At 41.8% G+C, this 222,788-nt stretch overlaps 55 protein-coding genes across 55 annotated transcripts; 24 read left to right on the top strand and 31 right to left on the bottom strand.

The window, feature by feature from the left end:
• The first annotated feature begins 1,530 nt into the window (after window positions 1-1,530).
• BCR41DRAFT_12361 (hypothetical protein) lies at window positions 1,531-2,509 on the top strand. The gene has a single exon (XM_022019463.1). The coding sequence runs from the start codon at window positions 1,588-1,590 to the stop codon at window positions 2,440-2,442; it is 855 nt and encodes a 284-aa protein (XP_021886810.1). The 5' UTR covers window positions 1,531-1,587; the 3' UTR covers window positions 2,443-2,509.
• Window positions 2,510-9,149: 6,640 nt separating this feature from the next.
• BCR41DRAFT_366782 (hypothetical protein) lies at window positions 9,150-9,752 on the bottom strand (the record flags this gene model as incomplete). Its single annotated transcript, XM_022026251.1, has 1 exon — window positions 9,150-9,752. One exon carries the CDS (start codon window positions 9,750-9,752, stop codon window positions 9,150-9,152), a length of 603 nt encoding a protein of 200 aa, XP_021886809.1.
• A 4,141-nt stretch (window positions 9,753-13,893) lies between these two features.
• Window positions 13,894-14,925, bottom strand: BCR41DRAFT_344610 (hypothetical protein; the record flags this gene model as incomplete). Its single annotated transcript, XM_022022547.1, has 1 exon — window positions 13,894-14,925. A coding segment is annotated over exon 1 (490 nt), but the record flags the coding sequence as incomplete, so codon positions are not given.
• A 537-nt stretch (window positions 14,926-15,462) lies between these two features.
• On the bottom strand, window positions 15,463-15,883 carry BCR41DRAFT_344606 (hypothetical protein). Its single transcript, XM_022022546.1, has one exon. The coding sequence runs from the start codon at window positions 15,773-15,775 to the stop codon at window positions 15,554-15,556; it is 222 nt and encodes a 73-aa protein (XP_021886807.1). The 5' UTR covers window positions 15,776-15,883; the 3' UTR covers window positions 15,463-15,553.
• A 2,611-nt stretch (window positions 15,884-18,494) lies between these two features.
• Window positions 18,495-19,981, top strand: BCR41DRAFT_344601 (hypothetical protein; the record flags this gene model as incomplete). Its single annotated transcript, XM_022022545.1, has 1 exon — window positions 18,495-19,981. A coding segment is annotated over exon 1 (1,336 nt), but the record flags the coding sequence as incomplete, so codon positions are not given.
• Window positions 19,982-20,535: 554 nt separating this feature from the next.
• BCR41DRAFT_366781 (hypothetical protein) lies at window positions 20,536-22,181 on the bottom strand (the record flags this gene model as incomplete). The annotated part of the gene is made up of 3 exons (XM_022026250.1): window positions 20,536-21,400; window positions 21,610-21,935; window positions 22,044-22,181. The coding sequence occupies 3 exons, from the start codon at window positions 22,179-22,181 to the stop codon at window positions 20,536-20,538; spliced, it is 1,329 nt and encodes a 442-aa protein (XP_021886805.1).
• Window positions 22,182-23,098: 917 nt separating this feature from the next.
• Window positions 23,099-24,886, top strand: BCR41DRAFT_344599 (inosine triphosphate pyrophosphatase). Its single transcript, XM_022022544.1, has 7 exons — window positions 23,099-23,161; window positions 23,306-23,317; window positions 23,400-23,474; window positions 23,561-23,625; window positions 23,757-23,830; window positions 23,961-24,105; window positions 24,300-24,886. Exons 1-7 carry the CDS (start codon window positions 23,140-23,142, stop codon window positions 24,498-24,500), a joined length of 594 nt encoding a protein of 197 aa, XP_021886804.1. The 5' UTR covers window positions 23,099-23,139; the 3' UTR covers window positions 24,501-24,886.
• A 186-nt stretch (window positions 24,887-25,072) lies between these two features.
• On the top strand, window positions 25,073-29,624 carry BCR41DRAFT_344598 (hypothetical protein). The gene is made up of 5 exons (XM_022022543.1): window positions 25,073-25,223; window positions 25,347-25,391; window positions 25,504-25,569; window positions 25,661-27,664; window positions 27,763-29,624. The coding sequence occupies exons 1-5, from the start codon at window positions 25,208-25,210 to the stop codon at window positions 29,541-29,543; spliced, it is 3,912 nt and encodes a 1,303-aa protein (XP_021886803.1). The 5' UTR covers window positions 25,073-25,207; the 3' UTR covers window positions 29,544-29,624.
• Window positions 29,625-31,017: 1,393 nt separating this feature from the next.
• Window positions 31,018-32,827, bottom strand: BCR41DRAFT_418189 (hypothetical protein). The gene is made up of 3 exons (XM_022029593.1): window positions 32,028-32,827; window positions 31,887-31,938; window positions 31,018-31,793 (listed from the first exon to the last, which is right to left on the bottom strand). The coding sequence occupies exons 1-3, from the start codon at window positions 32,721-32,723 to the stop codon at window positions 31,108-31,110; spliced, it is 1,434 nt and encodes a 477-aa protein (XP_021886802.1). The 5' UTR covers window positions 32,724-32,827; the 3' UTR covers window positions 31,018-31,107.
• Window positions 32,828-32,922: 95 nt separating this feature from the next.
• Window positions 32,923-34,771, bottom strand: BCR41DRAFT_12258 (hypothetical protein). The gene is made up of 4 exons (XM_022019455.1): window positions 33,976-34,771; window positions 33,844-33,853; window positions 33,374-33,677; window positions 32,923-33,345 (listed from the first exon to the last, which is right to left on the bottom strand). Exons 1-4 carry the CDS (start codon window positions 34,669-34,671, stop codon window positions 33,291-33,293), a joined length of 1,065 nt encoding a protein of 354 aa, XP_021886801.1. The 5' UTR covers window positions 34,672-34,771; the 3' UTR covers window positions 32,923-33,290.
• Window positions 34,772-38,299: 3,528 nt separating this feature from the next.
• BCR41DRAFT_366776 (hypothetical protein) lies at window positions 38,300-39,422 on the bottom strand (the record flags this gene model as incomplete). Its single annotated transcript, XM_022026248.1, has 3 exons — window positions 38,300-38,982; window positions 39,075-39,126; window positions 39,222-39,422. The coding sequence occupies 3 exons, from the start codon at window positions 39,420-39,422 to the stop codon at window positions 38,300-38,302; spliced, it is 936 nt and encodes a 311-aa protein (XP_021886800.1).
• Window positions 39,423-40,178: 756 nt separating this feature from the next.
• On the bottom strand, window positions 40,179-41,926 carry BCR41DRAFT_344589 (hypothetical protein). The gene is made up of 3 exons (XM_022022542.1): window positions 41,065-41,926; window positions 40,904-40,955; window positions 40,179-40,814 (listed from the first exon to the last, which is right to left on the bottom strand). The coding sequence occupies exons 1-3, from the start codon at window positions 41,773-41,775 to the stop codon at window positions 40,210-40,212; spliced, it is 1,368 nt and encodes a 455-aa protein (XP_021886799.1). The 5' UTR covers window positions 41,776-41,926; the 3' UTR covers window positions 40,179-40,209.
• A 2,266-nt stretch (window positions 41,927-44,192) lies between these two features.
• On the bottom strand, window positions 44,193-45,180 carry BCR41DRAFT_12189 (hypothetical protein). Its single transcript, XM_022019453.1, has 2 exons — window positions 45,064-45,180; window positions 44,193-44,939 (listed from the first exon to the last, which is right to left on the bottom strand). The coding sequence occupies exons 1-2, from the start codon at window positions 45,071-45,073 to the stop codon at window positions 44,242-44,244; spliced, it is 708 nt and encodes a 235-aa protein (XP_021886798.1). The 5' UTR covers window positions 45,074-45,180; the 3' UTR covers window positions 44,193-44,241.
• A 1,483-nt stretch (window positions 45,181-46,663) lies between these two features.
• On the bottom strand, window positions 46,664-48,511 carry BCR41DRAFT_382975 (hypothetical protein). The gene is made up of 3 exons (XM_022027403.1): window positions 47,693-48,511; window positions 47,536-47,587; window positions 46,664-47,442 (listed from the first exon to the last, which is right to left on the bottom strand). Exons 1-3 carry the CDS (start codon window positions 48,443-48,445, stop codon window positions 46,766-46,768), a joined length of 1,482 nt encoding a protein of 493 aa, XP_021886797.1. The 5' UTR covers window positions 48,446-48,511; the 3' UTR covers window positions 46,664-46,765.
• Window positions 48,512-49,320: 809 nt separating this feature from the next.
• On the top strand, window positions 49,321-50,091 carry BCR41DRAFT_391534 (hypothetical protein; the record flags this gene model as incomplete). The annotated part of the gene is made up of 3 exons (XM_022028367.1): window positions 49,321-49,580; window positions 49,785-49,874; window positions 49,980-50,091. The coding sequence occupies 3 exons, from the start codon at window positions 49,321-49,323 to the stop codon at window positions 50,089-50,091; spliced, it is 462 nt and encodes a 153-aa protein (XP_021886796.1).
• A 2,409-nt stretch (window positions 50,092-52,500) lies between these two features.
• Window positions 52,501-54,232, bottom strand: BCR41DRAFT_418182 (hypothetical protein; the record flags this gene model as incomplete). Its single annotated transcript, XM_022029592.1, has 3 exons — window positions 52,501-53,232; window positions 53,348-53,399; window positions 53,513-54,232. 3 exons carry the CDS (start codon window positions 54,230-54,232, stop codon window positions 52,520-52,522), a joined length of 1,485 nt encoding a protein of 494 aa, XP_021886795.1. The 3' UTR covers window positions 52,501-52,519.
• A 1,060-nt stretch (window positions 54,233-55,292) lies between these two features.
• On the top strand, window positions 55,293-56,416 carry BCR41DRAFT_366771 (hypothetical protein; the record flags this gene model as incomplete). The annotated part of the gene is made up of 3 exons (XM_022026247.1): window positions 55,293-55,493; window positions 55,590-55,641; window positions 55,734-56,416. 3 exons carry the CDS (start codon window positions 55,293-55,295, stop codon window positions 56,414-56,416), a joined length of 936 nt encoding a protein of 311 aa, XP_021886794.1.
• A 4,415-nt stretch (window positions 56,417-60,831) lies between these two features.
• BCR41DRAFT_11941 (hypothetical protein) lies at window positions 60,832-61,799 on the top strand. Its single transcript, XM_022019445.1, has 2 exons — window positions 60,832-60,913; window positions 61,038-61,799. Exons 1-2 carry the CDS (start codon window positions 60,904-60,906, stop codon window positions 61,733-61,735), a joined length of 708 nt encoding a protein of 235 aa, XP_021886793.1. The 5' UTR covers window positions 60,832-60,903; the 3' UTR covers window positions 61,736-61,799.
• A 3,654-nt stretch (window positions 61,800-65,453) lies between these two features.
• Window positions 65,454-77,661, bottom strand: BCR41DRAFT_382971 (hypothetical protein). Its single transcript, XM_022027402.1, has 8 exons — window positions 77,385-77,661; window positions 76,873-77,280; window positions 73,826-76,606; window positions 72,047-73,732; window positions 67,509-71,926; window positions 67,082-67,406; window positions 66,741-66,997; window positions 65,454-66,640 (listed from the first exon to the last, which is right to left on the bottom strand). The coding sequence occupies exons 1-8, from the start codon at window positions 77,452-77,454 to the stop codon at window positions 65,594-65,596; spliced, it is 10,992 nt and encodes a 3,663-aa protein (XP_021886792.1). The 5' UTR covers window positions 77,455-77,661; the 3' UTR covers window positions 65,454-65,593.
• A 6,253-nt stretch (window positions 77,662-83,914) lies between these two features.
• BCR41DRAFT_376329 (kinase-like domain-containing protein) lies at window positions 83,915-85,753 on the top strand (the record flags this gene model as incomplete). Its single annotated transcript, XM_022027043.1, has 4 exons — window positions 83,915-84,403; window positions 84,659-85,072; window positions 85,192-85,328; window positions 85,426-85,753. 4 exons carry the CDS (start codon window positions 83,915-83,917, stop codon window positions 85,751-85,753), a joined length of 1,368 nt encoding a protein of 455 aa, XP_021886791.1.
• Window positions 85,754-86,045: 292 nt separating this feature from the next.
• BCR41DRAFT_344568 (ubiquitin-related domain-containing protein) lies at window positions 86,046-86,871 on the bottom strand. Its single transcript, XM_022022541.1, has 3 exons — window positions 86,748-86,871; window positions 86,365-86,448; window positions 86,046-86,236 (listed from the first exon to the last, which is right to left on the bottom strand). The coding sequence occupies exons 1-3, from the start codon at window positions 86,801-86,803 to the stop codon at window positions 86,155-86,157; spliced, it is 222 nt and encodes a 73-aa protein (XP_021886790.1). The 5' UTR covers window positions 86,804-86,871; the 3' UTR covers window positions 86,046-86,154.
• A 745-nt stretch (window positions 86,872-87,616) lies between these two features.
• BCR41DRAFT_344566 (ribosomal protein L37ae) lies at window positions 87,617-89,236 on the bottom strand. The gene is made up of 3 exons (XM_022022540.1): window positions 89,154-89,236; window positions 88,402-88,530; window positions 87,617-87,887 (listed from the first exon to the last, which is right to left on the bottom strand). Exons 1-3 carry the CDS (start codon window positions 89,154-89,156, stop codon window positions 87,741-87,743), a joined length of 279 nt encoding a protein of 92 aa, XP_021886789.1. The 5' UTR covers window positions 89,157-89,236; the 3' UTR covers window positions 87,617-87,740.
• Window positions 89,237-89,315: 79 nt separating this feature from the next.
• Window positions 89,316-90,524, bottom strand: BCR41DRAFT_11801 (hypothetical protein). Its single transcript, XM_022019436.1, has 4 exons — window positions 90,193-90,524; window positions 90,047-90,113; window positions 89,489-89,610; window positions 89,316-89,369 (listed from the first exon to the last, which is right to left on the bottom strand). The coding sequence occupies exons 1-3, from the start codon at window positions 90,401-90,403 to the stop codon at window positions 89,490-89,492; spliced, it is 399 nt and encodes a 132-aa protein (XP_021886788.1). The 5' UTR covers window positions 90,404-90,524; the 3' UTR covers window positions 89,316-89,369; window position 89,489.
• Window positions 90,525-97,266: 6,742 nt separating this feature from the next.
• BCR41DRAFT_366764 (hypothetical protein) lies at window positions 97,267-98,223 on the bottom strand (the record flags this gene model as incomplete). The annotated part of the gene is made up of 2 exons (XM_022026246.1): window positions 97,267-97,952; window positions 98,211-98,223. 2 exons carry the CDS (start codon window positions 98,221-98,223, stop codon window positions 97,267-97,269), a joined length of 699 nt encoding a protein of 232 aa, XP_021886787.1.
• A 1,839-nt stretch (window positions 98,224-100,062) lies between these two features.
• BCR41DRAFT_11584 (hypothetical protein) lies at window positions 100,063-101,303 on the bottom strand. Its single transcript, XM_022019420.1, has 2 exons — window positions 101,115-101,303; window positions 100,063-101,015 (listed from the first exon to the last, which is right to left on the bottom strand). The coding sequence occupies exons 1-2, from the start codon at window positions 101,122-101,124 to the stop codon at window positions 100,288-100,290; spliced, it is 738 nt and encodes a 245-aa protein (XP_021886786.1). The 5' UTR covers window positions 101,125-101,303; the 3' UTR covers window positions 100,063-100,287.
• Window positions 101,304-102,405: 1,102 nt separating this feature from the next.
• BCR41DRAFT_382964 (hypothetical protein) lies at window positions 102,406-104,154 on the top strand. The gene is made up of 4 exons (XM_022027401.1): window positions 102,406-102,752; window positions 102,891-102,994; window positions 103,118-103,522; window positions 103,646-104,154. Exons 1-4 carry the CDS (start codon window positions 102,485-102,487, stop codon window positions 103,862-103,864), a joined length of 996 nt encoding a protein of 331 aa, XP_021886785.1. The 5' UTR covers window positions 102,406-102,484; the 3' UTR covers window positions 103,865-104,154.
• A 1,695-nt stretch (window positions 104,155-105,849) lies between these two features.
• Window positions 105,850-109,276, bottom strand: BCR41DRAFT_391524 (tim-barrel domain-domain-containing protein; the record flags this gene model as incomplete). Its single annotated transcript, XM_022028366.1, has 4 exons — window positions 105,850-107,305; window positions 107,416-107,982; window positions 108,114-108,348; window positions 108,472-109,276. The coding sequence occupies 4 exons, from the start codon at window positions 109,274-109,276 to the stop codon at window positions 105,850-105,852; spliced, it is 3,063 nt and encodes a 1,020-aa protein (XP_021886784.1).
• Window positions 109,277-110,516: 1,240 nt separating this feature from the next.
• On the bottom strand, window positions 110,517-113,666 carry BCR41DRAFT_376326 (WD40 repeat-like protein; the record flags this gene model as incomplete). The annotated part of the gene is made up of 6 exons (XM_022027042.1): window positions 110,517-110,574; window positions 110,707-112,314; window positions 112,436-113,102; window positions 113,222-113,316; window positions 113,435-113,547; window positions 113,649-113,666. The coding sequence occupies 6 exons, from the start codon at window positions 113,664-113,666 to the stop codon at window positions 110,517-110,519; spliced, it is 2,559 nt and encodes an 852-aa protein (XP_021886783.1).
• A 250-nt stretch (window positions 113,667-113,916) lies between these two features.
• Window positions 113,917-115,630, top strand: BCR41DRAFT_344556 (mitochondrial carrier domain-containing protein). The gene is made up of 6 exons (XM_022022539.1): window positions 113,917-114,175; window positions 114,317-114,400; window positions 114,491-114,710; window positions 114,867-115,032; window positions 115,151-115,332; window positions 115,461-115,630. The coding sequence occupies exons 1-6, from the start codon at window positions 113,988-113,990 to the stop codon at window positions 115,596-115,598; spliced, it is 978 nt and encodes a 325-aa protein (XP_021886782.1). The 5' UTR covers window positions 113,917-113,987; the 3' UTR covers window positions 115,599-115,630.
• A 984-nt stretch (window positions 115,631-116,614) lies between these two features.
• On the bottom strand, window positions 116,615-117,651 carry BCR41DRAFT_391521 (hypothetical protein; the record flags this gene model as incomplete). Its single annotated transcript, XM_022028365.1, has 3 exons — window positions 116,615-116,696; window positions 116,789-117,042; window positions 117,388-117,651. 3 exons carry the CDS (start codon window positions 117,649-117,651, stop codon window positions 116,615-116,617), a joined length of 600 nt encoding a protein of 199 aa, XP_021886781.1.
• Window positions 117,652-118,096: 445 nt separating this feature from the next.
• On the top strand, window positions 118,097-121,426 carry BCR41DRAFT_344552 (hypothetical protein). The gene is made up of 3 exons (XM_022022538.1): window positions 118,097-120,769; window positions 120,858-120,899; window positions 121,040-121,426. The coding sequence occupies exons 1-3, from the start codon at window positions 118,225-118,227 to the stop codon at window positions 121,078-121,080; spliced, it is 2,628 nt and encodes an 875-aa protein (XP_021886780.1). The 5' UTR covers window positions 118,097-118,224; the 3' UTR covers window positions 121,081-121,426.
• On the top strand, window positions 121,425-123,751 carry BCR41DRAFT_344551 (hypothetical protein). The gene has a single exon (XM_022022537.1). The coding sequence runs from the start codon at window positions 121,443-121,445 to the stop codon at window positions 123,693-123,695; it is 2,253 nt and encodes a 750-aa protein (XP_021886779.1). The 5' UTR covers window positions 121,425-121,442; the 3' UTR covers window positions 123,696-123,751.
• Window positions 123,752-127,441: 3,690 nt separating this feature from the next.
• BCR41DRAFT_391518 (hypothetical protein) lies at window positions 127,442-130,534 on the bottom strand (the record flags this gene model as incomplete). Its single annotated transcript, XM_022028364.1, has 2 exons — window positions 127,442-128,818; window positions 128,939-130,534. 2 exons carry the CDS (start codon window positions 130,532-130,534, stop codon window positions 127,442-127,444), a joined length of 2,973 nt encoding a protein of 990 aa, XP_021886778.1.
• Window positions 130,535-131,431: 897 nt separating this feature from the next.
• On the top strand, window positions 131,432-133,283 carry BCR41DRAFT_391517 (autophagy-related protein 22-like protein; the record flags this gene model as incomplete). Its single annotated transcript, XM_022028363.1, has 3 exons — window positions 131,432-131,981; window positions 132,091-133,068; window positions 133,162-133,283. The coding sequence occupies 3 exons, from the start codon at window positions 131,432-131,434 to the stop codon at window positions 133,281-133,283; spliced, it is 1,650 nt and encodes a 549-aa protein (XP_021886777.1).
• Window positions 133,284-136,564: 3,281 nt separating this feature from the next.
• On the top strand, window positions 136,565-138,366 carry BCR41DRAFT_382958 (hypothetical protein). The gene is made up of 3 exons (XM_022027400.1): window positions 136,565-137,173; window positions 137,285-137,336; window positions 137,446-138,366. Exons 1-3 carry the CDS (start codon window positions 136,595-136,597, stop codon window positions 138,198-138,200), a joined length of 1,386 nt encoding a protein of 461 aa, XP_021886776.1. The 5' UTR covers window positions 136,565-136,594; the 3' UTR covers window positions 138,201-138,366.
• Window positions 138,367-139,499: 1,133 nt separating this feature from the next.
• BCR41DRAFT_382957 (hypothetical protein) lies at window positions 139,500-141,355 on the top strand. The gene is made up of 3 exons (XM_022027399.1): window positions 139,500-140,303; window positions 140,382-140,433; window positions 140,529-141,355. Exons 1-3 carry the CDS (start codon window positions 139,599-139,601, stop codon window positions 141,197-141,199), a joined length of 1,428 nt encoding a protein of 475 aa, XP_021886775.1. The 5' UTR covers window positions 139,500-139,598; the 3' UTR covers window positions 141,200-141,355.
• Window positions 141,356-141,741: 386 nt separating this feature from the next.
• On the top strand, window positions 141,742-143,626 carry BCR41DRAFT_344543 (hypothetical protein). The gene is made up of 3 exons (XM_022022536.1): window positions 141,742-142,463; window positions 142,558-142,609; window positions 142,746-143,626. The coding sequence occupies exons 1-3, from the start codon at window positions 141,768-141,770 to the stop codon at window positions 143,447-143,449; spliced, it is 1,452 nt and encodes a 483-aa protein (XP_021886774.1). The 5' UTR covers window positions 141,742-141,767; the 3' UTR covers window positions 143,450-143,626.
• Window positions 143,627-144,088: 462 nt separating this feature from the next.
• Window positions 144,089-146,133, bottom strand: BCR41DRAFT_344542 (hypothetical protein). Its single transcript, XM_022022535.1, has one exon. It carries the CDS (start codon window positions 145,998-146,000, stop codon window positions 144,369-144,371), a length of 1,632 nt encoding a protein of 543 aa, XP_021886773.1. The 5' UTR covers window positions 146,001-146,133; the 3' UTR covers window positions 144,089-144,368.
• Window positions 146,134-147,712: 1,579 nt separating this feature from the next.
• BCR41DRAFT_344539 (hypothetical protein) lies at window positions 147,713-149,466 on the bottom strand. The gene is made up of 3 exons (XM_022022534.1): window positions 148,462-149,466; window positions 148,315-148,366; window positions 147,713-148,218 (listed from the first exon to the last, which is right to left on the bottom strand). The coding sequence occupies exons 1-3, from the start codon at window positions 149,278-149,280 to the stop codon at window positions 147,812-147,814; spliced, it is 1,278 nt and encodes a 425-aa protein (XP_021886772.1). The 5' UTR covers window positions 149,281-149,466; the 3' UTR covers window positions 147,713-147,811.
• A 331-nt stretch (window positions 149,467-149,797) lies between these two features.
• On the bottom strand, window positions 149,798-155,885 carry BCR41DRAFT_418162 (WD40-repeat-containing domain protein). The gene is made up of 10 exons (XM_022029591.1): window positions 155,468-155,885; window positions 154,933-155,352; window positions 154,681-154,818; window positions 154,372-154,548; window positions 154,008-154,267; window positions 153,639-153,915; window positions 153,288-153,531; window positions 153,086-153,197; window positions 152,704-152,992; window positions 149,798-152,591 (listed from the first exon to the last, which is right to left on the bottom strand). Exons 1-10 carry the CDS (start codon window positions 155,585-155,587, stop codon window positions 149,865-149,867), a joined length of 4,764 nt encoding a protein of 1,587 aa, XP_021886771.1. The 5' UTR covers window positions 155,588-155,885; the 3' UTR covers window positions 149,798-149,864.
• Window positions 155,886-163,569: 7,684 nt separating this feature from the next.
• Window positions 163,570-166,432, top strand: BCR41DRAFT_366749 (hypothetical protein; the record flags this gene model as incomplete). The annotated part of the gene is made up of 2 exons (XM_022026245.1): window positions 163,570-163,974; window positions 164,075-166,432. 2 exons carry the CDS (start codon window positions 163,570-163,572, stop codon window positions 166,430-166,432), a joined length of 2,763 nt encoding a protein of 920 aa, XP_021886770.1.
• Window positions 166,433-167,096: 664 nt separating this feature from the next.
• On the top strand, window positions 167,097-167,941 carry BCR41DRAFT_376324 (NO signaling/Golgi transport ligand-binding domain-containing protein; the record flags this gene model as incomplete). The annotated part of the gene is made up of 4 exons (XM_022027041.1): window positions 167,097-167,149; window positions 167,254-167,438; window positions 167,603-167,727; window positions 167,831-167,941. The coding sequence occupies 4 exons, from the start codon at window positions 167,097-167,099 to the stop codon at window positions 167,939-167,941; spliced, it is 474 nt and encodes a 157-aa protein (XP_021886769.1).
• Window positions 167,942-169,219: 1,278 nt separating this feature from the next.
• Window positions 169,220-170,058, bottom strand: BCR41DRAFT_316599 (mitosis protein DIM1-domain-containing protein). Its single transcript, XM_022021246.1, has 2 exons — window positions 169,878-170,058; window positions 169,220-169,658 (listed from the first exon to the last, which is right to left on the bottom strand). Exons 1-2 carry the CDS (start codon window positions 169,878-169,880, stop codon window positions 169,233-169,235), a joined length of 429 nt encoding a protein of 142 aa, XP_021886768.1. The 5' UTR covers window positions 169,881-170,058; the 3' UTR covers window positions 169,220-169,232.
• Window positions 170,059-170,224: 166 nt separating this feature from the next.
• BCR41DRAFT_418159 (hypothetical protein) lies at window positions 170,225-172,802 on the top strand. The gene is made up of 5 exons (XM_022029590.1): window positions 170,225-171,310; window positions 171,500-171,756; window positions 171,848-171,960; window positions 172,067-172,281; window positions 172,385-172,802. The coding sequence occupies exons 1-5, from the start codon at window positions 170,578-170,580 to the stop codon at window positions 172,705-172,707; spliced, it is 1,641 nt and encodes a 546-aa protein (XP_021886767.1). The 5' UTR covers window positions 170,225-170,577; the 3' UTR covers window positions 172,708-172,802.
• A 1,324-nt stretch (window positions 172,803-174,126) lies between these two features.
• On the top strand, window positions 174,127-177,732 carry BCR41DRAFT_330614 (hypothetical protein). The gene is made up of 5 exons (XM_022021758.1): window positions 174,127-174,432; window positions 174,657-174,919; window positions 175,284-175,426; window positions 176,029-176,929; window positions 177,077-177,732. The coding sequence occupies exons 1-5, from the start codon at window positions 174,387-174,389 to the stop codon at window positions 177,707-177,709; spliced, it is 1,986 nt and encodes a 661-aa protein (XP_021886766.1). The 5' UTR covers window positions 174,127-174,386; the 3' UTR covers window positions 177,710-177,732.
• A 2,676-nt stretch (window positions 177,733-180,408) lies between these two features.
• On the top strand, window positions 180,409-184,954 carry BCR41DRAFT_11162 (Pleckstrin homology domain-domain-containing protein). Its single transcript, XM_022019390.1, has 3 exons — window positions 180,409-181,789; window positions 181,897-182,811; window positions 182,949-184,954. Exons 1-3 carry the CDS (start codon window positions 180,545-180,547, stop codon window positions 184,851-184,853), a joined length of 4,065 nt encoding a protein of 1,354 aa, XP_021886765.1. The 5' UTR covers window positions 180,409-180,544; the 3' UTR covers window positions 184,854-184,954.
• Window positions 184,955-187,030: 2,076 nt separating this feature from the next.
• On the top strand, window positions 187,031-189,152 carry BCR41DRAFT_11169 (hypothetical protein). The gene has a single exon (XM_022019391.1). The coding sequence runs from the start codon at window positions 187,517-187,519 to the stop codon at window positions 188,864-188,866; it is 1,350 nt and encodes a 449-aa protein (XP_021886764.1). The 5' UTR covers window positions 187,031-187,516; the 3' UTR covers window positions 188,867-189,152.
• A 696-nt stretch (window positions 189,153-189,848) lies between these two features.
• On the top strand, window positions 189,849-194,023 carry BCR41DRAFT_366743 (hypothetical protein; the record flags this gene model as incomplete). The annotated part of the gene is made up of 3 exons (XM_022026244.1): window positions 189,849-190,724; window positions 191,014-191,296; window positions 191,457-194,023. 3 exons carry the CDS (start codon window positions 189,849-189,851, stop codon window positions 194,021-194,023), a joined length of 3,726 nt encoding a protein of 1,241 aa, XP_021886763.1.
• Window positions 194,024-195,104: 1,081 nt separating this feature from the next.
• On the top strand, window positions 195,105-196,724 carry BCR41DRAFT_344525 (hypothetical protein). The gene has a single exon (XM_022022533.1). The coding sequence runs from the start codon at window positions 195,124-195,126 to the stop codon at window positions 196,693-196,695; it is 1,572 nt and encodes a 523-aa protein (XP_021886762.1). The 5' UTR covers window positions 195,105-195,123; the 3' UTR covers window positions 196,696-196,724.
• Window positions 196,725-197,539: 815 nt separating this feature from the next.
• BCR41DRAFT_391503 (hypothetical protein) lies at window positions 197,540-198,625 on the bottom strand (the record flags this gene model as incomplete). The annotated part of the gene is made up of 1 exon (XM_022028362.1): window positions 197,540-198,625. The coding sequence occupies one exon, from the start codon at window positions 198,623-198,625 to the stop codon at window positions 197,540-197,542; it is 1,086 nt and encodes a 361-aa protein (XP_021886761.1).
• Window positions 198,626-199,237: 612 nt separating this feature from the next.
• BCR41DRAFT_366740 (hypothetical protein) lies at window positions 199,238-200,581 on the bottom strand (the record flags this gene model as incomplete). Its single annotated transcript, XM_022026243.1, has 1 exon — window positions 199,238-200,581. One exon carries the CDS (start codon window positions 200,579-200,581, stop codon window positions 199,238-199,240), a length of 1,344 nt encoding a protein of 447 aa, XP_021886760.1.
• A 566-nt stretch (window positions 200,582-201,147) lies between these two features.
• On the bottom strand, window positions 201,148-203,220 carry BCR41DRAFT_391501 (hypothetical protein; the record flags this gene model as incomplete). Its single annotated transcript, XM_022028361.1, has 1 exon — window positions 201,148-203,220. The coding sequence occupies one exon, from the start codon at window positions 203,218-203,220 to the stop codon at window positions 201,148-201,150; it is 2,073 nt and encodes a 690-aa protein (XP_021886759.1).
• Window positions 203,221-203,726: 506 nt separating this feature from the next.
• On the bottom strand, window positions 203,727-204,457 carry BCR41DRAFT_344522 (hypothetical protein). The gene has a single exon (XM_022022532.1). It carries the CDS (start codon window positions 204,358-204,360, stop codon window positions 203,881-203,883), a length of 480 nt encoding a protein of 159 aa, XP_021886758.1. The 5' UTR covers window positions 204,361-204,457; the 3' UTR covers window positions 203,727-203,880.
• Window positions 204,458-210,691: 6,234 nt separating this feature from the next.
• On the bottom strand, window positions 210,692-212,452 carry BCR41DRAFT_382942 (hypothetical protein). The gene is made up of 2 exons (XM_022027398.1): window positions 212,179-212,452; window positions 210,692-212,065 (listed from the first exon to the last, which is right to left on the bottom strand). Exons 1-2 carry the CDS (start codon window positions 212,393-212,395, stop codon window positions 210,738-210,740), a joined length of 1,545 nt encoding a protein of 514 aa, XP_021886757.1. The 5' UTR covers window positions 212,396-212,452; the 3' UTR covers window positions 210,692-210,737.
• A 2,911-nt stretch (window positions 212,453-215,363) lies between these two features.
• On the bottom strand, window positions 215,364-215,726 carry BCR41DRAFT_298103 (hypothetical protein; the record flags this gene model as incomplete). Its single annotated transcript, XM_022020479.1, has 1 exon — window positions 215,364-215,726. The coding sequence occupies one exon, from the start codon at window positions 215,724-215,726 to the stop codon at window positions 215,364-215,366; it is 363 nt and encodes a 120-aa protein (XP_021886756.1).
• Between the last annotated feature and the right edge of the window lie 7,062 nt (window positions 215,727-222,788).

The following is a 222,788-nucleotide window of genomic DNA, read 5'->3' as shown; positions in this document are numbered from 1 at the left end:
AAAGGAAACAAGACAACAAATATCAGGCACCAAAAGCAGAAGTCTGCAAGAAATGAGGCCTGAACCAAGAATACTTCATTATAGTAGAAACATTAAATCTCTATTTATGATACCATTGATTATACGGCAGCGGCAGGTCGTGTTTACATCCTCATTGTTATAAAGATAATAGTAGTAAAAAGATATGAAAGAATAATTAGTGCAAGTGCTGGTTGCTCCCACGAAGCAAATGTAAATCAGGTATCAATCAAATATTAATAGCACATTCCACAGATATAATTATACTCTTGCCTTTTTTTCATGAGTGTTCGAAAGCGAGAGTGTCCAATGTTCTGGAGACGCGCCTTTGATACAGGGTCGGACATCTAATGGTGTAGTCTTTCTTGCTTTCTTGTCCTGTTCCTCACTTTTGTTAACCTTTTCTGCTACTTCTCTTCTTCGTTAGTATTTTCGTTTACTTTTTTTTTTTTTTTTTTTTTTTTTGCGTTTTGTTGTTTAGTGTTTTCTTTCTTACTTTTACTTTCATTGACTTCTTGTACTTACCTCACTTACCTGAGACTGTCCACCTACCACCTATACATCCCTTACCCTTGAAGAAGAAAAAAATAAAAAAAAAAATTCTTTCCGGAATTTGCTTTCTTTCCTGTACTTTCATTTGCTTTCATTTCTTGCTATGTTTCCGTTTTGTTTTTCTTTCTAGTTTCTTGTCATGCTTTCGTTTGTATTCCTTTAACACTTGTTATATTTTTTCACTCATTCTCCTTGCTGGTACACTTTCTTGTTATCCTATAATGGTTCACTTTTTTGTTATCCTATGATAGTTTACTTTCTTGCTATCCTTGCTAGTTCATTTCCTTGTTATCTTTGCTGGTTCACTTTCTTGTTATCCTTGATCTTTACTTACTGGTTATCCTTTGATGCTTCACTTCCTTGTACTTTCATTGACTTCTTGGTAGTTACCTTGTTTACTTGAGACTGTCCACCCTACCGCCCTATACAGTCCCTTACCCTTGAAGAAAAAAATATATAAAAAAAACATCTTCCCGGTATTCGCTTTTTCTTCCTGTACTTTCATTGGCTTTCACTTTCTTGCCATGTTTCCGTTTGCTTTTCTTTCTACTTTCTTGCTATGCTTTCGTTTGTATTCCTTTAACACTTGTTATTTTTGACTCATTTCCTTTACTGGTTCCCTTGTTTTATCTATGATGCTTACTTTCTTGCTATCCTTTGGTTAGTTCATATCCTTGCTATCCTTTGCTAGCTTCATTTCCTTTTATTCTTTGCTGGTTGACTTTTCTTGCTATCCTTTGATGTTCGCTTTTTTGCTATCCTTGATGGTCTACTTTCTGCTGTCCTTTGATACCTTCCTTATTATTCTTTGCTTCATTTCTTGCTGTGCTTTGATGGTTCATTTCCTTGTTATCTCTATGACTCATTCCTTGTTGTCCTTTGGTGCTTCACTTGTTATTCTTTGCTAGTTCATTTCCTGTTATCCTTTATGGTTATTTTTGTTATCCTTTGGTGCTTCACTTCTTGTTAGCCTTTGATGGTTCACTTCTTGTTTACGCTTCCATATTTTATCCTTCAATGCCTCACTTGGTTGCTACGCTTTCATTTCTTTCTTCCATGCTTGACTTTCCTGTTATGCTTTCATCTCTTTTTCGGTACTTCACTTTTGTTATCCTTTTCTATGTTTTCCTGGGCACATCTCTTTCGTGTTATGTTCTATTACGCTTTCCTTCATTGCTTCGCTTTCTTGTTATTTTTTCATTTGCTTTTTTCTCGACGCTTCACCTTTTTACTATGCTATCCTTTGTTTTTCTTCGCTGCTTCACTTCCTTGTTATCTTTCTTTTTTGCTGCTTCACTTCCTCATTTGTTTTCCTTGGCTCTTCACTTTTTAAATATACTTTCATGTACTTCTCTTCGACGCTTCACTTTCGAGTTATCCTTCCTTTGTTTCCCTTCGATGCTTCGCTTTCTTACGTTGTTTTCATTTGTTTTCACCCTTTTCTTATTATGGCTTTCTTTTCTTATTATAACTTCCTTTGTTTCTCTTTGTGTGTGTGCTTGTATGTGTGTGTTTTGTTTTCCTTGCTATACTTTCGTTTGTTTCCCTTCTGTGCTTCTCTTTCTTATTATGCTTTCATTGTGTGCTTCCATTTCTTTTTTTTTTTTTTTTTTTTTTTTTTTTTTTCTTCAGTGCTCCCTCCTTGCCATATCTTACATTTGTTTCCCTTCTGCTTTTCTTTCTTATCATATTTTCATTTATAGGTGCCGACATTTCTTACATATCTTTTTGTTTGTTCTTTCCCTCGCTTTACTTCTTTGCTATGCTTCCGTTTGTTCTTTCTCGACTTTCCCTTCCCCTTTCTCTCTCTCTTTCTCTTTTTTTTTTCTTACTTGCTTTCACTTACTCTTCCTATGTGCTTCTCTTCCTTAGTTTATTTTCATTCGTTCTTTCTCGGTGTTCCTTTCTCTTTCTTATTTCTCTTTCCTTTGTTGGTTACTTGCCGCTTCCCTTCCTTACCTTACTTCTCTTGCCTCGTTTCCTCACTGCTTACCGCTCTTGGGGGTTATTTTGCCTTTGGTATAGTACGGAGACAAAAAGTATGTAGTTTAGTATAAAGTAGTGACGGCAAGAGAAGACAACGGTCGTAGTTAACCGAGAGTTGGGGATGACATAAAGAGGCACAGGGAGAGACGGAAGAAGTGTGTGCGTGTGTGAATGTATTTGACAAAGGACTGCCGTCGAGACTTACTTTTCGAGAGGTGGGAGGTGGAGAGGTGGAGAGGTGGAGAGATAAAGAGGTGGAGAGGGGAAGAGGTGGAGAAGTGAAGAGGTGGAGAAGTGAAGAGAAAGGAAGAGGGAAAAAAAAGAAAAAAAAGAAAGAGCGAGCTTAAAATGAGAGAAAAGCGTCATTCTCCCAATCTCACTCGTCGCCACCATTTCTCCTTATCTTTGTTGAAAGCGGACATAATTATCCGAATATAGGCGAAATGAAAGTGATTGGACGCCATTTTGAAACAGCATGAAATTCAAAGAAAGGGTGGATGGAAAACTGTCGGCTTGGACAGCCCGGAAGCGATCCTGTTGCCTTTCATTGCGACATTTTTCGCATTTGTTGACGTAATAAGCGAAAGTGATACGACATTGAGAAGAACGAAGCAAAAAGCATCGAAGGTATTAAACTTAATGACTATGAGTAGACACTACTCACACCACGGCTTTTGACCCCAGACTTACACATCGTATGCTTTTTTTGCGATCGCATTTTCTTAAGGAACAAAAAAAAATTGATAGAGAAAGATGCATTAATTTTTCATGCATCTTTGGGTGTAGCCACACGTTTCATTACATCTCGCTCTTCTCTCTCTTTTATCGCTTCTAAAAGTATAATAGACAAGGATCCAGGCTTGTCATAGACTCTAGTGCCTTCTAGTTTCTGATTGAAAGTAATACAGTGTGTTCAGGTCTGCTACAGTATCTGATAGATGCTTTTCATGGAGCCCATCACCTTTCTGGCCCATGTCCCAAAGGTAAGCCTGCCTTATTTTTTTGTTATGACCATCTTGTTGAGCGAGCAACAATAAGCAACACGTAAAAAGTATGTAACGTGTGTGTCGAGGAAAATATTATATCCAAGCTCTACAGGGCCTTCAGGGCCTTCAATACTTTTGATTCAACACCTTCATTACTATTGTATTTAATTCTTCGCATTAAATTTATTTATCCCTCTTTCAATGCTTTCCCTACCTTCACGTACATTATTCCTTTTGCTTCATGTGACAATGTAATGACATCAACCCTCCCTGTGGACGGAAGATGCTTTTGCTTTTAAAGCAACTGACTATTGCCATATTCGGATAATTATGTCCGCTTTCAATAAAGATAAGGAGAAATGGTGGCGACGAGTGAGATTACCCAAGAAATCATGCATGGATATTCAGCGAATAAACAAGAATGCAAGAATAGCAAAATGGTGTTGTTGGACAATGTAAACACTTTAAGGTTTGGTGGTAAATGAGGTGCAAACATTTTGATGATGACTGACATAAGGATTGGAGCTGTGTGTCACCAAGGAGTACCCACCATCCCGCTAGTGCAGGTTGCCGGTTCACACAGCAAGATAGTGCTTACTTTGAGTATTGCTCCATGGATGCTCCTTATTTATACTTGTGCAGGAGACAATAGAAGTGCTTCCATGGTGAAGAGTCCAAGGAAGTGCTTCTCAATATATATATATATATTAAAGCCTCTCTTCCAAAGCCAGTTGTTCATAACATAACAATAGGCACCAGAACCCCTCATTTTCGGAGCAGTACATTAATAAGTTCACCCTCCTATCATCTAAGCAATGCCGCCTCTACTAAATTTTCAATTTTCGGAGACTGCATTTTAAAGCTTTTTTTTTTTTTTTGTGTGAATACTTTTTATTAAGAGATTGCTTGCTATCTAGCTATCTAGCTTACCTGGTTACTATCCTAAGCTACAAGAAGCCAGACTCTTAGCCACCTTGGAAAGCGCTTTTCTTTGTCACCATCGAAAAGACTCTCCAAGATGTTGTCCGGAGCACACCACGTGGAGGTGGTCTGGCAATCGTGCTCCGTTGGTCAGGCCCCATGGCCTTGCAAACGCCCGCACACACACACATTTATTTACCCATTCCCATCCCCATTCCCATTCTCTTCCCATTCTGGACCGAAGGGGCTCCGCCATCGCAAGGCTCGTTAAAGAACCAGTTCAGGCTCATGCCCGTTCGGACCTACCTTAGATATGCATTGGTTATTGCACCTTGGATGTGCATTGTTGCTATGTTAAAAAGTGCTTTGTGTTGTGTAGTAAGGGGTTTTTTTTTTTTTTTTTTTTTTTTTTTTTTTTTTGGCTTTCTTATGTTTTAATTGGCTTTTTTTTTCTTTTTTCTTGGTTTTTTTTTTCTTTGGTTTTTTTTGGTTTATTTTTTTTTCTTTTTTTTTCTTTGGTTTATTTTTTTTTCTTTTTTCTTTTTTTCTTGGATTTTTTTTTTTTTTTTTTTTTTTTTTTTGTTTTCTTTTTTTCTTTGGTTTTTTTTTTTTTTTTTTTTTTTTTTTGAGGTATTTGATTCCGGAGGCGCTTGTTTTTGCCTGGATGGACTGTTCGACCTTTCTTTGGTTTAGTCCTTTTGCTGGTGGCGCCGAGCTTTCGTTACCAGTGCCTTCCAGACCACACGATGAGAAGTGGCCTGGTCGCTATGATTTGGTGTTGTTCGTGAAGCCTTGGCCATCATACCCGAGATGGGATGGGCTGGCTATTTGGCCGCGGAGAAGGCCGTCGTTCGACTGCGGGTAGACTATGAGGCCGTTTAGAGCGTGGCTGTTTAGAGCGTGGCTGTTTAGAGCGTGGCTGTTTAGAGCGTGGCCAGTTGAGTACGGCTTTTCGTTGGAGTGCAGCCGTTCGAGTATGGGCGCCTGAGTGTGGCAGCCTGGCTGTGCGTTATGAAGCCCCAGTTGCTTTAGGCAGCTTCATGTCGTTGCAGTCTAATCGTGGAATGAAAAGAGAGACACAAGCAGAAAAAGAATAATCAGAACAAGGACAGTGAAGCACAGAGTGACAGTGTTGAAACTTCAGTAAGAGTGATTGGTTTAGAGAGTGTTGCTTACCTTTTGTCTTGGTTGAGGAGGCCGATGGTCGAGGAGACCGAGGAGAAAGAGAAGAGAAAAGAAGAAAAAAGAAGAGTCAAAATGGGTCCTTTTTATATTGGTTTCTTATTATTATTATTAACGTCCGCGCAAGAGGAGAAGGGCCGAGGAGTGATTGGTTTTCAAAAGCGCGCTATACTAAGTACCTTGCTTGCTGTACGCTCAAGAGCGACCAATAAAATATCAACAAAAAAAATTAAAAAATAAAAATTAATATACGTGTCTTTGATGTCATCTGTCATATTTCATATGATAAAGAAGAGACTCTCACGATTGAAAGTGGGAATAATGCTCTGTCCTCAAGACTCATAAGGAAAACCTGTCTATAAACAACCAGAGCATGAACTGTATTGCTCTCGAGCTTGTTTACTCTTATTGATAAAGGAGATCATCTTCTTTATCCTCTTCTTCTATTTCCTTTCTTCACTCCTAACAAGAGATGGGATAGACTGTCGTTGGGCCTGTACTTTGGCAGCTTGCCGTTTTTCCAGAGTGTGGTGGAAAATAACACATGACATTCGTCAGAATACCTCTCCGCCTTTTTTTTTTTTTATTTTTTATTTTATTTTTTATTTTCATGCAATACAATGTAGAATATATTAAGATTTGAAGGTGAAACAAAGTATCAACGTTTATATATCGACCAGTAAAAGGCACACGATCGTATCGAGGAAATGACGTGTCGTATCTCTTTGGCTCTTTGAAAAGGAAAATAAGGAAAAGAAAAAAAGGAAAATGTCTGTTTGAACAAAAACTGCCGCAGCACAGTTCCCACGACAATGCATCCTATTCTTTGTTAAGGATGAAGAGAAAGAATGGGAGAAGAGAGTCAAATAGCAAACTCTACTGACAGTGCCTGATGAACCCCATTGCTAAAGAAAAAAAGGTACTCGAGCTTAATGCTGGCGAAAAATGGGGGTATGCGAGTGTTGATAAGCTTGTGCTCTGAATCCTGTCCTTTTACTTTAGTCGCGTCACACCCTTTCTCTCTTTGTTGCACACCATACAAAGAGAGCATTGTGGCTCGTGCTCTTGTTGTTGTATGTATATATGACCCTGCATATCTTTGAAGATGGTTATCCCTCCACCCGAAGAGTTTTCTCTTTCTCCACCTTGCGAGCATATGAAAATTGACGGATGATATCACAAGCGCGCAGATTACCCATTTTCAATTCCCGCTACGCCGCTTTATTTTATTTTATTTTATTTTATTTTATTTTATTTTATTTTATTTTATTTTATTTTATTTTATTTTATTTTATTTTATTTTATTTTATTTTATTTTATTTTATTTTTTTTATTTTATTTTTTTTTATTTTATTTTATTTTATTTTATTTTTTTTTATTTTATTTTTTTTTGCTTAACTCAGTGGCCGCTCTCTGTACACAGCTCAGCCGAGAGATGACCCACACAGGACGCATCCGAGTCTAAGGCTGCGATTTCAAAGATAATGAGAAGGAAAATGTCTTTATCCTCTTCCTACCACTGTACTTACGCTCACCCATATCACTCACAGCAAACAACAGGTACTTGGTTATGATGGGAAACTATCAAGCGCAAACATTTTATTTTCCTCAATCTTTGTGGATTGAACATAGCTCTAAGGAGTTGGCAGAAAAGAGCTATCCCTTCTCAAACAAGCTTGAAGACTCATTTGCGCGCGGAGCTTTGGATCCATTGATGACTTATTTCTTCCCAGCGGATGACTAGGCTTTTGCGCTTGATTGGGCTAACCGATCCTCGCTGGAGTACGGCGTACGGCAAGGGGATCCGCTGAAACCAGATGTGACGATTCGAAAGTACATTTTTGAGGCGGCTTATGCTGAGACCAAGTCGTCTAAGGACAAGCGAAGCCTACATTTATTTGTCGAAGACCAATGGAGCCTAATGAGGTTTGCCAAGGACACGATTGACGAGAACCTACGTAATGAACGGGTTGTGATGGAGATCCCTTGTCTGCAAGTGTTTGGTAAGTCTATGTGACTTATGTGGCAATAACGCGCCACACACCTTGACGAGATAAATTTTCGATATGAGGTTCTAGAACAAATCAATGCCATCTTATAGATAGATATGTAGTTACCCGCTACAGGCTCCTCTACCAGGGAATGAATAAATACCTCCATGGGTGTGGGCCCACATCTAATTCTTACTTACTTTTTCTACTGCTCACGATCTATCTACAAAATATATTTCAGTCTCGTTATCGCCGTCAGAGGTCATGATTTGAGTGGTCGTGGACATGTTCAGCCCGTTGGCATTGCCAAAGACCCCAGGAAGGCATAACAGCTCTGATTCTTTCTCGAAATAATCCATCATATTCAGCCTTACTTTGAAGCTTTTGACCGTTATGGCGATTCCTTTGACTACTCTGTATATGTGGGGCGTTAGGCAAGTTAGTAAACAGATGACTAAAGGGATAAGAGGCACTGCGTGAACAAAGTGCTTTGCGAACGAGCATTGTCTACGGTACCATATCCGTATAAATATTAAATATAACCCTGCTAATCCGACTTGCACCTACCTTTCGAGCTAATAGGGTGGTGCAGGTGGGACATACGCACCTATGACAATGTGAATAGGCCATCCTTCGTAGACCATTCAATAGAAAAAAGAGGTGAGTGGAAAGACAGAAAGTGCTGTATGTGGAAACTTATGCTTGAATGAGTAAAAGGAGGGGAAAAGTCTGGTGGAATGGAGACTTTGACTGAAACTGATCAAAGTGATTGAAGCTGATTAAAAAAAAAAAAAAAAAAAAAAAAAAAAAAAACTCCGTATACATATATTTATCATCGTCCCCGTAGTAAACTCAGGTTACAGTATGGGAGATTTAGAATACGAACCGAAGCTCCATCAGCCTGCCTCGGACAGCATCGAGGAGAAAGGTTGGTATATTTCATTGCTCTGGCAGCTAGCACTCCTACTATTGATTCCCCTGCTGTTGTTGTTTGTAATAGCTTAGAGAGACAAAGATAGTTTGATTATAACTATTAAAACAAACCCTTCAGGCTTAAGACTATATATATTATAACAAGCCTTTTCAGGCTTAAGACTATATATATTATAACAAGCCTTTTCAGGCTTAAGACTAAATACTGTCACATTGTTACTCTTTGAACTCTCTTGTTGTTTTGAATCCGGACATAAAAAGTGAAGATGTCGATGGTGTTTGCAGGATTGCCACTGCCGCTATTGCTGTTGCTGTTTTTGTTTCTGTTTTAAGCTTAGAGCTAGAATCCTTAGTTGCATAATGTTTCATACGCTTACTTTCTCTTTTGGATGTTTCCTGCTCACGAAGTCTGGGCTTTGCGCTGACCAAAGCTGTGGAGTCCTTTACTGCATCAGTCTAGATAACGCTGTCAGGTTGTGAAGCAATGAGTTTAACTGATGTCGATGATATCACTGTTGGTAAAAAGGCTGTTTGATGTTGTATCGTGAGAAGAATGTATATGAGCAGAAGTTATGCCATTTCAATCCGATTTTGCAGTTGCCTCATTATCTTTTGCCTGGGGCACAAAGTATGGTTCAGATTCCCATATTGATTCCCATATTGTTTCCAATCTAGTTACTGGACCACGTATAAACTTTCTGTGAATTCGGTTAGAATTGTGGCTGTTATAATTGACTGACTGCATCCACGACGAGGACGACGCCGCATCATCAGCTGTATTGGTATTTGACAGTGGTGTGTTGGAATTGCGATTGTTATAATTGATTGATCGCATCCACAACGAGGACGATGACCAATCATTAGCTGTATGGGCATTTGACAACAGTGCGTTGGGGCTGCAGTTGCTATACTTGAATGACCGCGTCCACGACGAGCACGACGACGCGCCATTAGCTGTGTTGGCATTTAACGACGGTGGGACCATTGGGGTATAGCTTTCCATAATATTTCTAGTACGGAAGGCACTTGATCCAGAAGTAAAGACTGTCAAGGCTTTAGTGGCATCATCCTTGGCGTCACTGTTATTGCCACCAATACTGTTGCTGATTAGGTTCGGTTGGGTCTTTTTGACAGTAGCATGACGAGGGGAAGGTCCTGAGGTAGCAACGGAGTGTGATACCATAATAATTGACGATGAGGTAGTCGCTATTGCTGCTATAGTTAAATCTATGATCGCACTTGCCGTGCTATACTGCTTGTCTTCTATTTCTCTTTGTCTTTGTTTCTTTTTATATCGTCGTTTCTTTGAGAGCTGAGTGTTATGCTGAGTAAGAGGATCAGTTTGCTATTTGACTCTCTTCTCCCATTCTTTCTCTTCATCCTTAACAAAGAATAGGATGCATTGTCGTGGGAACTGTGCTGCGGCAGTTTTTGTTCAAACAGACATTTTTCCTTTTTTTCTTTTCCTTATTTTCCTTTTCAAAGAGCCAAAGAGATACGACACGTCATTTCCTCGATACGATCGTGTGCCTTTTACTGGTCGATATATAAACGTTGATACTTTGTTTCACCTTCAAATCTTAATATATTCTACATTGTATTGCATGAAAATAAAAAATAAAATAAAAAATAAAAAAAAAAAAAGGCGGAGAGGTATTCTGACGAATGTCATGTGTTATTTTCCACCACACTCTGGAAAAACGGCAAGCTGCCAAAGTACAGGCCCAACGACAGTCTATCCCATCTCTTGTTAGGAGTGAAGAAAGGAAATAGAAGAAGAGGATAAAGAAGATGATCTCCTTTATCAATAAGAGTAAACAAGCTCGAGAGCAATACAGTTCATGCTCTGGTTGTTTATAGACAGGTTTTCCTTATGAGTCTTGAGGACAGAGCATTATTCCCACTTTCAATCGTGAGAGTCTCTTCTTTATCATATGAAATATGACAGATGACATCAAAGACACGTATATTAATTTTTATTTTTTAATTTTTTTTGTTGATATTTTATTGGTCGCTCTTGAGCGTACAGCAAGCAAGGTACTTAGTATAGCGCGCTTTTGAAAACCAATCACTCCTCGGCCCTTCTCCTCTTGCGCGGACGTTAATAATAATAATAAGAAACCAATATAAAAAGGACCCATTTTGACTCTTCTTTTTTCTTCTTTTCTCTTCTCTTTCTCCTCGGTCTCCTCGACCATCGGCCTCCTCAACCAAGACAAAAGGTAAGCAACACTCTCTAAACAATCACTCTTACTGAAGTTCTCAACACTGTCACTCTGTGCTTCACTGTCCTTGTTCTGATTATTCTTTTTCTGCTTGTGTCTCTCTTTTCATTCCACGATTAGACTGCAACGACATGAAGCTGCCTAAAGCAACTGGGGCTTCATAACGCACAGCCAGGCTGCCACACTCAGGCGCCCATACTCGAACGGCTGCACTCCAACGAAAAGCCGTACTCAACTGGCCACGCTCTAAACAGCCACGCTCTAAACAGCCACGCTCTAAACAGCCACGCTCTAAACGGCCTCATAGTCTACCGCAGTCGAACGACGGCCTTCTCCGCGGCCAAATAGCCAGCCCATCCCATCTCGGGTATGATGGCCAAGGCTTCACGAACAACACCAAATCATAGCGACCAGGCCACTTCTCATCGTGTGGTCTGGAAGGCACTGGTAACGAAAGCTCGGCGCCACCAGCAAAAGGACTAAACCAAAGAAAGGTCGAACAGTCCATCCAGGCAAAAACAAGCGCCTCCGGAATCAAATACCTCAAAAAAAAAAAAAAAAAAAAAAAAAAACCAAAGAAAAAAAGAAAACAAAAAAAAAAAAAAAAAAAAAAAAAAATCCAAGAAAAAAAGAAAAAAGAAAAAAAAATAAACCAAAGAAAAAAAAGAAAAAAAAATAAACCAAAAAAAACCAAAGAAAAAAAAAAACCAAGAAAAAAGAAAAAAAAAGCCAATTAAAACATAAGAAAGCCAAAAAAAAAAAAAAAAAAAAAAAAAAAAAAACCCCTTACTAACACAACACAAAGCACTTTTTAACATAGCAACAATGCACATCCAAGGTGCAATAACCAATGCATATCTAAGGTAGGTCCGAACGGGCATGAGCCTGAACTGGTTCTTTAACGAGCCTTGCGATGGCGGAGCCCCTTCGGTCCAGAATGGGAAAGAGAATGGGAATGGGGATGGGAATGGGTAAATAAATGTGTGTGTGTGCGGGCGTTTGCAAGGCCATGGGGCCTGACCAACGGAGCACGATATGCCAGACCACCTCCACGTGGTGTGCTCCGGACAACATCTTGGAGAGTCTTTTCGATGGTGACAAAGAAAAGCGCTTTCCAAGGTGGCTAAGAGTCTGGCTTCTTGTAGCTTAGGATAGTAACCAGGTAAGCTAGATAGCTAGATAGCAAGCAATCTCTTAATAAAAAGTATTCACACAAAAAAAAAAAAAAGCTTTAAAATGCAGTCTCCGAAAATTGAAAATTTAGTAGAGGCGGCATTGCTTAGATGATAGGAGGGTGAACTTATTAATGTACTGCTCCGAAAATGAGGGGTTCTGGTGCCTATTGTTATGTTATGAACAACTGGCTTTGGAAGAGAGGCTTTAATATATATATATATATTGAGAAGCACTTCCTTGGACTCTTCACCATGGAAGCACTTCTATTGTCTCCTGCACAAGTATAAATAAGGAGCATCCATGGAGCAATACTCAAAGTAAGCACTATCTTGCTGTGTGAACCGGCAACCTGCACTAGGCGGGATGGTGGGTACTCCTTGGTGACACACAGCTCCAATCCTTATGTCAGTCATCATCAAAATGTTTGCACCTCATTTACCACCAAACCTTAAAGTGTTTACATTGTCCAACAGACACCATTTTGCTATTCTTGCATTCTTGTTTATTCGCTGAATATCCATGCATGATTTCTTGGGTAATCTCACTCGTCGCCACCATTTCTCCTTATCTTTATTGAAAGCGGACATAATTATCCGAATATGGCAATAGTCAGTTGCTTTAAAAGCAAAAGCATCTTCCGTCCACAGGGAGGGTTGATGTCATTACATTGTCACATGAAGCAAAAGGAATAATGTACGTGAAGGTAGGGAAAGCATTGAAAGAGGGATAAATAAATTTAATGCGAAGAATTAAATACAATAGTAATGAAGGTGTTGAATCAAAAGTATTGAAGGCCCTGAAGGCCCTGTAGAGCTTGGATATAATATTTTCCTCGACACACACGTTACATACTTTTTACGTGTTGCTTATTGTTGCTCGCTCAACAAGATGGTCATAACAAAAAATAAGGCAGGCTTACCTTTGGGACATGGGCCAGAAAGGTGATGGGCTCCATGAAAAGCATCTATCAGATACTGTAGCAGACCTGAACACACTGTATTACTTTCAATCAGAAACTAGAAGGCACTAGAGTCTATGACAAGCCTGGATCCTTGTCTATTATACTTTTAGAAGCGATAAAAGAGAGAGAAGAGCGAGATGTAATGAAACGTGTGGCTACACCCAAAGATGCATGAAAAATTAATGCATCTTTCTCTATCAATTTTTTTTTGTTCCTTAAGAAAATGCGATCGCAAAAAAAGCATACGATGTGTAAGTCTGGGGTCAAAAGCCGTGGTGTGAGTAGTGTCTACTCATAGTCATTAAGTTTAATACCTTCGATGCTTTTTGCTTCGTTCTTCTCAATGTCGTATCACTTTCGCTTATTACGTCAACAAATGCGAAAAATGTCGCAATGAAAGGCAACAGGATCGCTTCCGGGCTGTCCAAGCCGACAGTTTTCCATCCACCCTTTCTTTGAATTTCATGCTGTTTCAAAATGGCGTCCAATCACTTTCATTTCGCCTATATTCGGATAATTATGTCCGCTTTCAACAAAGATAAGGAGAAATGGTGGCGACGAGTGAGATTGGGAGAATGACGCTTTTCTCTCATTTTAAGCTCGCTCTTTCTTTTTTTTCTTTTTTTTCCCTCTTCCTTTCTCTTCACTTCTCCACCTCTTCACTTCTCCACCTCTTCCCCTCTCCACCTCTTTATCTCTCCACCTCTCCACCTCTCCACCTCCCCACCTCTCGAAAAGTAAGTCTCGACGGCAGTCCTTTGTCAAATACATTCACACACGCACACACTTCTTCCGTCTCTCCCTGTGCCTCTTTATGTCATCCCCAACTCTCGGTTAACTACGACCGTTGTCTTCTCTTGCCGTCACTACTTTATACTAAACTACATACTTTTTGTCTCCGTACTATACCAAAGGCAAAATAACCCCCAAGAGCGGTAAGCAGTGAGGAAACGAGGCAAGAGAAGTAAGGTAAGGAAGGGAAGCGGCAAGTAACCAACAAAGGAAAGAGAAATAAGAAAGAGAAAGGAACACCGAGAAAGAACGAATGAAAATAAACTAAGGAAGAGAAGCACATAGGAAGAGTAAGTGAAAGCAAGTAAGAAAAAAAAAAGAGAAAGAGAGAGAGAAAGGGGAAGGGAAAGTCGAGAAAGAACAAACGGAAGCATAGCAAAGAAGTAAAGCGAGGGAAAAGAACAAACAAAAAGATATGTAAGAAATGTCGGCACCTATAAATGAAAATATGATAAGAAAGAAAAGCAGAAGGGAAACAAATGTAAGATATGGCAAGGAGGGAAGCACTGAAGAAAAAAAAAAAAAAAAAAAAAAAAAAAGAAATGGAAGCACACAATGAAAGCATAATAAGAAAGAGAAGCACAGAAGGGAAACAAACGAAAGTATAGCAAGGAAAACAAAACACACACATACAAGCACACACACAAAGAGAAACAAAGGAAGTTATAATAAGAAAAGAAAGCCATAATAAGAAAAGGGTGAAAACAAATGAAAACAACGTAAGAAAGCGAAGCATCGAAGGGAAACAAAGGAAGGATAACTCGAAAGTGAAGCGTCGAAGAGAAGTACATGAAAGTATATTTAAAAAGTGAAGAGCCAAGGAAAACAAATGAGGAAGTGAAGCAGCAAAAAAGAAAGCATAACAAGGAAGTGAAGCAGCGAAGAAAAACAAAGGATAGCATAGTAAAAAGGTGAAGCGTCGAGAAAAAAGCAAATGAAAAAATAACAAGAAAGCGAAGCAATGAAGGAAAGCGTAATAGAACATAACACGAAAGAGATGTGCCCAGGAAAACATAGAAAAGGATAACAAAAGTGAAGTACCGAAAAAGAGATGAAAGCATAACAGGAAAGTCAAGCATGGAAGAAAGAAATGAAAGCGTAGCAACCAAGTGAGGCATTGAAGGATAAAATATGGAAGCGTAACAAGGAAGTGAACCATCAAAGGCTAACAAGAAAGTGAAGCACCAAAGGATAACAAAAAAGTAACCATCAAAGGATAACAGGGAAATGAACTAGCAAAGAATAACAAGTGAAGCACCAAAGGACAACAAGGAAATGAGTCATTAGAGGATAACAAGGAAATGAACCATCAAAGCACAGCAAGAAAATGAAGCAAAGAATAATAAGGAAGGAAGTATCAAAGGACAGCAAGAAAGTAGACCATCAAGGATAGCAAGAAAGCGAACCATCAAAGGATAGCAAGAAAGTCAACCAGCAAAGAATAACAAGGAAATGAGCTAGCAAAGGATAGCAAGGATATGAACTAACAAAGGATAGCAAGAAAGTAAGCCATCATAGGATAACAAGAAAGAGAACCAGTAAAGGAAATGAGTCAAAAGATAACAAGTGTTAAAGGAATACAAACGAAAGCATAGCAAGAAAGTAGAAAGAAAAGCAAACGGAAACATGGCAAGAAAGTGAAAGCCAATGAAAGTACAGGAAAGAAAGCGAATACCGGGAAGATGTTTTTTTTTATATATTTTTTTCTTCAAGGGTAAGGGACTGTATAGGGCGGTAGGGTGGACAGTCTCAAGTAAACAAGGTAACTACCAAGAAGTCAATGAAAGTACAAGGAAGTGAAGCATCAAAGGATAACCAGTAAGTAAAGCATCAAAGGATAACAAGAAAGTGAACCAGCAAAGAATAACAAGGAAATGAACTAGCAAGGATAGCAAGAAAGTAAACTATCATAGGATAACAAAAAAGTGAACCATTATAGGATAACAAGAAAGTGTACCAGCAAAGGAGAATGAGTGAAAAAATATAACAAGTGTTAAAGGAATACAAACGAAAGCATGACAAGAAACTAGAAAGAAAAACAAACGGAAACATAGCAAGAAAGTGAAAGCAAATGAAAGTACAGGAAAGAAAGCAAATTCCGGAAAGAAGTTTTTTTTTATATTTTTTTCTTCTTCAAGGGTAAGGGACTGTATAGGGTGGTAGGGTGGACAGTCTCAGGTAAGTGAGGTAAGTACCAAGAAGTCAATGAAAGTAAAAGTAAGAAAGAAAACACTAAACAACAAAACGCAAAAAAAAAAAAAAAAAAAAAAAAAGTAAACGAAAATACTAACGAAGAAGAGAAGTAGCAGAAAAGGTTAACAAAAGTGAGGAACAGGACAAGAAAGCAAGAAAGACTACACCATTAGATGTCCGACCCTGTATCAAAGGCGCGTCTCCAGAACATTTGGACACTCTCGCTTTCGAACACTCATGAAAAAAAGGCAAGAGTATAATTATATCTGTGAATGTGCTATTAATATTTGATTGATACCTGATTTACATGTTGCTTCGTGGGAGCAATCCAGCACTTGCACTAATTATTCTTTCATATCTTTTTACTACTATTATCTTTATAACAATGAGGATGTAAACACGACCTGCCGCTGCCGTATAATCAATGGTATCATAAATAGAGATTTAATGTTTCTACTATAATGAAGTATTCTTGGTTCAGGCCTCATTTCTTGCAGACTTCTGCTTTTGGTGCCTGATATTTGTTCTTGTTTTCCTTTATCTTATAAACGAGGCATCTCTTAGATGAATATTATTATACCCGAAAAGAGGCGTCTTTGATGAGAGGACATACAAGATAGGCAAACCTTCACCTACGACCGAGTTACAACATTACCAATCCCTCTTCTGCTGAAATGACTTTCCGCCCAGTGTGGTGTCATGAGGAAAAGTAAAATTTATTATTTTAGATCTTTTATTGGCCATAATGGGTACGATCTTCATGCAGTTCTTTAATAGAAGATTGTTGGCAAATGCTCTTTTTCAATAGTTCTAGATCTTCGGCGCTAATTGTTTTTAAAATGGGGGCCTTTATGGCTCTAAGATCATCAAGTTGTCATCCCCATAACACGAATCTTTTGATTTGGGTCTCCTCTTTTTCAACAGGAAATGTTCGGGATGTAAACACTCTTGTGGTATTGGAAGGGATGGTAACTGTTATGGTTTGTGAAGTATCCATATAACAGCATTCAATTACTTAACATCCATGCTCAGAAAGTGTGAACGACAATAAAACATGTGAAACACGGAAACAACCAAAGCTGTATTTTTCTCTTACAAGTGATCCTACGAAATGAAGTGGTCCATTGTATGATGAGCGTCTTCATTTGAGGCAAGATATTCCTTGCGGTGATATACATGGGACTGATATAGTTTTTTGCTATCATGTCAGCATTTTCATTTCTCTATTTCAGAAAAAAAAGAAAACCCATGTTGGTATGCTTAGTACATCAGTACGATACACTGTTTATATTCATTCCACCAGGCCATGAATTGAGCGTATACATCACAAGTATCAAAGTAACTACGAGTGCAGTATCTCAAAGTTTCTCAAAGAAGATATCGTTTTTCAAGGATGTCTACTTGACAGACCTGCTTCTCCATCTGAGGTTTTGTCTCACAGGTGCTAGTCTTTGTTCGTTCTCGTCCTCTATTCTCCTGTCAATAATCATGAAGTCTTGTAGTTTTTCACAGCAGATGATCATAGAAGAAAATATGGAGATGAGAATTCGATTTACAAACTCGATAGTATCACTATCTAATGAAGAACAGGCTCATTACAACCTGGGACTTCATACGGAAAGAGCGGAGCGCTGAACATTGCTGTCTTTGGACCCTGACTTTTTTGCTCAAGTTGAATAATATAACGACTTAGGCTTATTATCCGAGAGCCGGGACCATATATATCCCCCCTCCCCCCTTTTCTCTCTCATTCTTGCTTTTCTCTCTTCATGTACTGGCTCACTATCAAGAAGATACGGATCCACTTGGTAGCAGAGCAAAATTTATTCATGATCGCCAGAGCAGAGTAGAAGGCCGAGTTTGCTCCCAGCTTGAGAGGAAAGCAAAATGTCGTTGCCCATAAAAGGCAACAAAATTTGGCTTGCACGTGTAGAATGCAAGCCAAGCCTAACTCTTTGGATGTTCTGATAGCTTCCTGGGTGATGAAGACATTGTTAGTTGCCTGCGCGTTTGTAGGACATTCTAGCGAAGACATGTCAGATCTATATGAATGATATCTCCTTATAAACCTCCCACCTCCACATCTTTATGATTTTTTTCTACACTTTTGAGTCCTTTAGCCTTTATTGACTTCTACAAAACAGTGTTCCTTCAATGACCCTGCACAGTAGCAAATCTATCAGATCTATCGATTTCAAAGTTGGTGGCGCATATGGAGATAGTGGTGCTCCTCAGGCAAGCAGCTAAGCCAAGGAAGCTAAATATTCCATATTGTGATTACGGCCCGCTCTCTATTCGAGAATTGCTAGCAGACCAGCAGGAGATCCTGAAAAATAGGGGGTCGGAGGCTCTGCGATACAATTGGAACGCAAGACTGTAATTCACGTACTTAGTCCTGCTGTCTAGGGACTCCTTACCGCATTATCCTACGTTAGTTGCTGGCTTAAATGCATTTGAAGTTACTCTAGGCAATATGCTGTAGGAGGGATTGTCCAACTCGAAGTTGGAATGTGAGACAAAAAGCCAAGCCATCTTTGATGAAAATCAAAAAAATCGTTCGCAAAGATCATGTTGATCCATCAATTCTCCTCACGCGATGGGCAACCACAACACAAACCCCTTGGATATCCCTGAAATTATTTCAATCATTGGTTCCTTCTTAGATCGAACAGACATCATTCGTTGCATTTGTGTTTCCAAAACTTTTCATTTTTCTCTGATCGGTCTCATTTGGAAAAGGATCAATGTCCGCGGATTAGGTCGACTACGCACTTATCGTATTCCTACTAACGAAGCACTGGAGAAGCATAAGAAATATATTGAGGAGCTTGATTTTGATGATTTTTTTGCAAGCGTGTTCTCATCGTTGCAAGGTTGTAATCGCCTCCGACTTGTCGAATATCATACCTGGAAAACTTTTAAAAGATCCAATTTAAGTGAGCTCTCCGACTTGATCAAGTCCCACAGTTCCACAATCACTGAGCTTAGACTCAGGGGCTCGAGTTTGCGGGGAGCATGGAGTGCAGTACTGGAGTGCGCTCACCTTGAAGCCTTGGTCATCTTTGAAGCATGTATACCCAACGATGAAGTCGATCCATTCTTTCAAGTCTGCAAAAAAATTAAGACTTTGATGATGCATGAAGTGCATATCGATCAGCTACCTCGCGACTTCTTGGACGAGGGGACATGCAAATATATTTTCCCGAATATACAAAGGCTACTCCTTTGGGATACCCTGATATCCTGCCCTCCACATCCGTACACATCAAAGTATTGCTTCGGTATACTCACTAGGAGATGTCCAGAGTTACGTTCACTGAATTTTCTTAATCTCGATCAGGATATCCATCCTTCACAGCGATTAAATTTTGGTTTCTACAAGGTAGTATTCCTCGAGCATCAGTTCACACTGTCAAATCTATCAAGTCTATATACAAGGGCGGAAATAAGGGACGAGGATATGGCGACACTTCTCAAACAGATGACAGAGCTACGGCGGCTAGAAGTCCCGTATTGTGATTTTGGTCCACTCTCTCTTCGAGAATTACTAGCAGATGAACAAGAGATTCTGGAGGATGGCCAAATAATGCGAAGGAGAAGAGACCAAAGGCTCTGCGACACAGTTGAGATATTGATATTCAGAAGACAAAGCGGAATAACTGATGGTATTGCTCAACCAATCTTATCCAACTGTCCATGTTTAAGGAAATTGGAGGGCCCTAATGCTACGGTGACAGAGATTGCTGATGGTGCAGAATGGGTCTGTACTGGACTGACTAGAATGAGGATTGGCCTTAAGGTTGATGTTGATCAATGGACTGCACAGGGCAAGGAGAAAAGACGCATTGTATATGAACGGATACGAGGATTGACCCAACTAGCTTGGTTCGATTCTTGGGAGTTTAGAAGGCTGCTTTCATTTCCAGGCTTGATTTGATAAGTTTGGAGGAGCCAACCTTAAGAATCTGCGCTCATTTGTATTTAGATCTAATAGACTAGCAGCAGGTGCGAGAGGTGCAGGGATAAGAATTAAAATAAAAATAAAAATAAGAGGATATAAGGGAGGACTGGAACTATTTTATCCTAGTCTTGGTATATGCACGATGGTGATAAGCGACGCCCAGATGATCAATAAATATACAGGTTTCATGAACATCGTCTTGATGAGATCTATATAAACAACAACTGTAGCTTAGAGACCAGGGGATTTTTTCTACATGTACTTGGTCCTAGCCCCTTTTTTTTTTTTTTTTTTTTTTTTTTTGGATGCGACCTTAAACTGCCAAGACCATGAATCTAATGAATCTGATAAGAATATGGCTACTGCAATAGACTGTCAGCCGAAACTTGTATGGTACTCTGAGCTGTCATTCCGGACGGGAAGGAGATACCTTAAGAATCATCGGAATCTTTATTACTGGTAACTTTTTTTTTAATCTTTTTTTATCATTTTTTTTCTCTATAATGCTAATGTTGACAAATGTTGGTAATGTTACAAAAACGACTCTTTATGTGTCGAGAGAATGAAAGGGTAATAAAACAGGAATAGTAATGGTGACAGAAAAAGAAATGAAAAAAAAAAAAAAAAAAAAAAAAAAAAAAAAGACATGAGCAATGGATTAAAGGTCATCATATCTTAAAATTTGTCGTCCAACCCCTCGACTGGCAGCCATAACAGCCCGTGGATCCGCACCCGCTGGAGGAAAAAGGGCAGCTCCTGTGGGTTTTGGAGGCAACTTTGGCGAGCGGGGCCGTGCAGGAAGTTGATGTGCCTGACGAGCCGCCATAGGTGAAGGATCTCTCTTTGAAGATTTCAAACCTCTGTCCTTTGAAAGGTTTTCAAAAGTCTTTGAATGCCCTTGATTAGAAATAACATTAGAGAAGACTCCAGCTATGGCTGCTGCTTGTTGATGCTGCTCTTCCTCTATTCTTGCGAGCTCGCCATCTTCATCCATCCAGGCAACTCCTGCAAAACCACGGCGGTTCCTTTCTGGAATTTTTGCCCTATTCACCCGAATGTAGGTTCCATCAACCACTGCACCATTCATTTTAGCCAGGGCTTGCTGAGCTCCAGCTGGTTCCACATAAGTGACAAATCCGAAATCTTTTCCTTCGACCAAGTTCATGTCCTCAATGTCACCGAATGGAGAGAACAATGTCCGAAGACTTGTTAATGAGATGGAGCTTGGAAGGTTGCCCACATAAATTTTGGTTGGATAAAACGCCGTATCCAGATACCGACTAGCGGCTAGATAAGGGTCTGTTTCCTCTGGATGATTGACAGAGACCTCATCACCTGAATATCGATCACGCCCATCTCTGTCACCACGCCGTCCACGGCTTGCACCTCTTCTACGTCGATCATTATCTTTTGCAAATGGATAGTATGGACTGGTGGAGCGTGATCGAGATCTTCGGTAATAGCGACGATGGTCTGGCGAGCGTGAGCGAGATCGTGAACGAGATCTAGATCTAGATCTAGATCTGGAATTGTATCGTCCAGAGCGATAGGAAGGCCTATAGACATCCAAGTCCTCTTCTATCCTGCGTCTTCGTCTTGGATGACTGGAAGTCAAGGGAGGAAGGAGGAAGTTTTTTTTTTTTTTTTTTTTTTTTTTTTCCTCAAAAAAAATTAGGTATGCTGATTCTAATAAGACAACCAGCATTTACTTCAAAGGATCTGGAACACTTACGCGCTCTCGTTTTCGGAATCTGAGCCTTCATCCGATGAATGATGCCTTGAGCGAGGAACAGATCGACCAAACATATCCACAACCATTTCTTCATTCTCATCAACACTTCCAGCACGGCTTCGTACATTGTGGGTCATGTCTCTTACTAACAATTTGATAGGCGAAGCGGATCCAGAGTTCCGTCGATTGTTAGAATCAGTTTTGGGAGAGGGAACAGGGGTAGGGGGAGTTGCAGTACGAGGCTTGTGTTCTTTCTTGTCAGTTTCAAGTCCTGTTGTCGCTGGGTTATCTTGTTGTATGTGTGTGGTTGATTGTTTTGCAGAGTCCTAATTACATAATACGTTAAATATACAAATGTATGACGAACCTTGTCAGTTTTTTTTTTTTTAGACTACTTAAGTAGAACAAACAAAATCAAAAAAAAGATTACATACATCATGCTTTATGTCTCCCGAAGACTGAGAAACTTGCAGGTCATTTTGGACTGCTGCTAGAGAAGATCGCTTCAGCTTTGCCTTTTGTCCATCATTTTCGAGTTTTTCATCAGTAGATGCAGGTGCAGTTGTAGGCATTGTTGCTGTTGCTGTAGGAGCCTGGTTATCCCCAATGACACTTTTCTCTTTACGTGGTCTCTTCACAGAACCTATTGCAGATCCGACAGTCGATGAGCCATCATGGCGAATAGTCAAATTGGGACTATGATTACTGCCGTTATTAGGACGAGCCACTCCAGCAATAGAGAAAATATCAAATGGCTGCGATTCTCGAGCTTTTGCCTCCTTTAGCTCCTTTTCCTTTTTTTTTTTTTTTAAAAAAAAAAAAAAAAAAAAAAAAAAAAATAGAACAAGATGTCAGTCAAGAGCACACGGATGAAACAAAAACATTTTTACTATTATTGCTGGTGGATGTGTTGGAAAGGAAGGGTTGATGGTTACATACCCGCTTCATTTGCTGAACGAGAGCAAACTTTTCTTGAAACTTTTCTTCCATTGCTGACATGATTTTTTTTTTAAAAAAAAAAAAAAAAACTTTCTTCCTTCACAGTGATAAAAGGGACGCTATTGGGTTTTGTTTCAATTTATTTAAACTGAGGCGAGATCAGTATGAATGTATGAATGAGGAAGCGAAAGAAAAAAGGAGAAAAAAAAAAGGTCAAAGACAGCAGTAGTAGAGAAGCGATGGAATGAAGAGGAAGGGAGGTGCTGTTGGAGAAAAGGAAAGGAAATGCAACAAAGCCAATTAAAAAAAAAAAAAAAAAAAAAAAGAGAGAGAGTAGAAGGACATTTGTTTATGGTAGCCACCTAGGAAAGTAGTCACAGTGCTCTCCTCTTGCCCAATCAGGTTTTAGGAGTATTGAAATTTATTGCGATGAGACAAAGTGGATGGTCAGTCCGCTCCTTTTCAATTACAGAAACACTTGTAATTGACAGGCCCCATGTTATTCAACCGATATGCTTCATTTGCCCCTCTTTTTTTTTTTTTTTTTTTTTTTTTTTTCGTTAAACCTCTGTTACTCTTAACCCCCACATCATGGCAGATAAGCAAAAGCTTTGTAATAAAAACAAAAAACAAAAAACAAAAAAATTAACATGGATCACTTTTCCTGTCTAATTACCATGTAGACCTCATTTCTAACTCGGTCGCTTTTTATATTTTTCTCTTTAAAACGCGATTTAATGTTAATTAAAATCATCAGTGTTCGTTACAGGTGTGTGTGTTGCTTTAATTTGTTTATTTATTGACTTTTTAAGTATATTTCGTATTAATAGTGTAAAGACATTGATTGATAGGCAACAAAAACAAGCTTGCAGAGATGCAGGCCTTATTGGGTGACCATTTCCAACTTGATTCCATTAGCATTGATTGTAAGTCGCAATTAGTCCTCTTTATCTTGTTGACAGTCTAAATTTATGTGTAGACCAGATCATGCTGATATCATTAAATCCTTCAGTGCCTGAACTCCAAGGATCTAGCAATGAGATTGCACGGGAAAAGTGTAAAAAAGCAGCAGAATTTGTATGTTTAGATGTCAATTACAATTGAACAAGTCGTCTTTTTTTTTTTTTTTTTTTTTTTTATTATTAATCTTAATGTTCTACTATCTATTCATTTCAAAAAAAAAAAAAAAAAAAAAAAAAAAAAAAAAGGCAAAGGGACCTGTCTATGTTGAGGACACTGGACTAGGATTTGGCGCTCTCAATGGCCTTCCTGGACCTTACATGTATGGAGGGTTTTTCCTTTTCTTTGTGGATTGTGGATAATGTACATGTTACATGCATGAATCGTTTCCTAGTTTAACAAAATTGTGATTATACTCTTTGCAAAAAAAAAAAAAAAAAAAAAAAAAAAAGCAAATGGTTCCTAGAGAGTATTGGACTGGAAGGACTGGTTAAAATGCTTGAAGGATACACAGACAAGTCTGCTGTGGCCTATTGCACAATTGCATACACCACCGGTCCTGGTTCCGAGCCTATTCTCTTTGAAGGGAGTGTGAAGGTAAGTCCTTTTATCATTTAAATTTTTTTTTTTTTTTTTTAACCTTTTTAGCAGTTGTGCCTCCATTGAGTCATCATGAGTCCATTCAGTTACTTCGCCTACTGTTATTCTCCTTCAATGCCCCGAACGACGCGTACTAAATAGACTAATGTTGTGTAATACTCCATACTTTCCTTTTATCCACTTGATCACAGGGTTCGATTGTCAATCCTATGGGACCACGTACGTTTGGATGGGACCCTATTTTTAAGCCCGATCGCCACAATGACACGTATGCCACAATGGACCCTGCTGTGAAAAATGCCATCTCTCACAGATCCGTTGCTGTTCTGAAACTACGCCAGTACCTTGAGAAGGAGCTTGAGCTTCGAAGATCGCTTGCTGTCATGGAGTAGGCAAACTACTCTCAAACGGACATTGTTCCTTTATGCAAATCTATTCATTCCTACTACATAGACACGGATGAATTACTTGTTCATGACCGATATCAATCTGGATCTCACAACTCTTTGTCAATAAAAAGATCGATGTTTCTTGCGATATGCGGTCTGATACTCTTCAAGCTATGCAGTTTCAATTCGAACAAGAAATAAAAAGCCTTTTTCTTCAAGGACACACTGGGAGAAGGAATACGATTACATCGACATTCACTACTGCTTTTCTGGAGAACATGTTCTGGCTATAAATTAAGTCTGTTGCATTTGTTGTTGGAAGATGGAATGCGGTCATATCGCGTTTTCTTAACTTTTTTTAAAAAAGTTCTTTTGTTCCTTTTTAGCGGCGAAACAGGTCCCCCTGAAAGCATTTGTGCAATGACATGTCAATAACACATTGAGTGACAGAAAAAAAAAAAAAAAAAAAAAAGGGGGTAGACCATGATGGAGAGTCAGGTCATGCTCTTTCTGTGTGTTTGTCAGCTTTCGATGTGTTGTCATCCTTTGTTTATTTTACCTTTCTTTCCTCTCTTCCTTGACCTCATTCCTTTTTTTTTTCTTCGTTCCTTGATTTTTTTACTCAAGAGCCTTCACACTCTCCTTCAGTCGACTTTAATCATATCTCTTACCCACACTCCTCACTCTCGACTAGCAAAGACCATACCAGGATGGACAACCTGGAAGGTAGACTGTCACCTGCTCTTTCACAGCACAATGAACCCATAATGAATTCCTACTTTTTCAATTGTTAACCATTCAATCGTTAACACCTTTTTTTTTAAAAAAAAAAAAAAAAAAAAAAAATAGATTCAGGTGTCCTAAGACAGCTGATTGACCAAATCGAGGGAGAGTGTATGTTGTTGTAATGAAGTGCATTTGAATAAAGAATAATGGACCCACGCTAATTATAATAGTGTTTGCTTCCTTCCTCGTTTTTGCTCCAACTTTGCATTCTTTTCTTTAGTATCCACGTTCGGTGGCGCTGGTAGAGGTTCGGATCAGACCCTTTCCGACCTTACGTCTAGCCAAGGTATGAGCAGACAGACAGTATTATCCAATCGACTCAGCCTATTATCACATTACATTCGATCTAATATTCCCAACGGACACGTTTTTTTTAGGATCATTAGCATCCTCTGGATACGAAAGCACCCGTACTGGGTCCTCTCTTTCTGTCTCCTCCAGAGCTACAATTCAGCAAACCCAACCGCTTCCTCCGCCCCCACAGCCCTTATTCTCAACATCAGCAACGTCCGCCATTTTTGGAACAGCTTTTGTTAGACAAAATCAACACGAACAACAGCAGCATGCACCCACACCATCCTCACTTGTGATGAATACTAGCTATTTTACGGGGCCTCGTGCTCCTCAGTATATCCCTTCGCCCTCATCATCCCCTGTCTCGCCAAAGTTTTCAGATACAGAAACATCAGGATTAACAACCCCAGACGAAAGCCGTGGTCGGACTAATGATGATCAGGATCCAGTCGATCCAATGGATATACATCCTAGAGCTCAATCAAAGCCTTCACCTGCGGCTAATGAAATCCTACTGCAGCAAGATCATCATGACATGAGTGAGAAAAAGAATGCTGCAGGTATCATTCCAGATGTACCTGAGAGTCATGGTATTGATGTACATTACACTGGTGTTGCTCAAATTATGCCCTCCCAAGAGCTCTTGGGAGACCACATATATTATGACGACACCATCAAAGTAGACGTCACTGAACTTTATGAGAACTTTGGACAGAAAAAGCCCATCTTAGTTGAACGATGGAACGAAAAGATTGGAAATCAGTGGGAAAACGAACAGAGCGATCCAAATGAGGAAGAAGAAGAGGATCAGGAAGGTGTCTTTGAAGGACAAGACGAGAGAAAAGGGATGACTATTGCCTTGGAAGACACACACAGTAGCGAATCCTTACCGATGAGACTGCCTGAACTATCCTTCTCTAACAATGATCTAAGCTCACTCTGGACGTCAGGACCAGCATCGCCACATGATAAGGATCTAGCTTCAGAGGATATAGGAAAGCGATCTCGTGCGCATACATTCCATGATCATTCAGAATCACAAGAACCGCAAGTAGTAGGGCCCTCATCCGATAACGAACTGGGCTTGTCGAAGAATCCAGTAGCGTTCCCCCCCAAAAAATTGTCCCCTCTATCACAGGAACTGACAGGTGATGATATCGGGAGACTTGAATCAGCGCAAACCATCTTAAAAAGCCTAACGATAGAGAGTGGAGGACCAAATGTTAATCAGCCTAACCACAATAACCATCCTCGATCAGACAGGAAGCGCCTAGGCCTTGTTATCTCCAACACCCATCATGAAGACGACTCTGGAAGCCCAGAGGGCCTTGACATGGAGTCGGAATCAAAACTACAAAATAATGCTTTGGACTTACCAAAATGGGACCTCGCACCTTTATCTCCACCAGTTGAAGTCAAGGAGGCTACTACAGCTTCAGCAACAGCATCGCCACTGAATAGTCGACGAGGTTCACTAGCTCAGCAGAATCAACATCTACAAGACACCTCTGCACTGGAGAACCAACATGTGAGCGGAATTATGTCTCCGTCCTCTGCAACTGTGATGACGACAACAACTCCTTTGACAGCTCGCGAGGCAAGGATCTTGGCAGGCCGTGAGGCTCTCCTAAAGATGTCTCCAGATCGATCACGTATCCAAAGAGCACTTTCAGTATCTTCAACCGCTTCATCATCAACCTCATCTTCTGTTGGTAGGACAGCCTCAATAGCTAGCAGAAGCGATCGTCAGGATTCTGAAACCTTGGTGGAGATGCAGGGTTCTCAACGTCGCACTAGCCTCAAGAGTCAATATAGCCGGTCTAGCCAACAAACAAAGTCTAGTGGAGGTGCTTTTGGGGTCTTCCCTGAGCGTGGGCAGCTTGAAGACATCCCCGCAGAGAAACTTATTTTCCCAGACCAGAGCATCCGTCCAATACCTTTGAAGGCATATCGAATTCGCAAGATGACCATACCAGAAAGAATTCAGACATATGCTCAAGCGTGCGAAGAATTTACACGTGCTAGAACTGGCCTGGATGTCTGGGTACTAAGGTGCATGATGCAGGATCGTCCTGCTTTGATGAAAGGTAAAGAAAAACACTTACACTTTCTTTCTGTCTTTTAGAGCTATTCGAAGCAATAACTCCATGTATGATACTTATTTTTTTTATTATTGCTTTTATAGAGCCTCCGGCTATTGTCAAAGCAGTGGCTAGCGGAACGGGTCGAATGACACCCACAAGTTTGAACTTCAGCAGTTCCTCGGTTAATTTAAGTAACAGTAGTCATGGGCTCAGCGCTAGGATCAAGAACGCTGGCAAGCGTCTCTCAGTAGACATGCCTGGTGGTTCTCATCCGAATTCCACAGAAAGCACCGGACAAGGATCAATATTCTACAAACAAAAGATCACCAAATCAGCTGTTGAGTTGGGTTCCTGGTCCTCCGGGCGAGTTCGCGGGATCTCAAACAGCGGTTCAAATACAGCTATTGTAGGCACTCCTCCCGCTCCTTCTCAAGAAGCGAGTGGTCGTCGCAGCTCGATCATAGGACCCATAACAACACCATCCCCACAGCAGCATCAGCAGCACCAACAAAACCAACAGCAGAGCCGCTCGAGTTCGTATGGTTCGTCGAATGGATTAGCAGGCATAGTTCAGGGAAAGAAGAACAACGTTGCGACGGCCAACAGTCCGCTCTCTGGATCAATCAGAAGTCGCAGAATGTCGGAGGTACAAGCTGGAAGCCAGTTGCATATGGCTGGAAGGGAATCCCCATCCAAGCAACACCTGCAACAGGCGGATATGTCCAACTCTTCGCTTTCCCACCCTGTCCCTGGAGACACTGCACAGGCATCACCTACGCTCTCATCTTCTCCAATCCCATCCCTATCCTCCACTAGCCCAGTGGGTAAAGGTCGTCCTCTTCAAAGGAGTCACTCAAGTCATTACACACGCCGCCCACCAAGTATGCTAGCTATTACAGGCCAGAATCGTCGACCGGATCTTATAGGAAGCACAGGAGATAGTGCAGCGTCAAATGTCTCCGCAGGACCCCAGTCGTCTTCGTCTTTTGGATCGGCATCATCTCGCTCAGTTACAGAGTCTCTGGACCTCAGGACTTCCGCAACGACATCCTCAACAACCCTTGGCCTGAAGCAACAGCGAGATCTCCAAGACATTGTGGCATCAGGGAGGGCAGCATCGAACTCACCTACCATTACTGATCAGCCATCAAGCACTGTCATTGGAGGCGGATTATCAATCCCATTTGCCGATGAGACAAAGAGCAAAGATGAACTTTATACTCCATTAACTTCCCCTATTATGATTCCTGTTGGAGGCTTCCCGGTGTTCAAAACTAGCCATAATAATAGTGGCCACCGTAGTAGTGGTGGATGGGCAAGCCCCCCTTCCGTAGGTGGCGGCTCATCTCGACCTTTGACTTATGCAGGCCCTTCTACGCCAACTTTGGGCTCCGCTTCGTCTTTGCTCATGTCACCCAATTCAGTATCGAGAGATCATGTGCCAGTTTCAAGTCAGCCGCAGCAGCCACAAGGAGCTGGATCGCCTGCTAATGAGCGAAACAGCACGCTAGTACCAATGAAAGACAAGGCGGAAAAGAGCAATCGATATTCAGCATCGTCATTTTCATCTATTGGTTCTTTTGCAAAGTATCAAAAGAAGTCGAGTAAAAAAGACCGTAAGAAGGAGGGCTTGGAACAGGATCATAATCAACAACAACAACAACAACCACTTGACCAGCGCTATTCTGTCTCTGCCGCATCAGTCAACCCTGTTTCAGCTAGCGTGAGTGATTACTGGACGGAGAAGAGCCTTGATAAGCTGAGTGATGTAGTTCCTCATGTTGATCGAGACCGGCTATCGATTTATCTACAAAGGGCTCAAGGTGATGAGATGGTAGCGATTGGATTGGCAATGAGCGACCTCAGATCTGGGCTGCTTTGAGAGGACACTATTATGCCTCTCATTCTGAGCTTGAAGGGAGGCATTCCTTTCGAAACCATACTCGGATCAAACGAAAACGATAGTTTCTAATAAATAAATATAAAAAAGAAAGAAAGAAATATATATTTGTAGGATGCAAAGACACCTTGAATTTGATAGCTGATGAATGGTATTAAGGGCATAAAAGGTCTTTATTCTATGGTTGTTGCTTTTGACCAGCTGAGCTCTTCATTTAGTTAGTCTCCACAATAATAGCAAGCGAAGAAGGTCTACATCATGAACAGCAATATCAAGGTCAAAGTTTATTACAAAAAAAAAAAAAAAAAAAAAAAGGATCTATAAATCTGTGGATGAAAGCAAAGGAACAGACCTCCTTTTGTGATCTACGTGTCTGTTCCTCATGCTGTGCTCTGTCGAGTGATAGGCGGTTTGGCTAACGATATCTCTAGAGTTGAGCTTCGCCCATTAACATAGGAATGGTTGTTTGTTGTCTGGAAACACGAGTAGCGTATTTTGTCTAGGTTGAGTGGTACTTGGTATCAGGTGGGAAACTACAATAAAACTATCCACGCATGACGCGCCTCCAACTGTGTTCATCTGGATAGATGCAAAGAGCCTAGCGTTTTCCGTTGTAATATTATTACTGTTGCCATTACTCGTCCTTGATAACTTATTAGACACGTCATATCTACCACAATCCTATATCCTCACAAGAAATTATTCATGTTATGTCTCTCTATCTTTGCAACCAATAGAAAAGAAAAAAAAAGAAAAGAAAGAGAAGAAAACGCACTCAAAAGACGACTTTTTGACCTGCACAAGAATCTTCACATCCTCTATTTCCCTTTGGTTTTCATTTTCTGGATCCATTTTATGATCTAGCATGAGGTAAACTCGCGATAGTTTGTCGTGGAAGTGCAGAAGTGCGCTTTTGAATTACTATTGGATACGCCATACCAATATTAGCCATTTTACTTCCTTAAAGGTTATAAGCTGCAACTGCAAAGCCTACAACATCTGTTGGTTGTTTCATCTATTTTGTCAATGTTATAATCTGATTGCTGACTGGCTTCTCCCGAAGAAATGACGTTCATAATCAATATCTCTCTCCATATCCTTTGTAGTCATCCCTTGCTGTTGCAACGCAACATTAATCACTCGTGCTTATTAGCTTTCCTATTCTTAATCACGATTTTCTTCAGCAAACTGCTTATCCAACTACTTTACTTTATCGATGATCAGCCGACTCAGCGCCATTCCTATCTCTTTACATCAGCACTTTGTCTTAACTCTCTTGCTCTCTCTTCTTTTATAGGTAATAGTGGTTACAATCAATTGTCAGAATAAACTGTACAAATTCATTGACCACTAATGGTCAATTGCTGATTGTAGCTAAAACATTCATAGACTAGAATAGACTAAATAAACTAATGCCGGCAGCAAACCATATCTTGCTTCAGAACTATTAACCTATGCCTTTTGTTTATTAGGAAATAAATACGGAAAGGTATTCCGATATCATTTACATTGTATATTAATCTATAGCTCGCAGTTAGATCTACAATTATTCTTCTAAAACACGATCTGCATGGTCTTGATCATTATCATGGGCGAGTTTAGATGCCCACTGAGGATCGCGTCCTAAATAAGGATACTGCTGAGGACTGCGCGGTGATGAAATAGTGTGAGGGTTGCGGTATTGGAATTCATTCTTGTAGTATGCTTCGTCTTCACTTAACTCGCCTGAGTTGTCTTTATGTTCGACTATCTTCTGTTTAATGGGTCCATGCCCTTCACCCAACCTCTGCTTTCGCCTTCTATAGATGAGGACAGCTACGATCAATGCTACCAAGACTAACCCTGCTACTGCTCCGCCTGCTATCGCTCCAATATTAGTATTTGAAGCCTTAGCTATAGAGGTACTTGAAGGTGATGGGTCGGAAGAAGGTGTAGGAGATGGATGGTCGTTGGAGGAAGCCGTGACCCACTCAAACTTGGTCAGGTCAAACACAATGGTCGAATCAAGTGGATCGCTATTCGGATGTTTTTCACCGCCCCAAGCTACGAAGCGATTACCAACAATACCACAGGCAGCGTGAGCCCGCGGTTCAGCTGCATCAGGGCCCTTCTTCCACTCTCCTGAATTGAGATCAAGGACAAAGATTTCTGAAGAAGGAACAACAAAGCCTGAGGGACCGCGAGTTGCAGGAGTGAAGCCTCCGAAGACAACAATCTTTGTATTATCCTCATCTAAAGATAAAAGGAAGGCAAGTATACTAATGAATAAACGGTGTATCAGAGAACTAACATCAAAAAAACTATCTTTCAATAAGGAAAACATACTAATGATCATGCAATTCGCCTCCCTTGTGGTAGGGACTTGTCCTTTCACAGGCTAAAAGTAAGCATTCAGTGAGATATCTTTTTTTTTTTTTTTTTTTTTTTTTTTTTTCCATTTTTTTACGATGATTATGAAGCACTTACAATAGTTGACCATGAGTTAGAGTCGATTCGATATTCTGTGACATACGCCGTTGATGAATCTTGTTCAAGCCTATAGCCTCCCATAACACTATTCCTGTTGCTGTTGTAAACAGATCCAATAAAGTCGGGTGTAACCACTAGTGTGCCATTACTGACAAGGCGAGTTTCCCATCCCTTTTCGAAGTCGCCAAGCAGGCACATGGTATCTTTAAAGGGGAAGGCAAAACTGTAAACTACTCCTTTTCGAGTGTCTACGGCAAAATCTTGTAGAGATCTACAGAGTCTCGGCCCTGGGGGCGCAACAAGACTCCATTCCGCACTTGCATCATCGACATTGACCCTCAGATTGTCATAAACAATGTTACCGTAAATGTAAAGCGTTTGGTTGATACCTACGCCGATTTGTTTCTGATAACTTGTGAAATTTCCATAATTGTGGGATGTCCAAGGAACGGTATCAAGAGTCCACGACGCTGCGAGGTCAACAGAGAAAAATGGTCCATTTCTTTTGTCATACGGCCCACCTTGGAGATAGAGTCTCGAGCCAATTTGAGCAAATGGCATACGAGTGTTTGCCTCAGGACCTGTCTGAGCACTAACAGTTGAGACATAGTGGAGGATCAGGGACAGGAACCTACAAAAGAATAGTGATGTAGCTCGAGAAGGAATAGGGAAAGTGGAAAAGCCAAAGGCCATTATATGCTATCTAATCCTTAGTTAAAAATAACGAAGCAGGCAAGTCAACAAGTCAACTGTGACATGAAAAAAAGATGAAATGAAGAAACGAGAATGAAAGAGAATGAAAGAGAATGCATGAGCAGGATTGCGCCATGACATGAGCCTTGTGCTCTTTGCTCATCCTCCTCGTTGATTAGACTTTTTCAATACAGCCACTTTACTCATCTAATATCGACTTTTTATTTTTTTATGTGCAGATGGACGGTTGTTCTAATCGCTGTTCTATACCCTCGTATTCTGGAGTAGGCTCACCATGAGGATCCCGACCTAGAATAGGCGTTTGCTGAGGATGGCGCGAGCTGACATTAACCAGCTGAGGACTGTAAACTGGAGTTTTGCCATAATCTTCGGACACTCCTTCCATTAAGCCATGCTCTTGCTTGCCATAGTGTTCAGGCGGAGCATGTCCTTGCTTGACATCTTTCGCTTCAGGGATCTCGCTCTTCTGGTTCTTTTGTCTCCGCCGCCTGTAAATGAACACTCCTGCAACAGTCGCTATAGCAGCCAAGGCTCCGATAACCCCTCCTATAATGGCTCCAATATTAATACTTGAAGATTCATTCTTCGTCGGAGCAGGAGCCTCAGACGTTACTGAAGCTCCTGGAGACGCGGTGGTAGTCGGTTTGGTGGGCAGTAGGTAACTCGGAGGTGTATAAGTTGTAACCCATTCAAACTTGGATAGATCGAATAACAACATTGATCCATCACCACTTGGGTTTTTAGTATTCTGGCCACCCCAGATTATGAATTGGTCCCCAACCAGGGCACAAGCAGGAAAGCTGCGAGGCGAAGTCGCATTAGGAGCCTTTCTCCACTCTTTCGAATTAAGATCCAGCACATATAGTTCAGGAGTAGGTGGTTCCGCCCATCCGGGAATGCCTCCAAAGACAGCAATCTTGGTCCCATTTGCATCTATCATTTACAAAGCGCAAGGAGGTAGGAGCATAAAAGCACAGTTATTAGAATCATTGCTCATGCGGACTACATTCACAGATATGACATGAATGAAAGGAGTAAGGAATATAGTAAACAATACCGATGGCCATGCAGTTTTCACGTTTAAAGGTTGGTTCCTCACCTATTACATTCTAAAGAAAGGTATGGACAGGAGATGAATAGTACTGAGTCAATAGTCATATCGAGTCTATAGATGACTGACCGTTTTAATAAAGAAAGTAAAGATCGAAATAAGAGTGGAGTGGACATTTACAAACAGTGACCATGAATTGGTATCGATCGAGTATTCCAAAAGGTAACCCCAGACATTGTCCATTAATCGCCTGTACCCTAACATGAATGATGCCCTGGCACTGTTGTAGACAGCACCATGAATCATTCTCTGCCCAAATAAGTCATCGGGAATCCGACGTATGTATGGAGACTGTGATATTCTTTGGTCCACACACATGCTCGTTGGCAAATCCATGGAAAAGGTATACGTCCATCCGGTCCTGAGATCCATACTAATCTCATGTGCAAAGTGAAGGCACTGCTGAGTCCAAAAAAAGTCAATCGTTCTCCATTGTGCATTGGGATTAGTAATATTGACTCGCTTAAAGGTTCCATTATTCGGGTAGTGTATCACTAAGGATCTATCATCGGTTACTGCCCAACTATCTGGGTCATTGGGGATATCGCCGAAAGCCTCAGCTGTCCAAGCAGGTGTATCGACCGACCATGATGTTGTAAGATCTAACGAGAAAACCGATGTGTTATTAGCAGAGCGTGGACCGCTCTGGACATAAAACTTTGATCCCACTTGTGCATATGGCATTCGAGTATTAGGGATTGGAGCGATTTGTGCATGAATGCTTGAGATAACCTGGAATGGAGTGGATAGAAAGCAAAGGAAGAGAAGCGGCAAGGCTCGAGTGAATATGCCAAAGGAGGACGAGTGAGAGGTCATGGTTGCGGCAGAATAACAAAGCTCTCCAAAGCTGGTGGAAGGAACAGTCTCAAAAAGGGAAAGTGTTCTCTCTTTTTTATTTTCTTTTTTTTTTCGGACAAGACAAAGGAAAGGAATGAGAAAGCTGGGATGAATCAGGTCAGGTCATGAGGAAAGAGATGTGCATTCTCTTTCTCCCATCATCCTCGCTGACCGTTGTGAATGCTCTCTCAAGAAGGCCTACTACTGTATCCCAAGCATGCAGGATCCAAATTAAGTTTGATACAACGTAATAAACAAATAGGCAAGCACACAATGTCTGTTTTCATGGACCATGCATACAAAAGATGTAACATCTCTGACACAGGGCCTCAGCTCATTTACCAACTGAAATCATCTTGCTGATTCTCCTCCATCTCGACCATACTTTTGTCTCCTCCGCGTCAACCTGTCAACGGTGGTCTTCACTTGTAGAGTGATATCAGCAACATATCTGGCGGCGCTTAGTATTACGAGGCTACTCCTTTACGGTTACGTGTAATTGATAGGGGCTCAAGTCCCTTGAAAGATCGTCAACTCCGTCTGTGCTTCCCTCAGCCTGCGACTGTAGCTGACAACAACAAAAGCAAGCGGCTATTTGTGAAAGCGAAGATGTGCCATTGCTAAAGGGTGCGGCTTCTAGCAATAACTGTCGAAAAGTCCCATCAGACAGAGCATATCAGCAATATTCATCCACCGCTTCTGAGTTCAGGCTAATAGAGGATAATTACACCGTTCTTGACGATCAGACTACATCCATATTGAATCAGAAGGGCAAACAGTAAACAAATGAATCGGCACTGGAGACTAGCAATCAGAAACAAGAAAATGTCATGAATCCAAACCAAGATGGCTCCAAAAATGATAAAGATAATTTTGAAGAGCGACGACTGGACCATCATGGAGAGAACTGGAAGGCGCACTACCAACTGACAAGCAAGTGGTATCAAGGATGTGCCAAGGACTACTTTCCGCTCGTACTGTCTTCAAATACCACACTTTCTTCAGCAACGCAGGCACCTTAAGGAATATCTCTCTCTCGAACGCTAACTCATCCTTATCATCCACTGGGTCGCCCTCTGGGCCAAGCTCTACATATGATGCAATAAAGCTCCAGCACTATCGCAACCTGTCAACCCCTGTGCAGCGACCCATATTAAAATGTTAAGGAAAAGAAGGCCATCAACTGTAGTAAGTTTGCAATATGAAGGGCTAGGACACACAGTACTAGTCTAGCAAGGCATTCGAAGCGGAGCTTGATACCAAACAGGACTTGTACAGAGGCTACTCTAGATGACTACCAAATAACTTTTATTAGCTCCAACCCTCATTATCATGAGAAGCGCACAATACCTATCAACAAAATCATGCATTTCCTGTAATAGATACCAATGGATCCTGGTTATGTTCTCGCATAGAAGCGATATCCTTTTTATGGGGAGAAGGAAAAGAAAGATTATTTCGATCAAGTGGATAGACAAGCAGTAAGAGTCGAGTACACAAGCATGCGGCGATATCATGTGTGAGGTTGTGCACGTACCATGTCGAACGGAACATGGATTACAAACTTAATTTTACAACAAAAGCGCGATGCAACAAACCCAGGTTGCAATGGGCGTGTCTGATGCATTGCAAGCGACGCTCTCTTCCTTGCTTGCATTCATACTCTAGCAAAGGTATTTGGTAGATTCTCAGTTGCTCAGATGCGATAATCGAACAAAAGCCATGATCTTCAAAATAAAAGCATACGTACTCCATTTGACCTCGATTTGGCGGCGCTCGCTCTGTATACGTTTAATGATTTTGTCGCTATTTTGGTGGCAACGGCAGTATAAAAGACATTTTTTTCCATTTTTCTCTTTCTTCTTCTCTTCTCTTCTCAACTCTTCACACTCTCCCCTTCTCATTTCTCACACAGTTTTATTTCGCTGCAGGCACCCGCTGGTTGGCCCCAGAGGTGTCCTGTTTTGACACTCAAGGTATACTCCCAGCCTTGCTTAGTCTCCCCTTTCTCTTTCTCTTTCTCTCCTCTTTCGCTGCAGGCACCCACTGGTTGGCCCCAGAGGTGTCCTGTTTTGGCACTCAAGGTATACTCCCAGCCTTGCTTAGTCTCCCCTTTCTCTTTCTCCCTCTCCTCTCGCTGCAGGCACCCACTGGTTGGCCCCAGAGGTGTCCTGTTTTGGCACTCAAGGTGTACTCCCAGCCTTGCTTAGTCTCCCTTTTCTCTTTTTCTTCCTCCCCTTTTCTTTCGTACGAGGGTTTTTTTTTTGCATTGTTTTCCCTCGTTAAAAAAAATAAACGGAGCGCGACAAGCCAGACCACCTCCTCGTGGTGCGCTCCGGACAACATCTTTTCTTTTCCTTCTGCTGGTTCCAGCTACCACTAGCAAAGCAAAAAAAAAAAAAAAAAAAAAAAAAAGATGGCCAAGCGTCTGGCTCAGACTAGTTTGTAGTACTATGATAGAAGCATGTATCGGAATAAAGCTCTGAGTATAGGGTTAAAATAAATAAACAAGCTTTCAAATCCTTTTTTATGTCTCCATTATAAATGAAAAATGTGGCAAGATGGACTAAGGTAAAAACAATACTTCGTATACGTTTCTTCTTGGAAAAAGAAAAAAAAGAAAAGAGAGATAACAATAGGAGCCTGGTGCCTTGTAGCTGTAGCTTAGGAAAGGGCGGTAACAAACAGTTGCCAGATAATAAAGAAAAGAAAATAAAGCATGGCTTTTTGGCCTGTAAGGATCTCTCGCATCTCTCTATACCTCTTTATATCTCTTACATTTTATTTCTCGACTGTCTTTTTGTAGGATACGCCATACCGACAGAGCTTCAATACCTGCGTTTCTTTTGTGTCGAAAAAGCTAGTGTTAGAAACCGATGGCTGGCTGGCTTCGCTAGGGGAAATGGTGCTCGTAATCAATCCCCTTCTGTATAGCTTTTGTATCCGTTCTTTGCTTTCGCATCTTCGTATACACTACTCGCCATCCCGCCATATCACTATTCAGCCACATACACTACTACTACTCTAAACAGCTGCTTTGCTTCGTATTATAATAAACTATGTGCTGTCTCTCTTAGACCCATCTTGGGTCCACAGGCGCCCCCCCCCCTAATGGTGGATCTGGATAGCATAGTTACATTCCCTACCTCGTCGTTCTACTCCTCTACTCCGTTTATCATTTCATAAACGAAGCAATTTGGAGCGAACCTTTGCTTACAACGGAAAAAGGGAAATGGCAAAGGGAATGAGTTCCTCACTTCTTCTTCAATGCTGTTCACTTTGGCTATCCAGTCTTTCTTCCATTTCTCTTTATTGACGCTTGACCCGCTCTCTTATCTCTCCTTCGCGCTTTTTCTTATATATCTTTGGCCATCATCATCTATCGGAGCAAATTGTACGGACTCATTGATCGCTATTGGTTCATTGCTGGTCCTAGCCAAGAAGTCTGCAGATTGAAATTGACTTGTCGCTGACAGCAAACCATAGCTGCTTCCGGACTATTAATCTAGGTTTATTGTCTATATGGAGGTAAATGTGAAAAGGTATTCCAGCACCATATACATCGTATACAGTAGATATCTATAGCTCACGCTACTAAACCTTCAGATTATGCTTCTAAAACACGATTTGCATGGTCCTGATCATGGTCATGAGTGAGGCTAGGTGTCCATTGAGGATCACGTCCCAAGCAAGGATACTGTTGAGGGCTGCGTGGTGACGAGGCGGCGTGAGGATTACGGTATGTGAGTTCATTCTTATGCTGTGGCTCGTCTTCATTTGATCTCTTAGGGTTGTCTATTTGCTTCACCTTCTGCTCAATGAGTCCATGCTCTTCACTTGGCCTTTGCTTTCGCCTTCTATAGATGAGGACAGCTACGATCAATGCTACCAAGACTAACCCTGCTACTGCTCCACCTACTATCGCTCCAATATTAGTATTTGAAGCCTTAGTTGTAGGGATACCTGAAGATGATGGGCCGGAAGAGGGTGTAGAAGATGGATGGTCGTCTGAGGAAGCCTTAAGCCACTCAAACTTGGCCAGATCAAACACAACGATCGAATCATATGGGTCGCTCGTCGAATCTTTTTCACCACCCCAGGCTACAAACCGATCACCAGCAAGGCCACAGGCAGCACTGGCTCGTGGTTCAGCTGCATCAGGACCCTTCTTCCACTCTCCTGAATTGAGATCGAGGACAAAGATTTCTGATGAAGCGATATTAAAGCCTGGAGGGCCACTAGATGCAGGGATTCGGCCTCCGAAGACAACAATCTTTGTATTATTCTCATCTAAGGGTGGTCGAAAAAGATAAATACGCTAATGAATATATGCTATGTCAGAACACTGGCATCCAAAAACTGCTCGAAATAGGGAAACGTACTGATGACCATGCAATTCTCCTCTCTTGTGGTAGGGACTTGTCCTTTCACAGGCTAAAAGTAATCAATAACAGGTTTTCATTCAGTGGGATATTAATTTTTTTTTTTTTTTTTTTTTTTTTGGTAAACATTATGGGATTTGCACTTACAATAATTGACCATGAGTTTGAGTCGATATGATATTCTGTAATGTATGCTGCTGATGTAGCTTGTTGAAGTTTGTAGCCTCCCATAATGCTGTTCCTGTTACTGTTGTAAACAACACCTTCAAAGTAGATCTCCCACAGTCGTGTGCCATTGTTGTATGGGCGGGCTCGCCATTTCGCGTCGGAACTCTTAAGCTCGCACATGATATTTAAGGGTTGAGTGGAAACGGTGTAGAACACTCCTGTTCGAGGGTCTATGGTAATGGCTCCAGGGTAGCCACAGATGTCATATATACCAGTAGGAAACTCACTCCACCTCGCACCCGCATCTGCGAGATTGATTCGATAGCCCACATTGCCACTACCTATCATGTAAAGCATCTGATTAAAGCCAAGGCCATAATATTTTTTCTCGCTTGTGAAATTTCCATAATTGTGGGCCGTCCAAGGGAGAGCACCAAGAGACCATGATGCTGCGAGATCAAGAGAGAAAAATGGTCCGTCCCTAGTATCAAACGGCCCGCCTTGGACATAGAGTCTCGAACCAATTTGAGCAAAGGGCACGCGAGTGTTTGCCTCGGGACGTGTCTGAGCACCAACAGTTGAGATGTGATGAAGGATATGGAGGATCAAGTGCAAGAGCTTATATAAGAACAGTGGTGCAGCTCGAGCGGAGACGGTGCAAATGGAAAAGCAGGAGGTCATAATAAGTAACGTAGTCCTTGGTTTGTCCTGGAAGAGATTAACTCAACTGTGACATGAGAAGGTGTGAGATGTAAGAGGAAACAAGAATGAATTTAAGAGAATGCGCAAACAGGAATGGATCATGATGCTCTTCGCTCATCCTCCTTGATTAAACTTTTCAAATTATATATCCGTTGTGATCCATCTTGTACTTGCTGTTAGCCTGCAACAATTGGCAAACAAATTGAATTGTTACTCTTTGGCAAGGAACGAAACGTCAAATTATTCATTATTTATTATGTCGAATTTATTCGCCAGGCGAAGATGGCTGTTCTATGGCTCTATATTTCGGAGCAGGTTCCCCATGAGGATTTCGACCTAGAGCAGGCAAAGTACTACTCATTAGCTGGGGACCGCAAACTAGACTTTTGCCATGGTCCTCAGGCGAGCTCTCAATCTTTCCAGAGGCATCACTTCTCTCACTCTTTTGTTTTTGTCGCCGTCTGTAAATAAACAATCCTGCAATGGCCGCTAAAAAAATCAAACCACCAGCGGCACCTCCTGCAATGGCTCCAATATTAGCAGTTGAAGATCCAGTCGACAGTTCGGGACGGGATTGCATGTCGCTCGGAGGTGTATAAGTTGTGGCCCATTCAAACTTGGATAGGTCGAACAGCAAGATCGATCCGTCACCACTTGGACTCTCTGAATTCTGACCACCCCAGACTATGAATTGATCCCCGACCAGGGTACAAGCAGCATAGGCGCGAGGTGTAGCCGCATTTGGCGCTTTTCTCCATTGTCTCGATTGAAGATCTAATACAAACAACTCAGGAGAAGACACCAGCTTTGCAGGATTAGTAGGATCTACAGTAGAGCCTCCAAAGACAACAATCTTGGTCCCTTTTGAGTCTATCATTTGTAAGAGCGTAAAGGCACAACCATTAGTAATATTGTCCATGCGAATATGACATATATGAATAGAAAAATAAACCCATTACCAATAACCATGCAGTTTTGCTCTCTCTTGGTGGGACGCTCTCCTGTTGAGTTCTAAAGGAAGTTAAAAATAGAAGAGAATCGATGTGGCTCAGTCAATTGGACTAGCAAGTCTACAAGTCACAAGTCTAAAAAAAAAAAAAGAAAAGGAAACAGGATTTACAAATTTTGTCCATTTGTCGCCGTCAATCGAATATTCTAAAAGGTATCCCCAGGAACTGTCCATTAAGCGCCTGTATCCTATCATGACTGTGGCTCTGGCGCTATTGTAGACAGCACCATCGATGATTCTCTCTCCAAATATATCATCGGTAACCGCATTGACGGTAACAGGTTCTGGTGCTTTTGAGTCCACACAGACGGCATCAGGTGCACCACCCTCGCCTTTAATAAAGCTATATGTCCATCCAGTCCTGGCATCCATGGTAGTCTCACGTGTAATATCAAGGCAGTAAGAGCTCCACAACGAGTCACTGGCAATCCATTGTGCGTTGGGGTTGGAAATATTCCATCGATTATATACTCCAGTAGCCCGATTGATTATTTGTAAGGATTTATCGTCGTCTATTCCCAAGGTGTCTGGGTTATTGATGAGATTGCCGAAATTTTCGGCTGTCCAAGCAGGTGCATTGACTGACCATGATTTTGAGAGGTCTAAAGAGAAAATTGGTGTGCTTTTTGCAGAACGCGGACCACTCTGAACATAAAATTTTGATCCCACGCGTGCATACGGCATTTGTGTATTAGGGATAGGAGCGACTTGTGCATGGGTGATTGAGATGCCCTGAAAGGATGAGGTTAGGAAGCAGAAGAGAATGAGTGGCAAGGTACGAGTAAGTATACCAGGGGAGGATGAGTGAGGGGTCATGGCCATAGTGGTGGCAAAAAAATAAAGCTTCCTAAAGCAGTGGAAGGGATGCCGTGCTGAAAAGATAAAAAGATTGTACAGCAGCACATTTGATGAGAATGAGCAAAGCAATGTGCATCCTCTTGATTGTGGTTGTGCAATGCTCTCTTCAAAGGATTCTGAGCCACGCAAGAGCAAAAAGAGTTTGTAAACAGAGTTTTCCCTGAGGTACAAACCATTCATTGGCGAATTAAATCTCATGAATTAAGATTTGCCAGTTAAACGAGCCTAGAACAATCGATAGTTCTCATGGCAATTGGCTTCTTAGTTGCTCATATTCTGAATCTGCCATTCCAACGATTCACCCTCCAGCTAATTTTTAACACTTCCAAAAGTCCCAGTATGAATCTTTGCGGACTTTATTTATTCCCTCTCAAATAACTTTATTTGGTATGATATTGTTCATGGTGGGCCTAGTCTTATAAAAGACACAACACCCTTCTGCTCCCTGATAGGCTTTCTTTTAAATTTATGTGAATTCGCATCATAATTGAACCAACCATTTCTCTATCCCTACTCTAGACCTCTTGTTGTATATCTCTCTCCAAAACTTTCCTTTCAATCTGAATTGTGATCGGCATCATTTTGTTTTATTTTCTTATTTTCAGGTAAAAAAACAAGCAGTACTTTATCATAATCAACAAGTCACCCCAATGTCAACTTTTTATCTACCAATGGTTTCATATTAAACACTTCAAGTACCAGGATGTGTAATACATAATCTGTCCTTTTAGATCTTTAGGACCTCCCTTCTCAAGTAGCTCAGGATCTTTGGCTTTCAAGGATTCAAATAGGGAGTGGTATAATACTATTTTCAGAATTTTGGTCAAACGAAGCAATAGAGTATTATACAGAACGTCAAATTAAAAATCGCCACATTCACGAGTACGAACTAGCGTTGACAGCAGTAGCTATATAGTAGTCAGTAGCAGTGTTGTGTTACAAAAAGAAAAGTAAGAAATGGGAGTGGCCATGGTTTATATATTCAGTGGATCTTATCAGTCCAGGCTTAAAAATATTCTTTCGTATTTAGTGGGGACAGTCATAACCATCTTGGTAGCTTTTTCAAAAAGTTGCAAAAGGTAGGGATGAGCATGGCATGAATTGGCTATGCGTGTGTAGTGGAGATACTGTTTAGTTTAAATTCCAGTCTGCCATCAATAGACATTTCCCCATTTATAGGACTTTAACGAAAGTACTTCTATCGACTATTTAACGTTATCCTAATAGAGGTTGCCGCACTGTCTGCCTTCCTTTGTGCTTTCGCCTTTTGAGTTAGTGGCAGTTCCTTTAATGACAAGGGTTCGGACAACTCGGAGGAAACGGTGTTAAAGAACTTTGTTGTTTTCTCATGTAATTACCCTCAAGTAGGCCAGGTTCTTGTGAAGCACATAACCGAGCAAAGGGTTTTGGCGTATGCATTAATTGAGAAGGGACAATCCATATACCTGAAGGCGATGTGTCAGTTCTGCTCACATAACATGTACAAGGATATTAAGTGGAGACAACTTACCATCTTGGACAGTAGTATCAGGTCCAATATCTGCTTATAACTCTAGCCTCTGAATACCTGCACTTTCTGAAGTAAAAACACATTATCGATAAATATCCGAATAGAAATGAAGGAACAGATCTTCGCCCTCCACAATATACGCGTCTATTCCTCATACCGCGCACTGACGAGAGGTAAGCGACTTGTCTAATGGTGTTTATAGAACTGAGCTTGGTTCTTTAATACAGGGGTGATTGTTTGTTGCTGGAGACACGATTATCAGGTTATGTCTAGGATTGAGTCGTACCAAGTACAAACTACCAAATAATCTCTATGTGGGGTGAATTGGGTTTTTGTTCATTTGTATACAGGTGAAAAGTCTTGCATATTCACTACTGTTATCCAAAATTAGTATTGGAAGACCCAGTAGTAGGGACAGTTGGATATGATAGGCCGAAGGGATTGCCAGATTAGGAGGCGTTAACGCCGGTTGATGGCGCGAAGAAGCCGTGACCTACTCAAACTTGACCATGTTAAATGTAACGCTTGTATCAAGAGTGTCACTATTCAATCCTTGTCGCCACCATAAGCTACGTATCGACCACCAAAAAAGCTACAGGCAGCATTGGCTCGTGATTCAGCTACAATAGGGTCCTTCTTCCATTCTCTTGAATTAAGGTCAAGAGTAATATTTCTGAGAGGGTAGGTAACATTGAAGTCGGAGGGATCACTAGGTACTAGATATAGGAGTACGGCCTCCGAAGACAACCCTCGTCGTTTGGGGTTTCCAATACATTCACTTTGATTTGCGCTTGTTTGTAGCCTGCAGCTATCGGGCGCATGTAGCAGAAATATGATCTTCAATCTATGCCAAAGAATAAAGTGCCATACCATTTTTTACTTTTTTATATATAAGTAGTTACTCTAATCATCAATGCGGCCTAGTGTTCTGTAGCTTCATATTTTGGAGCAGGTTCACCATGAGGATCCCGACCTAGAATAGGCGTTTGCTGAGGATGGCGCGAGCTGACATTAACCAGCTGAGGACTGTAAACTGGAGTTTTGCCATAATCTTCGGACACTCCTTCCATTAAGCCATGCTCTTGCTTGCCATAGTGTTCAGGCGGAGCATGTCCTTGCTTGACATCTTTCGTTCCAGGGATCTCGCTCTTCTGGTTCTTTTGTTTCCGCCGCCTGTAAATGAACACTCCTGCAACAATCGCTATAGCAGCCAAGGCTCCGATAACCCCTCCTATAATGGCTCCAATATTAATACTTGAAGATTCATGCTTCGTCGGAGCAGGAGCCTCAGACGTTACTGAAGCTCCTGGAGACGCGGTGGTAGTCGGTTTGGTGGGCAGTAGGTAACTCGGAGGTGTATAAGTTGTAACCCATTCAAACTTGGATAGATCGAATAACAACATTGATCCATCACCACTTGGGTTTTTAGTATTCTGGCCACCCCAGATTATGAATTGGTCCCCAACCAGGGCACAAGCAGGAAAGCTGCGAGGCGAAGTCGCATTAGGAGCCTTTCTCCACTCTTTCGAATTAAGATCCAGCACATATAGTTCAGGAGTAGGTGGTTCCGCCCACCCGGGAATGCCTCCAAAGACAGCAATCTTGGTCCCATTTGCATCTATCATTTACAAAGCGCAAGGAGGTAGGAGCATAAAAGCACAGTTATTAGAATCATTGCTCATGCGGACTACATTCACAGATATGACATGAATGAAAGGAGTAAGGAATATAGTAAACAATACCGATGGCCATGCAGTTTTCACGTTTAAAGGTTGGTTCCTCACCTATTACATTCTAAAGAAAGGTATGGACAGGAGATGAATAGTACTGAGTCAATAGTCATATCGAGTCTATAGATGACTGACCGTTTTAATAAAGAAAGTAAAGATCAGAATAAGAGTGGGATGGACACTTACAAACAGTGACCATGAATTGGCATCGATCGAGTATTCCAAAAGGTAACCCCAGACATTGTCCATTAATCGCCTGTATCCTAACATGAATGATGCCCTGGCACTGTTGTAGACAGCACCATGAATCATTCTCTGCCCAAATAAGTCATCGGGAATCCGACGTATGTATGGAGACTGTGATATTCTTTGGTCCACACACATGCTCGTTGGCAAATCCATGGAAAAGGTATACGTCCATCCGGTCCTGAGATCCATACTAATCTCATGTGCAAAGTGAAGGCACTGCTGAGTCCAAAAAAAGTCAATCGTTCTCCATTGTGCATTGGGATTAGTAATATTGACTCGCTTAAAGGTTCCATTATTCGGGTAGTGTATCACTAAGGATCTATCATCGGTTACTGCCCAACTATCTGGGTCATTGGGGATATCGCCGAAAGCCTCAGCTGTCCAAGCAGGTGTATCGACCGACCATGATGTTGTAAGATCTAACGAGAAAACCGATGTGTTATTAGCAGAGCGTGGACCGCTCTGGACATAAAACTTTGATCCCACTTGTGCATATGGCATTCGAGTATTAGGGATTGGAGCGATTTGTGCATGAATGCTTGAGATAACCTGGAATGGAGTGGATAGAAAGCAAAGGAAGAGAAGCGGCAAGGCTCGAGTGAATATGCCAAAGGAGGACGAGTGAGAGGTCATGGTTGCGGCAGAATAACAAAGCTCTCCAAAGCTGGTGGAAGGAACAGTCTCAAAAAGGGAAAGTGTTCTCTCTTTTTTATTTTCTTTTTTTTTTCGGACAAGACAAAGGAAAGGAATGAGAAAGCTGGGATGAATCAGGTCAGGTCATGAGGAAAGAGATGTGCATTCTCTTTCTCCATCCTCTCTAACTGTTATGGACACTATCCTGAGGAAGGCGAATATTCGCCCACTTCTGAGCATAAGGGGGTAGGCGAAATGAATAAGGTTATGCAATTAATTCGCTCATAGAATGGTCTGGGGGGAACCAAGTGAAGATAAATAATTACCAACTAAAGAAAGTCGCGTTGAAGAAGAGGGGGAAAGTGAAAGGTTAAGTGGAGTAGAGTAGAGAAACCAATCTTTTTTCCCACTTTTATTTTTTTATTTTTATTTTTCTTCTTATTTCCTCTCTTGCTTTGGTATTATGATGGCACGTTAGCAAGGGCTTGCTACAAAGTGATCTGTTTATAAGGTGATAAGTGATCCAGCAAAAAAAAAGGAAGAAGGAAAGAGATGCAGAGAGATATTGAAGGACGTGTTTGCATCTTTAGCCACTATCATAGGTCGGAAACAAATAGTGCGAGCTCGCTGATCACTAAACGCCAATTACTGACTATGGCTAAAAGGTTCATAGACTGAAAAGACTGACTGTTGGCAGCAAACCATGGTTTTGTATCAGGGTTATTGCTCTAAATTATTATCTATTTGAGATAAATACAATATTGCATTCTGGCATCATTCAAATTATTTAAATGTCTATAGTACATACTACTAATTGTTCAAACTATTCCTCTTAAATACGATCCATATTATCTTGATCATGGCCATGAGTGAAACCCGGCGCTTCCTGCGGATCCCGTCCCAAATAGGGGTACTCTTGAGGACTGCGTGGTGATGAGATGAACTGAGGGTTTTGGTATGTGAGTTCATTCTTGTAGTATGCTTCGTCTTCACTTAACTCGCCTGAGTTGTCTTTATGTTCGACTATCTTCTGTTTAATGGGTCCATGCCCTTCACCCAACCTCTGCTTTCGCCTTCTATAGATGAGGACAGCTACGATCAATGCTACCAAGACTAACCCTGCTACTGCTCCGCCTGCTATCGCTCCAATATTAGTATTTGAAGCCTTAGTTGTAGGGATACCTGAAGATGATGGGCCGGAAGAGGGTGTAGAAGATGGATGGTCGTCTGAGGAAGCCTTAAGCCACTCAAACTTGGCCAGATCAAACACAACGATCGAATCATATGGGTCGCTCGTCGAATCTTTTTCACCACCCCAGGCTACAAACCGATCACCAGCAAGGCCACAGGCAGCACTGGCTCGTGGTTCAGCTGCATCAGGACCCTTCTTCCACTCTCCTGAATTGAGATCAAGGACAAAGATTTCTGAAGAAGGAACAACAAAGCCTGAGGGACCGCGAGTTGCAGGAGTGAAGCCTCCGAAGACAACAATCTTTGTATTATCCTCATCTAAAGATAAAAGGAAGGCAAGTATACTAATGAATAAACGGTGTATCAGAGAACTAACATCAAAAAAACTATCTTTCAATAAGGAAAACATACTAATGATCATGCAATTCGCCTCCCTTGTGGCAGGAACTTGTCCTTTCACAGGCTAATCAACAATCAATAACAGACCTTCATTCAGTGAGAATCATTTTTTCCCTCTTTCATTTTTGGTGAAAGAATATGATATGCAAAGCGATAATGAAGCACTTACAATAGTTGACCATGAGTTTGAGTCGATTCGATATTCTGTGACATACGCCGTTGATGTATCTTCTTCGAGCCTGTAGCCCCCTATAACACTATTCCTGTTGCTGTTGTAAGCAGCCCCAATAAATTCGGGTACAACCGTTAGCGAGCCATTACTGACGAGGCGAGTTTCCCATCCCTTTTCGAAATCACCAAGCAGGCACATGGTATTGTTAGAGAGAAAGGCGAAACTGTATATTATTCCATTTCGAGGGTCTATAGCATAGTCCTGCAGGGTTCTACACAACCTCGGCTCAGGGGTAGGAACAAGACTCCATTTCGCATTCGAATCAGCGACATTGGCCCGAAAGCTATCCTGAATAACAGTCCTACCCTTCATGTAAAGCGTTTGGTTGATGCCTATGCCGTGATGCGCGTGGTCGCTTGTGAACTCTCCATAATTATGGACCGCCCAACGGACAGTATCAAAAGGCCATGATGCTGCAAGATCTACGAGATCAACAGAGAAAAAAGGCCCGCTTTTTGAACCACCTTGGACATAGAGTCTCGAGCCAATTTGAGCAAAGGGCATACGAGTGTTTGCCTCGGGACTTGTCTGAGCGCCAACAGTTGAGGCATGGTGGAGAATTAGGGACAGGAACCTATAAACGAACAGTGATATAGCTCCAGAGGAAACGGTCGAAACGGAAAGGCGGGAGATCATAACATATGAATACGGCTCTCGGTATATCCTGGAAGAGAAAGACAGCTGTGCCATAAGAAGGAAAGATGAAATGTGAGAGAAGACGAGAATGAAAGAGAATCCATGACATGAATCAAGTGCTCACTGATTAACTTTTCAATACATCCACCTTGTGCTTACCTGCAGTCCGCAACTATCAGATGCATGTAGCAAAAAAATAATATCTCCAATGGGCGGAGCTGTTGGGTGTAGCTTTTCATAGTGTCTGCACATAGGCTCAGAAGTGGGCAAATTTTCGCCTTCCTTACAGTCAACATGGACGATGGAAGAAGAAATGCTTCCTCATTCCTCTTTTCATGCCAACGTCCCCTCCACAGCTGTTGAGGGCTTTATCCCTCGGCCGCAATCATGACCCCTTACTTGTCCTCCCTCGACATATTTACTCGAGTCTTGTTGCTCTTTCTCCTCTGCTTCCTAACCTCACTTTTCAGGATGTTCATAGCGGCCCACATTCTGCAAGAAATATATCGATTTCTCTTTAGAACTCACAACATCATGGTCAGTCAATGCGCTTGCTTGAACAGCTGAAAATCTCGGCAATATCCCCAATGACCCAGATGGTTTGGGATTGGTGATTTACTGCTGTCTATATTAAATGGCTACGGTATTTATTGGTGTATTGGAGCAGAGTTCGCTGAATTGACTTATTCAAGTAAGTTGGAACAAAGGCGAAATATCCGGTGTAGCATTAACATCAGCGTTACTAGGAGGACAGGATGATGGTCATTGGTTCTATATCATCCCTGAGTTCTATAGGCTTATTCGACTAAGGAGGCCATGACTAGAAAGATAGACAGGTTAAACTTTGCTGTCTGATCATTTCTCTAGAGCAGCCGCGTGCTCAAGGATTTGCTCTTCTCCATAACTTCAACTCATTTTTTATTGTAACCATGCCTGACATTAATAAAGTTCTAATTAACGAAGATGTTGATATGGACGCTCCACCCGAAATTGGCTCAGGCTCAACACCCATTGGAAGCTTGTTGGTGGCGAATTTTGTCGTCGATACGATGGAGAATGTTGTCGAATTAGGCAACAATGCTGAACTAGATATCAAACATGCCACGATGCCTCTGAGGAGCTACAGACTTCAAAAAGAAGTGACACTGAAAAAGAAACCCTTGATGTTCCTAAGGTACAATGATGCCAGGTAAAGTTGATTAAAATTGTGCAAACGCATTACTCACATTGCTTACTTGTACACATTATACAATACCTATATTAGTATCGGCTCGTACGTCGCTGCAGCTAGAGACTTTAGGCAATAAACATCCTCAGACTTCTTCTAGACCCATCTTTGTTCTTGTTAATTACAAATCGACTTTGATAAGGAGACACTTACCTGGGCCTTGAGCGAACTCGCTAACCAGAGGGCACAGATTCAGGATGCCTTGGTAGGACAAATCAAGGAACTCAACAGTTCCATAAATAGTAACAATCAAAGGTGTGTCTAAGTGAAATCGGGATGCCGAGTACTCCAGCGAAGCCGGAGGTGGAGGAGACTGGAGTCCGCCTGACATCTGTAAATCCGGCGATTGACAATATGCAGTATCGATGGAGAGGATGGTCGTGAAAAGCTGGAGAGGCGACAGAAGAGGAGTCGTTATAAGGGGGCCGAGGCTGTCGATGATAAGGGAGTGTTCTTTGTTGATAGTGATTGAGCTCCGCGCACTGCAGATCCAGGATATGAGTGTGAAGGAGTGAGCACAGGAACGTCGTAGATTGATGGAGGAGATGACAGTTGCTACCACGCTGAGGTGGACAGAAAAGGAAGATAAAAGGAAGGGAGGTAGAGAAGATAGGAAATAGTAGAAAGGAGAATGGAAGAAAGAAATGAAATAACAACAGAAAAAAAGCTTCTTCGTCAGGGTATTCCTTCCATTTCACGAGCCACTTGGGGATTTTATGCCAAATAGTTTGTAATCCAGAATCTTTCCCACTTCATATTCTTCTTCGCCATCGACAAAATCTGGTGGCCTTGCAGATGCCAGTTCGCCGAAACCCTGCGGGAATTCGTGATAATGCCATAATAAATCTGTATTGAAGACAGGATGTTGTTTCATGTTCGAAGGTGACTCTAGCTTGTATGCGTTGTGATTTTGAACGGTCCAATGAATTTCGATTTTTACTTTTTGGAGAGTTGATTGGCGTGGGCGACAGTAATATACTCCGTATTCAGTACGGCACTATCGCCTACAACAAATCTAGCGGATGATCATATTTTATCTGCCTGACGTTTTTGGATGCCCTGAGCTGCTGCTATTGCGTTTTGTGCTTGCACCAACGTAGGAGCTTGAGTGGAAATGAAGGTAGAGATAGCCGGTACATCTGTTGTCGGCGGTTTCAGTAGGGGATGATGGAACAATGGGATGATGCCTGTGGCTTAGGAAAAAGGGAGAAAAAGCTGCGGAGGGGTTGTTGTATGGAAATCCCATTATTGGTAAGAGCAAATCCCAATCATTCTGTTTGTACGAGACATATTATTGTGGCATTTCCTCTAGGATCCTGTTAGCTCGCTCCGTCTGTCCGCCTGCCTGGGGTGGAACACTGTGGACATATGGAGTTTAGTCCTCAAGCGCTCCACTAATGTGATCTAGAAGTGTCCTGTGAATCTTGAGTCTCTGGCCGATATAATACCTCGTGGCATGCCATGGAAGAATCATATGCAACATGAAGTAGGAGAGCGGATGTTAGGATCATTCCGGATACACAAACGTGGCTGCCCGGCGATGCTAATCCACAATAGGTCATAACGATCAGAGGGACTTGTCTCGCGGCAGCGTTCCTAAAGTGATCCTAATTTAAGGTCAGGGTCCAAACTTATTTCTATCGACTTAGCTACGTTTGAAACTAGTGCCCGAGGCGATAACTGCGCTTTAGTAGCGGTTGATATCTGCACAAGGATTTTATCTTGGAGCTTTGTCTAATCAAGAAACCATTGCACTTCCTTCAAGTTATTCTGTACTAAGAGTATCCAAAGTCCTAATAGCACTGAATCCATCGATAGAGTTCCGGCTCATGACGCAAAAGCCCCAAATAGAGCAAGACTCTCAATACTATATCATCCACACTCGAATAGTGTGGCGGAGAGATTTGTCCACACATTCAAGGGCATCCTCCGAAAGTAACTCAAAGCCAAACAAGACAATTAAGATATCCAACTCTCGATGATCCAGCTCCAAATAAATACTAGAGCCGCGAGCCTGCATCATTCCACACCATCTTCATTATTATATGGACACTTCTTTGAAGGACTGATGGATTTTTTCTCCGCCGAGCCGCATCTCCCGTCCGACGAAGAGCTACAGAACAGATTGGAATAGCTCACTGAATTAATTCCTCTCCACTATTTCTGTTAAGAGTAATAATATATAAAAAGAATGCTGGAGAAATTTATGATTCATTTGCTGACACTCGTTTCTGAGGTTTAGTATACATTTCGTTTGCTCGGACAAAAAGAGAAAGACAAAAGAAGGGCTTTATTCATAGGTTAGAGTAATTAGTGGCAGTTATGACGGAGTCCATATAATGCTCCAGCTTAACTACAATAATAAACAGCGTTTAATCTCTTTGAGTCCGCACTTGCCTGAAGCATTTAACAGCTCGAGCCAAATTGAGCAAAGCGCATACGAGCATTTGCTTTGGAACTTGTCTGAGCGCCAGCAGCTGAGGGACGATAGGGACAGGGACAGGGGTATATAGAAGAGCAGAGGTAAAGCTTGCAAGGAGATGATAGAAATAGAGAAGCAGGAGACAATGATATGTAGTACAGTCCATGATTTATCCTTGAAAGGATTATTTAGACACAACGAAATAGATAATCAACAAGCCAACTGCGGTATGAGAAGCGAACATAAGGTGTAAGAGGAAACTAGAATGAAAGAGAATCAATTTACGGGATAAAGCGCTCCGCCCATTCTCATTGAGCTTTTCAACACATTGCTTTGGTCCCCTCATACTTGCTTCTTAACCTGCAGCTGTCGGACGCATGTAGCATAAAAATGATCTTCAATCTATGCCAAAGAATAAAGTGCCATACCATTTTTTACTTTTTTATATATAAGTAGTTACTCTAATCATCAATGCGGCCTAGTGTTCTGTAGCTTCATATTTTGGAGCAGGTTCACCATGAGGATCCCCACTTAGAATAGGTGTTTGCTGAGGATGGCGCGAGCTGACATTAACCAGCTGAGGACTGTAAACTGGAGTTTTGCCATAATCTTCGGACACTCCTTCCATTAAGCCATGCTCTTGCTTGCCATAGTGTTCAGGCGGAGCATGTCCTTGCTTGACATCTTTCGTTCCAGGGATCTCGCTCTTCTGGTTCTTTTGTTTCCGCCGCCTGTAAATGAACACTCCTGCAACAATCGCTATAGCAGCCAAGGCTCCGATAACCCCTCCTATAATGGCTCCAATATTAATACTTGAAGATTCATTCTTCGTCGGAGCAGGAGCCTCAGACGTTACTGAAGGTCCTGGAGACGCGGTGGTAGTCGGTTTGGTGGGCAGTAGGTAACTCGGAGGTGTATAAGTTGTAACCCATTCAAACTTGGATAGGTCGAACAGCAAAATCGATCCATCACCACTTGGGTTTTTAGTATTCTGGCCACCCCAGACTATGAACTGATCCTCGACCAGGATGCAAGCAGCATTGGCTCGAGATGAAGCTGCATTAGGCGCCTTTCTCCACTGTCTTGATTTAAGATCTAGTACAAACAACTCAGGAGAAGGCTTCAGCTTTGTAGGATTACTAGCATCTGGAGTAGAGCCCCCAAAGACAACAATCTTGGTCCCATTTGTGTCTATCATATGTAAGCCCAAGAGTGTAAGATTTTAAAGCACAAGTGTTGGGACCACTGGTCGCACGAAGAGTTGTAATAAAATTAATATGAATAAAAGGAAATCAAAAGCCATTACCGATGGCCATGCAATTTTGCTCTCTCTTAGTTGGAAGCTGCCCTGTTACGTTCTAAAGGAAGTTATGAACAGGAAACATTGGATGCGATTCAGTCAATTATCCTGTCGAGTCAAGGGAAAAAAGACATAGAACGTAAATCGAATAAGGATGTTATGGGTATTTACATAGTTTGACCATTTGTCTTTATTGATCGAGTACTCTAGGAGGTATCCCCAAGTCTTGTCCGCTAAGCGTTTGTATCCGTTCATAAGGGATTGTCTGGCGTTATTGTAAACAGCACCATCAATGATTCTCTCGCCAAAAATGCCGGAAGGAACAATATCAGGAACCGCGTAAGCACCATCTCTGTCGTCTACACACAAAGTATCGGGCTCATCAAACTCATCAATTTTATTAGAGGTATACATCCACCCAGTCCTGGAATCGATAACAGTGTCACGTACAGGACATTCAACGGGCCGCAACATTGCAATGGTTCTCCATTTTGCATCGGGATTGGTAACATTGACTCGATGATATGTTGTACCAGGATTATCATAGAGTACAAGTAAGGATTGATTATCACCTACTCCCCAACTATATGGGTCATTGGAGATATTGCCGAATTTTTCAGCTGTCCAGGCAGGTGCATTGACCGACCATGATGTTGTAAGGTCTAAAGAGAAAACCGGTGTGCTTTTTGCAGAGCGCGGACCACTCTGGACATAAAACTTTGATCCCACTCGCGCATATGGCATCTGAGTATTAGGGATAGGGGCGACTTGCGCAGAAGTGTTTTGTGCATGGGTGATTGAGATGTCCTGAAAAAGTGGGGCTAGGAAGCTAAGGAGAAGGAGCAGCAAGGGTCGAGTAAATATGCCAAGGGTGGACGAGTGAGAGGCCATGGTTGCGGCAGAAAAACAGGACATTGTCTTGAAAAGGCAAAACTTTTTTAGAAAAGTGAAGAAACAATGGATCAATTCATGCCATGACATTTGGAAAAGTGTGGTGTACACTTCTGTGAGAAGAGGTGAATATTCGCCCACTTCTGAGCCCATGCAAGCAAGGAGATTATGCAGGCACAATGACACACCAATTAAGAGCGTGCCTGTAGACAAGGGCAAATCTCTTCCGTCCGCTGGAACCTCCCAAAATATAAAGCTGTTGAGGAATAACGCATGGAACTCCTGGAAAATGAAAGTTGGCATGGAATGAACGTAATGCTTCCATTCCTTGTCATAAAATGATGCTACATGTGTCCGATAAATCCAGAGTACAAGCAAGGGCAGATCAAAGTGGATGTATCGAAAAGTCATCAACAGGATGAGCAAAGAACACCTCAGCTCATGTCATGATACAATCCTCATTATGCATTCATTCTTGTTTCCTCTTACATCTCACACCTTCTCATGTCACAGTTGAGTTAATCTCTTCCAGGACAAACCAAGGACTACGTTACTTATTATGACCTCCTGCTTTTCCATTTGCACCGTCTCCGCTCGAGCTGCACCACTGTTCTTATATAAGCTCTTGCACTTGATCCTCCATATCCTTCATCACATCTCAACTGTTGGTGCTCAGACACGTCCCGAGGCAAACACTCGCGTGCCCTTTGCTCAAATTGGTTCGAGACTCTATGTCCAAGGCGGGCCGTTTGATACTAGGGACGGACCATTTTTCTCTCTTGATCTCGCAGCATCATGGTCTCTTGGTGCTCTCCCTTGGACGGCCCACAATTATGGAAATTTCACAAGCGAGAAAAAATATTATGGCCTTGGCTTTAATCAGATGCTTTACATGATAGGTAGTGGCAATGTGGGCTATCGAATCAATCTCGCAGATGCGGGTGCGAGGTGGAGTGAGTTTCCTACTGGTATATATGACATCTGTGGCTACCCTGGAGCCATTACCATAGACCCTCGAACAGGAGTGTTCTACACCGTTTCCACTCAACCCTTAAATATCATGTGCGAGCTTAAGAGTTCCGACGCGAAATGGCGAGCCCGCCCATACAACAATGGCACACGACTGTGGGAGATCTACTTTGAAGGTGTTGTTTACAACAGTAACAGGAACAGCATTATGGGAGGCTACAAACTTCAACAAGCTACATCAGCAGCATACATTACAGAATATCATATCGACTCAAACTCATGGTCAATTATTGTAAGTGCAAATCCCATAATGTTTACCAAAAAAAAAAAAAAAAAAAAAAAAAATTAATATCCCACTGAATGAAAACCTGTTATTGATTACTTTTAGCCTGTGAAAGGACAAGTCCCTACCACAAGAGAGGAGAATTGCATGGTCATCAGTACGTTTCCCTATTTCGAGCAGTTTTTGGATGCCAGTGTTCTGACATAGCATATATTCATTAGCGTATTTATCTTTTTCGACCACCCTTAGATGAGAATAATACAAAGATTGTTGTCTTCGGAGGCCGAATCCCTGCATCTAGTGGCCCTCCAGGCTTTAATATCGCTTCATCAGAAATCTTTGTCCTCGATCTCAATTCAGGAGAGTGGAAGAAGGGTCCTGATGCAGCTGAACCACGAGCCAGTGCTGCCTGTGGCCTTGCTGGTGATCGGTTTGTAGCCTGGGGTGGTGAAAAAGATTCGACGAGCGACCCATATGATTCGATCGTTGTGTTTGATCTGGCCAAGTTTGAGTGGCTTAAGGCTTCCTCAGACGACCATCCATCTTCTACACCCTCTTCCGGCCCATCATCTTCAGGTATCCCTACAACTAAGGCTTCAAATACTAATATTGGAGCGATAGTAGGTGGAGCAGTAGCAGGGTTAGTCTTGGTAGCATTGATCGTAGCTGTCCTCATCTATAGAAGGCGAAAGCAAAGGCCAAGTGAAGAGCATGGACTCATTGAGCAGAAGGTGAAGCAAATAGACAACCCTAAGAGATCAAATGAAGACGAGCCACAGCATAAGAATGAACTCACATACCGTAATCCTCACGCCGCCTCGTCACCACGCAGCCCTCAACAGTATCCTTGCTTGGGACGTGATCCTCAATGGACACCTAGCCTCACTCATGACCATGATCAGGACCATGCAAATCGTGTTTTAGAAGCATAATCTGAAGGTTTAGTAGCGTGAGCTATAGATATCTACTGTATACGATGTATATGGTGCTGGAATACCTTTTCACATTTACCTCCATATAGACAATAAACCTAGATTAATAGTCCGGAAGCAGCTATGGTTTGCTGTCAGCGACAAGTCAATTTCAATCTGCAGACTTCTTGGCTAGGACCAGCAATGAACCAATAGCGATCAATGAGTCCGTACAATTTGCTCCGATAGATGATGATGGCCAAAGATATATAAGAAAAAGCGCGAAGGAGAGATAAGAGAGCGGGTCAAGCGTCAATAAAGAGAAATGGAAGAAAGACTGGATAGCCAAAGTGAACAGCATTGAAGAAGAAGTGAGGAACTCATTCCCTTTGCCATTTCCCTTTTTCCGTTGTAAGCAAAGGTTCGCTCCAAATTGCTTCGTTTATGAAATGATAAACGGAGTAGAGGAGTAGAACGACGAGGTAGGGAATGTAACTATGCTATCCAGATCCACCATTAGGGGGGGGGGCGCCTGTGGACCCAAGATGGGTCTAAGAGAGACAGCACATAGTTTATTATAATACGAAGCAAAGCAGCTGTTTAGAGTAGTAGTAGTGTATGTGGCTGAATAGTGATATGGCGGGATGGCGAGTAGTGTATACGAAGATGCGAAAGCAAAGAACGGATACAAAAGCTATACAGAAGGGGATTGATTACGAGCACCATTTCCCCTAGCGAAGCCAGCCAGCCATCGGTTTCTAACACTAGCTTTTTCGACACAAAAGAAACGCAGGTATTGAAGCTCTGTCGGTATGGCGTATCCTACAAAAAGACAGTCGAGAAATAAAATGTAAGAGATATAAAGAGGTATAGAGAGATGCGAGAGATCCTTACAGGCCAAAAAGCCATGCTTTATTTTCTTTTCTTTATTATCTGGCAACTGTTTGTTACCGCCCTTTCCTAAGCTACAGCTACAAGGCACCAGGCTCCTATTGTTATCTCTCTTTTCTTTTTTTTCTTTTTCCAAGAAGAAACGTATACGAAGTATTGTTTTTACCTTAGTCCATCTTGCCACATTTTTCATTTATAATGGAGACATAAAAAAGGATTTGAAAGCTTGTTTATTTATTTTAACCCTATACTCAGAGCTTTATTCCGATACATGCTTCTATCATAGTACTACAAACTAGTCTGAGCCAGACGCTTGGCCATCTTTTTTTTTTTTTTTTTTTTTTTTTGCTTTGCTAGTGGTAGCTGGAACCAGCAGAAGGAAAAGAAAAGATGTTGTCCGGAGCGCACCACGAGGAGGTGGTCTGGCTTGTCGCGCTCCGTTTATTTTTTTTAACGAGGGAAAACAATGCAAAAAAAAAACCCTCGTACGAAAGAAAAGGGGAGGAAGAAAAAGAGAAAAGGGAGACTAAGCAAGGCTGGGAGTACACCTTGAGTGCCAAAACAGGACACCTCTGGGGCCAACCAGTGGGTGCCTGCAGCGAGAGGAGAGGGAGAAAGAGAAAGGGGAGACTAAGCAAGGCTGGGAGTATACCTTGAGTGCCAAAACAGGACACCTCTGGGGCCAACCAGTGGGTGCCTGCAGCGAAAGAGGAGAGAAAGAGAAAGAGAAAGGGGAGACTAAGCAAGGCTGGGAGTATACCTTGAGTGTCAAAACAGGACACCTCTGGGGCCAACCAGCGGGTGCCTGCAGCGAAATAAAACTGTGTGAGAAATGAGAAGGGGAGAGTGTGAAGAGTTGAGAAGAGAAGAGAAGAAGAAAGAGAAAAATGGAAAAAAATGTCTTTTATACTGCCGTTGCCACCAAAATAGCGACAAAATCATTAAACGTATACAGAGCGAGCGCCGCCAAATCGAGGTCAAATGGAGTACGTATGCTTTTATTTTGAAGATCATGGCTTTTGTTCGATTATCGCATCTGAGCAACTGAGAATCTACCAAATACCTTTGCTAGAGTATGAATGCAAGCAAGGAAGAGAGCGTCGCTTGCAATGCATCAGACACGCCCATTGCAACCTGGGTTTGTTGCATCGCGCTTTTGTTGTAAAATTAAGTTTGTAATCCATGTTCCGTTCGACATGGTACGTGCACAACCTCACACATGATATCGCCGCATGCTTGTGTACTCGACTCTTACTGCTTGTCTATCCACTTGATCGAAATAATCTTTCTTTTCCTTCTCCCCATAAAAAGGATATCGCTTCTATGCGAGAACATAACCAGGATCCATTGGTATCTATTACAGGAAATGCATGATTTTGTTGATAGGTATTGTGCGCTTCTCATGATAATGAGGGTTGGAGCTAATAAAAGTTATTTGGTAGTCATCTAGAGTAGCCTCTGTACAAGTCCTGTTTGGTATCAAGCTCCGCTTCGAATGCCTTGCTAGACTAGTACTGTGTGTCCTAGCCCTTCATATTGCAAACTTACTACAGTTGATGGCCTTCTTTTCCTTAACATTTTAATATGGGTCGCTGCACAGGGGTTGACAGGTTGCGATAGTGCTGGAGCTTTATTGCATCATATGTAGAGCTTGGCCCAGAGGGCGACCCAGTGGATGATAAGGATGAGTTAGCGTTCGAGAGAGAGATATTCCTTAAGGTGCCTGCGTTGCTGAAGAAAGTGTGGTATTTGAAGACAGTACGAGCGGAAAGTAGTCCTTGGCACATCCTTGATACCACTTGCTTGTCAGTTGGTAGTGCGCCTTCCAGTTCTCTCCATGATGGTCCAGTCGTCGCTCTTCAAAATTATCTTTATCATTTTTGGAGCCATCTTGGTTTGGATTCATGACATTTTCTTGTTTCTGATTGCTAGTCTCCAGTGCCGATTCATTTGTTTACTGTTTGCCCTTCTGATTCAATATGGATGTAGTCTGATCGTCAAGAACGGTGTAATTATCCTCTATTAGCCTGAACTCAGAAGCGGTGGATGAATATTGCTGATATGCTCTGTCTGATGGGACTTTTCGACAGTTATTGCTAGAAGCCGCACCCTTTAGCAATGGCACATCTTCGCTTTCACAAATAGCCGCTTGCTTTTGTTGTTGTCAGCTACAGTCGCAGGCTGAGGGAAGCACAGACGGAGTTGACGATCTTTCAAGGGACTTGAGCCCCTATCAATTACACGTAACCGTAAAGGAGTAGCCTCGTAATACTAAGCGCCGCCAGATATGTTGCTGATATCACTCTACAAGTGAAGACCACCGTTGACAGGTTGACGCGGAGGAGACAAAAGTATGGTCGAGATGGAGGAGAATCAGCAAGATGATTTCAGTTGGTAAATGAGCTGAGGCCCTGTGTCAGAGATGTTACATCTTTTGTATGCATGGTCCATGAAAACAGACATTGTGTGCTTGCCTATTTGTTTATTACGTTGTATCAAACTTAATTTGGATCCTGCATGCTTGGGATACAGTAGTAGGCCTTCTTGAGAGAGCATTCACAACGGTCAGCGAGGATGATGGGAGAAAGAGAATGCACATCTCTTTCCTCATGACCTGACCTGATTCATCCCAGCTTTCTCATTCCTTTCCTTTGTCTTGTCCGAAAAAAAAAAGAAAATAAAAAAGAGAGAACACTTTCCCTTTTTGAGACTGTTCCTTCCACCAGCTTTGGAGAGCTTTGTTATTCTGCCGCAACCATGACCTCTCACTCGTCCTCCTTTGGCATATTCACTCGAGCCTTGCCGCTTCTCTTCCTTTGCTTTCTATCCACTCCATTCCAGGTTATCTCAAGCATTCATGCACAAATCGCTCCAATCCCTAATACTCGAATGCCATATGCACAAGTGGGATCAAAGTTTTATGTCCAGAGCGGTCCACGCTCTGCTAATAACACATCGGTTTTCTCGTTAGATCTTACAACATCATGGTCGGTCGATACACCTGCTTGGACAGCTGAGGCTTTCGGCGATATCCCCAATGACCCAGATAGTTGGGCAGTAACCGATGATAGATCCTTAGTGATACACTACCCGAATAATGGAACCTTTAAGCGAGTCAATATTACTAATCCCAATGCACAATGGAGAACGATTGACTTTTTTTGGACTCAGCAGTGCCTTCACTTTGCACATGAGATTAGTATGGATCTCAGGACCGGATGGACGTATACCTTTTCCATGGATTTGCCAACGAGCATGTGTGTGGACCAAAGAATATCACAGTCTCCATACATACGTCGGATTCCCGATGACTTATTTGGGCAGAGAATGATTCATGGTGCTGTCTACAACAGTGCCAGGGCATCATTCATGTTAGGGTACAGGCGATTAATGGACAATGTCTGGGGTTACCTTTTGGAATACTCGATCGATACCAATTCATGGTCACTGTTTGTAAATGTCCACTCCACTCTTATTTCGATCTTTACTTTCTTTATTAAAACGGTCAGTCATCTATAGACTCGATATGACTATTGACTCAGTACTATTCATCTCCTGTCCATACCTTTCTTTAGAATGTAATAGGTGAGGAACCAACCTTTAAACGTGAAAACTGCATGGCCATCGGTATTGTTTACTATATTCCTTACTCCTTTCATTCATGTCATATCTGTGAATGTAGTCCGCATGAGCAATGATTCTAATAACTGTGCTTTTATGCTCCTACCTCCTTGCGCTTTGTAAATGATAGATGCAAATGGGACCAAGATTGCTGTCTTTGGAGGCATTCCCGGGTGGGCGGAACCACCTACTCCTGAACTATATGTGCTGGATCTTAATTCGAAAGAGTGGAGAAAGGCTCCTAATGCGACTTCGCCTCGCAGCTTTCCTGCTTGTGCCCTGGTTGGGGACCAATTCATAATCTGGGGTGGCCAGAATACTAAAAACCCAAGTGGTGATGGATCAATGTTGTTATTCGATCTATCCAAGTTTGAATGGGTTACAACTTATACACCTCCGAGTTACCTACTGCCCACCAAACCGACTACCACCGCGTCTCCAGGAGCTTCAGTAACGTCTGAGGCTCCTGCTCCGACGAAGAATGAATCTTCAAGTATTAATATTGGAGCCATTATAGGAGGGGTTATCGGAGCCTTGGCTGCTATAGCGACTGTTGCAGGAGTGTTCATTTACAGGCGGCGGAGACAAAAGAACCAGAAGAGCGAGATCCCTGAAGCGAAAGATGTCAAGCAAGGACATGCTCCGCCCGAATACTATGGCAAGCAAGAGCATGGCTTAATGGAAGGAGTGTCTGAGGACTATGGCAAGACTCCAGTTTATAGTCCTCAGCTGATAGACAACACCTCACGTCATCCTCAGCAAATGCCTCTTCTAGGTCGGAACCCTCATGGAGAACTTGCTCTAGAACACGAAGATATAGGGCAGTGAGCCAATTATGATTTGAACAACCATCCATCTGCACATAAATAATAAAAAATCGACATTAGATGAGTAAAGTGGCTGTATTGAAAAGTCTAATCAACGAGGAGGATGAGCAAAGAGCGCTTGGCTTATGTCAAAGCACAACCCTGTCCATGTATTCTCTTTCACTCTCGTTTCTTCATTTCATCTTTTTTCATGTCACAGTTGACTTGTAGACTTCCCTGCTTTTTAACCGGGTATTATGTTCTCCAGCTTTTTCACTTTCACTGCCCCTTCTCGAGTTGTATTTATATTCTTTTGGGAGTTTCCGTTCCTGATCCTCCACTATGTCTCAACTGTTAGTGCTCCAACAAGTCCCGAAGCAAACATTCGTATGCCTTTTGCCTAAATTGGCTCGAGACTCTATCTCCAAGGTGGGCCGTATGACAAAAAAAATAAGCCATCTTTCTCTTGATCTCGCGGTGTCATGGTCTCTTGATACCATGACACTCCACAAATATGAAGATATCATAAGTTATCAGGGACACATCAGAATAGGTATTAACCAAACACTTTACATTTACGATAATATTTTTTAAGACAGCCAGCAAGTTAATGTCGATGATACAGGTGCGAAATGGTTCTGTTACTTCCCCCAGGCCGGGATTGTGCAGGCCCCTAAAGGACTTTGCTATAGACTCTCGAATAGAAATGGTTTTCAGTTTTGTCTATCTCTCTAACAATATATGTGCATGCTCGACCATTTTGAAAGGCATGAGAAGCCCACTTTGTCAGTAATGGCTCACTACCGATTCATCCCGGCTTTATTAGGTCTGTTTCCGATATCAACAGGAACGGTGTTATGGGGGTTATAGGCTTGAAGGGACATCAACGATTTACACCACAGAATATCGAATTGACTCAAGCCCATAGCCAACTATTGTAAGTGCTTCATAATCGCCAGAAAAAAATGAAAAATGAAAAAAAAAAAAAAAAAAAAAAAAAAAATCTCACTGAATGATGACCACTTTTAGCCTGTGAAAGGATATGCTTCTACCAATTGAATGTACGACTGCTTGATCATTAGTGCGTATTCCTTATTAAAAGATGTTTTTTTTTTTTTTTTTTTTTTTAGTTCTCTGATATGCCATTTTTCATACCTTTCTTTTATCATTAGATGAGGATAGTACAAATATTGTTGTCCTCGGAGATCTCACTCTTGTATCTGGTGGTCCCTCAGGCTTTGTCGTCCCTCCTTAAGAAATCCTTGTCCTCGACCTCAATTCAGGAGAATGAAAGAAGGGTCCTGATGCAGCTGAACCATGGGCCTACGCTGCTTGTGGTATTGTTAGTGATCGGCTCGTAGCTTGATGTGGTGAAAAGCACCCGACTACTGAACCGCTTGATTCAATCATTATGTTCGATTTGGCCAAGTTTGAGTGGGTCGCAACTTCTTCAGGCGACCATCCATCGCTCACATCTCCTATCGGTCCACCGCCTCCGGCTGACCCTGTACTTGCGTATTGGAGCCATAGCAGAGCGAGCAGTAGCAGGGCTGGCCTTAGTAGCATTCATTGTAAGCGTGTTAATCTATAAAAAACGAAAGCAAAAGCGGGGTTGAAGATCATGGTTTCACTGAACGAAAGATATTTGAGTATGAAGATTACCAAGTGAAGGTGAACTATATCAAAAGATTGCCGTGGCCTTCACGCTATCCCATCATCGCGCAGTCCCCAAGAGTAGCCATATTTGTGACAAAGCCCTCAGGAAACATTTAGTCTAGCTTATGCCCATGATCATAGCTATTCGGATCGTATTTTAAGTAAATAGTTTGAAGATATAGTAGTATGCGCTACAGGCTTCTACTATATATGACTTTCATGATACCACGACACCTTTTCGCATTTATCTCCGCATAGACAATGTTAAACATAGATTAGTAATTCTGATGCAGGTTATGGTTTGGTCCCAATGATTAATCTGCTTTAGTCCGCGGACTTTTCAATAAAAAGAAGCAGCTGGCCATTTGTGAGTAACATATTTTTTGATTTGGCAGATAATTTTAGCCAAAGATAAATAATAATGGAAGAGGGAGAGAGAAAGAAAGAAAGAAAGTAAGGGGGAGAGAGAGAGAGAGAGAGAGAGAGAGAAAAAGAGAGAAGAGAATATGTTCAAGTAAAGAGGTAGGAAGGCTATTAGAGCAGTCCAGTAATTAATAAGGCGAAGTAGATGAATAACAAACTTTCTGGGGTAGAGTAGTGATGCAGGAGAGTGAAGAACTAAATGAAGCCTTTTATAATATCCTATTCTACATCTCCGCTTCCGTTTTTTTATACACTATGTCCTGTCTCTCTCAGATTCATCTTCGGCCTTCAGATGCACATATACTTCAAAAATGGATAGTATAAACGTATTCACTATTTCGCCTTTACTCCTTTGCTCCGCTTGTCATTTCATTAGCGAACTAACCTAAAGTGGACCTTACCGCCAAAGGAGAAAGAAGATAGTAATAAAAAAGCTATTTAAGGGGATAATGAAACACTTACAATAGTTGACCGTGAGCTTGAGCCGATCTGGTATTATGTAATGTACAACTGATGTTTCTTCTTTAAGCCTGTAACCTGCCATGTCGCTATTCCTGTTGCTATTGCAAACAGAGTCGACAAATTCAGTCTCCATCAGTAACGTGCCAATTGCTGACAAAGCGAGCTTCCCATCCCTTTTCGAAAACACCAAGTACGCAAATAGTATTGTTAGAGAGGTGACAAACCCGTAAATCGCTCCTCTTTGGGAATCTGTAGCAAAATCCACTAGGAGCTCACACTCACGAGGCAGAGGAGTGGCAGCAGTACTCCATTTTGCACTCGCATTAGCGGTATTGGCTCGATAGCTATCATAGGCTCAACCGTGCATGAAAAGCGTTTGGTTGATGCCAATACAAAAGTATTCCTGATTACTTGTGGAATCCCCGTACTCGTGGACTGCTCAAGGGACAGCATCAAGAGGCCATGATTCTGCGAGATCAAGAGAGAAAAATGATACATTTTTTTGTCTTACGGCCCATCTTGAACATGCAGTCTCGAACCAATTTGGGCAAAGGGCATACGGGTGCTTGCTTCAGGGCATGTTTGAGCGCCAACGGTTGAGACGTGATAGGGATTTAAGAATAGGAATTCATAAAAAACAGCGATACGACTCGAGAGGAGGCGGTGAAAATGGAAAGGTAGGAGGACATAATATGCATGTAACACAGTCCTTGGTTTGTTCTGGAAGAGGTTACTCAAAGACAAATGAAGCAGATTAGTCAATAAGTCAACTACCGATGGCCATGCAATTTTGGCTTCTCTTAGTTGGATGCTCTCCTGTTGCTGTCCTTTTACATTCATCTCCAAACAGGCAACATGTCTAGGTCGATATTCTGAATTAAACTATGGTTAGCTGTCAAGGGGTAATCGACTTTTGGCCTGCTAAGCTTTTATAACGAGCTAACGAGCCTGACGAGCTTGAATAATTTGCTCCGACAAATGATAGTGACCGAAAAAAAAAAAAAAAAAAAAAAAAAACTACAATACCTCATGCTTCTTTCACATTGGTCACTTTTTTTTTTTTTTTTTTAAAAAAACTGCTATCACTTCTAGCGCCGCTTTACTAACCGCTATTCATATGCTGGCTAGATTAGCGAATTCGCTTCACCGAAATTGAATGGATGGACTTATAGGTCAAACCAATATGCTACTTCTTTCTTCTCTCATTCATTTGCCTGTAGACAAGTACATTTTAACTTTTCATTCCAGAGTGTAAATGGACAGGTCTAATGATCTATCTTGAATGGCTTTGTATATCTATTGCTCAAAATTTTGCGCTTTAGCAACTCTTTCTCCACAATTACGATGAGATCAGGCTGTGATGTAAGGCCTTAAGAGTCTCCAGTTGACGCGCGTGATATGGAAAGAATGACACAAAGTAGTCCAGCGCTTCTACCCACTTGCGTAAAGAATCTGGCCACACTCGAATCTCTGTCTCATCTTGTTGCCGGTGGTGGCCACCTTGGATCGTAAATCCATTCGCCCCTGTCTGAACCTGCGCTCTTTCTACGTTCCCATCATAATCAGCTGTCACGGATCCTACAGTTCCTGACACTGCCAAATTTGCTGAACCTACAGCAGGTCCAGTCGTGCCTGTACCTGTGCTTGATCCTGCCTTCCTTGGATCCTTCAAATATGCGGGTGACCATATCTGAAAGATGCGATTACTGAGTAACGTGCAGAATAGTAAACTTGCTAGCTGGAAAAAATTCTCTCCGGTCTTGATCGTACTGTAATACACTAATTGATCCACCACGTATCGATATTGGAACTCCAAATCGATCAATTTACGCTGTGTTTCTTGGGCTTCGGTGCTCTGATAATGAGGATGATGGGACGGGGGACGGTATGTTGTTAGTGGTGATGCCCTACGCCCCAATCCTAGCATTCCTGCGACTGGTCCAGATGATGGAGAAGTCGCCATAAGTGTCGTCAGTCCGCTGCCTCCATTCATCAGTAGCGTAGGTGATGAAGAGTGACATGGACTGTTCGACCCCAAGCTCGATGGACTGATTCCGCGATCAGGACCAAGTCCAATAGAAGCAGGATAAAGGCCGCTTGCTCCTCCGAATCCTATATTAGGACCAGATCCGACATTTGATGTACTGTTAACTCCTGTGAAGCAGCCGTTACTACTGCCCATTGTCACTAAGACCGCATGGCTATTGAAATCGCTAAGGAAGTTGACAACATGCTGCTCAATCATGCCAAACGCATATGAACTCTTGTACCCAGATGAAAGCTGGAAATTAGACACATTGCCAAAACTGATTCGCAGTGGAATCCAATAGTTTTCTAATGGTCTATTTCGATTGTAGATCGTGATGTTCTCTTGAACATATCTTTCCTGTTTTTTTTTTTTTTTTTTTTTTTAAAAAAAAAAAAAAATTAAAATCATTAAATATCTCGGAATTTAGCTTGACATTGGCAAGTAAAAAAAAAAATACCTTTCTAAAATTCTCAGCATTGCGCAAGAGGGCTTTCATGTTAGGTACAACACGAATTTCATGTTTATGAAATCCATCCACCATTTTGTCCGGTTCTGGATATTCCAGGTTGAAGTACATGGTATCATTGACGATTTCATATTCCAACGGGATGCCTAACAAATTGGATATTCCGAGAATCATATAATCCTCCGTGATTCTCAATTTCAATTCATCTGGACTATCTGATGACTGTGCTGTTTCTCGTATGAAGTGGCCTAAAAAATTTGTTACTATGATTAGGAGGCACTTTCACTTACAAAGTTGATATTCAACACCGATACCGTCAATAAACTACTTACCAACAAAAGAGACAGAATCTTGCCAATGCACACGAATCGCAGGTAGGTAGCACTCTGCAGTCAGAATAACCACGTGTTGATAATCTTTCACCAGGCGGCAATTGATGTAGATTTCTATAGTCTTCAACTCCATCTCGTCAGGATCGCGGTATTCTCCGTTATCGAGAGCGGCTTGGATAGCAGTAGATGGCTTTGGGAAAAACCGAATATAAATGCGGACATGGTTTTCAGATGGAACTGTCAATGTCTTGAACAACTTTGCAGATGTTCGAGATGTTGAAAAAAGAATTTCAGTACTGTCTGAGGGAGACAAGTTCGATTTGAACTATTTTTTTTTTAAAAAAAATAAATAAATAAAAAGATTAGAACTTTCATATTTAGAAGGAAAAAAAAAAAAAAAAAAAAAAAAAAAGTAGGCTAAACTTACAGTGAACTCCATTGGAACTGTCTCGCGGTTGTAAACAACCAAGCTTCTTGCAGTGTACTCAGAACCATAATACAGGTTCTTCATGTCAATAGAGGAAGAATTCTTATAGTCAATGCCGTTTACGTAAACATCAAAGACACGATTGCTGACTTCATTGCCCTTGGTCGTTCGCCTCAGATTCTGCCGAGCAACCACTTCCATTGTCACACGCACCGTCTTTGTGTCTCCTGGATTATCCACATTCTCAATTAGAAGGTATGTAGAAAACACATTGCGCACATTAGTGGCAAAGCTAAGTGTGATGGTGTGCACCGAAGATGATCCACTCGACAAGTGCTCCTCTGAAGGCGGTTCTAGTGTGCCATCTAGACGGCTGATCTTAAGCCAATTTTTATCTAATGATGAAATGGTCCTGATACGATAAGACACGCGGTCAAAGTTCGTATTCTCCAATATTATCTTGCGAAGAACATTTGTAGACCCCATATCTTGTTGCCCGAGATCTAATTCATAGCGTCCTCCTTGCGAATCGCTAGAATCGATGCGTTTGCAACCACGCAAAGAGATGATAGGATGCAATAAACTAGACTCTAAATCTGTAGAAGCTTGTGGCTGCATCAACAAAGATCCACTAACACTTGTGTTGGTCACGAATGTCTCTTCCAGTTTGTTTTGATGATGGTGTGGGTCAACACGTTCATCCTCAATTATCTGTCTCTTGTTAGGCTTTCGGTGCTCTCTGCTGTCAGAGGAGATGCTTATCAAGACACGCTGTTGTTGTCCAAGACGTGAGTTAAGGTTACGGACATATAGCTTGATATCTTCCGAGATAATTACGTGCGGATCGATCAGCTCTACAACCAACTTGAATTGCTGGCCCGCCTCGATAGTTCCACGATTGTTAAAGTCCAATGGCGTTACTTTGATTATCTCCGCTGCAGGATATTCCATAGGGCCTTCAAGAGCAACCTGGAACTCCAAAGGAAAATTCATAGACAGATTCGAAATAGTGATGGTTGCTTTCTGGGCACTTGGGCCTGATCCATCGTCGGAAATATCTCTTGATGAAGCGTTGTGTGACGAGTCTGGCGCCGAGAGGTTCTCATCATCACTCTCGCCTTCATAATCTGACGTCTCCAGTAGGCTTTTGAAAACGATTCTTTGAGTTGAAAGTGAGAACATTGATCCTTCAACAAGGGTGCCACGGATGGAAATAGATTCTGCATATCTCATTGAAGTCGAATCATCATCTGTATTAGAAGGCTTGGTTGATACCCATAAGTTTCCGAAGGTAAGTCCTTCTGTCGTGCAAAGAGCAGAAGTATCACTAGGAAGCCGCGACCCCTCTTTGGGAAATGCTCGAATGCGTACCTCGATCGATCCACGAGGACTGAGAGAAATAATACCACGGAGTGGAGAATTGGAAAACCGGGACAAGACATCTAAATGTACATAGTCGATAACATCTTGAGAAAGGGTTGCTCCAATTTCAAACCTAACATCTTCCGAGGATTTATTGGTGATCGTGAACCATGCATCACAAGGAAGAGCAGTTGAAGGCAAAGGGTGCATCAACGGAGGCAGAACAAGCTTTCCATCCATAAGTCGGTCAAAGCCCAATTCAAACCCAGTCAAAACTGCGGCCACACTAACAGACATGTCGTTTTCTGGGTTTCTGAGGTTGAAAATCTTGATTGGAAAAGTTCGACGTCCTATTTCAAAATTTTCAATCCTCTTTGGATCCAATAGCACTTCAAAGTATTCAATACCATGTCCATGAACTGTACGCCTTGTTGCCAAATTGTGTGCAGATTCAGTCCCACGGCTATTATCGCCACTTTCTGCGAGAGATAACTCCATATAAGGCTCCAAGAGGACTTCGTATTGAAGTGGGATGTCACTGGAATTTCTAACCTCGAAGCGTCCCTTAGCTCTCTCCCAAGAATTGTAATGGCCGATTTTTCCAAGTTCAATCATAACAGGTGTGACGGTTCCATAAGAGATACCAACGTTTGATGTCAGGCCAAGAACCTTGACTACTTTCTTCTTGCCTCTGTCCATAACCATCAGATTACCGGACAATGAGACATTTTCACCATTCTGGAGTCGCTCAATATCGTTAGAAGGTAGATCGGGTAATGGGCAAGAAATGAGAAGATGAATCTTTTCCTTTGGAGGCACCCGCACAACGGAGCCACAGAAATGAAACCCATCTATTCCTACAGCCTCACTTTCACCAATGGGCCAGGTCTCCAAGCCTGAATTGATGTCAACATCTTGCCAGAGCGTATCAAGCCCAATATCAGAGAGAGGAACAAGCTCCATCGTCTCATCACTGTCGTTTATGAACTCGATCCATTTCTCTTCAATATGGGCTTGTGGGTCATCAGATGAAGGCTGAAAAGAGACGTATACCGGCGCCTCTCCTCCATCCGAGTTTCTCTCTTCGTGAACGTTGACATAGACATTCTCCCAGGTAAAGCTTGGAAGGCTAAGACCTTCTCGTGGAACACCTGGCTTGACCTCCTGAATCTCGGATAGATCTTCCAGCGTCATTGGACAAGCATATCCTTGGCCATGAGCGCTTGTAAGGAGCTGTCGTGGATCAACAAAAAGTCGCACCTTGATTTCAATCTTCTGGGAACAGTTATTCTCATTAGTTACTAAGATAGTGTCCATGAATAACCCTGGCGCAGATGCCGTAACGCGAAAGCTGATCAACAAACGAGAACGGTCCGTCGGCGCGACCTCAGTCGAGTCTTGGTCGCCATAATCCTTATTATAGTCGTCTGACAGCCTCTTATCAGAGCGAGAGTGATGTGAGGGCGATATTTTATCGATATCCCAACCATCAAGGATGCCACCTGTTCGATCTAGTATGATATTACCGGAGAGAGATTCGACATGAAAATCTAATGGTAGCAGACTTGACATGTTTTGCAACGTAAATGACCCATAGACTGGCTTGCCGACTTCAGGCGTCCATCCAAGATTCAGAAGAGTGTCGGAAACTGAGAGGATCGATCGCCCAATGATAGATGTGAATTTGACAGTCTGAGTAAACACCTGCGTTAACGTTTCCTCCATCTCCTTTGAATTGCTCGCGGCTGAGACCAGAATTTCTTCTGGAAGCGAGATTGTAAACTTGATTCCTCCCACCAATGTACGACATTCGCTATCTCGGTCTTTGTTTACTGCGCCAGAAACTGTCGTAGTTCGTCGGGCTGTGCTTCCACCAGCAATTCCCCCAAGTAAATTTGGCTGAACAGCAACCCACACAGTAATCATACTTCGTTTTTTTAAGAGTGTCTTTGTGACTTGACCTTTCTCCGCTTGCTCATCAAGGTATATTCCAACCTGCTGCGATAAGTTAGATGCACACGCAATATAAATGTCGTCATCAGTGATATTTTCAACCAACAGTGGCGTAACTTGTGAATACTTGCGGCCCGTGTCGACATAACAATGTCCTAGGTCTAACGTAGCAGAATCATCCACGGAAGGGAAGGCGAGGTACTGAGCTCGATGAGAGAAGCATGTGAACACGTACTCATAAGACTTGTTGGTGTTCAGGTTGATCACTTTGAGAGAATCGTGGAGTCGACCAAGATCGGAAGCAGAATATTCAAAGGTGATTCTCCGAACCTCCTTCGAACCTAAACTTCCTGAAAGCTCGCTTTCTTCAAAGATAAAGCGCGAACTATGGCTAGGAGGCTGTATGAGCTCGATTTTGAAAGGTAAGCAATCGTCACTAGAATTGGATAGTGTGAAATAAAAACTGCTCTTTTGTCCATGCTCTATCTTTCCACCATCAAACTGTTTGGGTGACAACATAAGATGCTCTGTGGGTGAGCTATGCTCCGAGGAAGTATCACTTGTAGCTGCATTATTTGAAGGTGCCTTCATTTCAGGCGAGATAGCATCCAATCTAGCAGAAGCATCAACCCCATCAGCACCATGCTTAATGGCCTTCTTCGCAGCCTTCTTTGCGGCTTTAACATCAGCAGCGTCTTGGTCGATTTCATTATCCAAACAGACGGGGGTCTTGCACTCTACAGTTGCATAGAAAGCAACATCGCGACAAATATCCCGATTCTTGTGCTCATGAACATAAATTTTTCCTTGTAGCCGCAAGCGATCTTTTTCAGTTGTGCCTACAGGTAGAGGGGTCTGATCACGTACGGCTGTGAAATATACAGAGACTGATTTTGTTTTCCCGCCATCCAACGTGAAAACAATCGAGTGGTCAGTTCGTTTGAACTTTGGAGTTTCTTTGGCTGCTGGAGCGATGACAGTGGTAGACGATCCAACGGTATGGGCCCCGGCTCCTTTGGATTGAGAATCCGCTATTGGTGAGTCAATGAGATCTGTTTTCGGAAGCTCAAAAACCTTCTCTTGTGTGGGAGTGGCATCATCCGCTATTAATTTGAATTGGTTGTAAGCCAATCTCCATGTTAGCGAGATAGAGATAAGAAAAAAGATGCATGGATATAAATAAATATATACAGAATTCAATCTATTAGTATTTCGAAAATTACCTGATATATTTGAAGTTGCCGCTTTGTCCTCGACACCGCCTTTTCGGAGTAGACTCAGCCGAGCTGTCACCTTTAGAACCTTATCCTCTCGGCCTTTCCTCTTTGCAATTTTGAGCTTTTGTTCCAAAATTTCAATCTCATCTTCCATCTCCTTAGTGACAATTGCTTGACCAAGAGGATCATCTTCCATGGTAAAATCAATCTCACCCCCATAATGGTGAGATTCTGTCGAAAGGGGCATCATTTCATGAGGATCCACACGGACTTCAAACGTCCTGGTTTGCTTGGTAGAGTTAGTCACAGTTATGCGCCTAGACTCAGTTTTTCTCCCGACATAACAGACACCAAAATCAAGCTCCTGTGTATCGATAGAGAAGTGCTTGGGCTTACGAATATTGGCTTTAACACTCAAGACCCGGCTACTGTCTGGATCTTGAACATTCTCGATAGCTAGCTTCTCATGAAACGGTCCTGAGAGAGTTGGCTCAAACATAAACTCAACCTCTTTCTTGCTGTATCCGCGTACGACACCGCTCTTTCCATTAATTAAGTGGATATCACCTGAAGCAATCGAGCCAGATTTACGAATGTGATAAAGCAATGGTTCCTTGCTTCGATTTTGAATGACAATTGTCTTTGTTCGCCTGTCACCCTTGTCCATTGTACCAAAATTGATGTTGTTTTGACCAAGTTCCATGATGCTCCTTACGAGAGATGAGCGAACTACAATCTCCCGTAATGGAATTTGTGTGAGATCGCTATCAAGTAGTGGCCGAAACTGCGGGTGACTCGCTACGGTCTCATGGTCGAAGTCAATTAGCCGTAGAAAGATGCGCGCATCCTGCTTTTTAGGAATACCCTTGATATGGTCGCGGAAGGTCGATGATGGCGTGAATAGGATGATGAGCTGATGCTCCGTCTCAGGAGGGACGCTGACCACTGAGACAGGCGTCAGCTCTCCAGTAGTTATAGCGTTCTGAAGCTCATGTGTAAGCTTCATTCTTTCTTTTACAAAGTGCTCTTCCTCCGAAGGCTTGAAAAAAAGCATAGCTCCACCAGGTGCAGAGTTAATATCCATTGCAGACAAAACGCTGTCCAATGATCTTTCGCTCAAAAACGAGCTCTCTGGTTGCTCCGTAGTCACTGAAGCTTGACCGCTCCCGTCATTTTGGGGCGTCTTTTGGTCATGCTGCCTTTGAGAAAGTACTGTCGATCCATCTTGTCGTTTAGATGTCCCATCACTCGCTGTAGTGCCACTCGTTTGATGCAGACTTGCATGTATCCTTTGAGTTCGATTTGATTCTGTAACACTACCACCCATTCCTTTTATAGATCGTTCGGCTGACAGAGATTTAGAACGGGAAGTTGGCTCTAAAAGCTCTTTCATGGTGGGAATCCGTCTCAAAATTTTCTTGCTTTCGCGTGGCCTGCTTGTGGCAAGATCCAGAAATTTTGCTGGAGAGGTACCCATAGTTTGTGAAACATCGCCATGAAACAGAATCGCCTTTGCTTTGAGAGCCAAGGTAGAGGCTAATGAAGCTCCTCCAATAACTCCAGATGTGCCCGATTCTGAACCCGTTGCTGAATGTTGGTCACGAGTATCTTGGCGTCGTTTGAAAAGGTTCGTTCTGGGCCCATCATTTGCTACATTGCCTACACCGCTTGCTTCAATACGTGATGACGCTGCTATTCACAAAATAAGGTATCAACAACTGTCGACTAGTGAAGGAAAAAAAAAATACGAGAGGGGAAGGGAGATAACGAAGGCAATAAACGTACCTCCACGGCTAGATATAATTGTAGGGTCGGTAGTAGGAGCGCCATTTTCGGTTTTTGGCTGCGAATCAAAGCTGTTCGTCAACATGCCATTTAAATCATTTATATTGATATGCCCGTGAGCATCGCGGGCACGTTCGTACACAGTCAGCTCACCGCCTAAACTCGTAGTGATCTCAAGAGTAAGCCACTTGCGAGTGAAATTTGAAATGGCAATAGTCCGCAAGCTTATACCACCGACTACTACATTGCCAAAATCCAAAAAGTTTGATCCACTTGGATAGAGAACCCGGTAAAATAGTGAGTGGAAAGTAACCCTATTTTTATCGATGTTAGTTGAACGGACTTCAATAATCTGATCATTGGCTCTATTGGTCAGGTTGAAAAGTGTAAGCTGTTTCCTGTAATCTGGATTGACTTTGCGTGGATAAATATCCAATTTGAGTTCCGTACTGGATTTTGCAGGTATAGTGATAGCCCCAGAAGGTGAGCAGTTCAAGACTTTGCTCTGGAAATCCAGCCGAACGGTTGCAGAGATCTCGGACTGATTTATTAATTTGATAGGCAATGATTTGAGTGCCCCGACATCCGTATCGCCAAAGTCCAACGATTTAGGCTCGATAGTCACGAAAGAAGTACAAGCTCTAGCTTTGCATTGAATAATCTTCCGGTCTTTTTGAGGGTTCTCAGAAAATGGTACAGATGATGCTGTGCCTACCCATGGCGCATACGAAACCATGATACGGAACGACTTTCGAAGTAATTTACCAGCTTGAAAATTTTCAATCGAGGAATCCCTAGCCGGTCGATAAGAGGCTATAACAGTACGTTCCTTGCCTGGTTTCAAGAATAACTCCTCGATTCGGGTCATTGACTGGTTGCCATGAACAGGAGACTTAGGTCCATGCATTTGGCTCTGGGCCAATTCCCTGTCACGTTGAGCCCCAGAAAATGAGATGGAACGTAAACTGAGGCGTTTCTTTTGGCCGACCAGCGCGTTAGAAGAATTAGTGGAATCCTGAATGCTGCTGTTTTCAGGTTCTGACTCAAGACCGTCCTCGGTTCCTTCACGCGATGCTCGTGCATGTTCTTGGTTGGCAAGATATTTTTCCACGTTGGAGTTGATCTGCAGAATATTGTCTGGAAAGAACCCCTCAGAATTAACAGGAGAAGCAGGTGCAGTATCAGGTACCAATCCTTGCTCTCGTCCACTGCGGTCGCCTTTAGTTCCTCCAGAGTCTGCAAGGCTCGGTGATATAGGAGTTTGGCCAAGGCTACTTGGCGAGTAGGCCCTATCCTCCATCCAATCACGAAGACGACTCCTACTCACGTTCAGCGGTGATGTGCTCTGCTCCAAATGATCCATATTCGCAGACGACTCCAATCTCCGAGGATTTTCATGCCAAGTTGCTGACGGTAAATCTGATTCCAAAAGAAAATTCCCTTCCTTTGTCAGGTCCTGAGAGGGCTCTGATATTTCCGTCCCAGTCTCCGTCTGGATATCAAAAACCACTTCTGCCCCTTCCACATTTAGATGGACCTCCATTGGTGTCAAGCCCGTGTTACTAAATGTTATAGGCAGTCGGGACCATACTCCAGCGCAGCAGTCACCAAAATCCATTGTATTCCCTGTCGAAATTGTGAGGGTATCCTCGCCTCTCGAAACTGCCCGGACTGTAGCGTGGATACTGGCCTCTTCAATGTTGGTGGCATCATTTAGGTTTTCTAGCAACAAATCATACAAAAAGTCACCATTCTCGACTGGACGAAAAATGACACGAATCCTGCGATAGCCGTAACTTTGAATGGGCTTTGAGCGTATAGTCCTTGAGTGATGAACCTGACCATGATCATTCACATGATCAACGCCTTCCTTGATGTCGTTTCCACCAAAAGAGTCTTCATAATCAACAAATTTCAACCAACTCTCCCGTGATGTGCTGCCAACATCCACAACGTTCAATTGCCAATAAAGTGGGATCTCACTACGGTTCCATATCGTAAAGTCTTTGACTGATTCTTGATGCGCTACACAATCTTCAAAAATGATCCCGGTTTCTCCGATATTGGAATACAAAACTGATTTACAGACTGTAGACCTGAATTTAACTGTGTGTTGATAGTCCGCCTTATTAGTTGTGATTGCAGTAGTAATGGGGTTCATTGCGATGTTTGTACTATTTAATGAAGCCTCATGTGAAGGACCTATTGTATTCTGATTTGTCGTGCCTGGAGTAACCATTACTGTGGACAAAAGGTCACTGGGGAACCCATGAATAGATGGTGGGGAATTGGAGAGTGTAATATCTGTTATAGTGGAGCCTGAATCTTCAGATTTACTTGCAGTCTTGTACCCAAAGAAGAACACAAGTCCGTTGACTTCAAAAGAATCAAAGTTGTCGAGTTGCTGGTCATTACTTTCAAACTCGTCACTTTCGATATTGCTTCCGTTCACAAGTCCATTGGCGGACATGTCACGTTGACGGTTCTCGTCATAAATCTGTACTCCATCGCCATGTGTACTACCGTTGCCAGAGCCTACATTAGCAGTGTCCAGGCTGATAGAGTTCGAGTCCCATTTGCCTCTTCTGTTCCCGCCACGCGGATCAGGAAGGAACCCAAGTATAATGTATTCAGTTTCGCCTGCAGCTATGGCCACTTCGTCGATTAAGTTGACATGATTGAAAAGTTGGTTGAATTGATGACCAGTCGCTGTCAATGATCCAGCCTCTGCAGCTGCTGCAGTATTGGTTGAGATGGTCTGCAAAGTACTATCAATAGTATCTAACACGAACCGAACATTTGAAAGGATAGAAGGAGCCAAAGCTTAGTTAATGAGGCATAAACGAATAAAACCAATAAATAAATACTTGAACATTTCAGATTGGAACATGAAGGAGCTAATCAAGGGCAGACACTCAGAAGTGGTAAAAAAAAAAAAGAGCGCTTGTAAACTCAACAACACCCGATAACCACATCCACAGAAGTTTCCAAGGATGGAGAACCAGCTCGGAATAGTCATCCAAAATGACGGTTGAGTTTGACCTCACCTGGATCAAACGGCAGGTTTTCGTTTGTCAGCTGAAAGGATATTTGCGACCCTAGACTAGATCGCATCTTGACAACAATATCAGATTGAGATATGTTTTTGATCCCGAAGCGATATAGTGAATGAAGTCCATTAAGATATACGTTATCAAACACAAGCCGATTAGGAAGGTTGATGAGAGTGAAAAGTGGGGTTGAGGAATTTGACAGGGCATGGTTGCCAGTGGTCTGTGGGTTATTGTTTGGATGAGCATATCCTGCAGCTGCAGCATAGCTACTATCACTATAGCTAGGAGGAAGTGGTGATGAGATGGGAGATGAAGACGGTATTCGATTTGAGGCTACAGCTGACTGCTGTTCTGTAGTTATTTCGGCTTCCTGTAGTTGTAAAGGGTAATGAAATGATTGATCTATTTGAAGAAAAGAATGAAAGTCAGTGCACTGTTGGAGGCAGTCCTGTTGTTGAAAGTGGACGTTACACCCATACTTCTGTCTGTCATGAAATCCTTCATACCATTGCTTTCGGCTGGATTGTTGGAGGAATCATTTCTGTGGGGAGCCATTGTTGGTGTAGTATGACCCATGATTAATGTTGAGTTTTGATACAATGTGGAACAAGAATACGAAGAATTGGTCGGTACACAATGAAGAAAAGAAATGTGTGGGAGATTACTTCAGATTCTAGAACAACTAATCAGGTGAGAGAGTTAAGCCTTAATTTAAAAAATAAAAACAATAATAAATAAATGGTAATGAGGGATCGCGTTGAAGTGAAAAGGAGTGCTCTGGACACTCCTTGTCTGCTTGTCTGCTTGTCTGCTTGTCTGCTTGTCTGCAAAGACTTTTTTCCGACCGCCTTAACTACGTCACGTTATTCAGGGAATCCTTGTTCTCGTCTTTCCTACGAGCTTCAGTCACTCCACCTACCATTCTCAACAGATTATCAGCTTTCTTATTATCACTGTAGAAAGGCTCCAGTTTTGTTGACTTCCTTGACACACGCCGTATAGCCTGCGACATCAACCCTGTCACTGCAGTGAGGGGAAAGGCTGCCTTCGATATCAGTCCCGCCTTACTTTCCTGAGCTTCGACCATCTGTGCTGCTCCAATCAAGCTACTACAACGTCGTTTGTTCTATAGCATGCTGGCGAATTTTGCAAGCACCGTTCCTTTGTCCTTGATATCCTTAGCGCTGCTTTGCTCTGGCAACAGAGCACCGGTGTCTACGGCAAAAATTTATCTAAGGGCAACGCTACGATAGTCTGTCCTACCGAGGATTGATGCGAGAGGCGACTCTAACCCCTTCTATTTGATCACACGCGCCTCCTTGTCTTTGGATGCACAAGCCTGGACTAGAAAGCCGCCTGTCCGTACGCACATAATCATGCTCCTTCCTATTACTGTTCAAACGATGCCTTGACTCCTATACTAACATTGCCATGATACCTTTGTCCGCCCATAATATCGTCCTCAAGAGCACCCACTTAACTCTCTGGATACGAATCCTTTTGACATAATACGAGGGAACTGGATGCTTATGGGGTTCTATCAACCAATCTGGTAGGCCTTTGAGTTATAGTCCGGCCTTTTACGCGTTGGTAATTTGGTCTCCTTCTATTCAGCAGTTCAAAGTGTGTACACTCATTGTCCTTAAAAAAACTATTCTAAAATTATTGAACAGCAGATGTCATCGACTTTGAGATGTCTCTTCATGAAAAACATGCCATTTATCAAGGATAAAAGAGGCCTATGAGAAAGCCATCAAATATACACATCATTTCTTCGCAAGAGCGAATGAACAAGAGCCTAAATCCATTCTACTGATAGCCAGGGTCCAAAGACGCATTTTCTTAATGTACGTGTGAGGGTGCTGGGGATACATTGAACAGTTGATGGCTGTATTTCGGTTCATGTACAAAATCAGGTCATCCATCACAAATCAATGGGATCACTTATTACACTGGTGCAAAACTTGCTTTATTTTGTTTTGGTAGTAAAATCTGGGTGATTTGAGAATTAAGTGAGGACCAACCGTTCCTTTTATGATCCCCCATCTATGGATGATGGATTTTCTATCGCCAACAATTAATACTTCAAGCACATAATGGATATATTATATTTCTTATACTACATTCAAGTCAATTGCTCCTCTACGTCTCTTTACTCAGCCACACACGGGTCACCATCCTCTGCTGTTTCGTTCTTTTTGTCGTCCGTAGTAAACGCTACAAATATTAGAAGGCACCTAATTACCTTATACAAATATGAGTGCCTAACAAGTTTCAGATGTCCCTGTGCACCTGAAGATGAAGACCACTGCCTCACCAAAACCAACAGGGAGAACTTCAAGAATTGTAGTCAATGGGGTCCATCATGAAAGTGTCAGCATAGGCTCCGCCCAGTCCTCTCTAAAGTAAAACAATGTCATAGAAGGTTGTATTTATCTAAAAAGGGAAGCGTTGCAATTGAAGGGGGATGACAACTCCTTAGCTGCACGACGGAGAGCCTATCATGGAATTAAAGAGACCCGGTGATCCTTTAAGTGCTGAAACTTACCTTTTTTGGGTCTATCAGTCCCTTCTACAAGTGCCTGCCTTTTATGGCCGGGCTAGCTTTTTACTTTAGAGAGGGCTAAACCAGAGCCCACACTCGGTTCTCACAGCCCGAAAGCGCTATGCCAAATGCTATGACAACATGTGTGTTGACGGAAGGATTTTTATCAAATGACAAATGACCCCCTAATAAATAGTTCTTGCTGGCGCCATTGCTTCAGAACTTGAGCTAATAAGTCACACAGACGCGCATTTTCAGTAGCAGCAAAAAAAAAAAAAAATAAAGGTTGAAAGGGTGTCAAGGTGCATGGTATTGCATCTTATACATGTGCAATGCTACAAAACACATGCAACTTTTGCCCCTTTTTTCTTGAGTTTTATCCCTATCCCATGGAATAACTTGATTATTGGTGTTTGAATAAGATATCACAAAATATAACTCCATGGGGCCACTCTTTCTGTTTTTCTTTTTTGGCTCCATCATTCTTTTTTTTAACAATCAATCCAATCAAACAATCCTCTCATCAAAAAAATTTTTTTTTTGCTCAGTTTCTTTTACTGCTTTTGCCTTTGCGTTTCCTGCTCCTTTACTCATCATCCATTGACGCCTCCATCGACACACCTCCTGTTATTTTCTCTCTCCTTTTTTCCCTTGTCAAGTCAGCTTACTTGCTTAAGTCTGTGACCATCACTCGTCTTCAACTTTATATTACACTTACCAATCCAGGTTACTTTATTAATCAGTTGTCCTTCAATTCGACTCAAGCGATGCTGAGCACTCCTGCTCATCCTTCGCATTCCCCCACCTCCTTCGACACCTCCTCTTCCTCTTCTACGTCCTCTAATTCTTCTGCTTCTCCCTCCAATCCACCAAAGCGCTTGTCCTTTCTTCTCTCCTCTAAACGTGCCTTATCCGACTCGTCCTCCAACATGACCATAGCAGCCAGTCAGCTGCAGCAAAATCATAACCAACAAAGCAATGCCAATCAGGCTTCCTCCCCAGGCGCGTCTCAATTCACTCCATCTACACCCCAAGGCTCTTTCACACCACCTTCAACGCGCCCACGCCAACTTTTGCACAATGTAATCAACACCCCGCCTCATCCTTCAACTCTTGCACAAACACAGCTCCACCCTCAACCCATCCGACCTGCATCCCCTACTTCCTTTCAACGAACTTCTCCACCTCCACCACCTCCACCTCCACCTCCCATTAATACCACAGGCCTCGGTAGCACTGTCCCTATTCTACCTAACCCAGCTCAAACATCATCTTCTGCCTACTATCCTCCCGTTCCTTCGGCTTCGACCTCCGCTGCTGCCTCTATTTCAACCTCAGCTTCAGTTACTACAGGAATCACGTTTGTATCCGATTCCAATTCTACTTCCGCACCAAGTCCAACGATCCATGGCGAGGGTACCTATTCCTTGAACAATCTCCAGGTAGCGCTCAAAACTTGTTGTTATATCTAATAGCATTCTCTCATCAAGTCTATGCCAATACCTGACTTTGCCTTTATTTCTTTAAATACTTTTTTTTTTTTTTTACCAAAAAAAAAAAAAAAAAAAAAAAAACACAATGTTGTATTGTAAACTAGGCCAACGTTAGTACGTTGAGTCTCAACTCGCAACAGCAACAGCAGCAACAGCAGTATCAGCCCGAAGCTGGAGAATGGACTATAGAAAGAGTGGTGCATTGGCTCAGAGCTAGGCCACATTACGCATATTTGGAACCACTCTTTGTTGGTAATACACAGTCGCATCTGTTTGTCAGATTCGCCTTTTGATTATTATATTTGTGCTCACTGTCGTGTTCTCTTTCTCTTTTTTTCTTCTGTTGATCACAGAAAATCAGATATACGGGAAGGCATTCGTAGCACTGACAAATACAACTCTAAAGACATTGGATCCCACCAGTTCGTATTATCAACGGAGAAAACTCTTAATGGAGATCAAGGATGCTGTGGAAGGGACCAGGACTGCGACATCTGTCTCTTCAGTAGGATCCAACAACGCCCCTACCCCTTCACCAGCCTCTGGTTCACCCGTCCTTAATCGCCTCGGTTCTGGCTCTCGCCAAGTGACCATGTCGCCGGGACAAGCAACGCATTCGCCTTATGCGACCGCCAATCCTATCAACGGTAGTTACACTGCGCTTCCTTTACTTCCCGAGACTAATAGCAATCACCGCAACTCGATTGATCAGGATTATCAATTGAATTCAAGGATGTATCGCTCGCCAGTGGATGAAATGTCAGGGTCCGCCTCCGCTACACCGATGGTGTTGCAACCATCTATGAATCAACACAGATCATCTATTGATACTCTAGAGCCGCTAGAGGCTCTCCCTAATATATCAGACTACTTTGCTCCGCCTACTCGACCTGTAAACTCTCCGCGACCAGTGAGTGACCCCGATCTGAGGCAATTACCCGGACGACTGCCTGCCCAGGTCACCATTGAAACGACAGAATATAGCCACAAGATACCCAACATCATGCCACGACAATCTTCTATTGCCTACTCAGTTAATGCGCTGCGCCCTAATCTCAACATTCCTCCTACAATTGTTCCTAGAGGTAGTTCCAGAGATTATTCTATTACTCATGGATTTAATGCCCTTCAAACCAACAAAGGCATGTCACCAGTTTCCCCACCCTCACCTGGGGGACATAATTACCCCCTTAACCGGCCTCAGGACGCCCCCTCTGTCCCTACAAAAAATGGGCCATCGTTGAATGAGCGTAGAAATAATCCGTCGGTGCCTCATATTCAGACGCAAAGTCTAGTAGATGCACATAGCGTCAGCCAATTGAACGGTCAACGACATCAATATGAAGAAAACAAATTGAAAACGGATGCGACAGTAGTTGGGGGTACGCTTGGATTTGGCCGTAGACCTAGTCACAAGCGCAATCATAGCAGTGCAGATGTCATTCAATATCAACCAGCATCTTCCACTACACCTGCTGCTCCAGCAGGCCCTCCTAAGGCAAGTTATTGTCGATTTAATATATTTTATTAATTAATTGGTATATTAACAGTATCCTTCATTATTTGATTATAGCCAAAGAGTATTCAGGTCACGTTGGACAACGAAAGCTTTAAATATGTTGATGTCACTGGCATTGAGAATGCTGTTATGCTTAAAGAAAGGATTTTTTCAAAAATGCGTATATTGGCAGAGAAGAACAAGTACGGAATCTTTGAAACGAGCGAACTAGAAAGTCGTAAGTGTTAACAACATTTGTTGGTATGCGTGTCATCGATTTCCGAATACTTTAGCGGAACAGATATTCATTCCAGATGTATGTATATTTTTTTTTAAAAAAAAAAAAAAATTGTTTCAATACAAGTTGTGGAGGATCCTGCAAGTCGAGGGCCGCCTTTAAGCGAAAAAGAATTGATGGATCTGGTGCAAAATGCTGATAATAAGGGCACAGTCAAATTCCTGGTTACACCCATTATACCACTTATTCTTCCACCTGACATGGATATCTTAAATCCAAAACGAAACCCAGGCACACAGCCTCAACACATCCTCTTTACGAACCAAGGCCGTAACTCACCTTTCCAAGGAGATATTGGGGGGCATCAGCGGGAGCGGACAACAGACTCAACACATCATCTGTATCAGCAGGACCCATACATGGCATTCATGCACCCTACAGATGACTTGTGGGGTTCTGTTCACCCAAATCAACCATATCCGGACCCGAAGCGTCCTCACACCACTGCCCGATATCCATTGCAAGCATCTAACGGCTCTGTCAATACTTCGCCCTTTGGATCTTATCAGCAAACATATCGATATGGTGATAACCCACATAATCAAGGAGATGAGACTTGGCTCCCTACAGTCGGAACCAACAGTGCTAAAACTTCACCACGATTTGGGCCAGTCATCAACACTTCAATGGGTAGAATACATAAATCCGGAGCTAATTCGCCAAGTGTGGATGGAAATATGAATCACTCGCCTTCTCCGCTAAGTGGTAAGCGTGTACTCGCCAGAAATCCAAATCTTTCGCTTGTCATTGGCAGCAATACCGACCAGGATGGCAAGCTAGTAAACCATCATGTTCGAAATAATGATCGGTCGGCATCACCTGGCGGATCACAAGGCTATCGACCACCTCGAATGGCCAATAGTCATGATAGTGCAAGTCCCGGTCCCAATTATTACGAGATGAACCGGGCGAATCATCCAGGGTTTGGAGAGGTGCCGATGGTGGGAGCACAGGGCTATGCAACAAACTTTAACAGCAGCGGATTGCCTGCATCGCCATTAAGCGCAGGCGCTACTAAGCGAGGCTCACTTCAGCCTGTGGTCAAATACGGTTCCTCGCATTCTAACCTCAATTCACCAAGATCCGCGGAGGCGCCGAGATCAGCCGAGGGCGGTCCACGAAGTGATATGCATATGTTGGAAAACCATAATAGTCACCATAATGAGGACGAATCGGAAAACTTCTGGGGCGAGCGACCTCCTATGGAGTTCTTGCTTGAGAATTTTGGCCGATTCTTTCAAGATCATGACCTGGATCATCCAATCATTGAGCTTCATCCTCCGGTGCCATATGCTAGCTCTCCTATGGTTCCCGCTCAAACGATTCTAGGAGCCTCTGGATCATCGAATGCTCTGAAGAGTCACAATAGTCCAGCTATGACTGACGGTTGGGGTTCGAGCTCAACCATGTCATCTAGCCACATGTCTAACTCGCCGCCTCGCTCTGGCGTTCATACAAACAACCGTGGTAGTATCATTCACAAGAAATCCATTCGTGTGGTTGCGCAAGAGGCTAAGGACAGACTCTCACGACAATATTCTGGATCTAAAGTTATGCGAAGAAAGTCGACTAAGATGTGGGGTAGTCGATTAGCCGAAGTCATGCCAACGAACCAAAATGGACCATCGGTTGGCTTAGGTATGCATGATTATGAAGAAGAATTATCGCCAATTGCCGGTTCACCTGGTGTAGTGACACGATCATCGATTGCAGATATTGTCAAGGAGGCGGCTCAGGAGCACCACATCATCCCAGAATCACCCCCTATGACTCAGGAAGCGATGTTGAGCGAAGATTCCCATGAGAATCTCCAAGTCATCTCCACCTCATCCTCAAATTCAGTTCTTTATCAACAGCAACAGCAGCAGTCACAGCAGCGGGTGATACAGGTAGAGTCAGGCAAAGTCATGGACCAGTCCCAGCAGGGAATATACCAAAATCCACAGAGTGGTACTATCAAGACCTTTCAGTATCTCAAAGGTGGCCTCATTGGCCGTGGATCCTTTGGGCGGGTCTATCACGCTTTTAATCTGGATACGTGTGAAATGATTGCAATCAAGGAGGTGGATCTACCACAGACGCTTTCAGAAAGGAATTGTGATCGCCTCAAGACTTCGGTTGAGGCACTCTTTTCTGAGATGGAGGTGTTAAAGGACCTAGATCATGAAAACATTGTTCAGTACCTGGGCTTTGCACAGAATGAGCTAACGGCCAATATCTTTTTGGAGTATGTCTCTGGAGGCTCCATTGAGTCTTGCCTGAAGCGTAGTGGTCCATTCCCTGAGGCTGTGATAAGGTTTTTTACTAGACAAATTTTACTCGGTCTTGAGTACATCCATAGCAAGAAGATTGTGCACAGAGTAAGAAGAGGCTCGGAAGACCCATAAGGTTGAACAAGCACTTTACACATAGATCCAAAAACTAATTATTCTTTTTGTTTCTTGCTTTTTTCTGCGGGAAAACTCTTTATACTTTGTAGGACATCAAGGCCGCTAATGTATTGGTAGACGAGCAGGGTGTCTGCAAAATCTCAGACTTTGGAATCTCAAAACGAAATGCGCAGAGCCAAGGAGGATATGATGAGAACGTGGGCTCGCTTCAAGGTTCCATTTTCTGGTAAACATCTACTCTTCCTTTTTCAACAACATCAATATGAATGATATGGTAATTAATTATTATTATTATTATTTTTATTTTTTATTTTTTTTCATAGGATGGCTCCCGAAATGGTCACATCCAAAGCATATGGAGCCAAGGTAGATATCTGGAGCTTTGGATGTCTAGTGCTCGAGATGTTTACAGGCCAGCAACCATGGAAGGGCTATGCGCCTCAGCAAGCGCTCTTCACGATTGGAAGTAACAATGCTCATCCACCTATTCCCGAGAATATTTCGGAAGAAGGTCAAAGGTTCCTTGCCCGCTGCTTCACGACAGATGCCAATCTTCGACCGACCGCATCTGAGCTACTTCAGGATCCCTTTGCAGTGCCACCAGCCAACTTTAACTTTAATGATTACATCGAAGGAAAAATAACAGACTAAGAAAGGCTGCGACAAGAAAAAATCGCATCAGGTCAAATGCCTGCCGTCTCAATTTCCCCATCCCTATTCTCAGATTTATTTTACTATTACTATTGCTGTCATTATCTTTTTTTTTTTTTTTTTCTTTTTTTTTTTTTTTCCTATTTTAGTTTAATTTTAATAGTCCTACCACTTTAATCAAAAAGTTGGTTTCTTCATTCTTCGATCTCTTTCCCACCTTCCCCTCTTGCACTGTACTTTATCATCATGAAGAAGAGAAACCAGAACAAACAGCTTTATCCATAAACATCCCCTCTAATCGAGATAATAAAAAGAGAAAAAGAATATCTTGTTCTCATAATTTTGTATTTTTTTTTAATTATTACATTATTCACAACAAGTCTTCTTTCCTTCCTAGTTGCTTAATTGTAGTACAATTCAATGTTCATTCCGTCGTGAATTTCATAGTCCTCCAAGGTAATGTGGTCTTTGTAAATGTTATACCTATTTTACACAAAATTATAACCAATGTTAGCAAGCAGGAAGTTTTTTTTTTCTTTTTTTCTTTTTTTTTTTTAAAAAAAAAAAAAAAAAAAAAAAAAAAAAGGACAATATAAGATACATAGACATACCATTTCTTCAAAATAATCTTCTCCCAGTTGGTTCCAGTCTGAGCGGCAATTAGTTTCTTGAGATCACCTACGGTATCATCAGGGCTATTTTTTTTTTTTTTTTTTTTTTTTTTTTTCAGGTTCAAGGAATAAAAAAGTTGGAGGGATTGAAATTAGTAAGAAAAGAAAGAAGATTAAAAAAAAAAAAAAAAAAAAAAAAGAGAGAGAGAAAAAGAGAATCCAAGTTTTGTCCACTGAATGTGATGCATGCAAGTTTTTATTTCTTCTTTTAGTGAAAGCATTGGTGATGGTGATGATGTGTTCTGGATAAATACACTTTAAAAATAACAATAACAATAATTGTGTTTGTGTGTGTGCATCCTGGTGTGTTGATGAATACATACTTGCACTTGACACGGACTTTCTTGCCGAGACGATCGTTGCAAACAACTTCAATCATGATTTTTTGAGAATTAAGAAAAGGGAAAAGGAAGTAAATGAAGCTTGAGAGAAATGTGTGAATGATAATGTAATAAGAAAAAAAAAAAAAATCAATGTCATGCTCACACATCTTTCTTTTTTAGACTGCGCCACTTTGCTGTGGCTGTTATATCCAGTTGGTGGCAAATAACCTCTTTTGCTGATAAAGTTGGATTGATCACAATGGGCCGCCTCTTGCTCCAGCCCTCTGCTACCTTACGAGCATTATATCCTATCTAGCCACTTTTCCAAATTACTCTCTTTCTTCCAGGTTCTTTAAGTCTGTCAAAAAAAAAATCATTCAAGTCCGAAAGGAAATCTTCATCATCGACAATATGAGGCAATTGGCTTTATCTTTTTTTTTTTTTTTTTTTTTTTTTTTTGGCTACACCTCAACGTCGTCGTGCACTCAAAGAAGTGATGATATTAAGTAATACCTGCCAAATGACAGATCCTCTGTGGAAGCACACTCGGCCCTCGCACGATTGTATATACTGTCTTTAAATCTTCCTTCATAAGACCTGTCTATGGGAAAATATTCATATCAGCAAATTAGCTTTCATTGATTACCCCAGCTCCCTTGGAGATGTCCCAGACGTGATATCCTTGTCAATATTGCCAAACACATTTTATATCCAGTTGAGCAAATCGCATTCAGAACATAAAAAAAAGGATATCTGCAACAAACTATTATGTAGTATTTCATTGCTTCTCGAGTACCAGTTGCAGTATATACATGTAACAAAGTTGGTCTTCCGAATTCATCATATTCCAGAATTTTTTTTTTTTTTTTTTTTTTTTGAGTTTTTATTGCAATGACTGCTCATAGCTCACTGGTAATGTAAATAGATGCCAAGTAGAACCAGATGCAATCGAGATGGTTGGGAGGGGACAAGAAATGGAGACAACTCTTTTGTTTAAACCTCCATGATCTCGCGAAGACGGCGGGTGGTGGAGCGGACAGTGGCAGCAGCAGTTGTAGACAAAGTCCAAGCACCACCAGCCATGGTCTTCTTGCATCCACGGCACTTCCAGATTCCTACAGCCTGACGCTTAACGGCATCCTAAATCATCAATATTTTGGTATAGAAAAAAAAAAAAAAAAAAAAAAAAAAAAGTCCGTCTTATAGTGAGTGACGACTGAAAATAGATTTTTTCGTATGATGAATTGACTATTGTCTTTATGTATATCCTGTTAAAAGAAAAAGAATGATTCTTCGAGCTGTATTTTGGTTGGAAAAAATAAAAAACAAAAAAAAAAGTCGTTCATTGCTGGAAGAGAAAAATAAAAATCATCCTGTATATGCCGTCCCTTAACTTCCTAGAACTATTCCTTTCCCCCTGCAATGCTTATAGAAAATTGATCAGATTCATTGTATCTTGGTGTTGATTTTGTAGGAAAACAAGCCTTTTTCCATGTCCATGCCACTTGCTGTCCCATTTTCTTTTGTAGCTATTTTTTTTTTTTTTTTTTTTTTTTTTTCCTTTTGATCTTCCTGCCTTGTAAATTACAAAATACCATTGATCCAAACATGACAAAAAACATGAATTTTTTTTATAGAAAAACAAAAGACTTACACGACCACAGAAAGTGCAAGTGTACTTGCTGTGCTGGGTGATTTCCATCTTCTTGACCTGCTTACGGAGGGAGGCACCATAACGGACACCGTATTTACCAACAACTCCGACCTTTTTAGTGCGCTTAGCCTAACAATATTCGATTCGAAGTCAAAAAAAAGATAACGATGATGTTAGAAATCCGTGATGAATCCTTGATGTCTTTTTTTTTTTCTTCTTGTTCTTTAAAGCTGCTTTTGATCCCGACAATGAAGTTTCTAAAGATTTTGAGAATGTGTTGTCATTAAAGCCCAAAAGTGGTGAAATCGCTGCTTTCTCAAATCGTTTCTTTAGCTTTAGACTTCTATAACATCCAGACTTTGCATTCCCGAGAATTTGTTTGATTGAGGACGATGACGAATGAAATCCTTGATATTTGTTCAAAGATAAAGCTGACGTTGAGGATGGACGCTTGTCGATATATATATATATATAATTAATTGTGTTGGCATAAACCATCATTCCATGTATTTTCGCTAATTCATGCTGTCGCTCCAATGGTTATAAAGGAAGAGGGAAATTAATAAAAAAACATTGACGATTCAATTTCCCGGATTGACTAATGTCTTTGACCCTTTGCTCCCTTGCAAATATTGTCACGGAAATTATTGATATCCTTGATATTGTTGATATGTCTGAATGGATGAATGGATTGATTGAGGTTGATAGATGGATATATGCCTCAATTTTCTTTGCTGCCCACTTTGACTTGCCATCTTTGAAATATGGAGTAGAAATGAAAGGAGGCTTCAATAAAGTGGCGTACAGAGCATCTAATAGGAAAAATAAAAAAATTAAGGGTCACTACACCTTTTTTTTATCTGCTCCAAAGACTCTGTTTGAGATACAAACATTATAGATACTCTGCATACTTTGGACTCTCGTTCGTTTATAACCAGTAATCAGTAACTTACAAATATAATATATATCTATATAATATATATGTTTTATTAAAATTATGAATTTATAGAATGCGGAACTATTAAGGACATTTAAAGCTTTTCAGGCCTTTTTATTTCTATTTTTTTTTTTTTTTTTTTTTTTTTACTTTAGGCAATAAGCATGACAGCAGAAAGGAGCGCGGCGATGGTGGCGAGCCCCGGGAAAGCTAGCTGATTAGCACCACTATCGTTATCTTTGTTTGCTCCAGCAGGTTCAGTTGGAGAAGCGGTGGCAGGAGTAGTGGTTGTTGTAGTAGCATTGCCTCCGATCACATGCTTGTTCTTGTTGTACCACTCCAACTGAGCAGGATACTGGTTCGTATAAAGATCCAACTCAGCTTGAGGGCACTTGCCCATGCACATACCAGTTTTGGTCATGAACTCTATCGTGCTGGGAGAGCCACGCTCGAAAGTGAGAGCAAGGGATTGGATAAAGTAAGGAGACTTTGGATCTTCGGAATAGTTCGGGAACATGGCCTTGCCAACCTCGTTCGTACAAGCAGCAACACAGGGTCCGTTGGGCTGGAATGGATAATCCATGGGTGGGTTAGTACCGGGTGAGGCAGGGTTGTTGGGATCAACAGGGTTACCACCGTTACCGCCCTCTCCACCATTACCACCATCTCCACCACTGCCACCATCTCCACCGCCACCAGCGTTCTTATTGGCATTGTACCACTCCAACTGTGCAGGGTATTGCTGAGTGTAGAGATCCAACTCTGGCTGAGGACACTTGCCCATGCACATACCAGCCTTGGTCATGAACTCTTGAGTCTTGGGAGAGCCACGCTCGAAAGTGAGAGCAAGGGACTGGATAAAGTAAGGAGACTTTGGATCTTCGGAATAGTTCGGGAACATGGCCTTGCCAACCTCGTTCGTACAAGCAGCAACACAGGGTCCGTTGGGTTGGAATGGATAATCCATGGGTGGGTTAGTACCAGGGTTGTTGGGATCAGTAGGATTGGTGGGGGGATCAACTGGATCAGTTGGGTCGGTGGGGTCAGTAGGGTTGCCTCCGCCATTCTTGTTCTTATTGTACCATTCCAACTGAGCAGGATACTGTGCAGTGTAGAGGTCCAACTCTGGTGTAGGACATTTACCCATGCACATACCAGCCTTGGTCATGAACTCTTGTGTCTTGGCAGAACCGCGATCAAAAGTGTAGGCCAGCGATTGAAGGAAGTAGGGTGATTTTGGATCCTCAGAGTAGTTGGGGAACATAGCCTTTCCAACCTGGTTTGTGCAGGCAGAGACACATGGTCCGTTAGGCTTGAAAGGATAATTCAATGGAGGGTTAGTAGGGTTGGTGGGGTTGGTGGGGTTGGTGGGATTAGTAGGGGTGGGGTTGGTGGTACCGGGATCAGTGGGGTTGCCTCCACCGTTCTTGTTCTTATTGTACCACTCAAGCTGAGCGGGGTACTGTGCAGTGTAGAGATCCAACTCTGGTGTAGGGCATTTACCCATGCACATACCAGCCTTGGTCATAAACTCTTGCGTCTTGGCAGAACCACGATCAAAAGTGTAGGAGAGAGACTCGATGAAGTATGGTGACTTGGGGTCCTCAGAGTAGTTGGGGAACATCGCCTTACCGACCTGGTTAGTGCAAGTAGAGACACAGGGACCATTGGGCTGGAACGGGTAGTAAGGATCGGTGGGATTAGTGGGAGTTGGGGGCTGTGTCGTGACTACTGCAGCGGCAGTAGTAGTGGTAGTGGTAGTAGTGGTAGTTATAGTGGTGGTGGTAGTGGTGGTAGTAGTAGTGGTAGTAACGGCAGGCTTGTTAGCAAGGTACCAAGCTTTCTTTTCTGGATAAAGCGCAGTATAGCGGTCCAATTCTGGGGTGGGACATCTGCCCATGCACATGCCAGCCTTAGTCATGAAGGCCTGAGTCTTGGCAGTACCGCTGTCATACGAATATGAGAGGGATTCAATGAAGTAAGGGGACTCGGGATCCTCTGAATAGAAGGGGAACATGGAGAGACCAGCAGACTACGAATAAAAAAAATAAAAAAAATAAAAAAAGATGTTAGCTGTGAAGACATTTCATACCATCATAGATCCAAAGTACCAAAGTTATACGCACCACTGTGCATCCGCTAACGCAAAGACCCTCGGGAGGGAAAGGGAAATAGGGTGAAATGATGTCGGTTGGAAGTGGTGCAGCAGTCGTTGTAGTAGGGGCAATAGTGGTGGTTGTGGTGGCGGTGGTGGTAGTGACAGGACGAGGAGGTGGTGAGCTGTTCTTATTAGCATTATACCACTCCAGCTTAATGGGGTAGTTGTTGGTGTAGAGAGTCAACTCTGGTTCAGGACACTTGCCCATGCACATGCCAGCCTTGGTCATGAAATTTTGAGTCTTGGGCGAGTTGCGATCGAATGTATATGAGAGTGATTCGATAAAGTAAGGGCCATACTCATCAATATCGTTGTAGTTTGGAAAGAGAGACTTGCCAACGGTCTAATAAACACAATACATTAAACGGTTGGCGCAGAGAAGGATCATCAGTATATTTGCTTAGAGGGCATAGCATGACTATCACTTTCTTTCGTTTAGAGAAGAAGCAGCATAGCTAACTATATGAGAATATGAATTGAAAGAATGAACACATACATCAGTGCATGTTGCGACACATGGACCTTCAGGCGTAAAAGGAAAGTATGCGGATTGAGCGCTGGCGGACGCGGCCAGAGAGGCAGCGATGACGACGGCCGAAACGCGCATTGTGAATTAAGAAAAAGGGTAGATGACAGTAGGAACAATCAAGGAGACCAAAGAAAAAGAGAAAAGAAAAGAAAAAAAGTAAAAAGGTCCATATTTATTAAAAAAAAAACACGAAAATATATATGACCATGCATATACTTGGACTTCAAAGAGAGCGGACATGTAAGGGAAGCCTGTAAACATAATCAGATCTTTGTCCTTGGCGCCAAATGACGCAAAGTTTATTAATGTGAGTTCTCTTTTTTTTTTAAGAAGTTGACGAATAGTTTTTGCTTTTGTTTTTGTTTTTGTTTTTTTTTTTTTTTTTTTGCAAGGAATGGAGCGCAGTGAGTGAGTGGGTGTTGTCGAAAAGGATGTGCAACGCGTTGTGGAACAATGAACTAGTGAGCAACACGTCAGATTCGGTTCTCACAGGGAGTAATGAAATTCTAGAAGCGGGCCTTGACAGAGAGAATGCACCGCAACCGATGAGCTGTTTTCGCGAGTGAAAGTATAGAAGTAAGCAGGCTAAGTACATGTAGTATATTATTTATAATACATGTTAATACAAATATTATATATGTATTGTCCGATTTATTTATTCATTCAGTAATTTTTTAGAATAACTTTATGAAGAGCTGTGGCTTTGAATGAAGGTTATCAGATTAAAAATGTTAATGTAAAAGTAAAAGGCATACATTAAACATTACAAATAAATTAAACCGCACAACGATCCAATGCGTATCAATCTTCTTTTGCCTGTCGAATGCGGAGACGGATAAAAACGGAGGGTGCGAAAGGATGTGGTGGAGAGCACAGAAAGGATAGCCAAACCATCCAGAGTATCCAGAGTATCCGGATTGTGTACTGAATGTTTTGTTGAATTCTACATACATGTATATCAGAATAACAGATGCAAATACGTAATACATTCACTCTACACGGATGGGGTGGGGATTAAATAAAAACAACAACACTAATCAACAAAAAAAAAAAAAAAAGACTCCTTTGATCATATGAGCCATAAACGAGAAAAAAAAAAAAAAAAAAAAAAGTTAAATAAATACAAGATTCCAGTTGTCGGACCCATCTTGTATACGAATACAACGCGAGGAAGAGAGAAGAGATCGAATGCTGGCGGTGTGTGAATAGACAGTCTCTCTTTTTTTTTTTTTTTTTCTGCTCTCGTGTCCTTTGTTGTTCCTGTTGTTCCTGTTTGTGTTTGTTCTTGTTCCTGAGCTGAGCATTCCCATGTATTTTTGCATGTGTCCTTGAGGCGTAATAATAAACCCTTTTTAAACTCCGTGGACATCTGATAACAAAGGTTATCAGATCGAATTTCTAATGCAATAATGCAATGCAATGCAAGGCCATGCCATGCCACGCCATATTTTGTTTGTATACAAATATATACATTTCATCCCGAGATCTCTTATATATATATAATATATATTGTTATTATTGTTCTTCTTTTTTATTCTTTTTATTCTATAAAGCTACGCCAGAGTTCCAAATAAGTTCCGACAAAGAAAAAAACTTCATCTCATCTCGAGTCGACTCTCTCCCTTCCCCCTAATTTCCCATTGGATCCTCTCTGGATCCTCTCTGGATGCCTTTTTTTTTTTTTTTTTTTTTTTTTTTTTATATAATGCAAAAGATGCAATTGGGAGACATCGTCATTATTCAAGGTTTATTACGGTCAATATAGTTTGGTCCATAGAACTTTGGAACTCACCATGTATACTGTATATAGTTGTATCATTGATTTAAACAAAACAAAAAAAAAAAAAAAAATGGCCGTCATTTATATACATGTGTATATATATCATCTGTATCATTTGTAGATGGTTCATTGCATTCATCATGTTCCTTGAACAGCTTATCATTCGTTACTTTCTTTTATTTCTAAAGATCGACCTGCACACATGATCCGGTAACCACCTTTTTCTCCCTTTTGTTATGCTAAATCAGGCAATCCCGTTTTTTTTTTTTTTTTTTTTTTTTTTTTTTTTTTTTTAAAAAAAAAAAAAAGCCTGAGTGATTCTGAATTCTATTACGGTGAATGAATCTAAAAAAAAAAAAAGGTGTTTAATAGGTTATGGTCTTACAATACTTTGCAAGAGCCGTTCAGCTACCGATCTGGCAGCGATAGGAGAGTAAATTTGGAAAACATTATATATGTATATATATGTATAAGATGTTTCAAAGACATTCTCATTCTACTGGAACAATCACGTAGAAATTAGATGAGTTCCCACAAAAAAAAAAAAGAGAATTGTATATATATAATTACTGTACTCCTCTTCAGGTATATATGCACAAATGCACTGCGCTCTCATTCTGGTTAGTCTGTTTTGGAAAGTGTGTCATCAGGTCCCCACGAAGCTTGATGGCGCAAATGAAACCACAGATGGTTCTTCGTAGATGAAAATATGCGTACATATACATATATACATATGTATACATTCACATTACACTGCTTAGTAGACTGAAGACCCTATAGACTAGAACATGCCGAGTTTTTGGCAATCCAAGCATTAGTTACGGTGCTTTGACAAAGAATGCAGAGTGAGCGTTGGGAGTGATTCCTGAAGTGAGCGGTTCAAAGAGGGAAAGAACAGAAAATCTGATAAGCTGCAATTCTTTCAAAGGCTAAAGTTTTGAGCACATTAAATAAAAAATCTTATTGGATAGAAATCAGTAAATACAATGTTCATCCCTGCCCGGAGTTTCAATCTTCATCATTACTCATAACATGGCAGCATTAAACTGAATCCCTTGGCTGCTCCAGAAATCATTTTAATTATTGGTGGTTTTCTAGGTCAACAGGATCTCATTGAATTCGCGTCTCCAAGATTTTCCACAATATACTTGTCAAATTCGTATGGAGAAAGATCATTATTGATCATCCAAAGTGTTCCCACTGGCGAAGCACCGCAGAAACACAAGAGATATATTAAGGAACTTGAGTTTCGGTAATTCTTCCCAGAAGAATACATGTCATTGCAGAATTGTAGGTGTCTCCAATCCATTGTATATGGACACTATGATTCATCTCATCCGTATTAGATTTCCAACTTGATCAAGTCTCACTGTTCCACCATCACTAAATTTACAATCATCTGTTCAAGTCTACAAAAGATATGGGAGGCGCTGCTGGAATTCGCTCACCTTGAAGTCTTGAGCATTCGTAGAGTAGATAAATTTGGCGACGAAGTCAGTCTGTTCTTTCAAGTCTGTAAGAATGTTTCGAGCTTGGACTTCTTCGAAGTAAACATCGATCAGTTGCCTTCCAACTGTTTGAATGAAGGCAAGGATGAATACGTTTTCCCAAGTGTGAGGGCACTACGATTTCGAGATGTCCTAATACTCTGCCCTCCACGCCAGCACACATCATCGTATTGCCCTGGCGTGTTGACTAGGAGGAGTCCAAGGTTATACTCATTGCTATTTCACCGCTTTCGAAAAGTGGGATTTCCAAATTATCGAAGGCTGCGCTCAAGCAACAACGGAAATGTCTGATTTCTTCAGGGCAGCATTCCTTACTCATCATCCCTTCACAATGACAAATCTGTCAGATATATATATTTCAACCACAATAAAGGGCGAGGAAATGACAGTTCTTCTCAGACAGATGACCAAGGTAATATGCCTAGACATCGCGTCTTATCAATTCGGCTCACTCTCTATTCGAGAATTGCTGACAGAGGAACAAGAGATTGGGGATAATGGATGCGCAGTACGAAAAAAAGGGAGCGGAGGCTCTACGATACAATTGAGCTGCTGAGCTGCGATTTATATTGCCGAGGATGTGGTGCTGCTCAAGCGATCTTATCCAATTGCCCACGTCTGAAGAGGCTGTAGGGACCTCCAATTAAAGTGACAGAAATCGCTAATGGCACAGAGTGGGTTAAGACTGAGCTGCTTTACATGAATTTCAATCTTGAGGTTGATGATGATAAAGCGACTGTAGAAGGCATGGAAAAGGCACATATTGCGTATGAGCGGTTGCGAAGAGCAGCTCGGGAATTATCGCGGGCTTTAATAAGAGATTTTCATTTAACATTCAACTTGAGACAAAGGATAAGCTTGGATGAACTGACTAGCCTTAAGAGTCTGTATTCGTTAGTACTCAGATCTGATAAGATTGCAGCACATACAGGAGTATAGGAGGGCAGAAAAAAAAAGACTATAATCACTCTGTCTAGTCTTGGTGCGTAGGCGGAAGTAAATCCCTATCAGCTAATTAAAACACGAATTTCTAATTGTTATTAATTATCACTGCCTTGATGATCTATATGAAAGGTGTAGGCAACAAATGTAGCTCAAAGACCAAGAAGCTCCTCAACTTAGTCTTAAGCCACTTTTAGGAGGTCATTGAATCATGCAAGCAGAGCCTTCCTAGCATGGCTCATGAAGAGGCTTCAAAAACGTTGCTTGAATACATCAGCCGAGTGTGTATATCTACAGCTTGTAAGGGCTCTATGCCCACCATCATGGTCAAGCCATGGCGGCAGGAAGAGCCCATCGTTCATCGACAAGCTCTGAAAGCCCACAGTCCTTGACGCCGAGTATGTCGATTGTTATTACAGAATCATACTTGAGTTTTTCAATCCAAAACAGCTAGAGCTGTTATCATTCTGAGATTGACGATCTTACTTTTTTAGAAAGAACATAGAGAAAGTGAAAGTGGGAAAAGTTGATCTCAAAGGGAATAGTCCGCTGCAGAAGTGCGCTTTCTTGAGTAGCTGTTGGGGCTTACCATACCAGAATTTGCCAATTAACTTACTAAAGTCATGGATTGCAGCAACAAAAGAGGAAAAAAAAAAAAAAAAAAAAAAAAAAAAGAGATGAGGAAAAATGAGCTTCCTCCCTGCACTCTTTCTGTCTGTTTACACAAGCACGTTCTCTTATCTTTCCCTCGCGCATTTTCTTATAATCTTTGACCATTACCATTTGTCGGAACAAATTATGCGAACTTATTGGTCGCTATTAGTTCATTGCTGATTCTAGCCAGGAAGTTCGCAGATTGAAATTGACTTGCTGCTGAGAGCAAACCATGGCTTGCTTCTGGACTATTAATCTAAGTTTATTGTCTATATAGAGGTAAATGTGAAAGGTATTCTGGTATCATATGCATCATATAAAGTAGATGTCTATAGCTCACGCTATTAAACCTTCAGATTATGCTTCTACAATACGATCTGCATGGCCCTGTGCATGGTCATGAGCGAGGTTAGGCGTCCATTGAGGATCACGCCCCAAGTAAGGATACTGTTGAGGACTGCGTGGTGATAAGATAGTGTGGGGATTACGGTATGTGAGCTCATTCTTATGTTGTGGTTCGTCTTCACTTGACCTTTTAGGGTTGTCCATTTGCTTCACCTTCTTCGGCTCAATGAGTCCATGCTCTTCACCTGATGTTTGCTTTCGTCTTCTATAGATGAGGACAGCTACGATCAATGCTACCAAGACTAACCCTGCTACTGCTCCACCTGCTATGGCCCCAATATTAGTATTTGAAGCCTTAGTTGTAGGGACACCTGAAGATGTTGGGCCGGAAGAGGGTGTAGAAGATGGATGGTCGTCTGAGGAAGCCTTAAGCCACTCAAACTTGGTCAGATCAAACACAACGATCGAATCATATGGGTCGCTCGTCGGATCTTTTTCACCACCCCAGGCTACAAACCGATCACCAGCAAGGCCACAGGCAGCACTGGCCCGTGGTTCAGCTGCATTAGGACCCTTCCTCCACTCCCCCGAATTGAGATTGAGAACAAAGATTTCTGATGAAGGGATGTTAAAGCCTATAGGACCACTAGATGCAGGGGTGAGGCCTCCAAAGACAACAATCTTTGTACTATCCTCATCTAAAGATGGCGAGAAAATAAAAGTACTAATGAATAAATGATATACCGGGGAGCCGATATCCAAGAATTGTTCGAAATAGGGAAAACGTACTGATGGTCATGCAATTCCCCTCTCTCGTGGTAGGCATTTGTCCCTTTACAGACTAAAGGTATTGAATAGTAGGCCTTCATTTAATGAGACATCAATTTTCTGTTCTCCTGTTTTCATTTTTCAGTAAAAACAATAAGATTTGCAAAAAGCGATATTGAGGCACTTACAAAAGTTGACCATGAGTTTGAGTCGATCCGATATTCTGTAATGTATGCTACTGATGTAGTCTCTTTAAGTTTGAAGCCCCCCATAATGCTGTTCCTGTTACTGTTATAAGTAATACCGTCAAAGTTGCTCTCCTCCAGTAATGTGCCATTAGTGACAAGGCGGCCCTCCCATCCCCTTTCAAAGCTACTAAGCAGACACATGATACCGCCGTTGTCGGGAAAATTGTAAAATACTCCAGTTCGAGGGCTTATGGTAAGGCCCGATGTGGATAGACATCCATCTGGCGTTCGCACATGAATAGGACTCCACTTTGCACTCGTATCAGTAATACTGACTCGATAAGCTGTATTGGTAAGATACTCATTGAACATGTAAAGTGTTTGGTTGACGCCTACGCCATAAAACATCCGCTGGTCTCCAAATTTTCCGTAGTTGTGAGCAGTCCAAGCGGGAGCATCAAGAGGCCATGAAGCTGCGAGATCAAGAGAGAAAAATGGTCCGTCCCTAGTATCAAACGGCCCACCTTGGACAAAGAGTCTCGAACCAATTTGAACAAAGGGCACACGAGAATTTGCCTCAGGCCTTGTCTGAGCGCCAACAGTTGAAGCATGATAGGGGACCAAGAACAGAAATATATAAAAAAACAATGATACGGCTTGAGAGGAAACGATGGAAACAGAGTAGCAGGAAGCCATGATTCAGTCTTTGCTTTGTCAACAAATCAGCATCAACTGTGACATGAGAAAAGATGATAAGGAAACGAGAATCAAGAGAATGCATGAGCCATGACATGAGCCAAGTGCTCTTTGCTCATCCTTCTCATTGATTAGACTTTTCAATACAGCCACATTTCTCATCAAATGTCGACTTTTTATTTTTTTCATGTGCGGATGGATGGTCCTTCGTATTCTGGAGCAGGCTCTCCATGCGGATCCTAACCTAGAATAGTGATTTGCTGGGGATAACATGAGGTGTTGTCTATGAGCTGAGGACTATAAACTGGAGTTTTGTTTTTGCTTGACATCTTTCGTTTCAGTGATGTCGTTCTTCTGGTCCTTTTGCTTCCGTCATCTGATAAGCACCTCTGGAACGATCGCTATAACAGCGAAGGCTCCGACTACTCCCCCTACAATGGCTCCAATATCAATATCTGGAAATTTATTCTCCATTAGGGCTGAAAGCCCAGATGCCATTGAAGGTCCTCGAGACTCGGTTATATAGGTTTTGCGGGTAGCAGGTAACTCATTTGAACTTGGATAGATCAAATAGTAGCATCGATCCATCACCACTTGGATTATGTGGGTTCTGGTTAGCCCAGATTATGAACTGGTCCCCAACCAGAGCACAAGCAGGAAAGCTGCAAGGCGAGGTCGCATTAGGAGCCTTTCTACACTCTTTCGAATTAAGGTCTAGTACATGTAGTACAGGAGTAGGTGGTTCCGCCCACCCGGGAATGCCTCCAAAGACAGCAATCTTGGTCCCATTTGCATCCATCATTTACAAAGCACAAGGAAGTAGGAGTATAAAAGCACACTTATTAGAACTATTGTTCATGTGGGTTACATTCACAGATATGACATGAATGAAAGGACTAAGAATTATAGTAAAACAATGCCGATGGCCATGCAGTCTTGACGTCTAGTAGTTGGTACCTCTCCTATTACGTTCTAAAGGAAGGCATAGACAGGAGGCAGTGGGTTGGACAAAGTCAATAATCATACTGAATCTAGAAAGATGCTTTCCTGATCGTCTTATTAAAGACAGTAGAGGTTGAAATAAATGTAGTAGGCACTTACAAAAAATAACCATGAGTTGGCATCGATCGAGTATTCCAAAAGGTAACTCCAGTTTTAGTCCATTTTGCGCCTGTGCCCTGTCAGGAATGGTGCCCCGACATTGTTATAGACAACATCTTCGACGATTGCTTTCCCATATAAGCCATCAGGAACCTCTTTTGATCCACACATTCGTAACCCGATGTGAGTATTTTATAACTTATTGTAATACAGAAATGAAGGGGTATTTTATATACATGCATGAGTGTTTACAAAGTGGGGTGGAAATGTAGTTTTAGCGCTAAAGTTGTGTTCCATGAGTTACATTGGCAACAAACGACTCTTGAGGAATTTGGCCTTGATAGAGTGTCATAGGGGTCATTTCCTGAGGATTACGTCTCGTCATCAACTGTGGACCGCGAGTCGGATTTGAATTATAGTAGACATGCTCGGTCATACTATTTCGCAGGTATTCGGGCGCACAGGAATCATCGTATTGATTGAAGCCCTTCTCTTCAGGGACACTATATCCTTGGCTTTTCCCTCTGCGCCATCGTTTGTAGATGATCAAACCTGCAATAATAACTATCAAGGCCAAGGCTCCTACAGAACCGCCTATAATAGCTTCTTTATTGGTAGCCGAAGGCTCTCCTGTTTGAGTAGGTTGTGACTGAGTGGATGAAGGCGTTTGTGATCCAGTGATGGTCTGAGTCTGGGTTTGATGAGTTTGATTGTAAATTGGAGCTGTATAGGTGTTGGCCCATTCAAATTTCGTCAGATCGAACACAATGGGCGGTCCTGAGACAACCAGATTGTCATTATATCCGCCCCAAGCCAGGAACTGATCTCCTACAATGATGCATGCTGTGTAGCCGCGCTTAATAGCTGCGTTGGGTCCCTTTTTCCAAGACGATGTAGCAATATCTAGTACAAATAACTCTTCTGAAAAGGTGCTTTCGCTGGAGGAAGTTGAATTTGGAGCCAATGGGACACGACCTCCGAAAATAACAATCTTGCTATTATCCTCGGCTATTGATAAACCAAAAGACGATGAATGAACATGGCGCAAATATTAAAGCCGTCATTAGGGCTATCCGCCACCACTTCAAAAAAGAGGATACAACTTACTGATAGCCATACAGTGGTCGGATCTTATGCCTGGGATATCTCCATTCGTAAGCTAGAATAGTGTTTTGAATAGATTGTGAGTTGGTAAGAGATTTCCATGGATGCATATCTGAGGCTTTACTCAAGAGAGAGAGAGAAAGAGATTGAATATCCGATCCCTACAAAAGTTGACCAACGACTTAAATCAATAAAGTACTCTGTAAGAAAAGCGGTTGTGCCCTGTTGCCATTCCCCATGGTACCCGCCATGATACATAATGGAGTTTCGAGCACCGTTGTACACAGCTCCACCATAACCCAAAGTCGGTGAATTGGCAGGAGTGGATGGTAGCCAATTATATTTGGTCAGGTCGAATACATTCATGGAGTTTACTCCAGCAATGTAAACCCGCCCAGTTCTCGAATCAAGTACAGGACGAATTGCTGCAGAAAATATATCAGGGTGTTCAAGTGTGGCGACAGCCCACGTGGAATTGGGGTCGTTGACGTCGATACGATGAATACTAAAGCTGATTTGATCCGCTTTGTACACAAAAAATGTTTGATTATCTGCAGATCCCGTCCCAGCTGTAAGATGGATACTTGGCGCCCCGGCGTTGGCATGAGCTTTCCATGAAGGTGAAGTGACAGGCCAAGATGTGGAGAGGTCAAACGAGATGAACTGGGAGATGGGAGTCAATACTGTACGGGAGGTCATGCGTCGACCACCTTGGATATACAGTCTTGAGCCAATGCGTGCAAAGGCCATTTCGGATGCATCTGTTGGAAGGGCTTGGCCCTGCACGAACACGTCCTTGAGGAGCGCGAATAAGGAGAAGAGAAGGGGTAAAAGAGGATTCAAAGTCGACATTATTATGGAGCAAACGTGATAAGATGATAGCAATTGAGTAAGCGTTAGAAGTGATGTGGGCCCTAGCACTTGAAGAAAAGGGGTCAAATAGGCAGGATAGGTGCTTCCCTGATTTCAGGAGCCAGTCAATGCGAGAAGAAAGAGAAAAGATTAAATTACCATGGAGCATGAAGCATTGACATTCTTCTCATCAACCTCCAATTATTCGCCCACAACAGCCATTGATGTTTGTGTACCAACGCGCCATTGGCGTGTTTAAAAATATCGCATCGCATAAGCACAAATTATTGTGACTGGCGTAAAGTTAGTTTTTAAAGTGTAAACAAACATTTTTTTTTTTTTTTTTAAAGCAATGCATTTGTGTCCATGCACACACATTAGTTTGTCATTCCTACTATCGTTCTTAAATCTATCCTGAAAACCTTTTTTTTTTTTTTTTTTTTTTTTTTTCGCTGTTCATTTATTTCTCTATTTCTCATCCTCAATAATAATAATAATAATAATAATAAAGATAAAAAGAAATGGTTAAACCTCTTGGCTTGCCTAGAGATTCTCTTGAGAGAAGACGCGGCGGTCGTGGTGGACCAGCTCCTCGTAGGGATCGTAAAGAGACCGGTGAGCGTGTCGCAAAGCGCACGAACAACAATTATAATAGCCAATACAAGAAAGATTCTACAAGGCCTAGCACTAAAAAGAATGGCGGCGTAGGAAAACCTGTAGATAAGAAGAAGAAGGGCTTCAACCCCATGGCTAGAGCCCACATGGGATCGGACGCATATAAAGGACATGGTAGGAAAAAAAAAAAAAAAAAAAAAAAAAAGATCAGTCGATTTATCTATCTCTATGTGTGCCTTCGCCTATACTCCTTGACCACTTACAAGAATTATTGTAACTATTTTTTCCATCTCTCTTCAATGCTTGGAATAGCCAAGAAATTAAAAGCGGAACTAATCCATAAGGCAAAAGTCAAGAAGGAGTACGCCAAGGTGTTGAAGCAGGAGGAGCAAAATACCCCAGAATTTTACAAGAAGGTATATAATGTTGTAGGATTGTATTATAGCATGTAGCAATCAGATTGGTGACGACCGTTAAGTCACTCTTAAACATGTTTACTATTTGCTGATGCGTTTGTATTCTTTTTTATCCTCTAACAGATTTTTGGTGAAAAAACAATCGATGATGAAGGCAATGTAGTGGCGTACAACAGCGGACAAGGTCAGGAAGATGGAAGTGATATGGATGAAGAAGAGGAAGACCAAGATGAAGAGATGAATGAAGGGATCAAGGATGAGAATGAAGATGGAGATGAAGAGGTAGACCAATTAGAATCAGAAGAAGACAGCGAAGAGCAGGATGATGACGGAGAAGAAGCAAATAATGGTAAAGGATCAACAAAATCAAGAGGAGCGAAAGAAAGTAACGACAAACAAACAAAGCCATCAGGCAAATCAGGCAAGCAAGAAGACGGAACGTTTAAACGCGCTGCAAAGCCCAATCCCTTCAAGGCTGCGATTGAGAAGCGAGAAGCTGAGAAGAAGGCTATACAGGAAGCTCGTGAAGTACGTCTTTTCTGTATTAAATATAATCCTTTTTTTTTTTTTTTTTTTCTCTTTACACTCGCCTAACTGGCTTTTGATAACATACTTATTCTAATGGGATCCTCTCTTCCCTTGGTTTTATAGAAAGCACAGCGCGAGAGAGCTTTGGCTAAGAAGGGTCGGGATGCATACTACGCGAAACGTGAGAAGACGACTAAGAAGATGCGTGAGAAGACTTCTCGTGGCCAACCTGTACTTTCCAACCAGATCAAGATGATGCTTGGAAAGATCAAGCAGGAAGTGAAGGGGAACACTTCACGTGTACCAGGACAACGTGGCAAGGGACGACCGCAAAAGCCATAAGAAATAACATAGATGAATGAGAAAAAAATTGTACAGGATTCAAGTTGTTTACTAAGATGTACTTTACCTTGAAGATAACTCCGATATATCTCGATGAGTAGCAAAGATATCCTTCTTTTTACTTTATATTATTTCTTTCATTTCTTGATCAATTTCCTTTCAGCATTGATCTCAATTCTTGCTTTTTTTGTTTTTGATTTTCATTATTTTAATTTTTTTAATTTCTTACTTTTTATTACCTGTGTATTCTCTATTACTCGATGCATTAAACAGAAACGTTCAAAATTGTTCATTCAAATGTGTTATCCTATAAAAGTTTATTTGCTTCTGTCACCCACGTGCTCTGTCGAAGTTGTGTTGTGATCCTACTCCATTCTCGGATGCTTTGTTCTTTGTCATCCAACCCTAGTGATTGTTACTTAAAGCTCAGTAGATGAATAGTCTAGAGACTGTGTCAAATAAACAATAAGGGGCTCTTCGTCTTAGAAGGAGGGCTTTTTGTAGTAGCTGTTGATACAGTCATCCGAGACTTTTTGAGCTATGGTCTATCTGTAATTTCTTTTTCTTTTTCTTTTTTTTTTTTTTTTTTTCTTTTTTTTTTTAAAAAAAAAATATCTTTTAAGGCTATAGACATTTTGTAGTTGATTGTTGGAAACAATAATGAATTTGAGAAGCATGACTAGTGAGATCCAAAGCTGAGAAACAACGAGAGCGAACGGAGATATAAATGTTGCGACAAGAGATCGAGGTAGACAAGTTGATAAATGGTGCTACAAAGCGTACTAGTGTGTATTTAGGCTTGAGGATCAATACGCATTGGAAGCGTTGACACCCTTGATTCAAGAGGCATACTTTTCGCAGTGGGGAGCTCAGTTTCGAGAAGATTCTTCGCTTTAAATAGGGATCTGGCATGCGGCTGTTGCTGTTAGGTGTTGGAATAAGATTGCACTTAACTCAGGAAAAAAAGAAGCCAAGTATGCACTTGGCGCCTTGTTTATCTATAGGCTGGGGACAGGAGGTAGGGACAGGGGGAGTGAAAAACGGTGAATGTTGGTAAGTGCAGGCAAGTGAAATTGGGACGTAATGTATTGTATCGGTATGACTTTTGCTGATTGATTTGTAATGTTTTTTTACTTCCTTGATGTACACTCTCTAATGCTTGTGTCCGTGGCACCATGTATCACAGCTGTGGCCTTGTATGGGTGGCAAGGGGTCAATAGTCGGTTGCTTTCTACGCTTCTTATGTTAGTAGGAAGCAAGAGAACTGGATCTGATCTATAAGTGAGTTGATGAAAACTGATCTCTAAACGGGCAAAGTTGTCCGTTTCAAGATCCAAGGGGCAAGGTGAACGAGACTAAATGAGACTTTTCTTCAATAAGGCCTTTCACACTTTAGGGAGAAGTAGCTGAGGTTCCATTGAAAAAGCGAGTTTGAAAGAAAGAAAGAAAGAAAGAAAGAAAAAAAAAAAAAGTAGGAAGAAATAGTAATGGTGCTCAGGCTCTCCCTCACCTCGAGGCCCTTTATTTAAGTGTCGAGTGTAAGCTAGACTGGAACCATCCAATCTCGGAAGCAGTGGAGGCAGGGCCTGATAACCCCAATATAGAAATTCATCACTCATAGCACATAATTGAACAACATCGCTTTGTAACTCCTTTTACCCCCCACAAAATTAAAAATTATTATTAAAATACGAGGTTAATGCTATTGTTTAAATACTTTGTTCATTATCGCTTGATAGAATACATGGTCTTATGTTGGTCGCCGAACTTCAGCATTAAGACTAAAAAGAAGAGAAGACAAATAGGCTGCAAGGTTAATTGTATGATTAAAGAAAGAGAAAGAAAGCGAAAGATGATGGATGAACGCCGTTTTCCTTTACTCCATACCATATCCAGTAGTCTTATTCTATGTAATGGAGTACATTTGACGATGGCCAGTCTGTATTTGGAATGAACAAATACTAGAGCTCTTTTTTTCTTTTTACTTACTTGTCAGCTGTCTCTGCATATCTCTCTGCAGCTCCTCTCCATTTGTACCATAAGTCCAGCACGACATTGATAGTATCCTCTATCGGAGTGACAAGATAGGCCGATCGCCCATCACCATTCTTTCCGCTGGTGCTTGAAACCCATTTGGCCTCAACTTTGACAGAATCTTCCAAATAGGCTCTATAATCCAATTGCTTTCCTTTCAATACTGCAGTCGTCAATCGATTGACAAAGATCTGCCAACGCGGATAATAAAACCCACGTACAACACCACTCCATTCCTTTCCAGCATAGTCTGCAAGGGGTTTTTGTCCAAGAGGACCCCACCAAGTGATTTGATTGCGCGCACTGTACTCAACATAGTCACGATATTTGATCAGGTCTTCGTCATTGTATGAAGTGGTCGCATTGTCAAATTTGGCTGATACGCGTGCATCTCGAATCCAGGCTCCCGACATGAAATGAGTGTGCGTTGACAAGATTCGGTCCACATCGCTGATACAATCAAGGATCAGTCTACCCCAAGAGCGTATACTGGCCAAATCCTTTGCCTTGTAGGCCACCACAAGTTCCCTATGCAAGCCTGGAATGACCACAGCAGCCAAGACTTCTCGGGTCACATCCACGAGGTCATATCGAAGACTGGAATTGCTCATCGGCGGATCTGGATCATCGAGGTGAATATCCATGTCTAAGAACTCTTCTGGTGGAACCCTGTGGCCCTGTTCCACAGTACTGCGGATTGCTTCACGCATCTTACTTGAAAAGGACTCTGCTATCCCAGTTTTGTGAGCTTTAGGGTCTTTGAGTAAAAAATATTTCTCTTTGACTGCTAATTGGGTTGTTGGATTAATAGGCTTGCCACTTGTAGCCCCAATAGTTGCTCCTATGAAGCTTTGGATGAAACTAGAATGCTGTTTGCCTTTGTTGGGGGATATATCTACAGATCCGACAAACTGATTCCAGGCCCGAACTACCCTTGTTTGATTGTACCAGAATTGAGTAGTCATGAATCCTGGGCGATACATATCCAGCCCTGGTGTACTGTCCATGATCGATCTTGACTGCCCTACTTGACCTGTTGTACAATTCCAAACTGTTTGCGAAAGCGTTTCCCAGGCTTCAAGGACGGTGGGGGTCGCTCGATGCGATCCATAACGCCTTCTGATGTATCCTTCCAAGTGCTTCTGTTTATTCAGTCCTGACTGTTTTAATTCCTGTCCAGAAGAGGGTTTTGTCAAATTCTTGCTATGTTCTGGGTCAGTTGCTTCCACAGATTCCCAAGGGATGTCGAAAACAATTTGATAGACATACTCATTGTTGTTGATCCCTTCCATAGTTATACCCATGCCGCGCATTTTCTTAGCTGTTTGCCGATAACCTTCAAAAGGTCCAGCCAAAATGGTATCCAACGCACCGTACATCCCTTGAGTACCTCCGAAATTGTTTAGCCTTATATATATATATATATATAAAGCCATTGCATTACATAGGGTTAGACCGTATTAATTGTTGAAAATAAAAAAGGAGTAAGTGGAGAGTGAGTTTGTATGCCTACTTACATACTCCAGCCCCATTCGATTCCAAAAAATCCCTCGGTCACTTCCCATTGCGGCCTGACTTCTGAGTAGAGGTCCATGATAAATGCATCCTTACCGCCGCCCGCTTCCAGAATGCCGTCGAAGAACGCCTTTTTTTCCGCCTGTTTCCAAATGTCACTCTGCAACAAGAACCACGATTGCATTACCCAAACGGCTTTGGGATCCGCAGCCTTTAGCGCTTTCATGACTCCATTCGTGACCGACCTAAGGCATTCCTGTTTTGTGCATACAGGGCGTAGTTCGTTGAAGAGATCGAGTAAGTAGTAGTTCTTGTCTGTTGTTGGGGCGAAGCCGTGTTTTTGATATAAAGTCGACTGTGTCTGAATGAACCGGCTAGTCAGGTTTGCAAAGAACGGTTCTGTTGAAGAGATGAAGGTATTGCGGGAGTTGACTTCGCCTAGAAAGTCCCAATCCGAGGCTCGGTCGAATTTAATATGTGGAAACTTTGCAGGAAATTCGCGAGGGACAAAGCCATTGAAGGATGGTAGGATTGCCGTCATATTGAACTCGTTCATTCTCCGCATGATACTGAAAGAGTGATTGATAAAAAAAATAAAAATAAAAAAACAAAATATCAATGATTTTTGCTCCTAAGTTACCGAATCAACTGTGTTGAACAGTGTAGCAAGCGTTCTTCGAATAGCCTTTAATTGACATACTGTCCCTGTAGCTGCCATTGGCTATCAATCCAGTCATGCTTGAATCGCGTGTCGTTTGTGACGCCCCATGATCCCTGGATGTTACCCATACGCTGCCAAGCCATGAATGCTGGGCCTGAAAAAAATCCATTGAGCTCCTGACGAGTCGCTCCTAAGCTTTCATACATCTCGCGGAACACGTATTCCTGACCAACCATTGCAAGTGCCATATTGACGCCATTGAGCATCATCCAGTCTAACGTAAGAAATAAATATATAAATAAAAACCAAGTCAAACAGCTGTATAAAAGCTATTTTCGAGAGTGTTTTTTTTTTTTTTTTTTTTTTTTTTAGAGGATTATTCCATGTTATATGTTACCTAGTTCTCGCTCCCAACGCTTCCAATCCCAAAAGGCAAACGAGTAACCGAAGGTGACAACGTTCATATAGTATCGCCATGGTACAAAGCTGGCTCGAATCACTCCCTTGCCTTCAGGATCCTGTATGGCAGGTGGAGTATTAGGTACATCCATGAACCGATCTCCACTCCATGACATCTCTACTTCACAGGCATTCCGAAGATAGTAGTTCAAGCCAGCGCCCAAGCCAGATAATGTAGCCCCCTCGATCATGATAGTTCCATTGTCTCTATTCGAAACCCGAAAGGTATCATGAATGTTGGTTGCAGAGGCTGGTGTTAATCCTGGTACTAATGTGAATATAAAGGTCTCATGATAAGCTGGCGGTAATCGGCGCTTGACAAGGTCGTAGAGAGGCTGCTCTGATATTGAAGGGGTGGCAGTTACGGCACGTTTTTTATTATTGAAATGAGGGTGGTCCTGTTCGCTTTCATCAAGACGTAGCGTTGCATATGATCCTGTGGAGGAAGACAAAGGAGAGTATTGCTGAGAGGCTGATCTTTGAATTGATTTCCATGATGATTCTTGTCCGGAAAGAAGAATGGAAGCTGAATCCTTCAGTGCATGGACTTGGGTGAAGACTTCGGGTCCAGATAAGGAAGCGAGATATGTCCAACACCAGATGAAGAGAGTAGCGATGAATATACGTGAATGTAATAACCTATAGATTAGAGCATTCCTGAGGCCATGCTGATGCTGGTGTTGTCGCTGTTGTTGTTGCAGTGCTAACGGTTCTGTCGACGGCAGCTTGGCGACCATGTCCATGAGGCGTTGCCGCTCACAATTTTTACTCTATTAGACACTTGTTGCTTGAATATAAGTCTATGGGAGCTGAAAAAAAAAAAAAAAAAAAAAAAAAGTTTTCGTTAGATGCTTTGGCCAGTAGACATTAGGATCATTTAATCTGTACGTTGATGCTTAAAAGGAGAGAGTTTCTTCCTTTTGAAAAGTAGTGGTAATAATAGTAGCATTCGTAACGGCAAGCACAAATAAATAAACAAGAGCGATTAGAGATGAAGTCCAGGGCAAAGACGCCAATGGAAAAAAAAAGGGAGGGAGGACGAGAGCCTTTTTTTTATTTGTTTATTTGTTGTATTGGTCAATTAAATCCAGTACATTCAGTACATTCAGCACATTCAACACATTCCAACACTTTCGCTCATGTACGCTCAGTCCAGATGTTATTCATATCTTCTGTCCTCCACGTCCTGTCTTTTTTTTTTTTTTTATTCAACTACCGTTAGAAAGAGGATCCCTTTCCATCACTGTTTGTTAGCTTATTGTCTACTTCTTTTATGCTTGAATAGTGAATAGACATTAATGACATGAGAGATATTCCCGCTGGTCTTTAGAAAAGTAAGTGGTTCAAGTTGTGGTGCTATATAAAAAAAGGTACATTTTTACCTGTTTCAAAATAATAAAATAACAGTGATTATAATTTATCAGATATAATAACATGCAACAATTAAAGTAAAATACAATGAGCAAAGGAGGAAGAAGGGAGGGGAAATGAGTAGGTGAGAGAGTGAGGATTGTAGTGATAGGATTTATAGAAAGAGCGAAGGAAAGAGAGAAAAAGCAATGCAGTTTGAAAAAAAGAAAAAAAGAAAAATGAAGGAAAGAAAGAGAGAACAGAGCAAAATGAACATCGTCTGAATGCAACGATGCTTTAACAGTTTTTTAGATTCCAATAATCGATTAAAAAACGAGGACCAATGCCCAATCAAAAGTCTCTGTTAAAGTGAGCACAAATTATTTTTTTTTTAAAAAAAAGCTTCAGATCCCTCTTTTTGCCAGGATCCTTGTGTTCGTGTTCTTTATTACCATTGCTGAACAAAATCCAATCTCCAGACACATTCATACCTTCTTCTTTCTTTCATGGTCCCCAATCTGTGCAAATAAATGTTTATTTCATAAAAGTAAAATGCTAAAAAGATTATCTTAGGAATGTTTATAAAAAAACAAAAAAAAAAAAAATATGCATGCTCGATTATTTGTTGACCATCTAGTTCTTCTCTGCTTGTGACAACAGGTATTCTAATGTGTAGGTATTGTCGTTGCATCTATAAAGCAATAATAATATAAAAGGATACCTCCAGATTAGCAACATTGCCATTTCAGAAAAGAAAAGAAAAAGAAAAAGAACAAAAAAATTGGACATATGCATGCGCGTAATCGAAATTAGGAAGACTTACACTTTAGCTAGATCCTCGTGCAGTTTGCCAACACCCTTCTGTAGCCCTCTAAAGACAGTCAGGAACTCTCCAGAATGGTCCTTGAGATACTTGCCATGACTAACCAGTAGATTCGTACACCAGATCAAATGAAACTCTAAATGGGGTGAATCCTCCATATAAGATGCAATAAACTTCATCAGCCTCTCCAAGTACTTTGTCGGCAGCTGTCTTGCTACTAGCTTCACATCTGTTGGAGGAATAGCTTCATAACAACGCTGGATGTATTGCCGCTCGTTCAAACGGAATGCCATCACCAATGCCTTCAAATAATCCCTCTCGTCCAGTGTCTCCAGAATAGTTTCAGGCGTGATATCAATCTCCAAATCGAATGGATCAAACATCAAAGTATCATCCAATGAGTAAATCAACAACCCTTCAGTCGATGCAGCAGCCCATGAGCGACCTGTAGGCGAGAACCTGACGGCCTTAGTACGGATTTCCGGACGGACATTTCGCTTGGATAGATCTTTGGTGCCGGGCAAAGCATTATCACGGCGATCTTCGAGATCACTGTAATCATCATCATCATCAATCAAATCCATAGCACCAGCTTCAGTCATGTTCTTGGAGTTGAGAAATTCGAGTGTACCATCAAAGGATAAATTTTTAGAAATGATCCATTTCTTGACGAGGATAGTGGATTTGATATCATAAATACAGACATATTTACTATTGCCTCCTCCAATGATACATGTTCCATCTGCAGTGTAACAAAGAGAATTAAAGTGCTTGCCCGAAGTCGAGTTCTCCGCTGTCACTTTATCCTCTGCCTTGCGCCCACCAGAAATATCACGACGCCCATCAATCGTTCCTGTTTGAAGTGCGTCATCCACATTCCAAAAACTGAGCTGACCATCTAGAGTTGAACCGCAGAGCTCCTTACCATCGGGACGGAATGCCAAAGCCAACACTTCAGACATATGTGTGAAGCTCTCAACGCTCTTCCCGCGTCCAAAGACATCCCATGTGCGAATAGTGCGATCCCACGAACATGAAGCCAGGAAATTGGCCGTGGGCGAGAAGGCCAGACCAGATATAGGGGCAGTATGTCCAGCCAAAATATCCAACAGCTTTCCAGTCTGAACTGACCAGACAAAAATCTCGAACGTGTTTTGTGATCCAGCGCAGACAATCTCGCCACTGGGGTCCACTGCAAGTGACGAGAACTGAACTGGAGTAGGTGAGGTGAACGTCCTAAAATTCCTGTAACGGACTAGATCAAATGCTCTGACAGTACCGTCCAATGAAGCAGAAAAGACAATCTGGCCGTTCTTTGCAAATTCCGTGGCTGTGATACGGGAAGTGTGATCTGAGAAGGTGACAAAACAGAATCCGGAGATGGTGTTCCAAACTTTAACTTTGCCATCATCGCCTCCAGTGACCACACTCTGTCCATCCGATGAGTATGAGAGACAATTCATGTCATAAAAGTGCCCCTGTTGCTTCAAGACATATGATTCTGACTGCCACTCCCAAACCAAAAGCTGTCCCAATTTTGATGCTCCAAATGCCAACCATTCTCCTGTTCTGTTGATCGCTACAGAATCGATTTTCTTTTGTGAAATACTACAGCAAGGAAGATTTTGTGGGGTTATGAAATTGTTATATATATATTGATTTGAATATAATTTTGTCAAAAAAATTAAAAAAAAAAAAAAAAAAAAAAAAAAAAACTTTCCCTACATACCTTAGCGTATGAATATTGTTGAAAGTTGGGAGCTCCCAGATACCGAAAACGCCGTTCGAGAATCCAACAACCATCATACTCGAAGAAGCATGATAGGCAGCGCAGACAACCTTGGCATGGTCCTGATAGAAAAAGTGCCTCTGCACTGCAGTCCACCTCCGTGGGACTTCATCAATTTCCATCGAGTTGTCATTCCCTACATCATCGTTCTCATCTTGCTGTGTCTTTGGGGCGATCGATTGGTATCGCCATTCAAAAAGTGCGCCATCCTTGCTAACAGTATAAAGGGCATTCTGCTCCTGTGTGAACCATGCTCCGATGACTGAATCTCTATGTCCTGAAAGCGTAAAGGGAACGAATCCTTCGATGGGGTTGACGGAGTAAATACGTGCGCTCATGTCTTTTGAGGTTGTAACAAAAAATTTTGAATCTGGTGCCCACGAGATCGAGATCACATCGTCAAAATGACCAGTATAACGCCTATGAAGCACAATAGGTTGAAATTCGCGATGAAACCCTGGCGTCTTCCAGACTTGGATCTGCTTTCCATGTGTTGCTGCAAAGTATTTGCCATCTGGACTGAATTGAATGTCATGGACTTTGGCCTTGAAGTTAAAATGATGCAAGACAACCTGACGGTGGTAATTAACGAGAATAGCACGACCATCTGCAGTTGCATTGAGTATGATTATAATAATTAGTCTCTAAGGGCAAATTCTTTTCAGGAGCCGAGAGAAATGGATCTTTTCTTTACTTCGCGAAAAGCACAAATCAATTATTCAATACCTTCATCCACAGATATCAGGAGAGTTGAATTTGGACTAAGAGCAATTCTGTCAATGTTTTTCCTGTTTTCATAGGGAAATGTCGTAGCCTTGTTGCTATTTAAGCGGAGAGAGTTAGCGATCAATAGAGCAGAATGAGAGGAGAGGGGTTTTTTTTTTGTTTCTAAACAAATTATGTGCTCAGAATGCAACATGTTTTGCGTTGACAGCATACTTGACAAGATCAAATACAGTGAGCCTATTTCCGACAGGACTGAGGATTGAATTGCCATCGGGTGTGAAGATGAGGTTCCCCTGCTTGTAGACAGTTCCACACAAGTTTGAAAACTATATAAAGTACGAGCATACATGCGAACTGTTAGGTTTGTATTAAAAATAAAAAAAAAATTCAGCTGAGAAATAGCACTTTCAAGGTTTAAAACACATGCCTTGAAATCCGACTTCATAATGTATGGATAGACAATGTTAATGAGCAGAGCACAACAGGGCAGGAGAGGATGTCCAAGTAGAAACAAGGAAACAAATGGCTCGAGGGTAAGAATAAGTCGGTATAACCAAAATGAACCTCTCTTTTCCCTTCTCATGAACTCGAAGGCGCTTTTTTTTTTTTTTTTAAGCCACGAGTTTGTTTATCTGAATATTAAATGCCATGTTGGGAAGACTGCTTTCCTATTTTCCATTTCATTAAACTTAAAAGAACTCTCAATTTTTGGTTTTATCACTATCACTTCAATTCTCGCATTCCCATAATTTTCACACTTCAAGAAATGACTAAACAGAAAGCAAGTGATCCAGTGACCCACCTCATTGGGGGTGCAGTGTCTGGATTAAGTGCATGTGTCATGGTCCAACCACTCGACCTGATCAAAACACGACTACAACAACAACAACAAGCCCACCTCGCGTTTATTAAACAAAGAGGACAAGCAGGTCTAACTATCGCGCCTCTTGAGAGGTAAAAAAAAAAATAAAAAATAAAAAATCGCCACCTGCATAAACTCACTTGCTCTACCTTGCAAGCAACCCAATCTGCAATACAATTTATCCTATATCCCCTTCTACCATACACTACTTATCTCATTTCTAACGGCATTAGTACCATCTGGAAAACAGTTTTCGGGATTGTTAAAGAGGGATCTGTCCTCAGCCTCTGGCGTGGAACTCTGCCCACTATTGTGAGGTAATTTTATTATTATTAAACAAGCAAGACGATGGTCATTCTATGTATACTCAGGCTTATCTTAACATGTTCATGTTTAATTTCTACCAGAAATGTTCCAGGTTCAGCCATGTACTTTACGATCTTGAACGAGACGAGAACTCTTCTGGCTCGCCGGAAAATCAATGGACTAGATCGGGAAGATACATTTTCGAGCAATAGCGCACTTCCCAAGCTGAGCAATACTGAGAATCTGATTGCTGGTGGTGCTTCGCGAGCTGCAGTCGGCTTTGTGATGATGCCAGCAACTGTAATTAAGGTTCGATATGAGGTATGTTTATCATGCTGCGCTTAAATTTTTCGGAAACCTACACAGAATGGCCCGATTTTTTTTTTTTTTTTTTTTTTTTTTTGACGATCTTTTCCGACTGCACAGTAGCTGAACGAAATTCGAAAAAAAACAAAAAAATATCCATTCTTTGTATAGAGTAATCTTTACAGTTATAACAGCATGGGTAGCGCATTCACATCAATCTTCAGAAAGGAGGGTATTCGTGGACTATGGGCTGGTTTTGGAGCAACTGCCATGAGAGATGCTCCTTTGGCTGGTCTTTATGTTTTGTTCTATGAACACTCTAAATCTAAACTTGGAGGTATGTTTATGTCCGGTCTAATGAACCGTAAACAACTTGATCCTGTTATAGTGCTTATTTTTAAATCTAGAGAACTCATGTTTGCCCACTGTTATAATACTGTCATCCTGGAATACAGCAGTAAAAGGCACATCATCCTTTTTTGATTTGAGCACACCTACTATCCATATGGTGTCAGGTATCGCTGCCGGTTTTCTTTCTACCACTATCACCCATCCTTTTGACATGCTAAAAACTCGAATGCAACTGAAACCAACCGAATACAGGAATGTATTTCAAGCTGCTCGCAAGGTCCTCATGGTAAGAGTCGTATTTAACGCAGTGATAGCGCTGTCAAGTGATTTATAGAATCATTTTCAAATCGTTAGATAACTCAGCTTTTATATTTGTTTATATGTTTGTTCGCTTATAATACAAACCTTTATTAGGAGGAAGGTGCAATTGGATTTTTAGATGGCATTCTTGTACGAACGATACGCAAATCAATCCACTCGGCTATCTCTTGGACTGTATATGAGGAAGTTGTACGGTGGCATCTTAATCGTAATGCTGACCACATTGTATAAAACTTATTACTGTACATTATTTTTAAAATAAGGAAAAGAAAAAAAAAAAATAGTAACAAATATGCAAAGGATATGGATAGAGTTCTGTGTCAAATGCGCAAATACATATTCCATGCATATAAATCCTGATGCTGTTTATGTTGAATACATTCATTTAATTAGAAAAAAAAAAAAACTTCATTTCTGTTTTTTCATTACAACAAAACAGCTCTTACAGGTTACAATTCCTTCATTCGAATAAAATTTGCAATGAATGATATCTAAACTTTTAGATCTGAAACTTTCTTTTTTTTTTTTTTTCTTTTCATGTTCAATTAAGTTTATTTTTTTTTTTTTTTTTTTTTTTTCGAAGAACGCGATCTTGCCGTACAAAGTTCATTGCTATTAGAATAACATTTCAACAATAGGGCAAAATTAGCCTGTCTCGCAACGGTCTAAACAATTAACGCGCAGGATTAACGCCGCTATGAGCCCCTGGCTGTGATAAGCTAGCTATTAGTATACATAGTTATATTTAATACAGTTCCTGGAAAGGCTAGTTTAAAACTTTAAATGTCCAATTAGGTTCTTAAATATTTGCTTATACACACAACCGCGATTCATGGTTGACGGATAACAGCTCATATTTTAGATCATTTGATGCGATGTGGCCAATCCCATAATATGATTCAGTGATAGTCTCTGACACCCTCCTATAGCAAGCTAAAAGCCTATACCAACAGGGGATTTAGTGTGTCGGAGTCAGAGCGCACTCTATTGAGTAGGGAAATCAAAGACGAGGAAGTATAGAAGGACGTTGTGCAACAAGATCGAGAGGATAGCTAGGGTTAACGAGTCGTATTCTACACAAGGAAGTCTTTAGGCTTGAATACGCGTAAGGGATAAACCTTTATATATACTATAATTGCAAATGCTCTAAGCTTCTCATATATTAAACACTGTGATCGTTCATTTAGGCAAAGGCTTGGATAGCACAGCACCCATCGCACTTTTATAGTAGTTTTCTTAAGGCTGCGTCAAACAGGCCCCACATACTGTGAGCAGTGGGTGGTACACTTCAATAGGGATTGTGAGGAAGAGGGATATCGGAGAGGATCACTAAGAATATGTTACATATTGAAGTGTATAAATTTTCTAAATATTGCAGTCTGTAGACTATTTTTCTGTATCCTAGCCAGACTTTTTCGTACTTTTCAAAATTCAACAAATGTTTCGCTACGCTGCCCACAAAAGGGTTAGGTGGCCCAGCTTCGCTTTCAAAAGCAATAATGCTGTTAAATTCGTTTCCTGGAATGCTATCCATTTTATCCTTTCCATCGTCTTCGTCTGCCATGGGTGCTCCTGAGCCTTTGATCCCTTTAGCTTCATTTTTGCTTGCAGCCTGTCCCTTGAGACCACTTGCGGGTCGTTGCCATGATGAGTTCCTTGGTATCAAGCCCCTTGACTTGAATACGAAGTTGAGGCAGGTCTTTACATACCTATGAAAAATGTTCAATTTAAGGCCGAAAACGCTCGTCAAGCCATCTTAATGTTTTTAATTCGAAGATCAGAGAGCTTTGGCGTACAATCCAGGTCAGATGGGGCAAGTATATCCTCTAGTGCAAAGGCCGGGTGTGATCCAATGCATCCGCTGCAGCCACAGATCCCTATGTCCAGTCTAAACAGGGCACGTGGGTTTCTTTGGATAAGTTGGAGGGCCTGACGTTGACAGCTACGATTGAGCTTGAGTTGGATAGCAAGTTGCTCGATGTTTCGGATGCTAGGATCCCTAAAAGGTTCAAGGTCTGACCGTTTCCAGAAGCCCCGGCGAATCGTGTTGTCTATTCTTGGCGATGATATGTGGCAGTAGATCTGTAATTAGACGCTGACTTGTGAGGTTGACTGTACTCCATATCCTAGGAGTAAACTTGGTGCTCTGTGCTTTTGAAACTTGACTACAATTGATCATATCCCCCGGAACAAGGGCTTGATGGATTGGAGTTCTGATCTCAGACCATTGGCCCGCAGGGGCTGTGGTGGTAGAGGTAGAGGTAGTGATGGATGTGACCTGCATTGACTGGTAGTATAGAAAGCACCTGAACTTGTGAGTGCAATTTCAAGTCGGTTCTGTTAATTCGTGGGGGCGAAGAGAGAAGGGAAATGAAAGAGTAAGGCGAACCAAGGAAGAAGCAAAGAAAAGAAAAAAAAGAAGTATGCATAGGTTAGGAGTTGCGAGAAATAGATTAATCCTTTAATGGGGACTTTAAATAGTAGTGAATGTGAGCCTGCCCACACGAAACAGAAAGGGAAGAAAGAACAGTCTTTACCTAGTGAACCATACCTTCCCCCCCTCCCATTCCATTACTACCATGCGGCTTTGCCATAGGCGTATAGACTCATATGCATACACACGTACTGATAGGCTGTCACTCCCCTGCATTGTTTCGCCACAAAGCATTTAATTGGGAGCCATGGTTGTGGCCACCAAATTAATTTTTATCTTCGTGACTGGTATAGGTGACGCATTAAGTGGTTTATTTTTTTGACTTTTGTAACTCACATGTAAAAGTGGCATGGGTGAAAAACTAAACTGTTGAAGAGAATCAATCATTTCTTTGCTGTGCGATTGGGGCAACACATCATAATCATGAGCTATAACAACCGCTTCCTACTACTCGGCCCCGAAATCCTCCTCCAGATTGGCCTCCAACTTTCACAAAGGGATCTTGCGCGATGTCTACGTGTCGACAAAATATCACACGCCATCCTCTCGCCGATACTCTATCGCAGGATAGTCGTTACACGTACAGCGCTACCACGTCTTGCAACGTATCCGTCTGATCCTGTAGTTCTCGAGCGATACAAGGATTATATCCAGGAAATTGAATTCAACTCTGTATTCCCTTATGAAATTCTCGTCCTCAGAGGATGCCGAAGGCTACGCACTATTGAGGCCAATTTTAGCTTCCTGGATGGGAATTGGGCTGTCCATGGATTGATAGCCTTCTTAACGGCTCATGCACCAACTATTCAATGCGTAACGCTCATTGCTCCTTCAGGGAATGATTTGTTAAAAGGCTCTTCGCTCTGGAACGCGCTATCAAGCTGTGCTCATTTGACGATTCTGGAGTTACAGCGATTTTCAATACCATCATTTAGGGACGAGCCTCGATCCGAACATATGAAGGCCCTTGCTAGACCTTATTCACTGAAATTGACAGATATGGTTCTTCAAAATCCAAAAGAACAACTCATTCCGGACCAGATGCCGTTCACGGGGGCACGTGAACTTGATTTAACAGTCAATGTTGGGCAGAAAAACATCAAAACAAAAGAGCAGTTAGATGCAGTAACTCGCGATTCTTGCATAGCCCTTTGCCCTGTCGACCAGGCGGCTTTAATTCGAAATTGTCCTAATCTTGAGGCGCTTCGCTGGAGTTACGATCTTGCTATGACTATAGACAAAAGTTATGCTGTAAGTCAATTTTTCCATGCCCTTTGTTTACAGCCTTTCCCTTTGGATCGACTAGAATCTCTGGACTTTTCTCATATCCGAATGCGTGATACACACATGGCGCGGCTTTTAAGGCGGATGACGCGATTGAGGAGTCTAAAATTGAGTGGCACTGGGGTTGCGAGACAAACACTTTTGGAGCTTATGAGGAGCCGTAACGTCCATTCACGGAGAGAGTGCGATGATGATAGCAACTACTTCAACTACCATAATACCTATATCCAGCTACAGCAACAATCATACGTAGAATTTGGTGACGCATTCGAACGCGAAGCATCAATCGACTATAGCAATGAACCTTTCTATTCCGATATTAGTCGTGAGCCTTTTTCCGATACCACAAATGAATTTAGTGCTGAGATCAATCGAGGCGCTGAACATACTTCCGAACGAAGACCTGAACCTGAACCTGGACCTGAGCCTGGACCTGAGCTCGTACTCAAACCCAAACTCGAGCCTGAGCCTGCGCCTCAATCCGAGCTTGGCATTAGTTCTGAGTTTGGCATCAATTCTGATCTTGGCTTCAGTTATGAGCTTGGCATCAATTCTGAGTTTGGCGCCAGTTCCGAACTGGGAAATGAACAGATGAGTTTGGAAACCAGCCACGAACCTACTCTGGGAACCAAATGTGAGCCTACCTCAAAAAGCAATTCATCTAATCAGCAAGACGAGCCCAGTGTACAAAATCAACACCATGATCCTAACCCACAAAAGCAGCAACATGACCCCAGTCTCCAAGGACAACGTAATCTCAACTCGCGTGATAAACATGGGTCTAGCCTGCAAGACCAATATGAATTCAACCCTCAGGTTAAACATGAACTCAGCCCTGAAACCAAACATGAGGTTACTCCAAAGGTTAAAGATGGGCAAGGTCCAGAAACCGAGCATGCAAATTCAGAAGGCAGATGCGAGCTTACTTCAAAACTCAACATCCAAAATCAGGGTCAGAATCAGAATCAGGATCAGAATCAGGACCAAGACCAGAATCAGGACCAAGACCAGAATCAGGACCAAGACCAGAATCAGGACCAAGATCAGATTCAGGACCAAGATCAGAATCAAGATCAGAATCAAGATCAGAACCAAGATCAGAATCAGGACCAAGACCATAATCAGGTCCATGATCAGAGCCAAGACCAGAGTCAGGCCCAGGCTCAGGACCAGGATCAACCATTCCAACAGCATATTCAGCAGTGGACTCAACACTGGCTGCCAGAGTCATTAGTAGTACCAATCATAGCACCGCCTCCTAGACGGTTTAGTGATTCCCTCGAAATCTTGATGCTTGATGGGTGTTCGAATGTGACGAGTGGAGCGATCCGAACGATTCTGACCAATTACCCAAGTCTGACAACGTTTTGGGCAGGCAAGATCAAGCTTGAAGATTATTTACAAAATCAAAGGAGGTGGGCTTGTGTAAGATTAAGAGATCTGCGATTGCACATTCAACCAAATCCATTTGAAGAAAACCACCACGACAGTGGGATCGCAGAAGGCAGCAGTAATAATAGCGATAGCCAGCATGATGATATCAGCCAAAGTGGTAGCGGCAATGGCGCTAGTGTTGGTCCAGAGACGCGTATTGAAGAACAACTTTCTGTCATTCGGTCCCAGTTATGGATGGTTCCTGAACTCAAGATTTTTGAGGTTTGTGGAAGACGAGTGGCTCCTCAGTCTTCCATTTGAAAATAAAGTCCAGTATTAGAGAATAGCCTGTCGCTACAGTTACCAAGATACAAAGCGAGTGAGTTCAGTCTTGTTACCTCCAATTATGTATAATCAGATGCCAGTCTCTGCACTTAACGCTATTGTTCGCCAAAATAGACACATGCACGGGTAAGAAACCTGCGAAGATCCTGCATGGTAGAGATTGGTGAAAAGATACGGCATATTTGGTCTTTAAATCTTTTTTTGTAGGGCATTAGACTGTTGCCTCCTTTCGTACCATGTATTTGTTCTGCATCAGACAACAACCCTACTCATTAAGAGTATTTTTTTTTTCCTCCTGCAGGGACACTCACAACTTTTCCATCACTGTGTTGCACCAGTTCGATATTCCAGACGTCCAGACTAGGCACCCTGTTGCTTAAGAGACTGAAGTCACTGTTCATACCTCCAATTCTTCAATAGTAATGAGAAAAGGTGCTTTATTAGGAAGTGGACGAGGTGTTTTATGCTTACTTGAAAAAGTTGAGCAACTGTGTATTCGTCAAAACGGAATATCAACGGCTGATCTAACATGAATTGTATACTATAAACAATGGCTTTTTTTAATACTACGCAGTGTCACCCAACGAGAAAATCTCTTTTTCATTCGCGCTTTTTTTTTTTTTTTAATCATTTCGAAGATGAATATGCTAAAGGAAACAGAAAACCACAGCTGCGCATCTCAAATGATCAAGTCATTCCTTACTCATTTCTCCTCAGTTTCGGTTTCAAAAACAAGAGAAAAATATCAAAAAACTGCTCTCAATCAAGACATCCTTCGTATCGTATTTTCGTTCCTGAACCAATCTTGTCTTCGGTATTATGTATCCTTGGTCTGTAAAGAATGGGCTGAACTCGCGCGCCCCTTGATTATTAAGTCTCTCTGCTGGGAAGCTCTTATTCCTGACGACCCGACAGAACGAGCTACGCAATTTCAGAAAGCTGTAACAATTAACGAGCTTACATGGATGCGTGGATACCGGGCCCGGCGCAGCTCCGATCCTTATGTCCGTATAAGCATCTATCAACAATCATATGACTTTGACGAAGAAAAGACAAGATGGGGAGATTTAGTTGATGTTTTGCAATCGGTCGGTACTGACAGCAAAGATCGTTGGAAGCCAAGAATACAAAAACTCGAAATATCCGCTGCCTTCTTTGTTCCAGTTTGGCCTATTCCACTAGCGCTTGGAGCCTCATTGACAAATTTACATATTTGGGGGTGTTTCAGCCAAACTGTATTTCCTTGGAGGCTGTTCTTAAAGTCATGTCCAAAGCTTTTGCATCTTAATCTGCGTTCTACAGCTCTTTATGGTGACCCAATTCAATTGGAGGATCCCCAGAATGGCATTATCAGCAACTTGGATGATCCTAGATCTGATAATGGTTTTGTTATGGAAGTCTGGTCTCTGCAAACATGCATCCTTCAAAGGTTCACCTTGAGCAAATCGTCATTAAACCCCTTCTTGAGTGCCTGTCCTGAATTACGCATGCTTTACTTGATCGATGTTATACCATTTACAAGACCTCCGCCACAAGACCCCGTCGCAAAACCCGTTCATTTGTTTGCCAGGGAACTTTTCGAATATATTGGCCACGTATGCGCAGAGCTCTGTCCCAAGATTCGGTCTCTTTGCATTCCATTACCGCTTAATGAGTATGGTTCCCGAGAAATGGGAGGGATATGGGGACCTGTCTCAACCATATCTCCAAATGTCCAGCAGCAACAGCAACAGCCTACAATCCAACTGCAATCACCTCACTTTGCCAACATCGATAGCTGGGGGTTTGCGGTAAAGAACATGCACCTGAGGACATTTTCATTTCTGCAGGAATGTCAAATTCAAAATCGCTTGACTTCTTTAGAGATCTTTGGAAGCACCCCTAGGAATATTTCATTTAATCTAGCGGACGAATTTATGCCATATGGGCCGGAGGCCGCTGTTGGGAACCTGCTTCATGCATTCATGTGTCAAGCTCCTAATTTATTGCATGTCAAAGCTCGGGAAGTCAATGTTGAAATCGATTTCTTGCACCCGACACGCCCTTCGACCCTTTATTCAGGGTCTTATTCATTGGGCACCCTCAGTAGAACAGATGGCCAGAAGCGACCGATTTGGGCCTGTCGGAATTTGCGGACTCTCCATTGGAAATTTGATGAACGTCAAGCGGGTCATCGGCCTGGATTCGATCGAATGAGGCTCTCTAGGATGCTATTTGGATATATCAGTCGGGTCTGTCCCAAGCTCCAAGATCTCTCGATACAGAGCGACATTCTTGAACTTTATGCGGAGGGTGGGCTATGTCTGCTCTCACGGCTGAAGTGTCTTGAGCGATTAGAACTAATCATATCTAGAAGTGAGCAACTGCTCGAAATCCATGACCTAGACTGGATTCAACGAAACTATGTATACCAACATGATGACAACAACGATAACAACGGTACTACTTTAACATCGGGCCTGTATTCGACTCAAACTACCACTACATCAATATCAGATCACACTACAAAAAACAATATTAGTCAAACGGAAAAACATATCCTTGCGGCTATCGAGTCTGATAATCAGTTAAAAACTCGCCTACAGCCGCGCTCTCAGTCACAAACTCAAACACATCGATATGGACGTAAGCTACTGAGAAATGAGGGACACCAGACTTCTTCAATGATTGATGGAGTAGATCTCCAGCATTTGGGGGAGATTGGGGATATTACGAAGTACTTTGAGGAACGACGATTGCAAAGGAATAAGTGCCTCTGGCCTAATATGGAGTATTTTCGAACGTGTTTTATATTTCTTTCACGCGAGAATACGTCAGACCGCAAGTGGCCACAACTGATGAAAATACTTCGACCAGATATTAAATTTGAATACGATCTGGGTAACTACTAAAACGCAGAGGTGGTATATGTATATTCTTACCATATTGGCTTTTTTATAAATAGGGGATAAATCATTATTTATGAAAGATAAATATAAAAATGAAAAATGGACATTACTGATTACTGTCAAATCATTTTTAATATGGAAAAGAGATCTGAAGTTGCTCCACAGGAATGTAATGCTTTGCAAGGTCCTTCAGAAAAATTTTCTGAGTGCCTATATTTTAGGCCTATCACGATATGTCAAAGTAATCAACGCTCGTTTCGATAGAAGAAAGAAAAGGCTGTTTTCCTTAACGGAACTTACTTCTATAATGAAATAAGAGATAAAGAATTGGAAATACTGTGAAGTTATCAAGAGTACTTTAATGATAAATGAATATGTTACTTTCGAATTATTGAATCGATTAGAGAAGTTAAAAGGAACTAATGTTAATTTGACGGATATCCTTAGAAGCTTAAGCTACGCTCAACGTCTATGGGAAAATAGTGCCCTCTATATGACTCAACTCCAAACAACCCCATTACGTCCAAGATATACCGAAGAACCTGAAAGAGGTATTATTATTATTATTATTATTATTATTATTATTATTATTATCATTAAAATTGGATATTAAATTGGATTTAAAATAGAAACAAGACCAATTTCCCAAGTTACACCAAAAACTAGCAGGACCATTGCCCTCACCTCCTCACTCTCCACATCTTTTACGCCAGATCCACCATTATCATCCTCTCCATCATCATTCTCAGCAGTACCAACACCATCATCGTCATCGTCCTCAGCAGTGTTTTTGTCGTCGCCATCATCATCAACAACTTCTTCCACCAATAAAAGGCAAAAAACGAACTATATAACCGAGGAGCCATGGCACAGTCTTACGATCTCTTTAATTAATATTGTAAGATAAAATTATGCATATATTGGATATGAAAACATACGATATGTACAGGTTTCTAAGACAAATGCCGTACTTATTTGAATGGAGAAAAGAGCACAACTTTCCTAGTGCCCTCACCCATGATAATTCCTGTCCATGCTGTGCTATTGGATCATGCTGTGAAATCCCTCCAAGCCTATGAAGCCCAACCACTAAAAGAGAAAGGCATTGTCCTGATCAAAGACGCCCAGTAATGTTTTACAAGTTTGCTGTAACTAACGTGTTTCTACCAGAGGGTCAAGCTTGTCGCTCTTTTTGGTTAGTCATTTTCGATTATAAGAATTTTGTTAAGTAAACCATTTATATTTGAAATGTCTAACCAAAAAGCTTGGCCCTCTGGTTTCTACTCATATTAATACATTACCAATACTAATTACGAACCGTGTTTTCTATTTCTTAAATACCAGGGTGGCTATGTCGTGTGTTTTAAACACAATGCTGAAACGGGCATGTGAGCATTTCAGTCAATCAAAAAAAAAAAAAAAAAAAAAAAAAGAAGTTTTACTCGAGGATGCAAAATCATTGAGTATCATTGCAGATTTTGAGGATCACCCTTCTTTACAATTCCTCCAGAATTGCATTGATATATTAAGAGAAAAAGGCGTGATCTATTTAAAAAAAATAAAAAAATAAAAAAAAAAATAAAAAAAAAAATAAAAAAAAAGGTGATTGCAGATCGTGGTATTATCAATGGAAAATATCTTGATGAGGTGTTGCCTGAATGTGTCCGTTGAGGACAAAGTACTTAAGATTCTTAAGTGCCTGTAAGTTTCATTTTGCTGTTTCAAAATCCAATTTACTCAAACTCGAATGCTCTTACTAAATAATTTTTTCATTTTTTATTTTTTTTTCTATAATCTTCGATGTGGATTTATTATCCACCCGCCGTTCCTGACATGATCACCCTCGGAAAATGATTGTCTTCATGTCTGGAGATCAAAATTTGAGGTTCTAGCTGACAGGATTTCATTGCACATGTAATCCTTTATTTATTTATTTTTTCGTTGACTCAGCAATATCCTAAGTATCGTGTTTCGAAGTATAGAGGACAGAAAGTACTAAAGGCGTCAAAGATCATGAGAAAAATGCAATCTGATGAGTATGGCGATATCAGCGAGACTGGAAGGGAAGTCCAATGTCTCTTTGTTTTCGATGGAATTAATGTCGAATTCAAGTCACCTGAGATTTGTGGTACCATTCAGAATCGCAAGAATATTCGAATCCCACGTTGAGATTGGTGACAGCGCCAAGCTTATCTTAGTTCTCTTTTGTAATGGAAGTATAGGAAAGAGTCTGAAGCTTTTTTTTTTTTTATTTGTTTTCACTTTTTACACGGCACTTTATTCAGATATACGTTTCTATCATAATACTATAAACTAGTCTGAGCCAGACGCTTGGCCATCTTTTTTTTTTTTTTTTTTTTTTTTTTTTTGCTTGCTAGTGGTAGCTGGAACCAGCAGAAGGAAAAGAAAAGATGTTGTCCGGAGCGCACCACGAGGAGGTGGTCTGGCTTGTCGCGCTCCGTTTATTTTTTTTAACGAGGGAAAACAATGCAAAAAAAAACCCCTCGTACGAAAGAAAAGGGGAGGAAGAAAAAGAGAAAAGGGAGACTAAGCAAGGCTGGGAGCACACCTTGAGTGCCAAAACAGGACACCTCTGGGGCCAACCAGTGGGTGCCTGCAGCGAGAGGAGAGGGAGAAAGAGAAAGGGGAGACTAAGCAAGGCTGGGAGTATACCTTGAGTGCCAAAACAGGACACCTCTGGGGCCAACCAGCGGGTGCCTGCAGCGAAATAAAACTGTGTGGGAAATGAGAAGGGGAGAGTGTGAAGAGTTGAGAAGAGAAGAGAAGAAGAAAGAGAAAAATGGGAAAAAATGTCTTTTATACTGCCGTTGCCACCAAAATAGCAACAAAATCATTAAACGTATACAGAGCGAACGCCGCCAAATCGAGGTCAAATGGAGTACGAATGCTTTTATTTTGAAGATCATGGATTTTGTTCGATTATCGCATCTGAGAAGCTACCAAATGCCTCTGCTAGAGCATGAATGCAAACAAGAGAAGGCAGCTTGTAATGCACAAGACACGCCCATTGCAATCTGGATTTCTTATGCCGCACTATTGTTGTAAAATTAAGTTTGCAATCCATGTTCTGTGCGGCATGGTACGTGCACAGCACAACCTTACACACGACATCACCACACGCCTGTATAACTGACTCCTACTGCTTGTTTATCTTCCTCTTTAAAAAGATATTGCTTTTATGCGAGAACTAGTATAACCGAAGTTATTGAAATTTGAGCTTAAATGTACTGAATCAATCCCTTGGAATCAATCTGTTATATTTCATTATAGCACCCACAGATGCTACGAACTATGGTATCACTGAGTGTAGTCACTTCAAAAGAGTAGATCCGTTAATGCAATCCATTATAACTCTCGAGCATTACTTGGCTACTTTTCAATCCCTATTTTGTCGTTAAGAAGGGAGGGAATGTGTGCTTGACACATACTTATGACATAATGCTTTGTCTCCTGTCCGCAGTACCTGAAGCGTTAAAGAACTAAAATAAAATACTATCGGGGACCGCACACGCTTTTAAAACATTAATGGCTCATGTGGTAGCTGAAAGTATGCAAACTTGCGAGAAAAAAAAAAAAAAAAAAAAAAAAACCTGATTTAGCCGAATCCGTACCTCTAAACCAGATAGCCATTGACTCGTAAAACCATTTAACGGGCAAGGAACATTATAGATCGGAACGTTTATGTTAATCTGTTAGAAAGAAAAAAAAAAAAAAGAAAGAAAGTTTATTTAGCTCTCTGGAGCGCATTCGCTTGTTTTTTTAGATTCTTTTCTTTTCTGCTTATGGTATGCTGCTTGTCGCTCTTGAAACTCACGCTCATCCATCTTCCAGCCGATCCAAATCTTCCCAGTGATACGAGCTTGATGTAGGCTACGCAACGTGCTCGAGTCAACTTGTTGCATGATCATGTTATTGTTCACTTCATCATCACTAAAGCTGTAAAGGTCATCCTCATTACTTTCTTTGATTGCACTGTCATCGTCAGGATACTCCGATATCCCTTTTCCTTTATCATACTCTTTCCTAGTGTCATCGCTATCACAGCCTTCTTCCATGATAGCGGTTAGTATCTCTGACCCTTGTTCATGATAGCCTTCCAGACGGCTTCCGCTAAAATCCCAACAATACACGCCTTCTCTGCCCTCACCAGACCGTTCACAGAGCGTAGCCACGAGTGTCGAATGATCGGCTGTGACTGCAATGTCTAACAGTGTTAGTGGTACTGATATGGAAGTTGACGGAGACACAGATGATTGCGACGGCCGCGTTCTAGCCCTGAGGGATTCACAAACCTGTTGACCCGCTATCGCCGAGTCATCTGCAGGGCTGCTTGAACTAGAGGCAGCATGGTCACCACTGTCATTTAAATGAGTTGACTCCTCAAGGTTACGAGAATCCCAGGTATCTGTGGGTGTAAAGCGGTTGTGCTGACCAACTGACATATCTGACGCGTGTGTTGTAGTTTGGATATGTCTTCCATAACTCGAAACTTTCGATTTCCTGTTGCACCTTTTAACAGTGTCCTCCAGTTGTAGGTTCTCTAGGATCGATGCAATGTTTCCAGCCCGGTACAGGTTCTGTGTCGGTAAACGTGGGATCAGTGAATAGAGTCTTTCGCCCGTCCTTAGATCCCAGACGTTGATGCAACAACTCATATGCTCATCTTCTTCTATTGAGGAAACATCTCGGTGTGAACGCTGGTCTAAATCATTCCAGGCGTCTCGCAGATGGGATCGTTGAGCTGTTGTTTGTTGCTGCTGTTGATACTGGCCACGACCTCGCGCTCTTTCTCCTTGGCTCCATGCTCCACGGCCGCCTGTCAGCAAAAAAAAATCTGTCATACACATTTTCGAAGGTTGATATAGTCCTGGGATCTCATAAACCAGGCTTCCTGTTGCCAAAGAAAATACAAGCACTGATCCAGAAAATTCTGTGGAACATGCCACCAGAGAATCGCCGACACATATATGTTCAATACCAGAAACCCAATAATCCAACCCAGGGGGAGCTGTTGAGGCAATATAGGAGGCAGAATGTATAGTACCATATGAAGAAGACGATGAACCCGGCCCTGGGTGTATATCCCAAACGCAGAGCGTAGAGTCCTATATGTAGTACCATAATTTAAAACAAAATATGGTTATAAATATAGAGTGTGTATAAATTTGGAAAGCAAAAATTAATAATAATGATATAAAGAAATATATAAAGGATTGATAACGTACTGCATTGCCGCAGACCACCACTTTAGAATTCATTCCAACACAAAGCACTCGGCGCCGTCCTCCAGTTTGCCAATGTCGAATGCATTGTTGCTCAGGATCTTGAATTGCCATATCCCAGAGCCTTACGCTACCATCCATATGTCCTGTGACAAGAAGGGAATGAAGGGGCGACGAATAATGGCAAAGGATATCATTTGCGGGCTCAGCACTTGACGAGTTTGTAACAGGCGGTAAATCCGATGATCCTGTCGGCGCAACAGCTTCATGATATATTACATGCTGCTGTTGACTGAGTGGTGCCTGCACCTCTAGTGGGTTTGTTGTTAATGATGTATCTAATATCCCATCAGAATTTCTGTCATGACGAAGCGCAAAGACGACGCGATCATGTTCGAGAGGGTCTTGAGCCATAATATTGGGTCGTTGCCATCCAGCACTATGAACATGCCCTCCTATTGTATGGGGTCCATTGGTATCTGTTGCAGGAAATATAGGGTTTTGTTGATGGGCAGTTGTGCGCTTCTCACGGTAATGAGGGTTGGACCTAATCAGCGCTATTTCAGAGCCACATACAGTAACCGCTGTACAAATCCTGTTTGGTATCAAACTCCGCTTCGGATACCTTGCTAAACTTAGTGCTGTCAGTGCTGATCCTTCATGTTGCAAGCCTACTACAGCTGATGGCTTTCTTTTCTTTAAAATTCTATAAATGCCTCGTTGCGCTGGGGTTGACAATCTACGATAGTACTGGAGCTTTATTGCGTTGTATGTAGAGGTTGATTCAGAGGATGATCCAGCGGGCACTGAGCTAATAGATGAGTGAGAGATATTTCCTGAAAGTGCCTGTGTTGCTGAAGAAAGTGTGGTAATTGAAGGCAGCACGAGTGGACAATAGCCCTTGGCACGCCCTTGATACCAGTTGCTAGTCAATTGGTAGAGCGCCTTCCAGTTCTCCTCGTAATGATCCAGTCGTTGTTCTTCAACATTATCTTCATTATTTTTAGAGTTATCTTGGTCCGGATTCATGATATTTTCCTGTCCTTGATCGTTAGTCTCTATTGATTCGTTTGCTCGCTGTTTGCCTTTCTGATCCGATGTGGATACAGTCTGATTGTCAAGAACAGAAAAAACATTCTCATTTAATCTGGATCCAGAAGTGACGGGTGAATATTGCTGAGTTGTTTTTTCTGATGAGACTTTTTGATAGCTCCTGCCGGAAGCCGTAACATTCAGTAATTGACTATCTCCGCCTTTACAAACGACTGCTTGCTTTTTGTTGCCAGCTACAGTCGCAGACCGAGGAAAGCACAGGCGAAGCTCGCGATCTTTTAAGAAGCCGAGTTTCCATAGACCACGCGCAGCCGTAAAGGAGTAGTCTCGTAATGCTAAGTGTCGCCAGAGATATTGCTGATATCGTTTTGCTAGCAAATACCACCGTCGACAGGTTAGCGTGGCGGAGAGAAAAGTACGGTGATCGAGATGGATAAGAATTAGCAAGATGATTTCAGTTGGCAAATGAGCCGAGAATTCTTTGAGGCTTTGGTCGTATGTCATAGATGTTACATCCTTTGTGTCCATGAAAGTAGATGAAGACATGACATATTATGCTTTGTTAAGATGTGATGTCAGCAATGCAAGAATGACGATGAAGAGTATGAAAGTAAGAAAAATGTCTTGGGCAAAAACTAAAAATAAAGGGTGGGCACATGCCACGTGTTTTCTAGCTGACCTGACGCGTCTTTCAAGCTCTTCATGTTCTAAACACAAAGATAGAGAGTTTTAGTTTTAAATGGCTCAAAAACACATTCCGATGAGTCCTTTGCATAGCATCAACAATGCATTTGCGTCTCTTATATTGATACTATATCAAATGTTACTGATGATGCGTAGGACGCATAGATGAGAAATCGTAGACTGGTTCACTTGCTACGGTTCAACTCTTTGTCAGGTCTGAAAGATTGACTATTTACACCAGCAGAAAAAAGCGTTAGGATATTTAAAATGGAGCGACCCAAGCGCAAAGAAAGGAGGACAAACTTTAAAATGTGGAGAGAGGTCATGCTGCACACCCCCAAACAACTGGCGCTTGACACTCGATGCTTGACGGACATGCTGCTTCTATTCTAAAGCATCGTCAGCTTTGTGGAGCTCTGGTAAAGGATTTCATACTTTTAGATAAGACCGTGAATGGTTTTCGGATGAAATCTGTACAATTCTAATGGAAACAAGAGGGCGAGTTCTATCAGACTAAGCTTTCTTTTGTACCCATTTGTTCTGTTTGTTTGTTTATTGCTCTTGCTTACCATAGAGATGAGTGGACACGACACCTCTCTCCCTTCTATTCAAAACAAAATTTGTCTCCAACCTCCAAGTCAAGTGGTCATTAATACTCTGTTTCTTTCTCTCTTTTTTTTTTTTTTTTTTTTCCTTCTTTCTTTCTTTCTTTCTTTTCTGTTGTGAAGTCACTAAGCCTCTCGCTATTACACAAGGAAGATGGCCGTCGACACTTCAAAGTCGCCTCCGCTATCGAAATTGCAAGGACTTCGCAATCGACTTTTCTATAACGACCCCGCAAATGAAATCGACCTTCAACCACATATTCAGGAGAAGCTCGTCAAGAAATCAGAGCTCTGGGGATTCTTCTTGTTCGGTTTTGGTTATTACTCTTGGGCGAATGTCTGTGCCTCACTTCTACTCCCAATTCTAATCCAAGGGGTTGCACGGGCTGCTTCTAGACTCGAATCGGATCCATCAATTCTCTGTCCAGATTCAGATTCAGATATCCCGGTGGGTGACCGATGCCTAGTACCGTTCGGTTGGATTAGAGTGACACCCACGTCATATGTCTTGATGTTGAATGTAGTGATGGTAATATGCACCATATTCGTCACCTTGGGTGTCTCGGCCTTGGCTGATCATGGTTCAATCTCCAAAAAAATATTGGTTTCCTTTTGCACCACATTATCAGCCATGGCATGTTTATTCTTTATTAGTCCAATGAAACCTGAAATTTGGTGGTTCTGCGGTTTGACCTTTGTGATTGGTAAGCCTAATGCACTAGGCGGCATCTAATGCTGCCTTCACCCACAACTATATTCCCTCGACTAATTCACTTTTTTATTTTTTATTTTTTATTGCGAAATGTTGGAAAGCCGGAATCTTGAACAATGTCACCCTTAATTTTTATGATGCATTGATCCCAAATCTGACCAAATACCATCCCGATGTTGTGCGAGCCAGACTTCGGTCGGGCGAAGACTCTGAGGAATATATTGATGCGAAAGTCAAAGTCCAGACTTTTCTTTCAGGCGGCGCTTCTGGCGCTGGCTATTTAGGCGGGTTGCTCCTTACCATCATTATAGCAATTATCCTTCTGTTTACAAACTCTTCCCTTTTAACTGTGGGTTATTGTCTGGTTTTGGCTGGTGTTTACATTTTTTTCTTTGTGTGCCTCTATACCAAGTTTTCTGTTCAACGCAAGTTCCCTCCTCTACCTCCCGGTTCGAATGTGCTCACATTTGGCTATAAACGCGTTGTCAAGACAGTCCGAAAGGCTCGGAAACTCAAGACACTCTTTTCCTTTTTATGTATTTGGTTGATCCTTGGCGATGGCCTTTTTGCTACTTCCAATATGGTTGTCCTTATTGCTCAGGGCCAGTTGCAACTTGATAGCTCGTCTTTAATTATTGCGGCGCTAATACAGTTCATTTCCGCAGGACTTGGTATCGTCTTCTGGATTTGGATACAAAACTCACGTGGACTGTCTCCACTCAAAACTGTCATCATCAACTCCTGTCTCTTTGGCCTCATCCCAGTATATTGTCTCTTGGGGTTAATTGAGGGTTGCCCCATCGGCTTGAAGCAAGGGTGGGAGCTGTATATGCTTGCTGTATTCTTTGGTGTTTTCCAAGGAGCCATTTACTCCTCAAACCGTGTGGTTTATGCGCAGTTTATTCCATTGGGACATGAAAACGAACTTTTTGCACTCTATGAGATGTCCTCAGTTAGCTCCTCCTGGATTGCACCTTTGGTTTGTACCGCCATCATCGAACGATCAAGCGTTCGCCATACATGGTGGTTCCTAGGATCTCAATTCTTTATACCTGCCTTCATGCTGCTCTTCATTAATGGTAAATTGAAACAGATGGAACAATGACTCGCTCTCGACAGACTTGATATCTATTTTTCATTTCTTAATCGTCTCTTTTTTATATAAATGATAGTGGAAAAGGGTCGATCAGAAGCTACAGCATTTTATAATGCAGAAAAACAGAAAATGACACATCAGTTTGAAAATTATTCTCAAGAGCCAGAACAAGAGGACAATATCTCTAAGAATGTCTAGTCCATTACTTGCTACCTTGTTGGTTTACTTTTTTTTTATAAATTAATAAAGCTTAATAGATATACAGGCACTCCAACAGTGAAAAAAAATGTATGTAAGCAAACAGGAGGAGAATACTGATCAAAAAGTTGATGTGCTTCTTTGTTGTCTGAACATGCCGTCTTGAACGGGGGCGAGAAATATTTTTTTACAAATCTTTGTTTCCTTTTTGTTCGTCAATCACCGTTAGTTGTGTGGTATTCACGAACATGCATCAACAGCTGAAGCGTCTCTTTGATTCCTGTACATGTAGAAACACAATTTGCATCGCGGCGTTTTTTTTTTTTTTTTTTTTTTTTTTTTTTTTGTTTTCTAGACAATTCGAATCAAACAAGAACCAAAAGACAAGCATCTAACGGAGCCTCCAAAAGAAATGTAAACTTCATTTTGCAGACAGCTTCGCCATAGTTATAACAAATCCCTAGGAAAGAAACTCAAACGCGTCGGTATTTATCTCGCTTCTGGTATTGTAAGTTCGCATATCATGTTGAAATCTGTATTTCTTCATGCATATATTTTGGTAATTGATATCGATATCAAATTCACACACACACCAAACGGCCGCCAAAACCAGCACTCTCTCTCGCTCCTGCTCTCCATCCATACACAAAGTGCTGTGCAAGATCATCAACAAGTCACTGAGCAGCAAGAAGAGAGTGATTAAGTAGCTTTTACTTCAAGCAATAAGCACAAACAATAACACCTCTCCTATTTCCTTCATTAATGCCGGAACTGAGAGCCAACGAATGTCTCTGCTTTAATGCAAAAGTACTGGAGTTGTTGAAGCAAAGAACGACGTCTGAACCTATTCTCTGATAAAAAAGAAGAAAGAGGAAAAGACACTTTCTTACTTTTGTTGTTGCTTTTGACAAGGATTTAATCACCTGTTTCACAACCAGTTCCTACACACCAAGTCAAATCTGTCCATGTATTCACTACAGGAATGCAGTGGTATAAATTTGTGTAGAGTATTTCCATGCATACTCTGCAGTCAAATGCTCCCTATTCAAACTCCCTATATATAGTTCGATGTCGAGAAAACTAACGAAGATATGAGTTGCGCTGAGTTTTCCTTGTAGGAGGACAAAAAAGTGAAAAAATACTCACTTTTCTGGGTATGTGTACCTGTCTGAACAGACCCTAATTGACATTCTCTAGGCGAACGAAGATATCAAGCAGCTACTAGAGTGCATTCTACCTCTTGACAGCCCTTCCGAGACCGCAATATTGGAATGTCTACAGGGAACAAAAGGAGGACATCGCATGGTACATGCTCCCTGCAGTCACAAAACAAAGATATAACTTGGTTCAAACTCAAAGGAACGATTTCTACCACCAGCTTTGCTCTGAATCTACTCGGTTATAACACAACCCAGACGAAGAGACAGCGGCAGTCTGACGTAGATTAAGAAGACCCCAGCCAAGGATTGGAGCTTTCTCAAGGATTCCCCGACACGACGTGTTCAAAGGCAAGGCGCACATGACGTTAGACACAAGCATTGGGTGCCGGCACACCCACAAAAAATCTGTAAGTTCTGTTTATTTTCGTCTCCTGTAGCCTTCTACCTAATCTTTTGCCCATGGATTTCTGGACTAACTCTAAAACCTTACAGATCGACAGATGGACTCCATATAGACGACTGTTCGTTGTGGGAGCGTTGAAAGTATGCGGAAAACGGGAATCATTTATGTTTTTACAAGCAACAGACGTAGCTTCAAAAAGCTCGCCTTCAAGGAACAAATCCTATATCCTTCGTTGCTCAAAAGAGGCAATGCTGCCTTTCCTGTGCCCCAAAGCACGCCACAATCCTATTGAAGCGTTCAGCAACATTATTCGCCTCATGGTTTGAGGATTAACAGACTTTCAGTCAAGTTTTATTGTTTTGAATAATACAGTTAATCCAGTCCATTTTAAGTAGTCCCTCTGGATGGCAGCTATTCAGGGGATGCTATCCAATTCCGCTAAATATGGTTAAATTAAGGTAGATTTGGAAAACCAATAAGCATCGAACAGTTGTCGTAGATTATGATGGAGTCGCTTGATGGTTGATAACCATATCATGGACACTGTAGAAGATGCCTCCATCCTCATCCTGCTTCAATGGCGGTCATTGCACTTACAGACTGAAGCTTCGACCAAATGAGCATTTTTCAAATTGATGGATGTATCCTTAGGTATTTTAAGTTCCATTAAACTTTGTAGTTTCCCAACAAACTCTAGGTTTCTTCACGCGTCCTTTCTTGTTGCCTAGGCATTTATTTATCCTAAGGCCCCCTAAACTTCGTTTGATTGCCTTGTATGCCAGTGGGCTCATTTGGTATATGGCAGACCCTTTCAAATGGCTGCTAGATTCATTGATATTATCTATTTGAAAACCACACGGATACAGCATGCCGGTCACTTCCGCTGAATGAGAAGAAAAAAAGATCTCGCATACTTTCAAAAGCTGGAAATAGCCTTTTTTCATCATCTTCATAACATAAATGCTAGTCCTTTATATTCGCCTCTTTTTTTCATCTTTCCTGCTTTGCTCTGTGTCATGCTAAAAGAGTGAGCTTTGCCATATGCATGTTCATATATATATATATATATATATCTATATCATGATCTCTGTAGGCATTTGCGCCTATGCGGACGTAAGCGACTGTTTTATTATTCGGAGAAACTTGAGCCTGCAGGGGCACAGTCAAGGAGACGGAACTTAAACAACACCTCCGCCCTGCGGTTGAGGAATTTCCCGTTGCCCAACAGAAAAAGTAGCAGGTTATAAAGTCGATTTTAACGCTTTAATGACAGATGAGTGAAGATACTGCAGTACCACAATGGAGACAAGCATAAAAAATAAAAAAAAAAAATAAAAAAAAAAATAAAAATAAAAATAAAAAAAAAAATAAAAAAAAAAAATAAAAAAAAAAATAAAAAAAAAAAATAAAAAAAAAAAAGAAAGAATGAAAGAAAAGAAAAGTGAAATTCTTTTTTTTGTCATCATGGCTCAACGCATGTGGATTATACAGCCACAACTGATCAGGTAATAAAATGATGAACATGGAATCTTGGATCATCTTAATTATTTTCCTCTTTCCGTCTTTTCCAGGCACATCGCACTCCATTCCAACCTTTCTGAAGTCAGCGGGACGGCGCAGTCCAATTGCAGTCACAGCACTCACACTTCACTTCGTTTCACATGTGGATTCTCTCTTTATTTTTATTCTCATTTCTCAACGATGGTTTATTCGTGCAGGGTCAAGTCGCTCCAAAGGATGCGGCAGAAATGGCCTTTGCACGTCTCGGCTCAAGACTCTATATCCAAGGTGGTGAATATATGCTCACTCAATCGCAAAAGGAACCTACGTCCCAGTTCTTCTCTTTAGACCTCTCCACATCCTGGCCTGTCAGCAATGTACCATGGCAGGCTCATACTGATGGGCCAGGCTTCCGTCTTGCGACTGCAACAGGATCACCCAACAATCAGACGTTTTACGAGTATCTTGTGAATGGCAATAATTTATATGTCTATCAGATCAATGTTGAAAGCCCCAATGTTGGCTGGAATGTCACGTCGACAGCTCCTCCTGAAACTCTCCAGCAAGGAATTCGTCCTGTTCTCGATCCAAGAACTGGGCTTGTTTACATTGCTGGGACGCAATATCTATGTGTGCTCAATCAAGCCACGCTTACGTGGCAACACACTACGATCCCTCCATTTATGCTGATACAACGGTATTATGGTGGAGGTGTTTATAATAATGCTAGAAAGTCTATTATGTATCATGGAGGATACAATAATTTTTGGGACTCAAGCACTTATATCACAGAGTACTCTATTGATATTGGTCGTTGGTCAAATTATGTAGGTGTCTAATGTATGATCACTTTTCCATGTCTCCACACCTTTCACTGAGTTCTACCCACATTCATAAATCCATTGCTGAATAACAGTTTCCTCAAAACATTATTCTAGACTACACATGGTGATATTCCGAGCCCAAGGTCTGATCATTGTATGGCTATCGGTAAGCTGCGTCCTTTATTTCATAGGTCGAAAAGGAGTCACCTTCATATTACGTCTACTGGCGGCTTCCCTACGTGCCTTCTACTCATTTCCAGCTTGTTTATCAATAGATGAGAGTGGTACCAAGATTGTTGTTTTTGGAGGCCGTGTTCCATTAAACCCCACCTCAAGCCTGCCTAGTGATAGCACTTTTTCTGGGGATTTGTACGTATTGGACATTGCCTCAAGAGCCTGGAGAAAAGGAGCCAGCTCGCCTGTCAGACGCGGTTATGCAGCATGCATTGTTGTTGGGGACCAATTTGTGGCATGGGGCGGGCATGACGAAAGTATAATTGCATCGGGACCACCCATTGTGTTCGACTTGACTTGGTTTAGATGGGTTGACAACTACAAAGCTCCAAGCTACTATCAATCCTCTAAACCATCTTCCAGTTCATCTAAAACACAGATGCCCTCCATTACTCAATCGTCTCCTATTCCAGCACACAAACCTTCGGCCACCGACGTGGGAGCCATTACGGGAGGGGTTGTGGGGGTGCTAACTGTGATTGGTATTACAGCAGGTGCGCTAGTGTATAAGCGGCGGCAGAGGAAGAGAGAAGGATATGAGCTTAACCAAATGATAATCGAGCAGGATGATTTTAATTCAGGTGATAGTGCCAGTGGGTCGCTCCTAACAAACCAATTGACAGCCCACAAGCCAAATGCAAACCTGAGGGATCAACTTGAGCATCATATCAAGGCTGAGGTTATCTGCCATCAAAATCAGAACCAACCCGGTAACCCTCAAGTGATGCCCTCGACAAGGGCTCGCAACCCTCAAGCACCAATCCGTTTAGGAGGAGATCCTCAAGGATTGCCCTGATGCTGTACATTATACCCCATAAACTTCGACCTTCTTGAGAATGAAAGAGTTGCGGTAATAGCCACATAGGTACAATTAAACAATAGCATTAATGTTATGTACTGATACAGATAGCTCAATTAGTTTATAATATCCTCATCCCAAGAAGATCTATCGAACGTAATGGTATCTACAAAATGATTTTTATTGAATTTGAGCCCTCAGTTCGAGTCTACAGTTTGGAAGCTTTTTTTTTACACGCGGCATTGGTAGTCTTTGAAAAGAGGATATTAGCAACTATTGTTTCAGATTCATTTAACGGCTCCACTTGCGAATGATCCATCTACCTGCTTACTTTAGACCCATCATGCTCAGGAGTCGACAGCATACATTAGAGGGCGGCTAATTGATCCAAAGAACAGAGCAGTACATGGACAAGCCGCTTTTTGTCAAAGGATTGAAGACACTCGTTCGATACCCATCTAGAAGACGTTTGGATCGACATACATGTGACATAAAGATAAAGGCCTTGGACAGCGCTGAATGGGACAATGACATTGAGTTTGGACATTCAAGAATCTCTATTGAGAATAATATTGAATAGAAGGCTGAAGAGAACATGACACAGCAACAGATACTGTTGGGACGACGTGAACTAACTGAAAGAACTATTAAATACCTGAATGGAATCCTTATCAGGAATATAAATGATCGCAGTGGGCACCACCGCCCAATCATCTTTTATTATATTCACTGATATCGATGAGTATTCATTAACTAAATACTGACAGCTTTGTGGCTCGACAGGTGCATTCGCCTCAAATTAGAGTTTGTCGTCAGAGATCTAAAAGACCCTTTCGGCATGAATCAAAGTTAATGCGTGCTGTGAACATCAGGGCGTAGCAAGGGCGAATATTCATCAGATTACAGGGTCTGATTCACAGCCACAGCTGGAAGAAAATTGTCAATTAAAAAAGGAAAGAAAAGAAACGAGCCCTTAGAATTAATGCATACGAGATGCACCAGATTATCGAGGTTACCTTGTTCTGTAATACTAGAATGAGTGAATACTATGCGATAGAATGAACATTAGACACATTTCCAGGCACTTTCCTTGGTTGTCACTAAAAGTACAAATGCACATACTGTTTTCAATATCACAATTCAATTACCGTGACACATGCACACATGGCTCTGATATCAGTTGAGTACTTGTGGTCTAAGCAACTGTAGTCAAAAATGCCCAATGAGCAAAGAGCACATCGCCGTTCTCATGTCATGGCATGATCATCTTGATTACTTATTTTTTTCCTACTGTCCATTCCTCGGATTGAAAGGCTTCGCCATCAGTCTCTTTCAGAGCGGCGTCCACACAATCCTGCTGCCAGTCTTTTTTTTTCTTTTTTTTTTCTGTTTATCATGGCTTATGACAATTCATTCCCTTTCACTGTTAACCCGACACTTTTGATACCTCTACTATGCTCCTTATTTGTATCCTTCAATAATACCCCGCTCTTATTCGCACAAGGCCAGGTCATCCCTGTTGCGAATACACAAATGCCCTTTGTCCGAGTTGGCTCGAGGTTGTTTGTACCGGGTGGCCCGCAGAATTCCAATAGTGGCTCATATTTCGCTTTGGAACTCTCAAAGTCTTGGTCTGTTGACACAGCAGTTTGGACGGCCCATGATTTCGGACGTTTTGTTAACGAAAAGACGTATTATGGTGTGGGTGATAACCAAATGCTTTATATGTTCCCTATTGATGGCGTCGAGGATTACCGAATCGACCTCACAGACCCAAATGCGAAATGGAGTGTTATGAAGACAACTGAGCCCTTGGAGTGCGCCATTTATATTCCAGTCATCGACCCAAGGACTGGATTGATCTATAGTGCTTCAAGTAATCTCTATGGTGAGAGCATATGCGTCTTTGATCGATCTACACAAACATGGAAACTCAGCCAGGTCAGCAATGGCACATTAGCCGAGCGGAATTATGACGGTGCAGTTTACAACAGTGCTAGGAATTCTATCATGTTTGGCTACAGATCAAAAACACAGGGCGTTGTAATAGCAGCGCACATTACAGAGTATCTTATCGATAGGAATTCCTGGTCCTATTATGTGAGTGTTTTTCTTTTTTCCTAAAAAATCGAGTCGACAAAGTATATGACTAAAACATAAAATCTATTCATATTCTAGTTTGTAAAAGGACAAACTCCTACCGAAAGAAGAGCAAACTGCATGGCCATCAGTAAGCTACTCAGCTTCTATTTTGATTTTGATTTTTAATATAACGTATAAATATCAATAGCGTTGGCTAATGGATATCCTATTTCTCATCATTAGATGATGACGCATCCAAGATTGTTGTCTTTGGAGGCCACACCCTTAACGCTGACATTTCCAGTGCCACTTATTCTTCAGAAATATTTGTATTGGATGTCAATTCAAAAGAATGGAAAAAAGGACCTAATGCAAATGAGCCACGAGGATATGCTGCTTGTACTCTTGTTGGGGATCAATTTGTGGTCTGGGGTGGAGAGAGAAATAGAGCCGAAGCTCCCTTCGGATCAGTCTTAGTATTTGATTTAACCCAATTCGCATGGGTCACAACTTACAAGGCTCCAAGCTATCTACAATCGCTTGAACCTACCATCATATCGTCCACAGGGTCTCAGGGACCTTCATATACAACACTACCTGGTCCGACAAGTGAGCCTTCGACTATGAGCATTGAAGTGGTCATTGGGAGTGTAGCAGGAGCCTCGGCACTAATAGCCCTCATCGGTGGCATGCTCTTTTACATACGACGGCGAAAGAGGAGTGAAGTGTGTGAAATAGTTGATGGGAAGATTGAAATCGAAGATTGTTACTCTACCAGTATACCCGAATTTGAAGGGTGTGACAAGATTGAATACGCCTTTAGTGGTAATCGTCAACCTTTTACTTCCCAGACTGCAAAAGTTACACATAGCTCTCGTGAGCAAAACTACCGGAAGAAGGGATCCCAGCTGTAGCCATTTTTTTCTTTTATCCTTGCCAGTAGATCGTTCTCTGGAAGAATGATTTTAGGCTGGCTTGCTGAAGTACGAAAACTCCAATAGCATAGACATATCCATGTACATTACAAATAATTACATTTTACACAAAAACCATCATAAAAAGTAAAAACGGAAGCTGAGCTTCATCTATACATGTACATGTGAAATAAGACCAAGAGCCCGGGTTTTGCTTCTGCAACATGGCTCCAATAATAGTGCCATTCAAATATCAAAACAAAAAATGTGACATTTGCCTAAAAAGGCAAATGTCATGACTTTTCGACTATTGCGTTCGCAGATGGCAAATTTGTTTTGATATTTGAAGGACGCTAATCAAGGTTACAAGATTATATGCATTGCATGGTTACACATGTTGGTTAGGGAAGGTTCGCTCTATCATAGTAGTTGAGAGCTCATTCACACACATACATTCTGTCTTCTTGTCATCCTCTTTTTCAGGCACATGCAGTAGTTTCTTTCTCATTCCATCTCGCATTCTTTTTTTTTTTTTTTTTTTTTTTTTTTTCTTGAAGCTTTCTCTAAGATGGCTTATCGAATTTTCTTCAGGATGGCTTATCATACTTTCCCACTTCTATTTTTCTTTTGCTTCTTATTCTCACCCCTCTGGAATGTCTTAACAATTCAGGCACAAAACGCTCCCGCAGCCAATGGACATCCCGTATATGCTCGCATCGGCTCAAAGCTCTTTGTCCAGGGTGGTTCACACCTCGAAAAAAACAGCAAGTTTTACTCTTTAGACCTCTCAACGTCCTGGTCTGTTGATAAAGCTCCTTGGACACTCCAAAACTTTGGAGTCTTCCCAAGCGATCCAGGATACACCGGTGTGGCTGATAATCACACTCTTTACGTGTTTAATGGAGCAGGCTATATCAGCTATCATGTCAACTACAGTAACCCTAATGGAAAATGGAACATACTGAAAACAGTTGAACCCCTGGATTGCAATCTCTACTCTCCAGTTTTGGACCCAAGGACAGGGCTGATCTATAGTGCTTCTGCTACTGATGTCGGCAACTCCGTATGTGTGTATAATTCGACTACTCGAGTCTGGAAATATAGCTATGATATCCTCAACGGTACATTGGATGATGACAATTACGATGGTGCTGTTTATAATAGCGCTTCAAAGTCCATCCTGTTTGGATACAGACGTTACGAGGACGAAGCGTTGCTGTACCTCACAGAATACGTAATCGACTTGAATGCATGGATACAGGTTGTAAGTGAAAGGAAGTACATTCTTTTACTAAGAAAAAAAAGGATCTCTGAAGTATTAAGGTCTCTTCGTTACTGATTCGAAAATGTGATTTTAGCCTGTAACTGGACAATCTCCAACCAAAAGAGGATTTAACTGCATGGTCATCAGTATGTCAAGCCCTTTCGTACAAAGTTACTGGTCCATGGTTGATTCAACGAAGAGCTTTTGTGAGTTCTTTCTACTAACATTCAACCAATTCCTTGTTATTGTGATTCGCGCTATTATGTTACTGTACTACGATAGATGAGGATGCCACCAAGGTCGTTGTTTTTGGCGGCCGCACCCCCAAACCTGATGATCCTTTACATCTTTATGTTTATTCTCCAGAGATATTTGTGTTGGATCTCAAAACGAAAGTATGGAAAAAAGGACCCAATGCGCCTGAACCGCGCGCCTATCCTGCTTGTGCCTTGGTTGGAGATCAATTCATCGCTTGGGGAGGTGAACATACTACGACTGAGCTTGCAACAATCGCTGTATTTGACGTGACCAAGTTTGCATGGGTCAAAAACTTTACAGCTCCCAGCAAGCCACCATCTACCACAGCTTCTTCTATGGATCCTTCTACAGCATCTCAAATGCCTTCATCTACACCCACATCGTTATATCCAGAACAGGAAAGCGAATCTTCAGTCACCAATGTTGGAGCCATCGCAGGAGGGATAGTGGGAGCCTTAGCCCTTGTAGCAATTGCTGTAATTGCATTGATCTACAGGCGACGAAAAGAACAGGAGGAGAAGACAGAAAATTATGACCATTTTGATGGCAAGGTCATTGAGCAAGGAAACGCTTCCAGTATGAGTCAAAGCCCGCCTGCATATGAAGGATGCGACAAGATCGAGCTCCCCTTCACTGGCCACACTCATCCTCATGCCTCTCAGACTATGGCATCAATGTCTACACACACTCTTCATGACCAACATTCTCTGAGACAAAATCCTCAGTAGCCGCTCTTCTTTTACACATGGTACAGTGAATTGTCCACTATACGGACAGCTCCTGTTAAAAGAACGTATAGAACACAAAAACCCCTGCAATAGCTGTATACTTCCCTATACTCGTGTACAAGACATGTTAAATAATAATAAACACTATCTACGATACCATACTAAGATGCCACCAATACAACTTTAGCATCCTGAACGTACGTTCTCATCTGGAGGGATTTTCTAAGCAGATTGTCTACAGTAGTTTGTGGAAAGGGCTCTCTTTCTAAGCGAGACGCGTCGATCCTACATTCCTCCCTAGAAGTCATTGTGTATGCAAGCCATGGCGTAGTCTTCAATTGACATATATTTCTGTTGACGGCGTGGATTATTCTCTCGCATTTTCAATCGTTGCATTCACGAACCAGGCAAATCCAGATTCGAAAATAAAAAATTAAAATAAAATAATATAAAATTCTTTCCAAGTCGATCTATTGGCTCAGGTTATTGAAGTAGTCAGTGGACACAGTTCAGCAATACAGCATATTGCTCATCTCACGGGAGATGGGAATCCATCTTAATGATTAGAGTCTCGGAGAGCTCTTTTTAAAGCGTCAGAAATCACTACCTTGATAATTGCTATAACTTTCAATTTATAATCGTCAGTTTATAATTTAATCTAATCTAATTGTATCTATATAAAATCTATGCTGTTCGTGCTATTGTATTCATGTCTGTCTGAAATCCTGTAGTCGTGCAGTCTATATGCCACTGTTCATTGTATATATGTATAAGCCTTTTCCTTTTTTCTAACTTCTTGAGCTTGCTCATGGCTTCTAAATTTTGGGAATGTCTGTCGGTATCTTGAGCATTGAAACTGGAGATTGCGAGACCCCAGTATATTACTTTCTGCTGATGCTAATCGTTCTGGGACCACAGCTCACATTGTTCTCCAACTCTTGGACCCTCGCCAGTTGGTGATGATCCATGTCACATCCTCAGGTTGCATTAGTTTATGGTTGTCATCTATGAATTCAAATCGATCCAGATTCCTTAGGTTGATTAGCTCGTCCAGACCTGCCCTTAGCCTCAAGTCCAGTGTCCGTTTCCCCTCGTATCCTGAACTGTAATAACCTTTCAAATCGAGATATTGTAGTTGGGTCAATTTGCCTAGCTGTTTAAACACAGCGCGTTGCTTTGCCATGCCTTCTGCTGTCTCCCGATCAACATCAGCCTCAAGGTAGATGCTCAACTTGACAAGATCAGTACTGACCCACTCTGAGCCATTGGCGATTTCTGTCACTGTGATTTTAGGTGCGGTCAGTTGCTTTAGGGATGGACAATTGGATAAGATCGTTTGAACAATACCATCCGTCCTAAAATTCCGTACATTGAATGCCATTGTCTCGACTGTCTCACAGAGCCTCCGCAGCCTTTTCTCTTGCACCATGTGTCCATTATTCAATGCCAATTGTTTGTCTGCTAGCAATTCACGCATAGAGAGTGGACCGAAATCACAACATGGGACATCCAGTCGTTTTAGTTCAGTCGTTTGTCTGAGAAGTACCGCCATATCCTTGTCTTTTATAGTCATCGTTGGGATAGATAGATCTGACAAATTTACCAGCGTATAGGGTTGTTGAAGGAAAACTGCCCTGTAGAAGTCACTATATGCTTGTTGAAAAGGTTGGTCGCTTAGGTTGAAAACATCGAATGTCAATGCATACAATGTAGGACATCTCCGAGCCAACATACCAAAGCAATATGCTGATGTGTATGGATATGGAGGGCGGATTATTAAGACGCCCCTAAGATTGAGCGTACGCATATTCGGGAAAATATATTTGTCGTTGTTATCGGTGTTAACAATGTTGTCGACGGTGACAGTGGTACTGTCAGTGTTATTGGTATCATCAGTGTTGCCGCTGCTATCAGTGTTGCCGCTGCTATCAGTGTGATCACTGCTATCAGTGTCTCCGCTGCTACCGGTGTTGCGGGGTAAGAAATCGGTAGGTAGCTGAGAGATTGATACTGTACGCAAGTCCAAGCGCTTAACTTTCTTGCAAACCTGAAGGAACAGGTCGACTTGATCATTGCCTATTTGAATATTGAAAACATCCAAGTAATTGAGATTGGTGCATTCCAGTAGTGCCTCCCAGAGCTCCCGTGAGCTCGAATTGCTGCAGCAAAAGCCAGTGATCGTGGAGCTGTGGGTCTTGAGAAGGCTCGAAATGTGACTCAGTTCGGACGGATGCCATGACGTTGATGATCTCGCCCAGTACTCGACAAATCGAAGACGATCGCAACCTTGTAATGACTTGAATTCCTCTGGGAAGGAATAACGGAAGGTAAGCTCCTCAATATATTTCTTGTGGTTCTGGAGTGCTTCTTCATTAGGATAATCAATCTGATCCTCATAACGAGATCCAAGGACGATCCTTTTCCATATGGACTTTAGCAGTGTATTGTGAAAAGCCTTGGAGACGCGGAGACAGCTTGGGATATCTTTTCGATCGAGGAAGTCGCCTACAAGCGAGAGGATTTCTGGAATGTTCAACGGATTCAACTTCATGGTGTTTGTAATGTGGAGAGATGATGATGAAAATGAGGTGATGAATGGGAGATGGGAGTAGCTCTTTTATATGCAGGCCACTCAGTCAAAAAATAAACTTTAATAACTTAAAAACTTTAAAATTTGGCCCAACTTGCAGAGACCAAAAAATTTCTCATTTCCCCTGAAATGAGGCTGCCTAGATCTGATAAGTCTTCTTTTGCTTGAATATATTTTTATCACGATATTTCCCGACAAAGATAATCATGTTGAGCGTACTAAAGCCACGTGGTGACACATTTGAGTAAAAAAAAAAATCCCTCATGGAGATATACTAACAGCAAATACATGAATGAAAGGCCGCTATCAATAAAGTGAATGTTGTGCTGAAGAAAAGTATACAGTATACTGAAGATGAAGAGGAATGGTAAAAGGATGAAATGTGAAATCAACTTTTAGTCAGTTTTTAATCCCTCCAGAGTAACAAGGTAGTACTAAAAAAGAATTGTCCCACGACTTTCTTTGAATGGGTGCTCAAGCTCTCAGCTGCGCCTATGATTGACAGAAAAACAACGTTCATCAAATCACCCTGCCAGTCAATTTGCCCAATTTTTTCTCTGCAATCCTATCGCTTGATGAGCGTCACTTAGGAATAATAAACGCTCCAGTGATTTTTTTTAGATCTACAAGCTCATCTGGTCCAGCAGAAATGATTTCGTCTTCTCATTGAGATGGAACAGCCATTTGAATCTCCTCTCTTTCTGTTAAGTTTAAGACATTGATGAATGAAAAATTATAATTGTCTTTCGCATCCCGTCAAATGTCAAATGTCAAATGTCAAATGAAATGAAATGTTTATTGAGAAAATATCGCATAGCCGCAAAAGTCTCTTGTAATTATGCAATTCATCTATTACTTCTACCATTTCTGATCAAGCTCTTTCTCTCAGTATAATCATTCAAGAACAGATCCATTTATACCATTCACGATTTCTGTTATTGTCAAGTCTTATTATTATCCCACCATCATGATACTCATGACCTCGATCGAATCACAGAATTGACTTGTTTGTTCCATTTTTGCCTCATTTCTCAGAATCCATCCAACAGTCCTCCGCTGTCTGGTAATAGTTCCTGAGGAAGCCCAAAAATGGAACCTAAGATCAAAAAAAAAAATAGGATACGAGTTATTTGCTGAAATATAATGACTATGTTTCCCCATCACTTATCAAAGGATCTAATTAAACATAGATTCTCAAGTTGTGCAAAATATATAGATACTCTCAGCTTTTGTGATAATGCCATTATACATATGGTGCATCGTGCAAACTCAAGGGTTTCGAATAAGCTCAAAAGAACAGACCGACTTTATTGTCTTCTCTTTGAATGATAAGATATGGGTGTTAGGGCACGCCTAAGTGGCAAATGTGGATCTAGATTTTTCAAGCGAAATTGAGTTTCTTAAGGAGTGGGACTATGAAACCCGATCAATCTAGGATGTCGAGGATTCTAGTGGTGTCTCATCAACTAGCTTGACAAGTATATTTTAAGCTCATATGTGGTAAAAAAAAACGAAAGCGTTCAGTTACGTGACTCCCCCTCATTAGCCGGATTGAGAGAGCTTTCTCGATCCCTGGTTTCGGGGGAGTGTATTAAGGAATGGATTTCATTATGATGATTCTCTCGATACGCACAATCTGTTGCGATAACCCATGGTATTAATTGAGGACAAAAGCACACTTTTTATTATTGGAGGACATGTGTTTCAGAGGCAATTGACTGAGATTTTTTACATTTTTAGTCTATAATGCCACATTATTTTTTCTCTTTCCTTTACCAAAGAAGACTAGACGCGATCATCACTAAAATAGCCGAGCCACTTAAGTTCATCCATTGACGTGTATGTCCTGCACCGGATGGATCAGAACCGGATCCAAAGTCCTTTGGCTCCGTTGAAGTATTAGGCGTGTATTGGCTTCCCCAATAATTCGTGACCATATTAAACACTGCTGGGCCATCCTCGTTGTTTGATCCATTTTCGTTATATCCTCCATGAATAATCAAAAAGTCTCCAGAAACTGCACACACAGCACCAGCATAGGCTCGAGAAGCATCTGGCAGCCTCTTCCAGATCAATGTCGTCGTATCCAACATGTAGACGTCCTTCAGAACTGATAAAGTATTACTGCTATTACCGGTGGCATCTCCACCAACAAGAATTAGTTTTTTACCCCCATAGGCTATTAAAAAAAAAAAAAAAAAAAAAAAAAAAAACTTCGGTTAAGCCTTGTTTTTGTCCCTTTTTGATATTGGGAAGTTGCCAATAAAGTTTTTACCTGAGACAAGGCATGTTGAGTCACGGTTGGAAGGAACATCTCCAGTTGTTTTCTAGATTAATCCATGAAGAAAAGGTTTCTAAAACATGTCAAAACAAGAAAAATAACGTTGCAGCATCACTCATTTGATTTTTGTTGAAGACATACCACTTCACTCCAAGTCTGCTTGACAGTATCATATGTCAAGAGGGGTGTCTCCCCTGCTGGTGTATTCCATTCATACATAAAAAGTGCCTTCTTGGCACTACTATACACAGTCGATACATAATGATCAAATGATGGACGACCCTCCTGCTCTTTGTACTTGAACGTCATGGTTTTCAATTCCAGCTCTGCAAAATACCATGACGTTGGCTTAGGAACTTTGGTTATATCCGTCACATTCTCAGGCAGAATAGGCACACCAATCCCATAGACCACCCCTGCATCTGTATCCAACGTTGCACTTCGTGTGAATACTCCATCCCAAGAGAATACTGAATCCGGCTTAATCAACGACCATTTGTCTGTCTTGATGTCATACCGGCCAGGTGCGATATCTAGAAACAAAACCGAGGCATTGTCAGGCGTCACCACAAGATTGGTCCTCGCTCCAACAGTGATCATGCCTGGTGGTAACAATCGCTTTTCTAATCTCTTCCATGGAGCAGTATCTGAGGTCCAGGGGACAGAGAGATCTAGAGACAAGAATTGGTCATCTACAACTGTTCCTGGAGCTGCTGGTGCTGCACTTGGATTGATAGAGACGGGTCCACGACCATCATCACCGCTACCACCTCTTCCTCTAGCATCTCCAGCACTGACAAAGAGTTTTTGATTCTCAGAATATGCATATTGCATAAATATTGCAGGAATTGGTCGCTCTACATTGCTGTCAGGCGCAGCATCCGCAGTAGCCTTTTTGTTCGAGGCCTGTGTAGCCAAAGCGACGACGAACGATAGTAGGCAGAGCCGAGAGTAATGCATTTTTAAGTCCAATAAGAACTATGATCACTGAAACTATGCTGAATGATGGGAAAAGAAGAAGAAAAAAAAATAGAATAAAAGGAATAAAAGGGCAGAGATAGTCTATATACGATAGAGGAGAGGAGGATTGTAACGGGGCAAGAAATGTGTAAAGAGGAACAAGAGAAGAGAGAGATAGAGAGTTTTTGAAGAGGTTTAAAATATTTTCAGAAACAGCCTGGGAAGAACCTTGACCTTATTCGCCGCAATAAAACAAACAAAATAGACGTGCATGAATTCAATTTATAAAGTCGACTGACCAACACCACGGTATATTAATATCTTTTTTTTTGCTCGTTGCCTCTTTCTCTCTGTTAGAGCCCAATATCTGATTCCTGTCCTTGGGAGACAATAGACCTGTACTGCCTGCTGCTAGTGTCGATTCTTGATAACTTTCTCAATCGAATCAATCCACAAAAAGTACCCTCTCCAAAAGCATTCAATGTGAATAAAAAAAGCTGTATGTTTAAAATCACATCTTTTATAGTGTTTATAGTCTAATTCAACTTGCTAGGCGTAAAGTCTAAATTAATTAAACTTCTCAATCAATTTTCACTGCCACTTCTCTCCAAAGCCCACAAATGGCCTTGTACTTCGCCCACAAGGTTCAGTAATCCCTCTCGCGTCTGTAACATCCATTGTTTTGACTTATGAATGCGTTCTGACCTCTCTGCTGTAGTCATACCTTCTCCTTCGTCTACATGGTCTTGTTGCTTTGCCGAAATAGTTGCTGTTACTACGGCATGATGCGAAATTAGAGAAGATATCCGTTCCAATGCACCTCGCAAATCCTGTTCATTATTGTAATTTTCATCATCTTTCTGGTGGCGCTGAAGGATGTCTTTTTGCTGCGTCCCGCTTACCATATCCTCCTTGCTCTCTACAGATTCATTAGATTCGAATTGTGATTTAATCGCTTTATCTAGAGATTCTGCCATTATTTCCTGATCCATTCCTTCAGGACTAGTGACTAACGCTGGGGATGCCAGGATCCCTATGCTTCTGAGCGGAGGAGCTTGTTTTGGTGTATGTGGCGATGATAAATGCGCTTCACTATTAGCGGAATCAAGATTATATGTTGGTTTGTCATCTTGAGTCCCATTATCTGATGTCTTCAAATTCTCTTTGGAGGAGGCTAACGCTACTGATGAGCCCGTCTGCTGCGTACCCCCCTGTGTAGGCAAATATCCAAGCTCCAATAAACGTTGCCTAGTACGCTCGACTTCCTTTGAGTAGTCTTCAGACTTCAATCCAGGGCGAACGATGCTTAATGATAATGGTCTAGTGTTATCATTCTCCTGCCCATCGCGATTGCCTAGGCTTCGTTGCTTCCACTTCAAAGCAGCCATGTTGAGTGACTGCAAGTTGAGCCGCTCTTCCAGTGGACGATCAAGAGCATCTGACTCTTTCTTAGGTGCTGAAGCGCTGTTTTTATCTGAATTTGAGAGGTCGCCCTGTTTTTTTGAATGATCAAGATGTCCGTGTGGGTCCTCAGGTGTGGGTGTTGAAATGGCCGCATTCTCTCGGGGATCATCCTTGCTTCCCGCCGAAAGTTTCTCTTCCCTTGCGCTCTGGACTAATCCCATCATCACAGACGCGGCATGTGCAGCTAGGAATCTAGTACTCAGGCTGCTTCGAGTAAGTGTGTTCGGACGCATGCTCGTCATTCGGCCATTGGGCGATGTCACTTGGTAACTTCCTCCAGATGCGGGTGAATCCTTCATAAACTCTCCTTCCCCAAAGCTTGTGGTGTCGCAGCTTAGGCCAATATTACGACGTTCTCGTGGAGATAAAATCTCGTTGTCACTACCAGTGTCGCTGACGCTGTCATCTGCATCATCATCGTCTCTGTCGGGCTCCTCTGACGCTCCGGATTCATCCGCAGGCTCGTTTTCGCTCCCTTCAGTAGTAGCTGCCATTGCCATCTCGTGATCCTCTGTGCCGTCAGTAGTATCCTCACTCATTTGGGCTGGATCACTCAAAGTGCCCTCACTAGGCTTCAAGCTTAATGCTGACTTTAGGAGGCTTTTGCTGGAATGACGAGTTGGCTTATCTTCAATCCCGGATTGTGTGTCATCGCTCAGTAGAGAATCATCATCCTCCCCTGGAGCAGTTGGTGGGTCTTCTTGCGTATAGTCACTCAAGACTTGCCTCGATGATGGCATATCCTTTGCTTTGACACCATCCATCTTGAGCGTCTTCTCAGTCGGCACTGTCAAAGATGTGGCTCTAGGTCGAGGATTGCTTGGAACCAGAAGAGTACTCTTATTAGGCCTCGGACTAATTGAATGAAGAGACAAAGGATTTAGTCCTGGAGATTTGCGGGATGAAGGTGGAAGCGCAGTCTTTTCCTTTGCAACACTCTTGTTCGAGGTAGACTGCTCCTGCAGAGTGCCTGAGCGGGATGGAGCAACTGAAGGCTGCGAGCTAGAGCTGTGTCGGGAGCGAGAGGTCGTTGTCTTTGAAATAGACGCAGTGACTCTGGCTCGTGGCCCTGACGCCCTCCTCACTGAGGCTGCAGTAACTGGTGAAAAGCTCTCCTTTGAGGTATCATCTCTCTGCGAATCTTTAGTGACATTATGAGTGACTCGTTCCGAACTCTCGTCTGGCTGCACTTCACAATCCTCACTAGCAAGGGATGTCGTAGAGCCTCTGCGCGAGGACACAAAGTGGTCACTGGCATAGGTACTTAGCCTATTACTTAGCTTTTTCGCTCTTTGGGGTCTCGAGCTATGATTTGTTGAAGTATTGCGAGCTAGTAGTTTTTCGGCTGTCTTCGTCTGCATATAGCTGGGTAAGGTGATGTTTTCTTGAATTCGGCTTGTGATACGCTTCACAACTTCCTTGGACACTCTCCACACCAATACACATCCGTCAGCACTAGTGGAAATGATGCGCTCATAATTACTCATGAACTTGAGACTTGTTACTAGCTCTGAATGGCAAACCATGTGTGCAAGACATGTCCCATGAAGAAGGTCGTAGATCCTGATTGATTTGTCGCTACCTGATGCCGCGGCGATAGTTCCGGTGGGATCCAGGCAGATATGTGTCATGCTGCAAACCTCAGCCATACCAGCTGTCATATCGTCACCTTTGGCGTCAGCTTTGAAAGACCTGATAGGTTTCCCGGTTTCCAGACTAAAGACATTGAATCTCCTATCACCGGCAACCACAGATATTGTTTGAGTAGCATCGTGCATCCCCATATCATAAAATGTTGCTCGTCCAGGGGCTTGGTGGTAAGGCTGAAAGGATAATCCATCCTCTATCTATCAATGACATGAATGTTCAACAAACAAACGAGGCTGAAAGTCAGTGCGACAGGCTTGAGTGCATTTGTGTGACCATGACAAGGTTGTATTTCATAAACGTCTTTCTCACCTTTTGACAATTACGGAAGACAATACTCTTGTCTGCACCACAACTCATCATACGTGACCCATCCGCCGTGAATCGTATACAAGTGATAGATGACGAGTGATCATCCAAGGTCTGAAGTAATGCATAATCGTTCCGGATGTCAAATACATGCAGTAAACGATCCCTGCCAGCAGTCGCCAATAGGAAAGGCGCATCTTTCAAGGTTGGATCCGTGAAATCAATGGTTAGAATCTCAGTATCATGCGCTTCCTGATAGGTTACTTGCTCCAGAGTTAACAGATCATGCACCCTAGGTGTGATTTAAATCTATATTAGGCACGTTATCTCTTTTAACACGATTGTTAGAAAAATTATTTTTTAATCTATTGTAGTGGCAACTTACCGGAGGTTCCCCCCCTTATCTCCAGAAGCCAAGTAACGCCCATCGGAGCTAATCCTGATAGTACGGATCCCGCACTCTAAAGGAACAACGTTGTATCCAGGCTCCATGCCATCTAAAACGCGACAAAGAAGATGTGAGGTCAGGTTTATAAACTCGAATGAAACCCTGGGTATGCCACATAACTACGGCTGAAGAGTAATACCTTGGATTTCTGGGACTTGAATCCATGCCTGACACTCCCTATCGACATACAGAACACGCAGGACCTCCTTACTTGGATGTGATGAAATCTGATCCTTTTCCTTTTGTTCGGATAATGGAGGAAATGAAGACATACTGTCATCCAAGTTCCAGAATTTAATGGACCCATCTGCAGAGTATGTGAGGAATGTATCTGCGGGAAAAGGATTTGTTGCGGCACCATCATCTGGGGGTGATGGTAGGACCTATTAGGAACCAGAGTTTAGTTAACACAGCTTAAACAAAAAGAGTAAAAAGAACAAAAAAAACTCCAAAACTGCCCAATGTCTTATTCGTGTGTTGAATTATTCACCTCTGCACCCCAGACACAATCAGAGTGGAAAATATGGCTTTTAGAGACAACCGGGTTGCTATAGTCATGAATATCCCACACGTAAAGCGAGCGGTCGGAGCAAATACAGATCAAAGTGCCTGAGGAAGCATCATATTGAGATGCGAGGACGTCAGGATAGACAGGATTGGCTATGTCATCTACTTGTTGGTTTGTTTCCATATTTCCAGCAAAAGTGCCTACGGGTGAGGGCTTTGGCAAGGTTCCTATGTACTCTAATGTCTCAGGTTCGAATAATCTGGAACAAATAGTAGAATAGGTCATATTAGAGGCTAAGAGTAGATGCAGAATAGGGAAATGATGGGCACTATTAAATAATGTGGTACTTACCTGATGATACCGTCTGAGCAAGAGCAGATAATTGCCTTCTCGTCTAGATTGAGAGAATATGCGCCACGGATATGGAGATCAATCCATTTTTCTAATGCACGCCCTTCTGAAAACAAGCAGAGGATGCCGTTTGCCGTGATCGCATATGTGTATTTACTATCTCGACTACAGACTACATCTACAAAGTTGCCATGGCGAAGCTCTCCGAGAATCCCTGACCGACCGTCTAGAACTTGCGTATTGGGCATTGATCCACTGAGCTAAAAGCGACGAGGCAATTTATCAGTTGTATGAAGGAAAAAAAAAAAAAAAAAAAAAAAAAAAAAAAGTATCTACAACTATCAAGTAGTGGATGTGAATTTACCCCGCCTCGCTTATTTGACCCGATATTCAAGTACCAGAATTTGACATGCCGCAAGCCAGCCGTGACAAAGAAGGAGCCATCGGGAGAAAATGCCAAGGCACTAACTCTTGTAGTGACTCTGTTGCTAGCAATCTGTGAGCTTGTTCTCCAGTTCCACACGTGTATGTAGCCATCATGCTAATTGAAGCCAATGAGACCAAACATTCGTAAGAGCGATTAACATGAGAATGTTGTCAAATTGAGCAACTGAGCATCAAAAAAAAAAAAAAAAAAAAAAAAGATGGATAAAAACCGTTTATATCACAGTACCTGGAAACCTAGCGACACAAGATACCTTGAGGTGGGCGCAAACTGGACAGCTTGTACGCCAAACTTGTGTCCTTGAAGCTCACCGACTAAGGCTTGTGAAATAACGTCCCAGATCAATATCCGTGGCTGATGTCCTGTCTACCACAAAAAAAAAAAGGCGTTATAGCAAACATAGATAATCAGTATTTGATTAATCAACCACAGAGATGGCCATATACATCCTCTAAAAATTAACAATGACGCGCTGTATACCTCTCCAACCGCTAGGTACTGCCCATCAGACGAGAAAGAAAGACAAGATATTGGTTTTGGCTTGTTATTCTTGGTGCTGTTTGAATTTCCAGAGGGACCCGTTCCGTCAGACGATGACATGGGCATCAGACCAGCTAAAGGGTTAATATTCGCGCCTGCCATTGAGTTGTTCATCCATTGAATTCCATTGCTGCTTGGAGTTGTTCTCGGTGACTTTGAGCCATTTCCAGCTCCCGAGTCACCTGAGGAAGATTGCTTCTTAAGAGTTGAGGTACACAAGAGGCCAACCTGCTTATTAAGCTTATGATTATATAGGACAACGACACAGCCTGCCGCATAGGCAACCAAATCGTGGGTCGGATTAACTGAGAGGATCATGGGTTTGTTCGTTGTTAAGCCCAAGACGCGCTCGAGCTTGATCTAATCACATCCACCACATTCCACCACAGGAAAAAAAAATCCCACTGTTAATTTTTTTTTCTTTTTTACTGCTGTGCTTGTACCCAATAAAAGATTTAATGCAAAGGGCGCATACCAGACATTCGGTCTCCTTGCGCTTACGCCTCATGGCAGGACTGGTCGGTGCTGGGCCAGATACTCCATTGCTTTCGGAGGCGGTATAGTTACTCGAGGGTTTTCTTGTTGCCCGCAACATATTACTTTTCTTTGTATTGAATGAATTAACAATTAAGAACTTGGAATTTTGAAAAATGGTCTATAATGATGTTTGAGAACAATTCAAGTTCATTCCTCAATACTTTTAATGCGAGCTCAATCAAAGATGGAATGAAGCGAGCAAAAGAAGAAATGGAATTAAGCCAGAAAAAAAAAGGATGTTTTTATGAAGGCTTAAAGAAGTAAAATAGGGGACATTGACTCAATAGGAATAAGATGGCGAAGGAGAAGGAAAGGAAAAACAAAACAAAAAAGAGAGAGAGCATTTTCAAGATTAGGTCAATCCTGGTGCAATTGGGGGTTGGACAAGTCAGTCTCAAAGGCATTTGTGTTATGCACTGTGTTCAATGTCTCGGTCTATTTACCATTTTCTTTGCTCCATGTTTTTTTGAGAGCAACAGCTTCAAAACAACCATCCTTGTTGCTCTGTAGGGCATGCATAGCTGGTTGATCGAGACTCTGAAGTCTGTGCAGCTCCCGCGTAAAAAAAAGGAGCAGTGCAATGGTCTAATCATACTTCAGCAAATACTCCGCAAGTCATTGGTGAATTTTATTTATTTTGAGGTTTTGAGGTTTAAAAAAAAGAGAGCAGACAGAACAGAATCCAGTCTGTGTTAAAAGAGGAAGATTGAAGAGATATACAGGCTGATTCAATAGCACTTCGGTTATGAAATGGAGCATATCTTTATCCACTAGAAGATCCTCGGTTGATTTAATCCACAGGATTCATTAGGACTTCGGAAGATATTAAGAATATGCCTCTACATTCTCACAAATAAGACGTCCAACAGAAAGGGATTGAGTGCTCGTCAATTGTAAAGTTTGGGATGCAGATGGAGCACATATGTTCGAAAGGGAAGATGTTGCCTTTTATCATTAAGCATCCACTCATTCGAGTTAAAGGCGAATATGATCCTCAGATCAATGATGAAACACAATCGAAGCCATCTCTCATCTCATTTTTGCATTGTAAGCCGTGTAGCACCTTAAAAAAAAATGAGGTAATACGCAGATCTCTTTTCTAAACTCTATTTCGGAACAAGATCTTCATACAGCAGGAGAAACAGTGCATTGTCTTTAGTCTGCTAGAAAACTGATTCAAATATATTTGGTGTATTTCATATCCGACTCTGCAAACGCCAGTTTAAATTGCTTCAAGCCATCGTCTATTGCTAGCGGCTCCAACTGTTTGCCATACATGTGATGTGGAATATATCGGCAAGAAGCAATCGTAACTGGTTTTTCCAGTATTTCTTTTACTATCCTGTTAACGACTGCTGTGGCCCCCAACAATGATATCCTTACAGGAAGCGAAAGCCTTTAACATTCTCTTACAAACCTATCGCTGCAAAAGAGCTGGCCCTTACTATTCCTGCTTTAATTATCCACTTTGGAGACCTTATCTCCTTTAAATGCCTTCTTACGCTAGATACCTTTCTTGGTTTAGATCTTTTGATTAGAGTATCTTAAATATGGGAGTGCATCATAACGATGTATCCAGAAGCAGTATAAAAATCAGTATCCTTTTTAACTTTTGCTGCAGTAACTCACTTGCTTTTGCAAAAATAGCTTACCGGTATTTTGCTTTTGAGATGGTAACTTGCCAAATTCTTTTACTTTTGCTGCCGTAGCTTTCCGGTTTTATGGCTTTTTGACTTTTGCATATGCATAGTGGAAAATCCATTTCTCTCTTCTCATTGTCTGCTTCACAATAACAGCCCCGATACCTTTGCTGCCTCTTCCTGTGCCTTGGAATAAACTACACTGACTATCCTCGCCTTGAGGACGACTCCACAGCAGGGTCATCTAACAATGTGCCTGCCAACTTTATTCAACCCATGCGATATCCTTTGTCCTATCGAAACCTTAAGAACCCTTTGAGTCCAGACAACAAGCTGCACAAGGCCCCGTCGGGCATACCGCTCATAACGGATATCCTTTTAGCATTCTTGAGAATGACTTATTTAAACGCTCGATGAAAATTCAAGAGATCTCATCCAAGACTCCTAAACGTAAAATGATTATCTAAGCTCTGTCGATGCTGTATGGGCATCCTGAGGCGTCCTTGGTCAGGTGTTTATGATTGAGCCTCCCACACGGGCTTTACACTTATTATTGGCTCAGTCAAGGAAGAAAGTCTATTGATCCAGCATTCTATTTTATCCAGAACCATTAAAAGGCACAGCCGGTGACAATTGGTCCGAAGAATACAAAAAAATGAATGCACTAGCTGACAAAATTCGGTCCGTAATGCGTACATGTACATCAGCCACGCATTAGTAATTTAATTGTCCCTGTGCTTGTTCCAGCAGAAAACTGGTATCTTCGACTTGGGAAGCCGACTTTTTGATGTTAAGTTGTATCATGTAACGCATGATACGTAAGACATTGTTTCGTCGTTCTCGTGAGAGTTCATTGCAGCTACCTTAATGTCAGCGCCTTGGTATGCTGTACCGCTCACGGTTTTGTCGGTAAGACTCCATTCCTCCTACACATTTTTTTACTGTAGCATTAGCAAGAGGATGGGAAAAAAGGAAAAAAACAGACATACAATCTCTATACATACTCATTTGAACCGGGTTTTGTCAGTAGTGTTATCATTTTTCGTACTTTTTTAAGCCGATAGTTGCCGACTGTGCGTGATAACCCTTTTGGATAAAATGGAGGGCTAGGCCATGGATTTCCTTCCGTGGCTCGATCAATTATCGCGAGTGTAGGGTCCGGACAGGAGGTTCTATCATAAATGTCCGACCAAGGACTCCTCAGGATGCCCATACAGCATCGACAGAGCTTGGATAACCATTTTACGTTTAGGAGTCTTGGATGAGATCCCTTGAATTTTCATTGAGCGTTTAAATAAGCCATTCTCAAGAATGCTAAAAGGATATCCGTTATGAGCGGTATGCCCGGCGGGGCCTTGTGCAGCTTGTTGTCTAGACTCAAAGAGCTGATAAAGTTTCGGTGTTTGTTAGTGATGATTAGCTCGAGACCGAGTTTGTCGCATGGCTATGGGTTCGTGAGTTGAGCAACAAACAAGTAAGAAGAATTATCTAAGGCGTTGAAAAGGGATGTGTGAGAGTCATAAGGCATTAAACTCTCCCTATGAAACTATGAAGACCACATAGACAGATATTCCGCTCTTTGGTATTGCGTTAGTGGCGGACAATGCGATTCTAAATTGCCTTTGACATGGTATTTTGTGAACAGTGAAGAAAAAATAAAAATAAAAATCATCAATCAACCGACAATTGATTAAAGCAAAAATTTTCACTGTGAGATTAAAGACGTTATTCCTAGAGGTCCTTTCACAGGAAGAGTCATGACTCAGCTTAGCGGCCCAACGTCTACATCTGCAGTGGGGGGACATCAGCTGTTAAAGCAACTAGAGCCAAGTGGCGGCTCAGGCAAATGTAATGTTCATTGCTTTTATGAGGCTTGATGTTGTGTCACCCGAATGTCAACTCTCTTTCATCTTTGCATGGCATATTGATCCCAGAGAATGATGAAGTGGTTCAAACGCGTTATCCGTGAAGAAAAGTGGATGTTTATGGGAAGCAAGGAAGGAACAAAGCATCGTCACTACGAATTCGGATATATCGGGTGACTACAACCATTAAACTGTTGAACGTATTTCTTAAAAAAAAGGCTAGCACGTCATTGAAAGGGCAATGCAAATTCATTTATACACTGTTTATTTGTTTATTTTTTCTTTTGCGGTCTGTGAAGATGATGCTCGGTTTCGTGTCTAGCTTACGTGAGAACATTATTATTATTATTATTATTATTATTATTATTTCAGAAATCTGCCTCATGGCGCAAGGTTCGCCGTTGTATACAAAGAAAAAACCCTTTTGCTTCCATGAATCTGCCGCATAGCCGCAGGCTATTTCATAGATGGATACAAATATTAAAAAACCAAAAAGAGGAGTGAGAGAAATGGATGATGCCATTTTTTTTATGTGTTTGTGTGCTTAACTGAAGTGAGCAAGATCTCGAATAAACAGTTTTAATGGATATAAAGACCAATACCTGGTGTGTGTTTGGGAGCGCGACTGTGACAGGAATGTGGGGTTGCTAAACCATGGGTCACTTTAATACACAGTCTCTTGAGGATAAGGTCTGGGCGTAAAAGATTGCCTTATTAAAAGAGCCAAAGGGCGATGGCAAAAAAAAAGAACTCATTCAGTCAGCCATTCAATTCCGCCTGTCCATCCCCCTTTTCCATGTAGATCCTGCAGAATAGAGCAAAGCAAACATGCTTAATCTTTTACTTGAGTTGTGAAATATACACACATGGATGGATTATTGAAAATTCGTTGTTTAGCAAAATGGAGTCATTGCATCTTTGTCTTCATTTGTTTCCTTACAGCTTCACTTTTGACTTGTGGAGTATTAAGTATTAATCGACCGTTTAGTTGAGCCTTTTTAATTCTTTACATGTCAACTAGCTTGGTTGGTTCACTTGAACGAAGCAAAATTTCCGATTTACTGCTCTCTTTGAAATAAGATGATAATTATAAAATGCCTCGCACAAATGAAGTTACATATATAAGTAGGTGTATTTATGAAGAGGACAAGTCGATTTGGGCTGGGGAAAATGGCAACATGTACAGGGCCGAAATGTCTGCTTGAGTATTGTGGCGTAAGTGACAACTGAGTATAGTTTTTCCAGCCCTGTACAGATTTCGAGATACCTCTTACAAAGGAAATATCACGTCCGGATTCTGTCTATAAACAAAATCTCATGTTTTGGTTTGTTACATTGGGACAAATAACCGATCATGATCACTCCAATGTTGCTCACCTCCTCTATTACTCTTATTCTCAGTCATTTATTCTTTCTCTCTCTCTTGCTCTCCTCTCGCTTGTTTGTTTACGTCGACATGCACCCTGCACCCTACCCCTACCCCTACCCCCTGTAGAGACTATCATAACATATTAACGGCATCGCACTGAGTTGCCCGCAAAGAAGAGCAAAAAGTAGAGAGTTGAGAAGAGAAAGGGAAGGGCGCTGATTGTTGACATTGTTTCACTTTCATGTTGCTATAATTTGCATCTTGGTTCGTGTGCTACCAACCCCCACATTGTCTTTTAGCCACCGTCGTTGTCACTCCTACGACTCTTCCTGTCTCTACTCGTTCAAGCTTGATAAACAAACACGTTCTCACGTTCACACAGCAGTTGCTGGGGAAAAAAGGAAGGGAGTGTTGGTTCATTTAGAGCGTTAAATTTTAATGTATTGCATCAATGCACATGCAAATGTACTTTAGTTTTAGATTTAGTTTTGGTTTGGGACCACAGCAGGGCACACATATTCCTCAACACACAAATGTTGATAATGTTGCTTCGAACACATCAGCAAGTTAATGTCAGTGGTGCATTTTCAGGTGGAATATCAAACATGTGACTCTTCTCATATCTTTTTTTACTTTTTTGCGATCGGTCTGGTCTCAACACTTTTTCTATTATTTCTAACTGCAGGGTTGACCCTGACATATTCAGTCCAGAAACCGTAAAAAATAAATAAAAACCGGCTGACCAACCACAGCGAGCGACGCACCTGACAGTCGAGAAACTGATTCATTGGCTCTGGTTTGCCGTTGTCTATGTGTCCAATGCTCAGTTTACATTTCTATCTGTCTCTCTATCAATCTTTCTATCAATCTTTCTATCTTACTCTATATCTGTCTGTCTATCTATCTTACTCCAACAAAGCTGCATGCAATCCTTGTTCTGAGATGTTTGCTGTCACTTTTGGTTGCTAGCATCTACCCTTTTTCTCGATCTTAGACTCTAATAGTGAGTACAGTATTGGAATTGCAAATGTTTGTTGTTTGCTGATGATGTACCCCCTGCATTTGGAAAAAACGATGATCCTGTTAATGATTAAACATATAACGATTCATCAAAAGGATATATTCCTTTTACTTTTAGCTACAAGTAAACCATTCCATTGATTGTCTTCTTACTGTTTGCTCTCGAGATGAAATGGCGAGGCAGTGCTCTTTCTCTTCAACCCATGGATGCTCATTCTTTTTTTTGTCTGTTTGCATATTCAACTGTAGCACACAAAAAATTAAAGACGTGGATGTCACGCACGTACATGAACACATTTAGGCAATACAACGATGCAGAAAATTAAAAACGGCATCTTGTTGGCTCCAACAGCATCTCATCTTAAGAGAAAGAGAGAAGAAAATAAGCAAAAGAGTCAAAAAAGTAGGAAATATGTACGAGGGATAGGATAGGATGGGACAAGGCAGGGTAGTATAACATGTAGAATCGCCTGCGAACCCAAAACCCTAGACCTGAACCAGGCCGGACCAGACATTAATGTAAGATCATTATTATTTATTATTTGACTTAAAAATATTTATTCTAAGAAAATAAAGAACTGAGCAGAGCAGGGGTTATTATTATTTCATCTCATGTATACATACTTTGAATGTTTATTCTTATATATTTATTAGTATTATTTTCCTAGCTCTTTGACATGCCCTGTCAGTTGGCTGCTGTCTGTGTCTGTGTGTGTCTGTTGATTGTTTGGTGTTTGTTGATGCTATTTGTTTTTCGCTCATTTTTCTGTGCCATACGCACACGAGAGTATCTTCTGCAGCTTTGTTTGGTACAATGCATGTATTCCTTGTCTCTTTATTCTTGACCCTTTTTTTTTTGTATTCAATTACTCAATTCCTGTTTGCCCTTTTCTTGCGACACATCAATTAAACACACCAAGCTCATCACTAATGCCTTGTGTTCTTCATTTTTGTTCTTTAAGACAACATTCGAAATATAAAGTCTCCGTCCTTTGGGACCATAAAACTCTCTCTCTTTCTCTCTCTTCAAAGAATCTGACTTTTGTCTGTCCTTTGTCTTCATTCTTAAAATTATACCCTGTCTTCTACTTATTCCTATTTTTACTCTTATTTTTTACTCTTCTACTCTCTTCACTATTCCTCTATTCCTCTTTCACTCTCTCCACTTATTCCTCTCCCACTCATTTCATCATCAATCTCCTTTCTAATCTTTTCTCTCTTAAAATCTAATCCTTCAAAGACGTAGCACACAACGTCCATATTTATTCATACTTTGTGTTAAAGTTATGCAGTCGGCCACAAACGTCCCCTATCCAGCATATATCATTTCATCTAAATCGAATTCAAATACAGCAAACTATCACAATCACGGTCACGAAGAGAACCAGAATCTACTGTCATTACCAATGTTCTTGGATACACAGATGATGACTTCACCTCACCGGAAACCGCAGGCCTATAATCAATCGTCAGAGGTGAGTGCAAAAAAAAAAAAAAAGCACTATGTGACCTCAAACTTCTCCAATCCTACTTCATAATTAAACAAGGGAAAACACCAATACGAGACGTGGCATGAGATGATGAAATTAAAAGTATTGAGTGAGGATTGTGAGAATAAACATGAGTGTAGAAGGATGGGAGATCGATCAACAGGTTGATCGGAACGGGTACATTCAGATGTGAATATGAGCATGTGTATGCTAGTGCAACGACTTTTACCCCTGCATCCCTGCTGGATTATGGCCAGGGTTACTAAGAACATGTTGCTCCATGTTTCTTTTCATTTTTTTTTTTTTTTGTAAAAAAAAAAAAAAAACAGCATGATCTACCAGAGAACCATCTGTATCATGATGCACTGGACACTGGGCCAGCATCATCAGAGATTGCCTCTCTTGCGTACCATAGCTCCAAACCTGACAACAATGGACTGCAGAGCGGAGATCCGACTTTTGTGGCGTACAACCCATACCCAAGCCCACCTGCAGGCACAGGGTCCGTTGAACACAGCCCTACAAGGTCACCGTCCCCAACAGCATTGACGCCATCATCACGGCTACATTATAAGACACATTCACCTTCATATCCACATTCATTTTCAAATTCATTACCTACTGCACAGCATCATGGCTATTTCTCACAGCCTATTATGACCACCAATATTCCTCCCCCTCCAAAAGAAGCCCTCCCCCAACCTCCTTTGCAATTAGATCTATGCTTCTCACAATCTTACTCCGCTAATCATGCTAATCAAAAGCAACAACGGCACCAACAGCCGCCGCATTCAGCTCCTGTTGTTACCTCTTTTCCATCACCATCACAGCATAGGTTTCATTCTCAACCATTTTCTCCTCAGTCCTATGAGCCCGCAAGTCCTCCTGCATCGGGAATAGTGCCTTCTCTTCGCAGTATGGGTTCACAAGCGAACATGTCTCAAAATATCGACAACACCGCATACTGTCTCCATGCTTCGCTATCTAGTTTGTCCTTGACGCCTTCTGTAAACTCACTTGGACACCAGCCCGAGCTCACACGTATTGCATCTAACGGCTCGGTAAGTTTATAGTTTAAAAAAAAAAAAAAAAAAAAAAAAAAATACCGGGAATAAATTGTTCATCCTTCCCTTCTTTATCTCTTTTCTATTGCATCCGCAGAATTCTTCCATCAAAAGACCTGCCAGCTTAACTAGTAGACACACAGTGCCAGTAGTCAAGGCCGTAATGGATATCAAGACAGCTGAAGTCCTCTCATCCTTGACATTTGAAGATATGCCTCGTTGCTATGTGGTTGCACCCCCGATCGTCGCGTCGTCCTCAGGCCCTTTCACTCCCTTTCGTATAGTTGCACCTTGTCAAGCCCTCGGTGTTCGTGGCCAAAACACTATCCACTTTCCGGAACACCAGGGGTATACTGTCAACAATGCTGAAGAAGTGATGAAGACTCATGGCACCGTCTTGCAACACTTTGCAAATCTTGCGTCTTTGTTCGCCGGTGCAAGCGACTCATCATTTGGCAAAAGCCTAGGCAAACATGCAGAGAGATTTTTGAAAAATGTGAAGCCTACAACTCGCGTGCCTCTCATGAAGGACACTAAGGAGCTGAGTACAGGTGTAGATGGAACGAGCGTACAGATCGAAAAGTTTATGACAGAGCATCTGCATTTAGAGAGTATTGCTCAACTGATGCGCGACATCACCAAATCAAATACAGCTTCTGATTGGGCTGGTGGGTTACAGAGGATTGTCTCTCCTGGCACAGGACGGTCGATGTGGGTCTGCCAAGATTGCTTTACTGGATTACAATTAGGGCGATATGAATGGAATGATGAACAGGCCAGTCTGGACGATCTAATTGGATATCCAGATAAGACTGGAGCCAAGAGCGAAGCACATTTACTAAATGCAACCGCAGTAGACGTGTATACACAGATGATCCGTGGACAGAGTCGGATCAGGAACGCCGTCATCAACATCTTGCCAGCATATTTTGAGGCACCAGAGAGAAAAGCGACAGCTATGTTCTCGGCGAACCAGAAACTGATTCAGAACCTGGCAAAAGTACTCACAGAGGCTCATTTGACCATGGTGGAGATCAATGCAAATCAGACACGCGATTCCGAGCTTATGGACAAAGACAACATATACTTACACGTCCGCCGACTCTTCAGTTGCTACCAACTTGAGTATGTCAAGCTCAGTGGCCTTCCCTTCTTGCTCCGTGAGAAACTACCCGGTTTTCTCGACCATGCCAAGTTTCTGTCTTTTGATGGTGTCCTGGTTGATAATGACAAAGCTGTGAGTAATATGAAGAAGCTTATTACAGAAAACTCAGATATGGAGCACTTGGCCCTCACAAGGGCTCAGATGACCAGCACAGGCCTCAAGGTTCTCTGTTCCGCTCATAAAAACCTACGCCGAATCGCTCGCCTCGACCTTTCAAACAACAGGATTGATGCCGAGGGAATTAAGGAGCTCGCGAACCAAGTCATGCCCACGTCCCTTGACCTTCGCTTCCTGGATTTGAGTGATAACCCCAAAATTGGAACAGTGGGTTGTCTCAGTTTACTAAAGGCGATTTGGCCTGCATCTTCTCATGCAACTAGACAAAAGAATCTGGTGTCGCTTCAATTGGCCAACACTGGGTTCTGTGACGAAGCTGCTAGTCAATTGAGTCGTAATATTGATGGTCCCAGTGGCATTGGAGCCTTATACAACATCAATCTTTCTGGGAACCAAATCACGAAACCTGGCCTTCTCGCTCTTATGACATGTGTCTCTCAGAATGCTCATCAGTCACCTCTACGCAAGCTCTCATTGAGTCAACATGTTAGCGCTCTCAGTATCCCTGGCGCTATGGACTATGAGGTCGTCCACTTTTTCGGAGTCCACCCAACATTGACACATCTGACACTCTCGAAGTTGTCACTGGGAATGGTGGCGCAGATTGTGAACCTCAATAAGTGCTTGATTTCACTGACAGTGGACGATGTAGTCTGCGTCTCCCCACAAGATCCTCACTTTGCACTGTCCTGCTTCAACAGCTTATGCCAAAGCATTGCGTCCAATACGGTCATGCAAGATCTTAAGATTCGATCCCCATGGTCGTTCTGGGCCTTAGCATTTCAATCTACAGGTGCAGCTCCTAACTCGAGCGAACAGGAAAGCAATTGGCTGGATGCAGCAGGGTGGATGGCAGTGATAGAGAACTCGCTTCAACGGAACACAGTCCTCAGGTGCTTCCAAATGCGTGGTGTGACCAACTTTGAAGAAGAATTGGTTTTGGCGACCGCGATGGCACCACCTTCGATAACAAGCCCAGGATCCATTTTCGGTGGGTCGCTTGGACGGTATGGCGGATCCGGTATGCTTGGTGCAAGCGAGGTGGCGAGAACAGATGGCGAAAGCAAAATGATGGCTCTTAGTCAGAACATCCGTATGTATCTGGAGAGGAACCAGGTACTATATTATGGACGCAAACACGGGATTGAGGAGCAGCTTATCAACCAATATTAGTGTCATGTTGTAAATAAAATTCATTTATTGAGACTACTTTGAATAATAATAATAAATTATAAAAATCAGTAACTTTTATTAAAAAGGAGGGAGTTATCGCCATCAATGGCTTTTGAGGCGAGTGATCGAGGGTTGGATGGGACGTTTTGAGCCGATGCAATGATAGGCCATGATAATCAAATTTGCACGTGATAAGTGATACCCATCACGCGTAACTTTTTTAACTCGCATGCATCTCTTTCACAAACTTACTTACTCTACGTAGCACCTGCAAGACTGTACTCAAAAAGATGTCAGCAAATGCTTCAGCAACATCAAGGCTATCTGTGATGAGTATGGCGGCCTCTTTACCTAGTGTAGGAGGGTACTCTTCTGTAACATCGTCCATCTATTCAAAACGCCCTGCTGCCAACATCTTGGAACGTCATCTGAACAAGACGAGAGGAAATGAGGTATTCCAAAAAAAAAAAAAAAAAAAAAAAAAAAAAAAAAAAAAAAGGAATAGAGGGATTGAATAGGAAAATAGGACTGGATTGATCAAGGAAATATTTTGTCCGCATTACGAGCAACTTGTCACACCAAGGCTAATATATAATTCATTAAAAAAAAAAAAAAAAAAAAAAAAAAGGTTAGCGTGAACGCATTCGCATTCTTATTCTCAGAGATGCTTCAATATACTCAGAAGCGAGTCCATGGTATCCAAGATTTAGAGAGAAAGTATGGGTTTATAAAAGAATAATATCAGGCCTTTGAATGAAGATACAATTTTTCTTCTTTTGCTCATGTCCCTTTTTTTTTTTTTTTTATTATGATCTTGTTAGACTCAATGAGTTGGGCTATAGAGTTGGTATCAGGGCATTGGATTTGTTAGTATGGCGGGATAAGAACAGCAAACGTGAGACTCGAGTTTTAGGCATGCTCTACTTTATTCATACAACTGTTTGGAAAACTATGTTTGGAAAGCAAGCAGATTCGTTGGAGAAAAGTACTGAAAACGAGGATGAATGTAAGCTTACATCCCTTTTTCCTTATTTTTATTTGTGCTTGCTTATTTAGACAGATTGTTTATGTTTATTGTCTATTGAGCCAATATAGTTGAACGCATACTGAAAGCATTATTCTATTTTATTCTTTTATGTTCCTTATTGACTGGTTGGGCAATGGCTACAGATATGATTTCGGATAACGACCCAATTGTCTCAAAATTCATCTCGGTACCCAAGGATGTGTCACAGCTAAACTGTGGAGCATTCATGGCAGGAATAGTTGAGGCTATCATGGATGGTTGTCAATTTGTAAGTTCCCGAATTGACTAGAGGGACCACTTTTAGTGAATGAAATCCCATTAGCACTTCCATTAATCCCCCCCTTTTTTTTTTTTTTTTTTTTTTTTTTCAGCCTTCACGTGTGACAGCACATACTGTTCCAATAGACGGTTATCCTCTTCGGACAACTATCCTAATTAAGCTGGACAAGGAGGTGTTGGATCGTGAAGAGCAATTGAAGTAATAAAAAGAATAAGCTCTATTACTATAGAGTAGCGATATTGTAAAGTAACGGCTACCACAACATTGCTGCATTTGTCCGGATTATTCAATAATTTTTTCAGTCGGTCTGCTACTAGGGGCAACCGATATAAAATGGTTGGCTCAGATAAAGTCTGTTTGACTCATCAGCTGCTACAGCAGCCAAGTGCATTTTACCATATAATTTCCATTTTATTTTTGAGAACAGGCATATGGAATTTGCTGAAGACCAACATATTTTTTGGATGGCTCCCAGCGATGTAAGAAATGCAATTATCACTTATCTTGACTGAGATGCAGCCTGCCTTCATATCTGGCTTGCTTCCAAGCTATATAATACAATGCTCTCTTTAGTCCACATATGCTTCACAGTTGCTTCAAAATACATGCATGACCAGACGTTGGAGGAACAAAATAGATCAACTACTTCATTCCTTACAGACAACGATCCGCCCAGCCATCCATATGCAAGATTTTGACCAATTGTTCACGATCCATGCCTTATCTTCTGGTTGCATCTGATAACCACTTCCAGACACTAAAGTTTCCGGATCCTTAAGGTTGACTAGTTCACTTAAACATACTCTTAACCTTAGATCTAATGTCTTCTTTCTTTCAGTCACTCCATTATACCCTATCAAGTTAAGATATCGTAGTCGATTCAATAACATTTAGATAATCAAGGTTGGTGCATTTCAGTAGTACCTTCCATAGCTCCTGTGAACCTGAGGTGAAGCCGTATGTGAACCTGGCGACTGTGGAACTATGGGTTTTGACGAGGTTTGAAAGTTGATCCAGCTCAGGTGATGAGAGAGAAGTGTCTATAAGAGCAAGCCACATTTGCCTTTCAGCACGTGCATATGCACTTGAACTTTGTCCTCAGGCTGGTGACGAGCCTACGGCTTCTTTACTTTTTTGGCCGTTGTTTTTTTCTTTTTTCTTTTTTTTATTTTTTTGTTTGTCCTCGGGGAGTTGTTACTTTGGGCAGAGAAAAGCCTTTTTCCCTTTCAAAATGATCTGTGAAAAAAAAAAAAGCGTGATTGGTCAACCCCGACGGGCTTTTTCTGAAATGGTCATGTGATCATAAATTACAGGGGAGACTTCTTTCCAGGGCTTCGCCCAATGCTGTTCTGCTTGCACAGTAAGTTGATGATCTTTGTCGTACTGCTGTTAAATACTTTGAATATGAACTGTCATTGATGCGACCTTTTTATTTTTATTTTTATTTTTATTTTTATTTTTTTTAATTTTAATCTTATTACACAGCCCCGTTTTTAATACTTGTACTTTGTAGAGTAATCTTTTGGAGACACAACCAGACCTCGTCCTTTACGAGCGCCTCTGAAGACCGTTTCAACAATATCAATCAATTCCTGTTTACTGTCCAGAGCCCAATTGATCTTGTTATTGTTTCCTGTTCCTAAATCGACCATGATATGTTTGTTTCGGAAAAAGAACATCGTTGTGCAAGGATCGTAGAGCTCGTACATCTTGTTAAAATCGGGTACTTCAGTGATGTCGACTAGATAAATGACTGCAAAGTTTTTGATCTTTTCTGCAACAGAGTATAGGATTTCATCCATTTGCATACAAGTTGGGTCCCAATCTGTACCAAAACGGATGACTACGACTCGATCTTCTTCAGACAGGATGGCTTGATCGACTTGCCAGCCATTAGTGAGATGTGGAAGGAAATAAGACTATTTTATATACACACAAAAGTTAATAACAAAAAAAAAAAAAAAAAAAAAAAAAGAGTAGTTAGTATTATTGTTGTTATTAGGGTATTGATGTCAAAAAAAAAAATAAAATAAATAAATAAATAAAAAAGAGAGAGTGAGTGAGAGAAGTTGATTAAACGAAGCACACATTGTTAGTGTAGCATTGTTTGTGAGATGGCGCAGAGGTTATGTTCATACCATGGTTATAAGCTATGTTTTGCGATGTAGATGCGAAAAAGCAGGAAAGGGGAGAGAATGTGTGCGCGTGTGTATGTTGAATGGAAAGAGTAGAGTAAGAATGGTACGTGTGAGTGTGTGTGAAGTGTTTGGTTGAACAACAAAATTAAAGAATGGCTAATGTTTAAGAAGTCCTGTTACATCATTAGTTTTTTTTCGAGATCTCTCTCGCAATCTTCTTTTTTAGTGATCAGAGATACTTTGTGGCTTTGTTATGGCGGCCACTGATTGGTCGGCTCCTTAGAGCTCCCCTGTGGTGCGAATTTTCAATGGGCTGGCTATGGGCTTTTGCTTTCTTTATCTCTTGCCAAACTTCTAGCTTATTCAGCTCGACTTGTCCATTATTCAAAGGTCGCATTGGCTCATCAGCACATCTCCTCTTTTGAGGCCATCTGATGCCATTGCCTCCTTCCTCTTCTCTTTTCTTTCCTTCCTTCCTTTGCTCATTGTCAAAACAGGACATTCGACATTTATTCACTCATTCATTATCATTCATCACCATCATCATCGTTATCATCATCATCATCATCATCATCTTGTTTACTCCTTTTAATTCTTTATCCTCTCCAACGGACCTTTTCCCCCTTTAACTGGCGCTGCTGGACCAGCTCCGAAACTTTGTTCACCCTTTTTAATTTCTTATACACAACTTGGGCCCAACATGAAAAATAATAGCGCTGGTAGTTTACCATATCATTCTGCGTCGAGTCCAAGGCGGGGAATCTTCTATCAGGCTCGTCGTTTTAGCCGTGGAAGAGCACTACTTCTCGTTTGTCTCGGAGTGATTACTTTGCTCGCTCTCACTCGTATCTCCAGCCAAGCTTCTTTTTCTTCTTCATATGATTCTCAGACATCCGTTGACGAGTCCGAACGAGAGTCTACGACGGAGGCAGAACGGGAACAGATCGTGAAGCAGATCCTAGAGACTAGGAAATCTGCTTATAGTTTTGAAGATTTTACAGAGGAAGGGCTAGTTTTAGAAGAGAATGCTCATTTGCTCCCTGCGACTGCTATCTTACTGGGCTGGAAGAGATTAGAGGGACTAAAGTTGATCGTCAAGTATCTGGCACGGTATCCGTATATTAAAGAGATCATTGTCTGGAACAATAATAAGGAAATCCGATTGACGAAACAGGATTTTGAATTCGATTCCAGTTTTGGGCCTTTACCAGAGTTGCAGGTCTACAATGGCAAGGAGAATTTACATGATTTTGCAAAGTACATGTCGTGCTCACTAGCGAAATATCAGCATTGTTATTTCCAGGACGATGACTGGCTCAATACACATATGGATGCACTTTATACCAACTTTTTGACCAGCCCCAACTTGATCCATACCAACACCTTGCCTTTGATCCATATGGAGCATCGTCGATGGACATTCACAAATCTTGGTATGTTTGAATGTATGCATGTGGTGTACATGTGTGCATGTGCACAAGCTTTTTTCTTTATACATGCATGTTTCACCCTGACTGTTGGATTGGATGATGGTCCAAGCTCCCATTTCCCTTTTTTTTTTTTTTTTTTTTTTTTTTTACTGAATTTGAAATTTGAAATTTATTTTCCGTAATGTATTTCAGATTATAAGATGCATACAGGATTTTCATGGATGGGTACTGGTTCTTATGTCCCTAGAGAAAAAGCGAAACAGCTATTGGAACAAGGAGGCAATAGCAACTTGGCCAAGGATCGGCTGAAGGTGATTGACATGTATTTTTCTATCTGGACGAACCAGTATCCATATCAACTTGTCAATTATCTTACACCACTCGATCAAAAGAACGGATGGAGTACTGACGGTGCTACTGACCACTGGGCGATTGTCTTCAGGAACATGGTAAAATTAAAAAAAAAAAAAGGCAGATGTTTCACATTAGATAAAAGTATTGTGACCAATAATTTTCTTTCTTCTTGTTGAAAATATCTAGTTGGATGCAGCAAGTCGTTTATACTCTGCATTGGTGGCAAACCCCGAGGTTTCTGAGAAGGATTACTTTCCACGAGATGAAGAGCAGCCCTTTATCAATGAGCGTCATGCACGGTAAGTAAAGAGAAGGTCTTTTAGAGACCAATGTGGAATACAAAAAAAAAAAAAAAAAAAAAAAGGAGTAGTTCTTAATTCCGTTGCGAAATGTATATACGTTTAGATCGCCGTGTTTCAATGATAAATGCCTTTTCAAGACCAGTATGGATCCATTCCCAGAGCCAAAAGAAGTTGTCTACACGGGTGATTTGCAGACGATTGACGAACAAAATGCAAAGTTCTTTGAGCTCGAGTACCCCAGCAACGAGTTCTTTAGCAAGTATTCATACATCCATGCTGTTGACAACAATCCTCTGACATGCTGGAACAGTTTTAAAAGTAAGCTTTTTCTTTTCTTTCTTTTCCTTTTTTATTAACAGGTGCTGTGCAAATGACAATAGTTGCTTATACAATTCTTTCCTTCCTTCCTTTCTTCCTGTAGTTCCACAGGCAGGAGACTCCTTTGGACTACAATTTGTGAAGACGACGCCATTGCGCAAGTTCACGATTACATCTTCGAAACCATTGGGACATTTGGAGGGCAAGTTTACGGTGATGGTATCAGACCAAGCAGGGGCTGAATGGACAACATGTCATTATTCGACACGGTTTCCATTTTCACATACGATGGCCTTGGATATCTCATGTCCTGCAGCGCCGGGACTTCCTAGAGGCACTGCACATAATGTCAAGATTCAGTTTAATCAAAATCTAGAGAAATCTTTGGAGATTTGTGGCATGGATGTGGGTGGTATAGTTCTTTGAATACTATTTTTATTGAAATCAAAAAGTTTAAAAAAAAGGGGGGGGGGATAAATAGATGTTATAAATAAGTAATGATTACAAAGGATAGAAAAAGGATAAGGAATAAAAAGGAAAGCATCATTAAAAAAAAGAAAAAAAAAAATATTGATTGTGTCATCGACGCGTTTTAGATGTAATGTCGTTCAATCCTATGCTCTTTCCCTTCCTTTTCTTGCGACCTTTTCCTTTTATTTAGCGTCTACACGAATACCAATGATGGAAGAGAGGAGAGAGTATTGGAGCATGAATAATGAAAAGAAGGAAAGAAAAGAAAAAGAGAGAGAAAGGAAAGGTTGATCGTAATGAAAAGAAAGGAAGAGGGGAAAAAGGGAAGAATCAGTAGGAAAAAGAAGATCATTGTATGCATGAGTGCGTAATAGATGGACTTGAATAGTCCCAAGTGAAAAGGACAACGTGGTTTGGAGAGCGAATCATTATTTGAGATGGGGAAAAAAAAAAAAAAAAAAAAAAAAAAAAGCAAAAAGGAGGTTAAGGAAGCATGAGAAAGCATGGTAGGAAAGGAATGTGTTGTGGAACTAAGGATGGACTTTTTTTTTTTTTTTTTTATTTTTTTTACGCAAGGATAGCGTAAGTGTACAGTGCATGATGTTCAGCCCCTCGATCGCTGATTTATACATGTAGTTTACGCAACAATGCGATGATTTTATTGACAGAAAAGAGATCTGTGAAGGGCATCTGCAGTCAAAGATTGAAGAAGTGCCTGCATTGCATTGGATTGGTGTTGCAGAAAGAGGATAGTTAAGGGATAAATAAACCAACGATCTTAATGTTTGTCCCAATGAAAGGCAAAAAATAAAAAACTAAAGATATAAATAAAATAAAAGTATAAAAGTATATGTGTACGTACAAAAATAAAGTAAAAAAGAAATGGACCAGCAGAGTTTTAATAAAAAGATTTAAAAAAAAAAAAAAAAAGTTGGACATTTGGAGAGGAGGAGAAGGAGAAAGGGGAAGAATGAGGAGAAGGAGAAGGAGAAGGTGGAAGAGGAGGAAGAGGGAGAGAAGGAGGAAGAGGAAGAGAGACAGGGAAAGGTTTTTATTAAAAAGATTCATGCATAAGAAACCTGGATCTAGCATCTAGCATTTCAAAGCGATGTTTGCAATGCTCTGGTTCCGTTGTCAGACTATTGTCACTGTCAAAGCGTTCTTTTTTAAAAGTACATTTAATAGGACATTTAATTCAATTTGACACGTCCAAACAAATAACATGAATAAAAATTAAGGAACCAAATGGCATACACTTTTCACGTTTTCTTTTTACATTCAACATTCAATTCATTCAATTCATTCAATTCATTCAATTCATTCGTTCATTCATTTCTTTTCATTCATTCCTAATCTTTTTTTTTTTTTTTTTTTTTTTTTTTCTTCTTCATCGCTCTTTCATTTCATTCCATCCAAACTTCATGACCTTACTAAAGACAACATAGACGACGACTCCAATACTTGCTATCACCGTTAAATTGTTCAACATCGGTTATACACTCACACATACTTTTATCAGAATACATTATCATTAAATTAAACATTTATTACCCACCATCTTTGCTTCCTTTGCCTTTTACACCTTGACATCCAATCTCACTCTTTATTCAAACGCATCTACACACACATCCATTATGGTTTCTGAGGGATATACCTTCTGTTACTATGTCTCTGGTCATGGTAAGTGAGATTGTTCAAAAAGGATCGCAACTGCTACTCAGCTATACGATAACACGATAGATAAGGAACGATCCTCCGTTGAAACAAGTCTCATCAACATATGCTATTAATACCCAACAATGTCTGGTTTCAACAGTGTCAGTGGCAGTGACAAGGGGGGAATAAAACTAATCAAAGCCGTCTCCACCTCTCAATCATACACAATGGTACTGCACCACACCTAGGTTTTGGTCATGCAACAAGAGTGAATCAGATCATCACAGAGCTCCTAAAGTCACCCAAGTTGTCCTCTACAACTTCAGGATCATCCCCATCTATATCTACATCTTCCTCTTCCACTACAGAGCTGCAGGTCAGCTCTTCTTCTTCCAGTCGCCATACTATCTACATTGTCTCAGATGCACCTCAATTTATCTTTCAGGATGTAATTGCGCTGGGCGCAATCTACAGGAACGCAAAAGTCGACGCAGGCGTCGTTCAGCCACTTGTAAGTCAAACCAACTATTGCTTCAAAAGCAAGATGTGATTTTTTTTTTTTTTTTTTTTTTTGGGTATTTTCGGAATTCAAAAGATAGTAGTAAAGAAAAGTCTTGGTTCTAGATTAATCGTTGATTATGCCATGATTCAGAAAACAATGAGGGCGAAGACCCTTTTTTCTATTGTCCAAACGCAACCGTCTTGCATTCGCTCAGCAAATTGATCTAAAAAAAAAAAAAATTCCATGCATTCACTCTCCCCTGTTTTCTCTCATGAATTTTTTTTTTTTTTTTTTCTTTGTACCACCCCCATCTATTCTTTGGATCAACTTTTCGTTTATTTACCCGCCAATTTATTTCATTGACATTGTTTAGGCTTATTCTGTGGACAGAGAAAAGACAATTGAAGGATGCAAACAATTCTTGTCGCGACGTGATGAGATGATTCAACTTGAAGTTTCCTGGCTGGCCCAGGCTGGGATTGACTGTGTCCTTGCCGATGCCCCGTTTTTACCATGGTAAGGTTTCAATAAAAAAAGAAACGTTTGTTTCCGTTGAAAAATGGTTTGAATATAGTTAAATGTAATTGAGCACCATCCAATGATCTACCGCAAATGGTTTGCAGCACAAGCAACAAAAAAGATAAGAAAGAGAGGAAATTGAGCACAATTGGATCATCTTCTTCCTCTTCGCCCCCCTTTTACACCCGCACCCCCTCCGTTGGCCTTTTTGTTATTATTATTATTATCATTATTATTCTTATTGTAAAATGAAATCAACACTTCGTCTGCTCTCACTCTCACTCTCTCACTCTCTCACTTTTGATTTTCGTGCTCACTGACTCTCTTGCTCCCATTATCATCTCTACCACGGATAAGCGGCTATTTGTCTGTGTCTGGGTACATCATCCCACGCAAAAAAAAAAAAAAAAAAAAAAGTTAATGAGTATGAGCATCAGTCAACACATAAGGAGGACCCAGCACTAGAGCCTTTCACATCAGTTGATTATTATGTTTATTTTGGAGCAAACTCGAAGTATAGACTTTCACCCGTTGCTCATTCTGTTCCTCACGCTAACATATCCTTTTCGTCAATTTATTTGATTTTCTTACATAATTAGTGCTGCTGCTAGCGCTTACGGCATTCCAGCGATTTTGATCACAAATTTCACATTCGATGAAGTGTATCGGTTCCTGCAAGAGGGCGATGCATTGGATAAGGATGTGATTGCGTGTGCAGATGCAGCATTGGAGGATTACAAGAAGGCGTCTTTGTTACTTCGATTGCCAGGATCGATTGATATCCCTTCATTTGGAGCTGAAATCCTGACCATGGAATTAGAAAAGTCTGCATCAACGCCCATCATCACCACTTCTAATAGCAGTGCTAGTCCATCGGCCATGTCTGGCCTTGATGAGGCAGAAGAAGAAGAGACATCCTATGAAGATGCTCAAATCGAAGGACATTTTATTCAAAAGAAGAAGCGACATTTCTCTGAGGAGCAAGAGGATGCTGAGGAGTTTTCTTTGGGAACATCGATGGAAGAAGCCACACCTTCTGGAATTATGTCTCCTGCGAATAGTGTCCGCACGACTGTCTCTTCACCGAATATGTCGCTCGTCAATAGTCGTAGCAACAGCTCCTTCCACTTCACAAGCTCTTTCTCCTCTTCCTCTTCCTCATTACCTTCAACATCCACTTCTTCTTCTAAATTGAATTTACTTACCCGAAAGGCGATCGATGTCCCATTGGTTGTTCGTATGGCAGTCAACACGCGGGAATATGTATTGAGATCATTAGGAATGGATGAATTGACAATTCAGACAAAGAAAGTGGCCCTGGTTTCATTTGGAGGGCAACAATTGAAAGAAGGATGGGGTAATCCTTTACCTGAGGGCTGGATCGGAGTCATCTGTGGGTTGCCTGCTGACTATGAGTTACCTAAAGGATTTTATAGAAGTCCGCATGGTGTTTATGTTCCAGACTTGACACGAGCTGCAGACATTGTCATTGGCAAGCTGGTAAGAACTTTTTTTTATTTTTTTTTTATTTTACTATTTTTTTTCCTTGTCATGGATTAAAAAAAAAAAAAAAAAAAAATCCAATTTTAATTAAACATGTGTGTGGTTTCATTTATTAATTTTTACCCATGTCTGTTTCAATGATAGGGATATGGAACGTGCTCGGAGTGTATTGCGCATGATAAGCCGTTAATTTATGTGTCTCGACCTCAGTTTGTGGAGGAGCATGGGCTAATCAAAATGATGAGGAAGCATGGTCTACCTGTGGAGATGACGGCAGATGAATTTGAGGATGGACATTGGCAGCGCGCGATTTTGGAGGCTGATCGACAGAAGCAGGAGGAAATTGAAGAATGTAGGCGTTATGAGAAAGAGGGCTGTAACATCATTAGCAGCAGCAGTAGCAAACGATCGCGTTGTCGATCAACTTCAGTATCATCGTTATCGACCTTTGGACCCAAGGGACCAAAGATGGTACGGTTGTCTCCACCTGTAGAGGAAGAAGGCGAAGAGACTGAGGAGAGGACGTCGTTGACCCTGAATATTTTGGATGACAGAAGTGAAAACTCTGATAGACACAAACATAGCGACAATAACGGCAACAACAACAACAGCAACAACAACGGTGGCAACGATAGCAACAACTATAATAACCAGATCATTAACCGCAAGAAGTGGATCCCCAATAATGGCGGTGAAGTATGTGCACAGTTGATAGAGAAATTTATGGAGCAGTTGCAAGAGGCATATCATAATCAAGTAGATGATGGTGATGACTAAATGTCTCCCAATATTGGAAGATCATATAAGAAAAAATAAAAATAAAAATAAAAAAAAAAAAAATAGAAAAAAATAAATAGAAATAGACCTTTTAGAATTCTAAACAACGTTCATTGGTGCCGATGGCTGATGTGTGCGTGGCTGAACACATTGGACTCTAATTTTATTACAATTGATCCTTCCAATTCAATGAAACGAGCATTGCTGTGTTACCCTAACTCCGAAAAAGAAAAAAAAAAAAAAAAAAAAAAAAAAAAAAAATCAGCCCCAACCAAGAAATGTGTAGCATAGTTACTTCAGTTAGAACATTAATACTAATTAGACTTGAACTCGGGTCGATCAAAAAAGCAACGGCTTTTGGAGCCAGCAAGGTCAGAGGCGAAGGAGAGCATATATATAAATATAAAAATGTAAAAAAAGAAGAATTGATACGATTCAAGGTTATATAACGAGCAATTATTGATAAGAGTAGAACTAATAATAATATTCATTTACTTTTGAGGATGAGCCTTCGTTGGAATGAAAAAAAAAAAAAAAAAAAGTTGTTTGCACTAATGTACAATGGTGCCATTGTCCCATGGCCATGATAATGGTAATCAGGCACGAACGCAGCTCGATTTCCTCGAGAGGGGACCAAAGATTAAGACAAGGATAGAAAGACAGACCGAGTCTTTTAGTAACACTGGAAAAGGGAAGAATGAAGGGATGAAGAGAGATGGGGGGGGGGAATGAAATTTTAACACCGGAATAAAGTAAAGTTGTCCCTTGTTTGCTCGTTGACCCCCACCAAAGTTACACATGAGGTCATTAAGCTCCTTCTTCCTCTTTTCTTTCTCATTGCCAAATGACCATTGCATTGCATTTCATTTCTACTTTTCTTTTTTATTAGTTTTCTTTTTATATTTCTTTCCCTTTCTCCTTTCACATTAACCCTCTCTCTCTCTCTCTCTCTCTCTCCAGTCACTCCACTCCATTTTCCGCTATCAATTGGACTGAACACATCCCCCTCTTATAACTCTATCTCTTCTACCTATTTATCACACTCCTTCTCTTTTTTCTTCCCCCCCTTATTGACAAACAGAACAGAGGGATTCCACTTTAATTAGTGATAACAACAAGGAATGGCTCCAGTGCATGTGCCCTCCATACTCTCAACTCATTCTGGTCATCATCGTATCTTCATTGGTCCTGTTATTCAACAAACCAATCCTCAGAACGCCACCAATGGTTTGACCTCCAATATCTCTTCATCTTCTTTTACTCGACATAATAACAACGCAAAGAATTCAAAAAGAGGCAACATTAATAGTAGTAATAGCCATAGTAATCAAAAAAGCAGCAACCATCATTATCATGAATCAAAGTCCAGTTCACAAGCACCTAAGCCTTGGTGGGATCAAGGTTCTTCGTTTTTAAAATCACATCTTTCTTTACATCATCAGCTTGATCAACAGCAGCAACGTAATAATAACAATCATCCGACAACAACAACTTCTGCAGCCGCAAAAGTAGGTGTGAAAGCTGCCTCAGTTGGGAGTAAACATATTTATGATAAAGCTGCCCGTCGTCCAAATCCAGCTCAACATCAGGCCTCATACACCTTTAGTGATGACACTGATAGCTGTAGTAGCAGTGACAATGAGGATGGAACAGAGGATGAACAAGATGGAATGTATGACAGTGAGGATGAACGGAAGGATTATGAAAACGACCGTTTAACATCATCATCAGAAGGAGATGGAGAAGATGACCACGATAATATTCACGATCATGAGTATGATGATCCTCATGAGGATGTTATGGATATTAAAGACCCGCGAGACATTCAACACAAGGACAATGACAACAGATCACCAACATTTGCTAAGAACGAAGGTCAAACATTCAAGAAAGCAAACTCTTGGTCTTCTGCAGAATCAGTCTCTGCACGCGTTGGGCCTAGTCAGGGACCCTCAATAACCAAGGAACAGACGTCTACGAAACAGAATGGAGCCCTTGGTGATGCGATATCGATTGCAAATACAACTGCAGCAGCTGCAGCCACAGTGCTTCTCCCTGGGATCAACCAGGACGATATTAAAACAAGAAGTAAAGGCAAAAACAAGAAGCAGCAACAACCATATGCAACTGATAATGACCATGATAATGGTGATCAACATGGTGATGATGATGGTTACCATGATATCGCAACAGATCGAGCTGCTGCTCTTTCAGAAACATCAACAGCAACACGATGGGGCTCCAGTAAAAGAAGAAAACGAACAAAAAGTATGCGGGATGAAGGCGAACCCAATCGACTGAAAAAACTCTTTGGTATAGGGCCCAAAGAGAAACAACATCACCAGGGCAGGATAGACGATCCAGACCTTGGATACGAGAGTGACGGATCGAGGTAAGGAAGTTTACATGACAAATCCATGCCACCACAACACATGGTACACACTTGAATTCATTTAATCCATTTGATTGCATCATCAATCCAACCACATCGTCAATTTGTTTGTTTTCCTTTTCCTGGCTTGTGCACAAATATCGTGTTCACTCCCCCTTGACTCCTCACTTGAATGTTTTGAGTTTGCGCATTCTCCACATTTGACACAATCACAAACAACGTGCCTCAACAAGGCGCTTGCTCTCTAGGTTTGAGTGCCCCTATTGTCTGTTATCTCGTGCACCAGCTGACTATTTTTTAAAAAATAAAAAATAAAAAAATAAAAAACATATAGAGTATCACGACCACATCTTCCTAGACAAGCAACGTCAGGGGCATTGACACTTGGACATTATCATGGACACGGACATGTAAGCCACCATCCTGTCCTTGTTGGCTCGCCCATGTCATCCGAGATTGACTTACCAGGTAGTGGTGGTGGTGCTGTCTTTGTCAGCTCACCAGTCTCCTCAATATTGGATGGCAAAGAAGGCAACAACCATAGCATGACCATGGAAAGTTCTGACAGACCCGATCCATCCCCTATCCAGAAACTACCTAATGCTACTTCAACAAACGACGCTATGTCAGGGCACCTGAGCCCTCAATGGAGACCATCTTCTATCCATTCTTTTTCATCCGCAGCCTCCTCACCGTCTTCGCCCTCTAACTGCCAACCGAAGCGAGGCGCTACTTGGATGACAGCTCGAGAATCGCCGTCAAGTTTAGGTGGACGGGATGATGGGTTGCTATTAGACCAGAAGAATGTGATTAAGGAAGAAGATGAGGAAGAAGATGAAGAAGACGAGACAGAGCACGGTGTTGGGGCGGATACAGATGGAGATCATTTCGAGCTGGCAAGGATGATCAGCCACGAAAGCAACTATGTTGATGCGCCGAGCTTGATGCAACAAGACCAAGCAATTACGACAATAACAACATCAACATCAGCAGCTGGTCGGAAGAGTTCAGAGGTGAATGAAACTTCTGACCCCTCATCAGAGAAAGCAGCTAAATGTCTAAATGTCTCTGTATCGCTGCCGCAGCAGGCATCATCCTCTTCGACCCCAACAGCAGCGACAACAGAAAAGGAACCATTTTCAACGACCCTCGACAAAGCTAGCACACGATTCGGTCGAGCGCTCTTAAATAGAAACCTTACTGGACTCAAGAGACATGGTGACATGCCTCTACAACCTATTGGATCGATTTGTTCGATTGACAAAGATTGTCAGGGATCGCTTCGACATCGTTCAAGCGACGCTGAAATAGGTATTCACCAAGGGCCTCCCAAGGTTGGGAAACATGTTCGATTTTTGACCAAGGTCCAGTATCATATTGCAGGGGGTTCGACCCGTCAATCAACTCGGCTATGGACGGATGCAATTGTAAAACAGGACCGGATGTTGGCTCGTAGGGAAGTGACGCAACGACCAGGACCTCATGTGTTCAATTCAGACACAGCTCGCCGTCTGGAACGACAGAGCCAAGGATGGAAAGAATGGTGGTGCGTAATGAAAGGGCCCTCTTTGAGTTCCGTTGTAATAGCTGATAATAAGAGGGAAAAGGTTTCAAAAATTAAGAGAAAACGGTCCAAGAAAAGGATGGAGCGAGTAGAAAAGGGTCGACTGGAGTTTTACTATAACCATGTAAGTTATGCTTATGCTCAAAAAAAAAAAAAAAAAAAAAAAAAAAAATCTATTGTTCAATGTCTGATGATTGATTTTTGTTTGTTTGTTGGTTGGTTGGTTGCTAGAAAAAAATCAAGGACACCGTCATTCTATCTTCTTGTACAGCCGTTTCTGTGTACTCATCTCTGGATTACTCGATTGCAGTAACACAAAACTATCCAGAAGCTATTGGGTTAACGGTCTATATCCTTCGTCCCCGGACCATTTCATTGGCCTGTGCATGGTATATGGAAATCTACACATTACTCAATGGTACAGCACCGATTCCCAAATTTATCGAGCTTGCAGTCCCGGATTTTGATGTCAAGATCAGAGTCCCTATCCCTGAAGATTCTGAAACAGAGACAGACGACGACGATAATGATGATGAAGGCACAGATAATGAAGAAAGCGAAACTTCTTTAAGTTATACATTACCAATACAAGGCCCAAGAAGAGAACCTCTACCATTGCCTTCTTCTATTTCCTCACGACCTGGAATCACAGAAGGTCCTAATACTGCTGATAGAAATGCTGATGATGAAACAGGAGAGGCGCCTTTAAACAGCTTCAAGACTGTGATGTCCAGTTTCCCGGATCGGAATACCAACAGCAACAATAACATTAATGACATTAATCCCAGGATGGCGACGAGGACATTTTATTTAACCAACGATAGAGCTAAACCACAGTTGGTAGCACCAAATCAAGTGACGCCGAAATTATTGAGATCTCATGCTCTGTCACTTTTGAAGGATGTTCCTGATTGGGCTGAAGTTGTCAGGATGTGGCAAGATCCTACACAACATGGAGACGTGGCTCTCTGCTGGAAACGATATGATCGGATTGAATGGATCTATTGGGGAGGGCAAAACGAACATCGAGTCTTACCAGAGACGGATGATCTTCATCTTAGAAAAGATCATATTGGATTTGCAGATGGGTCTGATTGGTCCGGAGGGATGGATGAAACCGTTGTAGGGCCTCAAATCCTGGACAAGGTATTATAAAAAAAATCCTTGTCAACTCAATGTCAGTTTATCGTAACATTTCCTTTATTAACCTTTTTTTTTTTTTTTTTTCCTTTCTCTCCTTGTTGTGTTTCTTCTTTTTAATGATTTTTACAACTATGGAATAGACTCATGTGCTGGAACTGAGGCCGATTACACATTATCCCAGCAGGGCTCGTATTCCAGCATGTGAAGGAGGAACATTTGGTGGAGAATTGCATGAACCTGATCCGATCGAAGGTTATTTGGTCCGCGTCAGTGCATTTTCAGGGAATCCTCTTCGACGCTTCCGCCGATTGTATTTGACCTCTCATGACCATATGCTGTTCTATACGATCCCATCTGAATCCCACAGCCCGACCATGTCTCACGCTTTAGCAGGAGGAGCAGGAGAGGCAGCCATCGATCCAGCAGCCCTTCTGTTCTGTATTACACCTCATCGATCTGTCAACCCGGATCATAAGGATATGGCGCAGAGTCGATCCGTACGACGGTTGAAAGCTCAAGTGCGTGCAGCAAAAGGGTTTATTGATCTAACAAAAGTCGACAACGTCAGAGTCCTGACAATTCGAGAGTGGGAAGCAGTACGGCATTTGCCTTATCAAAAAGACAAAGAAAACAAGCAAATGGAGAAAGAGAAGCAAGGGAAGATCGAAAGATTAGGTAAAGCTGTTAAGCATGCAGTGGAGGAAGTTAAGGAGGCCAGGGACAGAACTCTAGAAGCACGATCATCACAAGATCAGCAACAGCGGGATCAGCAGCAACCGCAAGTGATTTTGAGAGAACCCGATAATTATTTTTTCCCAACGACTGTGACTGAACCTGTCGATAATTCGGAGCCTGGACCGTCATCATCACGGCAATCACAACAAAAAAATGAGGGGGATAATGTTACCAATGGCAAGCACCTAGACTCATCTGAACCTATGTCTAATTCTCTGGATCAGAAAACGAGCACTGCTGCATCATCAATTGCAGCCAAGAGTAAAGCATCTTCCCAATCATTTAAAGAAAACTTGCACAAATCAGCTACTTTCGTAGCAGACAAGCTCCTTCTTAATCATGGTGGCGATAGCGATGATTTATATTTGGATGAAGACAGCAATGTGTTTGAGATTGAGATGCAAAACGGACCCTGTGTTCGCTTCCGGGCGTTCAATGCGGAGGCAGCACATCTATGGTGCCAACAAGTTCAGAAGCTTGCAGAATATTGGAGGTTACGACGCCATTTAGATATCAAGGATCATATGCATGTGGCCCAAGCCAACTGCCAACTAGCATCCAGTATGGATGATGATGAGAAGCAGTTAGGAGGAGCCAGTGTAGTCGAAGCAGGAGGGGATATGATCAAGGACTGGGATAATGATCGGGCAATGGCATCACCCCATATTTGGAATTGGTGCGTCGTGAATGGATGTCGATCAGTGACAAAGTCCGGGATGGTGTACTTCAAGCCAAAACTGCATAGAACGTTCCGCAAAATGTTCTTGGTCTTGACAGAGGGATTTCTTATGCTATTTCATCCTCATCGACGATCCACGACCTCTGGTCGTCTGATCCCGACAACAGCGAACAAGTTATATGCGATACATTCATTGACAGATATCTATGTCTATTCGGGACACTTTTCAGATGGAGACACAGCTCATGGAACCAACGATGAATCTGAGCGATTACCAAGATTCTTCCCTGATGGATTGATTGCAGACGATCCGGACGAAGATTGCACTTTTTCGATTTGGAGAGGCAAGAGGAAAAAGATGTTTTCTAGACGAGGTGCAGTAGCAGCAAGCAAAACGACAATGATGTCTCCGAAATCAGTCAATGGATCATCGTCTAAGGTTTTTAGCAAAATTGGATGGTTATCCAATCTGGTAAAAGATGGAGTTGTTTATGGAAGTAATCCACAGAGCTGTAGTGTCTTCCGAGCGAGATCACGTCCGGATTTGGAGGAGTGGGTCTATGCGATCAATACAGAGATTGAACGATGCGTTCGAGCAGAACGGCGAAGGGTCCGACATCGTTTGAGATGATCGGAGAACAGTACGTACAACATAATACAATGCAATATTTACAATCCAATCAAATCCAATCCAATTAAATCCAATCCAATCCACGATATTGTATTTTTTTTTTTTTATGAGACACATAAAACGAACTTATAAGTTGGGCGAATTATTTCGGATGAAGGAAAGACTATATGCGTTCCCAAGATCTTCTGCAGTCCTAAAGTAATTAAACAATTAAGCTCTTTGCCAGTAGGATAAAGGCATCAAGACGCGGATATCCCCCTTGATAAATCATGAGCAGGACAACGTATTGAAAGACTGAATACAGCTTATGTAGCCTTTGATACTCCTTGATGTAAATAAGCTGAAGGGATGTCTCCATGTGTGGGATGTGAGAGGGAGAAGACGGTGATGTTTTCATACCCGAAATGATGGCGTACTTCATGCCCAACGCCAATTTTTAAGCATCAGAGTAGAATAAAAAATAGAGACAGGCAGACCCCATTGATCCACGTCCATCCCACTCAATTCCATTGCATTCCACCGCGCTCAAGGCACATTGCGAGTCATTTCGTAAGGTATGAAGGCTTTGATTACTTAAAAAGACTTGATTGGTAGAGTTCTTTCAAGCCAAGAACGTTTTAGGTTGCGAAACCTCTGAGCGTCGAAATGGGGGGTTGGGGTGAGCATGATTGACGGTTTCATTATTGCAGGAGCATTTGGAGACAACTGCTTGATAAAGACATAGTAGAGTAGTATAGATGTAGTATTCACCAAAGTTCATTGAATGAAAAGATGGTCATTGTCTGGGTAGCTGTTGCTCACAGTGCTGTGGTGGACTAAATACATGGCGCAAGTGATCCAAACTTCTCCAATCAATTCAGTCCTCAGTCGAATGCGCCTTCCTTCCTTTGAAAGGTGCTCTTGTTCGATATTGATGAATGGGGGGAGGATACACATTTTCTTGATGCTCTCAACAACTTTCTTTTTTTTTAAGCTCTATAAACGATATTGGGGAGGTGAGTAGGGAAATGAAGATGATGGGTCTGAATATCAAGTGCATAGAAAAATAAAAACAAACAAATGAACAAACGATATGAACACGAACATGGATATGAGCAAGGACATAAGAACATGAGAGCATATGGGAGAACAATCAATTGAAATAACATTAATGATTAATGATGCGCACTAATTTTTCATTTCGTGTCGTTCTACCTCGTGGTAAATGTCGCTCTCCTTTTTTCTGCCGACTTGTCGCTAAGAAAGAGCATCGAGGACAAAAGAACAAGGTCGATCTCTCTTCCTCTCTCCCTTTCTCTGTCTTTCTCTCCTTTTCCTTTTTCATTATATTATTTCGTATCCTTTTCCAAACTTTCCACTTTTTTCTTTCTTTTTCTACCATAAACGCGAAAGCATAAGCACGTTTACATTCAATAGTCGATTCAATTAACAAGTTCTGCATTTTGATTCAGATGCCATTGTTGTAAAGATCATCTTTTTTTTTTAAAAAAAAAAAAAAAAAAAAAAAAAAAGGTATTGTCAACAAATTGATCTGACATCTTGTCCTCATCTCTGATGCCCCTGACATGAAAAGGACAACATGCAAGCATGGAAGAAGAGAGGAGGCGATGCTGTGTAATGTAGCAAAATAAAGTATTTTGCAATGAACAATAAACGAATGGGGCTGTGTTTGGTCGATGAGGACGAAAGAGAGTGAAGTGAAATGTGGAAAGAAGTGACAAAGGAAAAGCAGAGAATTTTTTACACTTTTCGGCACAGGAACTGAAGGACACATTATGCTCCATTTCCCTTGCGAACTATATGAACTTGGTCTCACTGACCTTCTTACTAATCCTTCAAAACCATGGATGGACATTTGTTGTTGTAACGCACAAACTTCAAAATCAGTTCCTCAGCCCTCTCTCTCTCGACTTCCCTCATTTTTGTCTGTGCGTTTAAAAAAAGATGGGCGTTGCGACTTCGCCCTTGGGACAAAACAAGACATTTCTGGAGACAGGCACATGCTGTGCATATGATCCAAATGAGCGTTATTAGTGACGCTTCATTATGATGACGATTTTAAGGGTTTGGGAAGTTGGTGTGGCGCAGCGGGAACCTGTGGAGCAAAGAGAAAGATCAACAATTGCTCACCAAGGCCGTCCTATCCTTTTGTATTCTCACCCCTCAAAACAATCCGGACAAAAGGATAAAAGGACATGGCATTTATCCATGTAGGGTCTTCTTCCTTCTCTTAACTCTCTACTCTGCTGAAGGATTCCCTCCTCCTCATACCAATCCAACCACGTAATAGGAAATAATTAATGCAGCCCTGATTCCCTTTCATCCATCAGATCAGACCCGGACACATGAGCTCTTTCTCTCTCCCTCTCTCTCTCTCCACTCATCATAATCAACACTCGATACTATTGATCATTATCCACTCTTAAAACAATCATCTCTCGAATATCAACAATAAATTCATGTCTTCTTTACTCATCCTTATTCCATTTTCTTCTCTTTCTTCTTTTCCCTCTTTTTCTCTTATACTCTTTCCTTTTTTCTCTCGCTGGATCTCTGGAACGACAAGAAGGGGGAACGGATTTCCTATTACATCGAGTGGACTACGAAAATAGCTCTTTTTTTTTTTGTTTTTTTCCGAATTGTTTGATCCAACCACATCCACAATGTTGTCCGCAGAGGATGCGGCCATTGCCAATTCTTTGTCCCAAACCTTGTTTCCAGGGGCCTATGCGCCCTTCCCTGTCTCGTCAGCAAGTATATCCGAAGCATCAGCATCAACAAGTGAAGGAGAAGTTGTTTTCGGAAATATTGTCACCACAAGTCGCGGCAATGAGCAGACGACAACCACGACGACGCCCATTGTAAGCAGTAACGATTATCATCTCTTTTTTGATCCTTTGCATATACACCAAGTCCAAGGCCAGAATCAACAACATCGCAATAATGGAAACAATGGTATCAAAAGGGCCAGAGAATGGACAGCAGATGAGCTACAGGCGCAGTATTTGGATGAAGTGGAAGAGTATCAATGGACACAAACTATGGCTATTCGGGCCATGCTTCAACAGCAGCAACTGGGTGCGCAGGCGCACCCACAGACCTCAACCATGTCTCAGACGTCTCATCTTCAGCCGCCGCAACATCAACCCCAATATCAATACCAATACCAATATCAATATCAAGAGCAGAGCGGCATCATTGGATCTGCTACAACTGCTCGGCAATATCGTAATCAACCACTCCAATCACAAAGCCGGCCTTTGAATCAACAACAACAGCATCAACAACAACTTCAGCATCAAGAACGACATCACATGCATAACAACCAAACGACCATCATCCCTCTCACTTTACATTCTCAGTCGTATCATCCACCTCTAAGACAACATCAACAAACATATAATTATAATAATATGCCAAGAGAACATGTGGTCCCAACGATGAGTTCAGCTCCAGATATCGTGAGAGCAATGGGATCTAGTATCCCAGCTATTACGAGTATGAGTCTGAATACGGACACAACTATGAATACAGCTATGACTACGAGCGCTACTGTTGCTGCAATGCCAAGTCCTGTCTTTGGCGTGACTTGGAGCGGTGATGAAAGCACAGCTCTACTATTACAACAGCAACAACAACAGCAGCAGCAACAGCAGCAACAGCAACAGCAGCAACAGCCATTACAGGCCAATTACAATGCTTCAGCGCAGCCACCGACGCTATCATTGATTAGCGGTGGAATGGCCAATAACAAGAGCAATAGCGATAATAGTGACAACAGCAACACCAACCCGAACTTCAACAACAGCACGCTTCTTAACTTTAACCATATTCCACAGCAATATGCCACATATTCAATATCTTCTCCTTCGCCTTCGATAATGTCTGCTACGGGAGAACAGCAAGAATCTAGATATGGAAATGTGTATGGATATGGGGGTCTAGGGATCTCTGCTCCTGTACCCTCCATCCCTAGCTTTCCATATTTTCCACCGGCTATCCAGGTAAGTTAAGCATGCATAACAGAGGTCCTTATAGTATTCAACTATGTGTTTCTTATTACAGAAAGACGAATTATGGTTATGTTTGCGCGCCAACATATTTTTATTCGACAGTGATAAACACAAACACAGAACACAAACACAGACAGGGGTGCAGGGGTGATGGAATTTAGGGGAGGCCAACCTGGTAATTTGTTATATTTTTAGAAACACACAAAAACAAACTCTAAATTGATCAAGCAACCCAGTCAATTGCTTTCACACGCGCCTTTGAATTATGGTCGAGGCCTTTTCATTGACTATGGCATTGCATTGTGAACAAACATTTTGTTGAAAAAAAAAAAAAAAAAAAAAAAAGAACCGCCCTTTTTTATTCTCCTGTTCACTCCTACTTCCTACTTAACTTGATGTGTTTGCTCTCAACACAATATTATCTGTTATTATTACTTGTTATTATTACTTTATTGCTTAATGAATTCCCAAAAAAATAATTTCCGGAAAAAAGAATGCATAATACATCTTGCATACTACCCATCCTTTCCTTCAAGATTAAAAAAAAAAAAGTGGAGAGAATGATTATTTCAACCACGCGGGAATATGGTTTTGTGCATGCATCCATATTTATGACCCGGCAGGCTTCTTTTTGTTGTATTTGGCTGTCATTCTGGATAACTTCGTTGTTTGTTTGTGTCAAACTTGTTTGTTTTGCCTGGTTAAAAACGATCTCTTATTTTCTTTGTGCGACCTTTGATTAACATCAATGTTTTCCTCTCTGTAGAAATACTCGCCCGAATTGAGCCCCAGTCTCTCAGATAGAGCTGGCTCCTCAACATCTTCAGGAACAGCACCTGTGTTTACGTTTGCGTCTGCGAAAGTAACAGAGGCTTCTGCTGAGACGACTGTTGAGAGAGAAAACAATAATAATTCAAGAGTCCCTTTGTCATTATCATCATCATCGCTGCCTTCATCCTTCAAGCTGAAAAATCAGCCGACAATGACAAATGTCCATGCAAGTGCGAGTGTGAATGCTGCGGCGTCTGATGATATGCCACAAGTATTATCTATGGTTGATATGGATACTCTTAATACAAAAAATGGGATCACAACAGATGACAAACAATCGTTGGCCGCTCTTGTGCTAAAAGATACCATATCTTGTGAGAGCAACAGCAATAACAGCAACAACACTGTTGTTGTTTCTGCTTCTACTAATGGTAGTACAATTTCCTTCGCCAATTACCAAAGCCAAGCACAGTCTTTTGAATCTCTTCAATCCTTTCCATCACACCCACAACAACAACAACAACAACTGCTCAACCCATCTTCTTCATTTCAGTCTCACACTCCACAAACTCAAAATCCAGCCTCTTCACCACCATCCTCGTCTTCCATTTCATCTATTCCCACCCTCTCATCCACTACATCAACCACTCATACTAACCAATCCAGCACCACTGCTACTTCTACCTCTACTTTCCACTCGACCACTGCTTCAACTTCAGCTTCAACCTCTCCCCCAGTAGTTCTCGACACTTATAAAAGACGTGAAGGAAAAACCAACCACACTCGCAAATCGGCGATTTTGCGAGTGCCCTTTCCCGCTAGAGCACCGCCACCGCCTAAAAGTGTCGCTCAACTGGAGGAAGCAATGATAGATCTCAAACTCTATGACTCGTGCTTATTCTGGGGAGGCGCTGGAGCTGTCAATCTCAAACCCGAAGGCAACTCTTGGGATGATGATATGGTGATTCAATCCAAGGATCCAGCCTGGGTCAGGAACTCGGTTCAACCACCCATTCCAACTAACCAAGAGTTATTAATTCTGCCGCCGATCGCCAAAATCGAACGGTCGATCGAAGTTTTTTTCCAGGTAAAAAAAGAAAAAAGATCATCCATCATCCATGCATTTAGTGCTTGCCTCACATGTAAAGCATGTGTCTCAACTGCCTACTACTGCAAGCTTTTCTTCTTTCAATACCCCTTTTCTCCTTAAAGATCTTCGCCCATGGCTTTTTTTGCTCCAAACGAAAACATCAACAAAGAAAATTTGGATATAAGATTCAAAATACATAAACATGGTTTTGCACACACTCACTTCTTATCGATTAAAAAAAAAAAAAAAAAAAAAAAAAAAAAAAATGTCCGTTTTATTTATTTAGAATGCACATCTGTTCCCTCCTTTCATTACACCCTTGATCGTCGAGCGTGCTACTCAAACGAGGTCTAACCAGGTCTCCCGCATCCTTCTCAACACTATCACTGGTATTGCCATCCGCATTAACCCTGATATCGAGAACACACCCGCCCCGTCCTTACTGTCAAATAATGCATTGGCTCCACAGAGGAGTGCCGTCACTGCAACAAGTGCAGCTTCTTCTTCATCCCCTGTCCCCACAGCGACCAACAAGATACAATACATGCGGTACTTTAAGCGAGCCTATGGTAATATCTAGCACTCATTCTCCATAGTTTTCTCTTTGGTTTTTTAAGTATCTTTATTGTGTTATGAGCTTCCTAGCTACAAAATCATCACCCATCTCTCTCATATGTTTATTGTTTTTTTGTTTGTTTTTTTTTTTTTTTTTTTTTTTTTTTTTTGTAGGCCTGATGGCACACCTAGAAGATAACCGGAGCACATACTCAACTGCGTATTTGCAAGCAACATTGTTGCTTTGCTATGTGTATCCAAAACCACAGCTCCGGGTAGAGCTATTAAAACTGATGACTGAAGCGGCCTTTTTAGGTTTACATGTGGATGCAACTCGGTGGATGCCGAAACCGATTGTGATCCAGAATCGTTGTTGGTTGTTTTGGGCGTGTTACATGTTCGATAGTGTTCACCATGTAATTCGAGGTCATCTTACTCAAATGGATGATCATTATTTGGAAGCACCGTTCCCACAACTGACGGAGCTGGATCATGATGAAGGACTTTGGACTCGATGGTTTATGGTCAAAGAAATTAACCTGTGGAGGATAGGTCGAAAGATTCATTCATTCTTCCAGACAGGTCTTCAACGGATGGATCAGCTTATTGAAACCGGAGGACTGAATGACTCTGCTTTCAATTATGATGTCAGTGCTAATCCCACGACTACAAATTCACTAAACCTAACAAGTATCCGAGAGGTATTGTTGAGTGGCGAGCATTCAGAGGCAGAATTGGTTTTGGCTCTCAAGTACTGGTTAGATGATTTACCGCCGAGATTGATGGCACAATTGGATCCTGCAAGCATGGATCTGATTGATCCTAGAGTCAATGGTCGAGCTGTGGGGCTACAGGTCGTTTACTCTATGTTGAAGGTCCTGTTGTTGTACCCAAGTATGCTGGCAATCGGAACAGAGTTACTTTCATTAACCGCAGTAGCATCCGTTTCTGACAACGGTGACAATAACAGTAACAATATCAACCGTAGTAACAATATCAGCCTTAGCAACAATGATAGCAGCATGGATAGCCAAGACGAGCCATCTGCTGGTCAGAGCTCGTACTTAGAACTGGAACAGCAACAGCAACGAAGACAACACCAACATTTCTCAAGAAGGCAGGCGTTCTTGGATAAGATCATGCAATGTGTACAAGAGGCAGATCATATAGTGACATTGGCCATCATTGTGTTGGAGCGATACCCCGAGAGAGCTAGAATGTCATGTCTGGGTGTAGCATTGGATTGGTGTCTTCGAATCTATCACAAGATCATCTTGGAGAAACCGAATGCCAGGCCAGGTGGCGACAACTCTCCCAACAGAAGTTGGAGCAACGACAATAACGGCATCAATAGACAGCCTCAGTCGAGTAAAATGGAAGCAAATGTATTCTCAAACAGACTGAAAGACCGCTGTAGAACGCAGTTGAACAAGGTCGCAAAATTGCTGGATCAGTTTGAAGGATTGGATCATAAACATTATTTCTCGTGGTTGACAATTGAGCTAGAGTCATTGGAAGAACATCAGAAGGCAATGCGACGAAGAATTATTGAAAAATGCCTAGAACCCATGACAGCGGCGACGACAGCAACCACAAGTGCTGTACCACCAACATCTTCATCAACTAATCTTGCGAGGATTTCTCTGTTGAACCAACAAGGCCTCTATCATGCTACTGCAGACTTCTTGGAGCAGCAGCAGCAGCAACAGCAATCTGCATCACGGCCAAGGTCTCATGATTTGCAGGCGATCATTAGAAAGCGACAACAAATGGGTGTCTATGCCAATTCAGGTATCAGACCGAACGGCGGTAATTATACACAAATGATGCCAGGTGGCACACTCTCAACATCAAGTACCAGTCCTGGCCACGAGACATCAGGAAGAGCAGGAGGTGGAGCAGTAGCAGTAGCAGTGACAGAAGGAGCCGCAATGAGCACGACCACAATGTCCGGATCTATAATGTCTTCATCCGCAGGCGCTCCTTCGCCTTCTACAGATTCCTCAGACACCGCATCGCCCTCTGCAGGGAGCGCTAGCGGTATTGCCATGTCAAACTCTAATACTTCCGGAGCAATCTTTACTGGGGATTCTGAGATTAAGTCCTCAATCCCTTATTCATCTGCTGCTACAGTGATGAATAGTAATGTAATATCAATGGCAGGGATTGGACCAGGAGCTGGTTACCCGTCCATGGAGCTAGCTGCACGTGATACTGATATGACTTCACTAAATCAATATCAGCATCCTCAACAACAGCGTCAACAACAACACAATCATCAATATCAACAGAGCCAACAGGGACATCAGCATCATTTGAATGGAGCAGGTAATTTATCTACAACAATGCCCCAGGGGTCATCTGTATATCACTTTGGGTACCAAGCTCAAGCACCTACAAGTGGAATAGCGACCAGCGCAATTCAGACCCATGCGTTTCCTGCAACAATGGCGATAGGATCATCTTCAGGGATAGGAAGGTCCATCTATTCACTAATGTCGCCAACATCCGGCCCGGCAGGTGGATTCTATGGTATCCCTACCTCAAGCATGTTAAACTATCCCCCTCCTCCTATGATTGCATCAAGTATGACTGCCACTAGCCAGGAACAAAATTCATCACAATCATTGCCGTCAATACAGCAACAACAACAGCAACAAGCACACCGTCAGCACCAACAGCATTCTAGTCAGCATAGCCAGCATTCTGTTCTTCCGTCATTAGACTCAATTTTCGATTAAAGAACGAAAGAAAAAGAAAAAAAAAAAAAAAAGCTTTTCATCCCGTCGGCAGATGGATATTCTATTATTATTCGGATCAAGTGTATGTCTATCCTTTGTATAATCATACTGCGATAGCTGTAGTCCTAGGTATTGTTCGGTCTGTATAGGGTCAGTTAATTTTTTGCTGTGATCTGTAGTTATTGATTATGGCTATTGACCATATACATTGAATAGAAATATGTAGGTTGTATAGTATTGTTTTTTTAACAAAATGCATTTTTCTCCAGGAAAAAAGAAAAGGAGAGAGAAGCAAAAAAGACATTAAAGGATTTGTCAAGATTATCACGCGTAGCCACTCCCTGTTTAACTGCTAACTGATAGATAAAATTATGGCTATACGGCGATATAGCTAAAAGGCCCAACAAATATTGGGACAACTTCAGACCACAGGTGGAGATCGCTATAGGTAGGGTAGCAGTTGTGCTTACACCTCACAGCATAACTATCAGAAGTAACGAAGTAACAGGCTCGAAAGGGTGTTGTAGCTGGCCATATAAAATTAACTATAACTATTTTGTTTTCAGGTTATTTTGTATCTACTAATTGGGCCATTCTGTCGAACCACAGCTAAAGAATCTTTGCGCAAAGCCTTATAAGCTATAGACGAGCCCATCTCACCTAGGAAGCACCACAGTCAGGCCTGTAGGCTAGGTTATAAAAGCCAAAGAAACTTCCTTCTCAATAAAGTCTTCAGTTTACCCATAAGTCTTAAGTTTTCTCTATGTGTCTTGTTCTTGACCTGCAGTTTATCTTGCCACTTATCTTTTTCCCTTTGCACAACAAGCATTTGTCTTCCGGTAACTCAGTTTGTGAGCTCACCTATGAAGCTCCCATTTTCTCTTTTGGAATCCTATGGCGCTGTTTGTCGTCAAGATTATTTGCCTCCATTTTGTCTTGTTATTCTTGTTGTGTCTAGCCTCTGCCCCTTAATCAAAGATACACCTATTACTTACAACAAGAGTCCACGTGATCAAAAAGCTCAACTCAACCATTTGATGGAAAAAAAAGAGCGATTAAAAGAATCCGACATGCTACACTCTAATCATTCCCATTGCATCATGGACAACTTTAAATTGAATCCCTTGGTTATTCCAGAAATCATCTTAATCCTTGGTGATTTCCTCGATGACAGGGATCTTCCATGCTGTATCCGCGTCTCCAAAACTTTTTACAATACACTTTCTAAGACCCTGTGGAGAAATATTAACGTTAAAAGTCGGTGGCGATGGCCTTGCAATCCTTCAAAGGAAGCGCTACAAAACAACAAGAAGTATATTGAAAAGATTAGTTTGCAAAACATTATTCCAAAGGAGATCATGTCATTGCGAGGATGCGATCGTCTCTACTCCATCGAATATGAGAGGGAGCGACATTTAAAGATTCGGCCTGACCTAAGAGGTCTTTCGGACCTCCTCAAGGCCTACAGTTCTACAATCAGAGAGCTTAGTTGCAATGGTATTCCAATTCCACAGGGGTTTTGGCAAGTACTACTGGAATGCACCAACCTTAGTCTCATAAAGGTTAATGAAGTACTCATAAGCAGTGGTGGCGTCGAATTATTCCTTCAGTTATGCAAGAGAGTTAGGAACTTAGACTTACGTCTCGTACGGATCTCTCAGTTACCTGCCGACTTTATTACCGACAGTACTGGAAAATATATTCTTACAAATGTTCAGAAACTAGATCTCGGCCCTGTCAAGATACTCCACTCTCCATTTCCATACAAACCGTCGTATTGCATTGGCACATTGGTTAGAAGATGTCCAAACTTACGTTCATTCACATTTGATGACGAGCCCTGGAGGCCTGGACAGCGAATTCCCTATGATTTTTACAAGGTAGCATTCCTTCAACAACCATGGACATTGACGAATTTATCAGAACTAACGTTTCCACACCATGTCATAAAGGATACAAGCATAGCGGCAGTCCTTAGGCAAATGACGGGATTAAGACGACTGGAGGCTCCAAATTGCGATTTTGGCCAGCTCTCTATCCGGGAATTGCTGGCATCTGGACAAGAGATTATGGATGGTGGACATATCGTTCGCAAAACAAGACTTCGGAGGCTTAGCGATACAATCGAGACAATGGTGATCAATGAAGAAAACCTTGAGACCGATGGGGTTGTTCAAATGGTTCTATCGAATTGTCCACATTTGAAGAAGCTCACTGGGCCTAGAATCACGGTGACAGAAATTGTCAAAGGTGCAGAATGGGTTAGTACTGAGTTGACTGAACTGAGCATCTTTCTTGAGGCAGATATTGATCAGGGCACTGAAGAAGGCATGGAGAAACAGCGTATTGTGTTTAGACAGCTTGGAAAATTGGCTCGACTACATTATTTGAACTTGACAGGACAGGATCAACGGTTTAGGAAAAGACAGACGCTGGACTTGAGGCTAAGAGCAGGTCTGGATGAGCTAGTCAACTTGAAGGACCTGGAAACATTAGAATTCAGAAGTGACTATCATCAACAGATGCAACCAGAGGATGCGACATGGATCGTGAACAATTGGCCAAAGCTTAAATATAGTTACCTCCATGGTCGTGTGAACAACAGACAAAGTATACACGATCGGGTAGTTGGTATACTTTGTTCTCGCAATACTCAGGCAACTCGATTCTAATATGGTTCCTGTTGAGGCCAATGGATTATGTATGTGTATCAGAACATGTATTGATTGTAAATTTGCGCTTTGGTATTGAGAACGTAACTCAACCTTTCTCGTTCATATTTGCCTTCCAAGCGGGAATTACAATGACAATGACAATAATAATATCGATAAAAAAAAAAATAAAAAAAAAAAAAACTCATTGTGATTGTTTATAACATATTATTGAGAATCTCGACTTGATCAAAAGAATTTTATAAAGCTTATATAATGTAGGATTGGAGGATAGAACTTGAGTCTATTGAGAGAGTAGTGACTTGAGCTCCGTTTGGGTGAAATGTATGCTATCATGAAGATATTATTGATATTATTGCAATCTCTCTTTGTAATTGGTGAATTTAGCTTCAATGTCCTTCATTTACTTGTAATAAAGGAATAAATGGCAAAAGTCCTGCTAATATTACGTTGAAAATGATCTCTCTGTATTCCAGTCATATTTGACCCTGCGAGCCATGGGTATGATATGAGCTTTACATTTACAATCCCTCCTTTCCCTTCTCTGAACACAAAGTTAAGTACTCCTCTTGAAACGATTCATGGAATATGGGCTTCTTTTTTTTTTACCAAAGTGCATTTGTCTAAAGATTGTAAGGAGCGGTCTTCCTTAAAATTGGCTTCATAACTATATTGTAGAAAGCCTCAAAGATCTTCGGATGAGGAACTAACACGCGATCTCAAGCAAGGAATGCATTGACTTCATGTAAAACTCTATGTATATTTATTTAGCATCTTAACGCTGTGCCGACTATGACTAGGCATTTTTTTTTTTTTTTTTTTTTTTTTTGGAGTTGAGTTAAACTTAAAAACCACCAATGACAAGCATCACAACGATCCCAAGGACACCTACAGCGGCTTTCAAATTGCTCCTTGGCAGTGACAGTGCAGAGGATGGTTGGAATAGGTCGGTTGGGTTGACTGGCGCGGGCTTGTACGAATAGTGATTAGTCCATTCTGCTTTTTCGATATCGTAAACCATCAACAAGTTGCTAATAGGACCATCAGATCCCCCTCCCCAGACAATAAGATAGTTATCCGAGACGGCACACACATGTCCATATCGTGCACCGCCCACAACCCCCACATTCTTTCCTCGTTTCCAGGTCATTGACTCGACATCATACAAATAGACGTCATCCAACAAACTGGCTCCTTGGTCGGACATTCCACCGAACAAAACCATCGTTCTGCCTTCATGTGCTGGAACAAAACATGTGCTGTCTCGTGATGAAGGAATATCACCCTTGGTTGTGAGCAAGCTCCAGCCAAGCTCAGGGCTGTACGAATATAGGTCGTTATTCGTATTATTCGTATTATAATCACCACCACCAAACATCAGCATCGCTTTCAGAGTAGGTGCCCAAGCTGCTGCATAAAAATGTCGGCCCATCAGAGCTGGGTGCAAGCCCTCCTTTAGGAAATCTGAGCTAGAAGCATTGTAGACTAACATCTCGTTGCTACCATCTAGAAACCCTCCGTATCCATTAGGGACATAGATAGCTCCTGTATCTGGATCTGTAGCTGCTGCAAGGCCACGGCGCTCCGTAATATAGTATTTTTCTCCAAGTGATTTCCAGGAGGAGGCAGCAAAGTTATATGAATAAGCCGTTGCATTCGAGATGATAAACCAGCTCTTCTTGTCCTTCGTAAGAGCTCCAGGCGCGGCAAGAGTAGCCAAACCGCCAGAAAGCTTCTTGAATGGAGGATCTTGAGATGTGCTCCAGGATTTAGACAGGTCCAATGAAAACATCTGTGAGCGATCCAAGCGACCTTGATGACCACCAACAACATACATGGTCTCTCTTTCGATGAAAACACTGGAGGAGTATATGGTCTGCTCGGGCTGAAAGGATTGCAGCTCTGGTTGCTGAGCAAGTGTGGTCTTCATGACAAAGAGATAGAGAAGACATAAGCCGAGGCTTTTCTTCATGGGGAAGAAGAGAAATTGAGAGAATATGTTCATCATTTGTGACCTAATAGCTGATCGTGAAGAAAAGTGTAAAAAAAAAAAAAAAAAAAAAAAAAAGAAGAGGAACTGAAAGACGAAGGCAAGGAGGGGAAGGAAAGAAAAAGATGGAGAAAAGAGTCGAGAATATGCAAGATGGATTGCGCCCTCACACCCAAAATAAAGTCATTAAGGTGGTGCTTCGCCATAAACAAAACTGGCTTTGTTTTTAATGTCCAACAGAAAAACAAGAGCCTAAAAATACAATGTTATAATTCATCTGTATTGCTTTATTGCTCTCCATTCCATTTGAAGGAGTGTATGAATATTTATTAAGTGTGTGCTGCGAAAAAAAGGCGAATTAATCCTAACAAGGGATTTTCTTTTTGTAGATGAACGATGATTGTCTTCGCCACCTTTTTTTCATGTGAATCATTTATTGTATTAAAGTGCTCAGTTTCGATCTTCTACTTCACAAGAATTAAGCGGGTATGGTTCGTAAGAGCCCTGCCTTGCATTATATTCAATCTGTCTCACGCGTCGTGTTAAGACTCTCTATACCTCCAACGGTCTCACTTGCTGTAACTGCCTTAATTTTGCAGCTTGTAATTGGATACTCCTGGCTGAAGAAGGGTTGTCAATCTGAACCTGGCCTTGAGCTAAAACAGAGGAACCTTGGACATGAGGAATCACAGGATGGCTACTATTGCCGCTATTAAGGAATGCGCTCTCGACGCTAAGATGATTGGGCGATTGACTGCCTTGGCTTGGCAGGAAAGGTCCCGTATGGTTGACATTCCCATGATTGATATCCTCGATATCGTTACTCTGTCCAGGAGGAGCTTCAGATTTGCGGCGGCGGTAAAAAACTATACCTGCAGCTAGGATAACAACAGCAGCCAACCCACCTACAGCGCCTCCAATGATGGCCCCCAAATTTGTATTTGAGCTCTGACCACCGTTGGTGTCACTGAGACCAGGTGCCAAATAGAGTGATTCTGATGGTTTTGCATTTGGATTTGAAGCCCCCGTTGGAGAATGATTGAACTCTGTCGTCCATCTGGACGTGATCATGTTATAAATGATTGTTGTGTTCAATTTGACATCATCAGGGCCACCATCTCTAGAGGTAGATCCTCCCCAGACTACAAAAAAATCCTTGCTAGTAGCACAGGCATGGTTCATGCGGGCACCTGTAAATCCAGCATCCGACCCTCTTGTCCAGATCATGGTCGATACGTCCAGGATATAAAGGTCACCCAAAACTGTGTCTCCTTCGCCTAGACCGCCAAACAGGATCATTTTTGTCCCTTTATAGGCAGGAACGAAGCAGGCACGGGAACGAGGTGGGGGAAGATCTCCTTTGACAGTTGGCTGGCTCCATCCTTTTGCAGGATAATAAGCAAAAAGACTGTTGCGAGGATTTCCACCATTGCTTGAAGCCCCACCGAAGATGAGCATGGCCTTGATGGGTTTCGCCCATCCGACGGAATAATAAACGAGTGGCACCAAGGGAGTGTACATCTCTACAATATTTTCATAACCTGTTTCAGGTGTATAAATTATCATATATGTCCTATCAGGTATAATAATCAATCCCTTGAGGGATAAGCCATGCAGTAGATAAAGAATCCCAGTCTCAGGATCTATGGCGCCTGCAATACTGCGAGTAGTACTGACCGAAGGGATCGAAGAGAAGGGTGAAATTATTCTCATGGCCGCAGTCTCGATATCGTAGGCATAAGGCTTCCCGCGAGAACTCAAGTACCAGGTCTTGCCATCCGAGGAAATCCCACTGGGGATCGCGGCATCGCTCAGGCCGTCTCCTAGTTTCTTGTAAGCTGGGCTGGAGGCACTCCAACCAACTGAAAGATCAAGCGCAAATGTCTGAGAGACCATTCTTTGTTAGAATTAAGCCATCCTCCCATGACGTACAAGACTTGGTCTTCAATGAAGGCATTAGCTGGTGAGTAGGTAGCATTAGGTTGATAAGATTGTGTGTGGATTGGAGTGAGGATGGAAAAAAGGATGAGGGGATATAACATGAAATAGGCTTTTTGTGGTTCGGAAGCAGTGGGAATGAGTCGCATGATGAAGAATGAAGATAGGTTAAAAAAAATAAAAAAAAAAAAAAACGCCGTGAAAGGGTTTGTGCAGATGCTGAAAGATCCAAGGCGGGAAGGAATAGGGTAAAGTGGCCAAGGAAGTAAGGTGATAAGTGATAAAAGAGGAATGAGGAATGAGGGAAGAGCAGACATTCCCTTCTTTTTAAGTCTTTAGAAGTAATTAAAGTCATGCTCATGACTGAGAATGTTTGGATGTATTGGCCTTGGCGAAGACCATTTTGTCACCGCTCTCCACCAATTCTTTTTTTTATTTTTTATTGCTATGCACAAATTCAACACTTGTCCCTGCCCCTGTCTGTTCCTCTCTATTTTATTACTTATTTTATTTTGTTTGTTTGTTTACTCTCGACAATCAAAAGTAATCTGACGCGTCTGGCGTGCCAAACATTCCAATATTTGTTGGTACCCATCATTGGTTATGGAAGGATTTTCCCGGAGGTCGAGTGCTTTAAGACTATTTCCTTTCAATGCAAATGATACAAACTTCTCTGCACCATAGTCGTCGAGATCATTACGGGGCAACGCCAATTCTTCGAGCTTCCTTAGCTGTCTCTGCATCTTTTGATGCCGGTCTACGAAAAGCCCATTAAGCGAAGGTGGCGTGAAGGCAGCTCGAGACACACACAGAGCCTTAAGTATTGTAGCATTCCCAATAAGCTTAGCCAAATTAGCGGCTGAAGCCTCAGTATTGACCAACACACCGTCCAGTACCAGCCGCTTCAACTTTTTACAGTCGATCAAAAGCTTGTCCTTTTGAAGGAGAAGCGGCACACCAATGACAGTTAGATACTCCAATGTTGAACATTTTAGAATCTGGTCGAAGCCCTCATACAGCTGGCCTGTGATTGTATTGCACCGAATCTCGAGACTTGTGAGAAGTGGTCGTTCCTGGAGAGCCTTCCCCAAGCCAGAGAATTGTCTGCAGATGGAGTTGAAAACGGTAGGATCGGTTTCTCTTCGATCTCGCTGCTCAAAGTAGCCTGGTAAGACCCGGACAACGACTTTCTCGGCCACAGCACTATTTCTAATCGCCTCGGTCAGGACCTTGGCAGAAACAAAGTCCTTCAAGACCACATTGATCTCTTTTTCATGCTTACTCAGCTCTTTATAATCCTCCACAGTCGTATGATGCGATCGATCAATGTGCTTGCCATTCAGAAGAAGGGCTCGACATTCGGCACAAACCCAAACGAATTTATGTCCGTTTGCGTTATAGACCGACAGGCGCGAGAGATCCCCTGTCGTATTCTGATTGTTGTCCGTTAATGCAGATAATAGGAGATACTTCATAGCGATTTGTTGATGAGAATCAACTAAAGATTGGACCCTATACATGTCTTGGAGGCTCAAACCAACTATATCACTCAGATTCCGGTTACCCAGCAACCGCAGGGTTTCTGTCATCCCGGAGGTGAGAGAACTCGTGGGTATCCGAGGCCCCCCAGAAACCGCACTGGCCATACTAGCGCCCTGAACTACAGGACTGAAGATTCTGCCAATACTTCGGATGGCACCTTGATGGTTATGAAGGATATTCGAGGGGACCTTGATTGTATATCCACTATGAGCTGTCAGATGGACCAATTTAGCGTCGTTGCTGCAGACAGAGGGACCTTGACAGGGGATCAGGATCTGGAAAGAGTCAAATGCACTAGGTATCAAAGATGTATCCAATGGTGGAGTTACTACAAATAACATCGGTATGTTGTTATCAGACGGTTCAGCTATGATTCTCAGACCTCTTGTCGCGAAATGGCCACTGATAGTGGACAAAGGCCGTGGATTGGCTGCTGCGTTTGTGTTGCTATTACTAGTGCTGCTGATGTTGATATTGCTGCTGCTGCTGTTGGTATTTATGCTGCTGCTACTGTTATTACCCATACCGTTGCTTCTTTCGGCGTTGCTATTACTGTTGTTGTTGTGGCGATGGTGGTGGCTGTTATTGCTGCGTGAATCCCTGCTATTAGTACTATTGCTACTGCTGCTACTGCTACTACTCCTGCTGTTACTCCTGCTGATACTTCTGTTGCTGCCTCTGCTATTATCCCCAGATATGGGACAATCTTCTGCGTACAACAAATCAGTGTTGTCCTCATCCCTATATGCATCATACTCTAGCGCTTCCTGGTGCGCAATCCTTTGTGCCATGAGAATGTCTTTCTCCTCCTGTGTCAAGACTCTGGCAGAGAGTGAGGATCGGTGTCGAGTATGCTCTGATGATTGGTACTGTTGTTGTTGCTGGTGTTGTGGCCTTGATGACCATGGCAGCTGTTGTTGGTGCTGTCGCTGTTGGTATGGTGGCCATGGTTGCTGTTGTAGTAGTTGTTGCTGCTGTTGTTGTTGACCAGGTATGTACACATGTACGGTAGTCTGACTTTGTCCAGAGGAATGCTGCGTGATAAAATGAGGCATGTGAAATAATTTAACAAAAGAAGAATGTAATCGAAAAAAAAAAAGTGTTTGTGTAAAATATTTCCTTACTCTCTTTTCATCGGTCATAGAAAGGAGAAGGGGCCCTTCCCAATGTACATTAAAATCATGTTCCTATCCATTTCGTGCTCAGATTTTTTATTTTTTTGCTTCGCCAGTCCAACTGACATGAATGAACCAGAACATGCACAAAAAGCAATGTCAGAGGTACATACGGATATTGTCCAACAAAGTATTCAGAAAGGACATCCGAGAGATATTTTTTATGCGCTGTCCATTACACCATCATAGTTTTTTATTTCTTAGGCTTCTTGGACGTGTGAATTATTCAGTTTGCATTGACTAACATCGGAAACGTTACGTGAAATATTTGGCCAGCAACACAGGTTGGAAAGATATAAACATGTTTGGATTTATGCTCCATTAGTCTGGAGCTGTATTATTCAATTATTCAATGGCTAATCTGTTTTTTTTTTTTTTTTTTTTTTTTTGATTGAGTGAATCTCAGGAGTCAGAAAAAAATAATAAATAAAAATAAAATACATCAATACATTTTTTTGTATCTGCTCGACAAGGAGGATCCTATAAAAGCACCTTTCAGGAAGAAGACAACCCAAAGAATGGGCCAAATATATAAAAATCTCAAAAAAAACCACCTGACGCGAGGCCCGAGACCACAAAGTCTGCACAATAGCCGATGATAGAAGGTGAAAATAGCTCCATCATATTGCCAGGCAGCTTTTTGAGCTTGCTTATTGTATCAGGTTTTGAATTTACGGCAGTAGTAAAGCGGTGATGACACTTATCGTGATGATGTGGACATGGCATAAAATGAGGAGGAGGAGGTTGTGATGGGTGAAGTAGGTATGGCCATGCGAAGGGAAATGATGCCACTGCCATTGAATAAGGCGGGGGTTGTGACGGTGCTGGTCCCAGTGGCCAACTCATAGGCGCTGGTGGGTATGTATAGCCCGGGTAAGTAAGATGCATGGATAGTGGCCTTGACACTGGCACAGGCTGTGGCATCGGATAAGGAATAAATTGCGGCGGAGCTTGGCCCCAGATGATGGTCGTACGTGTATCACCATGTTGGTGAGTAGTAACAAAGTGGTTCCAACTCATTTTGTACTGTTTTTTTACTTCTGAAGATCAAAAAAGGTGAAAGGTTGTGGATGAACTGTAGGTCAAGTGGATCGAGAGTTTTTTTTGATGTGAGAACAGAAAAAAAGAGGAGACGATATACGATTTTATAAAAAAAAAAAAAAAAAAAATCATTTGGGCCACTCTCCACTTTGTTTGGGATTGATTGGACAAAAAGAGAAAAATAATAACAGCTTCGCCATGTAAATACATGCCTAGATGCATGCATGCACTCTCCATCTTGGAAGATGCAATTGGGTTGACACAAACAATCAACAAAAAAAAAAAAAAAGGTCAGGGGAAGACGAGAAGATTGTGACACATTTTGTTTGTTTGTATAGTCGCTGCCGACAACCCCTGCCTGACAAGTTGGCACAAAAGAGAATGGAACAACGGGAGATGGGGCCGAGACCCAATTGAGTGTCTGAATTGCAAGGAATTGCCCAGAACGCACAACTTCACAGTACATGTATACTTAATTTCCCAAAAAAAAAAAATGAACTGCCCAAGAACCGAAAATATGGAAGCAACGGAAGCTAAAATGATGTGTACGGGAGGAAAAGATGCAACGGAAGAGGGGACAAAGCCTCGAAAAAAAAAATAGTATACATATATATTTATATATATATGTTTATAGTAAAACTTCGTTGACACTTTTATTTCGCTGTAAAAATGTTCGTTTCTGTTTCCTAATTTATCTTTTTTCTAGGTCACGCATAGCTTTCATGTCAAAAAAAGCCATTTGCCTGCTTAAAAAGATTAAAGTTTAATCCTATAACGCGCTAGTTCTTTTTCTTTTGTGGCCACAAACCCTATTGGGGTAAAAATTGCCATAAAATTTAACGCGGGTGTAAAAACTGGCTTGTGGCAGCAAAGCGCTCATAGCGGCATTGCTTTTCGATCCTTTGATATCGGCCTTCCCCATACTGAAGCAGCGTTGGCTGCTCATCCACTAATAAGGGGTGTGAGCCGCGTATAGACCATCGTGAGACAGGTTAGTTTTACCCTACTGATGAAATGTTGCAATAGTAATTGGACTCAGTACGATTCATTCGGACAGTTGGTACCTGGATCTGCCTGAGCAGGCAATGGTCCAAAGCTGCCGTCCGTTGGGTTATGGCTGAATGCTTCAAAGTCAGAATCCGTGCTTGAGCGCGACGATTACCGCCTTTTATGGTTTTTAGTTGAATACGAACAGATCTTTGGATCCTCAGTCATGTTACCAAGGGTGCATTTGTGGAGCGGAAAGGCTTCATGACTGTTCTGCAATGCCAATTTCGGATATTAGTCAATATAAATCCATTGCAAACGAATTTAGTTGCACGGGGTATTGTCAGCTGTAAATAGCCTTGCCGCTACAATCACTTGAGATTATGTCCATTGTTCTATAGATTTGTTCGAAAGAACAACATCCCCCTTACTGAAAGCCACTTCAAGATTGGCAATTAGTGAAGAGCTTGTAGAGCATGTTCGTGTGGCTCTTTGGCCGCACAAAAGGCCTGATGGGCCGCGCCAGCTAAATGGACTCAGCTTTAAGCTTGATCGCCTACTATAATAGTGACAGGAACTCATCCCAGATATAGTCCTTACAAGCAATATAAGTACACAATAATGTCCTTTGGTCGAATTTAGTTTTTTTTTTTTTTTTTTTTTTTTTTTTGGAACACATAGACAGATTGGGCTCCTGCACAATTTAGAAAGAACCTATCCATTATATAATGTCATATTTCGACACTGCCACTAAAAAAAAAAAAAAAAAAAAAATACTTCGCAGGGTAGACACCATATCTCAATTTCTTAATAGCCATGTTACGACTAAGTCTCCATCAATCATATCATGTACATATAGCAAGGATTGAGGCCTAGCTGCACCATATACCAAGGGCTGAGGGAGTCGCCATTAATTCTGGCTATTTCCTGTATCAAAGGTTATCATCGAGGTCTAGAAGGTCATAAAATGCATTTATTTTGGAAATCTTTATTTTATTTTTTTACAAACAAAGGAAGTAAAAAAGAAATATTCTTTCTAGTAGCAATCTTCACCTCAATATATTTTACAATACAATTTAAAAAGGTGATGACATCGCTGCTTCCAAAGTTTTAGCGCAGGGGAAGGAAATTGGACAAAAAATAAATGAATTTCCCACTCTATCGCTGACTAGATGGTACAAGGCATCTTTGGATCTCTTCCTTTGTTCCACATTCAATGCCTGTTCGATCTGTATTCAGCTCCCGGAGTCTCCTCTCCTTCTGTCTTAATAATGTCAGGATCGCTCGACAACCTGGATTGCCAATCCTTGGATTGTCTGAAATGTCCAAATGGGTCAAATTTAAACCCTTAAATGCCATCGTCACAAACGTTGTTGCCGCCACGACATCCAAATTATTGTCTGCCAGACTCAACTTGACCAGGTTCTTAAACAGCTTCTGGTTCTCTTTGTTTCTTTCTGAAAACAATGTATCCAGTGCTACAGGTGTGAAATTCATTCGATTCAACTTCAAATAAATTAGCCCTGAGTTGCTCATGATCAAATGTTTCAAGTTGCTAGCTGTCTCTTCCGTATCCGCCATCACGCCATCCAGGGTCAAGGTCGTAAGCATCCTACAGCTATCCTTAGGAAGTGAGCCTCGTAAAAATAAGGGCATGCCCACGATCGCCAGCTGATCCAGAGATGAGCATCTGAGCACGCTCTGTAGATAGACATATATCTGCCCAGTCCTAGACTTTCCATGGAGCTCAAGTGATTTGAGTGAATGACGCGGAATAGCCTGTGCGAGATCGTCAAACAGTGACTGGGTAGAACGAAGAGCTGCCTGATGAGAACGCGAGGGCGCTTCAAAGTATTCAGGCGCGATACGGATGACCAAATTCTGTAGTCGAGGATGGCTTCGAAGCGCATTGGTGAAAATGATCAATGAAGCTGAGCTCCTGAGCAACACATTGGCAGAAATATGTCTCTTTGTCAATGTCTCATAGTCACTCATCGTGACATGATATTCACCCGTAATGGGTTGACCCTTCAACATCATATCATAGCATTCCTTGCAGACCCAAATGGTCGTTCCGCCCCTCAGCACAACGCCATTCAACTCTCCTGTCATACTCTGTGTTGGATCTGCTGCAGCTGCAGCTCGAAGCAAGACTTTCAAAGCCTCGCGCTGATGGTTCTCAGTTGCAATGTGTTTCTCGTATACACTTTCTGTGTCAGCTCCTATAGCATTAAGACGGCCTCTGTTTTCTATGTTTTGAGCCATTGATGCCGCTGTGGCTGCTGTCAATGTTGCGCCTAGGTCACCGGGTCCAATAGCGCCTGGCACGATTCCCTGAGCAATGGCGGCTGCGCGGGTGAAGTATGTCAACATTGTCCCAAACATCTTAACCGCATCCTTATTATTGTGCAAGAAGTCATTCGGGTTCTTGATCACGTAGCCGTTATGCGATGTCATATGGAACGAGTTTTCATCTCCAGTCATGGTCGCTGGTCCCTGGCAGGGCAATAGGATACGGATAGGCTTGTATGGTCCTCTTACGAGCGGCTCTTCAAAAGTTGGTGCGATCAAGAACAGTCGAGGAACATCATCCTTAGAATCTGAGAAGATCCTGGTTGAAACCGTCGAGTTTTTCTGTAGACACATACGCACATAACGAGGGAAAACGTTGTGAATATTACTATTGGTGTAGGAGCATGTACAAAAGTGGTCAATTTTTTAGTTAATACAAAAAAAGATTTACCGGAAGTGTTTGCGCACTCGTTTCCGAATGATTTTCGTAGCTGTCCAGCATGGTCTTAATCATCTTGGCATGTTGTAGTTGTTTTTGAACTAACTGTTGTTGAGCACGATGTTCTTCGACTGTTATTGTTGAGCCCGACGACTGCGCATTACCCCCAGCACCGCCTGTTGCTGTTGTGGATGATACGAGTGTGGATGATGATGCGGGCTTGTAAGGAGCTGGTTGATAAGCCTGCTGCTGGGATGCGCCGAGCATGTTGGGAGTCGAAAAGCTTTGCGTCGGCTGAGGTGGGCGATGGTTTGTCGATGAAGACGTCGAATCTGGATGAGAATAGGATGCTGTCGATTGTGCCGGGGTCGTTGGAGCTGTGCTGGAAGATGAGAAAGAGTGAGTATGGGCCGGAGGATGGTAAGTTGATGTTGGACGAGATGTCCTCGTAGACTGAGCAGGCATCTGCATCGGTGCGGGTGTGGGCGGTGCTGGTGATGCGACGCTTGAAGGTGTAGAGACGTTAGTGCTTCTGTTGTCATGATTATCAGGCGTCGGAAAGTGGGCCTGCGGCACTCGCGAGTCTCGCTTTGAAGACAAAGGCATAGTAGTAGTAGCAGTGGTGGCGGTTGTGGTGGATACCCGCATATTTGCGAAGCTGTCTTCGAATGTCTGTGGGTTTCTTATAGTTGATCCCATTTGTGGATTACGAGGACCTGATGGCAGAGTCGCCGCTGCAATGGTCACTACTGGATCTTGAGCCTGCTGGACCACTGGTTTTTTATCATCTACAGTATTAGATAACTTTGGAGTGGACATCTTGATCGATTCTGGAGAAGGGATCCCTGCAGCCTTGATAGGCTCTGTTGCGACGGGTGGATAAGATATAGGTTTTTTAGCATCATAAGGGTTGTGCTTGATGTCTGATATTGGGAAGGGGGCTGTTGGGTACTTTTCATGGAAAAAGGGCTGTGTCAATAATCCATGACTGACTGCCGGAGAACTATAGGCAGGAAGAGGGGATGGATGCGCATCCATGTGGGGTGTTGAGGGGACAGGTGGGTACTGATGTGAGGTCTGCGGAGTGCTTGGAATAGGCATGGCTTGTGGATACTGGTGTTGGATTTGCGGAGTGTTTGCAAAAGGCCCAGGCGGCGGGTACTGGTGTTGAATCTGTGGGGTACTTGCAACAGTGCCAGGTGGCGGATACTGGTGCTGAATCTGTGGGGTATTTGCAATAGATCCAGATGGTAAATACTGATGCTGAACCTGCGGGGTACTTACAACAGATCCGGCTGACGGATATTGGTGAATTTGAGGCGTAGATGCTACAGTGACTGGTTGTTGATATTGAACCTGTGGTGTGTTTGCAACGGATGCTGGTTGTTGGTACTGTACAAGAGGGGTTGCTGCCGCTGATTGATATGGAACCTGCTGAATGGGTCGCTGTTGCTGATAATGCACCTGTGGACCAGGTTGACCATGAACGACCATAGTGTGCTGTTGCTGCGGTTGTTGATACATGGGCACTTGGACAATGGTTGGAGGTTGTTGTTGAATATGATGCACCTGTTGAACATGCTGAACATGCTGAACATGCTGTACATGCTGAACATGGTGCATTACCTGCGGTCCTGGCGCCAACACATGTTGTACGGGTATAAACTGACTGTTCTGCACTGGCTGTCCTCCAACCTGCTGGATATAGACATTGGTCTTTGTTTTGTTTGCGGTATAATCCGAGAACCAAAAATCAACGCCCATTGAAAAGAGACGGGGGCCGCGAGATCAATAGGATGAGAGAAGCGATGGTTCCAAAAGGAAACAAATATAGTAGTTAAAAGAACCGGGTTGATAATGAATAGTTCATGCACAATCTAGTGAAGTGTGCTGTCGTTGATATGATTGTCAATTATAATAACAAAGGGGTGTACAAGTGTGTAGAGTGTTTGTGTGAGGAAAGAGAGGGGAAGAAAAAGGAATGAGGAGAAAAGAAAAAAAGAAAAAAAAAAAATAAGAGAGGGCGAGGGTCTAGAAGCAAAAAAAATCTGCACTGAGAAGGTAAGTGCAGGCGTCCATGCGGCGATGCACATGTTTTTTTAGTGAATGCAAATCTTTTTGAAGATAAAAGTCGACAACTGATGTGAAATAGTCTAGTCCCGCTTTTAGTGGTCGATCTTACTTTTAAAGTTTTTTTCTGTAGGGTGCCCTTGGCTCTCATTTTCCCCTGAATAAAGTACATGAACTATATTCGAAACAAGCGGCCTTCTCCCTTTGTTAACAGATGCGATGCAAATGCAACAAATCGTATTCTGCTCTCTCTTTTAATACTTTTAATAATTGAATTCGAAATGTAATGTGTAGTATAATTATCTAATAGAAAATGAGGCGCCTATTTTTTATCTTATTTAGAGTAGGTGTAGTCATGGTTCTTGCAATTGGGGATGATTCGTGAAAGCTCGCTGACAGCAAGTGAGAAATTTCTACCTACCAGCTTCTTAGCGCATGACTCTGATGAGCAATCATTGCACTAGTTTCAAGCCTATACATACAATACCCTCGACAGTGTAGGAAATGGAGTAACAAAAGACTATCCATTGTTTTTTCCTTTATTATTATTTTATGTTATTTTATGCTATTACTTAATGAACTCAAGGAAAGTGCGTCCAGTTATGGTGCGAAGTTTGATTTCAGATTCATAAGCCTTGTTGTCGCTCAATGTCTTGAATCCAATCTTACTGTGGGGTGTCTGCTTCTCATATGAAATCGAGCTCTCTGAACCCAAGGCGGGGACCACTTTACTGTTTCCAACCATTGTTGAGAGATCAAAGCGCCCCAAGAACGAGTCAGACACGGTTGCGTCCACAGTCCCAGTCCTACTAGACGAGCTCAAATTCAAGGTCTGGTCCTCACTCGCAAGTTGAATCAGGTTTCGAACTGTACCTGTGTTGGTAGAAGTGTCGATTTGTAAATGGCCTGGCTTCTGAGCCATGGAGCCCGAGGATTTCGCCTTTGCGGGCGCCACATCGAGCTTGACAGACCCTGTACTTGCCTGGACCAAGATCCTATGTGGGCGGGACTCATTCTTGCCCACAGGATTAGTCTCCACTCCGACAACAACATGTCCAGTATTAACGACGACTTTGACATCCAATGGCTCCCGACCATCATCGCTCGCGGTCTGCACTGACTCAATCTCGGCATTTCCAGCGCTAACATGGGTCGAAAATTGATCAGCATGAATATTGTCCTTGGTAATGACATTGCCAGTAGCTGTAACTAGGTTCAGTTTGTCGAATTTAATGTTATCCAAGTCATGAGCATTGATCGAAGTCACAGCACCCTCGACTGAGATGCTGCCATAGCGCTTGTACGATTCCGGAACAATGATGTTGATGTCCACTTGGGCACAAGCTCGGTATTTGTATCCGCCATGCTCGACATAATGATCTTCAAACCAAATCAGCGCTTCAGACAGCTCCAATGATTGCTTAAATTCGAGGTGAACACCGTGGCGAACAACTTCAATAGCATCACCTCTATTGCTATTGTCGTCATTACCACTGTTTCTATGACGTTTATCGCCTTCGTCTCCATCCTCATCTTCGCTGAGAGACGCTTTGGCGTAGAGCTCAAATGTAGGCTTCTGAACTGCTCCCGTGTATACTTGTACACGCGAACCCATAGAACCTTGCCCGAATTTCAGTTGAAAGTTGGCTGCATCTATATCGAACACCCAAGGCTTTTCCCAAGTGTCAGCATGCTTCAAACAACTGTCAGGGTAGGCAATATTGGATCTATCACTATTGTTATCGGTGTTGCTTCCTCTGCCAAAGGTATCAGGGTCTTGATGCTGATGAAAATAATTGTTTCTACACGAGTGGAAGAAAGTGAAGTAGACAAAACCGAGGACCAAGAGGAGAAGAAGGTGTCTCCGAAACTTTTTACGCCTGGATGCTCTCTCGCCTATTTAAAATGGGTAGTGGAAAGTAAGACTTGATTTGTCAATAAATTAAAGCTGACAAAACTACTTTTCATTCATATCATTCTTTTGACAATAGAGAATGACATAAACTTACACTGCGATGTGGATTGAGGATATTCAGCCTCGAGAGAAGCGTAGTTCTTTTCGTCGCTGATATTGAGATGATACTCCCCTTGATGTCGGTGTTGCTGTTGTTGCTGTTGGTATTGATGAGGATGATATCCAAGCAAAGGCTGATTCTCAGTGCCAGTATATACACAGCAGACTGGCTGGTGCCGAGAGGAAGAATGGCTGTTGTTGCATGCAGTCATATTCAAGGGTCCTTTTCTAAGTGTGACGATGATGCTGAAATGCTAAAATGTTGAAATAGGAGTTGCGAAATGAAACTCTCCAACTCTCCTACTTTTATATATTCTTTGGAGGCACGAACGGTTGTACAAAAAAAGTTCAGAGATCACTTTTTGCCAAGACTTGGCAAACAAACAATAAGCGATACGCCGTGTAGCAGAGTTCGGATGTTGTCGATGTTTGCCTGAAATGGTGCATTTATCGCAGCTTGGCCGCGCGGCGCACTGCGCGTCGAACCAATGTCAGAAGCGCGAAATAGGACATTCACACTTGGCAGGAGTGTTCGCAAGTCCTGATCACATTTACACAATCTTTCATTCCGTCTCAATTTAAACAATGAGTTTGCACGACAAAGTGATCAGGTCTTGATTTCATTCGTCATCTCCAGGAAACATTAGAGAGAGAACGCTCGAGGATTATTCATACTCACTTTTTTTCCTTACTTTGTCTTCGGAAGGCACAATAAAAAAAGCCCTCAATCCCATGCATTACCATTGTCACTTGCTCTGTTTCTTCCAGAGACTTCTATGTCAGTGCCTTCATGCCTACCTTCCCACCATCTGTCCAATATGCAACCTGTCTGTCAGCAATTGTATACTACTAGTGGGCCTCTAAATCAAAAGTGTGTCCATTTGGAGTGACAAAGGCTCTGATAAAATTGATCAAAATGATGTGAAATCACTCTGCGATTTAATGATTCTGGGACACCAAGATCGATCCAATTCAAGAGGGGAATGGCGAAGAGGAACTTGGTTTAGATATTCCTTCAAAATATGCGAAAGTAAGGTGTCTAATCGTTACTGAAGACACATATTTATCGCACAACTTGTCGTTGCTAATTCGTCTTCAGACCTTGACCATCCTGAAGATGGAAAGGACAACATCTCCAGGAATTCACCTTAACGTATCTTTATAGATGTGACTCAATGTGCTAGAGCTCTACTTCCCGCAAAACGTCTCAAATCGTTCTCACATTTGAGGACAAACACAAGTCCAGATACCGAAGATCAGAGGGTCAAGCTTGTCGCTCTTTTTGGTTAGCCCCTTTTCAAATATAAATGGTTTACTTAACAAAACTCTTATAATTGAAAAGGATTAACCAAAAAGAGCGACAAGCTTGACCCTCCGCCGAAGATGACATTTATGAGTTTGAGACTCAGTGTCTGAAATTCTGTCTCTAGGTCTTCAGTAGTCCGCTCTACGAGGATATATTTCGGCCCTTCCAAACTTTAAGGCGCCCAAGCTCGTTAAGCTTGACAGCCAACAATAACATTTTTGGTGGTAAATTGTCTTCATCTGAAGAACTTACACTTTTCAATCTCAAGCTCATATATAGCAGATATGAACATGAGAAATTTGGTGCCTATTGTTCAAGATTGGAGTATTGGGGCGAAAGATATAAACTGGGTCGTGTCTGTGGCTCTTCGTAGCATTTTGGTCATGGATAATGAAAAACAGTTATTTCAAGCATTGAGGATTGTTACCAGTGCTCCTATTCGATTCGAACAAATCGAATTCGAATGACGTGAATAGTTCGAATTGTTCGAATGATTCGAATTTAGATATCTGTTCGAAAATGAATCGAATTCGAACTTACCTTATCCGAATAGGAGCACTGATTGTTACTATTGCTGACGCTGCCCTGGCAACCATTTCACCAGAATCCAATGATGTAACTATGACCGGATGCTAACTCAAGTCATTCAACCTTTTAGGGCCAGGTAGGTTGTGTCACCACTCTCAAGGTACAAGCAAAAATACTTTACAACCTACCATGTCCGACCTCTTCACTTTTACATCTCCATGCGTCTCTTAATTTGATTCTGGCTAGTCTTCTTTTTTTTTTTATATCTTACGGGTTATCGATACCTGCCTGCTCCAAGCCATGGATACCGTGAGCTTGGCTCTGGCTCTAACTTCCAATGCGAGACCAGTAAAGACGACTTTGCAGAAGATGTATTATAATAACATATCTTCTGCGGAATCTTGGGTATGCCACTGATTTTTAAGATTGTTGATGTCGATAACGCTCCCTTGTTAGCGTTAGTAGTAATAGCTACAATAGTAGTAAGAAGCAAAAATATATTCGACAGAGTCTTTATCGAGTTTATAAATCCATTTTGGATATATCAGCCTCACCTTCGGGATGTTTACCTGTATATTATGCATATTCCAATAACTTGGGGTCAAGGGCCTTGGATGGCTTGTCTTGGATGTTCAATCAAGGATCTCATCGAGTTTAAAGAGCTATGAACGGATGAAATAGTATCTAGTTTCAGCATAATCAGCATTGCTATAAGGCAAGCTTATGAAAATAGCAGATAGTTTGTTCGATATCAACACAACGGTACTGATAATGCATCTCCGCCTGAAAGTGGAATGTTCTTTCCAGTCTCTTACCCCAGAGTACTTGATACCAACTACATGTACATTAAGTTAAAGTATATACGATTTTGTCACTTCTCAACAGTCCCGAGCGCATTAAAATAAGACCCGAGTGGTGGGTGCATCTGGCCAAAACAAGTAACTTTTCAATCCTTTACTCGTTTTTACACATCTTCACGACTACATTTTGTGAGACCCAGCTGAAGCAATTGCAGCGTTGACTGCAGTTAGTGAGTGTCAAGATTAAACTCAAACATTACTCTCTTATTCAATTGCAAGGCAATGTTTATGCTGCATAACAATATCTATTATGAATTTTGGCCGAATAAATAAACACAAATAAATGGGAAGGGTAAGAAATTATGATACATCTGTTCAATACAATGTATATACAAAAATATGTACCTGCCTCATCCAATTGAAATCTTTTTTAATTAAAAAAAATGTTGAGCGAGTGAATCGGCCTCTGAATGAGTGAGTTGAAATGAAGTGTCAAAAATGAAGAGAAAGTATATATAAATGTAAGCACTAAAAGAATGAATCCATTTATTCTCTGTGGACTCTACGATAATGATTCAAACGAGCGTCGGGTCGACTGAAGCTGGTTTCACAAAATTTACATTGAAAGGAAGACTCGCCCGTATGAACTCGCTCATGGCGCATTTTATCAGCCCACCGGTTGAACCTCTTGGAACATCCCTCATGAGTGCAAGCAAAGGGCCGTTGACTTTTGGGGAGGTGAGTGAATATGTGCTGCTGTAGGGTATATTTCCTGTCAAATTCGGAACTACAGCCTGTAATAATGCATTTGTGTATAGTCGGCGTTTTGTTAGATTTGCGACCCCTGCGTTTGGCTGTAGTCGAGCCCGTGATTGCAGGCGCTTGAGCTGGCAAGGCAGATACTCTCATCGCTTTTGGACATTCTGCAGTATTGCAGGAGCTATTGGGTGTTGTGGTGACAACGGCAGGGGTTACAATGGCAGGGGCTACAAAAATGGGAATACACGGCGATGGTGATGACGACGGCAATGTCACTACTGCCGGTGACGATGACACAGTTATAGCTGGAAATACAGCAGTGGAAAGTGAAGGGCAATCGCCTAGGCTCAATTCTGAAAACCCAAAGATTGGTGATGCCGCATCTTCAACCATATTACAGTCCATGACTTGACGCATGTGGACTGTATTTGAATCAGGCTGCGATTGAGATTGTTGTGATTCAAGGGATAGCGAGTGCCGTTGCATTAGATCATATTGCTGCTGATGTGAATGGTAGTGATTATGGTATTGTTGATTGAATTGGTGGTTATGGTGACTATGGTTTATTGAGGTTAAGAAAACATCTGTTGCCATCGCGCCGGGCTCATTAGCGACTACTGGCGATAGGAATGATGCAAAGAACTGGCTTTGCAAAATCTCCTCTGAGACGTTGTCCGTTAGGAAAGGATACGCGTCAGATTGAGTATCACGTGTGGGAGTTATACCATTTGTCCACCATTGCAGACACTCTGTATCGTTGTTGCCCACAGGGCTATGCGTAATCGATAGATAAGTGGGATCCAACTGCGAGGCATTGCTGTTGTTAGATTCGGGGTCTTGCGAGAAAGGTTGGCCTGTAATTGACGAGGCCGAGGACGATAAGAACGGTTGGTTCGACTCGTATTTGGACTTGGTGGCGGGGCAATCTCCGGAGAGAGATCGCAATTGACTATTGTAAACCATTGCAGTAATTGATATGCAGCTAGGAGAGAAAAAAAAAAGATTATGATGAATGAAGTTTTATGAAAGGGAACTATCTCGGAGAAGGTTTAATAATAAGCGCTATAGTTGGTGCTAAGGATGATGGCGATTGTGGACTGAGGATAGATCGTTTTTATTGGGACATTCAGCTAGTTAAATACTTTTTTTTTTTTCATATTTGTGATCCTGGGTCCGTGTGTGCTCAAATGTCTGTGTGTACCCAATTTCTTATTTCATTTTTTCCTCTCCAATTCAATCATGTTTATAATATGAGGGTTTGTTGACACAGGGGTGTCGCTAACATTGTCGTTAGGCAAATGTGTAAATAAAAGAGCAGCACAAACAAATAAACAAACAAACAAACATGTGCATGATCAACCAACAGAAAGTTCTAAGTGACTGTCATCGTGGCGGTGTCATTGCGTTTTTGTTTGTGAGTTAAAGCTCAGCCTCGTTCTATCCTTTCTATCCAGATTAAATTATGCATCCCCATGGTATATATATATATATATATATACAGTATATGGTATTCGTCTTTTAAGTGTGTCGGGAACATTACTTGGTAATGGATAGCAGCACAAAGGCACATTTAGTGTCCGACTCTACGACTATTATATTATATATACATATACTGTAATAGTTTATTAAGTCAAATTCCAGTGTATGCCCATTAATAGGCAAAATGTTTCATAGGTTTCACGTACAGACACAGAGACACAGAGGTTAGAATTCAGGCACATGTCTTTTCACTACATCTAACTGAAAAGTAGAAACTAAAAGTATCTTTAGTTACACGCGCGTAGCGCGCTCACAAAGCGGTCTGATCTGATCAACACCTTGCTTCATACAATTCTTCATTCCCGCATTCCATTCCACTCATTCCACTCATTCCTCATCTGTACTCATTCCGTACTCAAAGGAAAATAACGCGCTTGAGGGAAGCTAACAATTGATCAAGCTCACTAAGATAGCGATTGAACAATTGAAATATGAGGAGAGTATATTCTTGAACTGGACTTGACAATATGAGCTAAAAGTATAAAACCATGTTCGCTTACATTTTTCTTTTTTATTCTTTTCTTTTATACATTATACATCATCGCTATTTATTACGATAACCACTACTTGCAACACTTGATCGTACTCACAAATATCTACCCAATTCCCTCAACAAAAAATATAAAGTAACCTATCAAGATGCCCCGCACTATCGCTTCTTCTTCTTCTGGCAACGCTGCCTCTTCATCAATAAACTCAGGTCCAAGCGGGACCTTCTTCGAATTTAGCGTGAAGCAAGGGAAAGAAGGAAGAAGTGGCTATGCACGAAAGGCTAAGGAAGCCAGAGATGAAAAAGAAAAAAGGAGAGAGATCCGCGAGGGCAAAAGAAGGGCCTGTTCTGTAGGCGTCCACAACGTCTCCGAGGAACACACCCCTCGCAAGCGGATCTACTCCCAAGACACGATTATCGGTGCAACAACTGATAACTCTTCCAGCCACCTTCAGTCGCCTTTTTCGTCTGAAGAAACAGCAGAGCAGAGAAAAACCTGTGCTAACCATGTTCTCGAATCTCTCCTCGCCAACAAGAATCCCTCAAAGACATTGCTGCAGTACAAGACATACTTGAAAGCTTGGCAGGTAAGTTTATTATTTTGTTTATTTGTTTATTTTATTTTTTAGGACAGTCAAATTTTTTTTTTCATGCTTCGTAATACAAAATATGCAAATACAATATAAATGATAGGTGTTCTGCAGCACAAGAGAAAAAGGGGACTGCAGCGTTGACGCAAGAAAAATGTTAAAGTTTTTCGAGGAGGTTGTTTTCAAGCGCACAGTAAAGAAATATATTGATTCAAACGCGGGATTCAGTGGCGTCGTTGGAAAGGCTTCATCACAAGCGGCCAGATCAGTGTTAGAGGGCAAGCTGACTCGCGAAAATAAGAGAAAACCAAAGGCTTGGAAAGCAGAGACAGAGGAAAGTATTTTTCAGGATGTTGTCCATGAGCTGGAGCAAAATTATAGCCAACGTAATTCACAGCCTTATGAGACTCCGGCATTTGAGGGGTTTGAGGAAGCCTCCCAAGGTGACAAAGACGATGCAGGAAGCGAAGACGAGGAACAAAATCACTCGCAACCAGCTGAAGAAGAGGCCCTCATGTCTGCTGAACCACAAGCCCTCATGGTCTCCTCCATTGCGGAAAGAGCAAAAAGTAAATCTAGTGTAATCATGTAACCAAAATAACCTTGTTCAAAGCTGTGGCTCACTCTTAATTGACATTCTGACACTTCATTTTAATCCAAATATAGTTCTTTCGCATCCGCAAACTGATGAGACTGGCCGAAGATTCATCTATGCGCCTATCTCGATAGAAACAGTGGATTGTGCCAGGAAGGCATTAATTTATCTCTACAAGGAGCAAGCGTCATCAAAGGTGGATTGGCCAAACCCTGCACCTCATCCGCGCAAGGATATCCCGCTGAAGGAGGCTATCGAGGAATACGAGGGGAAACTAGTGTACGACACCTCATTCCAGGGATCGACGCGCACTGATACCTGTTCTATTCGCGACCCCTATAATGAGAAGCAGTTCATTCGGATGGCCCTCCATACGTGGGGTATGAAGCCAATGCTGCGGCTAAAAGGGAAGCGAGTGTACCATGCGGAAGGTAGATTTCAATATATGCGTGAGCGCCTTTGCATCTTGGCACGACACCATATGCTGCTGCGAGATGAAGACATTCGCAATCTTAACCTATCTGATGTGTTCAGTATCATGTCTTCCCATCCGGCAAGTGGGTCCCAGCCAGCTCTCGGACTTACGTTTTGCATATCTCGTGGCAAAACAAATAAAAAGGGTGTTAAGCTTTATGCAACCGCCTTTCGTCATAAAGTTTTTTACAGGTGTACTGTAGGAGCGTTTGGCTTCTACATGTTAGAACGATTTATGGTAAGAGATTTGTGCCATTCTTGTCTCTTCTTACTGCAATATAGGTTATGTACTTTCCTAGCTCGTTGTTAAATGTTGGGTCGCGTACCATTCCTATAATAGCTGGATAAGGAGGATGTCCCAAACTTCGCTGATCCTGACGATTGGTACAACATCAAGCTTTTGGTCGCGGCTAGTACGATCGAGAAGCGCAACGCAGGCCTTCGCAAGAATGCTGTTGCACCAAAGACTCAAATCGATGCCACAGCTTCTGTGATGCGAACCTGTGGCGTTTATTCGACCAAGGTCACTCACGCCGGTCGACACGCAGGAACATCAGATGCGTACCGTCTGGGCTTAGGCTTGGAGCATATCCGTCACCTTGGGCGTTGGGTAATGGGACAGATGGAGAGTTTCTATGCTCCAAAGAACCCCACCACTGGCGCGTTTTATATGGCTCATTTCAACAAGGAACAGGAACCTTATATCCTTGAGCGTAATCTCGTTATCCCTGACTTGGAGCTGCAGAGGAAAATTTTCCCTTGGATCGAAGGGAACTTTAACAGCAGCGCTAGAGAGAATGAGGAATGGGTCAAGGATTGTAATGATGCTATGACAGATGTAAACCCGGATCTCATCACGGAGGACGACCTGCACTGGGGAGGCTGGCAGGAGCGTATGCGCCATTCGACAGCGGCTAGGGATCAAGATGAAGAAACTACGGGAAGCTCCGCCGCAACGGCCAATAAGCTCATGAACAGCGCAATGATTGATCGAAGAGCTTTCCTACTATTGCTGGTACAAATGAGGAGAGTTATCCTTCAAGACGCCGTGCTGTACCTGAAGCCTGACAGCAAAGGAAGGACTCTGAGCAATAAGCTTTTAGAATCACTTCCAGAAATCTTTGAGAGTCAGCTGTTCCTTGACTTTCAGAGAGAGCTCCTTCGTGCGATCGAAGTGCATCAGCAGAGCGCCAATGTTGTCAATCCATTAGTCCCAGTTGACAAACATGTGGTCTCCAACGCGCTAAACAGCCTTAGTCACCAGAATGCATCTCTTGAAGCAGCTATTGCTCGGCAAGGAGCACAAATGGCACAGCAAGAAGCACAACAAAGGGCGCAGTTGTCTGCCATGAGCTCAGAGCTCGCGACGCTAAAGCAGCAAATGGAGATAGTGATACATTTATTGCAGGATCCGTCAGCTCGCCAAGCTCCAGCGCATCCCTTGAATTCAGCCGGTCTTCTTGGGCCATATCCCCATACTATGCCAAGCTATCCTGCTCTGCGCAGAGTCCCTCAACAGCAGCCGTTTGCGACGCGTCCCCCACAGGTACCTCAACAGCACTCATCGCTGGTTCAAGCTCCTCTACATTGCTTCCAACGAGCGCCAGAGCCATCGCATCACTCGTCCCCAGGCCCCAGCTCATCAAGCGCCACTTTCAAATGGAAAGCAGACCGCGGAAAGCTCACAGTGGCAGATGCTTGGGATGAGTTTCATGGGCCCCTTGCAGCATTTAAAAGATTGAACCCGAGTTGGCCAGTGAATACATCAGACCAAAGGGCCTACAATCGACGATATGAGTTAATTAGGCTGATCAACGAAGCAGCACGAAGGGAAGGTCGCAATCCTGAAGACATTGTTGCTGAGTGGTCACAGGCAAATGAGGGAAAGACTATTAACTCACTGTTGATATCCATGAAAGCTAGGGAGCAAGAGGATCCTGAAGATGACCAATAAATGACAATACACTTCCCAGGTAGGTAACAATAGCATATATAGAAGCATGTACGATAGTAACATATATAATAATAGATATAGTAATAAAATACTAAATGCATTAATTGCTTTGCCAAAAAAATAAAATAAAAAGAAATTGGTATGTTTGTGAGTCGCGCGTTTGCGATCCGTTTGGCGTTTGGTAGCGTCTAAACGCACTTTCTCCTCATTTCCGTTGAGGGAAATAAATGGCGAATAGTATGGAGTATGGATAAAGGGAATGTTAGTTTAGATTAACTTGACCAGATGTGGTCTGTAAAAAGTTAAATAATACCAGAATAGCAAGGTATCTGAAATACTAATGATTGAAAAGGAAGGAATATACGCCGTTTTCACTACATTTTACGCATTCTGTGGTTTATATTGACTACATTATACGCACTTTGACTTAAATATACGCCAAAATGGTTACACAAACAAGACACAGAGCAGTGACAGTCACATTTCAAGACACAGAGCACTCCCTGTCTTAATATTGATTCAGATTCGCTCTATATACTGTATATATTATAAAATAGCTATTATGCACAGTCATCTGACATGCTTTTTTTTTTTTTTCATTACACCATCCACACCAAGCAAGCCATATCTGATTTATTCAAAAGTCAAAACATACAGGCTGCTTCTTAGAATACAATTGAATTAAGCCACACAACTCTAGCCACCTTGAAAAAATGTTTGTCAGTGGTGATTGAATTGAAAATCCTAAACCGAAAGCCATGAGAATGGCGTTATCAGAGATTCTCCAGTGAGTGTTGCATTTGACTACTCTTTAGAATATGATTAGACTGAGCTTATACAAGCAATTTAAAGTGTACTAAAGTCTCAGGCTTCATGTCCTTCTTCATTTCTTCAACCACGTTAAAAAAGCGTGGTTGGATATGAAAACCTTACTCAGAAAGCCAAAAATTCATTGTGATGATATTGAACATGCATGTCCGCGACCAAATAAACTGCATTTGGATTTTTATTTGTTTGGAAAGAGAGAGGGCAAATGGCGTGTATATATTTCTCTTAAAGGATACTTAATTGTTCAAGTGACCAATGTAATGACGATAAGGCATGTCAGGTTACACATGCGGGAAAAAAATTTATCTAACAAGCGGAGAAGGAATAGAAATCTAAGAAAGGCGAAGGTTTATATAAATTTATTCGTAAAGTCCACGGAAATGGTTGAAGATCTTAAAAACATACCCCAAAATAGACTCACCCGTTTATATGTGTTGTTTTTTTATTCAAAAACACAACTAATAAAGATCGTCAGCACTTTCCTGTCCAGCTGGCATTATTGCCCATATATAAAACATTGAAAAACGTGCGACTACGAGTCCGTTGCTTTATTATTATTAAATATATATGCTATTATTATTTTTTTAAGAGAGAACTATAGTCTCGTGAGCTTTTGATAATGACCAAAAAATGATCAGAATAATTAAAACTTGGTTCATACTGTTTCGGTTGATCACAACCTGAAGTGCCTTTCTGAATAACCTCGCAAGCTCGCCACACCTAAGTGGAATGTAAAAATCAG

The sequence above is a fragment of the Lobosporangium transversale genome (genome assembly GCF_002105155.1).
Source record: "Lobosporangium transversale strain NRRL 3116 chromosome Unknown BCR41scaffold_1, whole genome shotgun sequence".
In the NCBI taxonomy this organism is placed as follows: Eukaryota; Fungi; Mortierellomycota; class Mortierellomycetes; order Mortierellales; family Mortierellaceae; genus Lobosporangium; species Lobosporangium transversale.
This window is presented reverse-complemented; position numbering and strand designations above follow the sequence as displayed.

Excerpts from the sequence above, each read along its gene's own strand:
- BCR41DRAFT_12361 (XM_022019463.1), top strand. The coding sequence starts at position 1,588 with ATGCCTCACTTGGTTGCTACGCTTTCATTTCTTTCTTCCATGCTTGAC.
- BCR41DRAFT_344606 (XM_022022546.1), bottom strand. The coding sequence starts at position 15,775 with ATGTTTCCGTTTGTTTTTCTTTCTAGTTTCTTGTCATGCTTTCGTTTG.
- BCR41DRAFT_344599 (XM_022022544.1), top strand. The coding sequence starts at position 23,140 with ATGGCAGATAAGCAAAAGCTTT. Across the intron at positions 23,831-23,960 it reads GGCCTTCCTGGACCTTACAT|CAAATGGTTCCTAGAGAGTA; the intron begins GTATGGAGGGTT and ends AAAAAAAAAAAG. Across the intron at positions 24,106-24,299 it reads TCTTTGAAGGGAGTGTGAAG|GGTTCGATTGTCAATCCTAT; the intron begins GTAAGTCCTTTT and ends ACTTGATCACAG.
- BCR41DRAFT_344598 (XM_022022543.1), top strand. Across the intron at positions 25,570-25,660 it reads CGACCTTACGTCTAGCCAAG|GATCATTAGCATCCTCTGGA; the intron begins GTATGAGCAGAC and ends CGTTTTTTTTAG. Across the intron at positions 27,665-27,762 it reads TCGTCCTGCTTTGATGAAAG|AGCCTCCGGCTATTGTCAAA; the intron begins GTAAAGAAAAAC and ends TTGCTTTTATAG.
- BCR41DRAFT_418189 (XM_022029593.1), bottom strand. The coding sequence starts at position 32,723 with ATGGCCTTTGGCTTTTCCACTTTCCCTATTCCTTCTCGAGCTACATCA. Across the intron at positions 31,939-32,027 it reads CTAACTCATGGTCAACTATT|CCTGTGAAAGGACAAGTCCC; the intron begins GTAAGTGCTTCA and ends GCTTACTTTTAG. Across the intron at positions 31,794-31,886 it reads GGCGAATTGCATGATCATTA|ATGAGGATAATACAAAGATT; the intron begins GTATGTTTTCCT and ends TTTTATCTTTAG.
- BCR41DRAFT_12258 (XM_022019455.1), bottom strand. The coding sequence starts at position 34,671 with ATGACCTCTCACTCGTCCTCCTTTGGCATATTCACTCGAGCCTTGCCG. Across the intron at positions 33,346-33,373 it reads ACCAAACCGACTACCACCGC|GCTCCTGCTCCGACGAAGAA; the intron begins GTCTCCAGGAGC and ends GTAACGTCTGAG.
- BCR41DRAFT_344589 (XM_022022542.1), bottom strand. The coding sequence starts at position 41,775 with ATGGCCATGACCCCTCACTCATCCTCCCCTGGTATACTTACTCGTACC. Across the intron at positions 40,956-41,064 it reads GCGACAAATGGACAAAATTT|AACTCAACAGGAGAGCGTCC; the intron begins GTAAATCCTGTT and ends AACTTCCTTTAG. Across the intron at positions 40,815-40,903 it reads GCAAAACTGCATGGTTATTG|ACTCAAAAGGGACCAAGATT; the intron begins GTAATGGGTTTA and ends TACAAATGATAG.
- BCR41DRAFT_382975 (XM_022027403.1), bottom strand. The coding sequence starts at position 48,445 with ATGGCACAGCTGTCTTTCTCTTCCAGGATATACCGAGAGCCGTATTCA. Across the intron at positions 47,588-47,692 it reads CAAACTCATGGTCAACTATT|CCTGTGAAAGGACAAGTTCC; the intron begins GTAAGTGCTTCA and ends ATTGTTGATTAG. Across the intron at positions 47,443-47,535 it reads GGCGAATTGCATGATCATTA|ATGAGGATAATACAAAGATT; the intron begins GTATGTTTTCCT and ends TTTTATCTTTAG.
- BCR41DRAFT_382971 (XM_022027402.1), bottom strand. The coding sequence starts at position 77,454 with ATGGGTCATACTACACCAACAATGGCTCCCCACAGAAATGATTCCTCC. Across the intron at positions 67,407-67,508 it reads CAGTTCCAATGGAGTTCACT|TTCAAATCGAACTTGTCTCC; the intron begins GTAAGTTTAGCC and ends AAAAAAAAATAG. Across the intron at positions 66,998-67,081 it reads AGATTCTGTCTCTTTTGTTG|GCCACTTCATACGAGAAACA; the intron begins GTAAGTAGTTTA and ends CAAATTTTTTAG.
- BCR41DRAFT_344568 (XM_022022541.1), bottom strand. The coding sequence starts at position 86,803 with ATGATTGAAGTTGTTTGCAACGATCGTCTCGGCAAGAAAGTCCGTGTC. Across the intron at positions 86,449-86,747 it reads AAAGTCCGTGTCAAGTGCAA|CCCTGATGATACCGTAGGTG; the intron begins GTATGTATTCAT and ends AAAAAAAAATAG. Across the intron at positions 86,237-86,364 it reads AAGATTATTTTGAAGAAATG|GTATAACATTTACAAAGACC; the intron begins GTATGTCTATGT and ends TGTGTAAAATAG.
- BCR41DRAFT_344566 (XM_022022540.1), bottom strand. Across the intron at positions 87,888-88,401 it reads CTTGCACTTTCTGTGGTCGT|GATGCCGTTAAGCGTCAGGC; the intron begins GTAAGTCTTTTG and ends TTGATGATTTAG.
- BCR41DRAFT_11801 (XM_022019436.1), bottom strand. The coding sequence starts at position 90,403 with ATGGCGGAGGCAACCCTACTGACCCCACCGACCCAACTGATCCAGTTG. Across the intron at positions 90,114-90,192 it reads AAGTCTCCTTACTTTATCCA|TGTCCTCAGCCAGAGTTGGA; the intron begins GTCCCTTGCTCT and ends TGCATGGGCAAG. Across the intron at positions 89,611-90,046 it reads GTTGGAGTGGTACAATGCCA|CGCTTCTCCAACTGAACCTG; the intron begins ATAAGAACGCTG and ends TACTCCTGCCAC.
- BCR41DRAFT_382964 (XM_022027401.1), top strand. The coding sequence starts at position 102,485 with ATGGTTAAACCTCTTGGCTTGCCTAGAGATTCTCTTGAGAGAAGACGC. Across the intron at positions 102,753-102,890 it reads GGACGCATATAAAGGACATG|CCAAGAAATTAAAAGCGGAA; the intron begins GTAGGAAAAAAA and ends TGCTTGGAATAG. Across the intron at positions 103,523-103,645 it reads CTATACAGGAAGCTCGTGAA|AAAGCACAGCGCGAGAGAGC; the intron begins GTACGTCTTTTC and ends TTGGTTTTATAG.
- BCR41DRAFT_344556 (XM_022022539.1), top strand. The coding sequence starts at position 113,988 with ATGACTAAACAGAAAGCAAGTGATCCAGTGACCCACCTCATTGGGGGT. Across the intron at positions 114,401-114,490 it reads ACTCTGCCCACTATTGTGAG|AAATGTTCCAGGTTCAGCCA; the intron begins GTAATTTTATTA and ends AATTTCTACCAG. Across the intron at positions 115,033-115,150 it reads CTCTAAATCTAAACTTGGAG|CAGTAAAAGGCACATCATCC; the intron begins GTATGTTTATGT and ends CCTGGAATACAG.
- BCR41DRAFT_344552 (XM_022022538.1), top strand. The coding sequence starts at position 118,225 with ATGAGCTATAACAACCGCTTCCTACTACTCGGCCCCGAAATCCTCCTC. Across the intron at positions 120,770-120,857 it reads AAGACGAGTGGCTCCTCAGT|CTCCAATTATGTATAATCAG; the intron begins CTTCCATTTGAA and ends CAGTCTTGTTAC. Across the intron at positions 120,900-121,039 it reads GCCAGTCTCTGCACTTAACG|CATGTATTTGTTCTGCATCA; the intron begins CTATTGTTCGCC and ends CTCCTTTCGTAC.
- BCR41DRAFT_344551 (XM_022022537.1), top strand. The coding sequence starts at position 121,443 with ATGAATATGCTAAAGGAAACAGAAAACCACAGCTGCGCATCTCAAATG.
- BCR41DRAFT_382958 (XM_022027400.1), top strand. The coding sequence starts at position 136,595 with ATGGCCTTTGCACGTCTCGGCTCAAGACTCTATATCCAAGGTGGTGAA. Across the intron at positions 137,174-137,284 it reads TTGGTCGTTGGTCAAATTAT|ACTACACATGGTGATATTCC; the intron begins GTAGGTGTCTAA and ends ACATTATTCTAG. Across the intron at positions 137,337-137,445 it reads TGATCATTGTATGGCTATCG|ATGAGAGTGGTACCAAGATT; the intron begins GTAAGCTGCGTC and ends GTTTATCAATAG.
- BCR41DRAFT_382957 (XM_022027399.1), top strand. The coding sequence starts at position 139,599 with ATGGCTTATGACAATTCATTCCCTTTCACTGTTAACCCGACACTTTTG. Across the intron at positions 140,304-140,381 it reads GGAATTCCTGGTCCTATTAT|TTTGTAAAAGGACAAACTCC; the intron begins GTGAGTGTTTTT and ends TTCATATTCTAG. Across the intron at positions 140,434-140,528 it reads AGCAAACTGCATGGCCATCA|ATGATGACGCATCCAAGATT; the intron begins GTAAGCTACTCA and ends TCTCATCATTAG.
- BCR41DRAFT_344543 (XM_022022536.1), top strand. The coding sequence starts at position 141,768 with ATGGCTTATCGAATTTTCTTCAGGATGGCTTATCATACTTTCCCACTT. Across the intron at positions 142,464-142,557 it reads TGAATGCATGGATACAGGTT|CCTGTAACTGGACAATCTCC; the intron begins GTAAGTGAAAGG and ends ATGTGATTTTAG. Across the intron at positions 142,610-142,745 it reads ATTTAACTGCATGGTCATCA|ATGAGGATGCCACCAAGGTC; the intron begins GTATGTCAAGCC and ends GTACTACGATAG.
- BCR41DRAFT_344542 (XM_022022535.1), bottom strand. The coding sequence starts at position 146,000 with ATGAAGTTGAATCCGTTGAACATTCCAGAAATCCTCTCGCTTGTAGGC.
- BCR41DRAFT_344539 (XM_022022534.1), bottom strand. The coding sequence starts at position 149,280 with ATGCATTACTCTCGGCTCTGCCTACTATCGTTCGTCGTCGCTTTGGCT. Across the intron at positions 148,367-148,461 it reads AGCAGACTTGGAGTGAAGTG|AAAACAACTGGAGATGTTCC; the intron begins GTATGTCTTCAA and ends GGATTAATCTAG. Across the intron at positions 148,219-148,314 it reads CTCAACATGCCTTGTCTCAG|CCTATGGGGGTAAAAAACTA; the intron begins GTAAAAACTTTA and ends TTTTTTTAATAG.
- BCR41DRAFT_418162 (XM_022029591.1), bottom strand. The coding sequence starts at position 155,587 with ATGTTGCGGGCAACAAGAAAACCCTCGAGTAACTATACCGCCTCCGAA. Across the intron at positions 154,268-154,371 it reads GGTCAAATAAGCGAGGCGGG|CTCAGTGGATCAATGCCCAA; the intron begins GTAAATTCACAT and ends CGTCGCTTTTAG. Across the intron at positions 153,198-153,287 it reads TCAAGTCCCAGAAATCCAAG|ATGGCATGGAGCCTGGATAC; the intron begins GTATTACTCTTC and ends GTCGCGTTTTAG.
- BCR41DRAFT_418159 (XM_022029590.1), top strand. The coding sequence starts at position 170,578 with ATGAAAAATAATAGCGCTGGTAGTTTACCATATCATTCTGCGTCGAGT. Across the intron at positions 171,757-171,847 it reads CGATTGTCTTCAGGAACATG|TTGGATGCAGCAAGTCGTTT; the intron begins GTAAAATTAAAA and ends GAAAATATCTAG. Across the intron at positions 171,961-172,066 it reads ATCAATGAGCGTCATGCACG|ATCGCCGTGTTTCAATGATA; the intron begins GTAAGTAAAGAG and ends ATATACGTTTAG.
- BCR41DRAFT_330614 (XM_022021758.1), top strand. The coding sequence starts at position 174,387 with ATGGTTTCTGAGGGATATACCTTCTGTTACTATGTCTCTGGTCATG. Across the intron at positions 174,433-174,656 it reads TTACTATGTCTCTGGTCATG|GTTTTGGTCATGCAACAAGA; the intron begins GTAAGTGAGATT and ends CACCACACCTAG. Across the intron at positions 174,920-175,283 it reads CAGGCGTCGTTCAGCCACTT|GCTTATTCTGTGGACAGAGA; the intron begins GTAAGTCAAACC and ends GACATTGTTTAG.
- BCR41DRAFT_11162 (XM_022019390.1), top strand. The coding sequence starts at position 180,545 with ATGTCATCCGAGATTGACTTACCAGGTAGTGGTGGTGGTGCTGTCTTT. Across the intron at positions 181,790-181,896 it reads TGGAGTTTTACTATAACCAT|AAAAAAATCAAGGACACCGT; the intron begins GTAAGTTATGCT and ends GTTGGTTGCTAG. Across the intron at positions 182,812-182,948 it reads GGCCTCAAATCCTGGACAAG|ACTCATGTGCTGGAACTGAG; the intron begins GTATTATAAAAA and ends ACTATGGAATAG.
- BCR41DRAFT_11169 (XM_022019391.1), top strand. The coding sequence starts at position 187,517 with ATGTTGTCCGCAGAGGATGCGGCCATTGCCAATTCTTTGTCCCAAACC.
- BCR41DRAFT_344525 (XM_022022533.1), top strand. The coding sequence starts at position 195,124 with ATGGACAACTTTAAATTGAATCCCTTGGTTATTCCAGAAATCATCTTA.
- BCR41DRAFT_344522 (XM_022022532.1), bottom strand. The coding sequence starts at position 204,360 with ATGAGTTGGAACCACTTTGTTACTACTCACCAACATGGTGATACACGT.
- BCR41DRAFT_382942 (XM_022027398.1), bottom strand. The coding sequence starts at position 212,395 with ATGACTGCATGCAACAACAGCCATTCTTCCTCTCGGCACCAGCCAGTC. Across the intron at positions 212,066-212,178 it reads TCCTCAATCCACATCGCAGT|GCGAGAGAGCATCCAGGCGT; the intron begins GTAAGTTTATGT and ends CATTTTAAATAG.